We start from the raw sequence: 288,358 nt of genomic DNA on the forward strand, positions 1-288,358 counted from the left end.
TCATGGCTCCTTATGCTTATTTTATCCCTGACGCACACCCACAATCACAGTGTGCGTCCTGTCAGCTCCGTCAGGGAACAATGTCTCATTTGACAGCTCCGCTCGGACAAAAAAGTTTACGAAGCGTCTTCTTTTATTCCTGAACTGCGAGAATGAGGAGAACCTGTTTTCTCTGGATGTTGTTTGTTTTCGAATATGAATCATAGAACTCCCACAATAAAGCCCACAATTTACTTGATGTTAAGAGTACATCAAAAAATTCCCAGAACTGTGAGTCATGGCATTAAATACAGTTAGCCCCCAGTGAATAAAACTCTGTCAACATCAATAGTTGCTTGATGGGGCTGAAAATAGATGAGAGGTTTAAATCACTGGTATTAAGAGGTGGTCAGATTCAAAATATTGTAGCATCATGACTGTGCTGTCCAAGTTTATGGGAACATAAATACAAACTGTGTTTCAGGGTGGACCTGGTATTTGAATTATACAGGGTTGGCCTGAATTTGACTCATGAGATACAAGTCATCTTATGTTCCCAGAATTTCCAACTCAGTTGCCAGAATAAAATGTTGGCAGTTAAGGATTCTGCAACCCACTGACGTGTTAACATTTGTACTTGTCATAAGCTACGCACCATATTGACATTGCTTCAATATGTGTCATATCACGTTCACGTATGTTTCTGACCTGACTATCACATTTGGAGGTGGAGGGGCTGTTAATGAGAAACTTGCCAAGCCACTGACCACTGTTCAAGACTAGGGTTCAACATTTGTTAGTGGGTATTTTTAAGAAGACCTTGGGACAGTTTGTGGAAACGAAACCAGGTGCTCCTGACAAGACCTCATGATGTCTTTAGCAATGTTTCGGTTAACCAAATCAGTTACTTTAGGCCCAAACACTATCTTTTCCTAAACCTTACCAAGCATTTTTTGCGCTTAAACCTAACCTAAGACCATAAGCACATTGTTGTCTCATTAAGTTTCAATGTATCCATGGTTGCCAACTTGTGTTCTGGTGATTGGGTTGTTAACAATCTGTCAATCTACATTACATGTGCCAACTAAAAAACATAACTCATTATGTCATGACAATGTTATGTGTTAAAGACTCATTTTGATCTAAACATGTATGTAACACTGTCATCCTACCCTCTCACTTAAGTTAGATAGAGCCGAAACAAGTGACGGATTGACACAATTCACCCTAATACACTGCACCATCAAAATGATTTTCAAGCTGTTCTTTTATGGTAGAGTGACATAATGTTGCTTTATCTTACATTTGATGCATCTAAATTCTAAATAAGGATGGATTTTGTGCTCCCACTGATTGCACATCAAAGTAGATCAGTGCATCATAATGGATGCTTCACTCACAAAAAACGTTATTTGTATTTTGCGGTCTCTGTCCAAAATTAAATCTAAAACATTTGCCAAACACATTTATCTAAAGTGACTTTGAAAAATAAGTGAATGTTCCAAAGTAGAAGTCTAGACCTGCTCAATTTGGAAAGTGTCATGAGATGACTTTTGTTGTGAATTTGCGCTATACAAATAAAGATAGATAGATAGATAGATAGATAGATAGATAGATAGACAGATTGATTGATTGATTGATTGATTGATTGATTGATTGATTGATTGATTGATTGACTGATTGATTGATTCCTGATGCACCAGTCGTGTACACTAAGTGGAAAACTTGTTAGTTAACTGGTGAAAAAGTTGATCAGACGACCACCAGCTGTATTCACAGAATAAGCCTGCAGTGATTTGGCAGAGCAGTCAGGTTGCTGCTTCCTGCATCACATACATACAAATAGGTTTTTTGCTGTGATACTAGAGGCCAGTCTTAGTTCAGCCTGCATAGCATTAAACCAGTGGTGTTGATATGCTTTAGACTGGTGCCTAGCAGTCGCTGAAATCAGAAAAGCCAGGTCCTCAGCCCACGTCTGTTAGCTTTACCATAGGGATGAGTTTCATTCCAGTCCAGGGGACAAATCATGTAAACAAGGCGAGTGACTCTGACACATTGTGTGCAATGTGTATTACAGATCGATGAACTCTGTCACACGAACATATCACAGAAACATATATAAAGAAGACACAGAGATTGTATTTAGGTAAATCCCCTAAAACAAAATACGCATTTTACAGTGATGCTCTAAAAAGTAGCCAACAAAAGAAAATGTGCTCCTCGTCTGTTTCATTCATGTTTTTCTGCAGGCTGTAAAAAAAAAAAGCAGGTTAACACATTAACATTAGTTTTTAAATATAACATAGAGATGGTCAGTGCAGCTGAGGACTGACACTTGGTGTTTGAAATGGCTGACTATGTGTTTAAGGTCACCTGTGCTGCTGTCCATACACACATCTGATCACACATACACACACACACACATACACATACACATACACACGCTGTCACTGTAGGGCAGGTCAATGGCAGTGCACTCTCCAAGCTGTCAGGGCTATTCTGTGGTTTGCCCAGGATAAAATCAAAAGTTGCCTTGGGCTTCGACCCGTGCAGATTGACTCGTATATCATTATTGCTCACAAATACAGAAGCAAACAAAACACAAACAAGTAATATAATTTGCAACACAAATCCATGTATTGGATTCCAGTGAAGATTCTTAATGTCACCAGATGGTGATGAGTGTGCAGTAGCTCTCTTTCAGTCTCAAGATATTTATATATGGATATTTTATATGGTGCTCCTCAGAGAGTCAGGGTCACAGCTCAGGTTTTATCCCCAGTATTCGGACAAAGAATATCAATGTCAGGCATGCCAGTTTGAATATCAAATTGCAGGTGAAGAAGTGCAAAACTCCTTTACCATCAGACACTCAGCATTCGGATCCTGAACAGAAATCCAAGACACTTTGATTAGTCTTTCAAAAATACTAATATTCATTTTAAAAAGTAGTACATCAGATGATGTTAATTTGATTTATGAGTCAGAAGGACTTGTCAAAAACTGACACTTTTGATCAGTGTTTAATTTGGAACGAGACTGAAAAATCTCCTTTCTTACAAATCTGACCTATAAATGTTTGAATAGTTATAACACCATATGGTTCTGACAGAGCCTCATCATTCTTCTGGTCTGTAGAGCATCCTGGCAAATTTTACTTTTAGCTGAAAAAAATGTCTCAAATGATCATGATTTTGAATTGATATATTGAATATCCATTGTATTCTATATATTTCTATTCATGGATGCCTAGAGATCAGTTAGAGCAGTGGTTCTCAACCTTTTTTGTACAAACGCCCCCCTGACCATACCATGATCCATCCCCCCCCCCCCACTATATATTCTGGTGTTTGACATGCTCTTGTAGTAAACAGTGTGTTAAGACCAGAGGACTTCAATTGACATCGGGTTTTGTATGATGAGAGAAGCCATTCGTTTGCTTTAAAGTCCCTGTTTTTATTGGATTGGAGTTGTATTTATGCCCCCAACAACATGATGTGCTGCTGAGCAAATCTGACCATTTTATAGGAAATGAAAGCATGGATTTTAATTTATTTTAATTATTTTTTTTGTTATTATTATTATTTTTTTTAATGTTTTTGACACATATAGTAGGTCATGTTTGTATATAACTCAACACTATGCCTGGAGAAACTGGTAAACAACATGGAAATTATTTTAGTTGTAATTGGACCTTGAGCTCTTGAGTTGCTAGGATCTTTCTGCAAAGAGCTGTGAGATAGAATTTAAGTCAAACTGGTGTTTCTACTGAGAGAAAGGCCACACAGCCTTTGAGGATGATGAATGAATTGCATATTAAGTCTGAATAGAAGTGGTTAACGTTTATATCACTTCACAATATCACAACATTTGAAAATAACCCCAGGTGTATTGAGCAACGTGGAACTTGGGAAGAAAAATACCACCACAGCAGAATTTGTTGAAAATTAGTTTTAGTAGGCTTATGTAGTCAGAGATGCCAACAACATGCACACTTCACGTGAACAACAGTGAACGAACCAATAAAAAAACGCTCGTGCAGAAATCGCTCATGCGTTAATTGATGCACTCTAGGCGTATTAAACATTTGAAAAAGCAACGGTCATTGCCTGAGGACTGAGATGCTGACATGAACCAAGGAAAAAAAGAAGAAAAAAAAGCCTATTTTAAAGAAGGGAACTATACAGGACTGCACACGCTTTATTTTTTGAAAGCAACCTAGTGAGAGCCCTGTGCTTGGTGGGCTGCTGCCAGCTTTTTCACATCTGGACACTGGGATGTTAGTTTCAGTCTGAGAGCGCCAGAGCTAACCAGGTTCAGATGGTTGCGGTATTTCGTCTGCATGTGGAGCGCTTGGCTGAATCCCTGTTCGACGAGGTACGACGTGGGGAAAGCGAGGAGCAGGAGATGGACCCTCTCCCACAACGGGGGAAAACGCTGACCTTGCGTTACCCACATCGCACGCCAACCTGAGGTCCGGAACGTTGCTTTTGCCTCTTCGTCGTTCTGGAGATCAATGAGGCTCTCCTGGATTTCGGGCTCACAGCTGACAGCATCTGCTTTCCATGGCTCCATCACCCAGTCAGGCACATCTAACTGCTGGAGGTCCCTGAACCGAATCGCCATGTCGGCCTTGACTGCCTTCAAGTGGTCGGTGTAGAGCAGCAGGTGACTATCCGTCAGCTCATCCAACACCTGAACAAGCACAGTTAAATATAATATTTATATAGGCCTATAATAAATAAATAAATATATTATATTATATTTATTATATATATAGCCTATATATCTTGCTTAGTATGAACAGGCCTTAATTTAAAAACCTACCTTGGCTAACTGTGGAAAGTTAATGAATTGTCGCCTCCCCAGGTTCTGTTGGTAGAGCTCCAGTTTTGCAAGGAAGCTGCAGATGGTGGCCTTGGAGTGGACCAGCGTCATCCCATCCCCCTGGAGCTTCAATGTGACCTCATTCATTTTCCCGAAAAAGTCGGAGAGGTAAAAAATGTCATGGCGACAGGACCACAGCTTGGCCTTCAAGGTTGCGTCTGCCTGGTCGAGAAATTCAATTACTGAATGGAAAAGCTCGCACAGCCTGGCCAAGCAGTTGCCCTTTGACAGCCAGCGCACCTCTGTGTGGAGCAGCAGACGCTTAAAGGCCTCATCATTGTCCCCACACAGCTGTCTGAAGAGCCGATCATTAAGCGCATGGGCTTTTATTTTGTTGATCGCCTTGACCGCAACATCCAGGGACTGATGGAGTGACGGGGACATTTTTTTGGACACCAAGTTGTGACGGTGCAGTATGCAGTGCACTGTCAACACCTGGGGGACTTGCTGCTTGAGGAGGGTGGCGAATCCCCGGTATCTGCCGACCATAGCTGGCGCTCCATCCGTGGCGCAGGCGATGATGTTCGTCACTGGGATGTCCCTCTCCCGCAGGAACTCCGTCAGGGCGGCGAAGATGGTTTCCCCTCGCGTGTCTGTGGCCAGGTATTCCCCGAACAGGAAATCCTCAGGCAGATCCCTCCCGGACACATAACGGACATAGGCCATCAGGAGAACATTGTTGTCGGCCGTGGTGGTCTCATCCAGCTGGATACTAAAGCGACAGCCGCGCAACGTAGCACACAGCTGTTGCTCAGTGTCCATGGACATCTCCCGTATGCGCAGGGCCACACTGTCGTTGCTGAGCGGGATGGCCTTGGTGACTGGCGCAGGGTCGCGCTGCATGACAGTGGAGATCGCCTCCTTTATTGCAGGAATAACGAGAGACTCCCCTACAGTGAACGGTAAGCCGGCCTTTGCAATTAGCAGAGCTATATTGTAAGATGCCACCAACCCGCTCTCTGTTTGGTTGACGCTCCGAGCGAACATGGTGTTGATCGTAGGGCGCCTTGAACGCTGATCTCTCAGTGACTGGAAGTAGGCCGAGTCTTTTGATGCCTTGTCAGGATGTTTTTTTGACAGATGCTCCTGTAATCGCGACGGCTTCATTGCCTCATTTGAGAAAACCTGCTCACATAGCAGGCACATCGGCAGATGTACATTCGCTGGTGATGGAATAAATCCATAATTTATGTAATTTGCATTGTACTGCCGGCACTTCTTCTTGTTTTCCGCCATGTTTGATTGTAATGTAAATGGATTGTGATTAAATGTGATTACGTAATCGTGCTTGTGTACGTTTTAATTGGCTATTGAAGTGTTAGCCCGCGAACTATTAGCTGGAGCTGGAAGTGACAGCTGTCAAAAGTAGCCAAGTGTCAGAATACTCCCTGCTGCTGTGGTTTGTTTACGGGCGTTACTATGGAGACCGTTCCTGCTCAGCTCGTCCAATCATGGTCAGGGAGCAGAGAGGATAGCTCTCCCTTCAGCTCTCTCGACCACACGCACACGCGCACACACACACACACCGCTCTCGCTCTTAAAAGGACACACACCGATCTCATAACATGTAGCTCAGTAGAATTTATTGAAACACCCATAAAGTAGACTATTAACACTGCATGAAAAGTGGGATTTTCGTCAGTATGCGGCACTGTAGATTGACGTGGAATTTCAGGTTTGCGGCTGCACGCGGCAATTTGCAGGCAACACTGAAAACTGACGTAAATTGTCGGAAATTGACGTGGGCCTTGCTTGGCAGTTGTCCCCCAATGACCCCCCTCCCCCTGATTCCAGGGGAGGCTTTAACATGTAAATGAAAATGCTGTGAGCTATACAAATGCAAATCAGGGTAGCAGGGGGAGTTTTACCCCAGGTGATCTTTTTCTAAAAGGTGTTAACTTCATTTTAAGAAAATCTCTGGTACAAATAGATGAGGCTCAATATAGCCTAATTATAGACCCTTATATTTGAGCTTAAATTGATTTATTTAATGAAAGTATGCTAGATTAATTACTGTGTATGTCATTAGCAATGGCCAATGTTATGTAAAAAAGATTATTTATTCTTTTTTTTCTCTCTCTCTCCTGGGAACAAGTTAAAGATAAAACGCCAGTTGTTAAGAAGTTAAAATTTGCACGAAATATTTTGAGATAACCAAGATATTAAAATGTAAAAAAAAAAAAGTTTTTCTATAATTTCATGGGTTCTGAATGTTTTAAAAGCTGTTGAAAAGTAATTCTTATTGCGTGTGAGAGTTCATGACCTGTAAGAGTTTTTACACTTCCGGGTAGACCGGAGCGTGAGTGACGAGGAAGAAGGAGCGGAGAGTTAATGGCGTCGAGCAGCTGACAGTGGACTGTGTGTGTCGTGTTTTATCACTAACAGACTGAACTGTTGTCTGACGACGTGCTGTGAGTGTGTGAGTTGGACTCTCCATCGCAGTCAAAGTGTTTGTGTTTTAATGGACACGAAGCAAGTTCGGCTAAGCTAGCTAGCTGGAGCTAAGCTAGCTAGCAGGAGCTAGGCTAGCGGCCCGGCCATTGTTGAGAGGAGGCCTGCGCGGACGGGAGAAGCTTTGCCGGGTCGCCACGAAGAATGTCGCCGACGGACGGAGCTTCGCTGCCGCAGAGGGACACGGATGTTTATCGCTGCGAGCATTTTGTTTCCACAGACTAACCTCGCCTCATAACAAGGCCGCGACCTCCTGTTAGCTCGGAGCCACGTCTGCAAGTCCAGATTTACACGATGTCGATAATGACGCCATTGTGTAAGTAACTGTTAACGTTTTCTCCCTCGCTTAATTTTACTGTGACTTACGTTTCTTTATTCATACCATACTTTTTAATTGTTTTCCAGCTGCCTGTAAGACATTACGAGACAGTACGCAGGACAACAAACAAGCAGATCTTGCATCGCAGGCGGACGCTGTGAGGAGTTCAGCTCGGAGTCGATCGAGGACAAAGAGGGTAAGATTTATTAGATTGGATCCGTTTTTGGTCAATGTGACTATTATTCTATTAAATAATAGATGTGTTGTATCCATACGCAGTGCATCGCGCAGTACTGATCGTCTTTATTGATTGTTTTTACAGCTGATGGAAGCGAGCCAGAGTGCTAGCTGAGGATGAGGTGGACCTTTGGAAGTCCGCCGCCATGGACCTGATGTCTGAGGAGGAAGACGGCACAAGATGGCGGGTGTCTGGATGGATTGTGCGACCTCAGTCCTTTCACAGCCGGGAGCTCACCGAGCTCTGTGCCATGCTGCTGTCACATGAGAGGCGATTCCGAAGTACAGGGCAGCGCACCACAGACGTCTGCAAAAACAGACACTTCGCGGTGCTGTAGGATTTTGGGCCTCTTGTGAGCTTCCCGTTTGTTGTGTGGACAGATTATGCTTTGTACATGCTGTGTGTTTGTGCTAATAAAACTCTTTCTTTGAATAAACGACTCCTTCCTGGCAAATGTTCCTTTTCTTAGTAAATTCATTCATGTCATTGATTATATCATAAATATAAATGAATGAATAAATCATATAAATATAAATATATAAACATTATATATATATATATATATATATATATATATATATATATATATATATATATATATATATATATATATATATATTCCCACCGGGGTTAACATTTATAATGACCCAGGGTGACCAATCACGAGTGACTTTGCTTGTTTATGAGTAGTGGTTTCATCCAATACTGAGTGAGGATATTCAAGCCAGCCCACACATTCTCTGGCCAGGCGTGGTTTCGCTGCTATTCATATGCTAATTAGAGCCGTTCGCACCTCCGGGAACTCCACTGACGTCATGGTTCGTTTCCGACAATTTTCGGCACAGACAACAGCCTGTAAATTGTCGTTAACTGCCGAAAATTAGGGAGATTTCCGGGCGTTTATGGGGCCGAAAATCCCACTTTTCATGCAGTGTAAGGTCGGTTATTTGCACTAAAAAAAGTTGGGAAACCATGAAAGTTTAAAATGTAGAGTTCAAATGAACTTTGTACAAGCCAAGTTGTGGCGCCCCCAATTCCTGCCTGAGCGCCCCCCTCTCAGCCCCCACGCTCCCAGCGCCCCCCACAATGTCTAGAACGCCCCCTGGGGGGCGGTACCGCCCCCGTTGAGAAACCCTAAGTTAGAGTATGGAGTTCCACAAGGCTCCATTCCTGGACATTTGTTATTCCTTATTTATATAAATTTATTCCTCACTGCACTTTATAGCTATTCTTTTCGAAGATGATTTTAACTTAATTCTGCATCTAACGGACTTTATATATCCATTTATGAGTTCATTTATTTTGTTTAATTTTGATTGAGATTACTGACTCATTGAGATTAAATGGACTCTACATATAGTTTTCATAGAAATTCAGGTTCAGAATTTCAATATTTACAATATTAATTATTGTTTATCATAAGTTTTCCATAACTGAATGAACAAGTTGTTCTCAGATGAAAACATGGTCCCCCAGAACACTGTTTGAAGATCTGAGAACATGAAACATTCTCATGAACACAATCAGCGAACACATATAGTACAACTTTATGACAATTACAAGAATCATAAAAACACAAGATAATGAAGCTTCGTTCAAAGAGGAACGTGAGCCTTGAGATTCGTGAAGGGCAGTTTGCAGTTTATTCCCAGTACACTATTCATATGTAAGACAGGCATAGATTTTAATTTTCCAAATGGATTCGGCTTCATCAAGTAATGACAGAAGTGCAATCTTCAAAGTCACACTAAAAACACTATTCTCATGATTAAATGATGATGGGGAACTTCTCAGGTGCAGCAGACTTAATACCTTGTTATAATAACAGGGGGAAATGTTTACCTGGAAAGATTGTACAAGCATTCAGCCAGAAAATGACAAAAACAAATGGCTTGTTGTCTGACTGCTGTGCATCATTTCATATAGTTGTTCGAAGTTATGTTGCACAATGCAGTCATCCACCCCATTACTTATTGTAATCCTTATGAAGCAACATTTCCACAGACAAGCTGCCATGAATGGAACCCACATTCATTTAATTTTGTTTATTGTATTTTTTTGCTGATGCTCCTGATCTTGCATCTGGGACTTGATTTTCAGTGCTCTTTTGGGACAACTCTAATAAGCCCCATCTGGGTTTCTCTCTTCTTCTGCACAGCTGTTTTGTTTTGTAGCTTTTTTTTATGCTATGGCTTCTGTACGGATAAATAAACTGTAATCTTTATTTGAACTCCCCCGAGGTGACATTATCATGACGCTGTAACAGCAGGTTTTCGAGAGTTTACGTATCATCATGTTTCTAAGATAAACCCCGAGCCTGAGGTGAGGCAGACATGCAGAACATGAATCCAGGGCCGCAGTCAGCTCAGGGCAGGCCCACGCACATCTCAGTGTGTGGCTGATAGCTTCGGTGCAGAAATCTAGAGTCATGCTGGCGCTAAATATAGACAAAGGTTTTATGTAAGCCGTGAATCATTCCATTCCACACATTTCAGCACATTTACTCACATACTGAATAAGTGACATGGCACAGGTGAGAGAATCGCGGACGGGGACGTGTTAAGCATCCGCAATGCTCATCACGTGAAATAGATTCGGAGAGCTGGAAACGTGGCATATGCCTTCTGTCTGCGGGCTGTAATCACACACATATAGACATACTGTACGTGTGATTGTGTATATTCCTCGGGGGCCTACCATGAGCAAGGTGATGGGAACAAGTTTGTCAAAGCCCTGACAGCATCGATCGGATGTGTGTGGAAGGAGCTGGAGGGTTGTCCTTTACACAGGAGCATCACAAGGTTTTGTGATTGTGCATCAGAGAGTCTGAACTGCTGGTTAGACTTTCAATGGAACACATCTAACATTTCTGTGAAATAGTGGTGCACAGGCTTGTACCTTAGTGATTTGGATATACTGATCAGTCGGGTTCACAAACAAAACCTTGGTACTTCTGACATGGTAGAAACCTCAGTGACAGAAGTGGGATTTCTCTTACAGGACAGGCACGATCTGGCTTTGCTATGTTGGTGCTGATCCTGGAACATCGTAATTAATGTTGCTGCAGGACCTTCGCTGCAACTGACCAATAACATGTCACAGATTTACGAGACTGGAAAAATACACACATGGGAGACGTTTTCCTTTGAAACAAGTAATAAACGTTGTCGAAGTGCATATTTTAGGGTGCAATTAAGGTTCAACATGTAAGACTTTGTGTTTAAACAAATAATATCAATAAAGTGTGAAGAAATAACAGTTTTATATGTTATGTGGGATTTGACCATGTGTTTTGTTCGCGGATATGTATACTAAATCTAGCCCCGGCCTGTCCTGTCTCACAATAACACTCAAAGCTAGGGGTAGGCGGATCGATCCAAATATCGATAGTATCAATACCTAAGTGAGTATTGGTATCGGATCGATACTAGCGTGATGATATTGATAGTTTTGTTGTAGTTTCTCTTCTATAAGTTCAGCAAATCACTCATATTTCTTCACAGAGTTTGTGTGATCGCAGCGTCTCTCTCAGTCCTTATGTGCAGCGCTCCTCTCCACCTCTCTCGCTCAGGTTCACTGTGCCCCTTAATTGTTTTACTGTAACTCAAACATATATGCTTATATTACCATATATAGCCTACCTCAAACCTGAAGTATGAGAATAAAATTACTATTTTGTGTATCTGTTGAAGGAACATTAGTATTCCTATTTAGGCTACATGCAGATGGGTGATAGATTTAATTATGTTAAATACTATTTTCTTATTTGGCTAAAATCCTGTGTTTTATTATTATCATGATCAACTAATTAAAAGGCAAAAGTATAAAATCATTCAATGATCAGGAATTTTCAAGTAAGAAGTATCAGTATCAGTATTAGTATCGGTATCGGCAATACTGGCCCTGTAATTACTTGGTATCGGATCGGTACCAAAATTTGCAGTATTGCCCACCCCTACTCAAAGCTCCTGGTCTGGACTGCTAGCTTTATCTCTAACGGCAGATGCAGTTGTTATCATTAGCAGTTAGCGGTTACTATCGTGATAAGCTGCCCTCTGCTTGTTTGGAGGAACATTAGACAGGCGGCCAAATCTTACAAATTCCACCTTTAACCAAACCATGTTCTTCTAAACATTACTAAGTATTTTAGTTGCCTAAATCGAACCAAAAAGTGAAAGTAGACCAAAAAGAAAGTGAAATTATTGAGCGAACTTCGTGCAAATAAACCAAGTGAACAGTAATACAGGATAAGAGCCTCTGTCTCCTTAGTGAGAGTCCTGGGCTCAATCCATGAAACCTCAATGATTGCAAAACGCAGCCTCTGACACTTTCTCAAAATTAGAAATGATGGTTCCTGGAACAACATTAATTATGATGTTTCAAGGTCACAACAACACAGCGATGTCAGATAGACACGCGATAGATGTTGCCCTTACAGACCAGACCAATGTTACAAAATTACAATCTGGGCCGTTAGATCAACAAAATCAGAGATGTATTGTGAATATACCTTGGTAAGTCTCAAGCTGAAGTGGCTGTAGAAGAAACACAAACGCACCCAGCACACTAACAACACAGCCCGGGTTATTGATCTTTGTCTGCCACAAAGTAATGAAGCAGGGAAGTGTTAAAATTAGTTATTTCCAATTAAGAGTGCAGGAAGAAGGATGGGTTACAGCTGAGGAATGACTGAGAGCGAGGAAGAGCAAGAGAGACAACCCGGCAGTGAGAGAAAAAAAAAAAAAAAGAGCATGCGACAGCCAGAGATACAGGGAGAATGGAGAGAAGAGGGAGACGGGCTGAATTGTAGTTATCATGGCAGCCAAACGTGCTCCTTCTCCTCCTCTGGAGAGAGCACCTTTGACACTGACAGCTTCAGAGACTGATTACCTCCCTCTCACACACACGCATGCACCTGTGTGTGTGCATGGAGAAACCACCATCACATGCATAAAAGACACACACACACGCAGTCATATTAAGCTGCTGTTAATGTGTCGTGACAAACAAAAGAAAGGAAAGGTCATTCCACATGACTCCGTCTGCCTCTGTCTGGGAGGATCACAGCATGGGGAAAACTGTTTCTCGCACATAAACTTTTTTCTTTCTTCCCCCATCTTCCTCTTCTTCTCTGCAAATCAGCCTCATACACATTGCCTTCTGTTACATCAGATTACATTGTCATAGTACTCACAGGTCTTTCAAAGACGTGCACACAAACATTAAAAACGGTGCGAGACTAGGGCCGCTGCATAGATTTATGTTCCTGCTGAGACATTTCTTCACTATATTGGCCTTTTTTTGGCATTTAAGTTTTGATTACAGGAGGAATTGTAACTTTCTGATTTACTGTAAGTCTAAACCAGCTCATGAGTGTGATAAAATAGCCATAATTAATATGGGATTTTAAATTTTGACCTTCAGCGGACAGGAAAAAAAGATTTTAAGACAATTTCTGCATAGTGTAGACACATTTCACAGGGATCAAATGTCACTGACAGATTCAGGAGCACTAAAAATCTTTTCAAACGTCCTCAAGACCAGAGTCAGTTGCACTGCAGAAATATAACAATGGCGACATCTACTGGCTAACATCCACCCTCACCAGCTTTAATAATGCAAGGAGGAGAGAAGGGGTTTCAATATATTTTCATACTGGCGATGGGAGTAATTACCATAAGTTCATAGCCAGCTGGTGTGAATGTTTCTCTACAGTGGGCTGAAATTATAATGGGACAGTGTTTCACAGAAAGTGTATTTTAATGGGCGAGGAATGAGCTTTCTGACACCTGGTATTAAAGTGTGATCAGTTTCCAGCCATGGCCTCAGGTAGGGTGTAAATGAAATCTGTAGAAGAACGTGCTGCACACAGAATCACATTAATGCCAATGTTTTTTTTGCGCTCAAATAAAATAAACATTGTGCCTGATTATACTATAGGGTGGTGTAGTAGTGAGTCCTAAAACCCAGAAATCATTTGGCGTTTTTGCACTTGAGCGTCCCTCCTCTCAAAGTCAGTGGGTCTTTTGAATGTGCGTTCTGTTAAATGGGGGGCTAAAATATTTACAAGTTTCATTCTGTGACATAAAATACATCATTAAATGTCCCACAAAAATATTATAAGGCGCTTACATGCCTTAAAAATGGTTTTGCTAACAGTCTAAATGAGAGTGAGACTTTAAACTTCGTCACGCTTAACACGTAGACACCGTCACTAGTCCGTCTTTACAGTTGCAGATTATTCTTACTCTAACTTCACAACCTTTACAACGATCAGTTCAAAGAAAATTTGTATAGAAACAGTGTAGAGGCGCTAAGTCGTCAGGCGTTTAACTCGTGCGACCACGTTGTCGTCTGAATAGCCTAACGTTAACTCTTTCCTTCAAGCGATTTCGGCTACGCTTCGAAAAACACAAAAGTGGGGTTCATGTGCGAAAATTATCTAGCTGAACAACACATGTAGGTATTGTAAACTGGCCTAAGAGATAATCCAAAATCCAATTCAAGAATCCCTTAGGCATTTCTGTCGAGGGAACCAGGGTGATGCTAAAGTTAGTTAGCCGACGAAAAATATGTCCTTCCTACACCAATCTTTCCTGGGCCGTGAAAGCTCCAAAAAATGTGTTGCAGTCAAATAATTAAGAACTCATCGCAGACAGAGTTTCACAAAGTTAAAGAATCCCACAAGTCAACAGCTCACAAAACTCCGATTTTATTCAAAGGGGAGTCTGGGGCTGATGCGCCACAACCTCGATTGGACTCATTCATGGATTTTTCTCTAGGGGACAGAAATCAAATCTCAATGACCGTAATGAGAATGGGTCAAAAAATACCAGGAGGTAATGTAAAGTTAGGATCAGATCAATATTACGGCTCAGATTTTTAACACCGGGCATAAATGAGGTGTTCGATAATGTGCTTGTGTAACATAAATTCAAGGAGTCACAAAAGTCCATGTTTATCATAAAAGGACATTCTTTAATAGGACATGTTGTCAAAGGGAAGCATCATACTCAGTTATAAAGGTGGAATGTTTCAAGGGGAAAAACTAAAGAGCGTGCAGCACATCAAGGCACCTTAAAGAACAGACGATCACATTGAATGTCACACTTTTTCGACTAAACACAGACTACAAAGCAAATAGCCGCCAGGTAACACGGACTACTTTATGTTTCGGTTCGCTGTTTAGCCATTAGCTGTGCCGAGTGTTGCGTCTGTCTTTCAGTCTAAGGCTGCTTGCATCTGCATCTGCTCATGAAGCTAATCTTTCGCATAATACACTGTGCGAGAAGCATGTAAGGCATTACTAATACCACATACACTCCAGAAAGCCGTGGCTACATGTGACCTTATGCTAGTCAAGAAAAAGAGACAGTGGATTTCGTCTTGTGGGGGCGGGGGGTTTACTTGATCTCAACACTTTTGATGCGGGCCTCCCCATCGAAGCTGATGACGGAGTACTTCTCCGCACCGATGCGGTTGGGGAAGTGGACTGTAGAGCCGTCCGATAGGTTCACCAGGAACTCTGTGGGGGTGAATTCAATGACGAGCTGGATGGGAGGATGTGAGCGAGAGTCAGGGAGAAAGAGGAAGAACATGTTATGAACTTCTGCAATAGCAATGATGAGTATTTCAAATTTAACACCAGTTCCCAGCAGCGTGGTGATTTGATTTAAATCAGATATTTATAATTCCTGTAATTAGATGATGCACTGTACACACACACACACACACACACACACACCTTAAACTCTTCCCCCAGTACGAAGGGAAAGCCTCCATCACGGACCTCCTCACACCAGCTTCCCCCCTGGTAAGAGTTGCAGACCACTGCATTCTCGTCTCCGTGGGCGTTGAAACGAGCGTTGAAATGCATGGTGATGTCCTGATCATCCGGGCCAATGTTCACTGCAAAACTGCGGCACGGTGCAACAAAAAGAGATCGATTACATTTTTGAAACGGCTCCCCACATTTGAAAAAAGAGGCAGAGGGTGCCAAAATATCGAGACAACCTCAGCAGCTCTTCTCATCTGTTAACCATTATCCTCATCACGCCCACATTACTGTAGGGAAATTTATAGGATGTCACCGACTGTAACTGATTATAGATAGATTATAGATTCCACCTCCACCTCCCCCTGAGTTAGTCTGTACATAAACACCGGCCTGCAAGTTCAGTTCAGTTGCTGCATTTGGCAGGGGGAATTAAAATCAGCACAGGCTGTAAAGAAAGAAGAAGAATCGATATCTTTAACCTCAGCGATGTTCATCTTGTAACTAAAGAAGAGGAACAAGACTTAAAAACAGAATGTTGAACAGGGAAGAAGGTTTCAGCCTTATGACATGTCTCCTCAGCGACCCAGTTAAACTTTATCCAGACATACACAGAAGGTTCCTTGCCCTGATATCCCGTGGAAGTAGAAGTATCAAGATCCTTTTTTAATGCAACACTATAAAAAAAATACTCATGTAAAAGCAATGCATTCAAAACCCTATCAATATTTAATCTACTCATTGTGCAATAAAATGTCCCCTAAGAGTGCTTTCCTCGTATATTTGACATTATTGGATTAGTATTACTGATGCATTAATATACTGTTTGGTAGATTAATCAACAGCAGTGCATCATATTCTGTAAAATCATTATGTCTTCATCCTTCATCCTGTTTATCAGAAACAATCAAATTCAAAATCACCAAATTTGGAAATACATCATACAAAATGTGTCATCTGAAAAGTAACTAGTGTATAAAGCTTTCAGACATATGTACTGTAGAGAAAATGATCATATTTCCCTGTGTGAATTGAATAGGAGAAGGATAAAGCACCTGAAATTTGTACAGTAATTGAGTAAATGCATCTGGTTACATTAAATCATTAACATTGTATTAAAAGGTGCAATATGTTTAACTATGAATTGGCCTGTTTGTCTGTTCTGTACAGACAAACAGGGGGCAGCATATAACCAGAGTAACCGCTAACTGCTGCTAACTGTATTCTACACATCCATGGCTGCACCTAGCCGCATTACCTTGGGGTAGTTTTGGTGTTCATGCTGTTAACACAGGAGTTTGATACCACTGGGAGAAAGAGGTTTTTGAAGGCCCAGGGCTAGCAGGTTAGCAAGCTAACTTCATTAGATACCGCAATGTCACCTGAACACCAAAAAGAACCAAGAACAGATTTGACTGCGATGAGCTCATTTCAAGATATTAAGATAGCGTTATGCGAGAACTTACTTTGTAGCGTCAGGCTTGGAGACTCCAACAATGGTCAGGGTCTGCCCGACCTTGAAGGACATGTTCTTTATGATCATACCCTGTGTAGAAAAAGTGGGGGGAGGAAAGAGAGGAGAGGGATCTTTATCTATCACATGCAATGTAGTGAAACTTCTCTGCATTTAACCCATCCCTGAGGAGCAGGGTAAAGTAAAGCACAGCACCCAGAACCTAACTCCAGCACCTGGTTGAGGACACTGGCCAGTATTAACCTAAGGAGTAACAAGAGCACCTACAGGAGACCCAAGCAAGCACTGGAGAACATGCAAAGGAATTGAACCCAGGACCTTCTTGCTGCGATGCAACAGTGCTAACCACTGCACCATTCCGCCTGCCCGTAGTAATACAGTACATTATTGTGTGGAAATACTACTGGGTTTTACTAGATCCAATTATTATTGCACCTTCAGGCAACAAACAGCACCAGCAGCAGCCTCAGCCAACTCCCCAATCCTCACTTCATCCTTGGAAATTACAAAACATGCGTTTTCAATTATACTCCCGTCCACGGACTGCTCAAAGATTCCAGCTCATTCCTGCTCTGCTACGGCCAAGGCCCCTTTTCCTCCGCGCAGATTTTGGCAGAGGCTAGAAATGTTGAAAAATGATGAGGGACGGCTGTTGTTAAACCGAGTAACATTTTCCTATGTGCAATACTGGATGGCGAGCGCACAGTGGAAAAAAAAGAAAAGAAAAGAAAAAGGGTTGAGAACAGCAGAAACCCTTGGCGTGGTGCTACCATGCATGTGGCAGGGGAACACTGAGCTGTGTCATGATTAGGTAATTATACTTGAGCAATGTATTATTTGGTTGTGAAACACAGATTGCCAGTGTTCAACATTTTGTCACGTTGTCAAAATGATGTGTCTGGGGAATTGTTAACTGAAGCCGGGCAACGAGTACAAGATTAGCAGCCCTTTGATTAGTTACGATTCACAGTGAAGTCTAGTTAAACACGTGCTAAAGTAGAAGGTCATGAGATATTAGGAAAATCTGATTCCGAGCAGGCTGAACACAATCATTTATCTCTGGACCAGAAACGCAGTGACAAGGAACAGGAAATTACTAGGCCCAAATATATGTATTTTGAAGAAAACACGCCCACCACTCGCTTTATCAACTTTTTTTGAGAGGTGTCTATGTTTTATGTCCTGTGTCTTAAGGTCCACGCCCCTACCAAATACCCAGTCTTCTCTGATTGGTCAGCTCATACATGCCTGGGCCAGCACCACTAACAACAGAAACAGAGCAGCTGCGCCAAATCAATTCTTAACATGCCAAACTAGTCGCAAGGCATAAATTATGCAAATGTGTGACGTGGTGACACAGTGTGATGTCAAGAAGTAACAGAATTAAAGGCGGGGCTACTGACGAGGTGTTTAAGGAGCAGTGTTTTCTGTGGGAGAGGGGAGCGTCTTTCGGTGCGGTTGGTGAAGAAAAATACAATAAATCTATCAGTGCAAAGGGTGAAAAGTGTGTGTGAATTAATTCACTTTTTCACCAATAAAACTGTGGACTTTTCAGTAGTTTTGTTATTTTTCATAATTGGAGGAAACATCCCTGAATTGCAAAAAGTCTGACAAATTTAAAAAAACAGATTTTTTTCTTGAAAGCTCAATGCCTTTAAGGGAACGGGCGCAACAGTTCTAATGATCTGTGGGAGTTTAATGTATTTATTTATTTATTCATTAAGCACTGCAGCTGTTGGGGTAAAAAAGAAATTCTTGCTAATGGAATATACTGCTATATTCTGGCAGAACACGAGAGGATGGATCTGGGTCCAAAGAACTGTCTCCGAAAGATAAACCTAACCGTGAAATGACAGAGTGAATGACAAGTAGCACGACATTCTTTCCATGTTAGCGTCCAACTGTAATGTGCGTGTATAACACACAGCACTGGGGCTTCAGCAATGCAGGGCTGGGCCGAGGTCAGTACTGGCAGTCGCCCTGTGTCTAACCCAGACACTGAGGAATCTGCATACTGTATGCTGTAAGAGATGCCCCTTACTGGCAGGACGACAGAATCCAGGCTAGCAACTGGCCAGAAACACTCAGAGTATGTACAAGAGAAACACATCCATCCACCATGAATAAAATATTTATTCCCGATGAATTATTTTACTCTAAACTAATTCAGAAAAGACGTTTCTACCTCTGCTGACTTGTTCACTGCAAGAGGTGAGTTTGAGATTACTGCATCGTTGTTAGCCTCCACATGACTTCATTTCATTTTATCCTTTAATGTAATTTAACTGCCTCCCCCCCTCCTCCTTACTGTGCCCTCTTCCAAACTCATGTTTGCCCCTGTGGCCAGCAAAAAGCCAGAATGATACAGGGTCTTTGTTGTAATCTACTCAGTTTATGAGTCCGGGGAGACCAGAATGCATTGCCGCCTCTGTGCTCAGCTCTGAATAATGAGACTGATATGATTAGAATGAAATGGACAAATGTTAACAAGCTTAATTGAATCATTACGGGAAGAATGGAACAAGCTGGAGAGCTGACTTATTTTTCATGCATTAGGTGACTAATGGGCATGCATACGAGGCCTGTAATGAATAGTTTGACCATAAAAGGCAAAGAAATCTGAGGAGTCCAGTCCTTTCCGAAGCAGACATTACAAAAAAACACAGTTAAAATGTGGAGAACTGGTTTGGTTGAAGCATAGTACAGCTGATTCAGTCCCATCAGCATGACAGAGCAGTGAGCTGGCACATGTCGAGCAGCTGTCACCTTCAATCATATGACCTAATACTGCTCGTCTATCTGAGGCATGGAACACAAAGAATAAAATGAATGCATAGTATTCTTAAAATGATACTCACTTGCATCATTTTTGCAGATGTGGTCAGTCAAGTATTGGTTGAGAAGAAGTGAGAGGGCTGCAGGGCCCGGCCTCACTGCACCCCGAGAATATATACACAGCAGGAGGGGCCTTCAAGCTGAGTGGCACTCCGAGCAGCCAATACGATCACACCACTGGAGCACATCGACCAATGAAGTCAAAGTATAGCTGTTAACCATATAACTACCCTCAGCATAACTGTAATGCTTAACAAGTTGTTGCAGACCTTAGTCCGGTGAGGTGAAGATAATCTGTGAGGGATTATTAGTTGACACCAGAGTGTCACACTGTAACCTGCGGGTGTAGAGTCTGACTGTGGAAGGGAGCACAAGCCGGAGCCCCGGACCGAAATAGAACTGTATTTGTTGCCAAGGAGACAACCAAATATTTAGCTCAGCCGGCGGCCCTAATGTCCACTTACTGTATATAGCTGTAGGATCGGATGGCAGCCGCCTGCCAACTGAGTAAACTTCAGTTAGAGGGGGAAACAGGCCAAAGTGAAACGATGAATCTGACTCAGATCCTCAAAATGATCTGAAAGTGTGACTCACGGAGGGCAACAGGGCAGACTTTCATCAGCTGACACACAACTGACACAGCTGCTGTTACAATTGGGACATAAACCACACACTTACACTGCAATGTAACACAACTTGATGTTATAAAGATTGAAATCACGAGTTGCAACTGTCACTGAGATTCCATGAATATATATATATATATATATATATATATATATATATATATATATATATACATACATATTTCCCCATTTGTGTGGTGGGATGATGCTGACTTGAGTGAATGATTGGGTTACATCTCTCTTGGGATGTGCATTCAAGTCTATCTTGCAATTATTCCGTGCTAACAATTTGCTTTGCCGTCTGCCTATATATCTACATCGTTTAATTGCACCTGTGGGAATAAGGGTTTTTTTCTGGCAGAGGCATCAACGTGATCTATCGAGACGCGCACTTCTGGATGAGACTTGATGCGTCTGCCTCAATAATTTCTTTTAATTGCCAGTGATTTAATCATGTCATCGTAGCTGTTATTTGATACAGGTGGTGCGATTCCTCTTCAGTGTGGGTGGGGGTCTGTTTGTATACTCTGGGCTCTGTGCAGACATCTCGCACTCACCCGCGTCACTGATGCTCGGTAGACGGGTGTCGCTGATGTTCTGGACAGCTTTTAACCACCAGCTGCAGAAACCTTCCTGTCTTCCTGTGCCTGGCCGTGCTTGTGATGTTTTCAGTCGGAATGATTTCAGCTGATCCTCTGTGAAACTTTACGATAATTTGTCATGTTACTTTAAGTTTCCTTGAAGATGAAATTCTTAGAATAGGGCCAGAATTTGAAGGTAACTCTAAGAAACGTAGAGGGCAGCAAATTACCACTGCTCCCCTTTGTTAGCTATTCGTGGCTGTAGCTAACAGAACCATTAGCTAATAAGCTAATGGTTCAGTTAGCTATGGAGCCAGTGGCCAAGACCTCGGATTACAGGGGGAGTCACCACAGGCAACAAAACTATCTATCAGAGTATCGCCACTTGCTGGTGCAAAGTGGTATTGCAAGACAACGTGATAAACGTCTTTCACATAACGCAAGCAATGTTTCTGTCTAAACTTCTGGCCATATCTTACAAATTGCTCCTTTAAGAAATAAATCCATGTCTGTGCTGTCACATGAAGTCGATTACAAGGAATCTGACTCAAGTTAGACTCAGTGTCAGTGTACTCAGAGCGGAAGCAAAAGGAGAACAAAAGTAGGCATATGTGAAAATAGATAGTGTAAATGTGTATACAAAAGTCTCCAGTGACCAATAACAGAATGCGAGTCGCAGTGCCACCGTGCCAATTTGTTTTAGGTTAAGCTTGTTGCTTGTAGTCAAAAAAAAAAAAGGTGTTTAGTGTTACGTGAACACTGACAACACATCTGTGAGCGGGGTGTGAGAGGGCTCTCCGTGGGATGGAGCTGTTATTAATCGCGTCAGCTGGTTTACAACACATCTGCTTTTACATTAAATCTGCTGACAGACAAGCACACACACTCACAGTTAAACACCGACTTTGACAAATGCACAACCGTGGCACTCGGCTCAGCTGCTCTTTCACACTGTTAGCAGACAAACAGTGTGTGGATTGTTCTTATCTAGAACAGCTGGGATCTGGCAGCAGTCCGAAGGCACAGTCCGTAACTTCAACTACCACACTGTCCGCTGGATAATAGTTTCACTTGCAGGATTGTCCGCTCAGGTACGCGATGTATCTGGGCAGCTGTGGTATTTAACGTGGGATATCACCGGGGACAAGCAGCTCATCAAAAGCTGCATCAAAAGTTAAATGTGGAACAAAAAAATCTGTTATGTTTCCTCGTGCCTCAAGACCCAGTCTTAAGACTGTCAGCAGACCTAAAGACACAGAGACCTTTATCTCACAGAAACTCAGGGGGAACACACCCACGCACATACACACACATTTAAACAGATTTATTATCATGGTTTTAATCATATATATACTGTATATCAATAAGAGTATTCATTGTCCTATTAGCCAATGTTAATCTGTAGCCGTAACTCCTGTCATCAAACATGAAATGCATGTCCTAGTACCATAACTTTGTGAAGATTGCTACCTCCAAATATATACTATTACAGTTGTTCACAGAAGCTCAACTTTCTGTTTTATTTTATTTTGAGAGTTTTCACTGGAGTTGGTGTTGTGTGTGTTTTGATGCCACAGGTGGAGTTAACAGCTGACTTCAGTGAACCCTGGGGCTTTACTGACCTCCAGTGGTCACAGTGAGGAACTGCGGCAATACATTTATATGACGTCAACTGTTCACAGCATTTTTTAGTGTTTGGGTTTACTTGTCATAGTCATCCAGCTCAGACTTCACTCAGAGAAAGTTTATAATATCATGACATGATGCTTAAATTTGAATCAAGGCACAGATTTTAGGAACAATCTGAACCGGTGTCTCAAAACTGAGAGAGCTGGATTTCAAGTCCCTAAGAAATGCGTTGCAGGTAGTCAAATCGGTCTGAGATGGGTATTTGAGAGCCGCAGGAAGTTGATGTCAAGTGTTGATGATATCTTTACATACATTTTTAATTGATTGAAAGTGTATGACTGAAGTTTCTACATTCATCAGAGGATCTTCTTTGCAATAACCATCAGTCTTAAAGGTGCAGTGTGTAGGATTTAGTGGCATCTAGTGATGAGGTTGCAGATTGCAGCCACCCGCTGAACATCACTCGTCTCACACACTTCCTACTGTGGCTGCTTAAAGTACTAAAAACACTGAAGGCCCTCTCTAGAGCCAGTGTGTGGTTTGTCACTTCTGGGATTTTAACCCTCCCTACTCTGATTGTTATGTAATACAATTATGATTAAACATTTCCAACACCCTGGTTCTTTAATCTATGGTTTGTCATGGTTATTATGTCCTAAAACATTTGAACAATGTTTTAAAGAGTTGTCTTTTAACCAAGATACAGTCTTTTAACTGTATGCCAGAGTTGATTGTGAAATCAAGTGGACGCTTGCCTTAAACGTGTTAATGGGTCACAGAGCACCATCTGCTGGTTAGAAAATTTAAAATATCAGCTGTTTCATTTTCTTAAAAGTGAAACTGATTTCAACATTTCTGAATGGAGCTGAGACACCGTAACAGGGTGCAGAGTCTCTATTACGGACACAAATCAGAAGGATTATAAACTCTTGATCAAAAGGCACACAGATCTGGTGAGTCTTCATATTGAAAGATAATTCACATATCAGAGGAAATGGCTGAGAAAAGTTCTGTTCTCAAAAGCTTCCTGAGCTGCCATGTGTGTTCAGAGACTTTCAGAGATCCCGTGTCTCTGAGTTGCAACCACAACTTCTGTTCAAGCTGCCTGCAACAATTCTGGGAACAAGCTCAGAACAAAAACTGTCCCATTTGTAAAAGAAGATCCTCAAAGCACTTATTGCAGGTGAACTTCACACTAAAGGAGCTAGCTGACTCCTTTGCTGGGAGGCAGACTAATGATTCACCTGAGACGGAAAAAGAAGAGACAAAGGTGGAGGTGAAAGAGGAGAAAGAGGAAGTCATTTGTGGTAAACATCCAGAAGTCCCTTATTGGTTCTGTGAGGACGAGCAGAAAGCTGTGTGTCCTGTCTGTGAGTTTTCTCTCCACCAGACTCACAAGGTGGTTCCTGTAGAACAAGCAGTCAGTGAGTTGAAAGAGCAGCTGAAATCTGACTTAAAGTCTCTACAGGACAAGAGGGACAAATACAAACAAGTGGAGAAAACGTACAATGAAGTGATTCAACACTCCAAGAAGCAGCAGCTGTCCACAGAGAGTCAGATCAGAGCAGAGTTCAACAAGCTCCACCAGTTCCTGCAAGAGGAAGAGGAGTCCAGACTGGCAGCTCTGAGGGAGGAAGAGGAGCAGAAGGGGAAGACTGTCAGCAGAGAGATGAAGAAGATTGAAGAGCAGCTCTCCTCTCTGTCAGACGGTATCTGTGCTGTTGAAGGAGAGCTGCAGAAACACAACGGGCCGTTCCTCAGCAGTTATAAAGCTACTCAGACCAGAGCCAGAGTCTGGTGCTCACTGTCAGATCCACAGCTGGTCTCAGGAGCGCTGATAGATGTGGCCAAACACCTGGGCAACCTGTCCTTCAGAGTCTGGGAGAAGATGAAGGACCAGGTCCACTTCAGTCCTGTCATTCTGGACCCAAACACTGCAAGTGGCTGGCTCCATCTATCTGATGATCTGACCAGTGTGAGGCGTGGAGACACAAACCAGCAGCTTCCTGACAATCCAGAGAGATTCACTAAGTATGCCATTATTCTGGGCTCTGAGGGATTCAGCTCAGGGAAACACAGCTGGGAGGTGGAGGTGGGAGATCATCCTGACTGGTTCTTGGGTTTGGTGAAAGAGTCACTAGACAGTAAGAAAGAGCTTTCCACTTCAACAAAATGTGGAATGTGGTTTTTTAAGGCATGATGAAGGAAAATACACTAATGTTATTGGTGAGACTGTCAGAGTGACGAAGAGTCTCAGGAGGATCAGAGTCCAGCTGGACTATGACGGGGGGAGGTGTCCTTCCACAACCCTGAAGACATGACTCACATCTACACTGACAGAGACACTTTCACTGAGAAACTCTTCCCATATTTCAGTATTGGAAAGGCTGGTGATGCTAAAACTGCTGATACCAAAATCTGTCAGACTGATATTTCTCTGTGATGTTGAGGAATGTTAGTAGTTGTAGTTGTGGTTTTGTGTGTGTGTGTGTGTGTGTGTGTGTGTGTGTTTCAGGTAGGCTATAAACACTGAGCTTGCCAGTAGTCCTCATAGGGACCAAAGCCCATTCCAAATGAGGCAAAAGAGGCACCTTTTCTATGGTCTGGATAAGTTTTGGGGTAAGGTGGGTGAAGTTTGAATCTAGGTTAGGCTAAAGTTAGGGTTATAGTGTAAGCACTGTTCACTGTTTTTTTATTTTTGTTCTTCAACATCTTCAGATTTGTTTGGGTGTCAGAGGTAACAGAAAATGTAAAGTCTGAAATGAATCATTGAAAGTGGTTTCTTCTTTATTTGGAATCGCAATTTATCCCAATCAATGTTTTTCATCAATGTTAGATCATTGGAAACTGAAACTGAAATATTTATTTTTTCTTAAGGGTCTGGTGGTAAATTTCTCTACTATGTAACCTTCTAAAGATTCTGAACCATCCCTCTGTATATCTGGGCAAAAATAATAAATGAATGTACCTCTTAATAGTAATGGTATTCTCCAACAATCTCAGGCATTACACAAATCCAATGAATTAATCAGCATTTATGTGGCTACTGTTTTTTTGTTACTGTAGCATCATTATTTAAATTCAGATATTTTCCGTACAGATGAAAACATTCATGTAACGGGTTTACATCACTAGGATACAAAATAAGGTAACTGTATTTTGCTAAATTTAAAGAGAAACAAATAGCTGAAAAAGGGTGTTACTAGAAGGGTTACAATTTCAAAATTAAGAATGATATTCTAGTGTGTAAACGTGCGCATGTGACACTCCATGTCACACATTACGCAGAACCAAATACATGTGTGTACTTTTACAGACGATACACTCTTTTATGAAAATTAAATAAAACTCTTCTTATTGATTTTCATCTTCATTTGCATATGCTTGGTATTAAGGTAATCTAGAAGTACTCTAATATTGTAATTCTTGGATTGTGTTACTGAATTAATTGCTTTTACAGGTAATTAGCAACTGTATTGGAACACATTTTAAAGTAACCCTCCCAACTTATGCGCCACTTAGCTGCTTTCATTGGACTGAACGCTGTATCCAGATTATGTCTTATTAGATCCACATGGAGAAGACTGCTTTATTATAAAGTAACAATGTTTGTGCTAAGGAACATTTCACAGTTGTCAGTTAAACTGGTCTCACTTTCCTTAAAATAAATATTTAGAGGTAGAGTTATACTCACAACTGGGAGAAGGATCAATAAGTGAAATGACAACCCTGTTTACTTTTTTAGCCCTGGGAACAGCTCAAAGAAAGAAATCAAGTAAATCATAAATCGTTAATCATTAAACACTAGTGTTTTGGGGTTATGTTTGTATAACATGCTTGGCTTACAGCAGAAGACCTCAGATAATAAGCTGCATAAGCTGCATTTAGCTTCTCTGAGTTTTCCTCACACCTGTAAAGAAAGCTGGATGATGTCAGATGATGAAATGTCAACTAGGAAGAGGAAATCATGAGGAAGTGCCTTTCCTTGTTTCATGAAAAAGAAAACCACATTAAACTAAATATCATCATCTTTGTTAAAACTAATTCACTATAACTATATTATTCCTATAAATTATATTTTTTAATGACTTAACTTGAATGCTCGGTTTGTCAAAATAAACATCTACAAAGAAAACATATTTCACAGATTAAGGTTTGGTTCAGGATTTAAATGCTTTTATTAAACATTTGCTCTGTTAACAACGTTAATAAATAACTTCTTTAAACACAATCTCAACATATTATGTCATTGTCATACAGCAGTGTTACACTGTGGTTACAGCATTACCTTCTGAGGGGGGCGGATCTACCTTGTAATCATATGAACGACCCCCTTGCTGCTATTGGTCCAATGATAAAATATTCACTCTGACTCAGGCGCGATTGGTCGACAGGAAGTAAAAAGGCGCGCTCGGTCGCGCCTTCGTCATTAATATTAATGAGGTGGCCGTTTTGTTTTTAAATGGCCTGGACGCGAGCTGACAGCACATAAACAAGCAGCATGTTACTGTAATGTCAGCTGAAGAGGCTCGTACAGCTTGACTTTACTATTGTGTTTGTCGCGGAGCTGACTGGCGAAGGGCTCGCTGTCAAGTCTAGTGTGTGCGTGCGTGCGTGCGTTCGTACGTGTGTGTGTGTGTGTGTGTGTGTGTGTGTGTGTGTGTTTGGATACCAGCCGTCATCACAACAATCGGAACTGCTTGAAATTTATTTCTACGAGGCTGGCAGAGAAATGGCATCAATAGCAGCGGCGTTTGAGCCAGGTATAAGCCCGGGCTCCATACCGCTGGCTGACGCTCTGGTCCCCGCGAGTATCTTCGCTCCGGACCGGGCAGGATGCGGGGAAGACGCCGGGGACGACTGCTCCGAGGACGGGGATATGATGAATGGCGAGCCCGAGGAGCGCGGGGTCGACTTCACCAACAAGGTGAGCTAGGCCCTACGTGTGATGGCGCTGCCAAGCTAACGCTAGCTGCCGTTAGCTGCTCCTGGGGAAATGAATGAATGAAGCTAATGATGCGTTTCCTGCACGTAGAGGTGGAACCACCAAAACATATGTTGTTCCACAGTATAACCACTGTGCACCATCTGTACCAGACACCACACACGACCGACTCTGTGGACATAAGGGAACTGCTTCTGCTGACGTTAAAATGAAAATAGTTAGCTAGCTGTGGCTAACGCTAGCCCCAGCTGATGCTTTAGCGCCTAACGTTTACATTACGTTAGTTATCAGGAGGAGCACATTGCACCAAATGCCACAAGCATGGCCCTGTTCTTCTGACGGGTGTCTCTGAGATAACCAGGAAATAATGCTGATCATTTGACATGAGCCTGCTCTGTTTGGGTTGTGCAAACCCGGGTTAAATTAATCTGGAGCCACTGCAGGTTTTATTGACAGCTTGAGCTGGAACATGGCCAAGATGTTTATACATGAAGACACTTTTTTTTTTTCTTTTTCCAGCTTGATTTCTTTATGAATATAACTTACAATGAAAAAATTGTTGTAGGCTAATTATAACTGTTTAATTATCACAATGAAGAATTAACGTGCACTTTTACATGACAACATATGCAACGAGAAAGATTCCATGTTAACAATAGACTTACACCAAATTTTAGATAGAGATGATGTGAGCAGAGACTATATATAACAGATTCTGAAAAAGAACAATTGAGTCACAAGGTATGGCATTAAATTGAGAATTTGTCAATAGAACACTAGAACTTCTTAAATAAAGGGCAACAAGACAGTGGGGTCAGGTCGGCCTGCAGAACGACTACCAGCAACATCAATATGTGATCAATAAGAAACAAGATAATGTCAGATTATAGATCTATTTTGATGTATTGGAAACTAATTGTCTCTCTGGACAAATGAGCATGTTTGTAATGATGTAAACCTGTATGAGAATGATAGCAATCAGGGCTGTGTCTGAAGTGTCGAATTACACGTTACCACAGGGTTGCATCAGGAAGGCGGTCCCCTGTTTACCTTTGGCTCCTGTCAATTAAACCGGTTTGTGTCAGCCTCAGATAAGCTGCGTTCTATACTTTGATTTACTTGTGTAGATGTTGTTTATGCAACATCACCCCGTGAACCTTTGGCATACTGAGCTATGACACACTTCAGTACACGGCTACGAGAATTAACTGATTAGTTGTTAACAATTAATTAGCATATTCTTAATCCGTTTGAGTAATTTCTTTTATAAAAAAAAGAAAAAGTTTAAATGATCTGATTCAAGCTTCTTAATAGGTACATTATGTAGTTTTGGGGAAGAGAGAAAATGACTGAATAGACAAACTGACCTTAAAGGACAACACAATATCACACTGTTTCACTTTGTTTATACATGGCGGACCCTGCCACCTTTCTAGCCAAAAAAACCCCAAAACTTATTTCTGAGTTTGCATTAGTACCTCATCAATATTGTGTGTATTGAGTTTGAATTTCTTCTGCAAAACTACATAGTGGCCCTTTTTTTAATTGTGAATATTTTCTGGTCTCTTTAATTCTCAACAACAGTTAACGGAACATATTTGAGTTACAAAACGAGACATTTGAGGATATCTTTGTGGGCTTTTTTGAAAACACTGATCAACAATTATTTATTTTTTTTACCATTTTGTGACATTTTCATCGACCAAACAATGGATTAATTGACAATAAAAACATTCATTAGTTGAGGCTGTACTTCTGTAGCACTGTCAACTTACCTCCAGGTTCATATGTTTTAGCAGAAACGGTAATATTAATAACACCATCATAACCATTTGTTTTTGGGAAAGCCTTGTTATGTGTCACAATATGCACATGTAAAGTAAATTGTTCTCTAAATTGAAGCAATAATCTAATGAATGTGACAGGGTTAACAACTTTGACCACACAAACACAATAGGATTGTGCATTTGTCCTGACTTCAGACTTCCAAAACTAACGGTTTTGTTAATTATGTAGTGCATTGGAAAACCCACCATGAAACCCCTTCACAGCTGCCATGCTTTTGGTCTTATTTTACTTATGTTAAAAACCTAATCTCGGGTGTGAAACAGTTTTACTGTGTTACTGATCAGCATACTGGAGCTTTCAGGTAAGCTGTATCAGCCTCAACATGTAACCTTGAGGGGTTTTCATGGGAAGAGAGACAGATGTGTTTGCATGTGGAGGGCAGCCTTTGAACACACCATTCCCTGAATGTTTACTTTCTATTCTTGCTTACATTTTGAACATGAGAGTTGTATAAACTGATGAAGAACAAAAACAGATGCTTACTCTGAGGTCCAGTCATTGTCTCCCTTTAAAGCAACCAACTTCTCAGTTACAGTAAATGACTCAGTGATTGCAGCATGTTTGAGAAGGGATTTGCTTTAATTATGCACCTATTATGGAGCAACCACCCAATGAGGGCCATAACTCATATAAAAGCCAATTTTCTCTCTGTTTCTTTCTTCACCCCTGCATGCATGAACCCGTCAGCTGGCACTTGTTAGTCCAAACGGAGAGCAGTATGACTCGTTACTCCGCCAGCTACGCGACAGGATGGAGGAGGGATGTGGAGAGACCATCTACGTGGTTGGGATGGGCTCAGGTGAGAAAAACATGGAGTGATTACTTAAACTATTGATCATCAGACAGTCTGTGCCAAATCAGTTATAAAACTTTGATACTTTAGCTCTTGCTCTTCTTCTTTCTCCATCTCTCTGTTGTAGATGGTGGAGACTGGGGTCTGGATGAGAAGGACATGGAGGCCTCAGTAGCCACAGTGTGCTCCATGTGTGAGCAACTGGATTCTGACCTTATTTCGCTGCGGGAGCGCAATGAGGCTGCTGGTTTGGTGCGCGACTATCTGATCCGCCGGCGTGTGGGTGAGCTGGACTTCCTGGAGGTCAGGTGAGTGTTCAGAAATATAGTTAAGGGGTGTCAAAGTTACGATCCAGTGTGATGATAGTTCTTTTATTACATTGGTTTAGTTCAATAAGACATGTCAGACAGTTCTGCCTTTCTTGCACAGTTTTGGTGATATTTCTGCACTCCTCCTCTAAATCAGAGTTGCAGTGGTGGGAAATGTGGATGCTGGTAAGAGCACTCTGCTCGGGGTGTTGACGCACGGAGAGCTGGACAACGGCAGGGGCTTCGCCCGCCAGAAGCTCTTCAGACACAAGCACGAGATGGAGAGTGGCAGGACCAGCAGCGTGGGCAACGACATCCTGGGGTTTGACCAGGAGGGACAGGTGAGGGAATGGAGGGGAAAGTTCAGTTTTATAGTTTATAGTTTTATGGTTGAGTTTTGCACTCAAAGGTGATGACACTCTGGATGAAATATTGACAGTGATTAGAGAAATGAAGCAAGTGTATCTTTCAGCTGCAATGATCAGGGTTTATGTAAGGTTTTGCTGCTTTTCTTTTTCTTTCTCTGGTATGATAGTAAATAAAGACGTTTCATTTTTTTACTCCACAACCATCTGGCGTACTCAACTTGCTCGCTGTTTGAGTGTGAAAATAACATTCAACACATAGCACTGACGAGATTTGTTACATGACCTTATAGTGAAGCAGCACATGGAGGTGGAGATGGTATGAATGTAGTGGATATCAAGTCACCCCTCCCTGCCCGCCCCCCCAGGTGGTGAACAAACCCGACAGCCATGGAGGAAGCCTGGACTGGACCAAAATCTGTGAGAAGTCCTCCAAGGTCATCACCTTCATAGACCTGGCTGGCCATGAGAAATACCTCAAGACCACCGTGTTCGGGATGACCGGACACCTGCCTGACTTCTGCATGCTCATGGTTAGAAGGAGAGGGTGTTTATTTGTTTTTGGTTTTTTTTCGCCCGAATGTAAAATGAGCCACGACTACAGGATCCACGATGAAAAACAAATTCTTTGTTTCCTGTTGGTTAAGTGAAAATTTGGAGACATTTTTTTTCTCTTTCCCTCACCAGGTGGGCAGTAATGCAGGTATCGTAGGGATGACCAAAGAGCATCTGGGCCTGGCCTTAGCTCTGAATGTGCCTGTGTTCGTAGTGGTGACCAAGATTGACATGTGTCCAGCCAACATCCTTCAAGGTATGTCCTCTGGAGTTCCTTTTATAACTGCAAACAACTATATTTCTTTCTTACATGCCTCCGTGCCCCTAATTCTGTGTGTTAATGTGGTGTTTGCTCTTAACAGAGACACTGAAGCTGCTCCAGAGGTTACTCAAGTCCCCCGGCTGTAGGAAGATCCCTGTCCTGGTACAGAACAAGGATGACGTTATAGTCACTGCTTCAAACTTCAGTTCTGAGAGGTACTGAGTCCATTTTTGTTTTTTTTTTAGATCCAGAGGAAGACTATAGGGCTCCTTTTCTAACATCTGCTGTGCCTCCCACAGGATGTGTCCCATCTTCCAGATCTCCAATGTGACCGGAGAGAACATGGACCTGCTCAAGATGTTCCTCAACCTGCTCTCCTCCAGGACATCATACCGCGACGACCAGCCCGCTGAGTTCCAGATAGACGACACCTACTCTGTGCCGGTACTGTGACAAACTCTATGATATCACACATTAGACCTAACTGTATCTGCCAAATGCTGTCTAAACCATGGGTTGTGTTTGTGTTTGTGTCTCAGGGAGTGGGAACAGTAGTATCGGGAACTACTTTACGTGGACTCATACGTCTGAATGATACAATGCTGCTGGGGCCGGACCCCTTGGGCAGCTTCATCCCCATTGCCGTCAAATCAATCCACCGCAAGAGAATGCCTGTGAAGGAGGTCCGAGGGGGTCAGACCGCTTCGTTCGCTCTCAAAAAGGTGGGAGGGAAACATCAGTGCACTTCTTCTGTCTGATCCAAGGAAATAACTGCATTATAATAGTGCCGGAGAATAAACGTTTGTCTTCTTATTGCTCTTTGTAAAGATCAAGCGCTCCTCCATAAGGAAAGGCATGGTGATGGTTTCCCCGAGGTTGTGCCCACAGGCCACTTGGGAGTTCGAGGCTGAGATTCTCGTACTGCATCATCCCACAACGATATCCCCCAGATACCAGGCCATGGGTGAGGGTTTGATATTACTTTTAAAAAGTTTTGCTCGGTTAAAATTGTTATCAAATAAGGACAATTTGCACAAAATCATTTTCTCGAGAGTTTGATCGAGGTACAGCACACTGATCGGTGAAACTCACTTTTTTGCTCTATCCAATCACCCTTTCTGTCCTCAGTCCACTGTGGCAGCATACGGCAGACGGCCACCATCTTGTCCATGAACAGAGACTGCCTACGAACAGGCGACAAGGCTTCAGTCCACTTCCGCTTCATCAAAACCCCCGAGTACCTGCACTGCGACCAGAGGCTGGTGTTCAGGGAGGGTCGCACCAAGGCTGTGGGCACCATCACCAAGGTAGGGCAGTTATTTACATTAGGCATTGAGGAGTAGGTCAAAGACAAGAAAACCAATATTTCCTGGTGTAAGACCAACATTTTGTAGAAATGACTTATTATACATTGTAAGAAAGGATTTAAAAAGAGAAAAGAGCCTGGTATTCATTAGTTTACCTGCTCATAGGCCTTTTGTATTGTACACATATTAAAATAAGATGAATAAATAAAACAGATATCAGGCTTTGTCAAAAATAATTGTATCCAAACTCAACGGGCAATTCGGAGGTCATTCCCGGTAAAAGAAAATCTTGCCCAATAGAGTTTCTTTTGCAGTGTTTCCTGTTTATAATGCACCTTTTAAAATCATTAGTAGCTTTTTTTTTTGTTTAACTTGTTTCTTTCTCCAGCTGTTGCAGTCCACCAACAACCTACCATCGAATTCCAAACCTCCACAAATCAAAATGCAGTCCACAAAGAAGGCGCCGCTCCGAAAAGAGGACGGCACCGTGGCAGCCGGCGATGACGCAGCAACGATAGCACAGTCAGCCGCAGGACCGAACACAACACAGCCGGTGAGATACACACCAAGTGTGTGTGGCAGTGAACTTGTGTTTTTTCTGGATTTCCTGTCTCTTACTGTACCTGCCCCGACGTTACTGCTCTTTTCTAACTATTTACTGCTCTCTGTCCTCCTCCCATTTGTTTCCTTTGTTCCCTCACACCACCCCACATACACTGCTTTTATTTTATCTCACCTCATCCTAAAAATGTGAATTTGTCCCACCACGTCACTCCTTCGCACTGTCTCCCTCAACTTTGCTTGTGTGGCTGGCCTCCTCAAAGGGAGAGGGAGATGAGGACCCTCAGATAAAAGAGGGCAACAAAGAGAACAAGGTAAAAAAAGGTTCATTCAAACTGAAAAAGCAGTGTGAGAACCGGGAACATATTTTCATAGTGCATTTTGAGAAATTGTTTGTGGTCTTGTTCTTTCTATAGGTGTCTTATATGACAGCTATATATGTAACACCTAAAACGTAAGTTTGGAGGTGTGTTACCGAGCATTATCATTCTCTCTCCCTTGCAGCCAAAATCTGGAGGAGGTGGAAGGAGACGGGGCGGCCAGAGGCACAAAGGAAAAGGCCAGAACAGCAGCACCGTCTCCACAGCGGCTCCCTCCTCGTCGGGACTAGGAGGCTGCTGAACTGCCCTCCTGTCCCCCCTTGTAAACCTTCCTCTCTGCTATCACTCCACCAAGTGTCTTCATTCCACAAACCATGAAGGATGCAGATGTTTGGAGCTAGACACTCCTCACTCTTATTACGCCTTGCCTTTTTTTTTTTTTTTTTTACACCAGGTCATACATTTTCTTTCTTTTTAAAAAGGGAACACAAAGGGGTAAACCATAAGGCATACACCCTTAATGCATAATGTTTGCTGCCTTTTACTGTTTTTAATGGTTTGGGTGAAAGCAAGTGTGGTTTTTGAGGTTCGCCTCACTCAGGATGATCCATTTAAACCACATTTTACCTGTTAATGAAACTTACAATTCAGTCCTCCGTCCTCAGTGGCAGGGAGGGAGGCTAAACCCCAGAAAAAAGGGTCCAGTACCAATACGAGCAGCTATAAATGAAAACTCCCCCCCATGCATTCCCTGTGTATTTGCAATGAAAAACATTTAATGTACTATTTATACTGCATATGTAAATTAGCTGTTAGTTGTGCTCCGATCGAAAAAAAGACGCCATTGTATAAAAATGTATGCAAATCATAAATGAATGTAGCAGAGGGCACAAAGTGATTTCAAATTCTACATATATGGAAGATATAAGCTGTTGCATTTTATAATCGTCAGTTATTTATTTGGCATACATGCAGAAACGTTCACCCTCGGATGGTCTTCAATCTCTCAACCCGCTCTCACGTGCACTCTTCGATTCAGTAGCATGTCACGCTTCCACCGTCACTCAGCCATGTTCAGTCCTTATACCATTAGTTAGTGTTCGTACAGACAAATACAGCACATGATCTCGTCACTCCCGACAGTTTCTCATGATTACAAGACATGCAGCACTTCGCAGTGCTAATTGTGACTCTAGTACTCCATGCGTTATGGCCTGTTGCTGTTTACATGTTGTGACAATTTAAAAACACACTTTGCCGCTAAAAAACTGACCATTAATAAACAAGCTTTACTGAACTTTTCAACAGTGCTTCTTTTTTCTGTATGTCAGAGCTCTTCATTACATATTAAACATCGTAATACTCTTTATTTATTAGTTAAAAACATGTTTGGGTGGGTTTTAATGGGAGAGCTCACACCCAAGTCAAAAATATAAATTTTTCCTCTAACCTGTAGTGCTATTCATCCAGCTAGACGGTTTTGATTAAAGTACGAGATGCTGAGTTTTGGAGGGATGAGCCGCAAAGATGCATGCCGTCTCTCAGATATAATGGAATTAGATGGCACTCTGCTTGTGGTGCTCAAAGCACCCCCCCAAAAATACATTTTAATTACTCCACAGCAATGTCGCTTTCCAAAAAGCATGACCTGGTTACTGAAGATAATCCACAGACTTTGTGTTGAGCAGTTTCAGTCGTGGATGTTAACATATTAATGCTGTCCTCCTCGGCTTAGCTGTAATGTTAGCGAGCCTCTCATGCATTAGTATATGTGCTTATACCTTCTTTGCCGTGATATGGTTGATAGGTGTAGTTCAGTAGACAAGAGCAAAGTCTATGGATCAACTTGAGTAACTGGGTTATGAATTCTGGAAAGATACATTGATGTAAAAAAAAAAAAAAAAAAATGTTATCATAGTTGTTGCTTTGAGAAAAACATATGTACAAACTACTGCAGGTAAGAGGCATATATGTAATGTAGATGAACCGCCCCTTTAAGTGCAACTCATTTAGGTCAAAGAGTGTTGTTGTACAATCCAAGTTTTATCAGTTCCACATACTGCAGGTGGAAACTGACAACAATTTGCTTCTTTTGTCGCTGAGTAGACACCAGAGAGGAGAGTAATCTTGTGTATACCGATAAACTGTCAATAGAAGGCGATTTACACAGCTACAATAGCTACGATCATTTAAGATAAGCAACTTAAACATTAGGTAAATTAATTGTATTTCCCGCACATGGGAAAGTTACAGTTAATAATGTCAGTCCAAAACAACTCAAACTTGAATTTGTCATGTGATTTCAGTCAACACCTGATCTAATCAGCTTGTCAGGAATAACAACATTTTTTTCCTGTGAGCAAAGTATCCCCAAAGCTACTCTGCTAAAAGTGAAGGTAAACTTAAGTTGTAAAAATGTTCCTGTGCACCACATAATAGGAAAAGTAATTCAGTTTTGTCAATATATCCGCCTTCAGGTCATTTTTAAGAATGGTCAACAGTAACAATAAATAAACTATTTTCTTATTTATGTGCAGCTTTCAGGCAGAACTGAAGGTTAGTTTGGAAATCATTGTCAAGTCTCTATGATGACTTGCTTTAAACTCTCAGGGGACAAAGGAATAGTTGTGTTTACTTTATATACAAAAAAACATTACAAATGATGTGTAACATTTATTTACTGTAGATTGTAACACAAAAAAGTATTAATCTGCTCCATTTACATCATGTCATACAAGTGCAGACTGATCACTACCACTATTTGGGTAGCACACATACCCATAGTCTTGTATTACAATAAGAAAAGGCTTTCCTGGCATGTGCAACATTAGTATTTAATGAAATATTTTGTGGAATTCATGATATTGAGGTAAGTTTCATTCCTCCCAAAAATAATTTGTAACTTTACAGCTCCATATTAAGGAATGTTTTGGGTAAAGTGGAATTTAGGACCATGTTGCGATGAAGTGCTGCTGTATTTTACATACACACAACAAATACAAGTGAATGGACTGTACATGTCACTCCTGCACGCATTAAGCTATGAGAAGCTTAATTGCCAGAACAGTGAGTACTAAATAAATACTCACTGTTAGGACACAGAGTGCTCACGTCCCATAGGTAAAGCCTAACCTGCACTACAGGAGTGTTTTACATATAGTTCTCATGATGTAGTGCAACCTCCTACACTGGGTCTTAAATAAAGTATGCACTATAATGCACACATCCTTCAGGACATACTAACTGGGCAACTTGTATGCCAGTATGAGAGTCTCTTGGTAATTATTTGGGTGTCACCATTGTCCAATGCTGAAAGTTGAAGTGACAGATGGACTCTGGACTGTATAGTAGTCACTTACTGTAGCAGACAACTGTCTAATTCATGACATGAAAGTCTGTAAGAAACAGGTGGAGACACATCAAATATACACAGATACGCAGGACGGCACAGGATTCAGTCAGTTTCTTGCTTTGTGTGTTTAGCCGTCGATGTCCCAGCTGAAGAGGTGATGTTTCACCAACATATCCTGAACTCCTTCTTTCAGTGGTCTCTGTTCTTTCTCCTGGGGGGGAAAGGAAATGCAAAACTTTTACCGCAAGACAACATCATAATAATTTTTGTTCATTTTTGATAGCTGATGCACAAATCTTGCTCATCATTATCACTGACTGATGTCTGGTCAGAGGTGATTTACAGGTTTAACACAAAAACTGACAGTGGTGCGTCTACTGAAGAGCTGATAAATGGTGATTAACAGCTGTTACTGGAAGGCAAAGATTAGATGAGCATTAAGCAATCTGAAGCAGCAGAATGTGATGCTGTGAGAAGCTTAATCCTATTTTAAGTTCGACCTCACAAGAACAAAAATACAAAGTGAGATGATTTGTGTGATGAGGTAAATGTTTTAAAAGGGTAATTCGGACCTTTTCCTTTTAAAAAAAAACAACAACATATTTTGGGGTCTAAACGATTAAACAGCAACAAAACATTTCTGAACTGGTCCAGTAGATTGCCTCAGCCAGCAACCGCAAAACAGGCTACAATGGCTGCAAGACAGTCAACACCTTTGGTGTTTAAACATGACAGTACTGATCTTGTCACTTTGAGTGTTAATTCTTTGGGTACATTTGCTCCAAAGAATTGCATTACAGCCTGTATCACGGCTTTAACAATGCCAAAACCAAATTTGAACCAATTAACCATTTTGACTACAAAACATGTAAAATTATGGCATAGTTTTAAAAATACTGGAAATACCCTTTTAATCAACAGATAAGTAAACTATCTAATGACTATACTAGAGCATCTACAGTCTCTTATGTGACATGTTACCTAGAGGTCCCAACTAAAGAGGTGATGCTGAACCAGCATATCCATAGCGTCTGCTTTCAGAATAGTGGATTTCTGAAACAGCATAAAGTCACAAAGTTTTTCTCCTCTGAATACTTGTCTTTGCATAGCAAGACTTGCTTACTACTGATCTATATATGGATGCTGTGGTAAACTCCTTGGCTCACCTCTTTCTTGTCAGGTAGCTCACAATCTTGGGAGAGGCTGAAGGCAAACTTTGACAGGACCCTGATGAGACGACAACAGTTGATCAGTCATTATTGGTTTTATTGGAAAACCTTTAAATTGTATTTTTAATTAATAATAAAAAAATGATTGGATTACTGCATGTGTGGTAAAAGTTGATGGGTAAGACAGAAAACTCAACTTCATTAACTAATTGCTGAGTTTGTAAGCATCACCACCAACCAATAAAGTATTCCTCACCTGAGCTCACACTTGATCTGTACCCATCCAGGACTGCGGAGGAAGGACCATGGATGATACCATTTTTCTACAGCAGCCATGCTGGAGCACAACACCTCCAACCATAGGTGCAGCACCTGCTCACTGATAAGGTAGACGCAGGTTAAGAGACCATGAACAAAGTGACAGACGATTTAAATTGTGAGTGTGTGTTTTAGTTTTGAAAACTCACTTGAGGCCAACACAGACAAGAGACCTAAACTTGATATCCATCTGAGCATGTGCAGAATCGTGGCTCATGTTGACTGACTGCACCGCCTGGGGAGAGCAGACAGAGAGCGCTCATGTAGTTCCTACTAACATTCATTCATTCATTCATTAACAAGCATGGCATGATACTTCTTTCAAGAACCATATTTATTGTTGGAAACATATCACTCAAACAACTCACTTATTTTTATTTTGCTTAGCTTAGCATTTGGCATTTATGTTTTCCCACATATTGACAAAACGCTTACTTACTCTGTATAGCAGCTCCTCTGGTGTTAGTACTTTGCCATCTTCATCTAACCTGGTTAACACCAAAAGAGAATGAGTTGTTACCTTATGATTCCGCCGTATAAAATGAGAGTGGATTTATTTTCCATTCCACTGCCAACACAAATACTATGACACTGCAAACATTTGTCTCCCATCGCAAGTTTTTTTAATAACCAGTTGTGTTACTTTCCAAATCGTGTAACACCTTCTTGTTTATATTTTGGGGGAATATTGCAAAAGGAAGGCAAGAGCATCAAGGATCACGTGTGAAGAAGTTTCAAGCAATTTAGTCCTCACAACACTTACATGTTACTTTTTTTTTTTTATATCTTTATTGACATTTTATGTTAAATGCTAGACTAATTAGAGAGTTTGACAAAACAAATGAAAACACAATGACTGTTTTACCTGTAGGTTTTACACAGCACCAGTCTGGAGTAGACAGAGTTGAAGTCCCTCTCTACCTCTCTGCTGGCAGCCTGAGAGAAAACCAGAAGACAATGACCGATTGAGTCCTGCAGTAAACTCAAACAGCTGTGTGCAATATGGTACAATGAGGAAATTTGGAAAAAGCTCTCCTACCTCTTCTATGAATAACCAAGGGTGACAAGGTCCTCCCAGTATAGATGGTTTCTTGAGACCATGCTGAAATATGGCCTTTAGGGCCGGACACAGCGTGCCTCTTGCCAAGTCTGTTACTGCCTCCGTCACGGAGTCATCACCTGCTAATGAGTACTAGGGAATGACACAAAAACATCACTGTTGAGTACAACGATTATGAATTAATTATCAGGATACAGGAAAGAAAACAAGGGAAAAAAACTGATGAAAAGTCAGCATGGAAACACTTATTAAACTGATTATTAACTGCTTCAATACCTCTTTGCTTCTTTCATCTAGGATCTCCACAAACTTGGCTGGAAACCAACCTGTAACAAAGATTCCACAAATAATACATGTCAAATTAACTGTTAGGAAAAAAAACTAAAAAAGACTTATCTAGATGGCAAGTGTGGGCGTTAACACAAGAGAAGAGAAAAGCACAGACCTCTGAGGCCATTGAGCTCTCCAACCCAACAGTGTTCATCCTTCTGTGAGATGATCTGAAAAAGAAAGATTAAAAAAATAACAATGGGATACGAATCGGAGACAAGATGTGTAGTGTGTGTGTCTGTCCATGTTCTGAGGCAACAGGAAGGGAAGCAGTGCCTTGTTTGTTATGACTCACAGTGATGATGTCATTCTTCCTAAAGCCCAGTTCGTCGTCATCGTGTCGCTCAAAGTCCAGCAAAGCCTTTGCCCGTCTCCTCCTGTTGCGCGACACCACAAGAAAGTTTTCATGATCTCGCTGGTGGCTCTCCATCGAGTAGTCAGGAGTCAAGTCCTAGAGAGACAAGACGGGAAAGTCAGTTAAAAAATGTACAATTTGATGTTACAATATCAAATATAGAACTAAATAAATTAGTCTGACATGCCAGCAAATGGAGGGATGCCTCTCTTAACGCTCTTGTGATTTTAATTGATTCAAAGTCCACTACAGGATATAAACCACACTTTTCCTTTGCAGCTGTGTGTTAACCCACCGTGCTGGAGTGACGTGGGTCCAAACAGTGGAAGTGCTCTGCGGTGCGGGTGATGGCCTCTCGCAGGGCTGCCACCAGCTCTGTCTGCTTAATGTTCTTGGATTTCAAGGCCTCTGCCTCATCCTCCCCAAACAGCAGTGAGCTCAGAGTGGACTTCCTGCGCAGGGACTGTCTCCTCACCACCTGAACGTTTTTTTTATATTAGGTCGATAAGAACATGGAATCAATGTACACACAACTGATATGTTGGTACACAAAGACTAAAACAACTGACCTTGTTGAGATTGGTGTTGAGTGTTGTGTTGTTTCCGTTGTTGAGCTGCGTCTGTTCATTGAGGATGTAAGCCAGGTGCTTATGTCTATGGGCTTCCAGTGTTTCTTGGGATAATGTCCCAGCTAGCCTCATAGACTCCCCGAGGACTGCAGGCCCATCTCTGAGTTGACTTGGCAGGTCTGACAAAGTGTTAAAAATGGACGCGGAGTTCTCTGATGACACAAGCTCCTCTTCCTGGGGTCAGGGAGTAAGTTAAAAAAGGATCATTAGTAGGAGAAGCTGTTGAATAGTTGTTCTTCATCATCATCATCATCATCATCTTCTTCTTCTTCTTCTTCTATCCAACAAAAACAATAAATGATTCTATAAAGTACAATGGAAACTGCATCAGGGAGGCAAGACTCGAAATAGGTGGTGCTGTGCAAATACCTTGATCTTGAGCATGCCCAGTGTGACCTGGAAGAGTACCAATGAGCCCTGGTAAAACAGCAGGTCCCAGATCCTGAGGAGCAGACGGATGTCCACCACACTGGCAAATGATGTCAGGAACCAATGCAGGGTGATCAGGGACAGCTCTGGATAAGAAGGAGGGGGTTAAATACTCTATACTGTATACCAATGATTCAGACAATGTTCACCAGCGAAAATATGTCAGATTCATCTAATAATTCTCATATTTTTTATTTATTTCTTTAAATGGTGCACAGCAGAAATCTAATTGAAAGGGTAATCCAGTGCTGCCTCTCTGCTTACCTATGTCATGCTCCTGCAGGAGGCGGTCGAGGGCTGGCAAGTACTGAACAATAAGCTGGCGGAGAACCCTCTGGTCTGTTTGGACGCCCAGTAGAGTTGAGGAGAAGTAGGAGGGAGGAAGAAGGTCTTCGATCAAGGCGCACATCATCCATAGCACATCCTCCTCTTCAAGAAAGAGCAGCAGACAGGACACCACCTGGGAGGGAATCAAGACATGTTATGTGTGAGTTTGTGCATTTATTACGTGTGTCACTGATGGATCTGTACGTTTGTGTTCTGGATATATGTGTTCTCACCATGCCAGTCCCCTGACAGTACCCAATGTCTGGGTAGAGCCAGGCTAGGCCCCTCAGTACCCGTCGCAGCCTCGGCACTCCAACACTGGTCATACTGCTGAAACACGCATTGGTTGGCATTGTCCTCAACAGGTCCTTCTCTATCTGAAGGAGGAAGGTTAATGAGAAACAATCACATCATGATTAAAAGAGCAACAGGAGGTCTTGGATAAAAGAGCGAGTCCTCACATTTATCCTTGTTTAATTGAGCCCCCTGTTATCCATTTTTATTTAAATTAATTGTATAAATGTGTACAGGGTTTCTGCAAAGACCTTTGAGGATCATTAGGAATGCAATTTAAGACCCATTTCACATCCATACTGGCAAAAGTACAGCGTGGGTTGTGCTGAGGCCAGCAATTGGTGATCCTCATGATGTGAATTCAGAACAATATGGGGTGGTGGCAGCTGTTTGCTGGTGGCTTTTTAAAGTGGCTTCATGTTTTCTGACTTCCCATGCAACTGTATTGCCTTTTAACCCAAAAATCTTGATTTGCAGCAAGCTTCAAATTCATTATTCTCAACAGGACTCAAGCAAGCATGGACTTTGATGTTCTTGAGCCAGATCTTACTGAACTTCACTTACCCATATTGGATGAAAGCAACGTTAAATACCAAAAATAGACCTGATTGTTATGGTATTTAAGACTTAGACTGTTTCAGGACCCACAGAAACCCTGTTTACAGCATAAGCTGAATCCATTCCCTACCGCAGCTGTCTACCTGTGTCCTAGTAAGGAAAAAGCACCATGCTTGAAAGGATAACTGCAATGGGATTGTGTATGTTTGCATGTACAATAGCTCAGGATATTACCTGTTTGGCTGTGGTGGTGTCATCATTGGAACTGTTCTTAATAATTTCTCTGTAAGAGATCTCTGTTGTCCTCTTCTTCTGCAGTGCTCCAGACAGACGCATCCAAAGCTAACAGAGACAAAAAATCTTTTACGTGTTGAACTGGTCTTGTAACTTTAGAGATAACCAACAAGACAAGTGTAAATACTGACAACAACACTAGTTAGTGTCATTAAGTATATCTTTGAGCTCTTCACTTATATTTTTATTTGCTTAAAAAATTGACAGGCCATCTCAGGCAATATTTTAGCCCAATGTGTTTCACTTCAAATCAATGACACAAAGAATTCACCCAGGCTGAAAAAAGTGTATTTACCTGTGGCCTCATGCTGTGAGGTATGCCACCTAGCACGAGGGAGCGCAGTCGCTCTGAGCGTGGAAGGACAGGATCAATCAGCTCCCAGGTCAGATCGCCCACTGTGTGGTTATGTGTGAACTCCAGGTGGGCTTGCCAGCGCAGTCGCTGCTGAGGGTCTTCACGCTGGGGGGAGCCATCAGTGCCCAGCCAGGACCTGCACTTCCCATCGTCTGCGTGAAGAGAGAGTAATGTATCATGATTGAATAGTGTTTGAGTTCTTTGTAATCAAAATGCCAACACCATGCCACTTCTTGAATGGAGGAGGCTAGAATATTGGAAAATGAAAGGACTGTAGCCAGTCCAAGGTGTTTTCTTTAAAAGTCTTACTTTGTCAGTTAAAAATGGAAAAGATATTCACCTTAAGATAATGTAAAACAGAGAAATGCAGGAAATCTTAATTTCTGAGAGGCCAGTTTGCAGGACAAATTACTTTAACAATCAATCGATTATCATGATAGTTGGTGATTATTTTTCTGTCAATATACAACTAATCTAGGTGAGTGAGGGGAAAAAATGCTAAAATAACCAAAAAAAAAAACATGGAACTCCATTAATGGAAGACATACACTGTACTCCTAGCAGAAAAACTATTATTTTGTGAGTGAAGACATTACCTTCAGTGTCCACTCTGAAGCCAAACTCATCATACTGGACTTCAGGCTGCTCTGAGGGCTCTTTCTGCAAAGACAATCAAATGAAGTGCATTTCGTTAGTTGCAGATCTCTTAACTTCAGTTAACCAATCAGATGTCAGTCTCACATGAGGTGAGGTGGCATTTTATTTGTCCTGCATCATAGCTTGATATCTTATTTTCGGCTGCTTTGTTGTTTATATGAGCATTTTGTTCCTCATCTCAAAATCACTATTTGTTCTCTTTTTATTCACATCAAACCAAAGTAATACTTGTTTGCACATATATAAACACATGAAGTCATATCCTCTCACTTGATGGTACTTGGCCAAAATGTCCTGGGGCCACATGCTTGGGGTGAGAGCAGAGAATGGTCCACCAGGGGCCGGTGTGTAGGTACCTAAAAACAATAAAGATTTCTAAATTACAAAATTGGTAACTGGACAGAAAATAGGAAACACTACAAAGGAAGTTTGAGAATAAAAAATTAGATATTTAAATATTAACAATGTTATCAACTAAGGCAGCCATTCCTTTGGTGAAATCTAATACAATAATCAAATGCTAACAATGTGTTGTATCAGCTATCCAAGGTCAGTGTGTATTTGCGAATGTGAATAGATCTTCCTGATAAGGAAAAACAAATGTAGTAAATCTTTACCTGACATTCTGTCGGAAGTAGAGTGAATTGCTACTATATGCAAACACTGCAGTCACTCTGGAGAAAGGAGGTCAGCAGCTACTACCCACTCTGTGAAAAGGACAAAGGTGGAGAAATTCCAGGATCGTCAAAACAGCAAGAGGAAATATCCTGAAAAAAACAAAACACTGCTAGAGATATCAGTGCTTCGTGTGTTAGTGAGTGAATGTGACACTTTCTCTTAGCACCTCTCTGAAGATAAAGGGTCTTCATAACAGCAATTAAGTTTCATCAACTTTTACAGTCCATCTTCTCTAAACTTGACACAAACACCGTTACTGCTTTAAAAAAATAATGCAAGTACCTTCACAGGGAGTCCAACAATCCTGTAATGAAGCAGTGTTCCTTCTTCAAGCATTACTGAGGGAAGAGCGTCACAGTTTCTACACAATTACAGTAAATGAGAGACAGAGGGGCATCTCATGGCCGTATGACTGCTCTACTTCCCAGAGCCAATTTGCTTCACTTAACTTTGTGTGCTGCTCTATTTTGAGACTGTTCAGATCCTGGGGCAAAATGAACAAACATTCTGTGAGAACACTCAAAGAGCTTTTAAATAGAAGCTCAACATCTGCTTTACTTTTTCATTTGGAGAACAGCTTTTAATTGTGAGAATTTAATCTTATTTAATATGGCTGTAAAACAAAGAGGCCCTGAAAAAACCTTCACTCTACACTAAACCTATAGATTTCAACGCTGTTATTTTTCCAAGGCAAGTGGGTCAGAAATCTACTTTTTTGTACAACGTGAATATATTAACAATATTAAGTGCGATAATTTCACAGTGGTTTAGTCATAAAACACAGCTATTAAATTCAGCGTTAGATAATCTATGGCAGCAGGTGTTTTGATAAAAGTCAAAGTTTCGATTTTGGGTATGTTTTGCCAAGATTGTCACAGCCACTACCAGTGGGCAACACAGGGATCCTCCACCAGAGCTTTTATTGAAGCTCCTTGAACTACTTATAGCCAAGATGCGCTAAACGCTCATGTTGGGTCTCTCCACCGTCGCACCAGCATCAATATGGCAGCAAGCAGAATGCCACATTGTTTCAAATGTAAATATATGTCACTGATTATAATGAAATATCTATTATGAAATATCCAATACTTAGCTTGCACTGTTTTCATGTTACAGTAGGCTTGTCAATTGCTGCAGCATTCGAGCCAGTGATTAATATGGAGCATGAAGCCATAATTGGTGGTTTTAAATGCCTTTACTGGCTCCTAAAGCACATAATTGTCCACCAATTAACTTTTAACATTGCTTTAATGCAAGGCAGTATGGAACCACTCTAAATTCTACTATGTCATGAATCTGTTACCTATAAGGCACTGCCATCAGTCAGTTAGTAGCCTGTGTCAGGCCCCTGTCATAAAAAAACCCAAAACATGCTTTGCCGCCATTAGGCCGCCCTTCCAACCTACCACTAGGCTTAGCAAGTTTTCTGGGGGAAACCCTGAATTATTATGTGAAGACATTGGGCTATCACAGATATATCATATTGGCTGTATTTGCAGATATGGTAAAAGAAAGACATTACGAGTAATTTCTTTCATTTCATCAAGTACATTCTTTGCTAACTCCTTTTTTTATCGCTTGATTGGCTTTTCTTTTCCATTTTAATATGTTAAATAACACATCATTTGATGTAATACTATTATTTTAGATAATAATATTGATATGTAATGTGATAAGTTCATTTTCTAGGATATCGATTCATGACCACACAGGACTACATCATCACATTGACACAAAAATCCAAAACTGCCATAGTCAATCTCACATATTGACTTACAACATCACCCACAACACTGGCCAAATTCAGCCAGAGTAAACTGCAAACTCTGAAATGTTACAAATGTCTACATGATCTCACAGTAACAGCCTATATTGTCCAACCTTATAAATGATTAGGCACTCCAATTTCATGGGGTAGCCTTCACAATAAATGTGTAATAATAGCTGATTTTGGATGCAGAAGTCCTGCATCCAAAATCAGCTATTATTACATTACATTATAACGTCTCTGCAATTTTTGGCCTTTTCTTTGTGACATCCCGTTATGTTCAATCACAAGTAGCCTAGTTTGCGGGCGACATTTAAAACTTGCCAGTGAATAGCACAGGCCTATTCGACTAGCGGCCCGCGGGCCGGATATGGCCCGTTTGAAATTTTTTCTGGCCCGCGAGACTGCCAGTAAATAACAGTGATGAAAATTATTACATCAACAACGGCTCTGATCTGGATCTAACCGGATCTAACTCATGAATATCTATGTCACGCACGTGAACTAGGCGTGTGATGCGTAGCCAATCACGCAGCCAAATGCAGCCAATCGCACCAATCACAGCGCTGCTCTGCAGTTGCCTGAGCTCATGGGTGACAGGGGTCAGCACCAGCATGGCGCTCTCTAAACCGAAGAAACGGAAAATTGACTCGGAAAACCGCCAGTTCCAGAGCGAATGGACGGACAAATATTTATTTATTTTGCCTGCCGTGACCAGTACGAAACCGGTCTGTTTACTGTGCAACGAATGCATGTCTGTGATGAAAGAATACAACTTGAAGCGGCACTACAAGTCAAACCACGGCTCGTTTTCGGCTCGTTTCCCGGAGGGCTCGGATGAACGGCGAAGCAAAATACAGCGTCTGCTAGCATCATTTCAACACGGTCAGGCCGCCCTTGGTCGCTTTTGCACGGAGCAGGAGAGGGCTATGATAGCATCCCTTCGTGTAGCCTGGACACTAACCAGACAGAAGAGGCCTTTTACCGAGGCGGAGACGGTTAAAGATTGTATGCTGGCTGTCATTGATGAAGTGGTTGTTGATGAAAAAGTGAGGGAAAGCGTCACCTCATCCATTAAAAAAGTGCCTCTCTCGGATACATCAACTCTTCGCAGAGTGGAATTACTTGCAAAGGATGTATCAAGGCAGCTTTTGGATAACCTAAAAAAAACTGATGTTATGAGCATCGCTGTGGATGAATCAACCGACTGTACTGACATGGCTCAGCTATGCATTTATGTCAGATTTCATGATGGAGTGCACTTTAGAGAAGAACTTGTGGGGCTTATTCCGATGGAGGGACACACCACAGGTGAGGCGATATTTCAAAAGATTGACGCATTTTTTGACGAGCGTGAACTGGATTTACAGAAAGTTTGCCTTTTGGTCACCGATGGCGCTCCAGCAATGATTGGTAGATTACAAGGGCTGACAGCGAGGCTATCAACCATAGCTCCACACATGCAGTTTTTACACTGCATCATTCATCAGTCTGTGTTGTGTGCAAAGTTGAGCGGTGATCTGAAAAACACCATGGACACTGTCATGAATATTGTGAATTTCATCCGCTCAACCTCCAGCCTACAACACCGCCTTTTCCGTATGATGCTTGCCGACATGTTTGCGGAACACACGGACTTGCTTGTTCATAACGATGTCAGGTGGCTTAGCAAGGGGAATGTTTTGGACCGTTTCTGTGAGCTCCACTTGGAGATTGTGTCTTTCCTTCGCGTGTGTAAACACAAACGGGCAGCAAACCTCCTGGAGCGCATGCTGGATGAACAGTTCATGGCAGAAGTGTACTTTCTGTGTGACATTTTCAAACACTTGAACACCCTGAATCTTGAACTGCAGGGACGAGAAAAGTCTATTGCTGATTTGGTTGAGAAGCTTTGTGCTTTCAAAACTAAGCTAACCATTTTCACAACAGACTTATCAGCAACAGGACTGCTGCACTTTCCACGACTGCGTGGATTCATGAACACAGCACCTGAGGCACGGATAACGCCCGTCATGACAGATTTCATGACAAAACTGACTGAGAACTTTACTGAGAGATTCCAAGGGTTCAACATTCCCATTGAGGTATTGCACTTTGCTCGTGACCCCTTTTCTATCAAACCTGAGGCAGACTTTTGTGCAAAAGTAAAAGAGGTAATGTCTTCTATTGATGAGAGCATCTTTCAGTTGGAAATGGTTGATGTGCAATCCTCCTTTGCTTCAAAACAGTACTTGCAGTCTTAGGGTGCAGAGAGCTTTTGGTCTAACCATGTGAACCAATACCAGTACCCCACAATGAGGAAAGTGGCCTTGCTAATACTGACAATGTTTGGGTCCACTTATACATGCGAGTCTAGTTTTTCTCATATGAATGCCATAAAAACAAGGGCACGTTGCTCCATGACCAATGAAAAGTTGCATGAGTGTCTGAGGATTGCCCTGACTACATATGAGCCAAACTATGTTGAAATAGCAAGGTCAAGGCAGTGCAATTTTTCACATTAACCTGAAAAGGCTCAGAATGACAGCAGTGTGATGCTAATGGTAATGTCTTCTATGACAGCATCTCTCAGACTTAAATGATGAATGTGCAATTACTTTGTGTTAAAAACTTGCACTCTGAGGGAGAACTTTTGGTCAAAACATGTTAAAAAACAATATCAGTCTCTGTGAAAACAGTTCAGTTTTATGTTAATCATTTTGTCTGTTTTACTGTCCAGCTCAAATTTTAACTGTGAGTATGGACTGCTATGTTTGAAATTGTTTATCTCTATCTATGTTGTGAACAGTCCCATCTATGGTCAGATGGCTTTGCTTTGTTAATCTTGAATGTAGCATTCATATAAATATGGACCTTGGTTATAAAAGCCCTTTTGTGAAAGTATTAAAGTGGGGGAAAAAGTGGATACTGTATGTGTCATTCGTTCTCTATTATCAAGAGTTATTTTTTAGCCATTAGTTTACAAATATTCTGTGCGGCCTACGAACCCCCAGTGATTTTCATATTTGGCCCACTTGCTATTGAAGTTGAATAGCCCTGGAATAGCATTAGGGTGAGGTACAATAAAGACCCCTCTATTTTTAAGAAAGCTATCTCCATTTAGTACAGTCACTGCTGTCGACTGCATGACAGCACATGCTCTGATGTCGTAGTCATGTACTCCAAAAGGATGAAACCAAATCTCGCCTGGTTCTTGAGCCAGGGACTTGGCTGGGTCTATATTGATGAATCTTGTCAATCGTGACCTGAACACAAAAAGATATTTTACATTACCGAGGTGCGGCTGTGCTCACCTGTGTTTGCACACACACTGGTCAACACCCTGCTGCAAGTAAAACAAAGAGTAACATCCTGCTGCACTGACAGGCTAAGTGTGTGTGTGAGTGTGTGTGTTCCCATTCTCTTGCAACAGAGGAGGAGGTTGTCATTTTTACCTTGATTGCCTGCCTGCCTGCCTCACCGTCAACCCCCCTCCCCTTGTTTCTCACAGCGACCATCACAATGGTGACTCATGTTACCCCCTTGTGAATACGCCCACCTACACAGCCATGTATGTCAGACAATAACAGCCTCTTGCCACGCCAATTAATCTTTGGCTGAATAATGATATACAGTTCTTTTCTGCTCTTTGGAAGAATTTGTATGTCCTTCTCTCTCCCTTCCTCACACACACACACACACACACAGACACACGTCACATCTTTCCATTCACAAAGTCTCAGTTTCACACAGAAGCATGTGCCACGCACTTAACAGGAATTCACTTCCTCAAGATTTGGGGAAAACCCTTCCAGATTTACCGCCTTCCAATGAGTTTGGAAGTAGAAACACCATTCTGCAGGAGAACTGTGCTTTATAACATCTAATATAGCTCTTCGTCATTCTAGTTCACGCCATTAGACATCAGATTGCATATGAAGGCAACAAAGTGAATCACCTAGATTTGGTATTTGTGGTTAGAGAGGACACAGCATAGCAGCACGTTTCGAGGTGTTACACAATGACAGGTTTTGTGTAGACTGCACCATTTCACCTGCTGTGGAGGTGTCACCGTTAAAACCCCCCGCTGACCGAGATGATGAAGAAGATCCTAACGTCATGCACGAGTTTTAATTTAAGCTCAGCGTGATTAAACACGTTCGTGTAATGAAAGCATTCTCCCGACTTGCACGAAAGAGTGAATTTTTTATGTGACGATGCTGTATTAGCTATAACAACGTGACGTCAAACCCCCCAGCTGACGTCAGGTCCCGTCAAAAGACCAGAAATGTATCGTTTCTTACCTTATATTTCTATGGCAACACATCTGCCTCACTACACTGACAAATGCAGCCACACGGAACACGCAGTGCGATAATATGCAAAGCCTACGAAGTGACAAAAGAGCATTTCATAGAGCACCGTAACGCACTCGCTCCGAGTTGTCAGCTGTTAGCTACACGGGCTACCTATCGCTTTAAGCTAACAGTTGCACACAACGGTTGACGCTAGCCTGCTCGCAGAACTTACCGTGACATTATTCTAACGAAAGCACAAGGTGGAGGTTTCGCGGCGGACGCGTCTTCTGTCGGTGGGAAAAATGAGACACCATATGCTATGCCATCTTTCGTCTCGTATTTGTGGTTTCCCTGCGTTTATGCACCTGCTCGCTACGTGTGGCTCCGCTGTATCCCTACACCCTTCTCAAGGGTTTCCCGATCCATCCCCGAGAAGTAGTTCCAGATCCCGGAACTACGCTCCTCACTGAGCATATCCCTCCGCGGTGAAGTGGATGACGTAGGCACACGTCGTTTATTTCGCTCCGTTCATTCATTAGTTTCCTCGCACTGAAATCCACCGGTCACGATTCACAAACGCACGGTCGGACAAAACAGGACACATCAGACACTTAACAACACTTGTTGGTGAAAGTGTGGCTTCATGTTGATGGTTGATGTTTGGCAATTTGATATGAATGACGCTTCATACCTTTTTAAGAAGACGTGTCCCTGTATAAACTGTATACAGAGGCGAACATCTGTTATATTAAGGCATATTCTAATATGCTTATAATAATAATAATAATAATAATAATAATAATAATAATATGATTATTATCTGGATCTGTTAGTTTGAACAAGTATCAGATAGTGATAGTTGCATAGCCTGCACTGCAAAGACTGAAAATCTTGTAAGTTATTATCTTACCAAAAAATCACACTTAATTTAAGACAGACCTAACAAGTCACATTTCAGTGAGATATAAGGACTTGTTTTTAGACATTATGGTTATTTTAATAAATGTTTTTATTAACATTAACAGCAAAAAAAATAAACCTACATTTTTAAAACTTCATTTTTAAGTTCACGTCCCAGTGTTCGTTCTTCAGTTAGCTTCCATACAACTACTTTGAAATGTAGTACTTTACAGAATACCAATCACATGGTAGCTTTTGGCATGAGTAACATAATTTGCTGCGTTAAAAATACATTTAATTTTGAGTTTGTTTGATTCATCTCAGAATCAAACATTGAAAATATATTGCCTATTATGCTAAAACATGGATGCATCTATAAAAAAATCAGTTCCACACATGTGTTTTTGTTTTGGTCTCTTTCTCTAAATGTTTCTATTGCATAAAAAATGCAACAAAATGTTTTTTCATACTCTGCATTTATTTAGTTCATAACATATTTCCTTTACGAAAGCAGGACTGGCACAAACTACAGGTAGTACATGTCTAGATCTCAAGTCATCCTTGTTAAATGAAACATTATTTTCAAATATAATCTACTCTGATTATAGTTCCTTTGTGTTTGATCTTATCATGGAATCCCAATTACATGTAATCTATTATGGCCCAACCCTATCAACTACCATTCTGAATCACTGTTTTAAGATATAAGTGGCAGGAGTGGAACAATGAGGTGGTAGCTCAGCTGTCACTGAGACAAGCCCTGGATTCACCCCAGAGCTGTTTGACTGATGATTGATGTGTAGGCATCGTGCTATTACATGATCAGTCCACGAGGTGTCTCTAGTGCAATGAGTGCTACACAAGCTTTTCACATTGCATTCATTATCGCTCAACCGTTGAGAGTTAGAGCATATGTAGACCATGTTTCCTTTATCACAGCCCCCACAAGCCTCCATCCTCAACACACCCACCAGCCCACATGCCTAATCCACACCTAAGATAGGACATTATAATTGCAGTCGTGTGTGCTCCTGTCGTACAAATAGGCCTCGGGGGACCATGGCCTGACTTAACCACTCTAGTGAGAAGAGTTGAAGTCAGGCTAAATGGCCATCAGAAGCAAATGATCAGCTATTCTCCAGACTATGAGATGATTAATGTGTGACAGGAGAGCCTGCGCTTTGATGCTGGAGCAGAAAATTGTGCGCAGCAAGAGACTGCATTTCAATTTCTCATTGTGGAAAAAAAAAAAAATGAGATTGTGTGTCTGCCTGCACACAGAGACACATGTTGATGAGGAGCCAATAATCCTTTAAAATGCAAATCACTCAGGGTCTCTCTCTCTCTCTCCCTCTGCGTTTACCTTACACAACAGTTCACCCCTCAGTTCCTGCTCCCCTCCTCCATTTTCTTTCCTCTTTATTAAGACTTTTTTTTGTCTTTGACACACACATAAAGTGAAAAGTCAATACGTCCTTTCCACTAAAAACTCTTTCAACTTACATACCCTTTCCTTCCCTCAATCCCTGGCTTAACCCCTCTCCCTTCTGCCTCTGCCCTGTGACACATCAGCATGACGTCCTCCTGTTCACTCTAACCCTCTTGCGTTGCCCGCCTGCTCAGCTTGCTGCACCATGCCAGAGTGAGTCACATCATTAAAAATGCTGCAGCCTAAAGCCGACCTTGCCCACAGACTGTCGGGCCAAATAGCCAAAACAGTGCATCCAACCTCTACATGTCACACAGGGACGTGGGTGTGGCTCCGACCCTTTCTGCCACCTCTTGCCCCCCCCCCGCACACTCCACCTCCTCTAATGCTTGTCTGTCTGGCCGCCTTCATCACCGCTGATCGAATGACGGGCACTGTCAAGCAAGCCCTGGATCTTGCACTGCGGTTGCTATGACGTCAGACGGAGGCAGAGAGGGGCGGAGGGTGGATGCCAGGGGAGGGGGATGAGGAGACAGACAGAGATCGAGAAACAAGGAGGAGGGTGGGAGGATGTGTGGGAGAGGGAGGAGAGGGGGAGTATAGGAGAAAGAGCTAGTGTGTGTGTGTGTGTGTGGCTGTGGCTGAGGCAGAAGAGAAGGGAGTGATTGAGGGTAAGGTGAGGGTAAAAAAAAAAAGAGAAATCAGTGGAACATAGATAGTGAAACAAAAGAAGAGAGGGGAGAGCAGACGTGGGCTGACAGAGGCATTTTTTTTTCTGATGTATTGTTCATATAAGCACTAGAAAACCTCACGGCCTCTGTGCATGTGGGTGGGTATTTTATACAGCTCCCGAGCTCGCAAGTGCTATTGACATGTTCATTGGATCAGATGAGAGAGCGTTGATCGATCCGAATGAATCAGCAGGTTTACACCACCAGAAGACGAGAAACAGGGAAAGCCACTTGTTCACGCCGAGCCGAGCCTTGCTGCAGTGCTGCAGTCTCTCCTCAGGACGGGAGATAGCGCTGTTGCATCACATCACGCTGCGTGCAATTACCGGTGCACAACATGTGGGCCACGTTTGGGTGGATTAGAATGTAAACGTGTGCCCGTATGTGCGCATGCGTACGGGTGTGCATCGACGCGTATGAAAGTGCCCACATGTATCAGTGCTGTTCATGCGTATTCATATTTAATGTGTATGCATGCATCTTTGTGTCTGCTGTGCCATATGTACAGTATGTTTTTCCCGGCATGCATAATGAAATCACAGCGGGGGGCGTGACACTCCCCTATGTCCACATTAAAAGAAAAAATGAATGTGGCCACGACCTGAACTTACTTGAAACCACCGAGCCGGAACATGATTAAGTCTCCACTGTTTAATCAGAAATGCATAGGGCACCCCTTGAGCGACACGTGGCGCGCAGGTTTTATGTAACCTGCATGATGTGGCCTCCGCCTTCGGGATAATTCACATCATTTATGCATATAAGGCCAGGATAGACTGAGCCAGGCCGGGTCTCCTGGGCTGGATCATGGGGCTTTAACGCAGCTGTTCCCCCGGTCTCAGCGGAGCTCTCCTGTGATGAGGGGGGATTGAAGGTAAAGGGCAGGGGCTCTGAGGCTAGGCATTCCAACAGCAAGTGATTTCTCCTGGGAACAGTGTCGGGAGTGGCTGCGCCGTCTATATTTGAGCGTGTGGTTTCTAAATTTACACCTCGTGTGGGGTGGTGCGCGTGCAGACGTGTTGTCTACTGGTGTTACCAGTTTCACAAACACAAACACCTTACATGAGAAGAAGAAAAATGATATCCACGCATGCTTCTTGTTGTGAAAGCGCGCTATGGAGTTTTTGGAGAAGAGAACGATCTTCATTGACAGATTTCATTTATGCCCAAACAGACTAAATAAACAAACTCTTCGTTTTCATGACTGAACAGTGTTTCTGGGGAACTTATTTTCCTCTGAGGACAGCTTGTTTATTCAGTTATGAAGAGGATAAATATCTCTGAGTTTGTGTAATAGCTCAATATTATCTTAAAAGTTAAACGTCTGAGGTTGAATTTCTTATCCAAAACTACATAGTGCCCCTTTAATTGTTCTCATTTCTGGGTCATTGGAAGGGCAAGGAAGAGAGCGGGGAAATGATTGGCAGGAGTCTCGTGTGTTTCTTTAATGCGCATCTATACAAATCCTGCAATCTCTCTTCTCTCTGTCCAAACAAGCCATTTGGGAAGTGGTGTGCCGAGCTGCCTGAGGTAGTGTGCACATCCGAACACATTCACACACTGTGCGAGCTGATGCGATGTAAAGGAGGTGAGCGCGCTGATGGATGCAAAGGTCAAGTGGGACCAGCAAAGAGAGTGTTGGAAGGAAGGGGAGGGGATGCTGGATTAATGACGCAAGACATAAAATCCAGGGCCGAAGGAGGAGAGATAGTAATCACGAAGCCACAGCACAATTTGTAGATGTTATTTTCACTGCAGCATATAAAGGAGCTGCATTAATACATCACCGCAATAAAACCTTTGCATTTCCACCAGTGCTACAAGACTGCGAACAACATAAAAGGAAACTTGAAATCTGCAGTACAATAACAGAACTGAGGTGTGTGGTGTTTATTTCAGCAATCGCTTGATTGATAAAGCTGCAGAGTAACAGGTGCCTATTAACAACAGTCGCACCCCGGTTGCCATGACAAAAGGTTGGCATCGTGCCTTTCTTACATGCATGTGCTCTGACTTTTTTATAAGGAGGAGGAGGGGGTGCTGCTGGTGGCACGACAGGTGTCTTCGTGACAACTCCACGGCCACGTTACGCTTCCCGTTTCAACAGGCTTTTCAGCAACGGTGGGGAAATTCTGTAGCCGTGTTTGTGGCAACAAAACCTGGAAAATTAAAGCACAAGTCTGCCAAAGGAAAACAAATTCAGTCAATATATGCTCACCCTGATGCCATTTTGAAGGTAGGTGACGTTTCGTAGTCAACAAAACAGTGATTTCAGTGTTAAAATCGGCGTAAAGCCAAATCATGATCTTTTCCTTTAGCACAATTTAAGTGTTACAGGGAGATTCCTCACATTTTACACATTAAAGTTTGTTTACAAGTTTAAGGGACCACTGTGGCATATTTGAAAAAAGATCATAAAACCGTTTGTGGCTACAGAGAAAGCTGCATGTGATCAGGTTAATTGCGTTAAGTGATGTCACTCAGCGGCTAGACTGTCTTTTGGGTAATGTAGGCACCTGGTTTTGAAAAGAAAGAAGAATGCATGGAATGAAGAAGGCGATGTCCGGTTCTGCTGCATTGATTTTGGCCATTTGTTTCTAAACTGTCCGTAATCAGGTGGACTGCTTTTCAAAACATGATGCCTTCACACAATGCAACTTAGCTGTGTGACATCACCAGATTCAGTTTGGTGGATTACATGCAGCATCCTCTGGAGTCACAAAAGGTTTTATGCTGCTTTTTTTCGCATGAGTTACCCTTCAAATTGAAACCTAAAGAAAGAAAGGTTCAACATAACATAACAATGCCAACATTTGTTGTGGCATACAGTAGGTATCCTCTTCACCGAGACATATCCTTCGTTCACAGCGATAGCCTGTTTTTATCGCTATTATGTCACTTTGTTTGGTCCATCTGCTGTGACCATTTGCTGGGTGAGAGGCCAGTCATTATTGTCTTTGCGACAGACACAGATGAATGGATAATGTGCCTGCATAAATCCCCCTGACCTCACCCCCACGCCCTTATTGTATTTATGACAGTGAACGCAGTGCTTGTTAACCCCTGAACCCCTCGCTCGCCGTCTGTGTTCATGTTCAGATTAACTCAGAGCTGACAGCGTCGTCTAAAAATACCATGGATCATGATCCATTATAAACTAGCAGATTAGTGTACACACTCCTCAATATAGGTCATTCTTCAGTATGTCAACACGAGTGACAACTGGGAATATGAAAGACCTTAACCTGGGATTACATTTTCACTCGCTTACTGTGCAAAATTGTAATAAATGTAAGCAATATGGAGCCCCATACAGCCCCATCTCTCATCTTGGGAATCACTGTTCCTCAGTAATTGTGAATTACTTCCTGTCGTGGCTGAGCTTGTTCTGCCGGCACCTGCATTATGATTCTCTCATGCTGCTCATTTAATGAAGAGGTGAAATCGAACATCATATGAACTCCTGTTTGAGTATTAGGACAGCGTGTGAGTGTTGTCAACCAGGATTCTTGCAGAAGGTAATATTGTATATTGACTTTAGGGATTTATCTTGCACACATTAACCCCTTTACACACCTATTTCCCTGTAATATTGGCACCACGAGTAGCTCAACATGGCGTTTGTCTTGTCGGATAAGTAGTCACATTTCCATTTTTTCTCTGCATGCTTCATATTCAGCTGAGCATTAGAGGAATATTTCCCCTGAAAGCTGTGCCTTTAGTTAGTTAGTTAGTTACTGCTGCCGGACTGTAGGTTTCTTTGTGAAAGGACTCCATTAGTCCAAAGGATGTGATTTAACGCGCGTTCTTGATTGCCTCGTCTCCACTGGTGGACTCCTTGGAAACGATGAGGAGGTGCCCCCTCTTGGATGCCCCTATGGTAGCTAAAAAGCACAACACAGAGGTTCCACAGAGCCCCTTTAAGTGAAACAACAAGAAGCATCTGAGCTTCTGACTGCAGAACAAGACTTGCGATTGGCTAATTGCATCACTTATGGAGACGGATTGAAACAGCCCCCACTGTAGCTCGTCATCAGCTCTCCCATTAGTCTCTGTTAAACGAAGAGAAGAGGAAGAGAGAGCAGCAGACGCACAGGACAGTCGAGGTCTCTGAAAAAAGAGTGGAGTAGAGATCATGACTTATGTCTACACATCTGTGTGTACAGCTACAGTATATGGTTTGTATTTATCACTAAGTGCTGGCTGAGAGGATAAAAGAACAGCATGCCCTTGATCGACTGACTTATACATGTCACAACTATTATAATAATGGGCCACGCACAGACCCTTCTGCATTGGTAATAATGACTATAATCATACATTTGGTTTTGCTAAGAGTAGAGCCTTAATGAGTATAAAGCAGAGAGGTCGAGTAAATGCAAGAGACGGATGATAAGTCAGTAATGCCGTTATAAGTTAAACGGGTAAATGGACATGTGTGTGAGTGTACGCGAGTGTATGTGTGTGTAGTAATGGAAACAACAGAACAACAGATGGTCTCGTGGAAGAGCTCTTGCTGCTGCCGTCGCCTAAGCAAAACTGATTTACCTACAGGTTTGATCGTTGGTGTCAGTTATGTAACGTATTCAATATATCTACGGATATAAAAGCACCAAGGTCAAAGTTCAAGGCGCGCTGTCATGACGAAGTAGTATGCTCCAATTGTAGGCATACAATACCGCATGTAACAGTATGCGCTCTATAAGGGCAGCTGCAGTATGTATTAAGTAAAAAGGATGAAAGCACCATTAACTTGCTCTTGCTAAAATCTAAAATCTTACTAACCCCAGCATCAGGTACACCTCAACCTTTTTTCTCTTTATCACACTCAGTCTGGGATAACCACTGTCTTGTCTGATCTGTGACATCTGATGCTGCCAATGGATGCAACAAAATCTAACATAAATAAAATGTATCGACTTGAGACAAGTAAAAACGGTTATGACATCAACAGATGGGAAAAACCAAGGCAATTTCATGTTTTCAAGGATCTTTGCAAATGCTGCTTATTCATCGATTTACAAAAATATTAGAGGATTAAACTCTGCTCTCCTTCTCTAACGGGTTACCTCTTCCTAGAGTATCAGTTAAAACTACCTCCTTCCTAGGGGATTTAATCGAATAGTCTCTGAACATGTACATGCTCAGACTGCACAATACTCTTAACGCTTTCAGCTTGATGTGGTTTGAGAACTGGCTTGCATCAATAGATTATGTATTGTATTAGAAAATTCAGATACTAAAGAGGTGTGCAAAAATGTATCTTTAGCCACACAATGGGATATTTCCTATTCCGAGCACCTCATCCTCTTGCTCCAATTGCAGTTTAATAAAAGAATGGTGGAAATATAAATGTTCACACCTTTAGCAATAGTTACCGTGGTGCTGGATAGGGATCTGTTGGCCTGCTTTAGTGCAGATTATAATCGGGAGCAGGAAGAGCACCCAGTGGTGGTAATCGCTGATAATAGGAATAAATGGGGTCCCCGTGACCATAATACACATCGGCTGATACAGACAGTGCTGTTTACTTCCTGTCAACACTCTAGCAGGTGATTAATGCTCTCGGGCCTTTGTTCATGTTGGTGCACGTATACTTGAAAGAGAGAGAGAAATATCAGTGTGTTGAGAAGATATACGCATAGAGATGTGCAGTCAGAAACATCACCGGTGTGTACCTTTATGTAGCTCGACAAGAGGTCGTGTTTATGTGTTAATGGGAGTGCGAATGCGCGAGCCATTGACCCACGTTGAGCTCTTGTGCGAGGGTATGAGATCACACATAACACTTTCAGTCTGTTTTTTTTTTTTCCCACAAAGCACAGGCAGCAGCTCGTAGATCACAGCCACGTGTTACGGAAATTAAACACTAATAGCCTAAAGAAAAACTGCACTAACATCATCAAAAAGAAATAAAGAGACTAAAAATTGTGCCACCTAAGATTCAGTTAAAATGCTGTGCGCAGTTTGGATGCTGGAATGTTACCACTGAGACTTCATTAAAACCTGTTTGGAATAAACAACTCCCGTGGGGGGTAATCCGAACCAAATGAGCAACATTAATGCCTCAAAGTTTTAAATAAGTCCGTCGGTACATAAAATGCACACAGCCAATGCGGAGGAACACAGAAAAACAAACAGACACAATTTAATACCTAGATTTAGGTGCGCGCGGGAACACTCGCTGACAGGTTGGCACAAATGTGCAAATGTGTGAGCTGGAGGGCATGTTCATGAATATGTGCATTTGCTACACGTGTAGCCTTTCAAACATCCCTCTCTGCACACACACACGTATCGGAGGATGTCCAAGTGTGCACAAGTTCTGAATAAAATCCTTTCTTTTTTGCTTATTAGGTGGAGGCCGGTATGCATAAATCATTAGTTTATAAACAAACGCGATCCAAAGACAATTAGTGGATATGCTAATCTAATACAGACACAGTTATCTTTTGAGAAATAGGAAATAAGACAGTAGAAGAGATTAAAGAGCTGAGCTAACAAAAAAAGAAACAACAAACACAGATAAGGGGAGGTCGACGGAAGAAGATGAGTCCCCTCAAAAACATGAAGCTGTCCCCCCAATAAATTATTTCTAAATAAATAAAGTAATGTAAAGCATATTTAATAGAAGGGGACTTTTCTTTTAAGATTTTGTTTATATTCCCCCTATATATCCTGCTCAGTGGTATAAAACTGTTGCATATCATCAACTAAGTGGGAGTTTGGGAAATGAAGTTTACTCCATCCTTATGCCGTTTGTTTGCTATTAGACCATGTTTCCAAGGTTCCTCTGGGGCAGAATTGAAAGCATTGCAGAGCAGTGCCGCTGATTACAGGTTGAAAAAAATCCTGGTCCTGTGGTAGGTGCCTCAAAAGTAATTTTGTGCAGACAAAAGATAAATCTAGAGAATAAAAGGTTTCAAAATGTAACCACACTGTTTTTACTGTCTCAAGTGAATTAACATCCCCGACCACATCCGTATTTAGAGACAGCTATCCAGCTAATTTAGCTAGCTTGCTTGATAATGTTGCACTCATTGTGCCTTAAGAACTTCTTATGGTAGCCCAGGCCTGTATTTGTCCTAAAAGCGCACCCTGGCCCTTTTTTATTTAAGCTACTATTAATGGCTTTCTTTGTTATTTGATAATAGTTGGTAATACTAAAAATCAAAATCCTTGCAAAAGTTTGTGGTTTTCCTTTAATTTCAACTTAGAAACAATAAAAAAAATAATCTGGATGTAAACTGGATACCATGAGGCAACAAGTGCCTTGTGTTAAGCAATCTGAAAGGAGATGTTACCTATACTATATATTTTCCAATTAATAACACAAGAGGAAAACTGGCTTATTTGTCAAGTTTATAGAAAAGGGGAGCTGAAAGTTCTGCTTCAATAATCCTTTAAGTTTCTGGCTATTTATGTAGGCACTGCACAGTGCTGTAGCTTCACTCTTGAAGCCTTTGTCTGTAACAGCTGGCTCTCTGAGATTCAGATTTGCCAGTTTTTCTTCTGATCTGTTCTGTTGGTCAAAGTGAGTGGGGGGGATCTGTGAACAGCTACCTTCAATTCAAATTCAACCCGCAGCAGACAATGTTAAGACCAGGAGGCAGAAGACGAAGAAGGTGCAGGTTGAGATGGAGGAGATGGAAAGGATGAATACATATATATATATCGATACCAAACACTAAAAACTGAAATCTTAAAAGACCTTTTCAAGTACAATTTTTACCATTATCAACTCAATTCTGTAAAGGCAAGAAAATCTTCAGCTTCCTTCAAAACTACCTTCTCTAATCAGGGTCTTTGTGTGTGCCCATTCATATCTGTGCATGTTTATGAGAGAAACACGTCAATGAGCTCTGAGCCAATGGTTTATTTATTGCTTTGAAATGGCCCCTTGATTTCCATCACTTTCTGTGTGTTGCAGGGGTTGCAAATTGAAACACCAACACAAAGTCCACAAACCACGAACAAGCCCTCGTCTCAACATTTACATGGCCTATGTGTGTGTTGCATGTGTGCGTGTGTTTCCTTTTTGTCATGTGATGACTGCCATAACCCGGCTATGTGATTACAGATGGCATAGGATACAGTGTTTGTGTTACTCACCTTGAAATGTTGTTGGCATTTACAAGTGAACTGTGTTTCCAATGTGTAGTGATATTGTCCAATAAGGGTGAAGCCAAGCCATTCAACATAGACTGCTGGAACAGCATGTTTCTTTGGGAATCAGTTAATTTCGGTTAATAAAACCAACATTTTTGACACTTCCTCGATTCGGCGTCTTTTTTTTCGCTTACCTCTAGTCCCACATTTATCTAGAATTACCAACAGTGATGCCACCGTGTGTTAAAGTAACACGCCCTGGTGATCCGAATTCACCCGAGACACGAACAGCGTGCTCTCGGGTACAAGTTCTGTGTTTGTTTGACCCATCCAACCACCCACACCACCACCTTCCGCGGGCTCTGTCACTCTTGTACTACATCACCCAACTCCGTCACAATACATGTAAATAATAATAATAATACTAATAATAATAATAATAATAATAATAATAATGCTGCCATTTTTCTGGAGAGGAAACGCCACATTCAATCTCCTCCAGTGAGCTGGCTTATGTAAAGATAAAAAAAAAGCTGTCATCCTCACTGAGCCATATCCTGTTTCCGGTCATAAAGTTGAGAATGCATGTGTGTGTGTATAAGCTACAAGTATTTGAAGTTCTTTCTTTTCGACATAAGCCTCTACTATAGGTTTCATTGTCATCAAAAGGCTTTCGCTGCCTACCCAGTTGCCAGCCTCTCTGCACTTAAGTGCCTTTCACATCAAATCGCATTGACTGGTTGAAATAGCTTTCTATAACCCACGTTGCACGGGGTCAATATAATTAGTTTACCAACTCAAGAGCTTAGACTGATCGCCAGAGCTCCTGTAGTGAATGTAATCACTGCACTGCATTTTCTCTGGAAGCATTGTTCACTTCCTCTGCACTTTCCCCGTTTATTCAATCAAAAGCCTTGTCAGGTGTTGATAGGATGGTATAATATAATGTAAGGTGAAGTGGAAAAGGAAAAAGGGAGTCAGTTTGCACTGTTCCTGGAAAATCTGCCTTTTGTCTTTTACTTTCTTGTCAGTGAGGCATTAGGGCCACTGCATCCTCTCTCTAGCAGTCCGAACACGCTCCTTCATGGCAGTGTGTGCTACCTGGGTTTGATCAAATATTTAAGATATTCCATTTACCTCACTCCTCCTTGAAGCCTCAGCACTGGAAATCAAATATTGAGAGTCTGTGTTTTAATAAATAAGGTTGGCTTGCTGCACACGGCACGGGCTACATGCGGTGACATGCGCGTACAGTCATGTCCCTTATATCACACGCGCCTGATTAAATGCAGAAAATGCATGAAATGTTATGAAATGCAGACTTTCTTTCTCTGTAGATATAATATCCCCCCCGGTTAATTCTCCGAGTGTGGACAATTTGATGAAGAAGAGGTCGACCTCCAGTCCGATTACAGTTGTGGCTGTACAGCTACTCTTTGATATTTGCTGTGAGTGAGTGTGTGTGTGTGTGTTAGGGAAGATAGGGAAATGTATACTCAATGATGACACACACTCTTTAGGCATCACTGTAAATCAGAAGCACATGTGACGTGAACCCCTCTGACTGTTTTTCCAGACACTGGACATGTCGAGCCTGGAAAGACTTCGGCTTAGCGGAGAAGTTCGTGCAGTGATATGATTACCGCAGACACTTTAACTCTAAACTGCTCTACTTCCTGGCAGTTCAGCCTTTTGTCCTTTGTCAGTTCAGAGCTGTTGGACATTTGATTAACTTGTCCTGTGCATGAACCTCCCTGAAAAATCCCACGGCTTCGCTTGCAGTCGGGGGCTTCTTTGTGATGCATTTATGCCTAATCACTGGGGCGTTAAAATGTTTCCCCCTATTATTTACGACAACACACAATATTTGTGTTTCCGGTCCCGCTTTCTCGTGAATGCTGTATATTTGCTACTTTTCATGCTTTGATTTTTGAATTCTATGCAAATTTGTGGCAGCACAGCGGTGCAGTGATTTGCTCTTTAGAGTAGGAAGGTCCTCACTGTGCCTGTGTGGGTTCATAGACATGCAGGTCAGGTTGGTTGGCTACCATAATTGCCTGTGGGTGTGAATGTGTGCGTTAATGATAAACTATCTGTATGTGTAAGCCCTGTGTTTTATGCAGCTCATAATTTGGGTTCGCATGGACATGTGGATGTGATTCTCCCTGTAACACCTGATACATTCCCTTCACAGCCAAAATCTCTCCCGTGCAGCTTGCGTGTTTGTTAACGCTCCTCCTCTTCTCTTTGTAACTTTAAAGATGACACTTTTTTGTTCCATTCCTGTCCACTGAAAACCAAAAACAAGATTCGAATTAGAATTTCTCTGATAAACTGAAGGATAACGTGTTCCTTTATGGGCTGAGAAAAACTGCCTCCTTCTCAAGCTAACACAAAACTCTTACATTTGCTGGAAAATGCTTCGTCACAAAGCTAAACACAGGACTGCTTTTCATTAGCTTTTACTTTTGACATCTTAGACCCAAATACACAAAATTCTGTCGCCATCGTCCACAGAACATTTCCAGAACTTCACAGCAAAACAGTGTTGAAGAATCCTTGTAGACAAGTAGATGGGGGACTTGATTTACAGCTTTAACCCCCCAGAGTTTTCATTTTCGGTTCAACGGTTTTGAATGCAATGTTGTTGCTTGTAGTGGAGTAGTTTCACAGCGTTTGTTAGTGTTGGCATTATATTGTAGTGCGTTAGCGGCGTGACGCAACATGAACCAACGTCTCTCAGTGACGTGTGTGTTGTTTCCGTGCTTACCTGTTGCCGTGCGCGCTGCCAGCAAGAAAAAAAAGGAGCAGGTTAATATTTATGCTGCGCTGTTGTGTCAGTGTGTGTACAGATTAATATTTCAGGAAGCTAATAACACAGCTGTCACCGCCCTTCTGACACGAAGATCCTCTGTAACAGATCTCGTGTTTTTCCTTCCCTCTCCTCCTTCTCGTTTCTCTCCGTTCTCGTCGATGTCGGCCCTGTCGTAGTGTCTCTGGTTAGCTCTCGGCGAAGATTCAAGTGTCACTCCGCCTGCCTCTCTGCTGTCTACCAGCCATTTGTCCGTGCCCGCCGGCCTCCATCCTTTTCTCTTTCTGTCTCTCCAGTCATCCGTGCCCTTCTCCCTCATTTTTCTCAATCTTTGCTCATCCCTCCATTCACCTCTGTTCCCCTGCTCGCCAGCCCCGTCTGCCCACTTTCTGTTCTCGTTTTCTCCACCTGATAACAAGCAGGGCAGTGCAATGCTATGCTTCGCCGGCTCCCCTCTTTGCTGCACATGAAGAATGTCAATGGTGTAGGGAGCGACCCGGGAGGGGCACAGGCGCACGCACACACGCACACACACACACACACATAAAATATATATATGTGTATACACACTACTGGAAAATATTTGATTTATCCATTTTCACCATGAGTCATCAGCCTGAGTCTAGGAGCCGCTATGAAGTAATGAAATTTAAAGCTGTCTTTCACTAGCTAGCTTCACTTTCAATAGGAGTGCTGAAGCAGCAGGACATGGATATGAATAATGCCATAATTCATGCCCACATCATTAATTTTTCTGCCTTGCCAGCTCCGGAACCCTGTGAAATGTTTTGCATAGATCAAGTCTGCTCTGTTGCCCTTGTGGTACTCTAATAAAGTTATGTGGAAATATAAACTTTACACAAGGGGAAGTGTGGAGAGATTTTGATGTGTGGTAATTGCAAAACAAAGTCCGGATCAAGTCGGTTTGAGGAGGAGGTTTCGATGATTTCAGCCCCGGTTGATTTGGTGATATTTGTGGTCACTGGTCAGGATTTTGGGAGGAACGATCGAACAATGATTGTATTGATGAAGAATCCGGCAATAATTAGCCTTTTAATGTCCTCCTGTGAGCACCTATGGGCTGATCGCAGCACACGGGCACATGAGTCAGCAAACAGCAGGGCGCAGTGAAAGGTGTCTGTTACTTTGCTGAGTAGTTGGAGGTGTTCAGCCTGACAACTGCAGCTCTTCATCAAAGAACCAGCGATGTCACCTGCGTCTCGGCCGAACAAGATTATGACTGATTTCTGTAAAAAAAAATGGCACTGGTGAAGAGGCAGATTTGAGAATTAAGGAGAAACTGCAGTAAATGGGTGAAATCGTGGATAGTACGGCAACAGGGTAAAAGGGGTTTCCCTTTATTTATCCATCTACTGGCTCACTTAGCTCAACAGCCAATCAGAATGATTTCGCTCACTGACAGGCTCAAACGCCAACATGCTCAGTCAGCCAGACAGCCGCCGCTGACAGTGGTCGACTGGTGCCAACAGCTGGCCCACTGCAAAAGCTAAATCCACAGGCGCTGACCAACGTTGGCCCTAACAGCTCACTTTGGCTACATCTTCTTGTTCATTCCTCCCTGCAATATTTCAAACTGATCTGCCGTCAAATGATGACAAAAATGACCGCTGTCTTACTTTGTAGACTTTTGCTTATAGATGCCTTGCATTTTCTGTGGCTGCTTGATAATAAACGTCAACTCAAGTTCCCCCCTAGTTAAATGCTGTCAACGTTCAGTTTACACTAGGAGCAACTTAATATCGCATTTTCCACAAGGTCATTTATTTGTCATCATACAACACAGGGTTGCATGATGGAAGGAAAGTTTGGAAACTCCTTCATGCTACACAAGTTACAGAACATATATACAGTTAACATAGAAAAACGCACACAAACAGTCAGCATCAGGGTGTGTGTAAACAGCGGCAACGGTTTGGTGATGATATCGTGGTTCGGCATCTTCATGTCAGAAGTTCAGCGTCTGGGAGCTACTGTCTCTGAACTCAATGAATGATTGATGAGAGCTTCTTTAGGAGCTATGTAGTATACAATGGTGAGTCGTTAGAGAACAGACTTGGAGATACTATGCTAATTCTGGATAAATCAATGAATCTGAATCGTAGCTGTTGCAGTGCGTTGTTAGTGACCTATTCATGATGAAGAAAATCATCACTTACCCCTCAAGAAAAAGTGAAACAACATACTGAGGAGTTAACAGTCCCTCATTCCTTCATTATTATGACAAGTGTGTTTTTTCTTTTGGGTAATTTACACTAAGTTACTTAATAAGCAGCAGGATTATCAAAACACATCATCGTCATTTACAGACCGAATACATATTAATATTCACATCCAAGTCAAAGGCTGTTCTGTAGCATCGGTGATGCTGGGCTTGATGTAATGAATAAATGTATTAAATTGAGCATGCAGCAGTGTAATTAGATTTAGAGTTCTGACCATTAGCTGTGTGTAAAAAAAGGCACATTTAACAAAGCGTATCCAAATATTTACACAACATCTCTGTCAAGAGACTGAAAAAAATCAAAAGCACTGGTTCAATGGAAGGGCAGTGTACTGATTGGTTCTACATCGGATCTTACCTTAATCAATCTAAAAACAAGATTCTCATGTATGTAGATGCACAAGAGTCCAGTCGTACCACAAGAGAGATGGGGGAATAAAAGGAAAATTAAAAGCAAGCATTTTATCTGACGATTTATCTAAATTAAATTGGGATCTGTGAACCAATGCTCTAAAGTGTCACATGATCACAGATTCGACACTGTCAGCCTAGAAAGTAGCCAAGCATGTGCAGCTGTTAGCATTTCTGCTAACAACAAGCCATGCCAAAGCCAACCTACTGTACATGTGACTCCACTAGCATAGTGTAGCATAGCATGAAATTATGTTATCTGTCTGAAGACCTGCAGCTGCCAAGAGTATCACTATTTGAGCATTAGCGGTTCTAAGTGATTGTCCTTAAACAGATTTAAAATAAGTAGCCTAATATTTTTATTACAATACAATATAAAATGCTAAAGGAAGTTGCCAAAGGTCTGCACAAATGGTGCATTTTCTAATTCAAGCATGATTCAATATTAATGATCCAAACACTAATTTCGGATTTCCAAATCAGAAATTCTTTTTAAAATAAAAACCACTGAGCCTGAATGATATTCCACTGTTATAGCCACCGTTACAAAGCGAAAACAAAATATTATAGAGATTGCTCAAAAAATGGTATAAGTTATAAAATGTAAAAAGAAGAAACATAGAGATCTGACTTGCAGTAAAACAATGTTTGATTCTATTAGTAAAATCACTAAAGCTCCATCTGATTTGTATACTTTAATAAGCCAACAATCGGAGACATCGTATTAAGCCAGTTCTTGTCAGCCCGGACATAGATCGTTGTTCTGAAATGGAAATGCGTGACTAGTTTAGCAATTGGATTGCCATAATGCAATCAACTCACGAAACACACATCAGTCTGATTAACAGCAGGAGTCTTGGAACCTCATCTCATTACAGAATAAACGATAACAAAACAAAAATTCTCCATGGTTTGGACGCAGCACTCCTGCTGTTACCTCGAAGTCAAAATGCTCTGGTAGAAGAGAGCAAAAGGCACTGCGGGTGACTAATTAAAAACATATTAATCATAACTTTGGCTTAATTTATGACTAATTAATCTTCCACCCCAGGAAGAAATCAGTGATGAAAACCACAAGAGAGAACGTGGTCAGAAGATGACATTTGATGAACGCAACCTCATTAAGTAGTCAAGTTGAACACAGATCACCGTTTTGGACCGAGCGGTAAAAACTGCTGAATGGAGATGGCCGTTGTGTTTGTGTGGATGTTGACCTATCACATTTGGAGCTGCTGAGCTCGCCTGGAGCCACGCAGTTTAAAAAAAAAAAAAAAAAAGGATTTGCCAACTATTCCGACTGTATCTGGTTGAGTGAATCATAATGGTTAGAAGCCATTGGCAGGATGGTGGTGTGAAGAGGGCAGGCTTCAGCTGCTCGGCCACTTCATGGCTGCATGACAGGAAACATCCTCTTTGCTTCAGTGTTACTGAGCTGATGGCGAACTTCGAGTGCCAACAAAAAACATTTCCAAAGAAGGATCAAATCAATGTCATTGGGAGATAAACAAACAAAATTTAAAAAAAGGCAAGTCTGTCCAACATTTTTATATTAATTCCTTATCTTTTTGTAACGCGGTTAGAGAAAAGGGAGGATGGAGTCAGTTAGCAGCGACTGAAAGCTGCAGCATGATAAAAAGAGGTGGGAATGTAACAATGTGTGGTTCAGTGACAGGACAAGAGATGGAGAGTACGAGTGAAAGCAAGAAAATGTATGTAAGTGTGCAGAGGGAGCTGGCGGAGGAGCGAGAGGGCCAAGAAGAACACAGCAAAGAGAATGAGGGAGCAGCGATGTAAGAGAAGAGGGGGGAAGCTCCTCTGGGGTGTAATTATAAGTCTCTGAATCCAGTTTGCTGTTGACCGCCAGAACATGAGAGAGAAGAAGAAGAAGAAGAGGAAGAAGAAGAAGAAGAAGAAGAAGAGGAAGGGAGAGATGTGCGAGTGCAGATGCAACGAGAGGAGAGAGCAGAACACAAGGGAGAGAAGTCCCTCAGCGAGAGGAAACAAAGAAAAAAGGGAGGAGGAGTGAGCGAGGACAGCGGAAGAAAAGGAAATTGCTAACTACGGCCGAGTAAAGAAACATGGCACAGACGAGAAGAGGTGTGGAAACTGAACGGCAAGAGAGCGGGAGGTGGAGAGCGTTAAGGAGGGAATGTGTGCGTGGACAAAGGGATTGGGCGGTTGATGAAATTCTCACTGTTCAAGATTTTCTTCTGTGTTACAATGAGATGTTTTTACCTTTCCAATATTACTTAATTTTTTAAGGGTTATTTTTAACAGTTTCCTCTCCTTAACACAAACTCAAGATAAATACATAGTCCACCCCAAGTCCCAAAGAGGAGTGGAAGAAGCCACCTTTCGTAGTGGCCAAGACTTCTCCCCATAAGGTTACATTGGAAAAGAAGCGGCTGTAAATGGTGGATACATTCTTTTGGAGTGTCACAGCCCAACGGCCTCCGAGCAGCTTTCCGAGGGATGAACAGGGTACCATCTCGAATGCTGTAACCAGATCGTAGCTGTTGGATCAATGGGGCAACAAATCGGAAAGAAACCCTCTCGTGGCTGCAGATGTCTCTCCTCTTCTGGAGAAAGTCCATCACTGCTGCCTAAGTAAGAGGAATAAGAAATAACTACAGCACCTCATATTTTATGCTTCGCTCTATCTTGGGAATGCTACGAGTAATACTGTCCACCGCGACAGCCATCTAATGTGAGGACGACTCTGTCTTCGTCTGACAAACCCACTGACTTTTAGTGAACTGGTGTTTTTCTTGGTGGAGGACAGGCCTTGTAGAAAGAGCTAGAGAGACAAGCAGACATTGTTGTGTTCTCCTGGGCTGTCATGAGACTCTGGTGTCAGTGCCCCAAAAGACAGGCGCACCCGTCACGTCTGTCTTCATCGTCTTTGTCGTGCGGTGGTGATAAAGCAGAAGCTTTGTGCCTTTTTTTTCTTTCAGGCGCTCTCAGCTTTACTGCTTTCTTTGTAAGGATGAGTTGCTCTCATCTGTCAGGACGAATAAAGAGAATGATTTTGATCCAATCTTTTAAACAGAGGGTACTTTTATCTTTATTTGATTTCTGCTTTGTTCCTTATACATTGCAGGATGATGAAAAAGAGCCAGAAAAGAGGGATTTTTTTAATTGTAGAGTAACCTTTGTAAGAATTTGAAATGCGGTCAAATCAACAAATATCAGTGGTTTGAAGAGCCTTGCTTATGATCGACTGTTACAGGAAGAGAAAACCTGTTTAGTGCTGGTACACAAACATGCACATAAAGTAAATATTTCATTAAGAAGAGCTTTAGTTGAAGGGGCGCGCATGTATTTGTTCTACCTCCGCTGAGCTTGAGGCGCAGAAACACTGGAGAAACCCACCAACTGGTTTCAGACTTAAGTCAATATGTATAAAATTTCAGCGTGCGAGGCCGGGGATGATCTGCATAGCGCAACGTAACAGATTTATAAAATGACGTGCCTTTGAAACTGGCGCATGCCTTTGAAAGCACTTCTCTTGGGATTTGCCGGCTCCCAGAGGACAGAGAAGAAAAAGCCTGCAGAACATCTCCACTCTGAAATGCAGCACTGATCCTATTACAGCTGACATGAGTGACACACGCGACTGATATATGAGGACCAACAGCCTGTTAATTGTTTTATCTGACATTTGGCCACAGAGGGCTTTGAATTAGGATTCTAATATAACCCCCTGTTAACTCCATCATCAAACAAATTCTGAACCTGATATTATGTCTGATTGTAGAGCACTTTCACTCAAACCCCCGAGACCATTACTGATGATGACAATTCAGCTCCAGTTCAGCAGGATGAATTGAAGCATGAAGACGATTTGAACAGTCACCGTAATGGACGCTGACAGTCGTAGGATGACTGTGCGTTGGGTGCTGTTTCCGTTCCGAAAGGAGGTTTGGTGCTGCGAGCGCTTGGCTGCATGGGCTTGTTGCTGATGCCGAGATCCCTCGGGTGCTGTGGTGAGTCAGGTTCCCTGTCGCAATGCATTCGCTACAACGCAGACGTGCTCCGGGGAGTCCATGACTGATCCTCCTGCCCTGCAGAGTGTCGCTCGTGTGTATGTGCGTGCACGACTGTGTGTCTTTGGCGGGATAAGAGTGTACACATGGTGTGTGTCCTGTGAACTAGAAACCACAAGAAAGACTTAAGAGCTCCTTGCTGATGTCAAATACCTTGACCCAGTGGGCACATGGCAAACACTCAGCCTAAGTATGGTGTGTGTCTCTGGACAAACAGAATGACTGTGACAGTTTGCCTTGGCTGCAATATGTTAAATGTCACTGTATTGTGTAAACATATTGACTGCCACCGCTATCAAGTGCCGTCTGCTCTATGTGGCTCAATAACACAGCGCACGTGCTTGCTGTGTTTTATGTGCGCTCGCTCATTGGCTCATGTGCATAATGGGATTGCTGCATCGATAACAGAGATTGACGAAGCACCCTGCCCCCGTGATTGTCAAGGACATCCCCCAGTGAGTGATGGGTGCAGCCCTGAATCAGAAACAGATCGCTTGTCAAGTAATAAATTCATGGAGGAGATACAAGTATTAAAAATACACCGATTTTTGACAGGAATGGAAAAATAAAATGAGAAATATTTGTTAAATTAACTTAGATGCGTCATGCAATCCAGATCAGAAATTGTATTTGTGGTCCCCACCACCCCAATACCAGGAAAGGGTGTTATTCTGGACACACATGGATGCTCACACACACACACACACACACACACACACACACACACACACACACACATTTTTGGTGTGACATGATGTAATATCCATATGACATGATATATGGTATCTGCAGACTCAATAGGTCTACGCTCACCACAGCACTTCGCGCGCCATCGGTCTTCATATATCTCCGAGCATTTTTCTGCCCTCTGCGCTGAGCCACAGAGGTTAGATTAAAACCAACACTAGACACAGAGCAGCCCATCCTTACACCTCCCCATCTCTTCTCCTGCTCACAGCTCCCACAATTTACAGTCCTCAATCTGTTCCCGTTTCATTCCCCACATATTTTTTCTCCTTTTATATGGACTACTGTCCGATATATCTTCCAGCTGGTATCTGTATTTGCATTGATACACACCCTAGAATGTGCTCATACTAATACTTCAAAGTCTAAGTACTGTTTAGATAATACGCACCGCACTTTGAATTCCTTTAATTGCGTGTTCTTTGGGAAATGAATGTGTTTTGCTGTATGAAATGTAAAATGGAATTAAATGTGTATGGTGAAGATTTTAGCTGTTGTCATATGTGAAATAGTCCTAGAGGTTGTATTTCCATAAGTGGAAAAGAGTAAAAGTCTTTCTCATCCGGAAACTTTTCACTCATTGGCATTCAAAACAGGTCTGTGGACCAATATCCAAAATTGGCTTAAGTCACTCATCCCTCATTTTGAATTTACACCGTTAAACATTATATTCTGCATTCTGAATGAAGAGATAAGATATTAAATACAGTTATTCTGTTAGGTGACATGTTCATATTTGAAGCTCAATTGAGAACCAATGAATTTTAATTTGTACGTTTTAAAAAAATTTACTGAAAGGAAGATTGTTATAAGGTAGCAAGATAATTGCTACTCACCTTTACAAATCAGCACAACACAATATAAAATGGGAGAAATGTGCTATTCCGGTGACGAGTGGGACTGTAAAAAAATGAAATATGTTTTACAATTTAATTTTTTTTCATTTTAGTGATGAACTACGGATGTCAATTTAATTATATGAATTACTAAAGGGATTCGACTCAATTTCTCAATTTATTTCTTATTTCTCTTCTCCTTTTTTCTTTCTTTTCTTTTCAAACTCCAAACTTTCTTTTTGTTCTTTTGTGGGGATACATTGTATGTGTATAATTGATTGTGCATGTATCAAATTCAATAAAACTGTACAAACAAAATTCAATTATTCATATGTGAAAAAAATCTATTCACCTGTGAAAACGTCTGGTTCACATGCGGCATCATTTTATATTAACACATTTAAATTCAATTTCACATGTGAAAACGGTGAATCGCATCTAAATGTGTGTGAAAATGTGGAATTCACATGAAGATATTTTAGAAAAAAGTTTGAGTGACGTGTGAAAATAGCCAATCAGATGTGAAAATACTCAATTCACATCGGAAATTGTGGTTTTCCCTTGTGAAAAATGGGGGAAAATATATAATTTAAATAGTTGAAGACCCTTTTTTCCCCAGTATGCAACAAAAGCCTGTTTGCCAGTCTGATATTCTTTTCATATGTTATTAGATGGGTGTGTTGCATTACTATGAATTGAATAAGCACTTGGGTCAGTGCTTGCTACCTTGATCAACCGGTTTTAACAATATGCGTTGGTGCACTTGTAAGTGAATGCATCGCTCTGACAGCAGCGTTAATTAAAAAGTTAATTTTACACGACAGAAACAAACCACTGGACTATAGATTCAGTTGCTGGATTTACTTTGTAGTCCTTCTAAATGATGCCTAGCTGAGCTACACTCTTTTTAGGTAATCAGCACTGTTTGAGCATTGAAAGTCATTGCATTGAACTTTTGAATTAACTCTCTTTCTCCTTTCATAACTGACACTTGTATGCTTTAGATGAGGCCATGTCATCTTGCATCTTGTTATGCTAGTGCCATTACTGACACCAGGATTGCACACAGCTATGTTTTACAAACTGCAGTTGGAAAACATGGCTCTTACATGCCAGTCTTAGATCCTTATATTCATTTCCTTCCATTATACCTTGTGTCTGTCATATTGTTGACAGTTCAGGTCCCAGGAGCCCATTGCCAGCTCCTCCCGTCACATGCAATACAACACTAGCTACAAGCATCCGGTCTGGTCCACCAGTCAGAAATACTACCCTTCATTAATAGTTTCAAGACGGTGGAAGTGAAAATGTTTGCTATTCAGAAGCTAAGGCCTAATTATTTGAAACATATAAACTGCGAGCAACTCTGTCCAACCCTCTGGCTTTTACATTTTCAAACCAGTAGATGATTTCCACGTGTGAAAATAGGAAGTTTGCGTCGGTAAGTTAGAAATGCAGTGACTCAATTCAGGCAGCCCATTACATTGGGCCTGAATTATTGAAGCATTCTGTGCAATTGCTGTCCAAATAAGGTATGTTTATAGCAACGGTAATGGATTTTCACATTAGATGTGAAAACAATGTGACGGTGTGAAAGGGGTCAGTTATAAACTATGGAAATCAAACCACCAACCTTCCAACTGGTGGACGATTCCCTCTACCTCCTGAGCCACAGCTGCCCCAAGTTCATCGTATCAACTTAAAGTTCCCATGAAGTCAAGTTTTTTAACATATATCTTGCCTTATGTTTCACCTGTATGACAGTATCATGCCAAACAACGGGAACACATTTGTTTTTTAGGTATTTTTTTTACTGTTTTTGGTTGCTGTAAACACCAATCAATATCTGCGACAACTCCCTACCTAGCAGCCTATTTTTTTTATTCTTTTTTTACAGGAAACAATTAATTATGTGGAAGCAAAGAGCCCTCATGGGAACTTTAAAAAAGCTAATTAATTGTAAATGTTCCGTTCACACAATCCGAAGAAGTCCGTCATTGCACAATTAACCTCAGAAAAAATTCACAATGCTGTAAAATAAAAAGAGAGCGTGCGCCAATTAAACCTTTCCCCTATAAAAATTCTGCTTAGGGATTCCCATCCAGTCTGCAACTGCATATTCATGACCGTAGCCAGAGAATAAGTCACCAACATTCCCACGTAATCCTCCCATGCTCTCCCACCCCTTCTCTGTTCGCCTGTAGAGAATCCACCAGAGTGGTAAATTGTCTCTCAGGAAATGCTTATCGTGAGATAAGTGAAGGAGTGTCGGGGTGAAGGAGATAAGTGGGAGGAAGGAATCGCGTAGCGGAGTTCAGCAGTTAGGTGACCTCCATGTCGCACCTATGTCTCCCAAATCCCGGTTTACATTTGCTGTTCTTTATCTTGATGCTGCATCCCTGCTCCTTCGACCAGCTTATTGATCCAAGCAGATATACCCATGGTGTGACGAAGGCCGACAATGAGGACCCAAGTGCATGAGGAGACGAGAGACCGACGTAGCTTCTCTCCTCGGGATTTTACTAAAGGTGCGTGGGAGGAATGAGTACAGGCAAACTCTGAAAAGAAGGCCAGCCAAGACACGAACTCTGTCTGGAGGCCGAGGACTTGAAATGAGACATGGTGTGCTCATTTTCGGTTCCAAAATTTCATTTCGGGGTCACTGCTAAGATAAGTCTACTTGCTTCAGTGTTCAAAAAACACATCAGTTCTCTCATACTGTCTCCCTCTGTCTGAAATGCTCTGTTTTAGATCTTCTCTCTTTAAAGTCCCCCCTCCTGAATACCCAGTCACCTCTGATAGGTCAGCTCACACACGCCTGACCCATCACCGCTAACAACAACATAGCAGCTGTGCTAGATTAGTTCTTATGCACCAAACTAGGCATAAATGATGCAAAAGTGGGACTAAGGACTACTGACGAGGCGTTTTAGGAGCAGTGTTTTCTTTAGGAGAGAGGACTTTGTCCCTTTGAACTTCAAGATCTTTTACACACACCAGAACCAAACGAGTTTCCTTTAAGGTCTTTACATGGAATTTTGAGGCGATAAATCTAAGTTCACAGCCACAAACTGAGGAGCTGGTTGAGCAGGTCGATGATCCAGCTCACGTCCAGGGAGGCAGGTATTGACCCCAGGTGGCTCTACAAGAAGATCAGGCTGTTGCTTTACTCCTATCAATAAGGGTATGGGTGTGAAAGTACATTCATTACAGTAGGTGTTGCATTCCAGTATAAAGGCGACATAGACAGAGAAATATCAATAATCGCAAAAACAACATCACTCTCGGTGTTGTCAGGTGATGATCGTGTGCATGTGTGTGTGGGGGACTGTGTTCTCTGCTCTCGTGTGTTATTGATCCACAACGAAAAACAAACTCTATTAAACACTTCCAATCCCTGTTTTGTCGTGTCCCGGAGCCAGCTCAAACATTTACTCAACCAAAAGCACTGGATGAGTAAAGTCTTTCAGTATCACACACAATCTGTTCGAGTGTGATGATATATGATATATATAATAAAATGACTATGTTTGGAATTCTGGATGACTTTTAGCCTTTAGCCTTTCAGTTAAATGCTGAGGAGGTAGAGATCAAGAGCATGTCACATTTGTGTGCTGTTCTGTGTCAGCGTGTGAGTGTGTGTGTGTGTGTGTGTGTGTGTGTGTGTGTGTGTGTGTGTCTACGTACGCCCACGCGTACGCACGTGCTTCGGTCAAATTACAGTGCACGAGAGCTGAAACCTTTACAATGCCCCTTCAACAGTGTAAATTATCATAATCGTGTTTTTCTGAGTAGTCTGACTTCTTTCTCTCCCCCACTTTGCCCTCTCTTTCATCCTCTCGTTCACTCCTCCTCCCTCTCTTTCTCTATTGGGGGTTTTTGAGGCAGAGGGGTAATTACAGTCTGCACACACACACACACACACACACACACACACACACACAGTAGACACACGTGCGCACACTCACTAAGGCCTCGCATGGAGAAATAGACCACATTAAATATTTATGCAAGCACTCTGAGAGGTTATTCCTCCCTGCAGTTTTAATGTCTCGTCCCTGGCAGAACCTGGAGAACATATACACCAGGCCTCCGGCCAGAAGGTGCTCTTTGACGAACATGTGAAGTTTTGTCATCTGATTTGCCACCATACGCATCCATACCACCGCAACCACCGCGATGAGTAATATCTAAAACGGTAACGTGACTGAAGCAGAGCCCGTACTGCCCAACACAACATTTAAACTCATGTAATTTGTTTGTTTCAAAGAATAAGAGGAGTTATTACTTTTTTATGAACCCTAGGAAGCCATTTACGAAAATAAACATTCCCCATTGTGTTTGATGAGTCTTGTTGGGCATCTCATTAAATATTAAGAAAATCTAAGGAAAATCTAGGGAAAAACAGTGTATATAAATGAGAAATGAAAGCCATTCATTGCATTGAAGTCTCCTGTTTAATTTACGAAAAATTGTATGAATGTAGATCTACCTTGTAGTATCTTGTCTGATGAAACTGTTCTCTTTAATGTTCCCTAATGGATCCTGATTACCTTCCACAAAGTTTGCTTGTTACCAGGCTGCTATTCCTGGATTCAAAACATTTAAATAACTCCAAAAAGAACAAATCAAAATTGTGCAGTAACAATCCATGAAATATCTACAGAAGCCCTGAAGAAACAATAGACAATGTGTTTCTTATGCACCAATTGCGCCATGTGATGACCTGGCGGGAAAAAACGTTTATGCTCAGATAATGTTTCAAAGTTCTTTTTTTCTTTTTCATTTGTGACAACAGTTGAAAAACAAAATTCTCAGAGGAATTTACCATGCCAATTTCCCATGCGTCAAACCAGAAAGAGAAAAAGAAAATGTCAGAAGAAATTCACACATGAATATTTATTTTTTGTGTGTGAAGACAAGTGAAAAGAAAAGTTATTCTGAAAGATAAATAAAAAAGTTGCTGGCAATTTTATTTTTGATCTTGGTGAGCATCTTTATAAAATATCAATATAGCAATATATTCACAGATAAAAAAGAAAATAAAAGTATCTTAGAAAGAGGTTACAAGTTATGAATACAGGAGAGAAACTAATTTAGCTCATTCTCAGAAAATCACCAGAAAAAAAAATAATTCTCACTTTTGCCTCTTGGCTTCCATTAATAAAACAAAAAACTTTCAAGAAGAGCTGACACCAAAAACGTGACTCAAAAATGTGCACACAAAAAAACGTATCTTACTCCTATTTCTTCTTTTTTTTTCAAAACATGTCATGTCCCACTAAGAGGACGACAAGGTCTGCGGCCATGACAGCCTGTCAGCTGGGGTTCATAGTGTGATGAGCTCCAAGTGGAGCATGACAGGCCTGGCGGTGGGCTGATGGTGCACAGCCTTCTGGGAAGGTCAGTTCTCCAGGCAGGGGGAAAGAGGTAAAGGTTAGTCATGATGCAACAGGGAACAGTAGGATTTAGGACAGAGAGGTTTCACGTAGAGGGAAGGATAACACCAAATTCTGGATAGTTACTGATGGAGAAGTAAGGAACTAATCAGGAACTGATGACTAATTAATGAATAAAATTAACCATCGACTTAGAACTGAATTTGTTGCTATGGCAACATATCATTACATTCTAATTACAGAGATATTTGTTACTATTTGAGAGAAGCATTGCAAAAAGCGAGTCATCATTTAACAATTAAACTACACCACTATAAGCAATGTTGTGAATTTTACCCAAATCACATCTTTTTATTGGAAATTTCCCATTAATTCACAACATATTACACAGGTAGATCGTAGTCAGCTACCACCAGGTCATTTATTTTGGCAAGCTGTCGTTTCAGCACCCACTGATGGTCATGTTGACTTCCCACCAACTTCATTTGTTAAGTGGCTGCAATGTGAGTTTTGTTCCAGGTTTTCAAACAATGTGTCAACGGCTGCACGGCTTTTTCTGAACTTAATCCATTCTGTTTCGCAGACTGTGCTACAACCTATTATCTATGTAGAGTGGATTGGGAAAAATTCCAGCGGCATGTGGATGGAGCCAAAGGCAGATGGAGAGGAAAATTACTGTTCTCGAATTTATCTGTGTTGATGTAGACTCGGCCAGGCAGGTAGAGTATGTGATTGGGATTGTGACACACACACATACACACGGACACACATACACACATACACACAGGGGAACGACAATCAATTGGCTATGCAAAATATAATTTTCCACCCATACACCCATAGCACAAAGACATTAAACTTTTGATTCTTAAAACGCCATAAAGTTAATCTTTCAGCGCGGCCATCATGTACATGTACTGGTCTGTTGCACACATCTGTTTTTTTCCCGGCGGCATAAAATTACAAAAGTAGCTCAGACAACTGAAATCAACAATCTGAAGCCAATTTTCTCCTGCACATCACACATCCAATATCTGGATTCAGCTCCCAACTGGTGTCCTCGGGCCTCTCACACACGAAATAATGCTGAAATACAGAGAGGTGGACACAAATGTTCACATGTGCTTGTAGCCTACACATGCGCTGCACAGACCTATAAAAGCTTAAACGCACAGTAGCACACAGTTACACCTAAACACGCAAACAACATACTATATCAACTGCAGCCCATAACTGGAGGACGTGTTAAAGAATAACAGCCAACATGGGATTAGTAGTATGAGACAGAGAAGAGTTCAGAGGATGCGGCAGTGGTCTGAGTGTACTTTACTGCAAGTATAAAAAATGCATGAAAGAAAATAATGAAAAAAAAGTCAAAAGAAAATCCAATAAAGGCTAAATCAGAAAAGTTAATAGTGATGGGTGAAAGGAAAGGAAGAACTCATGAAAACATGTGGGAATGAGTTTTAAACCGTGCTGATTGTCCACAAATAGAGTGGCTCGGTACTTACTGTGTATGAAATGTTAGCTTGCATTTGCATTCAGGCGTTTGTTATATTTTACACTTTACAATGAAAAAAAACACGCTTTAGTGTTTGGTTTATTAATATCAAATAAATCTGAGATGTTAGGGGTGTCAGGAGGATTGTTGTTATTGCTTTGCAGTGAATCAGCCCGGGGTCAGAAGCAAGGTGTGTTTCAGCGAATGTGAGTGAAATTCGAGATGGCGACGTTTTTTTATTGTTAACACTGTCAAGCCGTTTGCAGATGGAGAGCATTTCAGAGCAGAGGTTCTTTGTTTGCAGAATATTGTCAGTGTTTCAACAAGAAAAAGATCAAATGATCCAAAATATTCGTCGTGCCAGGACATGTATACTAGCATCACCTAAACGCTCATTAATACCCAACCCTGGATACGCAAGGAGCCTACCGGTCCTTGCTTGAAACGTGGACAGATCATCCCTCCTCTGTCTTGTAATGTAAGTGTACATTTCTATATCAACAATAAAAAAAGAAGCCTATAGAAGAGACTCACTTAGCATTCAATAATGATCTTCTGTGGCTGTAATAAAGCCACTGTGTTGGCACTGGCTGTGTTTAGCCTCAGAATCTGATGAATCGTTGACGAACAATACCGCCACTGAGGCCCGGAGTAAACAGGGCTCCAAACACCCACACATGGCGCGCTGGATCAACCTGTAGTCCCCTCTTTTCCATTAATCGTTTTTTGTGATCTTCGTCCTCTCTCGCACATATAAACACACCAAGTTCCACCAGGGATTTCACAGGATGACACTATCCGAGGAGTTCAGAGGGGTTGGTGCTTTTTATTTAGTTATTTTTTATAAAACATAATTGCAAGTGTAAATATTGATAGTTGTCAAATAAAAGAGGGTTTTTTTTCTTAGCACCAGAGCTGACAGCTAAAAAAAATTCAAATTAAGGTAATTTGACAGCCTAGGGTTGCTTAACGAAATGCCAGTTTGTAAAGACCTGCATGCTACACAAATTAAACATACAGTTATGTGCAAAACAAATGTTTAATAGTTTACAGACATTTTAATGTAGAATTCCCACATATTATATTGTTAATGAAAAACTTCCACCTCTGGTTTAAGTACCACCCAATGCCCGGTTTAGGCCCTGCCAATTCCGAGTATTGAAATGGATACAGATCATTTAATTGGTTGAACAGATGTAGATACAGATAATGATGTAGTCGCTCATTCCTCGTTGTTACACTGGTGGTCCACACCTGACATCTATCCCTGTCTAATAATATGCGTGTAGATTTCTATATTTAAACAACAAAAAAGAAGCCCATAGAGGAGACTCGGGTAGCATTCAACAATGTTTGCTTTCGTTTTTTTTTTTGGAGTGAGCCTCATGAATCATCACATCGTTGAGGTTTTCACAATGACTGCTTCAGTTACGTTGCACTGGAGCTGCCATTCATGTTCGTGTGCGTTCATCTGTGTGTATCGGTTCAAATACAGCAGAGCAAGTACGAGAGTTTAGAGCAGTGACTATTACTGCATGGCAAAAACAAAACAAAACGAAACAAAAAGATATGAAAAAAAAAACATCAACATGATGCAAAGACAAAATGAAACTGAGTGATCACTGATTCTGAGCGGAGGTTGCTTTTCACACGCTGTACCACGGCCTGCAGCGTCCTGGTGGCAGAGAGACTAATGCCCAAATCATTACTCCCTGCTCGTGGCTGAAATTAGTTTTAATGTGTATTATATTCTTGTGGCATGACAATTTGCCAGAGGGTTTGACATGAAAGGCACTCAGGCGAACAGATATCTGCATAAGGCTGGCTGTGATGTGTGTTCCTCTGTCTGAGTGGTGCTGGAGAAGACGTGCATTAAGCTATGGCCCCGTCCAGACGACAACGCCGTTTCGCGAAAACGCACATGTATTGCATCGTTTTGGCCGACCGTCCATACGGATCCTGAAAAAGCAGTGCCTGAAAACGCACTTTTTTGAAAATGGGTCTCAGGGTGGAGAAATCCGAAAACGCAGCCCTCCCGTTTTCATGTGGACGGCGAATCCGCATACTTTCCAAAACGATGACGCCATCGCCCCACCCCGCGACGTCTCATAACAACAACAACAATGGCGGCCTGCATGCTCGTGTTCGTGCTGCAGAAGATATTGAGCCTTTCCTGCAACTTACTCACCTTGTAGTTGAGTGTGAGCCGTAGCAGCAGTTCGACCTCATTACCGGTCCACACAAACGATTCTGGTTTCCTTGCACTAGCCATTTTAATCTTCTTCTTGTTGTGTTCGGTTTCTCCGTCTACTGTCTGTTTGTTTACAGTGCGCAAGCTTGATGCGCATGCTCCGTGTCTTCTTCTCCGTTTTTGGTGAATGTCAAGCGCCACCTATTGGCCTGGAATATGAACTACAGCGTTTTCGGTCGTTTTCAGTCGTTTTCAGTGAAGACGTGTGGACGCAAATATTCTTAAAACGATGACGAGGAAGACGGAGAAAAAAAAGATCGTTTTCACCCGTGTGGACGGCCCCTATGTCGCATTGATCGGGTATTTTCTCAGTCTTGAAAGACAGTATTGACAGTTTATTGTTTGTTAAGGGTCTCGCAGGTACAATTATGTGCTAACCTTTGGTAATCGCCTCTGTGTGCATAGCTGTGACGAGAACAGCTGTTCCGGCCAAACACACAGCGTTTCAAAGGAAAGCTCCTGGGTGTGTGAGTGCCTCTTGGTGATTACTTGGAGGCCGGTGTTCATAAACCTGGCCGTTTAGTAGCCGAACTGTGATCGCCTGACATTGCCACCCACGCGTTAGCAGCTACAATTTTCCCACGTTGTGTGTCTGTGTGTGTTTTATACACTCAATGACTTCTGTGGCTGTAATAAAGCCACTGTGTTGGCACTGATAGTGTGCGACTGCGTTTAGCCTCAGATTCTGATGGATCGTTGTCGAACAATTCTGGCACTGAGGCCGGGAGTAAACAGGGCTCCAACCACACACACACAAACACCCACACATGGTGCGCTGAATCAACCTGTAGTCCCCTCTTTTCCATTAATCATTTTTTGTGATCTTCGTACTCGTTCGCACACATAAACACGACACAAGTTCCACCAGGGATTTCACCGGATGACATTTCATAAAAGAAGGTACCTGAGGAGTTCAGAGGGGTTGGTGCTTTTTATTTCCTCAGAACATAACTGCAAGTGTAAATACTGACAGTTTTCATATAAAAAGGGTTTTTTTTCTTGGCGCCAAAGCTGCCATCTTAAAAATTCAAATTCAAGGTCAATTAACAACCCAGGGTTGTGTAACAAAATGACAGTTTGCAAAGACCTTCATGTTACACAAATTACACATATAAACACAGATGTATATCCATATATTCATACACACATTACATCCTAAAACTCAGTCACAAACTAGTGACTAGTGACAACAAATAGTCTTTTTAATAGTCTACAGACATTTTAATGTAGAATTCCCACATAGTATATCTTTAATTAACAACTTCCACTTCTGGTTTATGCACTACCCATGTTCGGTTTAGGCCCTGCCAATTCTGATTATGGAAATGGATACTGTTAATTTAATTGGTTGAACAGATATGAATACAAATAATGATCCCTTGGTATACCTGCTGGTGGTCCACAGCTGACATTGCCCACTTGGTGACTTAATCTTGGCTGGTCTGCTCATGACTGAGAACATCAATGCAGATACTACTCAGAATTCCAATTAAAGCAGTATTGTTAAAAAGCAATTAGTAGACTTGCGAGCATTCATTGGTTTTCCCATGTCAAATCATTTGGAAAATGGCAAGCTAACAATAAAAAGCAGAAAAATAATTAAGTAGCACTGACATTAATTAACGAGACTGACTACTGTAAGACGGAGAGAAATGTCAGAAAGACAGTCTGACACCAAAACGAATTCTGACTGCCGGTGCCATAACTAGTGCTACCAGCGCAGTAGCTCACAGTTTTAAAGTCAGCCAGCTCTACCGGAAACCTGACACAGAAACACGTGCAGGCACACGAATACATAGTATATGAACTTCCTCATGCATTACTACATCTATGAGGCCATTTCACCTCTGATCCTGTCCTGCACAAACACAGAATGGAAAACACATGTGTACACACCGCACAGGATTAGATGTACTGTAGCGGAGAACACACACACACAAACACACACACACACACAAATCACTCCTGCATAATCAACGGGGCTATGAGCAAATATGTCTTAAAAAACACATTCAACATTCATCAGATGCCATTTATATTTAAGCACAATGAATAAAACATCTGGCAGAATCCTGAATGTTCACTCCACATTAACAAATGCAGAAGGGCCCCTCCAACAGGTTTTTAATGAGCCTGATTGGTTGGAGGAGCCGCGTGAGTAGGTCTCGCTCGTTTGTGTCATGTTGTTTGGACACCTCAGCTCCATCTCACGACATATTAGCATTCAAGCATGGCTGCCGCCGCACATTTAACGTTTTCGTCAGCAGTCAGCAGCGGGCCTCTGCTTTGATTATCAGAGGCAATTACAACAAAAATACATGACAATTATCTTTAAGATGGTAAAGAGAGCCAGATAATTAGAGCTGCTATTCTTACTTATTGTAATTAGTTTGAATGAAGTGACACAGCTGTATGGAGCAATGATTGTTGCAAGGGAAATTCAGTTCCACTGTGCGAGGCTACATTAGAATCTGTGGATGTAAGTTTCCTTTTAGACAGATTTTAAGGCTGCATGCCTGATGTTGTACATCCTGAGCGGTTAATAGAACTGCATTTATTACATAGAAGCAACAACTACAATGATTACCTAGAACGCTGTGCTTTCTCTAATGCACAATACTTTCGCACATTTCACATTAGAGGGGAAAAAAACACTTTGATGGTCATTTACATTGAGGCGTGTGCCTGTGTAATTGCTCACACTGGAAAAACAGCAGAAAATGTTCAGCTTTCAGATCGAATAGGCCACATTAGATGATTAGGAGCTTTCCAATTCCCATTGGGAGTGTTCACGTCCATCTAAAAGCAGAGAAATTGTAATGTTAGGTCACGCATGGGAGAGGGCCCCAACAGGGTCGAGTACAACAACAATAAAAACAAATCCCAGTAAGTGTGTGTCGACGCCGGTGAGATTGAAACATGGTGTCGACAGCAAAACAGGACTAGCAGCTCTGTGACGCAGTTCTTGGCACAGCATTGCTTTGAGCTATATGCTAGCATCAGCATTCCAACATATTTGCAATGACAAAGCTTATGTTTTTGCAATGTTGAAAAGAGACTGACCTTGTAAGGCCTGTCTTTCTTTAAGTAGTTTCCATTAACAGGTTTTGTCTGTTTTGTAAGAAAACTTTTTGTTTAATTTTATATCATACAATGTATAACATAATCAAAGTGGTTCTCTGCATTTAACTAACCCGAGGGAGCAGTTGGCAACGTACGCATCCGTGAACCAGATCTTAGCCTCTGTCAAGGGCACTGACCGGAGAACCAACCTAGCACATGTTTTGGGGGTGGGTGGAAGTGGAGTATCCATGAACCCCGGAGCTGTGCTGTGAGGCTACAGTGCTAACCACTGCACTACCATGCTGCTGTTACTATTGCTGGATAGTCATTGCATGTAATAAAGTCCCCATCCAGGTTCATACTAGGGATATGAAACAATGTTAAATTAAAAGTAATAGTATCAAATTTGGCTCAACAATAGCCCTTTTTACACAGCGTCTCCACATTATCTCCGGAGTGGTGGTTCGCCAATTCTCCGCTGACGGTGATTCACACAGAGCGAAGCATCTCCGCCTTCACGTGTGTAATTCACACAGAAAGCCGGCGCTGTGGCTCCTAAAGAGGGTTGACGGTACACGTCATGTTGATGACGTCGGTGTTTCCCCAGGTGTTGCCCCAGGTGTTGCCCCAGGTGTTGCCCCAGGTGTTGCCCCTGTTACTCCAAACCCGCGGACAGTTTATAATCATATAGATGCTGTTATAATGTGTAGTGATTAAGATCCTGAACCACCAAACATCCTGGAAAATGACGGAGTTAAGTTTTTTGCGCTAAATTACATAATTATACATACTCACCATCAGTAAGCAGGCCACTGTCTGACTCTGTCCCTCGTGGGGACGGAGGCTGTTTTCTGGGGGAAAGTTCCCTGAAGTCTCGGTCAGGAGGGCTGACGGTCGTGGTGATTTATTTTCGTCACAAACACTCGGTGAGTTCAAGTTTTTTGCCGGTGACAAATGCTGTTTTTTGAGCAGAAATGTGAGGAAGAGTCGGGAGGACAGGCCGGAGGACGGACGCTTCTTCACGTACAGCTGTGGTATTTGTTTTCCTCATATAAGTTGCCAAAGACAGTTACAGTTACTACGTTACTTTTGTTCGGTCCTGTAACGTTGCTTTGTGGGGCATTTCTCTGTATTTAGAGATACACCCTCACCAATAATGCGGCCCTGATACTAACTCCAGAGGCGGATCAGCGCCGGAGCGAAATTTCCCCCCTCTCCGCATCTGAAACTTTCACACAGGGGAGGGTGCGGAGAATTGGCGCAGGATCCCCACATGCAAACGGCAGTGTGAAAGAGGCTAGTAACTGTCGAGGTGACAAAACTATTCTTTTTTGCTCGTCACCATTATCAGCTTAAGCCTGTAGCATTTTGCATTGCATAAATTAGGCTAGCAACAGATTTGTCCTCCACTCATGGCTTAACAAATTATATGTAGGCCTATTATTCAAAACTTTTCTTTTTATTCCGTCACTGGCTTAAGTCCCTGTATTTCAGAACATCATTGTTAAATTTTAGCCTGCATGCTCATTTTTTTTGTCATTAAACATTGTTGAAACAGAGCAGCTTATATCGCCATACCTAGAGCAACAAGTTGGTGTTCTGAGATGAGATGCTCGGTTTGACTGCTGACCTGTCTGTCCTTCAAAGTCCAAAAAATGTATTTTCACAGCCGAGAGAAGAGTAAATATCATCATCTTGTTCTTGGATGCCTGCCATTACCTGCTGCCTGCCACTAGCACTCGGACAGACAAGGTGACACAGATGTGCCTGTAAAGCAGCATCTTAAATGGTGACGTGAACAGGTGTTATTTTACTTTGAAACGATGCATTGAATATATTGGTCCGGATCAATGGATCGTTTCACCTCTAGTTCATATAACCCACTTCACTTTCACAAAGTGTGGGGTCATGTGGTTTGACAGCATCCCTTCCACAAAATATATCAGATATTTTGATATATAGGTGCTTCTACACTGTATTACACATATTTACACTGTATATTGCAGGCTGTATTATACACGTTACATCATCCTGGAGCCATTAACGTCTGTACAAAAGGGTAGATGAAGAGTGAATTCAAGTGATGCAACCGTTAAGAACTCAGACATACCACTACAATCAAATGTTGACTGCTGAAAGAAGTATACCACGTTACCAGTGGATGGAGTTCATGAGTGGCGGGCCGGCTGAAAAATGTTCTCGTGCCATCTAAAACGGGATGAAAACAGACAAACCGACTGATGGCACGGACTCCCACTTAGTGGCACTTTGCTCAACAGCTGAGCGTTCGAGAGAGCAAACCATGCAAGGACTGATGAACTGAGGAGAGATAAGAAAGGATTATGGGATGGGAGAGGTTTAAAAAAGTGAAAGAGGGTGGAAAGGAGGGATGAAGAGACAGTTAAATGAGCGTTAATAGTTTTATAACTGCACAGGGTGATTCCTGACATGCTTTTAAAGCAGGGAGCTGGGATGACACATAATATTCAGAGTAATTACATGGTGCCATGGAAGGCTTTTAAATCCTTACCAGCGGTGGCTGACAGTGCAGCACTTGTTTGTCAGACAGAGGGAACATTGGGGCCTGATATTGCATATCTACACAGCGACGTAGGAGGAGGAAGATTTTAACTGACGCTTAACAGGATTTTTTTTTTTTTCCCACATGAAAATGTTATCACTGATGAAAAAGTCAAAGTTGTCGTATACAGTACATTTCTACTACAGAAGATCAGCAGAAGTCAGACAGAATGCTCTCACAGCTGATACTGTTACATGTTGACGGATGTGCAACTACATATTAAAAAGGGAGGCTGAGTATATAGGTCGATACCAGAGTGATAGCTGTGGTTGCGAGGAGCACAGGGCCCATGTGCAAGGTCCAGAAATGTTGTGCTACACCGCTGATATGAACAGTAAATGGACAATGAGTATGTCTCAAAAGTCGTGTCTGTATCGTCTCCCTCCCTGACCCTTCTCCCCTGATGTCGACCTCGCAAGAGCCTTTTCACAACTGAAAGTCTGAGCCGCTGACATATATACAGTCAACTCGCCTAAAATGTCCTGGACGCAAGCACCTCCATCTTGGAGCCAGAGTCCCTGCAGCAGTGACTGAGGGCTGAGGCCGTGATATCATGGTCCTGCCCATACACTGACTCAATCGTTACCAGGGCTCAGCTGTCAATTACGTTTTCATTCCATCGAATAAGTAATCCAATCCAAATGTGTCAGAAAAATCAGCTTGTTAAGAACTGCCTAAAATGACAGAAATCTATCTTTGGGAAAAATGTGTTGCTGCAGTCAACCAACATGGGGCAATTAGGATGTTTTGGCTTTAAACTGCTGTAATTCATTGCAAAGGCACTGAGGTAACTATACACCTAGGCCGTGTCTTCATTACCTACATCTCCTTGTATTTGCGGGTGACTGGGTTGTAGATTGGATGTGTTCGATGTCGGCGTGTTGTCCATTCCGTTTCTCTCTTATCCTCTCTGACAGTGCAACTTTTTCACAACTGACTCTTAAAAAAAGCGGCGAACCAAACGCCACTTAAACATTTTGGCCGCCTCCTCTCCTCATGTGCTGCTGTGACTCACATTGTTTTCTTTCTCAGATTTTTTTCCTCCTGACGACAGCCTGCCAGAACTTCCTGTCCGAAAAATGTTTTCACACTATGAAACCAACCAAACCATTGTTCAAGTTGATCTGGACTGAGAGCTCCTCTTTTTGTCTGAAGGACCAGACACACCTAGCTGTGAAAGGGCCCTAAATCAAGTGTCAATTCTTAATCCATGCGTTAAGATATCCCATGAGACCATGTGTTTTCTTTTGCAGTCAGTGTGCTGTATGTGAAACAAGCAAGCGGCCCAGCTGTCACGCTTCTGTGGTGTTAACTGTCGATAGCGGCTCGCTGTGACCGAGGAACAGGACACAGTGATGCCTGCCAGGACAAAGATGACTTGATCAATGATTATAGAAGCTGCTAATAATGCCTCATTAAAGGGCTGGAGATATTTTTAGCACCACTTTCCCACACAATCTTTTGTATTCTTTGAAACCTTTACTGTCAGCCTCGCAGTAATAAGAAGGAACATTCAACTCTCATCATTTTTATCAGGGAAATATTTTGTGTTCATGATCCTCCGGGCGATATTCTCGCTCAGAAGATGTATCATTTCATCTTGTGGTGATGTCGTTGCTCTGAAGTTGCTAACATCCACACACAGCTACATCTAGGTTACCAGGTTACTCTTGCCCTACTTTCTTACCGTCAGTGGCTTTTGAAGTAGCTCGTTTGAAACTTTGGCCTCTCCTGTTTGCATCGACCTCTGATGTGCCGTAATGATGGATGCATGTGCAACAGAAAAGGTGGTAGTGTGACTTTGAATCTTCAGTGGGGGGTTTAAGTAGTTCGGTGAGAGAGCTCCTTTTATCAGTCCAAGGCTGCTGACACAGTCGGTAAGCCTGGCAGAAAGGACCCTACACATGTTCTTACTCCTGCTGTCACTTCAGAGCCTTTGTTGCTTCCTCTAAGTGGTTGTTCAAGGCGGTGAAAATGTTCCACGCTACAAAGATTTCACATCACAAGTGAACCACTTTTTCTAAAACCGGTATGGGCTTTTCTTGTAAACATAAAAACATAACCTCATTTGAAGGCAGCACACGCTCCACACCGGTAGTCAACTCGCAGGTTGCTTGCATCATTTTTAAAGCGATATTTCACCCTTGGAAAGATCTGATCTGATTGATTGAAATGTATGGTATGTGGTGTTTGTTTTTGCTCAAGAGGAAGAAAACTTATAATAGCCAGAATGCTCGAGGTTTAAACTCATTGGTTTCAATTCACATGGTGGCCATTTTCCTCTACTCTCAGGGTTAGAGACTCAAATGTAAAACTTCCTTCAAGTCATATAAAAGCTGGGAATCTGACAGTAGTTCATCATTGTAACTGTGGGGGAATTTTATGATTCTCCAAGGACATTATGTCTCCAAACAATAGGAGGTCATACGTGTCTTGTACAGACATTAAAGTCTGGATAATGATAGTGATGATTGCTCTACAAGCAGTCTTCTCATAGTCTCTGCAACCTAGACATTCATGTCTACTGTGGATATGTCCACAGAACAGATGTCTGACGAACCAAGCCAAAGCTAAGATAACTGTTTGTGTAAACTTCGTAAGGAGGCCTTGGATCTATCTATGTTTACAGACTGAGTGTCTCTGACCTATTTTACATCTTAGTCCTCTGGCTAGAGGGGAGAGATTCTGCATCACCCCCTTGCTATGTTGGTGAACAGATAAACCATGTATGGAAGCGCTGAAACTCCTGAAGCTGTAAGATATCATTTGGACACTTGGGAAGACTCGTTAGGATTATCATGGCAACACTCATGACGTGATGTTATGTTGCTCCTCCATGGCCATGTTCCATACACTATCTCAATGTAAGTCGTCGGCGTCTCTGAGTCTTCTTCATCTCTCCAGAATGGTCAAGCGATCCAAAATTCCACAACAGTAACCACTTACTGACTGATAAGGAACTGAAAATATATTGGATAGTGATACTTCGGGCTATATTTCAAGGAAAGACACCATATTTAATAACCTATTAGCTAGACAGCAGCCAGTATTAGCATTTCACCACTTCCTGGCTAACATTACCATTTGGTAGTGCTGCACGGTAGAATAAGAAAAGCTTTAAATCATTCTTAAATATCACTGCACATTAGCCTGGAAGTGATACACACCGGGCGTAATCAAATGCTAATGTTTGCTAGGAAGCGGTTGAATGCTAACGTTAGTTAATGGCTATCAGATATGTTGGTTTAGTTTAGAATCTGTCTCGATGTCCCTTAAGATTTTCAATATCACTTGTATTTTCAGTTGCCGATCAATCTGAAATTATAACAGTTTGTCAGATTCTGTACCTTACGCCCAACATTTGAGTTTCCCATCCTGAGAGTGGCGTCAGAGGAAAATGGCTGCCTTCTGAATATGGTCGACGGCGGCCAGGTGCAAACTTTCTCACGCTACAGCTAAACTAAAATATGTTTCTAAAAACCATCTGAGAAGAGATATTGTCAATCCAGTGTCAGAATACAGTCCTAGTTTCAACTGTTTGTCTTTAGGTATGTGACATGAGCCGCACCGCTCTCAATCTGACCTCTACGTCAGTGGAGGTGGATATACAAATGCTGAAGTATAACTTGTAGTTCAAAGAAGCTAGAAGCTCTGGGTGCAGGCAGCATGGAGGTAAGTTTAAAATTGTTCTTTTGCATAAACTACCCACACTTTGAGGATACAAAGCTGGTTGAAAATCGTCAAAGTTGCCCTCCATTGCACTCAAGATTGCGCTTATCTTTGTGTTTGTGGTGAGCACTGACAACATCGCCATTTTGCAAACTCCAAGTGCTGGAAAGAAACACAGCGAGGTGCCAGTTTCTTGTGAGAGAAGTCTTCTGTTGCAAATTACACAACCAATTTAACCCTGGCATTCTGTGAAAAAAAGAAAATAGCCGTTACTCCTCTGAATTTTAAGGGTCACATTCTCAGTTTATAAGCGAGTTCTGGAGGCAAAAGTTTCAAGTGTTGCAAAGTTGCAGTCTTTTCTTTCCAAACCTCCACATCCCAAGCCTTCGGAAAGAACCATTTAAGACTCAAAGGACGGAAACGGTTCCCAAGAGAAATGGATACAATGAATTTTTAAAATCTCTTTTTTAAAGATGATTTCTTTTTGGCGAGGGGGGTATTTTTATGCACACACCTTGTACCTTGTTTACATGTGTGGTGCATAAAACTTTCAGAGGCAGAAGAAAGGTATTTGCAGAGAGGAGAGCAGGTTTTAGCTCTTACTGTAGCCGTGGTTGTTTGAAGTCATCCCTCTGTGTTGTCTGTTCTAACGTGTTGTGAATCTGAACGTCATTCACGCAATAGCTTCATTAAATATGACCCAAATAACCACTTTAGGTATCCAAGTCTGTACTGTATCTGGCTCGCCACAACTAGGGAGATGTTTTATTGTGTATAAGCACAAACTGGTCACAAACTATGTAGTAATTATGTTTTCGCTATTGTTAATTTGTGATGATAAATTGATTCATTCAGTTATTATTGTCGAAAAAACTGAATGTAGCTGTTACATGTGATAGTGAGAAGGCCGTCTCTAATTCACGCCATGTCTTATTTTCTTCTATTAGAAACAAGACTTGTGTTTCAGAAGAGAGACTGTGTTTTCTGCACCGGTGGTTTGAAGTCATTTTCTGATCAATCTTTTGGCTTTATGAAAATCTATAAGACGTACGGCTCCCATTTGCCTCGGTTCTTCTGAGGGAGGCTGACATAAAACAGCTTCAGCTCTCTCACTGCTGTGACTGACTATTGACCAACTTTACAGCAGATTTGCAGCACATACATCTCGTGAATGCAAGGGACAATGAGTAGATTCTAGCTCTTACCATGGTTTGTATGTTCTGTCTCTTTTATGTCATGTGCGGAAGACTTTTGCTCTCTTTCTCTCTTCTGTAATGTCTTCAAGTCACTTAAAGCAGAAATAGACAGCTTTTCAACTGGTGCCACTGTAGAAAAGACAGCATGGCTACTGTCCAGAGTAAGAAACAAGCCCTGTAGAAACCCTGATCTCACTGTGCAAACATTTTCCTAGGAATGATAAGCAGAGGCAGAAATGTTGTCTATTGCCAGTTAAAGTGATTACATAAATTCTGTGCTAGGAGTGAAGCCCTACTGCAAATTTTATCGAGCAAGAAAACTAAAAATTCCCTTTAATATTCATCCGAACATGCCGGAACATGTTTTTTTATGATTCTCCAGATAGACGATATTTGTACTTTTGCTGAAAATAAAAACACCCTGACCGCTTTGACGGTGCCAGACTCCAGCACCACTTCTACAATTAAAACAGACTTATGACTAATGCTCTCAAATTAAGATGAATATCACAGGACTTAATACTTGAAAAGTTTTCAACATTTTTATTTATTTTTTTCATCACAGTGTGAAGCAAAGCCTCAACACACTCACTCATGTACGAACACACACACATTCCCGTTTATCCTCTTTCATTGCTTCTGATTCCGTTCTGATTCTTGTGTGGAGAGTTTCCTGTACCGAGGGCGCTGTGTGTGTGTGTGTGTGCGTGTGTGTGTGTGTGTGTGTGTGTGTGCGTGTATGTGTGAAAGACATGTGAGGTCAAAGGGAGATTACAGTAAGTCTAACATTCTCTGGTCAATAAAAGCTGTGGAGTTCCCACAGAATTTCACAGGTCAGCTCCGTTCTCCATATTTTTTTCCCCCTGCACGGCGCTTTGATCATCTGCTCTTCCATGTCTTTAATTTTTTATGTGTCCCTCTTTTTCTTTTTCTTTTTTTAAAACTAGTACACACACAATGTAGTATCATAATGACATATATGTATGGGGCACTGATTGTAAAGTTGCGCATGCTAAAATAAACAGCAACTTTTCTCCACATTTAGCAACAAACCATGTTAAAAAAAACACGTGAATTTTTACTTTTGACCAGATTTTGTGAACTTTGTGATATTTACTTCTCTTGTAAAAATAGCATTTCGATGTTAAATCTGAATGTTAAATCTAGATGATGAAGATAAATCTAAATGCTGAATCTAAATGTTAAATATAAATATAAATGTTTAATTTAAATGCTAAATTTAAATATAACTGTTACATCTAAATCTAGATATTACATTTAAATATAAATGCTAAATGTTAAATCTAAATGTCATGGGTGAAACTAAACATTTAGCTAATATGCAAATCTACACTGCCTGTCAGAAGTACCAAAATAAAAGCTCATTGACGCGCACGAGCGCTATCTGCTGTCTTCTTCGAGTAGTCAGACGGAGTGATTGCGCTGCGCTTTCACGTCTCCTCACCGTGCTGTTATGTTGCCTGTCAGCATGTCCGGTGACTTAGCTGGAAACATTGGTTGGGCTGCTCTGGCGGCAATACAGATTTTCAGCAATGCGTCTGCAAAGACAGCGACAGTAGCCCTTTTCACAGAGTTGACGCATTATTATTATTTAACATTAATTTATATTTAACATTTAACTTTTATATTTAATATTCAATATTTATATCTAGATTGTTTATTTAGATTTAACATTGAAACTATATTTTTACAAGGGAGGTAAATATCACAATGTTCACAAATATTGCTGTAAATCTGGTCAAAAACATAACAAAATTCACATATGTTTTTTTAAACATGGTTTGTTGCTAAATGTGGGGAAAAGTTGCTGTTTATTTTTACATGCGCAACTTTACAATCGGCACCGCATAGATACGGGCATGAAAGGGCACACACAGATAGCAAGTAGGATTAACTGTCAGTTTAAAATAAAGAATGGATAGTCAAGGGTTAATCCAACAATCTAATCCTCAGGCGATAAAGAGCTTAACATGGATGGTTCGGAGTTATGGATATTTAGAAATATGGGATATTTCTATAGCTGCTGAGTTTGGCTTACACAATCCTCAGTGGGGAGGTTGACAATGAAAAGGCGACAATGAAAGAGGAGGATGGTCGGGGCGAGGACAGAGAGGGAGGGGGAGTGAGTGGATGATGAAAAAAATAAGAAATGATGATGGAAAAACAAAGAGGGAAACAAAACGGAGAAAGATTGCAAGAGAAATAAGATGAGTGATGTCACGCATTCAAAAATACGCAGTCATACATATTTACAGCCATCAGGTACAAGAGGTCAGCGCGTCTAAAGATAAGTTTTGCTTTTTGAGCATCGAAATTTATTTCATTGGGCCGATCGTGCCAAACTGACATCATATAAAGATCCCTGCTTGTATTTGCTGAGAGCAGAGTGAAGAGCAGAGTCGAGCAAAATGCAGCAGTCACACAGCGGGAGGGCTTATCTCAGCTGTCCATATCCATTAAATCAGAGCGGGTTGCCCCTTTCAGAGTCTTCACAGACTGAGGCAGATTATAAGTGTGATTAAAAGTTTCCACCTCTAATCATAGAACTGCATATGCAGCAGCATACTGCGGTTATTTTTTGCACACATGGTTTCGCTTTAAATGGGGCAAGGTCAAACAAATGCACTCACTCACATCATCACTCACAAACCTAACAGTTTAATCACCGTGTAGCAGGTAACAGCCTGTAGAGCGAGCCATCATTTCCCTTCCTTTCCATCCCGAACCTTCCTTTCCATCCTGGACCTAGTTTTGGTGTCATGTGAACAACATCTGTTTATTGTGTTACAAACAGTGTTGGGCACGTTACTTTAAAAAAGTAATTAGTTATAGTTACTAGTTACTTCTCCCAAAAAGTAACTGAGTTAGTAACGGAATTAATCCACTATAAAAGTAATTAGTTACCAGGAAAAGTTACTATTGCGTTACTTTTATTTCTTCCCCCTTTTAAGCTCGGCAGTCATTTTAGTGTACTCGGCATCTACATATGTATTTAGAAAATGTCTTCCTGCATGGCGGACCAGCACCTGCTCTCCCCGATATATGCCAGTGAGTGCTCTGAAGGAGTCTGAGTCACCTGTTGATAACGGGAGCAAGTTCTCAACAACATACCTTTCTATCATTGCATTCACTTCAGTCTGTGTCACAAGTTTTTGTGAAGCTAGCGGAGCTCAAGTTAGCCACACCTAGCCTGCTGCCTATCATCAACAACAGCGTCAGCAACAATGTTTTCGGCCAGTGTCAGTTTTGTGGAAGTGTGTGCCACTGAGAGATGATTCATTAGATCAGAGTTGCTTACAACGGACGTAGACAAAGGAGATTAAAGTAGTGTCTGTACTTCCACTTTGAAAACGTTAATTTTCCCTCCGGACTCGCCATTGCTGCAGTTCACCTCTGCTAGTTTGTGTGTGTGAGGCTGCTGTGTGCGTGTGTGGCTTCTGTGTTAACAGAACATTGCCACTGATTGGCTTAAGAACTCTCTCTCAACGTTAGAGAGCCAATCATCATCACTTATGCGGTTGTCTCGCCCCTCCCTCCTCCCTCACCAGAGGAAATAAAACAGCTCTGCAGCTCCTGTGGCTGAGAGCCGAGTCGGATGACAACAGCTTCAATGATCAGCCTCAGTTTGTAACGCATCACATTTAATAGTCGGTAACGGTAACGGCGTTGTAACGATGGAAATAGTAATTAGTTAGGTTACCCGTTACTGAAAAAAAGTTACGCCGTTAGTAACGCCGTTTATTCTAATGCCGTTTTTCCCAACACTGGTTACAAAGATATCTAGAGAAGTTAGCATGCTAACCAGCTAGCCCTGGGCCTGAAAATCTTTTTCTCTAGCAGCAGCTACAGTCCTAAACACAAAACAGTATGCAGCAGTTCACTACTCTAGTGATATGCTGCCCCCTCTGTTTGCTGGGAGTATGAATTCAACCAGGTGGCCGATTCTTACATATTGCACCTTTAAAGTGAAATCTGTCTCCTGTTTTTTAGAGATGGAACCATCGCCATGAAGGCAATTTGTGTCAACCCAAAGATTTGTATTGATGTTTTCTTTCCATTTCATTCATCACACAACCCGATGGTCTGAATAAATGTTTGCATTGGACGTCTCTGCAAACCACAGATATGTTGAATCAGTGCTATGTTTAAGGTTTGGGTATGTTTAGACACAACATCCAATAGGTGAGGGTTAGGAAAATATCATTGTGTGGGTTAAAATACCTACATTTGTTGCCCAAAAAAAAGCTGCAAATGACGGCCCTGGCGTGGACTCCGACAGGGCTCTCAGCCACCGGGTCCCCTGTCTGGCAATCCTTCTCCAAACGGAAAAACTCTGCTTTCATTGGCTGAATCACTTAGACGTTGCAACATATGTGAAATCAGTTTACTTGTTCATTTGTCATCATTTTCAGCTGTTCCTTTAATGTTGAACGACATACAGTCAAACACATCTGACTTTTTCTGCTGCGCTTATTTATGAAATAGCATCATGAAAAACTGTACAGACACCTATAGATGTCACCTATAGATTTCCACGTGTGAAATGCAGCATCAAAGGCAAACATCACATATGATATTTTTTCAAAGGTGTGATGTAAAAATGTTGATATGAAACATAATATACATTCAATCATCCACGGTTTGCAGAATGCACAATGCCAACATTTAATTCAGCTGCAGCGTGTCTGTGCGCCAGAAAAAAAAATCACTTGGAGCAAAGAGTTTAGCAGTGATTTTATTTGCCCTCATTACCTTATAATTTAATGCTGATCCAGATTTGCTAAATATGGGTTTCTGTAGATGACTAGGAGCATTAGTTCCACCAACCTTTTTGCCACACTGTGTAATACAGGGGCTAAATACCATCTTCTGTTGTGAAAACGTGCCCAACCAGCACTTTGAATGCTACCAGCAGATCCCAGATAGCTGGCCCTCGCTGCCTTCAGGTTTGGAGAACTCCCTGGTTGTTCTCTGTCATCTCTCTCATTAAATTTGTATGCTCAGCAAAGCGTTTGCCCACACTAGACTCAAACATCTGACTCTCAACGGAGCTGAGACCGAGGAGGACATGTTTGTCGTTTTACGTGAGTCATCAAGTTTAGATTTTTTTCTTTTTCCCACCTCTTTGAGTGCCCATCTGTGCCGGCGTACCAGGGCCCTCAAATCACTGAGAGGTTTTAATGGAGAGAACAAGTGGCCGGTGGTGTGTGTGTGCGTGTGTGTGTGTGTGTGTGTGTGTGTGTGCTTGCGTGTGTGCATGTGTGTGTGTGTGTGTGTGTCTTGGGGGGGAATCCGACAATCTCTCACAATAGACAGTCCAGGTGCTTTGCAGCCCTCGGTGCATGAATAATTGAATTACAGAGCGCAGCCAAAGGAAAGAGTAGCACGTATAGTATAGTATGTATAGTACACACTGCATACTAACACAGAGACACTCTAACACATTTTCAACAGCAGTGCCATATTTTAGCGCACGTTTGAACAAATCATGAGTCAAAACTTTATCATTATTATATTATAAAGCTGCTGTAAGCATTTCTTTGTCTTTTATTTGCAGTTAGGAATCTCTTCGCTCCTTCTCTACGTCACGACACTTACACAACTCTTTTCCTTTTTTTTGGAGGCAGCTCTCTTTGCCTCTTTTCTTTTCTTCAAGCGTTTTTCATCGCTTGGCCTGTTTTCTCGCATAACGTCACCGGGAGTGCTGGAAATTGTAGCTTTCCAAGAGGATCCTGCTCCCTGCAGGTTCCCCCGAGCAGACAGGACCGCCTCTTTATGATGTTCTCTGTCCTGATTGGATAAAGTGGAAAGCAAACGTCCTCTCTTTTACCACATGAGCAGGGGGAGGAGAGACACGGGATACTGACCAGACACTCGATAACAGTGGTGATTACTGCTGGAATATAGAGGCATTTGACAGCTATTTTAATGAGAATATAACGCTTACAGCAGCTTAAATCATGCAGAAAAATCTATCCCAGTAAATCAAGGAGATCTCAGACACATTTTTTCATTTTTTATTATAAATTTATTGCAAATATAGAAATAGATCTTTTGTACAGAAATCGCAAAGGGAAAAAAATGTTAATATCAGCAACAAATAAAGAAAATAGAAAGCCAAGAATTGTTCCCATCATCCAAACCTTTGTTTTGTCTTTCCCTTTTGGTCTCTGAACGTTAACATGTGTAGAGCTGAAACCAGAGGGGAGAGTCACGTTAGATTTGAATAGAATATGACCATGGGAATTTAATATTTGTATACAGTGATGGCCCCTTGTTTGTTTTTTAGCTCTCAAAGACCTTCTGATACTGTCAAGCTGGCAGGAGCCACATTTTGACACAAATGTTTCGTACACGGCCGAATAGGAACTAAAATCTGATGATACTGATGTGAGAAATTGCTGCGGCCCTCATGAGTCACACACACAGCGGTTATACTTCAGCACTCCAGTTATTATACTGTACATTACATGGTGTTGTGCTGGGCTGGATCAGGGAAACTACATCCGTTTAATTTTTTTAAGGGACTATTCATACTTTTTACACCTATTTCAGGTGATACTCTCAGTTCCTGGTGAATGTGGGAATAAAGTCAAAATATCACTAAAATTAAAAAGAAAGTATGTCAGTATAGATCTGCACTGTCTTTCTCTCAAAAATGTTTTTTTGACGCCAGATCTGAAGTTGTATCCCTAAAATCAAATCAAATCACCTAATTGATGAGATAATAGTTGGATTTAGGGTCACAGTTTCTGTTTCTTGAATGCTTTTGTTGGCCAAGACACTATAAGCCTTCGAACAGATCAGTTCCCCGACATTTAATTTCCTCAGTGAGCCGAGGGTGGCCCCCTGTTCCTCGCCCTTCGCTCTCCGAGCGGCAGCCATTTTTTGGAAACCGCTGTGTTTTCAATCTCTGGCGCCGACGAGGCCAATCATTCTGGCTTTGGGAGTACCACAGCGCTGGGTTGTGTGTTCGGAATAGCAATGGACGCCGAGGCATCTGCAACGTGTGAGCGCGGAAAACATTAACATTAATCAGAATGATGGGCCTCTGACATTGAAAAGCGTCTGCTCCCGCCCTGATGGGACCTTTTAGCAACTTTCACCGCTCTGCATCGGGTGTTAGAGAAATGGGACCTGCGAGTTACAGATTAGCCCCCCAGTAGCCATAAAAACTGTATTATCAGATTACGGTGTAATTTTAACCAATGAAAACATAAATATCCAAACTGGCTAATAATATACGCGACCACGTTTGACAGTCTGAGGAGCGGACTGAGCCCGGAGGTTAGCGTATTTCATTTCTCTTTGTACATGACATGAGGAAGCCTCTTAAGGTTTTGGCAAAGGCTGCGCCACAGAATAGGCTGTAGAGTATATCTCAGTTGGAGAGTCTTGTATTATCACTGCAGACTGTAAACGCAGCTATGACTTATGGCTTGCTGTCACTGCGCGGACCCTAATGCAGTAAGTAACGTATCAGCAAGGCTGCAGTAGGTGTTACTAACACATTATTGGACGTGTGCCAAGTGAAATGGACTCAAGGCTCTGCCACCTTTAAAAGCTCTGCGCTGTCCACTGGAGCCAATTATATTTAGCTTGTTTCTCTCTGCAGTCTCTCCGCCTTTTGAATTAAATTTCTCCAAAAACTGACTGAATGTGATTGAGTGCTATGGAATATTAATGTTCATCTTTTGACATGTTTTCATTATTATGGGGTCTTCACTTTTAGAGGTGACATATTTTAATTTCTGCAGTGGCACAGCTGTCTATTCTTTTTTTTACAACCAAGATTCCAAACAAGATTAGTTGCCGTCTCAAACGGAAATAAGAAGAGGATGCAATCATTTGCAAACAGACTATGTTTACAGACAGCAGAAGAGCCTGTCCTCATCAGAAAAATTACCATATAAGTTGAAAATGAAAGCAGCTTATCATGACCCATATCTACGTTAGTTGTTAGGCGGGGACCTCTAGTGGCCGTGGTAATTATTAGAGTTGCTAAGGAGGAAGTGGGGAAATGAAAAGTCGGCATAGGGAGGGGGTCGGGGACGGATGTTTGGGTCAGCACGGAACTTTTCATTTTAGCGGCTGCTTTTCGTGTTCAGGGTGAAAACAGAAGTCAACAGCGACTTATTTTGACAAGCTAACGTAGTGAAGTTACATCACCTACATAACTTAAAGGTAAGGGTAAGTTGACTTTTTAAATTTCACTGCCAACTCGTCAAATGCCAATGCTGTGGGATTATAGGTTGGGAATCCATGAAGTTTTCTCTAAACATGACCAGCTTTCTGTGCGACGAAGGTACAGTGGTCGTATGTAGCTTTTGGTTACGCTGACAATCAACCCATTCAGTTGTTCAGGAATGAAGATATGTTGGTTTTAAAAAGTGTGCCCAAGCCAATGTAGTAATTCCCTTTATACAACCAAGCTTTGGCATCGCCTGACACAAATGAAGCTGTTTAACTGTAGAATAAAGTCCAAATAATTGGCAAACCATCACATTTTTATGTTGTAAACGCTGTCCGAAAAGTTTTGGAATCAAGGTTATAAAATCAAGTCAAGAAACAGTCTTTTGCAAAGTTTATAAGAAAAGACCTATTTTTTAAATGACTGTGATGAATTCAATTAACTAGTCAGATAGAAGAGCAGCAGGCGATGAGAGCAGAGGATGAGGAATGACAATCGCTGATTTTTCTAACAGCACGTGGGCCGAGGCTGAGGGAGAAGCTGCTGATGCTGCATTGATCTGCCAGCCACATCTAACTGATGGATTGGGATTAGGTTAAAACCATTAGGCAATCTTTATGGTGTGTGTGTGTGTGTGTGTGTGTGATATGGTGCCGCTTCAGCAAACTCTCCCCAGAACGTGTAATCTCATGTTTTCTGTCTTTAACTGTGAAAATGTGCATGTACTTTTTTCCATAAGGAAGAAAGAAGGTGGGCTGAGAGAAGAGAAACTACAACCACAGAGTGTGACAGGGCCCCGCCTCGAGCCAAAGGAGATAGCTCGGCATGTCTGCCACAGAGAATAATCTTTGTAATGGAGAACGATCGAGTGCAGTTTTCTCGCACCTGATGGATGTAAACACCCACCAGTCTCAAACATCTTCACCCCCTCTCTGCACTGCACACTCCGCCAGCCTGTGGCTAAAGGAGTCGCAGTTCTCTGGCAGCGTTGGCATACAACACAACCCCCTGAATGAAAACCAATACATAAGAATGTCAATATAAAAAACGTCACAGAGAAGAAAAGAATGGCTAAAAAAACCTAAATGTTCAAATCAAAGGTTACTTGACAATACTTGTTTTTCAGCCCCTACGGTTTTTGTTTTCAATGTACGTCCACTCATTGTACACAACAATATATTTTTGTCTCTCATAAAAATACAGGGAATCATGCAAATATAACAACTTTTTCTTTTTATGTAGTACACTATGTTAAGCTTTCTCTGTTCTTAAACCTTTATAACATATATCATTGCAAGTACTAAAAGTCAGCCCCCCTCAGTTCCCAATAGCCAATAACCCCCCAAAAAGAAACCCCGCCCCCAAAAAACAAAATAAACAAAGACAAACAGCCAACTGAAAATAGAGAAACACACGGACATATCAAGAGATCAGGCTGAGTATAAAACATCCATAGAAGCATTTTTTAACCTTAGCATTTTTTTTTTCTTCTATCTAGTGTACAAAATTCACAGATATTTCACAGATTCTTGAAGTCCTTTGCCCATCTTTGGAAACTAAACCTTGCAGAGTTAATGCATATTGTGTCAGTGTAAATAAAAATTTTTATGTGTATGTGTGTTTATGTGTATGTGTGTGTGTAAAAAGTGTTATGAAGTCCGATCAGTTGGCAAACCTTAGCCCAATGTGGCTCCCTGTCAGGATTTCCAAATGCTCTTCTGCTCAGAAAGTCTTTTATTTTGAAGGACCAGAGGTTCTTTTAAATTTTAATGCACTTCCAGCTCAAAGTAGCTGACAGCAAAATTCAAAACCCATCCCTATGCAGCCTGCGTGCGTGTTTCTGATCTGACAATCTCTCAGGCATAGCTTCATTTAGTAGGCCGTGAATTCATCTGACCAGCGTGCTCGTTCGATTAGGGATGTAAAAAGATATTAGAGATTGCATTTACAGTCGGCTACATCCTGATGTGGACTTGTCGCCATCAGCGAATGCAAAGGCCATTAATTTAGAGATTTTTTTTTTCCTACTCTTTTTGTCGAGTGCTTGGCAGTTGGGAAGGCAGCGTTGGCAGTGCTCGGCCCGTCAGAGCTGCCTCATAAAGTGTGAAGAGTGACTAAGAAATCAGTCACGCCTAGGCATATTTCATTTGACTGGACTGACTTCCTTTTTTCACTCTTCCGATAGATACAGCTTTCGTATTATTTTTTGTCTCGTCGGCCCTTCTGTGGCTATCACGAGGAGACGCACAGGATAGTTTCCCATTTATCAAATTTGGCACAGTATCCACACAGGCTAATCTCCCACACAGTAATGGACTAATAGACCAAATAGACTATTAGACAAAAGGTATATCGCTACCAAATGAAGGGATTTGCAACCCACTGTCGCTGCTAATAACCTGCTTGTCACCTGCCTTAATATAAAGTGGAAATGAAGCCATCCTCCCTAAGGCTTTAAATGAGGGCTGGTTTCGGTCGTGAGGAAATGCTCAATTTAAAAAATGTTTTTCCCCAGTATGTTTTCTGTGTTGTGGTTCCTCTGAAGTGTAGCCATAACTCCACGTCTTTTAACCCAGATCCCAGTCTGCATTCAGCCAGAACCCCCCTCTCCACTGTCCTCTCTTTGAAGACCTTGCCCATTACCTGCCTCTCAGAAAAGAAAAGTCATTTTAGTTGAGTCAGACGGTGACACATTCTGACTCACTTTTTTATCTTCCATTTTCGCTATACACTCTTGTTGGGGAGCAGGGGCAATGCAGCATGTGTTTGTTTTTGTGGTTGTGACTCATTTGTTTGAATGACCTAACATGAGTCATTTATTTAGAGATCTCTCTCTATCAATATCACTCTGTTGTCTTCATCTACCTGTCCATGATTCATGTTATCATCCTTATTGTTATGAAGAATAAGAATAAAGTGCATGGTAATATATTAAATGATAGTACTGGCTTTGTAAATGTACAGAAGTTCCTTTTTAAAATCTACAGATTTGGGATAACTTCTCTTTGATGATCTCCACATATCTTCTTGCACATTTTCACATTTTAGAAAATCTGCAAAAGAAAATGATTTTTTTCAGGAAAGTTTTCTTCCACTGCTGTTTTTCTCCCAGTCAGAAAACCAGTAGACCACTGGCGAAACAGAAACAGCTGATCAGTCATAATGTTCACGATGTCAGAATATATTTAGGAAATGTATCTCCATCTCAAACAAAGCACATTAACTCAGTTGAAAAGCAAAAAGTGTCATTTTGTTTTTGTTATTTGCGAAAATTTAGGAACTTTTATAAACTTCTAATGCAAAGCTTTGACATGTGAGTAAAAAATAAGTAAATTAAAACATGCTTACTGTCAGAAGACAATCCAGTGAATGATGAAGCAGAAAACTGACCAGGGAACGTGATACTTCTCTATAAGTGATTAATATGTGCTGATCGCTATTAAAGTAACATCTCACTTTGACTTAGGGTGCTTCAAGGACGGATCACATGGGTAAAAAGTGCACTGTGTCATGAGAAACCTTTTACTGTGGTCTTTCCTAATAGGAGCATTTAACTCCTTTATTAAGTCAGAAACTGATGAGACAGACACCCACACCCATTCTTGTGCTCTGATCCATTATTAAAGAAACTTGTGTTTTTGTTTAATAGGGCCAGGTTTTAAATATAGGCAAGCATCAAAGGATTTACATGTTAAAAAACTGAAAGCGTCTGTGATTTTTCTTGGGTGCACAGAGATAAGGGAGGCGACGGGAGCCAGCCTCCCACAAAAGGATTAAACATTAATAGCACATTAGATGGCTTTCTCACGTCTGGCTTTCCTGTGGCTCTGAGACAAACAACAAGGATGGTGCTACAAAAAGGACCATTGATCTCCAAGTGAGCCACCCTCCAGAGATTCGACGAGGATACAAGCTGAGAGGGAAGAGAGGGGTTGTTCTGTTTGATGCTGGATTTGTGGAATAAAAAACAGGTATGATAATGTAACATTTACAGGCATATTTTGTGGCCCCGCTCGAGCTTTGAGGTAATACTCATGAGTGTTCTTTGTTTCATTAAGAGCTTCAGTCTCGAAGAGTGACAATTGTAGAAAGAAAACAACAGAAAAATAAAGACGTATTAGTCTGCTCAGGTCTAAACCACCAGCATCTGCTTTGCTTCTACAGCAGAAGTTTATGTGTGAGGTCAGCACTGACCTTTCTGTTAGCACTTGTACCTGTGTTTTACTGCTATGTGACAATCGCTTACACGCTGACTAACAGACAGACTGGCTTGTAAAATCCAGTCTTGCAAATCTGAATCCTGTGCAAACTAGTTTTCATTTGCATTTTCATGACTCTCTCGTGGCTATTTTGGCAGCAGGCTTTCAAGTAATTATTGATGGTGAGAAACACAATATCCCCTCCAACTACGGCGCTCTTCCGAGCAATAGTGAAAACAACACTAGAAAGATTGGCACTTCTTACACCAGCACTGGAAATGTATCTGCATCGGGCCAGGCATTCTTTATCATCCAAGAGTTTCACACACAGCGAAACAAACAAATGTTTGAATGAAATGTGAGCAGAAGAGCACCTGAACACACATCTGTCCCTGAAAATCTGTTTCCTGAAAAATACATTAGTGTGTTAACGTTAATTAAAATACAAAAATGTATGAAATGGATCAGTAATAATCAGAATTTTCCGTCACCTTGTAGTTTGTCAGGTCGGGGAACATAAATGGCAGCTGAAACGATGGGCAATCCTGATATTACTGAACATTTTCTGATTTTGCTGTTATCCTCAGTGTCCATTTTCTGTAAACGTGTCATGGCAGTTGAGGATCTGGGGAGTTAAACAGTTCCCCCCGTGGGATGAAGAAAAATCCTTTCCTCTGATTTGCTGAAAGTCATTCACAGTAACATGTTCCTTTGGAAAACTCTCTTATCTCAGATGATTGGAGATCAGCGGGGGAACTGAAAACTTCCAAGACTGTATGTTCGTCACATGGTGCTTCATCATATGAAGAAGGCGGATGAGGTGGTGCATCCCGGACATGCTGTTTTCTCAAATATGAAAGTTAGGCTCTTGATTTGATCTATTCAATTGTAAAAGCGCAAAGCACACAGACTTCCGACTCTGACTGTATGCACACAACATATCAAAACAAGGAAAAACAGGCAGATCGATGCTTCATAAAAACAAAGAGGGAGGAAGAAAAAACATAGATCAGAATGAAGATACCACTACAAACCACCCTCTCACATTTGCATACTCAAAATCCTGCTCAACCTTTTTCACAATAGTCAAGCGCATGCTAAACATCAACTGCCATAAAAAAAGAAAACAGAAGAAAGCAGTGTTGATATGTGCTGAGCAGACCCAAATCCTGCCTGCGAGAAAGGCAATTCTCACTTTTCTCACTTGATAAAACAGAGCACGTCACGTCGAGTGCTCTGCTCAAACCCGTATCACAATGGACAATGGACCTCATCCACATGAAACAAGTAAGGATCAAAACAGAGATAGATATGTTCCTGAAATGAATCTTCCTGTCTCTTGAACGAAGCCCTGAACAAAAATGTGGAGCAAGGACCACTGATTCAGTTTTCACATTTTTAGGGTAGGGTGTCTCAGATTGTGTATGTTAGCTGATAATGGACACCTACACAGCACTCTGTGTAGGAAGGATGGCGTTGGTCAGAAAGCTGGCGATCACACTATCATTTAGGAAAGTCACAATTAGATAATTTCAATTTAAAAAAGACCAGTTGGATGGACACGACACATAAATGGAAATCAGATTATGGCTGTGTTAAGCAAGAGGCACTGCGCTACTGTAGATTAGCTGAGCATCACGGTCATGTGATTTATGTCTGGGAAAATACAGCGAACATTGTTGATATTTGTACATTTGTCCATGCCATTAATAATCTAGTATTGTTTAGACTCCAGCCACTGGGGAAGATATTTGACAGCTATTAATTGAAGTCAATTTGGGCATACACAAAATAATCTGACAAGGCATGCCGACACCCACTGACACTGACCACTGTATACCACACAGCCACACACACACAATCATGAGGCGTAAAGTGCAAGCAAACATGCCTGTCACAAGTTGGCTAATTAAGTCATCCATAGACAGCAATCGTACTAATTTCCAGAACTGAACAGACACGTTGGCAGTAATTAGAAGTGTCCTTTCTCTCTGTGCCTCATTCAGCTTTCATGTCAGAGAAAGGATTTGGAATGTACTGTGGTGCTCACATTGAATGATGCAAATAGATTTCTTCATAACCTGCTTGTAATCTACTTACATTCACAGTGGCTGAAGAAAATTAATCATAACTTTGCTTGTCTTTCCATTTTTTGTCTCCGTTAAATCTCTTCTTGCAGTCAATTTCTCTTGATCTCATTCACACATGGGTCACATCTCTCAACCTTTTTGTGAGGGAATTGCGTGAGCTCATGTTCTTGTTATACAGGTAAGTAGCATCTAATTAAGGGAACACTATTTTGCCCTCTGTACTCCTTCAAATTAGGCTCACTGGTTCTGATTGCTTGAGAAAATGCTGTTTGGGACAGTTTGTGGCTTTGGAGCAAACATTCTTTATATCTGTTACTGAACCATGCAAGAGTTTTAGTTGGAAAGGTTATGTTGAACACCTAAGGGTGCCATCAGAGCACTATACCACTTTGATCTCTCTCTCTCTCTGCAGGACCTTCAAGCCAACTTCAATGTTTTCTCCTTATTCATTTGTTAATTTCTTTCCAATTTCTCCTCTGGTTGGTGTGACAGTTGCTATTCAAATGCAAATACCTCAGCTGCATGTTGGATCTCATGGAAGAGAGATTAGGCTCATCTGACAACGCTGCTCACAAATCAGCATGGTGTCACTTGTAACAGAGCACAGATCCCACACTGTCATGATCTCCCTTTGCTTCTACATATGCAAATGCACACTGCAAATTGATACAGCACCCAATACAAAAAAAAAACAAAAAAACAAATTGGATCACAAAAGCTTAAAATGAAGGGTCTCATCATTACCTTCTGTGATAACCGATAGGTGAAAATATGGCACTGATAAAGATGGTCCATATTATCACAAAACGTGTATTAATTTACACAGTTGGCATTTGCTCCCCGTGCTATAAATAAAACCCACAAAAACAAAATGAGAATGATCCAGAAATGGTGCTACAATGAAGTGTAAAATAAAACACCATAATGACTCTCATATCCCAGGCACAGTTTCACAGTCCTTGCTCTTAACACAATATTCTATACACCTAGCATGCCAAAAATAACCCAAAGGCAAAATTCTGTCCTACATATTTCTCCCCGCTTTTTCTCGGGCCTGCTGGCCTTTCAGGAAAAGAAGTATCCAAACTCTTTTTCCCCCAATGCTGATCTCTGGTCCCCCAGTCACAGCTTCTGCTGTGCTGACACACCCTTCCAGTAATCAAGGATGTCATGCAGGTCCTCGCCTTTGGCGAACTGCACCTTTTTTCGAAGGGCATTTCCGGCCGTCACATAACAGGCCTCGTCCCGCTGGCCCTTCCGGTAGGGACGAAAGCGCTCCCAGATCCTCAGTGAACTCTCTGAGGAGTACTCTGGGCTGGAGGAGTAGCCAGAGTAACTGGAATGGTGACGGGCAGGCGAAAGCTGGGAGTACGATGCTGCATCCCTGCGGGAGCGTGTGAGGGGCTTTAGGAAGGAAACCCTCTGGGCTGGGGAGCCCTGGTGGGAGCCTTCATAGTAGAGAGCTGGGACGGAGTGGCGATGCTCCGAGCAGTGGTAGTCCTGCTGCACCTCCAGCTGCTGCTGCTGCTGTTGCTGTTGTTGCATTTGTTGTTGTTGATGGTAATGGTGCTGCTTCTGGCTGTCCTGATGCTGGGCACCAACACCACCACTGTCGCAACCACCAACCCCTCCACCACAGCTCCCACTCCCCACTAAAGGTAGCCTCTCAAGGGGCTCCCCACAGCCCACGGGACTGGCCCGGTCTTGGTAATGTTGCTGTTGTTGATTACAGCCATCTGGGCTTCTTGGCTCAGGAACATCCAGGCTATACACCCTAGCTCCTCCGCGTTCCCTGTCCCGACCCATGGAGCCACAGGAGCTGGTGCTGCACTGTTTTTTGACAGCATTTACAATAACCACAGCAGCGTCTGCACTCATTTGTCGCTGAATGGGACGTACAGCGGTGGCTGGTGGAGGGGGCCTGTAGGGGGGAGAGATGACAAAGCCACCACCACTGATCCCTGGGCGCTCAGAGAGAGGGGCATTCAAGGCAGGGAGAGGAGGTGGAGGGGGTATTTTGTTGGGAGCAATGACCTGTCCTGCCTCTGTCAACACTTGGGAGAGTGGGATTAGGCCACGAGTAAGGGAGGACGTGCTGGTAGGGGGTGGGGAGGTTGGATTGGAGGAGGCTGTCGTGTTAGTTGAAGCCCCTGAAGCTGCAACTGCTGCTGCATCCAATTTCAGAGCATCAATGCAGTTGTTAATGATCTGGTTAACCTTGTCCACCTCCATGGCAATGGTGGAAATCTCTGACGCAGAGCCATGTCCGTCATCATCTGAGTCATCCCCAACATCAGTTCCATCATCATCCCTCAAGTCTGCCCCCCTCATCACTCCATGCCCACCATCTCCCATCCTCTCCATGCCAGCCCCTCCAGATCTGATATCCATATAATTTCCTTTACTTGTGGCCAGGGCCTCTGAAAAGGCAGTGGCCATCTTTTCCACTTGTGGGATAGAAGAAAGTCTAGAGGAACTTGTGTTAGCTGAATGAAGCATTCCCGAGCTGGATGATGTAGACATGGGAAGTTTGCCTCCATGGTGGTGCTGGTACTGGTGATGTTCTCTTGACTGCTCCTGAAGCTTGTGGACTGCCGATGGATCATTTGCCACTGCTGCTGCAACCTCTGGTCCGTAGCGCATTTCTAGAATAGTTTTCTTGACACAGATGGACTTTTTCTTCTCGTCATGCATCCTTTTCTTGCGGAGGCAATAGTATACGAAGCCTAAAACAATGAGCATGCCAAAAAGACAGCCCACAATGGTCATTATGTAGTGAGTAGTGGTGGAAGGTGTTGGGAGCATATCATCAACATTTTGAGCACGAGTGGAAAACGTGAGGCAGGTGTGGTTGTAGCGCTGAGAGTTACGGATGGATGCTACACAGAAGGTGTAATTGGTGTGTGGTTTGAGCTTGTTGAGGGTAATCATCTCCTTCTTGTTCTTCAGAGTCATGACATCAGACACGAATGTGTGGTTGTATTGTGTTAGAATATACATTTTACTGTAGGGCCTTGGGATCTGCACAAGGAGAGAAGCTGATGACAAGGAGACATGATGGAGCTTGATGCTGGGAGTGAAGCTATGTTCAGTCGAAGAAGAAGGGGTCGGATCATCATACGGTCTCATACCGCCAAACATCTCGGGACCGATCCCAGACGGACCATCCAGATCTGGTGGGAGAGAGGTCATTCCTGGAATCATCACTCCATCTCGGCAGCGATGGTACAAAATGTTTTTTGCATTTCGACCAGCATGACCAGCAGCAATAAGCAAGGGGAAGCCAAACATCTCACGGGGCGTCTCACACTGGAGGCGATCGTATGTGTGCGTGACATTGTTGAAGGACTCCAACCAGGTTAGGAAGCTGTAGAGATCACAGCCACAGTGAAATGGATTTGCTGCCAGTTCACACACCATCAGTCGACTGAGAACTGTAAACGTGGATGGGTCTATCCGGGCAAGTTTGTTGGATGATAGGTCAATGCTGCTGAGGCTGGGGCACTCCCAGAATGCATTGTTGGCAATAACCTCAATCAGGTTGTGTTGCAGGAAGAGGCATTGCATGCGGCCAAGCCCTCTCATCATGCCCTCAGTTAAGTTTGTCAACTTGTTGTAGCCCAACTGAAGAACCTAAGAAAAACACACAAGTTGCATTAGAACATTTTTATTTTTGTGGGTCCAATTTTTTGTAAATAATTTGCACCCTTGATAATAAAATCAGGATTGGATTTAGTGACTCAGAGTGCAGTGCCTGCAACAACGCAATTATCCTTCACTCAACACAATTTAATTAATTATAGTCTTCTTCCAATGCATGTTTCAGGCTCTGTGCTATATTTACACTACAATGAAGTGTCCTGTCCCATTTCAAAATAGAATAAAATGTATTCGACTGAAATGTAGCCTGATATATTGAACAATATTTGTGCGCTAGGCTCAATGCTTTTATCATCGCTCCCCTGCCATCACCTGTAGGTTGGCTTGTCCTGCGAAGGCTCCGTCCTCGATGTAGCTGATATCATTCTTGGTGAGGTTGAGGTCGGTCAGGTTGGTGAAGCGGTACATAGAGCTGAAGAGCACCGCTTTTAGCTTGTTCTCATTCAATCTCAAGTCATGGACTGTGTTGTTGATGTGCTGGGGGATAGTCTCATACGGCGGTTGGTTCTGACTGCAGATAGCCAGCCACACATAGCCTTTGTCCCCCTCTATGAGCCAGCAGTCCCCATTGACTGTGTTGGGAAAGTGAGAGAGAAATAGGAGGGAGGGAAGAATAAGAAAAAGGAGAGTGGAGGTGGTAAAAGCACCCTGCATGATGCCGATGAAAGAAATGTGGAAGAGGGGAAGCTATAATTATTAAGGAGAGAAACGTAGGGGCAGGCAGGAAAGGAGGTTGTTTTGGCAGGAGAAAGGGAAGCAACAAAGGTTGCTAGGAAGGATTTTCGAAGAGGATAAGGGTGCTGAAATAGGGGCGAAGGCTTCAAAATGCCAGTCACAGCTTTATGGTCATCATGGTGATTAGCAGGGGACCCATGTTATGTCATATCTTGTTGGACTGCAATGTGGAGTGACACAGCTTGTCTTCATAGTCCCTCTGTAGACTTCAGCTGTTACTGACCCAAACGGATGGACCCTTGGAATAACGGAGAATCTGTAAAGGAGAACACAACAAAAGTCAATTAAGAACAATGTGGAATATGGTGGGCTGATCCATGATGTTATGCATAGAATTTATGCTCTACATGCTTTTTATACTACTTCAAGAAGTGATGCTAGAGGGGTTTCTACAGCATTAAACTTCGAAGGAGTGTGGCTTCTGGCCAGGCTGCTAGATTTGACATGTTGGAAATGAGAACACCCTGTCATAATATGTATATACGGCAATGCCCCAGCAGGTACCCTTTAAGGCCACTGCATCTGTGCTTAGTCACCCCTCTTGGTCCACCACCTCATAAGGCTATGAGGTCATCAGGCTTTGGCTGAAACCTACGTGTATCTGCCAATCTCACCGCCCTCCTCAGAGGCACAGAGAATCTTTTTTTAAACACAGAGTGCAGCATTAATCATCCAAACGCTGACAGCACATTGTCTCCACAGACATCCCTTGTTATGACACTATCCTGCCAAAACCTAAGCTCTCCATCCCATCTGCATGTCATTTGAATAGCAGTCAAGCGTTTACATAAGGAGAGGATTAGCTGCCTGTTGCATCATGACAGACATTGTCCTCTCGCCTGCTCAACAGCTGGGGAAAACATACTTACGATTACACACACATTACACAAACACGGACACTTAAATGGACACGTGCCCTCAGATGAGCATTTGCAGGTGTAGACATACGCATTCAAACACATGCACGTCCTCATTTAGGAGTAGCATGTGTCCTCACAGGTAAGTAGTTCAAGTCAAAGCGATCAAAATGGATTCTGATCAAAGCGATAATGGTATGCTGTATGAAAAATACAGGCATACCTGTCAACCCTCCCGTTTTCCCCGGGAAATTCCATTAATTTAATCATCTGTCCCGCCGTATTCCCGTTTACATATTTTCCCTTAAATCTCCCATGTTTCCCCCCGGCCCAGCAGGTGGCTTGAAGACACTTCCTGCTTGTAGGAGGGGTGGAGGTGTGGGTGGTTGCTCCTCTCTCTCTCTCATTCTCTCTCTCTCTCTCTGGCTGTGTTGCGCACGGGCTCCAGCACCTGTGGATCGGCCGCAGATGTGCCAAGAGCAGGCACATGTCGCTGCTGTGTTGACACTACGCACTGTGCCGTCGTGATGATCCGCTTTATTCATTCATTTATTTATTCATTTGCGACCGAGCGGCCGCATCGTCAGGCAGCCGTTGTGGCATTTGCCCACATTGCCTTATGGTCAGTCCGTCATATTTTGTTTATTTGAGAATGTTTTATTTATTGTAAGGCTTATTTTATATATTTTGTTTATTTGAGAATAATTTATTGAACTTATTAGGCAGCACTATACAACAAATTCTATTTTTTATTTTATATTCATATTTTGTATAATGGTAAAATAATTAAATTTGACTGGAAAAATTCCTAATAAACAACAAGCAAATTTTTGGCATTTTGTTCCTGTACTGTACCGAAAATGAATCGAACCGAGACCTCAAAACCGAGGTACGTATCAAACTGTGATTTTTGTGTATAGTTACACCCCTAGTTAGTAAATGTCTTGTACACTTTTCTAAAAATGTAAGGGGTCAAGGCCCATGATGCGGGCAGTCCCACCACCCACAGATGATTCGCAGAGAATTTCCCTTATTTTCAAATCCCAATGTTGACAGGTATGAATACAGGTTGTCTGCCGACACGCTGTAGCTACCGTCTCTTCCTTATGTCTTTCATCCCACAACTCTGCTGTTTTACATTCTAGTGATTTTTCTCCATCATTCCATGAAAACAGCAAATAAACTCCCTCTCTCTCCCTGATGGAAAAAATGTCTTTCTTGTGCTCCAAATTCAGACTTCTCTCTAATTCCGACAGAGAATTGAACTCATTCCAGTCTATTCCAGTCCGCGCTCCCTGGAGGTACCGGCAGAGATTCAGGTCCATCCTCTTTTTTAATCCACTTATTACTGCAGAAAATTGTGATACCTGAAGCATGTGTGAAATGGTACGTTATCATGTTCATCTAATGACCTTTGGCACTCGCTACAGTCGGTAGCTGTTTCCTGAAGATGTGATTTGTATGAGAGATGGATAAATAAAACAGATCTGCATTCAAATGTGTACAATCTGGCCAACAACTTGAAAACAGGCGTGAATGAACCCACAAATCAACTTTTGAAGCCAGCCTCAACAGTAGCCAGTGATCTTTTTAATAAGAACATAAATTAGCCCCTGATTGCACTGAAATGACCACTTAGGCAACTCTGTGGTATGCTATCCCAAATCACGGATTATTTTTCTAGTTTCGAAATTTGTACTTCAAGTATTGAAATGTGTTTGTGGGCTAACATTTGCCTTAACAGCAAAGTCTTTTCAGAATTGGGTGGATAAGACTTGTAGAAAATTCTACAATGCAACAACAAAACAATCATGCTGAAAAAAATAAGAATGAAAGTAATACATTTAAAAAATCCCTCTACAAGCCTAGCTCAAATGTTATTAAGTCTTTCCAATAAAATTTAAAAAATACTGAATTTGAAAATCTTTACCCCAACACCTGTAAATAATATATCCGCACACATTCATTCCACTGCTCCTCTGTACAGCCCTGCGCTCACGCATGTACTGGGACACTCCCCTGCCATTGATTTTCACGCTCTCCTGTCTGAGCTTCATCCTCTCCACATGAGACGTGATCTCATTTGGTGCTCCACATAGTCAAACCCAGAGGGTTCACATGAGGGAAACGAGAAGCACAATGGTTCTGTATGTGAGCGTGTTTAGGGATATGATTACATAATTAGGAATATGGGACATGCAGAAGACCCGTCTCAGAAGAAAAGAGCACGACTCATAACGCGGATCCATTTGTAACTATGAAAATGTAGGACGCAAGATAAAACTTAATCCTTCTCCGCTGCGGACTGCTGTTGGTTGCTGATTATTAGTGTAGGAACACAAGCCGTTGTCTCTGCATCATAAAGTGGTCTCATTTTGGCCATGATTACCTTTAACCCAAATCAACTCCTTTTTCCAGCATTTGGGACTGAAAGCCCCCATATCCTGGCCTGGCAAATTCCTCTCCTCTCCACAGAGTGGGAAGATGTTGTTTTTCTTGCAATAAACAGATCACCAGAGATCTTCTTTGTAATTTACAACGACAAAGCACATCTGGTCTGTTCCTCTTCCTCCAAAGAAGATGAACCCCTTTTCCCTAGGTCAAACAAGGTCAAGCCCAATGGAGTTTTCTTTGGTCACACCAAAAGGAAGAAGGACTGGTTTCTAACATAGATGTGGTGATTTAAGATGTTTTACTCTACGTTTCTCTCCCTCTGGAACATTCTCCAGTGGGGGAAGGCTTAATGGGGAACCTTATCCGTGTGTTCTTCTCCTCACATGTCCAACTGTTATTTACGATCGTTGTTGTTCCTGGGTCTGACATACCATTCGCCCTTTCAGTCTTCTGTTCTCACCCAAAAGTCTTAAATAACAAATAAACTACATCTCAATTTCTTAAATTTAACGGATCCCGAAATAGAAAAATCTGTCATTCAACAGATCTTTCTTATGTTATTGTGAAGCCCAAATGAAGTTTATTACTCAATAAGTTTGAGGTCAACGGAAACCCCCTCCCCTTTGTCGAGGGAGGAGAGATTTGAAGATCATCATTCCTTGTGTAATACTTGTATTATTTACCAGTTAAATGTCTGATATGTTTTGTTAAAGATAGAAATACAAGGAATATGTATAAGTCCTTGGTTCTACTGTGTGTTGTATACTTTATTGTCATATGTTGTATACTTAAGTGCTTCATGTCTTAATCAGGTTATAATTCTTTTGAATGACAAATGATCATTATCATGTTGCATCTTTTCACGAAGGCAAACATTCGACTTTTAAGATGGTGAAGTTTTGGGAAGGTTAACACATGATTTCAAAACATTAAATACAATAGTATAGTTAGATTAACTTTTGGGAGCCTCAACTCAGATCACAGGAGGTGTGACACTGTCAGCCAGCCCCTGCTGCAGGCCATAAAAACAGACACTCTCCCCTGCTCTCATCCTCTCTCATGCCACTACTTTTTCTCTCTCTTCTTCTCCGGACACGCTCTCCCCCTGTCCTCTTCTCCCCCTGCTTCTTCTCCCTCTTCTTCTTTCTTCTCTTCTTTGTTTTTCATTTTTATTTTATTTTTATTTTTAAAGTAATCTTTACTTTTATTTTTGCAACAAGCTAAGACAAGCGAATTGAATCCCTACTTTAAGTATTCACTTTTATTCAAGTTTTTAATAGGACAAATTCTTTTCTTTTAGATTTTATACTGTTAAAGTATCACCGCCTGATCCAGAAGAAGTTGAATTAGTTTCAGAATCAGAACTTGACTACCACTATTTGAAACCACCAACAAAAGTCTTTTTCAAGACTGTAATCATCTGATGAAGAACGTTGCAGTCCATCGTCTGCCTCAGAAGCCGTGCAAGGAGTCTCCGTAAATAGAGCCTTTGTGTGCTCCCAGCCGAGATCAACTCTGCCCCTAGCGCTCCCAAGGCGGAAACCCGCTGGGCCTTCGGACCAAGAGTCCCTCAACAGAGTACCGGCCTTCCCTCTGGCTACTGGACCGACGCGCCGTGCCGTGGTCCAACCCAGAACTCTCAAAGAGACCAAGCTTCAGTGCCTCCTGACGCCCAGACAAAACAGGCTGAACGTCTTCATACAGCTGGATCCACACACGTGAGAATGAGTGGTGTCTAAAGTTCTGACTTCTGTCTAAAGTTCTGACTTCTGTCTAAAGTTCTGACTTCTGTCAAAGTTCTAACTTCTATCTTATGAACTTAAAAGAATTAAGATTAGGGTCTCGTTAGTATTAAAAGATTACTCCCGTAATATTTAATATATAAAAACCCGACCCTTTAACTTTACCATCTACCGACGGTCACACGACTTTATTACTTTCCTAATTGCAGTCTTTACATTTTCTGTTATCTGTTGTTCGTCTAAAATTGTCATGTCTTTTATTTTACCCAAATTATTTAGTCAATAAACATATAATCGTTTGTCTTTGTCTGGAACTTAATTTTAATATGGAGAACCGATGGATACGTGCAAAGAATTCACTACTTCAGAATATTGAGACTGAATATTGATTGATATTGAATAAATTGATTTTGAATGGACTCTAACTGTCCAAGCCAACTGGTACAGTTAGGTGTTTGGAATAATGTCCTCCGGATTATTCCAATAACTAAACACGGAGGTGGTGCCCCCTTTAACGAGTGTAATATTAATTGCTAGTGATTAATAATCATATATATATCAAAGTAGTGTGTGAGCAGTGTCTCCTACATCATATATTTATGGTGCTGCCCATGTCAGGACCGCACACCATAGTATCCTACATTATTATTATGGTGCCGCCGTGTGAGGCCACCTCAAAACCACGGTTCTCTGCATTAAATTAACTACAGACAAACATCGGTTGTAATAATCAAAACCCAAGCTGTTTTAATATCGTCTGACTGTCCACCGAGTCATTAGTGTGATACTTAGCTTTATATTATATTCCTAACTGCACACACCTTGAATTGTGCATGAACCTAAAATTTCGCTGAGCTTTAAAAGTTGCTTAAGATAAAATTAATGTGTATGAATGTTGTATTGTAACCAGATCTGTGAGCGATAAGAAAGCCTTCCAACATCGCTTATGTTGGAATGAGTGTGCCCAGGTCCTGCGTGTCACCAGGCCTGTGAGTTAAAGGCTGTTTAGAGCCACCGCGCGTTATTGTTGGGTCCTGATGCTGTGTTGTACCAGATCGGTGATCAAATTGCATGCATAAGTGTCACTGTACACTTTTTAATAATCGATTTGGATAAAGTCATTTCTGCTGCGCGACGACAGGGATTTGATTTTATTCCTAAGTTAAATTGCAATCGGCTGCGAGACTCCAGCGATATGTTTAATTTGCTTAGACCCTCGCGTGTCCTAAATTAGCGTAGCTAACTAAGGAGGGCCACAGCTATTTTAACAGTGAGAGGTTGTTCGTTAAGGTATCACTCTGTGTAGTGTAATACCAAGATCGGTTGCCGTGGCAACAATCCTGTCAAGAAGACAGTGTATTTTGACTGTGTAAAGGCGACGAAATCCCTTTCTCAAGTCCATATTGCGAAAATACCAGTAAAGAAAAGCAATGCTTGTAGCTGGTTAAAAGAAAAAGTTTAGGCCGTGAAAAAGGGGCGAAGAAATCCTCCTACTGGTTTAAATTGTGAAATCCGAAGTAAATGGATGAAATGCATGCTGCGATTTAAAGAAAAAGTTTAGACTGTGTAAAAGAGACGAAGAGATCGCTCTATCAGTTTAAATTGTGAAAATACCAGTAAAATGAATGAAATACTGACTGTCGTTTGAAAGGTTTTCTAAAGCACTGGAAAACTGTCTGTGAAAAAGAGATCACCTCTGGCCGCCGTCGCCCAGAAGTTGCTGTTGAGTGAAAAGTGAACTCAACTGATGTGAATTCCACAGCTTAGAAGTTACCCCCTCAGTGGTCAAACCACCACTGAGCCAAATCCTGCTAAACAAGTGGGGGTATATCAGTGGGTGGAGCTAAAAAAGTCCTGCCTCTTGACTCCTTGATCTGCTGCTCAAACTGCAGTAAGACATCCCAAATTTGTGAATAGCACCCATCTGTGCTCGGCTCTATTAAATTGAATTTGTTAAATTACTCCTAAGTGGCTGATTGTGTTGACAACCAATACCTTTAAAATAACCTGCTTTGAGGATTGACTTGGTAAATGGAATTATGATCTTTTCAGCTTTAATAGGCTGAAACTCCAAACACTGAGTTGATCAATTGTTGATACTAAAACTTGTAATACTGCAAAACTTAACATAGTAATTTGATGTGTCTCATTACACAGGTAAATCAAATAATTAAATTGTAGAATCACACATTTGATAATTTAATCCAAATTTAATTAGAAATAAAATTTTCTTTCAATATTATTTGAAATTTGATTTTGATATATGCTACGCGTATGCAAGTCGAACAATTAAACTGTTAACTAGTATCAAGGTAGCTTTACGATTAGATTCAATACTTAGCTTTTGTGTTAACACACTAGCTCTCAGACCCTTTAAAACTTAGATGATTGCAGTTTAAATCAAACCTCAAGTCAATTAACCAAACAAACTCCACTTTTAATTCAAAAAAAAAAAAAAAAATCATATTAGATAAATAAAATAAGCAAAGTACTGATGAAATAATTTAAAAGTACACGCTAAAGACAGGTCTAACTACCGATATAACTGTCAAACAGGGAAGACAGAAATCCCTTAAGAGTCCTACAAGAGGCCTCATGAAGCCTACTTTGGACCAAGAATGAAACAAAAATAAAGGAAGAATACGGTGTAAACTTGATAAATGCACAAATGTATTATCTGAAATAATCTGAAGGTCGTGACTCCAATGAGTCTTACAGCTAGTCATGATAGTCACTAACACTATAAGACTAGTACTTCTTACTAACCCTCAGAAGAAGTTAGGGTTATCAATATTGTTTCCTCCTCCCTTTTCCTTTGCTATATGATTAGACCTTAGCATATAGAGACAGACACCAACTCTGATCTTGAAGTGTGTCACGAAGATGCCTCGACGACGGACAGTGTGACTTCATCGATCCAAAGTTCCTGCTACCACGGAAATTGGATCGAAGTGGGGGAATATGTAGGAACACAAGCCGTTGTCTCTGCATCATAAAGTGGTCTCATTTTGGCCATGATTACCTTTAACCCAAATCAACTCCTTTTTCCAGCATTTGGGACTGAAAGCCCCCATATCCTGGCCTGGCAAATTCCTCTCCTCTCCACAGAGTGGGAAGATGTTGTTTTTCTTGCAATAAACAGATCACCAGAGATCTTCTTTGTAATTTACAACGACAAAGCACATCTGGTCTGTTCCTCTTCCTCCAAAGAAGATGAACCCCTTTTCCCTAGGTCAAACAAGGTCAAGCCCAATGGAGTTTTCTTTGGTCACACCAAAAGGAAGAAGGACTGGTTTCTAACATAGATGTGGTGATTTAAGATGTTTTACTCTACGTTTCTCTCCCTCTGGAACATTCTCCAGTGGGGGAAGGCTTAATGGGGAACCTTATCTGTGTGTTCTTCTCCTCACATGTCCAACTGTTATTTACGATCGTTGTTGTTCCTGGGTCTGACATACCATTCGCCCTTTCAGTCTTCTGTTCTCACCCAAAAGTCTTAAATAACAAATAAACTACATCTCAATTTCTTAAATTTAACGGATCCCGAAATAGAAAAATCTGTCATTCAACAGATCTTTCTTATGTTATTGTGAAGCCCAAATGAAGTTTATTACTCAATAAGTTTGAGGTCAACGGAAACCCCCTCCCCTTTGTCGAGGGAGGAGAGATTTGAAGATCATCATTCCTTGTGTAATACTTGTATTATTTACCAGTTAAATGTCTGATATGTTTTGTTAAAGATAGAAATACAAGGAATATGTATAAGTCCTTGGTTCTACTGTGTGTTGTATACTTTATTGTCATATGTTGTATACTTAAGTGCTTCATGTCTTAATCAGGTTATAATTCTTTTGAATGACAAATGATCATTATCATGTTGCATCTTTTCACGAAGGCAAACATTCGACTTTTAAGATGGTGAAGTTTTGGGAAGGTTAACACATGATTTCAAAACATTAAATACAATAGTATAGTTAGATTAACTTTTGGGAGCCTCAACTCAGATCACAGGAGGTGTGACACTGTCAGCCAGCCCCTGCTGCAGGCCATAAAAACAGACACTCTCCCCTGCTCTCATCCTCTCTCATGCCACTACTTTTTCTCTCTCTTCTTCTCCGGACACGCTCTCCCCCTGTCCTCTTCTCCCCCTGCTTCTTCTCCCTCTTCTTCTTTCTTCTCTTCTTTGTTTTTCATTTTTATTTTATTTTTATTTTTAAAGTAATCTTTACTTTTATTTTTGCAACAAGCTAAGACAAGCGAATTGAATCCCTACTTTAAGTATTCACTTTTATTCAAGTTTTTAATAGGACAAATTCTTTTCTTTTAGATTTTATACTGTTAAAGTATCACCGCCTGATCCAGAAGAAGTTGAATTAGTTTCAGAATCAGAACTTGACTACCACTATTTGAAACCACCAACAAAAGTCTTTTTCAAGACTGTAATCATCTGATGAAGAACGTTGCAGTCCATCGTCTGCCTCAGAAGCCGTGCAAGGAGTCTCCGTAAATAGAGCCTTTGTGTGCTCCCAGCCGAGATCAACTCTGCCCCTAGCGCTCCCAAGGCGGAAACCCGCTGGGCCTTCGGACCAAGAGTCCCTCAACAGAGTACCGGCCTTCCCTCTGGCTACTGGACCGACGCGCCGTGCCGTGGTCCAACCCAGAACTCTCAAAGAGACCAAGCTTCAGTGCCTCCTGACGCCCAGACAAAACAGGCTGAACGTCTTCATACAGCTGGATCCACACACGTGAGAATGAGTGGTGTCTAAAGTTCTGACTTCTGTCTAAAGTTCTGACTTCTGTCTAAAGTTCTGACTTCTGTCAAAGTTCTAACTTCTATCTTATGAACTTAAAAGAATTAAGATTAGGGTCTCGTTAGTATTAAAAGATTACTCCCGTAATATTTAATATATAAAAACCCGACCCTTTAACTTTACCATCTACCGACCGTCACACGACTTTATTACTTTCCTAATTGCAGTCTTTACATTTTCTGTTATCTGTTGTTCGTCTAAAATTGTCATGTCTTTTATTTTACCCAAATTATTTAGTCAATAAACATATAATCGTTTGTCTTTGTCTGGAACTTAATTTTAATATGGAGAACCGATGGATACGTGCAAAGAATTCACTACTTCAGAATATTGAGACTGAATATTGATTGATATTGAATAAATTGATTTTGAATGGACTCTAACTGTCCAAGCCAACTGGTACAGTTAGGTGTTTGGAATAATGTCCTCCGGATTATTCCAATAACTAAACACGGAGGTGGTGCCCCCTTTAACGAGTGTAATATTAATTGCTAGTGATTAATAATCATATATATATCAAAGTAGTGTGTGAGCAGTGTCTCCTACATCATATATTTATGGTGCTGCCCATGTCAGGACCGCACACCATAGTATCCTACATTAGTAAGAATGCAATAAAATTGTTTTTGTTTTCTAATCAACATTTAAATAATGCATGTTTTGAATAAATGACGATCAGCAGGGGTGAGGACACGCCCTGTCAATTTATGCACCCGTGCACGCATCTACCCTGAGTAGGACACTGCAGCAGAAATGGTTCGGATCTAGGAAAGTAACAGGTGAACAGGTGGTTCAAGGGTAGCTGCAGGTGTCTGACTGCCCTACTTCTTCTCCCGGAATACAGCACAAATCCTCAAATGTTTCCAAAAGCCTCCTCTTGTAGTTGAATCACTGCCATGCACCACAAAGAGAATACAGCCAGAGTTACTAATTGAACATCATTGGCACATTTTAACCACCGACTATAAGTAGGGCACGTACAGTAACACGCCCAGACCCGAGCCAGGCAAATCCAAGGACTATCTGCTCTGGAATTTGAAGGCATCATTACAAATCATATTTTTACACATCATTTGTAGTATTAAAAAGTGAGTATGGATGACTTATGGATTGTAACTAAATACATTTACTCAAGCACTCTACTTAAATACAAGTTTGAGGTCCTATATACTTCAACATTTTTATCAGAATGCCTCAAAATCATGAAGAAAATGTTGAATTGTGAAAATGTTCTGTAAAAAGCATTCAAAGTTCGTTACACAGACACACACACGCACATAAAAACACACCCTGGTCACTACACCCATCCCCTCATGTGATACAGATCTGGGTTACTCAAAGCACCTGCTCATATTGATCCTCACTGTTGCAATTGAAACACACTTATGATTGATACTTAACCCTAATGCCAGCAAAATAGGGCGTTTTTGTCATTGGCTTCAAATTAGCGCGTCTCCTCCGCTCCATTAACCGCCATAATGAACCTCCTCCCTGAATTCTAACAGCAGCCGTTGAACGCTGACTGTGACAGGTGCTGGAACCGGAGCAGGTCCATATCTCTTCCATTAAAAGCATGACTCTTGGATCTGGGCCACTCTCAGCTCGTGTGTGAATGTATTTACCACGACCCCTTTTTTGTGCCGCTGGCTGCATACGATGCTGTCATTTTGAATTGTGTCACCTGCGAGCACCCTATTGAACTGACATGTCAAATCAAAGAGAGGCCAATTTATGCATGGAAAGTGTAGGGGCAAATCTGCACCGTGCATTTCATTCAATTTGTGCTAACAATCTGTGTGTGATCAGTGTGTGATGAACTCAGGCTGCAGCTCGTCACACGAACAGACACGGACCTCATGCCTTCAGACGTATTCTGAGAGTTGGAGGTCAACCGTGAAGGAGTGAGTGGGACCTATTAGCAAACATGGAATGTAAGATAATGTTGTGAAACATATTTCTATATGCTCTTTGGAGGATGTGAATTCATGGTTTATCTTTGAGTGTTCACACTCTGAACACAGCACAGAGACATTTCCCCAGGCAGTGGCCGCCACAACATCCCAGTGTTTTTCCTGTTGCTGCTGTTTGATTTAGAAATAACAACATAATAATAACAATAATAAATATATATATATAAAAAAAAACAATGGAATACTTTAACTTACAAAATAACAAAGAAAGGAAGGACACAACAGCCCCGTAGATGTTGCTAAAATGGGGAAACCAGGGAAGAGGAATCACTTAGTGGCTCTCAACTGAAATACTAACCAAGAGGATTCCTGCCAGGCGATCTTAAGGGAATAAAGAAAGGTTTAACGACAAACTGGGAGGATAAGTGCAATACGCTCCAGAGCACAGCTTTGTATTTACTGAGGCGGCTGAACTCTATTGTCAAAACAGTCATAACTCTGTTTTATCGATTGTATTTAATCAAGGTCCACTTTTGTCCGGATCTGCTGGTTTGGGCAATCTTAAGCTGAAACGTGAACACCTTCTCCCAGATTCCGCGGCTGTCTCAGGTCAGTCTCTCTGCTCGGTACGACAGACAACCTTCTCAGAAAGGTCACCGCCATCTTAGCTGACCCATCCCACTCCAAGCTCCAGGGCGGAGGTATAAGGTCCTGAGCATTAGAAGCTCCAGAGCTCCAAGTTTAATTGTTGCACTTTGCACACTCTACTGCTTAACTTGTTCACTCATTGCACTTAGTAACCTTGATGTGTCTTTGTCATTGTTGTATGCACAGTACAGTTCTGGTTTCTGTATTGGACAAAATTAAAAGCTGTTAAAGTTAAACAAAGTAGTTGTTAATCTATACAAATATCCAAATGATTGTTTTGGCTGGTACTGAGGATTCTGGCTGTCAGGGCCAAGGTCTATTTGATATCACTGTGTTGGTGTTATTCCAAGAATATCAGAATTAATGTTGTTCCTGGACCATTATTACAACCGACTAATCACACTGTTATAATGTCACAGCTTTGTAACTCCTGTTGTTGTTGTTTCTGGAACACCATGTTTAATGTGTCTCCAGGATCATCATTTCTGCTTACGAAGAAGTGACGACGTCCACATTCTGAATAAGCTGTTGTGGCTGAGTGGTTTGAATAAAGAGCTCTCGCCCAGAAGACCAGGGCTCGGATCACATTTATTTTGTCGGGAACGCAATCTCATTCCCACCTCGTCAGATTTGGTGGCTTCATCAGCCGTAAACCACAAACTTTAGCGCTCTACCAACCCCTCTGGAGTCAGGTTTTGATCTGAAGGGCATCAAGTTAGCTACGAGTTACGACATGTGACTGCTCCATAATTTGATCCATTTTATTTCATTACTCTTTGTTTCTGTTTTTACACGTCATCCCTCATGTTACATTCTGGCAAATTATAGAGCAAATAAGTAATTGTTAAAAACAAAGATAGCAATATGTAATACATAATTTCGAAATAAAGCGTACTGACTACCTGTAAAAGTATGGCATTTTACGACAAGGCAAAAAAGAAACAACTTCTTGGTTAGGATTAGCTCAAGATCATATTTTGGGTTAAAATAACTACATTCAGTCTCGTAATGTGATTACGTAGACGCGAATGACATCTGTTACATCACATATGTAGGTTAACGTGCTTACATGAATTAAAAATAAATCACTCTGGGATGCAAATCCTGGTCTGCGGAGGGGAAGTCCTGTGAATGTAGAACCAGACCTCCCCATGACTACGTCCCTTTATACTCTTTACACTACTACACTAGAAGAAAACTTCAAGAAGTGACGCTATAGGGGTACCTAACTTTGAAGCATACCACTCCTGACTAAGCTGCTGTATATGAGTAAGAGCAGTCCATTGTAGGAAGGGGAACATAGGGACAGCTTTGCAGAAGCAAAGCTCACGAATCACAGACAACCACCGCAAACAAAAAAAATCTGAAAACTCCTCACAGACCTTCTTCTGTCTGCACCTGCCTTTTTTCCCTCTCTGTCTCTCTCCTCCAAGGTCTCTAGATCTTTTCGTTTTTATCCTCTCATGCCTCCACAAGCCTCGATATTTGTTCCCGTCCCTTAATTTCCCTCACTTTGTCTCATTCTCACCTCTCCCTGAATCCCTCTCCCTATCCCATCAGTCTGCCCCTGTTGTTTTGCTTTCTCGTCGTCCGGGGCCAGTTCCCCGGAGTGCAGTCAGTGTGGTGCGGAGAGGTCGGGGCTGCGAACAAAACACTCTTTCCTCTCCACTTCACACAGGGCTCAGAGATGAGACAAACACAACTACAGACAGATGAAGCTCCTCCAAGAGCTTTCACCATGTGTGTGTGTGTGTGTGTGAGCGGAACAGATCATTTCTCAGTGGCCAGAAGAGGAGCCTGATAAAAGCGAAGGTACCACTTTGTGAACCGCTGCTGAACAAAATGTTGCTTGTTTCGCTCTTGGCAGGTTGTATTTGCACCTTCATATACATCTTTTACAATCTGTCCATACAAACAGCTACGCAAATGAATGTTTGAACGTTCCGCCTTTATTCAGGAGCAGCCTTTCGTTAGGGAGTGGGATGGAAAAAAAGCAGGAGAATATAAATAAATGAGGAAGATGAGAAGGGGGAAAGCGGAGAGAGAGAGGCAAGAGAGGGCAGAGGGAGAGAAGGAACAGATGACATGTTGCGTTTTGATCTTTGATTCCGCCACAATCTTCTTTTTTCACAGCCGTGAAGAACAGAGACAAAGTCACAGACGCCGCAACACAAATCACCTCGGATGCACCGTGTTATTATGAGGCTCATCCAGGCTGCAAAAAGCCCCAACTTTAGAGAGCGAGCGAGCAGCATAAACAGAGAGAAAAAGGCAGAAAGGAATGAAAGGCATAGAGGGGGGAAAGAGTGTTCTAACCACCTCTCTCAGGTTTGATCTATAATTCATGTTTCATTGCCATGTACGCCTTGAGACGATCTTTTCAACTGCTCCCTTTTTTTTAAATGTTCTTTTTACCTCTACCCGTCTCACTTCTTCTCCGTCCTTCCTGACCCCCTCTGTGTGTTTGCGTCCGTTTCCGTTCCCCGATGTTTGACTTTTAGACCACTGTCATCTGAGGCCACTCATGCATGACATCATATCCATTTCCTGGATGCCTCACAGGAAGAAGAAGCAGCGCAATGGATGGAGTATGACAGAAAAGAGGGCCCGGAGGTCTGGGGCTAAATGGAGCTGAGCACCTACCTAAACCCCCCGCCACCCTGCTGCTGCCCTCCGATTGACCACTGTACCACCACCAAGTAGCATTGTTATTATGCCATCCCAATTGACTAGGCGAGAGGCCGGGGGACGCGGGTCCAAGTCGATGCTCGGGCCTGACGGGGGCAGTTGAAGAATTTCCAGTAGAGAACCGGGCTAGATTCCACCCAGAGCTGTGGTTAAAGCCTGAGAGAGCTGGCGGCTGAAACTCAAGAGCAGTTGTGGCAGCCATGTGGAAAGAAGCAGATTATTTTTGCTACAAGCTAGAGCAGGGAAAGCAGGACAAGTGGCTTGGACTTGGGCAACACAGGGGCCGAGGGAAAACAGAAATTGGATGATACGAACTACAAAGGATAGTGGGGATAACTCAGTGATTGAGGTCAGTGTAATGTCACAGATAGAGCTTGCAGCCAGGGCAATAACGTCATTGTGAGCAGAATGGAATCATGAATCTGTGGCCGAAAATGCTCTCTACAATCCGAACACTGCATTTATGGTACAGTACATGGAGAGGTCTTTTCAAGAGGAGAAGTGAATGCAGTCTAAATGTTAGATGGGCGAGATTTAAACTTTCTGCTCAGGATTTAAATCTTCAAATCAACAAGTTCAAATCCATAAAAATGATGGTTCAAAAAGGTCAGTAACTAAAGCTTAGATATTCCAAAAATATCGTAGCTGCAACTCAAACAGTTATCAAAGGCCAACACGAGACCCAAGACTGAAAACATTAGTATTGGCAAAGACCCACATTGAGTCATCGCTTGATAATAAGATCAACCACATGCTCTACTCTTTAAGGCCCCAGCCCCAGTCTGACGTTCTCGCTCATGACGTCTCTGAGCAGAAATATTTAGAGGATCCGAGAAAAACATGATGGAACAACAATCGAAAACATAAAAAGTTCAACTTGTTTTCTTCAGTGGGTGCGAAATATATACAGATAATCCAAAATGCAGCGATTGGATGCCAACATATGGCAACAGGATCAATACACTGTATAGAGATAGGGAAGATGAATCCGTTTTTCTTTTTTTTTTTTCAGGTGTTTGTGTTTTGTGAAAAAGAAGGAGCCTGAACTGTATTAATCAATAGTGCGAAATTGGATCAATTTCTGGATCAACAGATCATATAAAAGCTGACTGGGAATGGACGAGGTTTAAATTACAGCTCAATAGAAACAGCAGCGGCTAATGAAAACAAAAGGATGAAGTAAAGCCCCCGTCGGACAGGATCCATTTCTCCAGGGGAGGTTGAGTGGTTTGAATGCTGTACGTGGTCGCTGTAATTCTAATCCCACAGATGTGCATATTGTGTGTGATTCCAGTTGACAAGGGTGACAGCATTTTTCTGCAGTCATCCTTGTGCGTCACTGACTACCTTTGGTGTTTTGGACGCTGACTGAAATCCTGTCCTGAATGAGTCAAGTTGTTACCTGGCATATATTGTATTACAAAATTTTCGTAACATGGTTTGTTTTATCCAGAATTCATGAATTCAAGAAGCTGCAAAGGCTGAAGAAATCCCGACTCCATATCAAAATCATAAATTTTTCTCGACACAAACATGGCTGGAAGATGTCCCAATGTCTCCTCTAAGATATCCAGTGGTGTCACTCTTACAAATGTTGAAATGCCGTCTTGAACTGCGGCTTTCTCGCCTATAGCTCCACCATCCACCATCCCTTTCACCTCCCGATATAACATGAGCATGTGATGTGAACATGACATGACACCCTGCATTTAGCTGAATGTTACCTGCCACCATTTCACCCTGACGACTGGGCTGTTATACAAGTGAACATTTAGTAAAACCAACGTAAAAGGAAAATAGTACAAGGCATCGTGTGCCAACTGCTAAACAACGGTTCGGACTAAAGCTGGGTCAAATCTGCACAATCACAAAACGCAAGCTTTTGAGAGGCAAAAGGAAGAAGACGTGCATCGGCTCATCTTTATTTTGTTGGTTTAAAATGTAGCAGAAACAACACATGGTCACCAAACCCCAAATGTCTTGTTTCTAACATGTGTTCAATGTGATATCGTGCCTTGGCCTTCCTTCACAGGACGCAGGCATTATAGCCCTGCTGTTCACGGCTTATACAGCCTATTGATTTTTGGCTACGATATCCTGGAGGTGTTTCATTTTCAGAAACCTAATAGACTCGCATTTCCTAACGTGAACTCCGACAAACACACTCACAATCTATTAGAGGAATACCTCTCTTCCTCCACACACGCATGCACATATTGTGGGGGCAGCTGTGGGTTTAACATATAATGTTTTGCACATACAAGACCACGTTTAAGGTTAAGCTGTGCTCTCGATCAAAGCACAGTACATTTGCCTCTTTCAATGCATGCGTTATCCTCCAGCCTACCCACTTCTACCGCTGCTGTCATGGCAACAATGTATCAATGCTGAAGGCGCGAAGGCACAATCACTGTTTGATCACGAGAGGAGCATGGAAAAAATGGAAGGGGGGAGGGTTTAAGTCAATCTCAAGCTAAAGAAGTTAATAGAGGAGGAGATTGAGTGATAATAGTGATGATAGCGAGAGTGGTATGAAGAGCAAAAGGAGGGATGGATGTGTGTGAAGGAGTAAATGGGGAATGGATGATAAACAGGGGGCATGGGGTGTCGGGAGGAAGAATGAAGAGTGACAGTGTCTGAACTGATGGATCAGCAGTAAGTTGCCGTGCTTCACTGTCATATTCATCTCTCTTGTTTGATTCGTGGAGATTGAGGCAGTAATCATTTGGCCAACACTCCTCCATGGCAGATTTGATATGGGTAGAGTGGTGCCGGTCTTTCCTTGAGATGTGTGAAACACTGCCAGGCATAATGCTGTTCAATAACATTTGATATTAGACTTTGATTAGTTTTGCGTTCCCTGTGATCAAATGGGAGCTCCAAAGAGGTGGCTAAATCTGGGGTACACGTCCAGAACAGTCTGTGGTTGAGCTAAGGCGACAAAAGCACTTGGGTTAAAGGTGCAATCTGTAGAATATGGGTGGAATTTGATTATAGCGTCACGAACAAGGGGGCAGCATATCACCACTGGCAACTGCTGCTCTTTGCTAGCAGTCCTTGGCTGTGGTTAGCTACCATTGGCTTATTAGCTTGTAAAAGGGTATATTTGTATTTTTCTAGTAATTAAAGAAAATATTTATGAGAGTATTTAATTTCTTGACATCTGTCAGTTAATTTGGTAATTGACGTAATTACAGCGGCTAACAGACTGTGGCCTCTTGCAATACAAGTACAAGTACAAGGCGGTATTACGACAGGACAAATCAAAACAACTACTCTGCCTGAAGGGAAACGAAAAGGTCACCAAGAGTGTCAGAAATCAGACCATATCTTGATTTCGCGGCTGAAGTGACTTGGTAGCTCACTGAGACGAAGATGATCCGTTTATTTCTTGATGTACCCTTCATCAGGATGCACCTTTGAAATATTGAACTACAGAAGGCTTGTGTTTGCATTTCTGCGTGTAACTGTGTGCATTTCCATGAAGGCGGACTTACGAGCCCTCTCGGGAGAGCGATGTGCCGTGCTGACTATTTATGTGCGTGTCATGAATATTCTAGACTCCTAATTGCATCTCACCACGTTGAGGAATCCATCGGCAAGCCTGAAGGTAAACCACAGAGAACAGGAAGGAGCAAATAAACAAATAAAAAGATTTTCTTTGTTTCTCGAGTCTTATGAAACTTCCCTTTCAGTTCTGTTAGCTAAAAAATGTGCCACTAAGATTGCCACGGTTGCCGTGTTGGAAAATCCTCTCACTGAGCTCTGACGTTACACAAGCAAATTCACCAAACGGCACACTGTGGCATCGGTTCATATTCTATCTAAATTAAGAGACACAAGCAAATCAAAGAGCGGATGTCTCTCTGTTAGTCCTACGACCCTCCTCACTGCTCTGATCGCTCATTTATATTTCAGTCAGAGACACTTCAGTTGAGGAATTGAGCCCTTATTGCAAAATGGTTATACAGCAATATCTGCTGCAAAAGGCTTCACTCAGAAAGAATCCAAGCAGCAACAAGGATTCTGCCGGGAGCACTAATCCCTCAGAATCATAAGCACATTAACTTTAGTATGCACAATTCAGAGAGAGAGAGAGAGAGAGAGCTGTAAACAGATATACGATTTTAGCCAAGTCAACAGTATTTAAAAGCACTAAAAAGAAAGAGGAGGAGGTTAGGGTGATGCAAGGTGCCGCAGAAACAAGGATGTGACGTGAAGAAAGAGGGAACAGAACCCAGAATCTGGACCAAAATGATGCTGGTTAAACTGGCACTACGGAGGAGTGTTCCTCAAAAGCTAAACAGCTTAGCGTGCTTGTAAAAAGGCTGCAGCCTGCATACGGCTGCCTCTGAATGTGTTTATGTTCATGCATCTTGGCTTCCTATTTGATGCAAACCTCAGCTTTGACAACCAAGTCAAAACTGTTGTTAGATCGTGTTTCTTCCAGCTCAGATCAGTTTCATCACCGGCTGATTTGTACAAAATTGTGTCTGGTCATATCTTTTCTCAGCTGAATTACTGTGATGCGATAGACTCGTATCAGCCAGGGCTCCCTCCAGTGTCTCAAAACGGTGCAAAATGCTGCTGCCCAGTTATGGACTCAGCATGTTTGAGGGGCAGGGGCAGTTGTAGTGCATGCTGTGGGGCACCAGGGCTCAGGAAGACATGACTGGATTTTGATCCATCACCTTTTGTCCACCGGATGGACACCCGAGAGGGCACTTTATCACGTTTTATCGACCATAGGGGGCATCATTTAGGCTTGATTGCCTCATGTAATGGAAATACAGAAAGAGCAGCACTGGATAGAAAAAATAATTCACTGTAATAATGGTGGCTTAATGAAGTAAAGTCGTGTTTCCCTCAAAATCCCACTGAGATTACAAAGACTGGTCTGATCAAACCTTATCTAATAATATTTTCACTTCAAATCAAATTGGTAAATAATGATGGCAATGTTTCTCTGTTCCTATTCTACTGTGATACTTTTGGGAGCAATGACAGTCTAGTGTAATGTCATGATGTCCCCCCAGCGCAACATTCCCAGCCTGTCTTTTTAAATCATTCATTTCCTTTTTTTTATTACTACACTGGCTGAGTTTGTGTTGAGCGCAAAGTGTGAGGTGAAACTGCTGTACTGTAAGTATCTGAGCGGGACACAGAATAGTACCCCGAGGTTGCCTGAGGTGCAGCGACAACACAAGAGAGTTTTTTGTATCAAAAATTACATTTGACATTGTCAGGAACAGGGCATCCTGACGGGCACAGAGACCACATTAAAACATTGAAAACATTTGATTTTAGGATTAAAAGCGGCTTTTTCTTAGGGGAACACTGGAGCATTCTGGGTAGTGTACATACTATAGACTTATTATTAATATGAATATCCATAGTCGGTCCCCTTGCACCAAGTGTGCTGACAATGCACCACATGGTGAGTGGAGCGCAGTTACAAGGCTGAACGAAGACCAGCACAGTAGTTGTGCTAAGCTAAGCTATCGTGCTGATGACTGTAGCGAGTGTTTTCCCCCAAAATCGTAGACCTTTCATTAAAGGATCGCCTCTTAGTTGGACAGGAAGGGGAAAATGTGGATATGGATTATATTCAGAAGCCGATCCTCTCCGTTCAGCCGTGTAATTGTGCTCCACTCACCATGTAGACCCATGTTTTCTACCCAAAGTTTAGTGCCAGGGACTACTTTTCTCAAGACACACGCCATTTTCTTAAACCCAGACTAACCGCCTCTGTGGGGTTCGGAGGTAGTACTTGGTTCTTGCAGGGGAAACACACTGATTTCCTCCAGAGGTTCCTAGTCCTGCAGCAAAAACACGGCTCTAGTCGATACGTTACAAGCAAGTGGGATAGACAGGCAGTTTAATCTCATTGTCTCCAATATCAGTGGGCACAGAAATCAGGTCCAGAGAGAATAGAGTTCATGTCAGTGCTGAATTTTCTGATGAATCAGAGTAAAGTGACTCAGCTTTACTGCAAAACAATGTTTTTACATACTTCATATTAACTTACCAACCAATATTCTTCAGTATAGTTTGGGGGCATATACAGTATCTTGTTCCCAGTGTATATTGATTCCTTTTTTATTAACTATGAGTCAAAAGGGAGGCCAGGCAATGAGTCATGGTAAATAATGATAGAGATGGCAATGACTGTCTGGAGTCCCAGATGGATGCCCTCTCATACAGTTAGCCTGCAGGCCAGCATCCTATACTGTCTGCAACAGATTATAACATGGGTCAGCTGAAACCCTACACTGGTTCAGACGGTGGAGCGATTCGTGCTGACACATGTGACACGAGAACTTCCTATGGGCACGTGTAAATGTGCACATACTCATAGGAGGATATGAACAAAAGTGCTTTTCGGATTTGTTGGTCTTATCAGAGTAAGTGACTACTGTGATTATTGATTGTGTGCTACTTAACAAACCCACCAAAAAAGCACCCAATACAATAAATGGACAACAATAAATGCCAATCAAGATGCTGTGACTGTATGTAAATGGATAAATCCTCATAAATGTACAGGTAAACATGGACGGCATGAAGAGCGTACTTTGTGGAGGGGAGCAGGTGTTCTTTGCTTAAAGCGAAATGTTATATCCTCCGAAGAGATCCAGTTGGCAGACATGCAACGATGCAAGCAAAGCAGTGTGTACACATGTGTGGGCGGGGGTGTATACTCGTTTTTGCGCTTCAACAATACACTTGGACAGTATACATGAACGATGAGCATCTGCTCCTGGACTACACTCAAACAGAGGCATGTACTGCGCACAGTATGGATTCATTTATGCATGAGCAGTTGTACATACATGGCTTTTTACCCTCCCTCCGTTCTCCCTCGATTCCACATTATTATTGTTTCTTTTGGGGGTGATGCTGACAAACCTTCTGCACTACTAAACTAGGCCAACGCGTGGCTGCCGGCAAAAAAAAAAAAAAACAAGATGGAGAGACAGAGAAGGGGAGAGAAGAAGGAGAAGAGGAGAAAAGGAGGTAATGAAGAAATTACATAAAAGCGCAAACTATCGAGCTAGTCACTCGCTGTCCTTATGTAACAGTGCTCCTTGATGTCACAGTGACCCACAGATTGCTGGTATTATCCCGTCGCATCAGACGAGAAAAGTAGGCAGACTGACACAATATGAGAATAGATGAATAGATTGATAGATAAATAGATTTGGTCTCATTTCAACAACAGGCGTCGCAGAGAGAAAAGAATGACACATGAGCGGTGCTTGAATATCTGTGCTTATAAGCTGCTCAGAGTTAAGAACATCAGATCAGTGTCTAAGAATTGGCCTAAGAGGCTTTAATGCTCATCTATAATCTATTGTTTCCAGTAAGTAGTGCAGATTCAACTTAAAGCTTTCTCTAATTTGAACCCGGGCACTGGCGAAAATTAATGGTGTTCTTTGATACCGCAGATGACACACATTCAGCGTACACCAGGGAATTTGTAGCACTGCTGTTACTGATCGAAAAAGACAAAAAGACACATTCCCATGTCAAAATCAAGATTTCGTCCCCGCTGTGATGTTTTACTGGATGGAGCTCAGGTGGTCGTCCATTAATGGACTCTGTCCCCGTCTCTTCCCGTCAGCGGTGAAGGCGATATGCATCCCTGCCCTGTGCTTCCTCTGGTCACATTCACCGAGGGCCGAATCTGGCAATGCGAGTATCACTGTGTGATACCCAGCGTGCTGTTAATGACTCAGACATCATTCTTGGATCTCACCAGGTTTGTTTATTTTGAAGCTTTGATTTATTTTTTATTTTTTTTTACTAAGGAATGATAAACGGTAGTAAATAGATGTGTGCTGTATTAAGGAAATCTGACTCACTGAAGACTGACTGATTTGCATTTCATTCCAAGAATGTTGTGCCAACAATTGCATCACTTTTCTAAACCTGGCTTTTATTACAGTATTGTAAAAAAAAAAAAAAAAAACACAGCACCGATTCCCCAAAAAGTTTGAACACGGTGCAAAACATGGATAAATAACAGAATGCAAGTCGTTTGTTAACGAACTGTGATTATTCTGTGAAATCTTAATCACTGTTATCCACTGTTATCACCACATTGCCCAGCTGACTTAGGCGTTGTCCATGGACAGCTCATAGTACAGGTGTGAACACCTCAAACATGCATCGAGAACACATTTGAGATCCGATCACTCGGAGGCGTCGCTCACATGTCACCACATTCTTTTAGCAGCGTGTACGGACGTGACCTGACCCACACTTAAGTACCGCTTACTCAACGGATGTCTTCAGCGAGACAACAAGAAACAACGCACAACAACAATCCTATTGGACTAAAAGCTGTCTGGTTTCCACGTGGTTCACTTCCATGTAAATTAGGTGCTTGGGCTCTCTTAACTTAAGTAGATGTTTGTGAAAGCATTAACCATAGTAACTGAAACATCCCCAGACTCCCTTTACAAATTGTGTGATTGTAAGAGTTGTTGCATGAGAAAAAAAAAAATCTCAACACACTTTTAGTAACAGCCATGGCAAATCATAAACCATCGGCGCCGTCTTGTGAATTCAGCATTGAATGCAAAACAGAGATGTTTCTTTCCTTGTGAAAGGTGTCAGTTTATGGCAGCATCGCTTTGAAAGCCTGTCTGCTTCTGTGTCTGAAGTGCGTCTTACATCATCTGTTGGACTAATAACTAGCAACTAATATAGACTACTTCTTGTCGTCCATGGTCAAAGTCACCAGACTCGATTTTGAGACTCATTCACTTGCGTGAGGAGGAACTGCAAAACCTCTGTGAAACTCTGTCTACAACACATTCGTAACCATTTGGGCCCTTTTGTTAATCTGTGCATAAAAAACATATCCCTGTATCACAGTGATATATGTATGTGTATTTATTCATACTTGTGATCGGACCCCTTAAAATGGATGGTAAATCCAAATGTGAGCAGCCTCTCAGTGGCACATGTTAGTTCTTGGGGCTTGTCTTCCTGCAGGTCTTCCCACTGGCTGTTAAGTGTTAAGACGGCACATGCAAAAAAAAACGCTGATCCCTTCAGTGCTGCGTGGTATTGAGTGTCAAAACAGAGTCAGAGTTTTTTTTTTTTTTTTGTATAAGTAGGCATGCAGATGGAAATGTGGTGGGAATGGAAGGGAAATAGAGGCAGAGAGAGAAGAGGTGAAACGGGGACATGGGAACAGAGGAACGGGGCTGATAAAGAGAACAAAGGGCTTGACACCAGATACGAGGAGAGCTGTGACAGATCACGTTATGAAACTCTCCCATGGCTCCAAGACAGGGGGCGTAAGCGAGAGACAGGAATTGCGAGGGAGAGAAAGTGTGTGAGAGACAGAACGACAGCGCGTGAGAATTAAAGACAGTGAGAGGAAACTCTCGGCTCTGGGGGTCAAGAGCGTCCGTCCTCAAGGGGTCAGATGATAGGTCACAAACATTACAGCGCAGAGAAAGAGGCGAGGAGAGAAACAGCAGCAGAGGAGGAAGGGGGCGAAGAGAGAGCAAATACAGGATGGGGTGACCGAGAGAAGATAAAAGACAGAGGGGGCAAGAAAGAGGGCAGGAGAGAGCAGAGATGAAGAGATGCAATTAGAGAGGGAAGCAGAGAGAGAAGACGAGGCTCTGATAAACTACACAGAAAACAAGGCGGAGAGAGGAAAAGATAAGGGGGGAATGTTCTCAAATTTAGATAAAAAAGGCACGAGAAATGAGAAAAATAAATAGGCCCTGGGTGCAATAGATCCGTGACGAGATGCAGACGCTTGAGTGCTACATTAATAGTCCAACTCGATAACGGCATCAGAGGAAGATTAATTGCGGGAGGTGTGTCGCCACTTTCACATGTACCACCGCTGGACCGACTGAGGCGACAGCAGCTGATGTCAAAGACGGTGTAAACAAACATTTACAAAGGGGGGGGGGGAGCTCATTATTTTTAACGGTTTTGTGTTCATGTTGAGGTGGGAAGGTGATGTGAGAAATGAGAGACACACAACACCTTCTTCCATCCAACTCCCAAAGAAGACAATGTGTTCGCACGTACAAAGACTCACACACATGCACAGACTCTGACACCTCTTTCACTGCGCAGGAGTCTACGGTATAGTCACTGCTGCGGATCTCAATCATAGCGGGAGAAAGATGAAAAGGGGGGAGGGTGTCACGGTGCTGTCTACAGTCCTTGTCCTGTCAGTCCTTTACAGTCCTGCTGAGGCTGTAATATGTCATCATCAGTTGAAAGGGGTTAAATCATTTGTGGAGTCAGAGCACCTGCACCTGCATAACCAGATGTGCACACCAAACCCCAGATGAGATGCTGAAAAGGCAAAAGTAAAAAACTTCTTTGCGTCAGAGCTACCTCCTGAAAGGTTATCCGTCTCTCTCTCTCCTTCTCACATATTCCCTGCTCGCTCTCCCTCCTGCTGTCTCCCCTGATGTCCCCGAAGCGCAGCCCCCCTGCGGAGAAGCGTATTATCTCACACCGGGAGTTTTAACTAAGTGCCACTTCCCCCAATTAGCATCTTTGAAACGACAAGATTTGTCAACCACAATTGCAGCGCTTGGAGAATCGCAGGCACGGAGCCGAAACTGAGATTAAATGCATGTGAGAGTCCACACGCATCAGCACCTGTCTCCTGCCCGAGGAACAACAACGGTCTTGGTCTCTTGGGGGGAGAGCTGAGGTTTTTTCAAACACTTTCTACACAGCCGGTTTAAGCCTCAGTCCCCAGTTTTCATTTTTCCATCCAAAATTATCAGACCGTGTGGATTCTGCGGCACAGCAACAACAACGTCAGACCTCTCAGATTCCTTCCTGCTTGTCCGTCATCTCTGACATTCAGTGTCTTTTATGGAAAATGCTCATTTTTTTCTCGCGTCCCTCCTTTTTTTCTTCATCCCATCGCTCCTCACTGCCATCTACTTTCGCCGAGGGACTCATTAAAGTTTCACCCGACCATATCTTACACATTGTATGAGCTTCAACAATGTTTAATTCTGTTGGTAGTTTGGAGATACACGATGGCGCATGTATGAGTTAATGATTAATTTTATCCCTCCCTTGGTGCTGGAATGCATCGCATCGACGGGAGAACTGAGCGCGGGTCAAATCAGCACGTCCCACAGTTTTGAAACATTCATGAAATCAAAAGCAGTTCGGGAGAGTTGTTATCGCGCCGGCTTAGCGTAGCATGGATCTTAAACCTAACTATGCTTCATATGAGTTGGTGTTATATTGACTTAATTTCTTTCTTTCTTTCTTTTGAAAAGTGCCAAAATGTAATTTAGTCCAATTATTATACGCTATAATGTTTCTAGTAAATACTCCGCACACTTGAGGATAAACCGATTTAGCTGAACTTCATTTTTCTAAATTGCGGCTAGCAGAGGGTGTAAGTCATCAAAAAGCATGGTCGCGTTTGTTCACGGTTATTGTGTCTCAGATTCGACACAGCAAAAAGCCACAAGTGAAGCTACGAGTCGAGTTATACGTGACGCCACCGTTAGAACAATTAGAACAGTAAGTGTGCACGGCAGGTTGTTTTGTACTGTATCCTGCACACATACTCTACATGCATGCACACACACGGGTTAAACTAGAAGAGTACATTTTGTTTCTGGGATTAAACGGCAGCTCCAGATGTGAGTAGATGCTTTATAGTACTCACTGTTTCTCGACTGGACACACACACACACACATTCGGTACACAAGATTAGTCAACATTACAAGCTGCCCAGAAATACTGACCTGGATATAAACCTGTGTGTGTGTGTGCTGGAGTGTGTGCGAGAGAGGCTTATACATAACATTAGGAGACTTGTGTGTTGCAGAAGAGGTTGTTTTTCTTCGAGATATCCCTTGATGCTGAATAGCCTCGCGGAAAACACACAAAGATGTGGATACACAAATAAAAAAGACATGCATGCAGTCCTCTTGCTGTTGGTTTTGTCATTGTCCTCACACACTCCATTTTTTATGTGCTCTACACTGAAAAAATAAGACATATCGACAAAAATCTGACGAATAAGATAGTGAAGAGTTGAACATACAGCGCGAGGTCAGTATGCACCCTAACCACCCGGGCGCACGGGTGCTGCAAGTACTCGAGCCTCGGACTACATTTAAAAGATTTATCACCATTCCAACCTCCCTCTTTCTCTTTCACCCCGACCACGTGGTCACTCACTACTAAATCATTTCTTCAGTATTTTATATTCTCACTCCAGTCCCCTCACGCCTCCATTCTCACCACACTCCATCCTTCCTGACTTCCACTCTTAACCTTGCCTCCCCCCCCCCCACACCCATTAATTGATCGTCTCACCTGTCTTTCTCTCACTATATCTCCCTCCCTTCATTTTTCACTCCGGGTGCTCTGCTCTGAAGCGAGTCTCATTAGTCTCCCGCTTGAAAGCAGATTCTTTGTCTGATGCAAGCGGCCCAACAGGAGGCTTCTGCTAAAGAAAGGCACTTTAATCAAACCGGATTCAAATTGTACATTTGTCAGAGTTAAACCTGGAGAAAGAACAGTTCAGGTAAATCAATCAAAATGACACCGGGGAAAGTTTAAAACCTTGGTAGTCCACAACAGACTCTGGAAAAGGTTGAATTTTAGGGGCAAGCATATTAGCACCAAAGTTTCATTAGTAATTACACAACATAAATGTTCTACATAACGATCCAGTGTGTAGGATTTAGGATGATCTTTTGGTAGAAATGCTTACAGTACATTTATGCATAATTTTGTTTTTTATTAGTGTATAATCACCTGAAACCAGGAATCATTGTGCTGTTACCTTAGAATCAACCATTAATGACCGCAAAGGGGGAATGTCCTCTCACTGAATCTACCATGTTGTTACAGGAGCCCAGAATGGACAAACCAAACACTCACTCCGGCGAGGGCCTTTAGCCTTTTAAGTAGCCACCATACTGTTTATGCTGTTTATCCTTTCCTCCGACATTTTTAATAGTTTGTGTACGTGCAAGATCTCAAAAGTTTTGAAAAAAAGTAGTCTGCACTAACAGAAGCTCGTCTTTCCTACAGAAAACACTGCTCATGAAACGCCTCATCAGAAGTCCCGCCTTTAATTCCAGGAATTTATGATCGTCGCACTTACCTCACCATGTCACACATAATTTGCATAATTTATGCTGGTAGCGGCTCAAACGGCATGCGAGAATTATATTTAGCACAGCTGCTCAGTTGTTGTTAGAGATGCTGGGTCGGGCATGTGTGAGCTGACCAATCAGAGGAGACTGGGTATTCATGAGGAGAGGCCTTGAAGAGACAGGTGTGTTGCAGACAGAGGGGGAATACAATGCTGCAGCACCAGACAGTATGAGGAAACAGACGTTCTGTAAGCACTCGAGCATGTGAACTTATACAGAGTATATAAACACAGTTATTCAAAAGGGATTTCTTTGATTACTCTGTGGAGATACAGAACACTTATCTGCACACATTGAATCGTGTTTGATTGACAGACAGCACACAAAGACAGAGAAATGGCTATAGAACGGAGAAGAGATGTTTCAGGCGAATGAATCATGATTAAATGTGAATGGGGGGTAGTTGAAGGCCGAGTGGCTGAAAACCAGATGGATGATTAAATAAATTAATCAGAAGACATATTCCTGAGTGCGACCCTCTTCTTCACATGGATGCGACGGAGCCAAGGTGACGAGGTCAGATGGTGAAAATGGGCCGCGGGTCGGGGGAGGCGGTAGAAAAAAGAAGCAGCGAAAGCAGCGCTGGATAAAAACGGCACGAGGAGAAAAAAAAAGATTTCAAGCAAGCGGGTGAAAAAGAAGCGTGGGAAAGAGGGAAAGCTTTTGTGATTAGGAGGAAGAGTGCGAGAAGACGGTGAGAGCGAGTGCCTGAGAAAGAAGTGAGAAAGCGATAAGGAGAAGGAGAAACCGAGAGAGAGGAGGAGAGACAGCGAGAGAGCACGAGATGACAAAGAACAGTGTTGGAGAAAGTAAACAGCTGTTTTTGAGTCGACACTCGGAGACAGATAACAAGAGCAAGCCTCATTATAACTCCTATTGTCCCCTGGGCTGCTTTGGAAATTTTAGAAGCCGTCATCTTCAGTTTACCTGCTATCCTCTTTCTCTCCCTCTATCTCTCTTTAGCTCTCTCACCTCCCTGACAGCTTGGCAGGGGTTAGACTATGTTCCCATAATTATGTCTGGATTTTTTTATTTTTTTTCTGTCTCTCTCTCTCTTCTAGCTGACACCCTCCAGCGAGCCACAGCAGGAGATCCAATTTAAAATGAGGGAATCAGTGGCTGTACCTTTCCTCGGAGCAGTAACAATGTCCAGCAGCCACTCTAGGCGGGATGATGTACATCGAGTTCAAGTAAACACAAGCTGGCAAGCTAGCACTTCTATCTATCTATCTATCTGTCTATCTATCTATCTATCTATCTATCTATCTATCTACCTTTTCCTGTCCTCTCTCCAATTTTCTCCGTGGGCGACATTACAGCATTATTCTCCGCCACGAAGGTACGAGCATGTAGGCATATCAGCATATGGCCTGTGATCATACAGAAACAGAAGCTGGTTGGGAGAACAATGGCTCTGGTTGAGAAAACAATGGCTTCATACACGTCTGACTGCGACGGTAATGAGCGCTGCCACACTCTCCCCGTTTTGTAAGCCAAGTGTGTCTCGGCTGCGCGCACATGGGTTCCAAGTTTAGCAAAAGCGCACTGTATAATGTGTTTAATTAACGTGGCATAAGTTAACGACTTTTCTATAAGTGTGCATGTGCCCGTAGGATTGGATTTAAATCAGGTATTGAACTGCGCACCAATGTGTCTCATAATTACATATGTAGTAAAAAAAAAAAAAAGGAATTAAAATGTGTCGAGGTTAAAGCCCCAACTGTTTTAAGACAAAACGGTTAAAATTCTCTGATTCCAGCTTCTTAAATGCAGAGATTTTCTTGTTTCTTCACTGCTCTCTGACCGTAAACGAAATATCTTTGGGTTGTGGACAGAACAAGACGATTGAGGACATCGTGCAGGACATGCAGGGAGCCCCAATGTTCCCAAAAGACGCAGCGAAAGTGCCATTTCCAATGCCCCTATTGTCGATGCTCTTTTTGGTGCGCTTCCAGTGTACAAAACATAGTCAAGTGCCCTTGTTTCACTACACATGACTTCCTTTATTCTGGTGCACCACGGCAAACAGGTGGTGCTCCTTTCATTTATTTTTTTCGCCCCTGCCCCTCAAACATCTACCACTGGTTTAGAGAGTATATTATGTAACTAAACATGCTTGCTGGAGGAGAGCGTCCTGTTATCATGGCTGAAACCTTTTGCCAAAGCATGAATTAAAGATTTCGCTGGAGCAGCCTACAATGAATCAGGCAGGGCTGCACAATGTCTGTTTCGGTCTAAGTACAACAATGATGGTCTCATGTTATACTGGTTTGATATGACAGGACAATGAATTTAGGAAGAGACATTTGAGAATTTGAAATATTTATCATGACTATATTTTATGAAGTGTGGGCCTCAGAACCAGTCACTCAGAGCATCAAACAACCAAACATCTGCTCTGTCTCTCCAACTTCTTCCTTTCCTGGACTGGGGGTAAGTTTTTGAGTTGGACTGTCTTTGAAGCAACCTTTAGTTCTTCCCACCTATTTACCAACCCATACAGAGTGTAGTGTGTGCTAAGTAGCTAACAGGTCGCTCTCATTCTAGGCTACCTAGATAACATAACCCTGACATGCTTCCCAGGTTTAAAATAACACAGGGCTAGGTCTCAGACGACACACTGTTCCTCATTTAGTGCTCCAGATTCATCTTCTTGGCGGTGGATTTGTGTGTGGCGGTGGTGGTGGTGAAAGTCCGTGTTCGCGCGCGCGCATGTGTGTGAGCATCTTAATTGAGACCCGGTCGTACACACAGCCACACAAATTATGTCCCAGTAATAACTTCCTGTAACTATTCTAAAAATACTGTGCATCCAAACTTTTTCTTTTTTTTTTTAAATGGCACAGTTGCTTATTTGAGCAGACGGCTGCAGCAGAGAGCGGCATGAAAATCAGCACGGAGCAAAAGGTTGGATGAAATACGGCGTCGCTTGGGAGCTGAACTCAAAATAAGTAAGTGGCACCTCAGTTCAGTCCTTCACAGCGCTCACCGCATTCTCGTCAGCATCTGATCATCTGGTATTTGTACACTGAGCTGAGTCGCTTGTTTGTTTACTGAGAACTTCGGTACAGCGGTCCTGAGTCCTGTATTATTTAAGATTTCTGCAAGCATCAGGCGTAATCCTTCACAGAAGTAACGTGAATAGACAGCCACTAGTTCAAAGGGGTTCTTCTGTGCTCAAATAGGCAGCAATTTGTCTCATAGTCATCCTTTTTGCAAGTTGTAGACTAAGCATGCAGTTTATTTGTGCAGATCAAGTGGAATGAGAGGAACAAAACGGATCACAGAACATCTGAGAGTGACGTCTGACTGCCACTTGTGTCGTAAACAGGATGAAACATCCTGCAGAGCTGTGAGACTATAAGCAGAGCCTGCTGTTCAAACAGATGCCAGATAAAAAGAAAAATCAGTAAACTGTTGCTATAGCATCACTTCAGTGTAATTTCACACATATACACAGTATAACACAACAATTGTCACAAAAGTGACACTGAATAAACAAGTCTGATTACTGGTGAGGCCTTTTTGCAGTGGTGGAAAAATAATAAAAACTGCAACAAACATTATTCACCTATGAAATGTAGTCTAGTAGATTTAGAAAGTTGTACTACTGAGTAAATGAACTTGGTTACTTTCCACCAATTACTTTTTCAGATGAAAATTTGAAGATGGGGTTCATCATCAAAGATGTTTCAAAACTGTAAAATGGAACTATGTGAGTTGTAGTTTTCATTATTACAGCAATGGGCATTAAATGACTGTGACTGGTCTAGGAAGTTTTGAAAGGATACTAAAAGGAAAGCAGTACACTTTATTCAGACTTTTAGATTTCCTTGGAGTTAGCAGTGTTGGACCTCGCTCTAAACGACCTTTTTTATTTTAGAAATAGTTTCAGGTACCCTAAAAGTAGCCTCTCAGTCGATATCTTATTAATACCTCTATCCTGATCAACTTCTATCAGGTTTCGTTTCAGTCCATAGGGCAGGGAATTGACTGTTGCTCTCTTCACTGCAAAACATATCATCTCTTTATTAGAAGAATCTAGACTGCAGGAATAATAATAATACTTAAACTATGCGTGCACAGAACAAAGAACAAAATAGGCAAGATAGCTCCACAGCTGTAAACTGACAGAAAAGACGTTTACAGCAGTTGTACGTTAATGACACCTTTAGAATTCTCTGATGTTAGTGATGCTGTAGAAACAGAAAAAGCTTGATCAACCAACCACAGAATATTTCCAGTCCCTACAGTGGACGGAAGCTGAACAGTCCTACAACACAATCTGTGTGAACAAGGAGTTATTGGACTTGGTCATGAAAGGATTATGGAACGGGCCAAACGGGCACAGACCCAGGAGCCCACAGAGTCAGCTTCTGTTTGACATGACAAGAAATTTCTTGTCAGAAAGTCAACAAAACTACCACAAAGAAATGCAAAACTGGCAACAATTACAAGAAACGCAACTAAAGAAAGATGCAACAAAGTCTACAAAGAAATCCAAAAGAACTACAAAGAAATGCAAAGCGCCTACATAACGACAAAGACATGTAAAACAACTACTAAGACTATGAAGGAATGCAAAATGACAACAAAGAGTGCAAAACAACTACAAAGACATGAAAAACAACAACAAAGACAACAAAGAGATGCAAAACAACTACAAAGACATGAAAAACAACAACAAAGACTACAAAGAGATGCAAAACAACTACAAAGACATGAAAAACAACAACAAAGACTATAAAGTCATGAAAAACAACAACAAAGACAACAAAGAGATGCAAAACAACTACAAAGACATGAAAAACAACAACAAAGACTACAAAGAAATGGAAAACAACTACAAAATGATGCAACACAACAGCAAAAAGATCCAAACTGACTACAGAGAGACACAAAACTACCACAAAGAGACACACAATATAATTGTTGTTTTCCCTTTTTTTGTCTCTTTCGGTTGGGTTGGTTTTTGCTCCCATTACATGTAAGGTGGGTGGGGGTGGCTCTTACATCCCTGTGCCAGGACCCCCCCCCCCCCCCCCCATCTCCCACAGACCTGCCTCTTTTTTCTGAGAAAAGCAAACATTACAGATTACATGGAAAGGTCATTGCACTCATGAAATATATATATGTACTAGATACACAGTAAAAATACACTCACAGAAATACACTTCTCCCCGCTGCGAGAAGTATCCCCCATGAAACAATCACACTCAAAGAAAAAAACCCAAGCTGGGTGTGGATGCACAGAGTCACCGTGGGAGAATAGTCTGAAAAATGTTTCAGTCTTTCTTTGATCGCACTTCTCAAAGACACTTCTTCCTCTGCCTCCACCCTTTGACTGTCAATCATTATATTTTTTTTATCTTCTTGAGCTGTACTGCTGTTGTTGCTTCTGGATTAGGTTTGTTTTGCACACATACTGATCTGATTACAGCACCAGATAGGTCAGCTTATGCAACACATATGGCTCGCTGCATATGGGCCACGTCTCGTTCTCTCTGCTGTTTTCTTCTTCCTGTGTTCTCCCACTCGCTCGGTTTGTTGGGTATCCCTTGGGTGCAGCAACAAGACCACACTGTATTTAGTTAAAGGACCAGAACAAGAAGAACCACGTCGCTATACATATTGTTCTGGATGTTACCAAACTGGTCATGTACACTGTTTCACTCACTTTAAGACAAACAGGGGTTGTATAACTGCATGTTTTTCTTTTTATTAATAAATATAACCAATTTTAAACAAATCAACTATCTTTCTATTAATGGCTTGTTAGGGGCCTCCTTTTCTAATTTCCTCTGTGAGCTAGAAAACTGTATGTTTTCATCTGCTGGAGAGCAGGGTCTTGTTAATGTCAGCATAGATTAGCACAGATGAAATGAGGCTTTTGTAACTCCTACTTCCCTCTGTCTTTCTCATACTTACATGTTGTCCACTTGTACCAATGCTATCAAAGCCACGATGTCTATTCATGTCTCCTCTGTCCTGTTTTATCTTTTTCCCCTTATATTGTCCCAATTGCCTCCTCTTCCACACACCCATTGTGTCAATTCTCTATTCCCTGCATGAGTAACTTAGAAGTTTGATAGTTGCTCAGATAGTTACTGTCTGTCGTGGGATATATTGTAACTTGAGAGCCATCTTGGACTGTCTTTGTCTTCTGCCGAAATATGACTGCAATTACAGTTATAATTGTGATTTATCTTCATTTTTTCTTTTTCTGTCACTGCTGGCACCCTCGCGCACACGAGGCACTGATAATTACTTCAAGGATGGAGCTTCATTAGCCAACAGACCTGGCAAGCGGATTAACACTTCAAAGAGTGGAAAAGAGAGAACGAGGGAGGACGTTGGGAGCCAGAAAAAAAGCGTGAGGTGATGTTAAAAAAGATGAATTTAAGCAAGTGAAAGAGAATCAGGTCGGAGCAGAACATGAAACATGACATAACGTGAAAGAAAGGCGTCACTCTCTTTCCAATTTCCCTGTGACGTCTTCAGTGCACTCCCGCCTCTGTGTCACTGGGCTTATCTGAGTATGTGTGCGCCGTACCGTCTGTCCTGCGTTCCTGAATGCACCCATGCAAGTAAAAGCACATCGCGTGGCAGCTAGACTCAAAGCATAAGCTCGCTAATGGCGCAAACGCTGAACCAAAGGAGGAGAGGGCCGGGTGACGTAACCTAATATGAGCAGGATTAGCAAAATGCTAGACACAGCACACTGGCACACTGACTGCCACCGCAGGAAAAAAAAAAAAAAAAAAAAGGAGTAGGAGTGGCAGGAACACAGTGAGAGAGAGAAAAAGAGATGAGAAATATCGAAAGCTAAGTGTTTATTAGTTTATTTTTGTATGACCAGCCACTGTCTTTCACAGACAGATGGAGGGGAATGAAAATATAGTCACCCTATTAGCGAGAAAGCTAGAGAGACGGTGAAACAGGTGACAGACAGAAGTACAGAGTCGTGAGTGTGGATAGGTGGAACTCACTGTGCCTTTCGCTTCCTGCTCTACATCTCATTCTCCTCCATTACTGCTGAATTTTAATCAAAGCTGAGACTTGCATGTGTAAACTGAATGCTAGCGAAGCTGAAAGCCATAATACAATATACAAAGTTTAACACGCAGCGAGCGTCTAATAATAACCAGATAACTACTATTTTTTTCTTTCTCCTTGTAACTTCTTAGTGGGTTTAATCCTCATGTGTCATGTTTTTGTTTGCACTTTCTGTCTTTGTCTTTTCCCACCCCCTTTCTCCTGCTCACCTGTGTTTCATTTGCCCGTAACTCTTTTTGTATCTTCTCATCTGTTCCAAGTCTTGTTTTCCTATTTTCATACTCGTGTTTTGCCTGCATCGCAGCCTGTGTTCCTTATGTCTGCCTCATTTGTGTTTGTTTAGTTTTGCTCTCTTGTATTCTTGCTTTGTTGCCTTTATTGCCTGCCTTTTGTTTTGTGGATGTCAGAATGAAACAAGATGGGAAAAAGACAAAGACAAGAAGCGTAAACCAAAACATGACAATTGAGGTTGAAACCTACAAAATGAAGGCACACAAAGCTAATAACATCTGAATTAGGACTTGATTTTAAATCTAAATGTGTGGACAGATAGTGGCAAAAGACCATCAACATCTTAGGATAGGATAATTCCGTCTGGGAGCTTAAATGTGCACACCAAAGCATATGAATGTCCACTGCAATGTAAATATAGATGGAGCACATAACCTCCAAGAATGCAGATTTAAGTGCAGTTTAACCTCTGAGATCTCTCAAACATGCACATCTCTGAGTCATTTCCTTTGGATGATAATAAAAATAAACAGAGTGGTTTGGTTTGATGGATGCACATTGACAAATTGAGGTTACTAACAAATAGGCTTGCACTGTAAATAAACCTTGGTAGCAACTGAACTCAAAGGTCATATTGATTACAATTTTATGTGGACAAAAAAACTTACCAAACATCTACAAAGCTTCTAGAAACATGCAGAATAAAAGTATCTACTTTCCTTAAAGACACTATCATTAATTCAATTAATGATTCCAAAATGATTGTTTTGTTTATCTCTGTGTAAGACAGTTGGTTCAGCCAATAGTATAACGTCACATGGTATCTGTGTTTCGTCAGCGATCAATAGTATGTTAGTTGCGAGTTTGTTGGGAGGAAAAAAAGTCAAAATGGCTACTGTAGACAAGTGTTGTAAAGGGTTATGAGTGGTCAGTAGACTGGAAAAGTGCTATAGAAATGCAAGACTATTTGCAGCTGAAAGGGGTGCAACGGAACACCACATTTGGTGGCTGAATATTATCGGTAACACCTTCGAAAACATTAGAATTAAGCCAAATAAACTGGGTATCAAAAGGTAATTGATGGCTGCCGTTTGTTTCCAAGCTACCTGTAATACAAGTTTACTGATGACCATTAAAGCTAAACCGAGCTGCAGTAACTCTTAGCCGTTATTAAAGTCGAAAAAGTGCCCTCACAGGACATATTACAGCCACTCTGACAACTGCGACACTGGTAAAAGTAATAAAAGTTTTGGTGGATATCAGTCAAAATAAGCTCAGAACTCATCAGTAAAACATGTCACACTCTTGATGAGACTCAAGCTGTGAGGTAATTTAATGTGTCTTCCCTTCAGCCCTTCACTGGCAGCACCCACACAGACAAGACTCCAGACAATGCTGACACACACACTCCCTCACACACACACACACACACACACACACACACACACACACACTGACTTTCCATTTATCACTTCCGGACTGCTCTGCACTCACACATGGTTGTCACACACACAGAGATAGCCAGACACAAACATACACAAAGTCTCAGTTCTAGGCTGCCACCCAATCGATAATCCCATTATAGCTGAAAAGGCTCTTTTATTTGTTCTGATTGAGTTTGGGGGGGGGGGGGGGGGGGGGGGGGGGGGGGGGGGGGGGGGAAGAGGCACGCCTCATAATTAAAGCGGGATTTGCTAGATTGATGGTTAAATGGGCTGGATCGGAATGTGAGCAGACACTTGGGCTGTGGCACATGAGACAACATTGCGATAAACTATCCATCCCACAAAGATGCTGTCTTACATTTTAACTTTCTTTCCCCTTACCCCCCTGCTTCGTCGGTTCCTCTTCTACTCAACAGCACTGTATGTCTTGAATTCCCCTTGATCGTAGTGAAGATGTGTGTGCAGATTGTATTATTTGTTTGTGAGGTAAGTGGAAATTGGTTTCAGAGTGCATTTACAGGCTTAACATGTAAGAAAGGCCCAGCTGTGAAAGGGTTAGGTTGCTCCAAACAAAGAGGAGGCAGATCACCGGGGTAACCACTAACTGCTGCTTTCTGTACTTTTGCTGTAGCCAACTCTGGCTGCAACAAGCTGCTTATTGCAGGTAGCCATGAGCCTAGTGGCCCTATATAGTTGCCTGGCTCAGAGCACTCGGGGTGATGATGTTTTCAACAGCATCCCAGTGAACACAGCTGGACAGTCACCGGACACAGCCTCTGAGACAGATGGACGACTGGGATTACAGCACCGAGCTGATTTACTTTGACCAGAGTTTCTAATCTGGGGATGAGAAGGCAGATGCTAATGATGACTTACGTGTTGTCTTAACAAGGCTATTATTCTTGCCTTAAATCAGAGAAAGAGAGTAAACTTAATGTTTACAAAATATATTCTTCTTTCTTGTAATTTGGGGATTTTTCTTTCATTTATTTGTTTAACTTAAAAAAGCTAGTAAAGTTTGTAAAATTTAGCAAACTCTCTCTTGAATACATCTGCGAGCCAAAACTATGTGGGGCTGTACTGGCGGACTCTCGTATCTTGAGATAGAACGCGGTATTGTATCAAAGGACAGTGTGGGGCTGACTAGTTAGCATGTTAACTCCTACTAAAGTTAGCATGCTAACCAGCTAGCTATCTCTGAATCTCTGCAACACAATAAATAGACATCTTTAACGCAACATCAAAATTGAAGTTTCTTCACAATATGTCAATATTGTTAGTTTATATTTTAACATTTAAAGCTAAGAATGTGACCACATCTTACATATTGCTCCTATAAGCAGGCTCTGAATTTAAAGATCAACTTATCCTTTTTGGTTGCTTTAATGAGAATAAACATACAGTGAGTACTGTGTGTTCCACTGTGTTGATGTGCAACAGTTCCCTCATGCATTCGCTGCCTATAACCATTCAGTCAGGTTGTCATTGCCATTGTTTTAAGTATGGCACCGTGGATTTAGCGATACAGTACATTAAACATACAACCACACTAAAAGCGAGCAGCTAAGGCTCAACTAGTTCAGTCAGTTTGGTCAGTTAAAGGTTGCAGTCATCATGCAGATGAACCGTCTCAAAAAGTGTATAGAATGAGAAGAAAGAGCTTTAGTTTTCTTCCTCTTTAAATAGTCAAACAGAAGCGACCACTAATGCCACATATCTCAAATATTGGCCAAACACTGCAGCTTGATTGCGCTATAGCATTTCAGGGTTTGGGATGAACCTTTCAGAATGTCAAACCATGTTATGTGCTGAACTGTAGATAACCTTTTCCTGTTACCGGACATTAAAGCTAAAGCTGGAAGGCACCATCTCATGAAATAATACGGGTTTAATATGTCTGTCAACATGTCCTTTCCACTTGTACAGACACTGCTGTTTCTGAAAGACGGTTCCACCAATTCCCTGACGACTGGGAAAGCCTTAAAAATCCAAAGCTCTTTTACCTGTCTCCTCAATTTCCTGCCTTGTTTGTGGAAAATAGGCACCTCTCTCCACGAGACAACACGGCATAAAACATTCGACACATGCACGTTAAAAAGGCAGCAGCAGTGCAGGAGCGCAGCCAACATGTGACTGGAAGCAGCCGCATGCAAACACCTTAAGTGTTCACATCATTTAGCAATGCTGCTAACGTCTGTGACAAGGGCAGACTTAATGTATCCCTAAATCTCATCAAGTAAGTCAATAATTGCCTTCCTTAGCAGCGCATAACGGTTAATAGTTTCTGGGGTTTTTTTTAACTGAGACAATATTGCCATCTGAATATTATCTCCTGAGCATGCTTGGAACGATGTCAGTGCCTTTGGCTCATGGCAATCATCACGTAGTCCTACTCTACATTCATCACGCCTCTTTAATACCCCCTGTATGCAGTAGCCTACTCATCCTGTAACGATGTGGTTTGGATAATCACCAGATGTTGTTGGTTTGTGAATCAAAAGCTGTGTTTCGAACAAAGGATCAGATCGCCTCTATCTGTGCTCCTGTCAGACTCAAAAAGCTTATTACGAGGCCCTCCTGAGGACGTTATGCTTCTGTAACCGACTGGACCAGAGTGATTTGAGCTGACTGATAAGTGACGGCGCCATCCCCAGAGCCTCCCGAGAGTTGTACAAGTGGGCTAAAAAGCCTTTAAATATCACTGTGCACCACCGTATCACTGTGTAACTGTGTGACGAACCATACACATTTCCACAGGGTCGTGGTAACTGATTAAGCAGGTCACAGCTGATTTTAAATGACGTACATTCACATGGCATAACACATGGTATTTACTCAGAGACAACTGCGAGAGATGAGGGGGAAGGTCTCATTTTCCACTTTACAATCCATAATATATTCATATCTCAATTAGTAAAGCTGTTATTACTGCTGTGGCAGCTGTATCTCTTCCCCCCCCCCCCCCCCCCCGCCTCCTCCCGTCTCTCCCACAGCATCTCTCCCCCTCCCTCGGTCCGTCAACTCAGCTCAACATATAACTCCAGCTCTCAGATCACTGGCACAGCTTAGGTCCAAATACTTGTCAGACCTCCTGACACAGAACGAACCTCACAGACCTCTCAGGTTGGCTGAATCTGGATCAGTGGCTATTCCCAGGCCGAGAACTAAATATGGTGAAGTTGCCTTCCAGGCCTGACAAATGTGGGACAAATTGCCAGAGGAGCTAACACTTGAGACAGTGTCAACTACTTTTAAATCCACCCTACATGCCTGTTGACCACTGCTTTTAATCATTCTTATTCTGTATCCAACCTTTAGTTAGTTTCTATGATATTGTTTTTATTTTGTGTGCTTTTAATCGATCCTCTTTACTTTATTAGCTTAGTCTGTTGTGCTGTTAGCATTGGTTGTTTCGTTCCAAATGTATTTCTGTGCCTACTTTTATGGTTTTATAATTCATTTCTTGTGATTTCGCCTGTGTTATCTGTAAAGCACCCTGGGTTGCCTCAGGGTATGAAATGTGCTATAAGAATACATTTCCCCTCCCTTGTCTTCATTTGCCTTCTGTGTGAAGTCACTGTCCTGTTACTTTCATTTTTGAGGGTTGACCTTGGCACTTTCTTGTCCCCCTTTCAATGACTGGGTGGTTTTGTCATGCCACAGCATGGACGAACGTATCAGCCCTTCAGCTAGTGACCCCTGCCTACAGAAGAGTTAGGGAAGGAGACTGCCAATGTCTTACATGTGATAAACACCCCCTCCAGCCTTATTTGATTGATGTCCACGTTTGAACCTTTCAGCAGAGAGCCTCAAATCCGAAGTGACTGGTGCTGCACGGAAGGAGTCATATGAGTTTATGTCCAGCGCACACTTGAAGCCATGTCCGACATTGAGGAAGAGGAATCGCTGTGTGCACATTATTATATTTAGAAAAGTCCACTGTCACAGCATAACAGAATAAACAGGCGAAGGAGGCATCAGTTGACTAAATATGATAAGCTTCAAATCAGGTGTTTGTTGCAGCCACCGTCCGACAGCTTCCACTCTGTTTGCCTCATTTATTGGTTGTAAATTAGCTCCACAGTGACATAATAAAGGTCGAATCTGCATTTCGACTGCGAGTGGCACTGCTGAGTCTCTGAAAGTGATCTGAACATAAAAGCAAACCATAATATGATTCAGAGATGGAAAGAGATCATTTAAATTCAACCCTGCAGGCATAATTGCTTCTTGCAGTCCAGACTGCAAGACTAATTTAGATATATTTATTTTTAAGATTTATTTGCAAAGAGACTGTAGTAAATGAGCACTCATATAAGACACCAATGTGCACGCATATATTTGAACGTTTCTACTGTTTGGCTGATAGATTTAGCCTTTACTGCATCCATATTTGGGCTATATATTGGTTAATTATAGTCACAGTGTAGTGGATACAGTTTACTTGATTACAGTTCTGTTAGGGGTGATGTAGCATCACTTCCAGTAGGTTGTCACAATTTCATAAACAATACACAACAAAGCCGTGTTCACCTCAGTGTTATACTATACTATTATACAGTGTGATGTACTGCACGCGGCTCCTGAGCTGTGTGTTTCAGGAGTCAGATATTACAAATACCATATATCTACTTTTATTCTGTTCTTTTTTTCGCCAATTCTCTTTCGTCCAGGCTCGCCTTTATTTTCATGTATTCACTTTTATCACAAAAGTTCAGCTACTGTATCAAGTCAGACAACAGCTGACTGTGAATGAATTCTACACCCTACAAATACTATGACAGGATCAACTTTCAACGTACGAGGCGAGAATTTGAAGCATCAATGGTTGCATGTACTATTACTCAGCCTTCAAAGACAGACGGCTAAAAAAAAAAGGGTTTCTCAGCATTACAGTGGAATCGTCTTGTTTGGACATTCAGGGGCTCTGTAGTCAACATAATTACGCCATCATGCTCTGCAGCAGTGATTCGTTAAGCAAAACCCTCGTAGCTTCTCCCTCTGGCCCAACCAGACTGAAACTTAAGGTTCTCCTGAATCAAATGATGATGGCACTTGATGCTGACTGATAGAATAAGGCAGCAAAACAAAATTAATACAGGACAGTCATGTTCCCAAATAGTGTTAAATCATCCTAAAATATTGATTTTTGTTTATTGTATTTTTGGTTTGATTCTTGTTTTTTATGGCACTGCTCATGTTCCAACGTGTATCTCTTGATACATTTGACAATGATTACATGTGTAACCTCCCTTCCTTTTTGATTCCTTACTGTCAGGAACACCGAGTCTGTTCCTGACAATAGCAATTAACATAATGACACATGATCACAGCATATTTCATGAATATGAAGGTGGATAAATCAAGCTTTGTTCTGCTTTAAATCCGTCGCAGAGTAGCAAGATTTTCCTCGACACTAGCGCGGTAGGCGGAGAGGGAACGGAGATGAAATAATTACAACAATTACTTCTTTTTATCCCTTTACTTTCTGTACCCCTGCCCGACACACACACAACACTCACACGTGCACGCACAGAAGGAATATAACAGCTGAGGTAAGTGAAGTACTGTCAGCACTAATGACTGTGTTGCCAGTAAAATACGTGCAATAAAAGCAGGGAAGATGGCATTAAACACGCCAGCGAAGACACTGATTAAGGCTTTCTCCCCTTTGCTAAATGGTGCGCCACAGGCCTCACACGTATTCATGCACATGCACCGAAGGAACACAGTTTGACACACACAAATGGAAACACACATTCGGCAAGAAAGCTGAGGCTACTGTAAAGCAAAGCACTTGAGTCCTACAGTGAAAGTGTTGCTGCATACATGTGGATAAATATTTACTGGTATGTGGTTTGTGTATGTGTATTTGACACAGCAGGTACATAAATGTCAGACGTGCTGGTTGTGTCCTCGGGAAAACACACAGTCTCACACACACATGTGTGAATGAGTTGCTGAAACACAGCCATTAGTCATACAAAGGAGTCCATGTTGGAAACACTGAACCTCCGCTTGGTACACAATAAGAAAGAAATTATCTTTGCGAAAAATAACCTCCTACCTGATTCCTCTCGCCGGTGCCTCCTCACACTCCTCGGTTAACTTTAACGAGACACAAAAGTGCTCTTTCCTCAGCGCTGTGTATCCTTTACGAAGATTTTCTGGTGAACGGTGCTCTGAAGGTTGGCAGGCGGTTGAGTTTGTGCAGAATAATAGTTTTTTTGCTCTTCTTGGATGTGCAACTGGTCCTCAGTGATTCTCCCAGGGAGACAAAACTGGGCCTGGAGTTGAAATAAAGAAAAAAAAAAGAGAAAAAGATGCTTAAAGATAAAAAAAAAAATCCTGGAGAATTTTGACATTACTGGGTATCATGCAATAAAAAGGGATATAAACACATTGAAAACAGCTAATTCAGACAAAACATTTCTAAATCATTGCACGTCAGCGCAAATTCTAGACAGAACTTTATTCTCCTACTGTCTTAAATGCTCTACCTTAGCTGCTCTCTCTTTAAGGGCCCCCTCCCAAATACCCAGTCTCCTCTGATTGGTCAGCTCACACACGCATGACCCATCACCATTAAAACCATAGAGCAGCTGTGCTTTATCAATACTTATATGCCAAACTAACAGCTAGGCACGAATTGTGCAAGTGTGTGACACGGTAATGTAGTATGATGTCAAAAAGTCACAGAATTGAGAGTGGGGCTACTGATGATGTGTTTCAGGAGCAATGTTTTCTGTGGGAGAGCGGAGCTTCTGTTGGTGCTGACTTTGACCTTTTAAACTTCAGAGATGTTCGACATACACAAGGAAAGTCTCCTTAAAGACTTTTACTCATCGTGAAGTGTTTACAGAGCGAGTGTGGTAATAGCAGATGGTCTGATTACTTCGCCACTGTGTAAAACCAGAGAATCTGACTGAGTAAATGGAATTCAGGTTTGATATGTAAACAGCAATCATGCTAATAATCAAATTCAAATGTGTCCTTTCATGTCTAAAGGAAACACAAACAAAAAAGCCATTATGTTAAGTGTTAAAAAGAAATACCTTCTGCTTGAAAATATGTATAATTTAGATTGAGGCGAATAGAAGAAAATAACCGTAAATAATGCATCACTCGGCATGAAAGGATTTCAAAAGAAAATGGAAAAGGCAGGGGAGTGGCAGCGTGGATGAATAGAGCTGAGACAACAGTCAGACAGAGAGAAAAAAGGTGAGAAGGGAAGTAGGGGGGAGAGTTTTCAGGGGCATACAGATTTTTCTCTGCATCGAGACTGTGAAGAAATGCGCAACGGGCGCATGGCAAGCATGACAAATAATACAGCTGAGACCAGAGAGATCTATCTATCTATCTATCTATCTATCTATCTATCTATCTATCTATCTCTATCTATCTCTCTATCTCTCTATCTATCTATCTTGACTTTATTTCGGCTGTGCTTCACTTAAATTAACATTACCGAGGCAGATAAGCAGGGTGACAATAATGGCTAATGATGCATCAGAAAGGTGCAAGGAGACAGATGGCTTGGTCTGTAAGTGGCACTATATACAGTATAATGAGATGCCACCTATCCTTCTGTTTCAGTCACAGAGCAGGACACCTGTCACAGAACACCTGAGGCCGACAGTACACAACACATCACCTATCTATAAATAATTTGCACACATAACTGTCAGAGAAACTGACACATACAGCTCCCTTTTCTCTCTTTCTCTCTATTGGTCCCGTTCCCCTCTGCCTCTCTTCATTTCTCTCGCTCTCTCGCTCTCCTTCCAGTATACTTTCACGCGCTCCCCGGCACACACACACACACACACACACACTAGCATCGACATACCCACACAGACAGTCTAAATCAGTTAGGGAGAGCCCGGCCTGCTGCCCTGAAGTGAGCTGAGCGTGACATCTCATTTTCAGCAGCAATACTTGGCTGATCCTGCTCCTCCCTGTACAAGTTTCAATGGAGAAAGAACGCCGCATTACACTCGATCATGAATAAGCACAGTAAGTAGGCATGTAAGGACACAAGAGCACACATGACAAACCCGTACCCGCTGAGGGAAACACATCCTATGAGCTCTCACTCACTGGGAAATATACTTGCAATTGACGTGAGTGCACACATTGGACATGTTTTGTCTGCGACCTGCAGGCCTAAAACAAACACATAAGCTTACGGTGTGGAACCACAAACACACAAGGTTTAACATTGACTAGAGACACAGATTAGAAGTGCCCTTCCAAAACTATAGCGAGCACACAGAAACCCACCTAATTAGGCATGTGCATGTTCCAGTGTTGTTCCTTTGCTCATTAAAACAAGCAGCACAACAAGAATTAAAGCGCAGACAAAAAGTTGGAGAACACTTGAGACCTAATTTTTGTTGGGTCTCACTTTATTTAAAAATCTGCAGACATCAATATATAATGTGGAAAAATACAAATCACATTCCTCAAAAATGCTGTTCCAAACAGTAGATGACTGTGCTCATTTTGAAGTTCCTGCTTTTATTGTGGGCGTCTACTAAAATATGTTTCATGTTTAAATAATTAAAAAGTCCACTGATGCAGCATCTCTATTCATCCTCTGTCTCAATGCTGCATTTTACCGCCTGTCTCTTTAAGGCCATCCTCCCGAAAAAAGCCCAATCTGCTCTAATTGGTCAGCTCCTACACTCCTGAACAGGCAATGCCCCCTGTGTTGTCACTGTAGCTCTTCCAGTGTTTTTTCAGCCATGGCCATGCTGGGTGTTTTGCTGGGTGCAGTGTTGTGACATCACAATCACAAGTCCTGATGGCTCATTAAGAGGAACAGTGTCTGAAGTGAACACTGGCTGTGTTCATTTCTCCATGGATTAAGCATTTTCATACTTTCACAGTATTCATACAGCACTAGGACTTGCTTTATGATATAAAGATACATGGAATCTCACTCTACAATATGGATCATTTAAAGGTGCAATATGTACTAATTTAAGTTTAAAACATTTTCAAATCAAAATTAACTGAAATTATCAACAGAATGCAAGCGAATAACAGTTTCTACATTATGACATCTATGTCTTAAGTTGTCTATGTCTATCTACTGAGCCCCAGCTCGTCCAGGTCCAATGCTCCTTTGTTAGCGGTGGTAACACCAACATTCCTCTGGTGCTCCGAACTCCCGGTTCGTACTGCTAGCTGCATGGCTAATTGAGCTGCCTGAGCTAACTAGCTAACGATGGTCAGTTCTTTCATACTGCACCCATAAGCATATGCTTTTGCACTACTATGGCGACCCAGTGTTTTCAGGACAAGGGTCAAAATGGATTTCTGAGGGAAACGCACCAAGTCTGTCAGTTGAGCTCTGAAGAAATATTGCCCAAATGTACTCTGCGTTCATGCTTGAGCCATTTCCATTTTGGAAACTCAAGGAGTTTTCCTCAGAGGAAACCCTCAGGTCAAATTGTCAACTTCCTACAGAAGATGCCAAAAACTAATAGCCAGATTTCCATAAGATTCACTGGGAATGCTTATGGTCCCCAGGGGATGAATTCTAATATGTCGGGTGAATCCTCTGACCTTTCATGTCGAGGCAGCGATTTCCAGCTGAAATCAGAAATCTGTTCTGAATCTGTCAAAAAAAAACAAAACATATCGAGCAAATGTATGCACCCCAGAGAGAAAAACCTTTTTCACTTTGGACACGGTGTGTGCTGTCATCTTTCACAGCTCTGTTCCTATGCCTCAGACTGATGGTGCTAAACTAGAGCAGAGATTCTGCCACAATTTTTCATATTAAAAGGCACGATAATATCTTGGTATAGTATTGTGCAATAACTTTATCTGGGTTATGGGTAAGGGTTGAGACAAGAGCCAAATGTGAAGAACCGAAACTAATCCAGCATGCTGTTCATCATCCATGAAACCCAGAGGAAGGATATGGCGTGGTGCTCCCTCACCGGGCAATGAAGCAGTGTGTTTTCTATCCAGTCTCAATGGCATCCTCAATAATGGATGGTCACCATGTCTGACTACTGTCTCAGCTTCCAGTGTGTATTTATAATAGTGAAATGCTGTAGACACGAGATGCATCAATATTGAAACCAACTCAAAACACACTTCCGTCACTTAAACAACTTTATTTGGCCACAGGCTTGAGCAACCAAGGCCCCCAAGGGACCCGGAGCTACTTGGCTTTTACTGCTAACATTTTCGAGAGGTGACACCTGTTCAGCAATCCACACTCAAGTGTTAATATTCTCTCTGCTTATTTATCGCTCTCTTCCAGATGCACACTGTCTCTCTCCATCTCCGTCTTTCTCTTCCTCTCCCACTCGTAATCACATCAAAGAGAAGCAGATGCTGACACAATGAGAGGGCTGGAAGTGAATCAGTCATTATTCCTCTGTTCCGCTGCACACACGTACACGAGAGAAGCCTTACTCTAGCTAGGTGCAGTCAGCTTTTTTTTGTATAGCCTCCACAACTTCTCATGGGTCCATGGGTGGATTACACAAATGAGTTGCGCATTTCATCAAGGTGAACAGTGTTAACTATCCATTAGCGAAGGGAGGGGAAAACGAGCAGGGAGATGACAGACACCAGCGCCAAAAGAAGACGAGATGCGAGTAAATGTGAGGAGAACAAGAAACCAAAGGGAGAGTCATCACGATGGATGTGGTAAACGAGTGGCAAGATTACAGACGCAGCTTTCATTTGATGTTCATTAGAATACAGATCTGCGTTTCAGCCTGTTCTCATTTCCAATGCATCAAATAGAGCAGCTTGGTCAGTGTGGGCCTAAGCTTCAAACTACGACTAGGCTACCCCCCTAGCAGCATTTCTCCAGGCAGCCCTCTAGCGTGATGTTTTGATGTACTGGGACTGTTAGGTGATGTGATGTCGGGAGGAGGCTGCAGGGGAGTCAAGCAGTGATGGCATGGGTCAAACACAGGAGTGAGGTTATTGTCCTGCGTGAAACCAACAATTAGCAGTGACTTCTTCTTTTTCACATAGGAATCTAAAAACTTATTTTTAATGCCTAAACTTAACCAAACTGCAACTGTTTTACTTCACAAAGATGAAGTGTTACACAGCAAGCTTTATTTTAAAAGTGTAAACCAGATGTTGCACATTTATTATTTCTATACATATATATTATATTTCACCACCGCAAATGAAAAGCTAGAGGGGTCAGTAGTGCGTCATATTTTGGGGCGTGACGCCGCAGAACAAGCTGCCATATTTGACAAGTTGGAAGTCAGAAGGCATTGGTACATTCAGGTTAGTCACACAGCCTGTTGCATTAAGACCAACAGAAATCAGGCACTTTCTACAACTGTGTGGTTTTCAGCCAAAGAAAGGCAAACTTCTAGAGTGGATCAGTGATCGAACTCTTAACTTTAACTCTAACTTCAGCCAAGAGCAGCAATTAGAATGAACAATGAATGCTACAGCAGTATCAGTCAGCAGCAATCAGTCATAACATCATTTACAATTAAGTGTTTTTTCGTCATGTTCTTGGCACGTTATTAAATGCACAGTATGTAATTTCTGCCGCAGGAGGCCTCGCAATCAAAACAAGCAAAGAACATGAGTTGTGTGGATTGCCGTTATTCTTGAACAACCCCCGCCGCTGATGAAAATGTAGCAATTGTCTACGATTATCAACAGAATGGGAAAAAATGACTTGTAGGAAGAATTCTCTGTGTTGTGTTGCAGGGAACCTGACTGAAGTTAGCATGCTAAGCAGCTAGCAGCAGTCCTCCTGTGCTAGAGCTTTAAATACCATCACCACCCTGCTGCTCTGAGCTCCCTCTCCGGACCGATATATGCACTGCTAATCAAGCTAACTAGCTAACAGCTACAGTTAGAAGCATTTAGCAGTTGCTCTAGTAATAATCTACCCCATTTGTTTTGAGAATGAATACCGACATACTGACTTCTGAACACTTCCCAAAAGTCTTCAGATGCAGATGCTGCTTTCCCTCAGCAAGGAATAGAAGGAGAGGGGGGAAGAAGAAAGTAGTCAGGCTCTGCTACCCTCTGTAACCAATAGCCTGCTGCAAAATAGCATTGTATCCAGTCCACAGTGATCACTGGGTTTCATTCTTGACAGAAATACTTGAGTATAACATGTATGAAGAGTACAAAGAAATCCTTCAATGTAATCTTGAGAGTCTGCGTCGACATTTCTGTGTTCCGAGCCTCTTCTTGAGCATGAGAAAAGTCGTGACCTCTCCATCTGTATCTTAGCGCGCAAACATCTCTTAATTAGCTTGATACAATGCCGACTCGATGGGAGATGCGCAAGCTTGTGATCTCACTGTACTGCATGTGATTTCTTGGTGTGTCGAGAGGGCAATGAAAGATGCCTAATTATGCTGAAATGTTTTCCGAGCACTTTTGCTGCATACCAATGTGTAGCATCATCTATTCTCCACAGGCGAATAATGTGAAGGGAAATCTCCTTCGCACATGACTAAATAATCTTTCAGATGCGTAGTGGTCATCTGGACAATTCCCATTTGTAATTTGATTATGCAAACATCTAATTATAAGTCCTCATGCCGCATGATCTCCCTGAGATCATCGGGACAAGAAGTCAATTTGAGAATGAATCATGTGTGAGAAACAGTACATGCTTCTTTTTCTATTGCCCACATACAATCCACTGTGTGCTCTGTTCAAAATAGTCATTTGTAATGATGCGCTTACCAAATTAATGGTGTCATGTGCAATGTAGAAATAATTCTTAACAAACAAAGAAAAGGATCTGTAGCAGCAGACAGGATGTGTACCTATTGCCTCACAACCCAGAGGTGAGCTCCAGCTGTTCCAACGACACAAAAAACACCAAACACTCCATAACTGCTCTAATGAAAAACGCTGTAAGGCAAGAAATGAGGCTGCCAACAAAGACGAATGTTTAATGGTCTGCAGAGAGCAGGTGTTAAGAACCGCGGTGATGTCACAAAGCTGAGGAGGGGAGGGCAGGTGAGACGGCGCCTGTGTCTCTGCCGGTTAGATAACGGCAGAATCGCCTCTGTCAAGCGTGAACCAGACACTGTGGAGAACTTTCTGTCTTGTTCCTGCACGTTTCACACATTCACAGACTTAACACCAATTAGAATCGAAATGAGAAATATTACATCCAAGGAAGCATGAAAAAAATACTGTCGGCACGAATGTTGTCAATTGTCACCAGGAGAACAACACACCTCGAAAAAACCCAGCGTTACTGTTAAACCCCGACAACACCGCTAAATTAGAAGATTCTCCTTCACAGGCGATTTGTCTGTTGACAGCGTGCCCACTACTTCCCGCCTGACAGAGTAGAAGGGCCGGAGAGGAAGGAGGGCTGAAATTGAGCTTCCAACAAATACCGTCATCTATCTCCGTTGCCCGCCCATCTGTCTTTCTGTCCCTGTCTTTCCTTCAAGGCGCGTGTGTCCTCAGCACTGCCAGGCAAAATCTGCCACCGAGGCTCCTGACTGAGGAGCTTCAGGCGGGTGAGACGGGAGACAGTGAGAGAGACAGGGCAACAGAGAGGGAGATCGAGTAGAAGGACAAGGAGAGCAAAAGTAAAGGGTTAGATAAAAAAAAGAACTTGAAATCATTGACGTGTGTGTGTGTGTGTGTGTGTGTGTGTGTGTGTGCGTGTCTACTGTATGTGTGTTGTTGCACGAACCTGTCCCTCCTCTAGGTAGTCGGATGAATCACGAGTCTGATTCAAGAGGAAACCTTTCAAAGTGTGCGTTAGTGTGCGATCGTTCGTATGAAACATAAATGTGTCTATGTGGATTTAAGAGAATCCACATGTGTTTAATGCACTGTAGGAGGGAGGAATGCATGCTGGAACGGTGGCCGGCAGCTTTTTGGACATACAGCGTACACATGCCCACACATCCTCACACATGCTGAGAGTACTCCTTCCGGCATAAATTAGCCATTTTACCTCACACACATGTTCGTGACAGCTCTTTGGCTTTTTCACGCTTAAACATCTTTTTAGTGTCGATGGTGGCATGTTTACATTTATGCAGCTAACCGCTTCTGTTTTTCCACTGTCATTCCACTTGTATAAAACTGTTGAAACCATTCATGTCGTCAGCTACGTCTGTGAACATAAACTAAATGTTTTCTAGCATGCAAGCAGCCACAATGCAAGCCTATGTTTTAGCCAAATCTTCGGCAGGTGGGTTTAGGTGCTGGACTGAGGGCTGGTGTTGCCACAGTCTCTGTTAGAACATTGTGGATTAGAGGGAGCAGACTTTTGATAATCCTCCCCCCTTCTCTCCCTCTTTCTGTTTCTCTCTCTGTCTGCCTCTACCTCTCTTGGGTGGTGAGTAGCAAATCTCTGTGGGTTGGGGATGCCTTCAGAATAATGTCAAGATAATGTCAGGGACAAGGTTTTTCTTTCTCTTTTTTCTTCAGATTTCATTTTCGGCCCCCGAAGCCCACAGGAGATAATAAACTTGCTACATTGACACATGATACATAGATTAGACAACTTTGGAGTCACCAGACGCATCAGTGGTGCCTCATGTTAGAAAAAGAAGGCTGTGAAAGTGCCCTCTTGGATGCCCCTACCGTAGATAACCCCACACCTTCAGACCCCGCATCATGCTGACACAACACCACTGAACGTAGACGGATCAAACCAACTCAATCGTCAGAACAATTGTTAGCTCAGTACGTTTCTGCAAAGCTACACATGCTTTCAAACTGAACATTTCATTATGTTCCAACTTTATATTTGTTAGGGTTTAATTATCTATTTCTTGGTTACCACTTTGTGAGGGTCGAAGAAACATCATGATTTGGCTTAAAATATCTGTTTTGGATAAAGATGATTCAAGTTACAGTGAAAAGAGACGGCTTTCACCAAAACGACATCGGCCAGTTTCCACGCCATATAACTGTCTGGAAATATCCCTGGCTGTCCTTAAAAATATCCACTGGAACACTTGTGGACTCCCCTATGGTAGATACAACATAGAAATACCCTCTAGGTGTCCTTTCTGCATGCTGGTGCTGCACCGCATACAGCTGATCCCCTTTTTAAACATTTTTACCCCTGCTTCACAAAAATCCTGAGTCTGCGACTGCACTGGTGTGACTCGAACTGCAGTGGGCCGTTTGGCAGCCTTATTGCATGTAACAACGCCACCACCGTCCCCCCAGCGCCTACCGATGTCAAACATTAACCACTAACATTATATCCTGGCCACTGGGCCGAACCAGCTGACGTCCTACCAGGAATCTAATGACTCTCACCAATGTGTCCTCATCTGTACTAATAATAAAGTTTGGCCTGTTGCCGGTGTCCACACTGCTACACTGCAGTTAGTGCTTATTGAAACAAGTACACAGAGATAACACAACATTGTGGTAATTTGCACCTCTCTCAACAAGAGGTTAGCGTAGCTCAGAGACATGATCTATGTTTTGTTGCAGCTGAATCAATTATATAACAGAGGAAACTGTGGCCCTGTTTCCGAGTGACATTCTTAAAATAACTCTGCATTTGTTTGTGTCAGTCATTTATGCAAGCTGGGCAATCTCCTTGTACCTGAAAAGATCAAAATTATATTCAAATATGTTTTATTTTTCTCCAGCAGCAACATTAATTTAATGTGTCACTTAGATGATGCTTTCCGTTGCCATACCATGCAGCTACAGGCAGGGGCTGATACATCAGTTTGTGATCGGATCTAATACTCAACAAAAGATGCTTGTACCAATCTGACAGATGAAGACTATTTTCAGGGAACAGATATGTGCTTGCTGCCCTCGTCAACTCATGCATGCAATGGAGAGTTTATGAGAAGACAAGAGATTCAGAATTCAAAAGAATCGTTCTTGCAGAAGGCTGTGAAATTAGAAAAAAAACAAACATGTTCATGCCTTCAGGATGTCGCACAACACATTCACATCTCAATTACTAGCTATTTTATGGGAGCTGTTTATGAAAATTCATTTTACAGTAAGTAAATAATCACCAAATTTTTTTTAAAAAAGTGTGCACATGTTCACATGTAAATTACAGTGCAGGACAGTGACACACACACAAAGTTGTCTCACATTCTCACGCACACGCGTCTAAGCTTTTGTCGCCCGGCTGGTGGATTAAGTGTGAGTATTTGTGAAATCATTTGAGCCCCCTGGGGTGCTAAGAGGAGTAAAGACGGTGTGTGTGTGTGTGTGTGTGTGTGTGTGTGTGTGTGTGTGTGTGTGAGTATACGTATGTGTGAGTTACTGTTCTTATGCAATTTCAGTTTCGTGCACATCTTACAGTACAGTGTATGTCTGCCTGTGTTTGGGCCCGACACTGTGTCTGCGTGGCTCAGCTCACACACCAGTAAAACTGCAAAAGAGGAAAAAAAAAAAAAAAAAAAAACGTACTGGAAAATGAAATAGAAGAACAAGTGAAGTTTCCTTTGGCTTGTTTTAAAAGAGGATGCACAGCGATCAATGTTATTATTGACCGAGGGGAGAGGTAGCATTTGTTTGACTATCGATTCCTTCAAGCCAACAGCTTATTTCTACATTTCAGCCCGCATGACTCCAGACTGTGAGCCTGAGAAGCTGACTCAGCATCGCGGAGCATGAAAGAATCTGAATGGGCCGAGTGTAAACATCTTATTCTTTCTCTTTTTTTTTTTAGACGTGAATGAAGGTACACGCATTTATACACACTGTCAAGGTTCAGTCAGTTTGTACTGGAAGCAGCGTCTGAGTGCAGATGTGTGTGTGTGTGTGTGTGTGTGTGTGTGCAGGCTGCAGGTTAGGGCAAGAGATGTGTTTCTAATCTTTAATCCCCTGGAATAAACTGGAATTATTCTGCTTTAAGTACACCTGTCCGCCAGTCAGTCCGTCTGTCTGCCTGCATGCCTCATTGGTGGAAAAGATACTATCCTATTTACATATGCCAGACTACACTACACTTTCACCACATCCATAGCTACTAGGTAACAATCAAGATTATAGTAAAAGAAGCAGAGTAAGGGCTTTTCGCACAACTTCACCCACTGCCAAAGTGAGGGGAAGAAACTCGACGAAAACTATTGCTTGACAAACAGCATTTAAGTAGGGCAGCAAAAAAAATCAAAACGGTAGAGATAAATCAAGTAAAATTAACGACCACACACACACATCAGCCATGGGACACCTACAGTAGAAAGGTAGGTTTTGTGTTGTGAAAGTACCAAAAAAACACTAATTAAGAAACTTTTTTTCCTTTGCTGCAGAAATATTTAAAAGTTATTTGTACTGACTTTCATGCTGACCTTGATGAAGGCCACAAGCCAAAACATGTTGGACTCACAATAAAGCTGAGGCTTATACACACGGCTTGTTCAATTAGTCTCTCTCTATCAGCCTACGCAGTATTTTCCCTCTTTTATACCCTTGTGTTGCACTGTTCCTTTTATTCCGTGCTTGTCTTTTCAGCGTCCTAGCAATGCTTCTGATCTTTACTTTCAGTCGGCCTCCAAGAGTGTGCTTGCATATAAAGATTCGCCTCCTCTTTCACCCTCTTCTCTCTCCGTCTTCCTCTTTCTCTCAGTTTATCATTTTTAAGTGACTTATGTGACCTGCAAGCAAAGCGAAATTCAGATTGAATAGAGACGACTGCCTGAATGGGTGAGTTACTGATGGATGAAAAAGGGAGACAGAAAAAGACTCTACTTTGGGATACAGTCGCTCAGGGGAAGATAAAGCTCTCAGAATTCTGGAGGGGCTTCCAGGACTTCCTGCTCCGTTTGTTGTCTCTGTCTCTCATCCAAATGTGAGCGTTCCAAGGTATAAATATGTTTCTTACAGGATAAACAACATCGGCGTGAATGGAAATGTGTAAAACCGTTGAATACGGATTTGGAGTAGTGCTGTGTTACAACGCGATGACAGATTTAATGTCGTACACGTATCCATCCCAAGACGACAACAAAGAGGAGCGTTCGAAGAAAATGGTATACATAGCAATTTCTCTAACGAGCGTCTGACGTGATTTTCGCAGAGAAAAAGAGTGTCGCGCCCCATTCAAGGAGACACATTGTGCTCTTTATAAGGTTCATCCTTTTCTTATGGCCGACCACTTCAATAGATTTACATGCTTCAGTGCTCAAAAAAGTTTTCCCCCACTGTCTAAAATGCTGTGTTTAAGCTCACAATTCACGGAATCAAAGAGACGCCTGACGAAGCGTTTCATGAGCAGTGTTTTATGTGGGACAGAGGAGCTTCTGTTGGTGCGGACTTTGACCTTTTTAAACTTTCAAGGTCTTTTACCTGCACATGAACATGCAGCATATAAAACACTGAAGGAAAGGGAACGAAATAGCATATTAGGCCTCCTTTAAGATCCTTAATGACACCTATTCCCTCTTTTACTCCTCATTTAAAATGATTTGAATATGTGTAGCATCTACAGTCCCCTCAGCAAGCTTACACATTGGGAGGTAACAGCCATGACTTGAAATTGACTTTAGCCCAGTGTGTGAAAAAAAAACGCTGCCCCCTCATTCATCTGTTGGCACAACAGTTGTGCCAACGCACACGGCTCCAGCAAGAAAAAAACTACAGGTTCGTCCAGAAAATTCACCCCGGCTCGACTGTTGCAGTGTAGCGGTGTATTTCTACTGTTGTGACACCGAAGATAGAGGCTGTGAAATCCAGATGTGTTATTAGCCTCTGGTCACACACATGGATCTATTATCATTTTCATTGCTTTGGCCATTTTATTATCTCAGATATTGTTTTGTTTTTTCGAACTCTAAAAGAGCTCCTCTGCCTTTTATCGTACATGGAATACAAAAAAAAAAAAAAAAAATGAACATAAATTCAGGCTGATTCTGGACAGATTTCGCAGGCCGAGACAATAAAACAGTCTGTTTCTGTAGGCCATGGCACAAATTAGAAAAAACAGATGCTTCAGAAGAAACATACCGCCACGTACTCATCCAACTAAATTGTGCCTAGACATACAGACACACACACACTGGCACACATGAAGGGGGGGAAGGAGCAGAGATACTGTCTCTCCTTGTGAAGCTGCAGATACAGAGTGGGTGACAAAGCTAAAATATTTATACCCAGATCCTCGCAGCCTGTGCCGGGAGAGGGGGAGAGAACAGTGGATAAAGAGGGGGAAAGAGGGAGAGATTCAAGACGAGAGGCAGGCCACAAGAAGGAGGGTGAAGGAAAGTGTGTGCGTGTGTGTCTGTGTGTGTGTGTGTGTGTGTGAGTAAGAGGAAAAGCAGAGTGATAACAACTGAGAGGGGGAGAGAGAGATGAGATGAGTGTGCAGCACAGATGCCAAATGAATCTAGGGCAGTTCAGAAAAAAAACAAGGCATTATTCCAAAATCCACTTTGGACGTGTGTGCAAGTATGTGTGCATAATTGTATTTCTATATTTGTGTGTGTGTGTGTGTGTGTGTGTGTGTGTGTGTGTGTGCCCATGTGTGTGTGCGATGTACAGGCAATGTGTAAGCATCGGTCTAATCTGAATGTGACGTGCCCGAGGCTGAATTTTTGAGAAGAGATACCACAACTTTCTTTTTTTTAAAACTCAATCTTCAAGCTTTTTATTCTTCACCCTTTAACAATTACCGTGCTCTCTGCATCACACCCACTCCTCTTCCAGCATGTTCTGCCTCTCTCTCTCTCTCTCTCTCTCCTCCCTCTCTGTCTGCCACTCTTACATATCCATCCATCCATCTATTATCTATGACTGCTCATCCTTCGGAAGGTCGCTTTGACATTTTTTTTCTTCGGCGAATTCAGACACTGGAGGATTGTTTGTGTGAGCATGGGTGCGGGTTAACAGGGGCGGTGGGTTGGCACAAAGCAAGAATGACGACAGATGGTGTCCTTACTTAACACACATACAGTAAACACACACACACACTAAACACTGACTAAACAGATACGCCCTCACACAGAGAAAGAGAAGTGCATGTTCGGCTCATATCATAAACACAGCCACACATGCTGGTTTCAGTAAAAAGGTTTGTTGACTCCACTGAGCCGCTCATTTTAAAGAAAAACTTGTTGTTTTTTTTTATGTTAAATGATTCAGGTTGAATTATTGCACTCACAATTCAATCCCAAATTGATTCCAAATGAAATAAGCTGCCACCACTTTTGTCAGCGATTATTTTTGTATGCAGAAATGTTACCCTTCAGGAATGTTTTGTACTCATTACCACCTAATACATTTCAAAATGACTGCAGCTACTTTCAAACTGCACACTCCCACACGTTTATCTCAGATTTGTTTGTCTTTGCCTCAGTCAGATGTAGATACTGGTGAAGACTTATTAGTGCACGGAACACGAGTGAATCAATTTGTCCTGGTGCACGGCGTGCTGCAGTAAGAGCCTGAAAATAGCACCCCTATAACAGTAACAGCTGCATATTGTATGAGTCATGTCAAGCACTTTTTTCCTCAGGAGATTATTAAATCCAAAAAAATGTGTCCAACACTGGGCTTCACTGAAGATCAAACGAGTTGGACACATGTTTCTTCCTTTATAGTCTCATACAGGCCCTCAACTACCAAACAATAGAGTTGTATATTCATTTAGGGGAAGACTGAAATATTATTAACTTACAGAAGTGGACTTAATTTTTTTAATTGGGTTCAGAATCTTGATTCTTACATGAAGTTTTATTTTACCATCTGGATATCTGAGCAGTATTTCCATTTGATGTAACAGCGATCAGATACGAAAAACATGTCATCATGGGTTGAATAATTCATCCAGTATATGCATCATCATCAAGCTTCAATGAAATGTTGATACAAAGTGATACGGACATGAGATTCTTTCAAACACAAGAAACATTTGAAGAAACATTGGCAAATATTACAGGGAGAGTGGGATCTAAGCATTTCATGCCAATATACACTCTGAAAAAGGTTTTTTAAAATGTTGATATTCTGGCGGCTGGGTTGCCACGTAGCAAATCAGACCATGGTACAGTAGCTTACCAGCAACAAGTCAGGGTTGTCCAACAGAGGACACCACCTGTAATAGTGGCAATTTTCAACTCTGTCAGTCCTTCAGCAATATTTACCCCGAGAGACAAGATTTGCAGACTCAACAGCTGAAGTCAAGAAATATGACGCTGTACAACAAACCAGCACAGAAATCACAATTACCAATACAAGCCAGGATGTTCACAACATACACATTACAAACATTAGTTTTACTCACAAGAAGTAACATTTGCATTTTGGAACAAAAATTGGCAAACTTAACAAACTGCCCAGGACACTGCATGATGGGAAAAGTAGGCCGTCTTTGACCCATTTACTCTCAGCATCACAGTAAATTTGCTCTCTCATTTCTGAAACCCATTGCAAGAGTCCAACTCTGTTAATACCAACAGTATGTGTCAATCAAACAGATCTGTGTAACCACGCTAACACCCTTAAAATGTAACCACAGAATCAATATTTCTTTCACCGCCAATTGTCACTAATTTCACCTAAATGTATATACTGATTTACCGATTTACTCTTTACAGTGTAGCACACACAACTGTAGTGTGAGTTCATTCCGGCGTCTGTGTGTATGTGTGGATATGTTTCCTCGGGCTGATATAAACATACATACCCTGCAGATATTTGTCAACAACACTTCTGTCAACAACCTCACACGCGCGCCTTTCTGTACTGCAGGGTGGCGCGGTGGTCCGCATGCATGTCTACGCACTCATACAGGCGCCACTCCGGCATGTCAACACATGAGATCCACCTTCCCCTCAAACAGACGCGCTCCATTGCATCCTCCCCTTTCTGCTCAACAGCTTTTTCCCGTCAAAAACATTTTGTCAGTGTCGGGTCACATTGCACCACTTTGTCACTTCAATTACAGTCATAAAGTGCTGAGCTGTGAATCTATTAAGATGAGAGAAGGACTGTGATAGCATCAGATGATTGGTCTCTCTACATAAAGGCTGCTCTGGGTTCATTTAACAGAGGTATATTGATTCCAGTAATTTCCTAGAGCTGGCTACGAGCCCCCACATTGTTTACTGCCTACGGTATGGCTTATGGATCTACATGCGCCTATAAAGGCAAAGGAAAAGAGTATGCCGATGCAGCCAGCTGATTCAATTAAGTAGAATGAGGCATTGTTGGCAAAGCCCGAGTCAGGCTAGATTAAGGTGGGTTACACTGATTTCTACAGATTTTCTGCCACCCCTCACCTTAGTTGTATTACAGCCTACAGTATGTGCCATTCAAGAAGTTAGGGTGGTGTTGTGAGATGTAAGATTGTAGTTGAAAAACACTCAAAAACTTAAATCATTAACAGACTGCAAAGGGCAAAAAGCTGTTATGACGTTGCGATGACTATGAATAGTGTTGCAGAGATGTTTAATGAAATAGCATGCTAACCAGCTAGCCCCAGACTGTCCAGGACCAATGTTCCTGTGCTAGATGTCAACACCAACACTTCGCTGGTGCTCCACACTTCCAGCCCGGACCGCTGAGCTAGTTAGCTTACAGCAGCTAGTAGACAATTCTTACATATTGCACCTTTAAATAGTTCTCCTTTCACACTGGACAAAAAACCCCAAACCCCTGCTAAAGTCTTGTAATTGTCTCCAGTGGGAAAGGTTACAATCTGCATCCATTCCCAGGTCAAATGACTCTGCAGTAGTCAAAATTACTCCAGAGTTCATTGGCAGTGATTAGAAATAGGACATCCGGGTGGACATGCAAATTTTTGGCCCCATTTCTGGAGCCATGCTATGACACACTTTGAAGTTTCAGTGGCTGGCACATAAACAATTTTCCATCCATCTCATCCAGTTGCTCACTGTGCTCATACATTGTCAGTGTTTGAAAGACAGACAGCGATAAAAGACATTTAAAAAATGAACCACCGTAACATTGTCACTCGCCTCGATGCTAGTTCTACTGTCCCCTGTTTTGTGGCGCTTTTGTGACGTCAAAAGTGAAACATGAGAAAACAACAAAGAACAGAAACAGAAAGACAAACTCATCATCTAGCAATGGGAAAGGAGTCAGTTTTATACAAAAGTTTGTACAAAAATCTGCATATAAGCTCTAGTTATATGTTTTTTTTTTATATAATTTTTTCATCTCTTTCATTTCCTCTTTAATCCCTCCGTGACTCCTCCCGTTCCCCTCCAACCCTCTGTTGGTACGCACACTCTGCAATCCTTTGACATCTTATCCTTCCGCTGAACGTAAAGCAGCCATCCCCTCCCCTACACCAACACTTTCATGCCCCACAAACGTATGTAGCTCATAAACTGTATCTGAATCTCTCAAAGCAGCTGATGCATTCGTGAAACCTCATCAGCGCACCGCTTGTCTACCATATCTCTCGGTCTCTCGCCCAAGGGGACCTCCCACAGGTTCCTGGCAGTGAGGGAGTGACGGTTGTTGTGAAACATGACTGTCGTATTGATTGCACGGAGCACTGCAACAGCTGGTAGGCTCAAAGAGAGCACACTGTGCTACGGCCAAGAATGTGATGTGGAGGAGTGAGCGAGTGTGAACGTTTCCCAAGGGTTATCCCTCTCAGGATCTTTGCATAATCCTTCCTGATGGATACAGAAATCGATTCGGAGGGTGTGGCTGGGAGAGGGAGGCCAGGAGGAGGCGGGCCGGAGCGATGACAGTTCTGAGGCCCCAGAATGTGGGATCAGAGCGCACAGCGTGGAGTTCTCATAGAGTATATAGGTTTCTAGTCCCTAACAGACTTTGAAAAGCCTATACTATGCTTTGACTTACAGTGTGCATGGATGAAAAGGAAAAGAGGATGAATAAAACATGAGCTTAGATAAAGGCCCAATAATGAGGTTCGTTAAAGGCCTAATCAGCATTTTATGAACATAGTAAATTGTATGTATATTTGCATCATTAATCAAAGGTCAGAGGTTAAAATGAAAAGAAATGTAATTACATAACTTTCACAACATTGGTGAAAGTTGTTGTCTTTAGTTTACCACTGGATAACAGACTGTGACTTCAAAGGATAAGTTGTCACTGTCCACTGACTTGCCATCCGTGTGAGCGCTGGCAGAAAATGGCATAATTTTCATGTCTGTGAGAACAGTATCTGCAGCATGGAGTTCAACAAAGTCCCCCACTGACAGATAATTAGCTTGTGGTTAGTGAGAGAGATAATGAATGGCTCAGTCAGTCAGTCAAACAGTCACCCACCCAGGCGTCTGCTTTGCATTGCTGTCGATTAGCTCTGTGTCGTCTCACGGGAATCGCACATAAAAAAAGTATACATAGGTGGGTGTGACATCCTTGTAAAGGTTAAATATGTGAGATTTTGAACATGAACATAGCAGGAAACAACAATTGTGTATGCTACGTAATGGTGAATGAAGTCACACCTTCTGTGATGTGTTGCAAACTGAACTGTTTTAACAGCCAGGCTTAGCCGTGTGTCCATGCTAGTTCGTGAGGTTAGACGCTAGACGCTATAACCCAAAGCGTCAGTATTTGACAACCTGTGAATGAGACTCGTTGATCAAATTTCCCCCAGAATCACCCTTCCTCCAGCCTCAGTCAGTGACAAAACATCATCACAAGCTCCCTGTCTGCTCTTCCATTACAGCTTGCAACATCCACCACAGCATCCATTTAACCAGTATCTGAGTGAAAGGTGAATTAATTGGGTCAGAGGAGCCTTAAGTGTCTTGGCCTCTTAGTGAACTGAGGTCAGGATAATGTGAAGGGCACTAATGCCTCTTCTGATTAATTATTCAATAAGTGCTAATGCTCTTGCTTGTATGGAGCCAAGATGGCCCAGGCAATGGATGGAAATTCCAGTTAAGATTTTATCATAGTTTCAATCATCCATCTGACTAAATGGCGCTGTTGGTTTAGTTTGATCCACCACATTTCCCGAGTATGCTTCACATTTCTTGTAATACATAGATATTTGTACTGTAATTTTCGATGCGGTGATGTTTCCCTGTTGCCCTATCCTATTTTTATGTCTGTCCACCCATCCAGTCACCAGCAGTGTTGTCATTTTTTTCTCGTTTTTAGCCAACCCCACAGTATCAGTTTGCATGTCTTGGCTTTCACACAGGAGAGGTAAACAGGAAGAAAATTACACTTCAGGTTTCTTCCAGCGTAACATCCATCACCTCCTGAGAGCGACCCCAGCAGACAGCACTATGGATTCCCTGAATTATGGCTAACGTAGTTCAATAGTATTCTGATGAACTGGAGATTACAGAGCAACAAGGCACTGGGTTTAGTAGGTGGGTGGTCATTATTCAGGTCTCCCAGGCCTGCCTCCCCTACTGATTTCCTCTCTCCTTTTTCCCGGAACACCACTGATCTGTGATTGCAATTGATTGGAGACTGCTCATCATTCCCCCAAGGGCAACATCAGGAATCTTCGACATCAGGGGGAGGAAACGGATTTAGGGAGATAAGCAGATGGGACAAATGAATGCAGTGGATGGAGAGTAAAGCAATGTGTGGAAACCAAAAGGCTGTAACAAATGGAGGAAATAATGTGGGGCGTATAGCTTGACATGTTTTCCTCATGTATTTCTCCTGAATTCAAATGGGTGTGGCCTGTGATCGATGGCGCCAGGCTAAGACCTGGATGTTGAGGGCACCAGCAGAGGTTTTCCTTTGCTATTGATTGTAGTGAAAGAAAATTTACTACAGTGTATGAGAAGGAATCCACCTACTTAGCCAACCGATGCACACTTCTGTCTTTTTGAGCAGAACCTAATAGAGCACTTATTAACTATTGATCTGCAAAGAGACTGTGCTGTCCTATCGACATTCACGTCTTCAGTTTAAGACCAACATCAATTGACTGCAGCAGGTTTCTTGACATCCGTATTGAATTCAAATTAATTTATTCCTAAACTGTAGAAAAAAGCATAGTTATGTGACTCATTGTCATTTTTCTAATGTATATTAATTTGGACCAAATTAAAGACACATTTACTCTCAAATATGTTAGGTCACAAGTGACATTTTATTCAAAATAATTTTGAAGTTTTCTTAATTGTCTGTGTGCTGGTTTGCAAACAGCTACATTTAACTGTAACACTTGCTATGAGACCCATGTCTGTGATTACTTATAAAGCACAATGAACATACCTATAATGTGTCTATAGCACCGTTTTATTATAGTTATGAGCACTAATGAATATTAGTGTTATTGATAATAACTGATCAATCAACTGATGATCACACCAATGTCTAAAATGCATCGTAACACATTCTGAACAGACCTTTTACGGGTTATAATGCACCTATAGTGCCATATTATCGTAGTTATGAGCACATAATGCATTATAAATATTAGTATAATGTATGTTAATGCATTTTGTGTGCTGTTTTTTTTTACTTTACCTGTAGCAAACAATGACCATTAACAGTGACTTATAACCCGATTATAAGGTATTGTTCTTATGACAGAGATTCCATTACTTTACCTACATGTCCCTTACAGTAACTGTAAGTGATAATAAAGGTGGTATAAAATGGGTGGGTGTGCCATATTGATACTTGACCTTTATAAGTCCTCATATGCTTTATAATGTGTTATGATTATTGTTATAAAGCATTCTGAATATTTATGATTGTTCATAACTACATGCACAATACAACATATCATAAGCATGTTTATGATGCATTATAGACATCAGTGTCATAATGAGTTATGATCATTGCCTTAACGTGTTATGAATATTTGTGAGTGCTTATAACTATGTTTATACAGTACTTTAAGTGCATCATAACACGTTATAGACATGGGCTCCATAGACAGTGTTAACTTTTAAATGACTGGTTAAAGGGGCACTGTGTAGTTTTGGAGAAGAAATTCCAACTCTTGAATTTTTAATATTTACAATAATAGAGGCAATAATACAAACTTACACTTCTACAAATGTATTTTTTCCATAAGTGAATAAGCTGTTCTGAGCGGAAAATCGGGCCCTCAGAACACTGTTTGAAGCTAAAAAGAAAAAAAGTGGCAGGGTCCGCCACAAGTAAAACAGCATAAAAATTGTGTTGTCCTTTTCTGTTTATTACTTTAGTTTGACAACGAGGTGATGAGGACAAATCAGTCAATGAAGATGTTTCTCTTCCGATTAAAATCTCTTTCCAAAAAACGACACAGTGAACTATGAGCCGAACTGAAGTGAAAAGTCGCAGCAGCAGCCTCCTCTGTGTTCATTTTCCTCCACACAAATCACATTCATTCAGCTTAGTATCACCCCATGTTTCCTCCTGGTCACCCACGCCCCCTGCAGAGGCTCTACGCCCCGAGCTTGAGAGCAAATGACCTTATAAAGGAAATAAAAAAAATAACAAGAAAAAAACGATAAAATGGTGCCTCAATTTCGGTCGGTGCATGCAGATGATCTTTAAGCACACATTCATCACATCCCCGCACCACTCAGCCGCCCCAACATGTGGCGTTCACAACCCACCCAAGCCCGTTTTGCGCTTGGTCAGCACAACTGCGCTGTCCATGGTGCTGCCGAGGCTCTGCGCCCCGTCCACCGTAACACACACACGCGCACGCGCGCTCTCTCACACACACACACACACACAGCCTTTAATTTCATCTCTGATTAATTTAACCAGCGTAGTAATGGATGATCTTTAGATTTTGCTCGCAGCTGCTGAGTGTTGTCTCGTGCCTGGCAGTCCAAATGTGTGGGCGAAGGAATCTGTGTGGTCCGTCGGTCAGTTAGTCGGACACTGTTGCTGCTGCTGGCAGGGAACCTCTCTCTCTCTCTCTCTCTCTCTCTCTCTCTCTCCCACTGACTCACACACATACACGCACGCACGAGCACAGGAGGACTACAGGCAGCTGACACTGAAGCCCTCATTGCAGGTAAAGTGTGGCCGCCTGTCGTGCGACAGAGGGGTTAACACTGCTGAAAAGCTGGGCCATTTACCCTCAGAAACACAAGCTAGAGCACACACACACACACACACACACACACACACTCTCTCTCTCTCTCTCTCACACACACACACACACACACAGACACACACACATCGCCAGTTTGATCCCCTGCGTGATTCCTCCCTCGATACTAAATCCCTCCTCGCACATCTGTCCATGGCGCGCACTCTGCCCGTCCATCCTCTCTCCGCAGAGCGCCGCGTAAATACCAGCCTGGCTTTTCATGTGACACTTTAAATCTACGGCCGCAGATTTTAATCACTCCTGTTCGGCATTCCAACCCAAAAAACATGCAGAAACAGCGCGCCGTGGTTTATACAACTGCAACTGTGGAAATTTAGACTAAAAACCAAGAATCCCATTCCGCACCCGCACAACAATATTCAACCCTCACAAGAAAAAAAAAAAAAAAACGCACAGAAACGCAGTTAACGCAACCCATCACCCCATAACAGCAGAGCACGGATACATGCTCGCGTAAAAAAACAACCATATGGGATTCTGTTGCACCAAGAGGACTCAGCCCAGCAGAGCGGTGGAGTCTGTGGTGCAGGTGCACGCTCGCTCTGCCGTCGCTCGCGTCCATCGCATATTATGAAGCACACCGAGGCAACAATTTAGAAACAGATGAGATTCAAGCCGTGAGACAGAAACATGCGTGTTCATACAGTACCTTCACTTATTTCCCTTCCAGATGATGGAGCGAAAAAGAGAGATGTCTTGTTGTGGGTTTTTTTTTCCTTTTCTTTTAAAATTTTCATCCACTGCTATCGTCGCAGGCTCAGCAGCACGGCGCGAGAGGATGACTGAGAGAGAGGGAGAGGGAGAGAGAGAGGGAGAGAGAGGGGGAGAGAGAGAGGGGGGGAGAGAGAAGTAGAGGGAGCTAGAGAGACAGACAGAGAGAGAGAGATCAACTAAAGAAATATAGTTGAACTGCAGTGGGCATCTGCCTCTACAGCTGGCTTCTTTGTCAGTGTGGACACACTTTATGGCAGCACTTAACGTCCATGGAGTTATATATATATATATGTATATATACATATATATATATATATATTTATATATATATATATATATATATATATATATATATATATATATATATACATATATATATGGACTTACTCGGGCATAGTGTACATGGAAGGGTGACAGAGACACACATTCACCAAGTATCAGTCAGACTCACGAATACCTCATTACACTTCATCATAACAAGAACATTTAAAGGAGACTTATTTTGCAAACTGTGTTGGTTCGTGAGTTTATTTTGGGTCACTACTAGAACAGGTTTACCCGGTCTGCTCTGACTGGTCAGCTGACACGCGCCTGAGCCAGCACCTCTCGCTGTGTCTCCGGGCTGTTATATCTGCAAATGTGTGACATGGAGATGTGGAGACGTGGTGTGATGTCACAAATTCGTGACTACTGACGAGGCGTTTCAGGACCAGTGTTTTCTGCGCGAGAGCGGAGCTCCTGTTGTCATGGACTTCAGGCTTATTAACCTCCAAGACCATTTGCATGCACAAGACCCAAGTAAAACACTGAAGGAAAGGAAAACAACATGAGGAAGCCTAATAGGTCTCCTTTAATAGACACTTCAGACACAAAAACGGCAAACACATGCAACCTCAAACAACTTGATTAGTCTTTGTAATTCTTTGTTAATTGTTAGAAATGCTGTCATAGAGTAAGCGTGAGGAGGTACAGAGGAGGGAAGAAGGATTTTGCTCCATGAAATGCAGCGATTCTATTTTGACACATTCAGTCACGTCAACAACCAGAGAGGTGAATTATTAAACCATCCATGAAAAAAGCATCACATGTAGTAAGCACATTTCAATGACTGGGGGCAATGAAAAATGTATGATGAAATATTCATTTATTGAGGTATTGCTCCAAGCTCAGTGATTAGAATGAGACCTATTTTGCTTTTTCCGTTTTTTTTCCTTTCCTCCAGGATCTTGAGCATGTAAAAGGTCTTGATAGTTAAATAGTCCAAGCCAACGGGAGCTCCTCTCTCCCACAGAAAATACTGCTGCTGAAGTGCCTCGTCAATTTATTCCCTGACTTCTGGACATCACACTTCATCAGCATGTCACTCAATTGTCTACATTCATTGCAGAAGTGGAGGTAAGGGGAGGCTGAAAAATATGACAGAGTTGACTGAAAACACGGTAAACGCAGCTGGCTCGGGTGCGTGTGAGCTGACCAATCAGAGCAGTTTGAGTATTCAGGAGGGGGCAGCCTTAAAGAGACAGGAGCATCTCAGACAGAGGGTGGACATGTGCATGTAAATCTGTCCCAGCAGTAATGCAAAATAAAATGATCAACCTGAAAATGAGCAAAATACATCTCCTTAAACTAGCTAAGAGGGGCAGACCAGTAAAATGAGCCCACTCTATTGTCAGGTGCTTCCGTATTTTATTTCTCCCCTCTCTACTAGTAATATATTCTTTCTCTGCATTACACGTGTGAGGCTTCAAGAAGAATGAAAGATGGAGTTGGGTTGGGTGGGAGGGAGGTGGCTAAGTCGCCAGCAGTTTGTGAATCAAGCCGAGCAAATCCAAAGCTAGGACTGACAAGGGCCTGGTGATGCAGTGCACGAGTGTGTGGGCGGCCGGGAGTTTGATTCTGCCTGTTTCACATGAAGGAATATGTTGGAGGTGTGATCATACTCAATTAACACTCTTCCCCTCCCCATTTCTCCCTTGCTGATTTTTTTTTCTCCTCCGTTTAGTTTTTTTGTCTCCTTGTCTTTCTTACTGTGTGCACAGACACATGCAAACACACGTGCGCACTTCACCTCATTAGCTCACTCTCTTCCTTCTGTCTCCATCTTTTTCCTTTGTCATCGGAGGACTATTAGCTCCAGAGACCAATGCGGTACTGAGACTCTCATTAATATTTTCTCATTATCAGTGCCTGTAGTGTTAAGCAATAACACAATGGCTAGTCTTGGCATGATGCTTAACAAATCTGTTATCTATCGCCGCTGCTCTCAGGATATGTAGTCATGTGTGATGAGCTATTTAATGCTTCCACACACAATGGGTCACATTGTGTACCATAAGCAGAAGTACAGCTGTGCCTCTGCACCAATGCTGGATTATGAGTCTTGCATTAAGTGTCATTTTTACCGCAGAACCACTAGATTTTGTGTCTTCAAACCTGCATTCGGTCAGTTCTGACCTACTACTTCTGCAAGGCCGTATTTATTGCCAGTCTGAGAAAATTAGTAGATTTTGAAGAGAAAAAACAAGAAGAGAGGAAAGGGAGGGAGGGAGACGAGCGGGAGAGAGTGACTCACCCTCCATTAGCCCTGGCAAAGAAGTTCTTTGTTCCGTCATACCTTTGCTCATCTAATACAAGGGATCGCCTCAAGCTTGCTGGTTTGCTTGAGTCAGCTGGGGGAAACAGTCTTTGAGGGACAGACTGGAGGAGATGCAACATGTTCGGGGACTATTTATTCATAGAAGTGCGTAAAAGAACAGATGGGTCAACCATCAGTCTAATCTGTAGGCTAACAAACATCCCTAGACCTGAGTGTCTGTTGAGATACTCGACGACTGCAACTGATGAGATGGGTCATAATCCAAAAGCATCATTTCCTCTGGTCACAAAATGTCAGGTGTCAGGCTCATGCTGATCGTCATCAGGGACCTAAAGATGCTGGCCTGTCTGCTTTCATTTCCTAAAAGCCTCATCCAGCCGTCTAGTCATGAATAATTCTTTCCTAACTTCTCTCTCACATACAAAAACCGCTTTGATTCATGGGCCTTATTTCCAAACAATTAACAGCTTCTCTCCTATTCTCCAGTTACTGCCAGGGACTTAAATGTAGGATCAAACTTGTGAGGCTAACTACTAGTGTGAAGACGAGTAGGGTTGTCATCATGCCACTGCCTAAGGTTTTGGGGGCTATGACATTGGCTGCTCCATTAATGAATCTCATCTCAGATGCATCCCCGTTCCAGACAACTTTCCAGCTGGATGCGTCCCTTGCTGCAGTTTCATACTTGATTTGCTATTTATACTTTTTTCTGGGAAATTTGCTTTGGTGCACCTTGTCAGCTCCATCTGCTCATGTGTTTCATCCACTTCAAGATGAACCGAAATCATATGAAGTCATTTTTTTGGTCATCAAAAAAAGTGTCAACGTGTTTTTTTTTTATTGTTGGGTTTTGATAATAACTTTTGGTCTTTGGGTCTTTTGGGTAAAAATTAAAGGTCTTTGGGGAATTATCAGAAATGTTCCTTTTCATCTCAGCCAGCTGTAGAGGTGTGTCTGTGCGTTACTGACAGCAGCTGACAGGCTGCCGCTGTTACATAAGTTGCATGAAGCTTACATTTAGTGGGCGGACAGCGGGTTGTAGTCAAAGAGGACAACAGCGTGTAAGTGGGTGACACTTGCAGGTATGTTTACATGTTGATTAATGTGCTGCAAATGAGCCACTAATGGAGCGTGCAAACTGACGTTAGCAGTGCTCTTTTCTCAGGTGAATCTTTGTTTGATCACTCCTTCAGCATCCTGTGATGCATGATGATGTAATTTAGATCAGAAGAGTTTAGCAGGAAAGCTAATGCAGCTCTTGTGCTGTCCATTAGACTGACTGTCCTGCCTGTGAACGCTGACATTACTGCTTTATCCAGGATTTAATTTGTTGTATCGTAAAAAGGTCTCCATCTAAGCAGACAGACACCTAACTCTACCGTTGTCAGTTGCTTGATAGACGCATCCACATTGGACCATCATAGTTAATGTTGTTCCAGGACCACCATTTCAACTAAGTGGGTTATGGGTCAGGACACTGTGGAAAAAAATCCCACTTGGAATGTATTATACTTGGCATTTTCCATAGCTTTACAATTTTCTGTCGTTATCTGGATAGGCTTAGGGACCTGGAATACATTTTAGGGAACTAAAATAGCTCGTTAGTTTAAGGGACCTGAAATCCATTTTAGGCAACTTAAATGCTCGGTTAAGTTTAGAGAACAAAAAAGTACTCGGCTCAGGTTTAGAAAACCGTGGTTTGGGTTGAAAAAAACTCTTTCACAAAGTTAAACACGTATTTGAAAAGGACAATTTCTCACATGTCTACTTTCTGGTCTTTTCCCCCCAAGTTATTAAACTATGATGTTCCAAAAATCTGGTAACTGGTAAATTTCAGTGACTGCCATGGAGCAACAGTAAGTATGAAGTTCCAGGAGCTGCACCAACGCGGCAAAATCAGATTGAGTGCGTGTCCACGCCAAGTCATTCAAGTGTCTCTGTGGGTCCTCCTTAAATGACCTGTTTACACACCTTTTTTCCTCCCAGCTCTTCCCCTGAGGATTGCTTCCAGGTGGGTCAAGGTTTGCATGACTTTGTTCCACTTTCTAAACGATTAACCCTGTGTTTACATGCTACAATTGCTGAACTGCTCTCTTTTAGGGGCCAGTTATAGAACAGACTGCCACGTAAGTTATTGAGGATCAGAATCAGTCTGCTTATCCCCAGTCTTACTTTTTAAGTGTCTTTATTATATTTGGCTAAACCGGAGTGACATGGAGAAAACATCCTGTTCTACAGTGCATCAGAACATTGTGAGACATGGCCTAATTCTTCTGCCTTCAATATTATAATTCCAAACGGCACAATGTATGCATTTGTTTTGCCTGCAATGACAAATGGCTCGCGCATATTCCACTGGAACTGAGGACTAACCATGTCTGCATGTAATTGTAAACTAACCTTAGTGTGCAGACAAGACAATGAGGCAGAGAACACAACAAAATTCTACCAACTTGATAAATATGTAAAGCGATGTTTAACGCTGCCTAATGGATCATCTGTGTATACTTCCTTCCCTTTATGATGACCGTGTAAAATTAAACATGCAGTTGGTTTATGCGTGTCAGCTCGCTCGAGTTCCTTGTCGAGTCGATTAAGGGGGCTTACGGTATCTTTGGCTTTAATTTCAGTGATATAAAAGCGTCAAAACTTGCGGAGGGAGAAGTTTCAAGTTGGCACAGCCGCTCCCGTGCTGGCACCCGCGACGTTTTTGGCTGATCCCTACATTATTTGACAAACACATACCCAGCATATCCAGTTCAGATTGCAGGATTGTTTACCAGACGAGGTATCTCAGCTGACTGGCCTCACGACTCAAGCGCTGCAAGTGTGTTTCCATGGCAACCAAGTATAGTATTGAGAAGAGGAGCAAAGAGTGAGAGACACTGGAGCTAACCCTGAGCACTATAGTCTCTCCTTTTCCCTCCTCTCCCTGCCCATTATTTTTCCTTTCTCAGGCGGCTGTAGCATGAACATCATGTCGGAGCCATGGTAGCATGATTGCCTGAAGCATTCGGAGGATACACAATACAGTCTGCATGATGATAGTTGGGTTTATTCACCTCTGTTTTCAGTCCATCAACAGTATTGCCCTTTACAGCTCCAGCTCAGCACAGAAGCACACATTGATTTATATAAGAAACATGCAGGTCTGTAGGTTGTGAGAAATGCTCTGACACCATTTGGCACCCAGGGAAGGAACACGAGAAAGATTATGCAAAGAGTTCAAACCAGACTGAGTAGGAATCAGCAGTACGAGGAACCCTCTGCACCAGCGCTTGTAGCTTCATAACCGGACGATGTAAACCCATAAAGACTTCATCTTTTCGTAAGATTTATAACAGATTTGCTTTTTCGTAAGTCTTAGTCAAAACTCTTAAGGCTACATTTTGAACTTTATCTTGTGACAGTGCTGCGCTTATGGTTTGGTCACATCAGGCACAGAAAACACTTGCTCAAGGTTCGGAAAACATCATGTTTTGGCTTAAAATGCCTGTTTGCATTTCCACAAACACAGCTGAGAGTGTTTCACACGTAAAATACTGATGCTGATACTGGGTTGCCAGCCTTCTCGTTTGTAACGCCGTCACCATCCCCTCCACCTCCTCATATGAATGTCAGGTCACAAACATTGAATCTGGACATGACATGACAGGTTGTTTTTTTTTTAAATGTAAATATGGTGCGTATGTGACAGATGGAATAATGCGCTTTACCAGCAGTTCAGCTGAAGTAGCATAACTAAGCTCTCATATCTTAGCACTTGAGCATTTTTAGGTTATGTGACACTTTATGTTTATAATGGTTACTATCAGTTGCAGCAGTCGAAGAACAGTATTTTTGTGTTTTCTTGTGTTATATTCAAAATGTCATTCATTCACCAGTAGTAGTACCAGTGGGATCCAGCAGAGGGAGTGTAGCCCTTTTGAGTAACAGGAAGTAACATCTCGCTTCCTCCCTTCAGTCATTACACACATGATCTGAGGAAAAGTCGTGTCTGTTCATCCTTGACTCAAATACTCCCTTTTCAGGTATGAGTTCCTCATAACAGCATAAATATAGAAAAACCGACACACTACAACACTAGTCGCATCGTCTTTCCATAGCCATGAGGTACTACTGTTTCAGACGACGTATGGTAGCGTTAGCATTAGCATTACACGAGGCGAACGTGGCTAGCTAAATCGTCGTCAGGCAAACAACTCCATAACTTCACAATGCTAGAACATACTGTGTAGCTGATGGTTTCCTGAGCACATACATACGTTCACCCAACACAATAGTTAATATTTATGTTGTTGAAATGTTATTGAGTGTACTACTGTAAATTGTGAGTTGCAATATGTTAATTGGTGTATTTGAAGTAAGCCATGGTACAGTATAGTTGTGAAATACTGTCACGTTTTCACTGGTATTAAAGTTGGTTAATTAATGTAAGTGCTAGGTGGCATAATAGATGTTGTGATGTACATTTACTACGGTAATATCCCAGTATAGTTGTGTTTCAGTTCTGTAGATATTCAGTAGGAGAATTGTACGCTTTGTTACACTGGCATTTGTATGAATTGTATGTGGTTACTTTGATAATTCAGTCATTACACACATGATCTGAGGAAAAGTCGTGTCTGTTCATCCTTGACTCAAATACTCCCTTTTCAGGGCGTTTACACGTAGCCTATGATACATACAAATGTAACAAATAAGTAATTTGCCAAAAAATGCAACTGTATTGATGCACACTCGGTTGATATACTAGTTTGGTCTAGCTACCGGAACACACCAATGTCAACAAACAGGTAAGTAGCTGCTTGCACAAACACACTGTTTTAACTACTTTTTTATTCAGTTTGAGTCATACACACTACAGTGCTGTGTGCTAAGGTGTCTGCTGATGTTGCATAACTTTTGGTGTGAGATGTGGAGCATGTTAAGACGCTTAAAACACAGTGTAAAGTTCTGACCCCATGCTGTTAGCGTTCAATGCTAATTTCCATTCACGGAGCTCTGTAATGGCTGGACCAAATGTTTTCGCGTCTTCGGTACTGGCAAGTCAAGGGTAGCTTGAGCAATGAAGCTGCATGTTTAAATCGACCGAAGTTCTCCTTTAACAAACAATGTTTAACAACTTAGTTTAATATGAGAGAAAACATTTAAAATTCACAGAAATACAAATCTGAAGGCCCTCTGAATGTATACATTTGAAGCAGTGAAGTGAATTTGCTAAATATAGAGGCTAATGACCTGATATTAGTATTGTCATGAATCCTCTGCAGTGGTGGATAAGGTTGTTCGGGCTCCTCTGAAACTGTTTTCGAGGTAAGCGTGTGGGAAAGCTGGTCTGTACATTTCTCAGTTGTGCTCGCATGTCTGTGGAAAAACTGTCGAAATTGATATTGAAGAGATTCAGTGTTTAGGACACTCTGGATACGTGGTTGTGAAGCGGGTTTTCAGAGTGTGAATACTGACTGTGTCATCAGTGGCCTCATGCCTGGACAGAGTTCAGGGCATCATCACAAGACCCAACTGGGATCCAATCAGCACTCAAGCAGACAGAACGCAGAGTTCCAGCTGATCCTTACACATCATTAAACAGGGAATTTGAATGCACCAAGTTTCAATTCACACACATGCATGAGAGCATACCACACACACACACACACACACAAATTGTTGGAGAGCAACAGATAACACAGGGAAAGTCTAAAATTATAATGCACGATCTCACGCACAACTACATGCACACACAGTCTGATGTACATACATAGTTACATTGTTTGTATTCTACACACTCAAGATGACAAACTGAGTCTCATGGCAAACGATGCCTAAATGTCCAGTTAGCATCATGACAGAATGAACAGTATGTCATCGTATGAAACTGCTATATTCAGTGTTCTTGCATCATTAGTATTTGTGCATAAAGCAGACTGGTTAACTGCTGAGAAGAGTGCTGCTGTGTTCATGGCCTACGACTCCAGAGGTGAGCAGTAACAATGTGCAAAAACTATGTTATCGTACTTTTCAGGTATCTGTAGTGTCTCAGTTAAATATTTATTTTTCAGACAGCTTTAAGACAAATATCTGTACCCAAATACATTTTTATTTAAGGTCATTGCACCGCTCCATCCCAACATCACAAGACTGATTAAATTGTCAGTGCCTGCAGCCCGGTAGCCTCAGTAACTGACGTCCTGGGAATGAGCCTTAACAATCAAGTATCTTGTGGTGCATTTTTAAACAAGCTCAGTCAAATCTTATTGATTTTACCTTTAAGCAGTGGTGTAATTTCGTGTTACTTTATACTTCATTTATTTTTATATCTTTAGCTACCAGTTACTTTGCAGATTGCATCAGAGCAAAAGTAGCACATTTTTAAAATTAAAATTTTTAAATTAATCTAGTTAAACACTGATTAGATGAAAAAAAAAAACTGATTCCTATAAAAAAAAAAAAAATGCTGAATATCGGATCTAATAATCGTCCAGATCAATAAATAGTCAGCCCTAGTATATAATATATACATAAATGTATATAAATGTACAATGCACAGTAAACAGGGGCTGGTCATATTTCACCCCAGGAACAGGTTGAAAAAAGTACAACCTAAAGCTCTTATAAAACTCAGTTAAAGGTACAATCAGTCAAATATGGCCCTTCAGTGACATCTAGTGGTAGTCATTGAAAACTACAACAACAGCAAGCGTGTCAAATGCTCTATTCTACAGTGTATTGGATTCGTCCCACAAATTTCAAGCTGGGCCCTGTTAGGTAACTGCTTCAGTTCTTAGAGAAAGGCCAACAGACTGCTGAAACACGATAATTAACACTGATGTGAGCAATAATAATATGCTTATATGCTAATCCAACATAAACTTCATGTGTAACATTGGCCGAATGTACAAGAATAGTTCAGAATTTGTCATAGACAGACTCGCACAGTTATGGATTCTGGAGAATTTCTCTCCCTCTTCATCTCTTTGCTGCTGCCGACTGTAGCTGTGGCTGCTTTGAACTTCAGTATTCTGATGTGTGCTGTAGTTTAAAACTAAAAATAACTTCTATTAGATATGTTATCCTGTATATACGAATTAATACCAAAAACATGAATGTAAGGGCATCATTAAATAGACTGACCCCTAAGCTCCCCCATCTGTGACTCATTTTCAGCATCCCTGACTGTGCATCAATATTGTCGATTTCCATGCTGTTTGTCTTGAAGCATTCTCAGTAACTGAAGTGTTTTTTCTTAGACAAACAGAGTCATAAAGCCAACAGAGGAGTAATTAGCACTGTTCAGAAACATGTAAGAACCCCCCTTCATACTTCATGGTTATGTTTGGAAAAGAGTCCGTCAAATATTGAGGGCACCTTTCGTGTGTTCAGCTCTAGTCAAGATCACTTTCGCAACCACATCTTCCACTGATTTAGAAGTGTGTGGCTAAGTTAAGTGCTATTCGCTCAAGAACATCCAGGTTGTGAGTGGAGGGAAAAGAGGACATTATTTACTTCCACCAGCAATCTCGGCAGCTTCAGTCATCTGTGAGGCCCCGTCCCTCCACTGAAGTTTTATTGGGTAATTGGTCAGCCCTAATTATCCTCTGAAATGGATAAGAGTATGTGTCATACAGCCTTTAGTTTAGAGCCACTACCTATTTCTCATGACCGCTCCTCTGCTTTTTCAGCAAGTCTGTCCTTGACTGTTGGCAAAAACAACTACACCAGATACAAAGCTTGCAGTAAAAATTCCCCTTGATCTCTTCTTGTAATGACATGATTGTCTTGATAACGCGATATTCTCCCTCTTCAAAGCGTCTTCCTCTTTATCATCATTGTTCATCAACCTTGTGTTTTGCTACTTAATGGAAAAAGAAAATGTAGACTATCCACCAAAAGAAACTTCAAACTATAAGCTACTACTTCAAATTACAAGCAGTATTCCCATCAAAGACTCATCAGTACCATTTCACTGGGATATAAAAGGTATAGTTTAAAGGAAACACTGGGATCTAGACTTTACCTTATATTATCTAAATTAGATGAAATGTTAAAAATTCCCACACTGTCATCACATTGCCTTCTAGAGGTCACCTGTGTCCAAAAGTACTTTAAATGCACAGTCATATGTGATTGAATGCTGCACCCTTGAGGTGGACGTATGTCTTATACACACTTGTGCTGGTCTAAGCCTCAAGTGCAAACAGTATAATGAGCAGTCACATCTGCCATTTATGTTTTCTAATTTACAAGAGCAGGCAAAGAGCAACACATACAGAAATTCAGAAGTCAACAACAGAAATTCCACTTATTACACAAAGATCTAATATTTGCAACCTTTTTAATTTGTTTCATCGATACATTACATGAATTTCTGACAGACTACAGTTGACTAGATCAAACTAGGTTGATCCTCGGTTCTAGTGCTTTTTGTTATGTTTCCAATCCGATAAATGTAGAGGCGCAATATGTAACAACTGGCTAACGACTATATGACTGTAACTGTACCTGTAGCTATTGTTAGCTTGTTAGCTGAGTGAGCTGTGCAGTTAGCTGGACTACATGGTGAGTGTTGGTTAGTTAGATCGCTGGGAGAACGAAATTTTCAGGCCTGAGGCTAGCTGGTTAGCATGCTAACTTCAGTAGATGTCCTCAACACAATACACAGTCTTTGACATAACATCAAAAAACAATTGCACCTTTAATATGGTTGCGTAACCACTGCGTGTTACACTGAATGTGTGAGGTACATGTACAATTTAAATGCATACAATGCAAATGCAAGTTTGGCTCTGCCAGTCCCTTTAATTTGTCTTGTAAAGTTTGACACACCTCGAAGTGTCCCAGCTTGCATGTAAATGCAATACAAATGGAAAAAGAAAGAAACAACTAAGACATGAATGTTTTCACTTCGAAGGAAGTTTGTTTTTTCAGACAGTGACTGACTGAGGGCGCGGGCAGTACCATGTTTGTGGAAGCTCCCACACCCAGGCAAATGAATTAGGTGGAGAGATGGTGACTATTTCAACAGCCCTGTGAGAACTTCTGATGTTACAGGCCTCATTTTATTGAATATCCAGAAGTGTGTTTTGTGTGCTACATTAATATGTGATTCCGTAGTTAATATAAAGAAGTAAGTTACAAGAACAGTGTGGAAATGATGTAAAAACCGCATATTTAAAAATGTTCTAAAACTGCACTGACTGTCAACTAAATGAGCTAAATCTAAAATGTGTTTAGCATAATAATATTAATTAAATGCCTCAATACAACCAAGACCTTAAGATAATGAATCATGTTGACATTCATCCAAGAAGAATTCATGAAAACATAAATATTAATGACAGTAACTAATATGCAGATTATTTTTTCATTCTTTTTTTCCCTCATCTGTCTGCTCCTCAGGCTTGTCCCAATCTTCAGACACTGAAGGTGCATCTTTCTGTTAAGATAGATTATGGAAATCAGTTTTGGTAAAATCATTCAGGGGTAGGTCTCATTTAAAAAGATGTATTAGGGATCTTAAGTAAGCAGTATGTACGGTGTCACATTTAGGTTTGTTTTAACTTTTATAGTAATACATCTCTTTGAATCAAATTTGCCCAAAGAATAATTGAAATAATGCGCTGCACTTTAGGGACTCACCACAGATCCGTCTTTGCCAACAGAGCATGTTAGCCACTTTATGTACTCCTCTCGCACCTGAAGCACACAAAATAGTTAAATGCAAAAAATATACAAAAATAAGAAAGAAACCATTACACAAAACAAACTGCTACATCAGCTGCACAACACACCTTATTATATTCAAATTATAACAGTAAAAGGAGGATGATGAGAAGAAGAGAATGATTTAGCTGAAGTCTACCTCCTTGTTGAGCAGACAGTGGACAATGAAGAGGAAGGTGCCCTGCTGGGAGTTGAGAATTATAAACAGGACCTGAAAGAAGAGATTCGACTGGTACAGGCCCAGAATCCAGGTACAGCCCAAGATGACAAACTGGGCCACGATCTTGAACAAAATCAACCTGTAAAAATCATTAGAATTGAATTAGTTCATAAAAGCGCTTAAAAAATAGAGTACAGTATTTTCAACAGTTTGATTATGTTGACACCGGTCATCATAACGCCTACAATGAAGTCGGTGATATACTGTAATACTGTGTGCTGTGTGAATTCACACCAAGTTTCCTGGAAAACAGGCAGTTCTGTTGACCAAGTCAAGCAATGCAATCCAGACCCAGATTACACTTTTGTCATTGCAAAGCTCTTGAACATTCCTGGTTCATACCTGGTGTCTTTGGATTGAGAAATGTCACTCCTCATGTTGGCCAGGGTGGGTCTCAGACTCCACAGAGTAGCAAGAAACAAAACCCAATTCAGCTTAAACAAAAAAACAAAAAAGACAGAGAAACTGAGCGAAGATAGAAGTGCATAGGTATATTCCAGCCTCATTAGCATTTAGTTAACATCTTCCTGTTTTGCCTTATTGCCCGCTTTCTCATATGTTTGAACAGCCATATCACTCACATCCAACGTAAAAAGACTAGGGGCAAAGTTTTGTCTTTGCATTTTACTACATGCAGTTGGTCTTAGGGTTGGGCGATGTCTACTGAGTTGGCATATGGACGATGGACATTGTCCACAGTGAAGCATTGGACAACGAGATTGTTGCTGTGTGTTAAACAGAATGAATGGGACATGCAGACACAATGTGAGTGCATTGAGCAGCAACAAACTTCTTTTAATTTCTTCTCCAACATGTCACAAACCCCAACAGCTCCTGCCTTTTGGCAACTCTAAGAGGACACACTACTGGTTTTTTTTTTACTTGGAGGGGGGACTTTTAAATCACGAAGTTATGATGGTCGGACTCAGTAATTTATGACTTCCAGCTATCAGAGATGGACAATGGCCTCGGTCCATTGGCCTGTTCCGAATTGGTCTTCATTAAAAACCCAGCACAGCATTGAGAAGAGCTTCAAGACATACATGTTGTATCTCCTTTAACATGGTCAACAACAATATTTTGTCAAAGTAAGTCTTGAAATGCATCTTGGCTTGTTTTTGGTAGGCAGAAAACTGGTTGATGTTGATCATGTTTCCATTTCAAAACATTAGATGCAGTTGTCGAGATCCAATGTACTCACTCCAAGGATAACTATCACAGGGCCTGTTAAAGCCCAGTTGAAAAGGCGCTTTGTGGAGAGCCAGCACCTGCAACAGAATCAAACAATCCTCTCAGCCCAACTGCCCATGAGACAAACAGGAGAATATTAATTAGTACATGTATAACTGTTTGTCCTACTCACGCGTCCCCCTCAGTCGCACCATATCCATCAGAATATACCAATGCAGAAACACCCACAATCACAAACGGAACACCGTAGCCAATCACGTAGAGGAGTGGCCTGGGGAGGCCATCTCTCTGGATCACCTGCACCTTGGAGAGCCTTCTGACCAACAGGTGGAGCTGTAGTGCCTCCAGCAGCATCCACACAAAACTTGCAACAACTAAGAAGTGGAGAAGGCCCGCCATGACAGTGCAGGCCAGCTGTGAAGACACATAACAAGTATCTTGAAATCAAGCTTAATGCACAAGTGGATTTAACCACAGAAGTTGTTTTGCATGTTAGTCCCTCTTTACCTCATGTTCAAGATATCTGTCATTCCACAGCAGCAGTAGATGAGTTAAAGCAAGGTTGAGACACATGTGGAGACGGGCCGTATTGTTGATCTTGGGGTTCCAGCTACACAGGAGGAAGGTGAAGATGGCCAAACCGAAGAAGAACAGTCCAACAATCACACACACACGGTTAAGCCACTCCAGGAAGGGATCTTCTGGTGGTGGCTGAGAAGAAGGAAAAAAAGACATGCATACTGTAGATCCTGATCAGCCCTACCTAACCTACTACCTGTATCATTTTGAAAGACTTGTATCACAGACAACAAGAATGTGATATACCTCTCCAATCTGCATGATGAGGGCAAAGGTAGAAAGGTGAGAGCAGCTGCACACTGTGTAGTTTTCATCAGAATACGCAACCCAGCAGCCTTCTACTGACCAATGCTCTCCATTATTTCCTCCCTCATCTATTTGTCCCTCCTCTTTGTTCTTGCTTTTCTCTTCCCAGTAGACACACGTCACTATGCCAGATTCAGGTACTTTCTAAGACAGCGAGAAAAACAGAAATCAGACACATAAAATGTCTTTCTAGATATATACAATCTTCAGATTTTGGTTGATGATGTACCTTTTTATGTTGGATGGTAAAGTTGACAGGCTCAGTCAGGTTGGTGTTGTTAATTGCCGGTAAGACGGCAGTAAAAACATCAGAGTACATCTCTGTCTTGTTTTCTGTTTGAAAGTATTGATGACTAAGGAGACTCTCCATCCCATTTAGTGTCAGAAAGGCAGCTGCTGCAGAACCTGGGAGTGTCCACATGATATATGAAAGAACATCTTCGACAAACAGCCTGAATATTAAAACCACCGACAAGTGAAGTGAATAAAAAGGATCATCCCGCAAAATTGCAATGTTCTGCTGGGATACTTTTGGTCCTGGCATAAATGTGAATGTCACTTGACACGAAGCACCCACTCAAACGTTGATGCGAACCAATTGCACCCTCGATGGCAACGGGGGTCCTCACTGGCAGTGACACCCCCTACAGGACAGTGCACCCTGCCACACTGCAAAAACTGCTCAGGAATTGCCCTGACAATATGACAAAGAGCTCAAGGCATTGACGTGGCCTTCACATTGCCCTGCTCCCAATCCTGTCGAGCATCTACAGGACATGCTAGAACAAGCCCAATCCATGGAGGCCCCTCCTTGCAGCCTGCATAATGCAAAATATTTGCTGCCAACACCTACGTGTCAGACACTACAGGATGACCCCAGAGGTACTGTGTTCATGCAGTCTGTTCCACAATGGGCCTCCATAGATCATAGTTGTTCAGAGACATCCATATGAGTGCCAAAACCCAAGGTTTCTCTGGAAGAACATTTGATGGTGACCAGATTATCTTGGTTATTCACTTCGCCATTCAGTGATTTTAATGTAATGGCTGTTCGGTGTATAAATGTTGAACACAGTCATTCTTTCCAATAAAGTCTCTCTCACCATTGTTGGCGCTGGCTAAAGCTTGCAAGTTGATTTCCATGGTCTGTCCTTGAGCAGAAAGACTTGCACTGCTGTTATCATGAGTCCCTGGGCCAATGACTTGTAAGCTCAAGTCTTGCACATGGATAAACAATACAGCATATTAATATTCCCAGAGAATTCAGATGTAGCCCATATAATCTTAACAAAAGGCAAATTCTCTTACCAACTGTTGGAGATTGCACCACTTTTTTGGTTTGGTTCTGAGTTGCGGGTACCATCGCAGCAACCAGGCGGTCTGAGATGCCCAGGATCACACTGCCAGTCTCTGCATCCCCTTCACTACTCACCTTGACTGACCTGGCACGGGGTCCAACACCTGAGACTTCCTTCAGGAATTTAAGTCATTGTCATGATTAAATAAACAGATCGTCTAAAATACAAAAATCCAAAGTTCTATATTTGTTGGATGTTAAGTACCATAGATGCAGCAAAACCGTTTGCCACCGTCTGCAAGCCACCAAGGAGGAGAAAGAGAAGAGTGTTACGTTAGGTAGAATATGATTGCAGTGTTCTCCGCACATCACATTACATTACACCTTAAAGGAGAACTTCGGTCGATTTAAACATGCAGCTTCATTGCTCAAGCTACCCTTGACTTGCCAGTACCGAAGACGCAAACACATTTGGTCAAACCATTACAGAGCTCCGTGAACGCAGATTTAGCATTGAACGCTAACAGCATGGGGTCAGAACTTTACACTGTGTTTTAAGCGTCTTAACATGCTCCACATCTCACACCAAAAGTTATGCAACATCAGCAGACACCTTAGCACACAGCACTGTAGCATGTATGACTCAAAATGAATAAAAAAGTAGTTAAAACAGTGTGTTTGTGCAAGGAGCTACTTACCTGTTTGTTGACATCCGTGTCTTCCAGTAGCTAGACCAAACTAGTCAATCCGTCGAGCGTGCGCTTACTCCCTCACTGGCGGAAACGGAAACGTATTCCAGCATTTTCGTGTTTCTGTTCATAATGTACATGTCCATTTTACAGCCTGTCATGAGCCATGAGCCTTACAATAGCCTGTTAAGCCTGTTGAGTGCACACTCGGTGGATATACTAGTTTGGTCTACCGGAAGACGCGGATGTCAACAAACAGGTAAGTAGCTGCTTGCACAGACACACTGTTTTAACTACTTTTTTATTCATTGTGAGTCATAAACGCTACAGTGCTGTGTGCTAAGGTGTCTGCTGATGTTGCATAACATTCGGTGTGAGATGTGGAGCATGTTAAGACGCTTAAAACAGAGTGTAAAGTTCTGACCCCATGCTGTTAGCGTTCAATGCTAAGTCTCCGTTCACGGAGCTCTGTAATGGCTGGACCAAATGTTTTCGCGTCTTCGGTACTGGCAAGTCAAGGGTAGCTTGAGCAATGAAGCTGCATGTTTAAATCGACCGAAGTTCTCCTTTAAGGCAGTCACGAACTGTGCAAACTGTCTCAACAATTAAATCATACTTTCAATTTCTCTTTAGTTGATCATTGACTAGCTTGCTAATAGCTTAACTAGAGGCACCCACAGGCACCTTTTTATTGTTTTGTCTTGTTTTGGGAATTTGGTATGTCGCTTGTTGTCAAGGTTTTAAGATGTTTTTACTTGATTTATATTACTAACAGAAGCAATAAATAGTCAGTTATGCACCCACTGGTATAGAATAAAGAATTATTTGTCACAAGCTATGGTTTTCTTCATACCGCTTCTGGTAAGACGACACCTGAGCTGTTCTTAAGTTGTTGATCCATGTTGTCAAGGAAAGCTCTCTCTTTTGTCTGACCCTGGAATAAAAAGTGTTTGTTTAGTATTTGTTCATTACGCTACACTGGGTACTTTGTAACATTTACAATCTCAAAATTATCATGTTTCCATTTCACAACAGTGAGACATTATTTTGTTATCATGGAGCAGGCTTGGTAAGTGCTAACTTCGACACCAAGCCCATTTCAGTACTGGCATCTAGATATTCTTGTATTAACATCCTAAAACATTGTTGATTTATTTCAGTGGTGTAAAGATATGTGTTTGGACATTATTATGCAAAACATTTTTTAATTAATCTGGGCTTACCTCTAGGGGTTTGATTGCATCTAGTATCTCTTGAAGACCTGTCATCAATTTAGAAAAAAAATGTGCATGAATGTATCATTTTATCTTTCTACACTTTTTATATTTTTGGATTAACTTTAAATTGAGTCCACTCACTTTGGCAAAATGAAACTCCCATCGTCCACACAATTCCAGTTGAAGGATAGAATCCATCAGGACAAGAACAATAGAAGGTCCCAGGTACATTTGTACACACAGTTTGTCTACCACATATACCTGGCGTTTCACTGCACTCATCTATATCTGTAAAGTGAGAAAACACACAGTTAAACACACAACAGTAAGGCATATGATGGTCAAGACATACTAGTAGTTTTTACACACCTGTACATGGGTTAGAGACGCTGGCAATCACGTCTGGTTCGTTCAGCCGAAAACCAGGAAAGCAGGTGCAACTGTAAGATCCAATTGAGTTTGTGCAGTTGGCATCAGGACCACAGACAGTGGCATCTTCGAAACACTCATCAACATCTGCCAGAAGCAAGATACACAAATGACACAATAAAGCAAACAGCTTTGTGTCTGACACTTGATGTCTGTTGTAGGCCATTGAATTTGCAGCTCTCCATCTGCTTCAAGATGCAAGAAAACATCTTTCATCTGAAAAACATGCATTCAAATACCAATACAGATGTTGGTCTCGCTGGGTTCTTCAGCTCGTTCAGTAGGTTGGTAACCTGTTTCACATGCACAGGTGTGAGCTCCAGGTGTGTTGGTGCAAACAGAAACAGGACCGCAGATAGTTGAGTTGAAGCACTCATCGATGTCTGAAAATGGGATGGTTACTGTAAGTGAGTATCATTAAACTGAACATTGGTCCAAATCACATTTGCCTGATACATTACTGTCAAATTTAAACTTTGACATGAACAAATAGCCATATTCCAACTTCCAACTAGAAATTAGAATAATCTCAATGCCTAAATGTATCTGTAGCCAACATGGCTGAGTAAATGAAGTGACCCTTAAAATGTTTATTATGTTCAAGGTGTGGTCCATGTTGATGCTCCACACATAGTGTAGTCTAGTATAGTATAGTATTGAATAGTATACGGACCCTGGCAAACAGGTGTTGCATCCGGTACATTCTGGTAGCCTGTATGGCAATCACAAACATAACTTCCTAGGTTGTTGCTGCAGGTCCCGTGATCACCACACACATTGTCAAGACACTCATTATTATCTGTAGTGAGAAATTGACAACAGACTCATATCAACCATTCAAAACATGCACACATTTAATGTAACTGCATCAGAGAGAGAGAGAGAGAGAAAGAGAGGCGGAGATTTTTTTCAAATGGTACCTTTGCATAAATTGGACGATCCAGGTGGTGACGATGGATCTGTTGCGCTGAATCCAGTCCAACAGGTACAGATGTAAGCTCCAATGGTGTTCTCACATTCGGAGTAAGAACCACAAATCCCTGAAGTCCTCACACACTCATCTATGTCTGTCAAGATAAATAACGGACAGTACTTTAGATAAGATACGTAATGAACAAACTGCATACTTTAAAGGTAGGTAATAACGGTAAGATAATAATGAATTAAGATGTACTTACCAACACAACCGTATGAATCTCCAGTGGGAAGGTGTGTCGTGGGGATTTCATATCCAGAAACACAGATACAGCCTCCACCAGTTGTACACTTAGCAAGAGGTCCACATGGGTTTGGATCACATGAAGTATGCTCTGAACAGACATAACATGATTACAAAATCATCATGTAATAAATTATTATTAATCATAGTTTTAAAAAAAATGTTTTTATCGTGTGTAAAAGCTGGTGAGTGTTGGCAACTAACACAAGAAGTAGCAAGTAGACTCATATAATTTGCCAATTAGTTGTATATTTGTCAAAGATTCAAATTTTGATTACATTTGTAAGCCTGATATTATAATTTTACACATGATTTATATAACTTTGTTCATTAAGACTAGCTTTCCATGTTAACAGGGAATTTGAATAACAACAGTCACTACTTACGAGTTATGTACGCCATGTCATTTCTACCATGACTTGCTGGTTTGAATACATAGAATCCTCCAGGACACAAAGCAATGCTCACTGATATAGCTATCCCTGTACAGGTAGAATAATAAGCATATGCAGCCCCTGTTGTGGGGGTCACAGACTCAGTAGTTGGATATGAAAATGGAATACGAATCGGATAATAGGTGCCACCAATTCGTTGTGCTATACAGCTTGCAACAACTCTGTCTCCACCAATGCCCGTGAAGCGCCACCATTTGTCAACAAGATGTGTGTCAGTTTTTGGAAATCCGGTAAAAGAAGTAGATGTAAAGGCTCGGTTGCGCCATGGTTCAGTTATGTTGGTGTATCCGTCACAAGAGCCTGCAGGGAAAAAGGAAACACTGGCAATAATGTTGATCTAATGGTTATTTCAGCCATTGTTAGAAGATTTTTTGCATTGACTGTTAGTACGTAACTTAATATTATCCATACCAGGAGGAAAGACACAAGAGACAGGGATGACAAGGAAGCCTGAGAAAAGGAGAAACAATGGAGAAACACTGTAAAAGTCAGACGACTACAAAATAATGACTCATCACAAAGTAACAAGTAACCAAATTTTTATATATATATATCTATATCTATATAGATATAGATATAGATATCTATATTAAATAGGTAGATTCAGAAGAAGCCAGGCACATACAAGGTGACACATTGGGATGTGTACACATTTTACCACAAAAAAAATACTTCTTTGAGTTCCAGCGATGTCTTTATTAAAATAAATTAAAAGGGTTATCAACTTCGATGTAAAATCATTTTCTGTTCATACAACTTTATGTTAAAAATGAACAACACTAACATAAGAGCACTTAAATTTTGGATTAATTCATGGAGACGGGTCAAAAATGCTCACTTCACTTAATAATCTATACAAAAAAATATGAATTAACTTACCCAGGAGAAGTGAGGAGGCACAGTAGTTCATTGTGACATCTCAAATGCATAGATCAGGTGAGACTGTCTGAAGTCATTGTTAAATTTGCAACCCCCTAAAAATTGTTTTTAAAAGCTTTGAGGCTAATGTAAAAAACTATGCAAATTCCCTGACGCAAAGTGTTGAAGGCCACCTCCATCATGTAAGCAAAGGGAAAAGTAAGGAGGAGAAAAGGGAACGATGCAATCATTTAGCAGTTCTAATACAGATTTGTACCAAGACCACAATTCTGGTACCAAAATTTGATAGAGATTGTTAAGTGTTTTAATGCTGCCTGTGTGCTGTTCTGTGTTGGGCTGATGGTGTATCATATGTATTGTGCACACAGATGGCTACAGGGTAGGTGCACATTTGAAGATTATGCTCATTCAGTCTGTGTGTCTGTCAAAGCCATTATAAGTACAAGTAAAACAAGCAGAGACAACGCAAAGTTATGTTAAATAAGAATCAGTATCACAAAAATGATTTGATGCAATTATTGAATGAGCCTAAGCCATGAGGCAGGTTACCACCTTCAACCGAACAAAATATAACTTAAATAGCAACTTTCCAAATGTTTTCTTTGTGTATCTTTAAGATGAATTCAAAGGACACATCTTTTCAGCTTTTCAAGCATTTTCAGGCTGATATTAAACCATGAATCATAATCTATGTATTCTGATAATTTGCCTATACAACTCTAAAGAGGAAAGACATCTGTGTTTGATGTGTGTGTGATTTGGTTTGGAGTGCTCTAGCCACATCGCACATCATTCAGTCACATCAACGAAAACATGAATTCACTCACCCATGTGCACTGGCTACCCACACTCAAAAACACCCCAAAAACTGTTTTTCTTTGAAGTGCTCTGTTGAAGACGTGAACGGTCACTACAGTTGAGGTAGGTTTGATATGCCATTACTGTCAATGGCCGCGTTTCCCAGATTCGTTAAGAAGCTCTTAAGTGCTAAGATCTTCTTAGGAGCGCTCTTAAGAACGCTGTGAAAGAAGGATGTGTTTCCCAGAGTCGCTCTTAGCTTAAGAAGATCTTTCACTAAGAAGGAAATGTAAGATCGAGCTGACCCACTCTTAACAGCCTTCTTAGCGACCAAATGCTCAGTGATCAAGCCGCGTCAGGGAAATGTATATCCTCCACTTTTCGAAATAATAAAACAATGCTCAATGTTGAAATGCGCTCATAGCTGCAGACGACTGGCGCAAGAAACATAGGCTAATAGTAGAGAAGAAAAAAAAACTTTTTGATGAATTACACGTTTAAGTTTTTCACACACATCTGCATATATGAGTTTATAGTACTACACATAAAAAAAAACATCAACAATCCTGTGGCATTTCACAGATATCAAGCAAACAGATGTAATTGAACTCAGCTGAACCTCATCCAGAGAGGCTCCACCTGCTATTGTATATAAAAGCGTTGCCAAAGTCCGTGCGTGTGAGAAACCATGGCTGCAATACAGCACATTCTTGCTGCAAACCAACAGCGTTGCCGTGCGCGAAGCCAGACGGTTTACATAAATGCATACGTGCAGGGCCGGCCCAAGGCATAAGAGAACTAAGCAGCTGCTTAAGGCCCCGTGACCACTAGAGGGCCCCCATGAGCAATTCACTTAAAAAAGAAAAAAGTAATTATTTTTTTTCCATGTGTGAGTAATGATGATTCATATATTATCAAATGTACATACTTGTACAAAAAACAACAACAACAACAACAAAAAAAAAACCCAACATCAAAGAGTGTAGTTTCCTACTGCCTCTCTGCTTGATATGTCAGAGCTCCGCTAGTGACGTGTGCAGTGCAGCCAACCGTGCAGTGCGCAGCATCCAGGAGCTAGGAGCAGGTGAAAGATGTCGCAAAAAAGGACTTACCCTTTCAGGGGCAGAAAAAAGAAAAAGGAAGAAAGATGAAGACGACAAGATAAAGGTATGTCTTAGTAATGTAACATTTGTTGATATTTTGTTCCAAATATATTAGTCTATAATAGCAAATTTGCTAGCTAACATTAGTTCGAAACGTCTGACTAGGTTAGATAGCTTACTATTCAAGCTAACGTTTTTTTGTTTGTGTAATACTTTGAATAAGTTGATTTTCAGTGTATATACATTATTCTGGGTCGCTTTTTGGCATCAAAACAACGTTTTTGATAACACTGTTTGATAGCAAATGTTTAATAACTAACGTTAATTACAAACGCGGTGACGTTTGCTAGCAATATGGTTCTGCATTAATTAAATAATTTAGTTAACTAACTAGTTTGAGGTATGTTGTTTGCAATTGTTTGCTGCAGAGCACAGTAAATAATGTGAGTAAATAAACATATTCCTTTTACATCATCTCCCTAATATGCTCATACCTTATATGAAACTTCCCCAGGAGCACTGTTAAAATATTTTGGAGGCACTGACTCAGCCCAGCGGCAATCCACCTCCTCAGGAGCAGCCAAGGCTGATGAATGAGGTGATCAAAAACTGTCACCATATATATTTAATTTCTAGTCAAATTATCTCATTAAGATATACTAATATAAGATATAATCATATGACAAGGGATATGTTTTTGTTTTTTTTTTATCTCAAGTCCATCTCTAAAACAGCCTTTAATAGCTCAGTGCACTGCAGAACATTCTGAGATGAATATTTTTTTTAATATAACATATAATTATATGACAAGGGACATGATTTTACGCAAAATCCATATTATTTCAAAACTTTTCTTATTACAAGCTATAGCTGTACTTTTTTTATTTAGAAAATAAGCTACATCATTTTCAAGTGTAATATGACTATAACATGGCTAGCTTGTTTTTCATCTTAGGTCCATCTCTATCCTCTGTGCCCACTGTCCCTTTTGTGTCTTCTGCAACCTCAGCTGTACCTGGTAAGTTAACAACAAAACAGCCTTTATAATTGCTCAGTGTACTGCAGAATATTCTGAGGTGAATAATTTTGTCCAAAATATTATTGTAATTTCCCTGTAGGTCCTTCATCTTTGGTCATCGAGATTGATTTGTCCTCATCAGCGTCCAGTTTGGAGCAGGGATCAGCAGCTCCGCCAGTTGACCCAGCTGAGTGTCCCTCTTTCCTGTCAGACTCAGAAAGGACTGAACAGGTATTAAGAGGGCCACTGCCTATAGAGGACACAGTCATATTCCCAAAAAGACACGATGGCCAAAGCCCCCCTCATTTCACCAAAGATTTTGCACATTTTTACATAGTTTTCAGACCTAATTCATCTTAATATTTAATTTATAAACCATTTGTGTTACCTTGTACCTAGTATTTTTCAGATTTTTTAAAATTTATTGTATTTAATACTGTCTGTGTTCATACATTTGGTGTTGCAGTTTATTTAAAAAAAGTAATGATAAAGCAGATTGTGTTTGCAGTAAACGATTAGTTTATTTTGTTACTTTTAATTGGCCTAGATGACATTCGGTATCCCACTTAGTACTATATCACTTTGAATATTAAGTGTTAATCAACCCCAGGCTGCTCTTGTAGCTGAATTTGCTACCATTTCAGAATAAAAACCATAGATGGGTAAAACATGTTTGGCTGCTCTTTAAGGTTTTATGTATTGACTACAAATGTGTCGCCAGTAGGGGGAGTTGCTGACTTTGCCAAATATTAATTGAAAGATTTTCTGTAAATTTGCAAATCTGGTGTCTGCTTCCATGGCATTAATCACTGTGGATTACAATCTAACTACAACAAAAAGTTCTCACATTTAGTTCTACAAGTGTATTCATAATGATAATAATGACAATAATCATTATTATTGGCAGTAATAGAGGGCCCCAAAATCAAATTTTGCTTAGGGCCCCATGGAGGCTTGGGTCGGCTCTGCATACGTGCGTCAGCACTTCTCCCCACTGGACATGCGGCCCCGTGCGGAGATCCAACGGCTGATCACTCTGGTGTCTCCACACATCTAGAGAGCAACCCGCTGCAATTTTGCCCTCAGCCCGGAGGTGCAGCTCATGGCTGTGCTGCGTTTTTTGCAGTGGGGAATCCCGCCCCCCGCGATGTGCGAGCAGTACTCCATCAGGCCGGTGCCCAGACCAGACAGGAACTTATCAACCTCTTCTGAGGTCCAACAACCCCAGCCCCTACCCCTTCACCACCAGTCACCAAGCACTGATCACTAAACCATAAACCCACAACCCACAACCACCACACCACCCGTAACTACTGTGAGGCCTGAAGGCTGAAATAAATAAACAGAACCAGCAGATGTAGGCTACATGTAACGTCCTGCACACTATAATTTATTGCTGCAGTGTCCGGGTGCTTTACCTGAAAGTCTGGCATTGGAATGTTAAGGAAGTATTGTTGCATACAGTATGTGGGAGTATAGTGTCCACTTTTCTGAGGTGACCAGGTAACAAGTGGGAAATTAGCGGCAAAACATGCTGTGCTGAAAGTGGTGAGAAGCACGTGCGTCAGGGTGCATATTACGCACACGTCATGAACCTACGCTTAGATAAATTTCAAATTGCCTGGGACTTTTTGTTGCTAGGTTTGACACCCTCATTTCAATGCAAAATGATCCACACAATACATGGTTGAAAAGGAAACCAAAGTAGTTTATTGAAACCATATGGGGGGCTCTGCGCTGTCTTTACTGGGCGTCTGCATTACCTGCAATGAAGGGAGATTGATTAGTGAAATTGAACGGGATACATTGCGTAATGCAGATAAAAAATAGAAATGCCCCGTACCTGAATCCTGGGGAAGGATGATTGGAACCGAGATGGAGGGAGGGACGGTTGAACTGCACCTCGGCAAGTGCCAGCTGTCTCCGGTGCAGGTCCAACCTCTCCTGCTTTATCCGGACCATCTCTTCCTGCAGGGCAGTTTGTCGTTCGAGTTGGCCTTCTATCCCCCGCAGCACCACCAGCGTCTCCCTCTCCAGGCACACCAGCGTCTTGCTGTAGGTGCAGGTCGTTATTGCGGGCCGCCCTGTTAAGCCTCCCCGCATGCGGACACAGGGCACGGTTGTGGGGGGTCGTCCTCTCCTGGGGACATGCACGTCCCTGCTCCACTCCCAGATGGCTCCTCTTCGTCCTCACTTTCTGAGAGCCCCTTGTCCCCCTGAACATCGATGCCCCCACTAATGCCTTCAGAGGCCGTCTTCCCGATGATGGAGAGGACTTTCTCCTCGTCGGGAGTGAGGGTCGTCCCACCCGGTGCTCCACCACCCATGCCCATGGATTCTCTCCTCACCTTCGCCACTTCTTCCTCACAGTATCCCAGTCACGCAGGCCACATGGGCTGGAGGGGGACATCTTTTCATGCTGCCAGACCTCGTCCACTAAGATGCCCATCTCCTCCGCGGTAAACGACGGTGCCCGCTTGTTTCTTTTGCTGCCGGTTTCTTCCATTCTCACATGTGTGTGTCAGCATATCCACGGGGGTATATATGCGCTAATGGGCTTGATTACTACTTGGATACACCTGTTGGCACACACACACACCCACACACACACCCGCACACACCCCCCCCACACACACGATACATGTGTAGCCTAATTTCACCTGTGTGGGGGGACCACGGAGCGCTGTGTGTGACTTATGCGCTGATAAAGAGGTGGGTGACCGATTTGCCTGGCATCGATTGATTCAGTTTCAGCACCACCGCGGTGGACAGCTCCCACTAAGAGCTTCTTAAGAAGCTTCTTTGGCTTGATCTTAAGGTTCTCCTAAGAAGGCAGCTAAGAACGCATCTGGGGAACACCCGTATCTTAGCGCTCCTTCTTAGCTGAACCCTTCTTAAGAGCCTTCTTAAATCCTTAAGAACGATCGAATCTGGGAAACGCGGCCAATTTCGTTTGACAGGCATATTCCTTCTCCGCAAAGTTTATGAATACAAATTAAAATTTGTTGAGCAATTAAACACTATCAAAACTCTCAGGTTGTCAGATTGCTTTTTAGAAGTTTTAGAAACTAAGGCTGCAGATCCTACTAAAAATCTATTATTCTTCCATAACACAATTCAGGTTGTGATTCTATCTGTATAGTTTTGTCGGCCTCGCGGTTGACTGTAACAAATCTGCTGATCTCAAGTTGTTGTTTAGCAGGTATGGGCAGATTCAAATTTGCGCTCTGCTGAGCATCATTCTAGTTGTAGTAGCAGATGCAGCCAAAGTAAAAAGAGCAAGAAGACCACCTCGCAGACAAATCACAGAGTTTACTAAAGCATTCAGAGCAGACCGAATAAAATCAAACAGCACAAGTAATGATGAGACAATCTCATATTTTTATTCCATATCTTTTAATGTAATACATTGTGTTACTTAAAGGGGCACTGTGAAGTTTTGGAGAAGAAATTCAAACTTATAATTTTGATATTTACAATATTAATGAGGTGATAACACAAACTCAGCATTATTAATCTTTTCCATAACTGAATAAACAAGCTGTTCTCAGGGGAAAATAAGGTCATCAGAACACTGTTTGGTGGCAGGGTCCGCCACATATAAACAAAGTAAAAGAGTATAAACTGTGATGTCCTTTAAGCTTAGTTTGGTTATTCAGTCTATTCAGTTGTGAAAATGTAGATAATTTTTTTATTTAGTTTGTTTAGACAGTCAGTGAAGATCTTTTGCTTCTGATTAAAACAAGTACTCACACCAAAACTACATAGTGCACCTTTAACGCGTGTTTATGTTTATTTTTTGTCCAGTGTGTATGTTTACTATTTTGGCAGTTCCATCTTCTTCATACATTTTCCACGAAACTTCGTTCAATTGTCACTTGAGTTAAGTTTTAGTAACTGTATGCTTAAAGGTTATTTTGTAGTTTGTAGTTCATCATTAGAATTTATATCACAAGCATTACTGGAGTTTCTGACAGAGGCAAAAAACTACCAAGTGACTATAAGACAAAGTCCCAACTGGATGGATGAGTAGCTGCATTGAAACTATTTTGATCGTAGAGCAACCGAGAATAGAATAAATGCTGAGCTCTGGATTTGTGTGGGCAAATTCATGAAAATAATAAACACACTCTTGGCGAACAATAACTGATCCCCAGCCTGATGATTACTGGGCAACTCTAACACTAAAAAAACATCTGAATCAACAAGGTATAAGTAACGATATTAAAGCAAAGACTAAAATGCATAATGAGAGTGATACATGCCTGCTTTATGTGCATCTATAGGTTTGTTTTGCAAAGAAAATACACAAGAGGTTATAAGATAACTTACAGTAGTTACCAAATGCCACACATGCAAACCCATAACCAATATTTTCCACCTATTTTATTTACCATGCACATTCCTGTCTGCCATCTGTTTCGTTTCATGCAGTGACAGAGAGGAATTTGCAGTATGCACTGCAGGTCTACTGCTGGTTGACAAAGTCTTCCCCTAAGTTAATCATGTGTTTCAGTGCGCTCAGTATCAGTGTATCAGTGTCGTCATCCGGGTCGATCTCTGAGTGGTAGTTTTTCACAGGAAAGATGCATTTCACTGGTATGCCCAACGAGTCGCTGAACACCTCCATCTAAATTTGAACAATTTGACATATAAGAAAAGACAACAAAGCGCTGATTAAAGGCACATTTTTGTGTTAGAATATGTATAATATAAACAACTTGGGTAACAAAATAGCTTTTAGAATGACCAATAGAAACATACCTGCTTCTTCAGGTACATGCTCATATATACATTTTTTATATCTGCTTTGACCTGTGGACAGGCTTCGTCAATTTTGGTCAGAATAGCCAGTTGGGGAATCCCTGCAGATGCAGAGCAGAGTCTGAGTCAAGCGACCATGGTATAAATCATGATATAATTCATGAAGCCCAATAACTAGCCCTAACATTTACCTATATTTCTGGCTGCAAGTCTGACCGCCCTCATCTTTGCCACAGATTCAGCACTCTGTAGATTTACAGAAGCGGCGGGGATGACACAAACCAGAAGATGAACTCGGTCCTTCAGAGTCGGGGCTTTGTTGTAGCAACTATTGTCCACAGATATCGCAGAGAAAGGATTGAACTAGAAAATAACATTAGATTACATTCAATAATAACTTTGGCATTTAAATATTTTATGTGTATTTTTATGAGTGAATTCAAAACAGATCATGTAACTGTATGGTATTATTGACATATATTGAACAAGGTTTGATGTATTCAGCAGTTGTACATTGTAACCGTCTTTTATGTGTCCACTCATGGCCAGTTTGAGGTCCTCCACACTGACTCCTTGGTTAGTTTCCTTCTCAAGGCCCATTATGTCAGTGAAGACAAAGGGGTACAGTGTCCCAGGTCCACTTCTTTTGATCTTGAAAGTTCTGTACTATAAAACAGAAGGGTGCAGTTATATTATGGCAATGGTGCCACCTATTGGATGATGACTTTGCTCACTGATTTCATCACAAGTCATCTCCCTACAATGGAAACTGCTGGTGCACAAAAACAAAATCAAATAAAAACAAAAATGTTTTACAATGCATGACATACAGTATATGATCTTTGTTTAAACTGTTGTCAAACGTGATCCTTACTTCTTTGGTGAAGGTGTCCTGAGAGACTGCGTCTTCCAAAGCCTGACTAGTCATTCTGCCTTGTAAAACAGTGTCGACGGAGTTGATGAAACTGGATTTGCCGGAACCGGTTGGTCCATGAAGCATGATTCTGAGCTGTTCGAGCTCCTCATTATGAGGCTTATAATCTCTCACAACCTGCAGGTCTCTCTCTTTGCAGCTGTTTGATAAAGAATGTTGGATTTGATTTTAACAAAATGTTGTGCACATAATGTGTGGCTGCTGCTTAGTCACAGACATCACAATGTTACAGAGACTGACAACAAACAAATGACATAACAAGCTAACAACACATGACTCACCCCCATGGTATCTTCCTCCATGGTTCTGTCAAAGCTGACAAGCAAAACAAGAAATGTTGGTGTCATATTTGAAGCATATGTCATTTGAAGCATATGTCATTATCTTAACATGATTACATTACATTATTTTGAGTTTAATGTAATAAATTATTCAGAGTATCTTACTGTCAGACTCACTCTGAGGAGACTCTGGGCAAACTGGTTGTTTAAAGAATCTACTTAGCATAGCTACAATAAGAGAAAACAACATTTATCAAGGAACACTTTTCAATGAACATTATCAATTTATTATAAAATAAATAAAAAATCAAAGGATAAATCAAATATCAACAGAATATCTGAGACTTGCAGTTTTCTCAGTGTTCATTTGTAAGTTCAAACTTGTTGCAATTTATTACAGCCTGCGTAAGAGTAAATCAAGTGTGCCTCAACATCAATACTTCTGTTCTTGTGTGCTACACGAAGCATTTAGTGTATTCAAGAATAGAAAGTGACAGTACAAAGCTAAACATACATAAAATCAAGAAAACATTTACATGCATGTTTTACTCTTACATGACGATGAAAGAACATTTCAACATTCAAGATACGCTATTATTTGTTGCACACAAATGCTTAAAAAAGTGAGAAAATGTAAAAGACAACTCAAATAATGGAAAATAAGGACTATTTTCTTTTTTTTTTTTAAAGAAAACTGCAGAAGAGGTGTTAGAGGTAAAAAAAAAAAAAAAAAATCTTAACTGTTACTTAATTCTGAAAACACAGTATTTCACTTTTTACCAAAAACTGTACAGCCGTATTTATCAGTATAAATATGAAGAGGAAATACTCACCTGAAGCTTTGTGCCAGTAGAAAGAAGTGGTGATGGGTTACCTCAGGCAGCCTAAGGATTCTGTAAAGTTAAGTAATTAAGCTTGAATACTGTACTTAATGTTGTTGTTTTTTTTTAAAGCAGTTAAAAAGCATGAGTTGGTGTTCTTCATCTAGAGAATTGCAAAGACATGTTCTCTACCTGAGAGCATCCAGCAGTACCTGTTGATGTCTGGCACATATCTTTAAATGTTAATAATACTTTCAGTTTCTTTCTCATCAACTGATTTGTAAGATTTGTCCTCACTGACAATAGTCTAAACCAGGTATGCAGGATCTAGGGTGCAGTCAGTTGTGACACCCATTATAATGCAGCATACCGTGACCCAAGTAAGTGTAGTGTCAAATTTTGGAACTCAACTATAATAATACATACACTGATACAGGGACACACACTTTAAGTTAACTTAAAACTAAAAATGGCATTTCTACCCCCCACAGTTTCTGCATGGAAAACAACTGTTGTAAATACAAATCCACAGTCTGTAACTACAGATGTGCGTAATGTATGCCAAATATGAACAAAACTCATTACATCATACCAATGTTTTGTCTGGTCTTTGTGTTTTATCTGCATTGAAAGCTATAATCAATACATCACTGGAACGAAAGAAAACAAAATAAGATCGAATGGCTGCGTTCAGAGCTCAACACTAGATCAGTATCACAGGAATGATGTAGAGCAACAGTTGGAGTCCTGCCTTGCCAAATGCCTGCCTTAACAAATAATGTTAAACAATTGAATGTACAGTCAATATTAAACAATTTGATTCCAGCATAAGATTAAACACTGACCTCTGGTGGATGTTTTTGGGCACATTTTTTATTTTTGAAGAACAAGAAAAACGTGTTCTAAGTGAATAATTTATTGTATTGCATCATATAATCTCATTCTATCTTATTCTACTATTACTGTATTACTGTAAGGCTACTACTTATTTTCATTTTTTTTACACCAGCAGAGGCTGCAAATTGAACCTTTGACAAATGAAACACAGGTGTCATATAATGCTTTAACAGTTAGTTCATGTAAGCACTCAGTCTACACAGAAAATACCTTCAGAATGAAAAAACATTTATTCATTCTTTCTTCAAACAGATGTGTTGGATAAAATAATCGTTTACCACCCATTCTTTGACGGAACATCTGGCTTTTCAGTATATGAAGTAATAAATGAGCGAGTAATGGAATTAAAAACATCATGGGGGGATTTGTATTAGATTTGCATATATAACCATGTTGAAGCATCTATACTTGCAAAAAACACTCATATTGGGAAAAGGCAGAATTAAATAACATTCTACAGGTTGTTAAGGTAGTCTTCTCCGTAGTTGATCATCTGTCTCAGTGCACACAATATTAGCGCATCAATGCCATCCTGTGTGTCGTTTTCTTTCGCGTAGTTCTTCACAAGAAAGATGCAGTTCGGTTGAAGTCCCAGCAACTGACTGAACATGTCGACCTGAGTTTTAAATTAATAGCATTTCAGTTGATCAGCAGTTGATTAATCTAGCAATTCTTTAAAATATCACCAACAGAAACGTACCTGTTCATCCAGGTACTTGCTCTTATAGACATTGCTGATGTTTTTTTTCGCCTCAGCACAGGCTTTATCAACTTTGGTGAGAATAGCCACTTGGGGAATCCCTGCAAATACAGAAACCTGATCAGTATTTCAAACGTTATTTTGATTCATAAAACCAAAGATGTCATCATTGCTCCACACAGAGCCTAACAATTGTGATGTCTGCTCTTACCCATATCACTGGCTGCTAGTCTGACTTCTCTCAGCTTCTTCATGACTTCCTCACTTAGCAAAGATACTGAGTCAGCAGGAATGACAGAAACCAGGACATGAACTCTGTCATCCAGAGTGGGAGATGGGTTGTAAGATGGATCATCCTCCGTCATGGGGCGAGGATTGAACTAGTTAACAATAAATTACAGTCAAACAATGCTTTTATCAACAATGCAAAACAGTGAAAAACATATATTGATGGCACCCTGTGAAGCTTTTGTAGTGGCATAAAGATTATTGATTCTTTTTTATGAGTGCTACCTTGTGTTGTCTTTCTCATGCACAGAATAATGCAAAAGTTCATACGGTGACCCAATACACATTCCTACCAGGTTTTTCACACTATTTCACTGATCTACAGGGTTCAGTGGTTGTGCACCAGAAATGCAGGAAAGACAAAGACGGCTTTCTGCAGGACTGAACATGGATGTAAAAAACTGCCGTAGTCAAACTTGTGAAAAATTGAATTTTACATCTCAAAAAACACACAATGCATTTTGATGAGTAAGACTGAATGTAGATATCACGTTTGTTTGTTATCAAGAAAACTCCACAGGGCTGCTTTACACAATGTCAGAGTTCAGAGGATTGTACCTTGTAACCATCTCTCACATGTCCCCTCAGAGCCAGTTTGATATCTTCCACATGAACTCCACTGTTAGCTTTTTGCTCCAAGCCCATGATGTCATTAAAAACGAAAGAGTAAAATCCGTGTGGACCATTGGTGATTTTGTAAGTTTTGTACTGTAAAGTAGAAGGATCAATTATTTGCATCAATTTATCAACTCAAAGATAAATATGCAGTTATTAAAGCAACACAAATAAAGGTATTTATTATTCTACACATTTAACTATACACTTGGAGAAATGTTCAAAGCTCAGGTGTTATCCTCACACTAAAAACCACAAAACACACAATTAATCAAAGGAATAGTTCTGATTGTAGTGAACCACAGTGAGGTGTTGTGAACGCAACCCAGGTAGTCCAGCAAAACTCCTCCCTTAGCTCCTCCACCTGCCCAGGTTAGGCATAACAGGCCTCAGTGCAAACAAATCCCCAGGTGGCGTTGTTGGTCCCTATGTCAGTTCCTGCCCCCATTGTGCAGATAATGTCCTTGTGTTGTGAATTTCATTTTATATGTTTAATGTGGTGTGTGTGTGTGTGTGTGTGTGTGTGTGTGTGGGCATAGCTCTCAATATATTATATCAGTTATAACGAACATTATTAAAACCTTTGTTTCCACTGTGCTAAACCAAGAGGTCTGCAGATTAACTGACATAATACATACACACATAAATTGTGCTAAAGCTCGCAATTGGATTAACGAACCATGATAAGAAAAGCAATAATATTGTCAGTCTGAGATGCTATTTTACCCACCACCATGTTTCAAAAGGTTTTAAACTGCATGAAATTCTTAATGAATTGCTCAGAATCATCACAATCAATAGTTGTTCATACTTCTTTGGTGAAGCTGCTCCCAGAGGTTGCATCTGTCAAAGCTCGACCGGTAACTCTGCTTTGTAAAACACTGTCAACAGAGTTGATGAAGCTGGACTTGCCGGCACCAACGGGTCCATGAAGCAGAATTCTGAGATGACTGGCTTCACTGTTTCGAGGTTTGTACCATTTCATGAAATCAAGATTGTCCTTGTTGTTCCTGTATATTGAAGAAAATTATTAGAATAAGAATGTATTACTTTGATTATTGAATGCATAAGAGGCACATTGTGATCACACACTAACCAGCCAATACAAGAGCAAATGTGTTTAGGAGCCAAACCCCACCCACACAGCACAATGGTATGGGGCGCCGACTGTAAAGTTGCGCATGCTAAAATAAACAGCAACTTTTTGCCACACTTAGCAACAAACCATGTTTAAAAAACATGTGATTTTTTTATGTTACTTTTGACCAGATGTAACATAATGTCAACGTCAAATCTAAATAAAAAAACTCAATATAAATGTTACATTTCAATCTAAATGTTAAATGGTTTGTTGCTAAATGTGGCGAAAAGTTGCTGTTTATTTTAGCATGTGCAACTTAACAGTCAGCACCCCATTGTATGGCATCACAGATACTGCATGTTTACTCACTTTGGCAAAGCCTTCCATGGCTGATCCAATAGTGTTGAAGGACCTAGTGAGACATAATTACATTACCAACATCATTATTTTCTGTTAAGGAATTGGAATTATAAATAAATTAAATAACATTACTAATAATAATAATAAAGAAGAAGAAAAAGAATGTCAAAATGATTATGTCATGGAAATGAAAGGTCTGGACTCACCTCCTCCCATAGCTGTAAAGTGAGACAGTCAGATGTAAATGATTATGAATTTACCCAGTGGTGAAAGCAGAAGCAGAATTCAGACACTGTATCTAAGTAAAAGTACAAAAACAAAGATGAACAAATAATTAATTCACAAGTAAAGTGTATCATATGCAATATCAGCAAATTCTACTGAATTCAGCCCGCTTGTCCTGCAACAATAAAGGCCCCTGTGACTCTTATATTAACATAAATAAACAGAGCTCATCAGAAACAAAATACATTATTTTCATGAATTCATCCTAATGTTTTTTATGTAAAATCTTACATTGAAACTACTAGTTACAGTAATTTGGGCTGTCAGGTAAATAGAGTGGACTAAAAATATGTTTTCCATTTCATCTTCATCATACAGCAGAATAAAATTATTATATAATAATTCTATACAGCTTCAGTTCTTGAGTAAACATACGGGATATGCATGCAGGACATTAAACATGTCTTTCATAAAGTCTGTTTTTATAAAAATCATAAAGAGGCAGACATCAAATCAATCTTAAAATATAAAGCCAGTGAAACATTGGCTTCACAATCACAGGAGCATTTTTACTATGATATCTGTGAAGAGACAAAACAAGAAGGGCTTACCTTTTCTTATGTGGTTCCTGCTTCCTGCAGAATGACTCTGCAGGTTGAGAGGGTGGAAATGTATTTATAGACTTGTTTTCTGCTTTCAGTTTCTGTTGTCTCAGTTTCTGTATATAGCCAATCATGTGACTTACTAGAAGCCCACACCATTGTTGACCAGAGGTCATTTTTACTCAATGACAGTTGAGAAAGTTTAAACTAGTAACTTGTAACTTTATCTGTGAGGTAAATGCAGTTAAGTAGAAAGTTCAATATTTCACTTTACAGTGGGGTAAAGTAAAAGTATAAACACCATACAATTAAATCCTCTATTATACATTTCTATGTAGATTCAGTACTCGAGTAAATGTGCTCAGTTACTTCCACTCTGATACAAATGTAAACATAACTTGTGCTCAATTTTTGAAGTTGGATAAGTATTGTGAATATTGGTTTACAGTGAACACCATGAAGGGAGAGACATTGAATACAACTTAATAAATAAAATGAGTGAAACATTACTCAAATAAGACAATGGCAACTTTGCTCACAATCACAATAGTACATTTTATTTGATAAGATGACATAACAGTAAGTCCCTAGCTTGTCCTGGACAAAGCGAAAACTGAACAGAGAAATGTTTGTTATAGACTCTCTCCTGCCTTTACTTTCTTTTTCAGATTCAGTTTACAGCCATGTGTGTGACTGAGAAGAAGTCTGCACTCTACTCGATCATGCAGCCCATTTTTACACCTTGAAGACGTACTGGCATGTGCAGGGGCACTAAAATATGTTATTCTGGCAGTTCTGTGAGTTCTGTTTATTTGTGGGCTCACACATTGAACATACCCACTTGAAGATGTGCAAGTGCAAGCTGGAGACTGTGATGTGTGAGGCCTCTGCTGCATTATTTATCTGCTTTATTGCAGTAGCTGAATTTCCTGTTGTAGAAGCCCAGCTGCTCTTTTAGCTTAAAAGACTGTGGCTGACTCTGGGGAGGTGTTTGAGGGTTTTATCCCTCTGCACTGATAAAGTGAACATCTACATACTTAGTAATTGTCTTATGCTGGTTCCCACTGAATATAATCCTGGACTTAGTCCCTTTGCTGGCACTGCAGCAGTTTGTTTCAGGAGTATCAGAGATCAGGGTGCAGTTGGATCGGGTGACTGGAGGGACTCACCAGCTCTTGGAACATGCATATATTCTCTTATAATCAAGAATGCATCATACAATTGACCTAATCATTTAATCAAAGCAATGTGAATTAACTAATGTAGCCTCTCTGTATCAATAACTAGATCATCTTGATAACATGGACAACTGTAAGTGTAATTACAGTTTTTATTTTATTGTATTATTTATTTTCTAAATACTAGAATTGTTCAGAATGTTGATGTATTTATCAATAGTTATGTCTGACTTTTGACTGTGACACCCATATTCACCCCCCTGGGCCATAAAGAATTATCTTAAGTCCTATCCAACTAATGGGAAGCAACTTCTCTGTCTCCTCCCTCATTACTCAGTATCCATTGTATGTACAAGTCAAATTGTCGAGGTGGGGCTCTGGTATAGTAAATAACGCTGGAGAGATTATATGATTAAGCTGCCCTTTATACACAAGCTGCCCCACAGCAGCAGTGCTTATTTGGGTAAACATGTAGAGATAAGTTTCCCTTTCTGTTCAGCTCCACAACGTCTTGTGTCAGAAATAATGCAGAATCATTCATGGGCCATTAGAGGATAAATCCACCAGACTCTGATAATCCCCTAACTTTTACTCTAACAACATAAGGTTGATGTTATCTGCTGTTATGACTATTGAGTCCTTCACTCACTGAATCAGTCTAGTTTTATTTTCCCCTTTATATGTAGATGATGACCATAATATCAGTGTGGTGGATGTGTGAAGAGCATGGAGAGCACAAAACACGTTCCAAGGGAACAATTAAGTGTAAACCTAATCCGACCAACTTTGTATTAAAATAAAGCTCACCATATAAAAAAGAGGAAGAAAACAAATCTTATTCTACCTATTCTATCTTTGGATTTATTGTTTTAGGAAATTGTACTGATTGCAGTGACCTAGCAAGACCAGCAGAGGCTGCAAATTGAACACTTGGCAGATGAAGCACATCTTACAACACAGAAAAAGAAAGGTTCAGAACAGCTATTCCTGTAAATCAGCCACCAAAAAAACTGCATTAATATAGTACAAATACGGTAGAGAAACCCTCATTTATAATGCTTTAACAGGCGGTTATGTGTACATAAGCAAACAGTCTACACAGAGAATGAGAACAAAAGCACATTAATTATTTCTCCAGATAATTTTATTGGATAAAAGAAGTGTATATCATTGATGCTTTTAGTGTAATCAGTGCATTACTTGAGTTATAAGCTTTAGTGAACAATTTCATTATAAACATCATGTGGGGATTTGTATTGTATTTACATATATAACCAGGTTGAAGCATCTACCTGCAATCAAACTCTCATATTGTGAAAAAGTAGAATGAAACAACAGTTGATAATAATATTGATTAACACAGTCTAGAAGTCTGTTGAATTATTTCACAGCTGCATGGCTGTACAGCTGTACATGCTGGTGTAATTACAATAATTATTTTTTTTCACAATGTTGTTCATTGAATCATGCACACTGTGCTCTTCCATACAACCAAGCCTCCTTTCTGCACATCCAGGTTTTATACAGTGAACTCATGCAGTATTGATGTACTCTATACTAATTCAACTATTTTTCGTGCATATCAAAGCATGTTTTGCTTCAGCATTTTGTAGGTCTACAGGTTGTTGAGGTAGTCTTCTCCGTATTTGATCATCTGTCTCAGTGCACACAATATCAACGCATCAATGCCATCATGTGTGTTGATTTCAGACACATAGTTCTTCACAAGAAAGATGCAGTTCTCCTGAGGTCCCAGCAACTGACCCAACAAGTCAACCTGAGTATTAAAGTAACAGTATTTGAGTTGATCAGCAGTTGAAAAATCTAACAATTCTTTAAAATATCACCAACAAACCATACTTTATATCAAATTAAAAAAACATTAGAAAATAATGTAATTCCAATTAGACGGTAAACAAGAAAAGTTATACTGTAATTAGACACCATATAGCCTACCCAAATGATGCTGTAGTAAAAAACCGCAAATAAAGTGTTATTACTTTAAATATAGGCTACTATACTTAGACGCATACAGAATTATACAAACCAAATCGGAGATCCTAATACACTATCAGACACCATTTTACAAGGTCTTAGCCTAATTAGAAATCACACATAATGCCATATCAGATCCAAAATATTTAGACGCTATTCTACCCTTATTACCACATTATGCATTTAATGCTACCAACATCAGCCTATAGCTTAATTAGACGAACGTACTGCCATATTATATCGGGCATGGCCTTTATAATAGTCGGACAAAACACATAGAGTTCAGAGGAAAATACATTTATTTGGTTTATTTTTTTTTAATTGGTGATTAAGGCAGCTGTTGTGTTTACAGACTCTTGATATGGATGTTAATACTGCGCACTGTCAGTGTTGCTACGCTCCCCCACCAGTAGGTGTCTCCATACTGTGTAGAGTAGAAAAGACTGCAGAATGATGTACAGAGAAGAAGAGTGTAACAGGTACACAGGTAAGTTAGAGCCAAGCGAGTGCAGATGAAACCATGTAGCTACACAATCAGCTAGTGGTATCTACGTGTAAATAAAGTCCTCAACAGTTCGTCCTCCTCACTGCATGAAAATGAAATCAAATGAAAATGATTTTCGTCAGTATGCAGCACTGTAGATTGACGTGGAATTTCAGGTTTGCGGCAGCACGCGGCAATTTGCAGGCAACACTGAAAACTGACGTAAATTGTCAGAAATTGACGTGGGCCTTGCTTTGCAGTTGTCCCCCAATGACCCCCCTCCCCCTGATTCTAGGGGAGGCTTTAACATGTAAATGAAAATGCTGTGAGCTATACAAATGCAAATCAGGGTAGCAGGGGGTGTTTTACCCCAGGTGACCTTTTTCTAAAAGGTGTTAACTTCATTTTAAGAAAATCTCTGGTATAACTAGATCAGGCTCAGTATAGCCTAATTGTAAACCCTTATATTTGAGCTTGAATGGATTTATTTAATGAAAGTATGCTAGATTAATTACTGTGTGTGTCATTAGCAATGGCCAATGTTATGTAAAAAAGATTATTTATTCTTTTCTCTCTCTCTCTCTCTCTCTCTCTCTCTCTCTCTCTCTCTCTCTCTCTCTCTCTCTCCTGGGAACAAGTTAAAGATAAAACGCCAGTTGTTTAAATTTGCATGAAATATTTTGAGATAACCAAGATATTAAAATGTAAAAAAAAAAAAAGTATTTCTATAATTTCATGGGTTCTGAATGTTTTAAAGACAGTTGAAAAGTAATTCTTATTGCGTGTGAGAGTTCATGACCTGCAAGAGTTTTTACACTTCCGGGTTGACCAGAGCGTGAGTGACGAGGAAGAAGGAGCGGAGAGTTAATGGCGTCGAGCAGCTAACAGTGGACTTTTTTTTTTTTCCTCAAACTTTATTTGACAAAATCATGTACAAACAACATGGCTTGCATCAATTTTAACATTCCAAAGGAGCAGGTGCATTGAAGAGTGCAGAATACAGACTTTCCATGAGAACTAAATATATGAAAAATAATTTAAAAAAATAAATAATAATAAAATAAACAACTTTAGCTAGGGCTTTTGTCGCAGAGCATATTTTTCAAATAAATTTAAGAGTTTCATTGCATATTTACTTTTCATTATGTTAAGGGCATTGGTGAAAGAGAGAAACTCGTTATGAAACACATAGAACCTAGGTTTCACTTTCATGTATTTAGACTTGTGTATGTAAAATTTTCCGAGGATGAGTATATTGTTTACCAGAAAGTCCCATTCATTATTGTCCATAACAACTCCATAGATAATGTCTTTTTGAGAAAAGGGTTCAAGTCGGATCTTCGTGTGTAGCCAGTCGTGCATATCAGTCCAGAGCGCTTCAGAAAACATACATTGAAAAAATAAATGATCAGAGGTTTCAATATCATCACAAAATTCACATTTGTTTGTTTCAAAACCAAATCTCTGTCGTAATAGTTCACCAGATGGGTACACACCATTTAAAATTTTAAAATGGATTTCTTTTGCTTTTGGATTTATGGGAAATTTTAAGTATTTAGTGCGTAATGAATATATGATATCTTTGGGGAAGACTTGTTTAATGGAGTTTCGAAAAGACAGTAAAGGGTGTGTGATGTCATCAAGCATCTTTCTAATTGTTTTATTAGGAATATTAATACTCTCAAAATCACAGTTTCCAACTAGGAGATGTGGAAGATTAGGAGAAATATGAGTTGAGTTCGAAACAATCCCATGAATTAAATTTAAAGTAGGCTTAGGGATGGCTCTCATTATGGAAGCAAAGGAATTACGATCAACTGCTAGATCATATTTAAGACAAAAATGTTCATATGTCATCACAAGCCCATCATCGTCCGTCAAATGAATTAAGGACCAAATACCTTTATCCATCCAGTCCTTTTTATATATCGATTTGTTTTTAACTGTAATGTATCTATTGTTCCATATCGGTGAGTTGTGCGGGGTAAAATTATGATTGTACAGAAGTTTCCAATATAAAAGGACTTGCTGGTGAAACAGGGATAATTTGACTGGAAGTTTCTGAATATTGAAATCACATTTTAACAGAAAATCAATACCACCAAGCTTCTTGAAAATTTCTCTGGGGATATGATACCAGAAGCTCTTATTATTCAGGAAAGATTTTAACCAGTTAATTTTCAGTGTTCCATTGATGAAATCAAAATCGATAGCTTGTAGGCCCCCTTCTTTGTATTCTTTGGTCATTTCTGTTCTCTTAATATAGTGCATTTTTTTTCTCCAAATATAATCAAAATTAATTTGGTTGATCTTCTTTATGGCTCTGTTAGGGATGGCCAACGAATACACTGGATAGATACATCTCGAAATGCTTTCCAACTTAGTAAGAAAGACTCGCCCCAGTAAACTGATGTCTCTCAACAACCAGGAATTAAGTTTAGTTTGACATTCAGTTATTGTTCTCCACACATTCAAATTTTCTCTTTGAGTTGGGTTTTTAGATATATGTATTCCTAAATATTTGACAACTGATCTTATAGGAATGTTGTATGCTTCTGTTAAATCACTTTGATGAATTGGCATCAACTCACATTTGTTCAAATTAAGTTTAAGCCCAGAGGCATTGGAAAACGTATTAATTGCTTGTATTATCTTGGGGGTCTCAGTTAGGTGTTTCATAAAGATGGTCGTGTCGTCAGCAAGCTGGCTAATGACAACAGGTAGCCCCATAACATTTAAAGGGGCAATATCTGAATTTTTAATAAAAATAGAAAGCATCTCTGTGGCAATTATAAAGAGGAATGGAGAGATAGGGCAGCCTTGTTTGACCCCACGTTTGATAGCAAATCTTGGTGATGTACCTCCTGGTAATGAAATGGAGCTACTTGCTTTATCATACAGAGATTCTATGGTGGCTCGAAATTTGTTCCCAAAGCCTAAAAGTTTTAAACACTGAAAAATAAAGGGGTGTTCGATAGAGTCAAAGGCTTTATAAAAATCAAGAAATAAAATAAAGCCATCATCATCTATTAAATGTTTATAATCTAGGAGATCGATCACCAAACGGATGTTGTTGTGAATGGATCTATCTTTCATAAATCCAGATTGGGAGTCACTTATAATTGTATCTAGTTTACTCTTTAATCTATTGGCATAAGCAAGGGTTACAATTTTATAATCAGTGTTCAATAACGTGATAGGTCTAAGATTATCCAATATTTTAGAGTCCTTACCGGGTTTGGGGATTAAAGTAATTATACCTTGTTTCATAGTGGGAGGAAAAGACAAATTATCAGTAGCCTCCTTTATCATGAGAATAAAAGGATTTTTTAACAGATCCCAAAAGTGTCGGTAGAAATTAGATGTAAGGCCATCACAGCCGGGAGATTTATTTAAAGACAGGTTGTCTACAGCTTTATCCAGCTCTAAAATTGTAATATCAGCTTCACATAACTCTGCAAAATCATCTTCAATACAGGGGATAAGATCCTTGATATGGTTGAAAAAGGCATCTGAATCAACTGCAGAGAAGACAGACGAGTACAACTTACTGTAAAAGGAAGTCAATTCCTTTGTAATCAAGGTTGGATCTGTACATAGTTGGTTTTGAATCAATAAGGTTTTAATTGAATTTCTCTCTTGCCTTCTTTTTTCTAATCGACAGAAATAAGCTGTACTTCTTTCACCATCTTCGATCCATTTCGCTCTGGATCTTATGTAGGCCCCTTCTGCTTTAAGATAAATCTCATCAAGTTTTGTTTGCAGAGTTAGTAATTTCTGTTTATCATTGTCAGTTGGTGATGCCTTATTACAATGAATGTTTATTTCTTTAATTAAATTAAGCTCTGCTAGTTTGTTATTTTTGTGAAATGATTTCCCAAAATGAATGGAAAATTCTCGAAATTTGAATTTTAAGAACTCCCACTTTGAAACATAGGATATTATAGTGTCGTCAGCCATCACTTCAGCAATTAGAGATTTTATACCATCACAATATGCTTGACAATTTAATAAGGATGAGTTGAATTTCCAGTAGCCCTTGTTTCTGCAGCGGCCACCAGGGGGTTTAAAACTCAACTTAATAACCGAGTGATCAGATAGAGGAGCTGCTGACATACAGCAGTCTGAGACAGAATGCATCATTGAAGCAGAAATTAACCAGAAGTCGATTCTGGATTTTAATGTATTATTAGGTTTGAACCAGGAGTATTGTTTAGTGTTAGGGTTTACAAAGCGCCAGGGGTCTACTAAGTTATGATTTCCACAGAAATGGGATAAGGCAGGGTTCTGAGAGCTGTGTTGACATTTAGAAGGGTATCTATCCAGATATTCATCATAAACCATGTTGTAATCTCCTCCCACAATTACATTGGCATGTGGGTAGGTGAGTTTTAGATTTTTAATATTATCAGAAAGCTCTGTAAGTAATAATTTATTTTGAGCTGGGTTGTTAAAGCCATAGATATTAGCGAGAATACTATACTGTTCATCAATATTTAAAACACAGATTAGCCAGTGACCATTATTACTAGATTTAGAAGCCACCAATTTACCAGGAGAGTTACAGAAAAGAATGGCCAGCCCAGCTGATCTTGTGGAGCCGTGGTCAAAAATTATTTTATCTCCCCATTGATTAATCCAGAATTTTTCATCATCCGGTTTTGAGTGTGTTTCTTGTAATAAAATAAAGTTTGCTTTCTCGCCCTTACAAAATAAGAAAATAGACTTTCTCTTAGTGATATCTCTTAAGCCCCTAGCATTCAAGGAAATACAGGAAAAATCAACATTCATTTTAAACCACAACTAGCAACCGCTAGTGAACAATAAGAAGTCCAACTGAGTGAAGAGAAGTCAAAAATGAGAAAAGGCCCGCAAAGATATGTGTGGGCAGTGTCCCTTCAATATCAGAAAAAATATAACTTAACCATCCAACCTTTTATCACAGGGAAAAATTAAGACCTTGTTAATGCGTATTCGGTTTTAACTACCAGTATACCTCAAGTGTTTTATAAAGTGATTCTGTGTCCATCGATGTATCCGCTCCTCCTCTGTAGTAAGCTCGTTTTCCAGCCGCCCGTGCTTGTTGTATCTTCGGTCACAGCGCCGCTCGAGCCTCCCTGTCAGCCTTTCAGAGGTATTCGATGAATCTGATCCCCAGTTCTTTGCAGATGGAGGAGTCCTTGGTCATCTTCCACAGCGCGTCCCGGTGTATTCTCTGTGTGAATTGGACGATGACCAGCCTGATCTTGTTTTCCTCTCGTCTCCCCAGTCGATGAGCCGAGTCCACGATGTGGTTGATGTTCGGAGCCCATGGAGGGGAGATTTTTATCAGCAAGTTAGCAACCATTTCTCGTGTATTTTCCCCATCATTTTCTTTGATCCCTCGGATTCTGAGGTTCCAACCGCGCTTGTACCTTTCCATCTCCAAGACTCTTTCCACTAACTCAGCGTTGTCTTTTTTAATCACCGATATCTCCCGCTTCATGGTTTGTAGCTGACTTTTGCAGTCTTTGATCTCCGCCGCGTTAAACTCAACCGCTTTAGCCATGCTAGCTAGCATAACTGAGTTCTGTTTCATATGGCTGTCGAGACTATCCACTTTATCAGTGAGCTTTTTTATCGCTTCTAGGATGACCTTCGTACCTTCATCAGCAGTCGAGTCTCTCATTTTGGCGGTCGGTTGGTTTTTTATTGGAGAGAATGGGTCTTTTCTTTTGAGGCTCTCGGTTGATGTTTCCATCTTTTCTGCGTAGTTGTGGTGGGAAGCAGCCGTATTTCGGTGGGCTGAAGACGGTTTCATGGCTCAATTCTTCGTCAACAATTAATGACAAGATAGTGTAAAGGTTGAAAGGTCTGGTAAAGGTAATTGGACAGTGAAGTTATTAAAAAGTTGGGACAAGCAGACAGCGCTCAGAAGTTATGATGCTACCGATTCACCATCTTGCCCGCTAACAGTGGACTGTGTGTGATGTCAGTGTCATGTTTTATCACTAACAGACTGTGAACTGTTGTCGGACGACGTGCTGTGAGTGTGTGAGTTGTCGAAGTGTTTGTGTTTTAATGGACACGAAGCAAGTTCGGCTAAGCTAGCTAGCAGGAGCTAAGCTAGCTAGCAGGAGCTAGGCTAGCGGCCCAGCCATTGTCGAGAGAACGTCTGCGCGGACGGGAGAAGCTTTGCCGGGTCGCCACGAAGAATGTCGCCGACGGACGGAGCTTCGCTGCTGCAGAGGGACACGGAGGTTTATCGCTGCAAGCATTTTGTTTTCACAGACTAACCTCGCCTCATAACAAGGCCGCGACCTCCTGTTAGCTCGGAGCCACGTCTGCAAGTCCAGATTTACACGATGCCGATAAGGAGGCCATTGTGTGTAAGTAACTGTTGCTGTTTTCTCCCTCGCTTAATTTTACTGTGACTTAAGTTACGTTTCTTTATTCATACCAGTCTTTTTAATTGTTTTCCAGCTGCCTGTAAGACATTACGAGGCAGTACGCAGAACAACAAACAACCAGATCTTGCATCGCAGGCGGACGCTGTGAAGAGTTCAGCTCGGAGTCGATCGAGGACAAAGAGGGTAAGATGATTTATTAGATTAGATCCGTTTTTGGTCAATGTGACTACTATTCTATTAAATAATAGATGTGTTGTATCCATATGCAGTGCATCGCGCAGTACTGATCGTCTTTATTGATTGGTTTTACAGCTGCTGGAAGCGAGCCAGTGTGCTAGCTGAGGATGAGGTGGACCTTTGGAAGTGCGCCGCCATGGACCTGATGGCAGGGTGTCTGGATGGATTGTGCGACCTCCGTCCTTTCGCAGCCGGGAGCTCACCGAGCTCTGCGCCACATTGCTGTCACATGAGAGGCGATTCCGAAGTACAGGCAGCGCACCACAGACGTCTGCAAAAACAGACATTTCGCGGTGCTGTAGGATTTTGGGCCTCTTGTGAGCTTCCCGTTTCTTGTGTGGGCAGATTGTGCTTTGTACATGCTGTGTGTCTGTGCTAATAAAACCCTTTCTTTTAATAAACAACACCTTCCTGGCAAATGTTCCTTTCCTCAGTAAATTCATTCATGTCATTGATGATATCATAAATATAAATGAATGAATCATAATATATATATATTATATATATATATATATATATGTATGTGTATATATATATTATATATATATATATATATATATGTGTATATATATATGTATTGTGTGTATATATATATATATATATATATATATATATAAGATATGGGACCTTTAAGTAACACAACTTTATATGCGGTTTCTGATTGCTGCATAATTTGGGTAGGCTATATGGTGTCTAATTACAGTATAACTTTATTTGTTTACTGTCTTGTTTACTTAAGATTACATTACTTCTAGTTGTCTAATTTGATACAAAGTACGGCCTGTTACGTCTTACTAATGTACAGTAAAATAAAGTGCGACCCAGAAACGTACCTGTTTCTTCAGGTACTTGCTCTTGTAGACATTGTTGATGTCTTGTTTCACCTTACGACAGGCTTTATCAACTTTGGTGAGAATAGCCACTTGGGGAATCCCTGCCGATACAGAAACCTGATCAGTATTTCAAAGGTTTTATTATTTTGATTCATAAAACCCAAGATGTCATCATGACTCCACACAGAGTATAACAGTTGTAATTTCTTCTCTTACCCATATCACGGGCTGCTAGTCTGACTTCTCTCAGCTTTTTCCACACTTCGTCACTTATCAAAGATACTGAGTCAGCAGGAATGACAGAAACCAGGACATGAACTCTGTCATCCAGAGTGGGAGATGGGTTGTAAAATGGATCATCCTCCGTTATGCGGTGTCCAGGATTGAACTATAGGAAACAATAAAATGGTAAAGGGTCGTGCATTTTTTTAGCGCTTTTCCAGTCTACTGACCGCTCAAAGCGCTTTAAAATACTTTCCACAGTTAACCATTCACACACACACATTCATACACTGATGGTGCCGTGCTGCCTGGGGTTCTCTATCTTGCTCAAGGACACTTTCAAATGTAGCTGGGGGAAGCCAAGATTCTAACCAACAACCTTCTGATTGCTAGATGACCTGCTCTACCTCCTGAGTTACGGTCGCCCTTAAATGCATTCAGTATTTATGAGCAATGCATTTTTCAGTGAACATTTTTTATGAGTGGATGAGTGGGACCTTGTTGGTTTAATGCAAACAAAACTTCAAGCGGGTGACGCAATACACATTCCTACTGATGTTTTCACTCTATTTCACTGATCTACAAGAGTTCAGTGATTATGCACCAGAAATGCAGGAAAGACAAGGACGGCTTTCTGCAGGACTGAACATGGATGTAAAAAACTGCCGGAGTCAAACTTTTATGAAAAATTGAATGTAACATCTCAAAAAACACGTAATGCGTTCTGATGAGTAAGACTGAATGTAGATATAATGTTTGTTTGTTAACAAGAAAACTCCACGGGCTGCTTTACACAGTGTCAGAGTTCAGAGGATTGTACCTTGTAACCTTCTCTCACGTCCCCTCAGAGCCAGTTCGATGTCTTCAATATGAACTCCACTGTTAGCATTTTGCTCCAAGCCCATGATGTCATTAAGAACAAAAGAGTAAAATGCATCTGGACCATTCGGGATTTTGTACGTTTTGTACTGTAAAGTAGAAGAATCAATTACTTGCATCAATTAATAGAATCAAAGATAAATATGATGTCATTAAAGCAACACAATAGAGGCATTTCTTATACTACACATTTAACTATACGCTTTGAGAAATGTTTGACACTCACTTGTTATCCTCGCACTAAAAACCACAAAACATACAATTAATTAAAGGAACAGTTCTGAAGAATGCAATTATTTGCAAGAATGAAATAAGTGAAGTAAATTAGACATGCTGCGTCCTGCTGACTAAACTAGATGTCTTCATCCTTAGAGGGAAACTCACAGGATGTGAGTGTGTGAGAGATAAGACACACAGGACTGTATCTGAAAGAGCCCACAAGCATTTCTTCAGCCATAAATTACAGAACATTTCCTTTTGTTGTGAATTTTATTATTTCATATGTTTCATTTTGTTTGTGCATATCATGTTTACTATAGTTATGTGTGTGAAGCATGTCTCTAATATCAATTATATCAGTTATAACTAGCATCATTATAAACTTTGTTTCCACTGTGCAAAACCAAGATGTCTGCTGATTAACTGACATAATACATTCGTGCATAAATTGTCTTGTAGCTTACAATTGGATTACCGAACTGTGATTATGATAAGAAATGCAATAATATAGTCAGTAGTGTCTGATGCTATTTTACCCACCACCATGTTTCAAAAGGTTTCAAACTGCATGAATTGCTCAGAATCATCACAATCAATAGTTGTTCATACTTTTTTGGTGAAGCTGCTCCCAGAGGCTGCATCTGTTGGAGCTAGAGTGGAAACGCTGCCTTGTAAAACACTTTGAACAGAGTTGATGAAGCTGGACTTGCCGGCACCAACGGGTCCATGAAGCAGAATTCTGAGATGACTGGCTTCATTGTTTTTTGGTTTGTACTGTTTCATCAAATCAAGATTTTCCTTGTTGTTCCTGTATATTGAAGAAAACTATTAGAATACACTACTGTATTAATTTGATTATTGAATGCATAAGAGGCACATTGTGATCACACAAACCAGCCAAAACAAGAACAAATGTGCTTAGTAGCCAAACCACACCGAATGAAATATAGTCAGACAACATTTGAACGTTTCCAACATCATGCATTATTCTCTGAAGAAACTGGAATAATTGTTATGATACAGTGACGCACATTCAGGGGAGGAAGATATAATTAAAAAAAAACTTGCTGTGGTTTATTCATTCATCATTACAGTTTTTATTGATTGCTTTGATGCAGAAGTCAACTCAAACTCCACATTTTCAAAACAGTTAACACACAGGCCGAAACAGTGGCACTCATGGTCAAAATGACTCATTTTGTTTGCAAAAGGCTCTAACCGTGCCAAAACATTTAAAATATGCAACAAAAGCTAATTTTGCCTTCAATCAACACAACTTGCAAACAAGTGTATGAGCTCTTCCAATCAACCATTACACAGTGGGCAACAAAATACAAAATACAGCACTCAGTGCGATTCGGTGCACCATTGCTTGTCATTGTGACCTATTACTCTATGTAGCTTTCATGCCATTTGTTGTCAAATTTGCCTTCTTGCAAAGAATTGAATCCAGAATCAGGAATGCTTTGATGCATTTTTTGATTCCATTGATTCTTTTTTTTCGAACTGTGGCTGAAAACTGAAATACTGTAAATATTACACAAAATACAAAATAAAATATTTCAGAGTATAAGAAAATAAGAAAGCTGGTAGTCTCATAGTTCACAAAACATTTCTGCAGCTTCACAGCAAGCATTTTCCTGAACAACTGACCTGTTTTAAAACATAGAAAATAAGTTAAAGATATAAAATATTACAGTATAGTATACAAATCTATTACTGTAGAGTATAAGAAATAGCCACTATTGATACTCAGTCTCTTCTGTCTTGACGATGGGGCCACATGGCCTCATCCACATCACATTCATTATCCTCTCTTGCAATGAACCAAAGGAAAAATCTTCTTGCATGCCATCCAACCTTGACATTCCTCTGCCCCTATTTCTCACTCTCATCTGCCTTAGACCTCTTCCATCCATGTTGCCAAAGAACAACACAGCCGCTGCACTTTTTAAGGCCTGCAGACTGATTGCTCATTGAAGATTTGTGTTTAGGAGTGTCAAACAGGTGCTTTAGTGATTTCATACTGATGTAGGTAGTTTCTAATAGTAAGGAACAGATGGTTTCTGTTTGGTTACCATAGCTAAAACAATGGAGTTTGGACTGCTTGAATGACATCCGTGTTAACTGTCCTGCAAAAGGGTGGGGAAAATGTGTCAATCCAATGAGAAAGGGTTAACACACTTGCAAGAGGTGTCTTGTGCTCTGCTGAGACAGTGATGATGAAAACCAAGTGGATCCCAGTTTGTTTAAGCAGGTCAAAGCAATCAATAAAAACTGTAATAAACGCCGGAGATCCAGCTGATGCTAGCAAAAGAGTGCCTCTGAACCCCACTGAAATTAGCTTGCCTGAAAACGAAACTACTGTAAATCTTAAAAGTGCCTCTTTCGTCGTAATTATGCATTTACACAAAGGTTTGACTCATATTCAATCACAAATAAAGCCTTGGTTGCTTTTTGGAGAGAGTTTCACTTTAAGAGGAGGAAATTCAGACTGAAGCTCATGACTGCTCTATTCATTTGTTTTCTGTATGATTTAAACATTTCTATGGTCAAAATCGTTAAATTTACGCATTTCCTGTTCAAGGTGAGGCAGAGATGGGCGGTGTATCACCTCTGACAGCGCTGTGGCACACACACTGACTGACGCAGGCAGTTGGCGCATGCCCATTGCTGTCTCTCTTTACATCACCATTATACATGTTTGATTACACATGTACTACACATGCTGATATTCCACAGTCTGTCTAATAATGAATGTGTGTGACATATTAAGTCACATATACAATGTGATAAAATACAATAAATAACAATCAAATAGAATAACAATACAATAAAATGCATATACACACATGTGTATATATATAATATACATATATATTTCTATTCTTACAGTGTTTTTTATATTCATTTACTTATATGTATGTTTATTTCATACGTATATTTATATGTATATTTTATATGTACGTATGTATATTTATTTCATATTTATATATATATATATATGTATTTTTCATATATAAATATATTGCTTTTACTGCTTATATTATCTGTATTACCTATACTTATATAGAGAGAGATATTTATATTAACGTGTTATATTCATTATATACATATGTCTATGTATAGTATATTATATTTTGTTTTGTATCTTTATATGGGTGTCGGGTACTTTGGTGTGTTTTCTTTCTTGATCCTCTATATATGTATCTAGTCTTTCCGATCGGCCATCCATGCGCAGTGAAAATGCACAGGGTGAGGCAGAAAGTACCGTGCCGCACTGAGCTCCATACGCACATCGCACGTCGCTGCATGCTCCTCTTCTACGCGAGACACAGGATGCTGGCCGGATGTTACGGCGTTCACTGTGGCGTTCACTGTGGCGTTCGCTGCGCCAACTTAGCAGTGGGGTATCTGAAGCTGGCTCGTAACCGAGAGACGGCTCGTATCTCGAAAATTCGTTCGTTGGTGTGATAGATACAATATTCGATGAATATTGTATCTATGTACTTTATTGACAATTTTAACATTTTCTGGGAACGCAGACACCTCTTTAAGGCAGATGGATTCTGCCTTAACAAGTCAGGAGTAAGGTTGTTAACCTCCAACATATTCTACTCTGTGCACCACACACCAGTTCCTCCCTTCAAGGACACCAGGCAAAACAAACTAAAACAACTGATAAGACAGCCCTTGGAAGGAGAAATACTTGTGCCTGAGATAAGCTTCGAACAGACAAGTCAGCTGTGCCAGGACGAGGAGTCCTTGCTGCCATCTTCGCTCCGCAAGGAGGAGTCCCCCCCAGTCGCAACAAGAGGGAACATCCACTCTCCACCAACCCCAACCAACTCTCCGCCCTCTCCAGCCAGCCTCAGCCTCAGCCTCTCCCCCTCTTCCCCCCTCCTCGATTTCACGGATGAGATGAAAAAGCTGGTCAATGTTGGACTCAGACTCACACCCCGCCCAAATCTGCCACGCTTGAAACCACCATCGCCAAAACGTCATCGTGCCCCTCCGCCCCCTCTGAATAATCTTTGGCCTCTACAGTCTGAAAACAGCGAAGTACATCCTGTCCATGCTGACAGTACAATTAACGCTTACTGATATGTGCCGGGTCCGGGCTATGAAGTTGATATCACTACTGTTTTCCCCCGAGAAAAGCCAGGGCCCCCTGGAGTTCAGGCTGCCTCCTCAATTCCTGTGATTACAGGTAATAGAAAAATTGTGAATTTGTTGAGAAACAGGAAATGCGGGACTAAATCTGCCAATCCATTCAATTTAGCTCCCATTCCTCGTCAGCCACTAACTGTCGCAAAAAACTGCACAGTTGGTTTTGATACTGTAACTGTAGCTCTATTAAACATCAGATCTCTAGCAGGAAAATCTTTTTTAATACTTTATCATCAAACACAATCTTACTTTTATGTTTTTAACTGAAACTTGGTTAGACCAGGATAACAGTGCAGCTGTTCACATTGAATCCAGTCCTCCAAATTTCTCTTTCATAAGTGAAACTAGAATGCATAAAAAAGGAGGAGGTGTTAGTATTTTGTTTAATGAGTTACTCAAATGCAAGCAGATGTTTTATGGAAGTTTTACTTCTTTTGAATATGTTGCTCTTCAGGTAAACTCATCTTCTCGAGCTATATTTCTAAACATCTACAGGCCACCTAAATACTGCACATATTTCTTTGATGACCTTGTTGAGTTACTATCTCTTATCTGCACTGACTTTGTGTTAATTGTTGGTGACTTTAACATCCATGTCGACAAGCCTGAGGACAGATGGACTAAAGAACTGTGCTGTGTCCTTGATAACTTTGGACTCACTCAGCATGTGACACAACCCACACACAACAGGGGCCACATCCTGGACTTAGTTATCTCAAAGGGTCTGAACATTTCTAAGGTTCTGGTATCTGATGTCGCTCTCTCCGACCATTACTGTGTTTTCTTTGAGAGTGATATATCAGTGCACACAAATGTTCAAACTCAGGTTGTCTCAAAGCGATACATCACTGAAAACACTGGTGACATATTCATTGATGCTTTCTCTTCCACACCACCCCTCTCTAGGTTCTCTGTCAATGACCTTGTACTTCATTTCAATTCCAAAATTACAAATGTCATGAATGCCATTGCACCTACTAAAGTGAAGGTGGTCTCTGGTAAGAAAAAATCTCCTTGGAGAAACGCCACGCTTGTCAAGATGGAAAAAAGGGAATGTCGAAAAGCTGAGCGCAGGTGGCGAAAAACAAATCTCCAGGTTCATTTTGACATTTATAAAGAGAGACTTTACATTTTTAATTTAGAATTAAAAAAGTCAAGGCAGTCCTTCTTCTCAGACATTATCACCAAGAACAAAAATAATGCTCGTGCCTTGTTTGCTACTGTCGACAGGTTAACAAACCCTCCTGTGCCAGTAGCAGCTGAACATCTGTCTACCAGGGCCTGTAATGAATTTGCATCATTCTTCACTGCCAAAATTCAGAACATTAGACAAGCGGTCAGTGCCACTCTACCAGGTACTGGAGGTGTGTTGTCGTTTTGTCCACCTAAACCCAACTCTAATACTCTGACACAATTTGATCCAATTAATGACAAAAACCTTCAAGACATTATACAGCATTTGAAGTCTTCCTCCTGCAGCCTGGATATTTTACCAGCAGGGTTCTTCAAAAAAGTTTCAGACTGCATGATTCCAGACCTGCTACAGATTGTTAACACATCTCTTCTCTCAGGTGTCTTCCCCCAAGCCATTAAGACAGCAGTCATTAAACCACTCCTGAAGAAGAGAACTCTAGACACATTAGTAATGAATAACTATAGGCCCATTTCAAACCTCCCAATTTTAAGTAAAATAATTGAAAAAAGCTGTCTTTCAACAGCTGAACAATTACTTAATAACAAATGGCTGTTTTGATGCTTTCCAATCAGGATTTCGACCACATCACAGCACTGAGACGGCCCTCGTTAAGGTCTTCAACGACATTCATTCAAACACAGACAGCGGAAAAATCTCAGTCTTAGTATTACTGGATCTCAGTGCTGCGTTTGACACAGTCGACCATAATATACTACTGGACCGACTGGAAAACTGGGTTGGACTCTCTGGTACAACACTAAAGTGGTTTAAATCTTATCTAAATGAGAGAGGTTACTTTGTGTCTATTGGTGACTACACATCTGAACGGATGAAAATGACAAGCGGAGTACCCCAGGGCTCCATTCTGGGGCCTCTACTATTCAACATTTACATGCTCCCTCTAGCTCAAATAATGGAAAACAATGAAATTTGCTACCATAGTTATGCAGATGACACACAAATTTACATAACCATATCACCAGGGGACTATAATCCCATACATACCCTGAGTAGATGCATTGAACAAATCAATGATTGGATGTGTCAGAGTTTTCTTCAGTTAAACAAAGATAAGACTGAAATAATTGTTTTTGGATCCAAGGAAGAACGACTTAAAGTCTCTGCTCAGCTTCAGTCTGTAATGTTGAAAACTACAGACCAAGTCAGAAACCTTGGTGTGACTGTGGACTCAGACATGAATTTCAGCAGCCATATTAAGACAGTTACAAAGTCAGCCTACTATCACCTTAAGAATATATCCAGGATAAGAGGGCTTATGTCTCGGCAGGATTTGGAGAAACTTGTTCACGCATTTATCTTCAGCAGACTCGACTACTGTAATGGTGTCCTTACAGGACTCCCTCAAAACTCCATCAGACAGCTGCAGCTGATTCAGAACGCTGCTGCTCGAGTCCTAACAAGAACCAAAAAAGTAGATCACATCACTCCAGTTCTTAGATCTTTACACTGGCTTCCTGTCTATCAAAGAATAGATTTCAAAGTCCTGTTGTTGGTTTATAAAGCATTGAATGGTTTCGGGCCAAAATACATTTCTGATCTGCTGCCGCGTTATGAACCATCCAGACCTCTGAGATCGTCAGGTACCGGTCTGCTTTCAGTCCCCAGAGTCAGAAGTAAACATGGAGAAGCAGCTTTCAGTTACTATGCGCCACATATTTGGAACAAACTCCCTGAAAATTGCAGGTCTGCTTCAACACTCACCTCTTTTAAATCAAGACTTAAAACATTTCTTTTTGCCACTGCTTTTAACTGAAGCAATTCAAGTCTTTGAACTGCATTATTACTCTGAGTTTTTTTTTTTTTTTATAATGCAATTTTTAATGTCTTTTAAATGAAATGTTTGTCTTTTAATGTAATTTGTGTGTGCCTGTAAAGCACTTTGAGTTGCCTTGTGTCTGAATTGTGCTATACAAATAAACTTGCCTTGCCTTGCCTTGCCTTGCCTATGTAAATTCAGTACTCGAGTAAATGTACTCAGTAACTTCCACCACTTTACTCAGACATCAAGTGTTACAGTTATCTCAGTCACTTTGGTACATTTCTCAGATCGGAATTGAAATTCTCAAAACTACTTGTTCAATCTTCACATCATTGTGTCACTTGTGCACATCAAAAAAGCAGTTTCTCATTTCTTTGAACAAGTTGCAAATGCTTTGGTATGTCCATGCAAATGATTATGTACAATTCTCTGCTGTTTCCTGCATTATCAATTGCTTAAGTCATGTTGATCAAAATGTATTATAATGGGTCTCTGTTGAATAGTCTCACCAGCCACAACATTTAGGCATTAGTTCATCTCATAAGTCTTTACATGCAAAATGGTTGAACAAGTTGTCATAATATGTCAAGCATATACATTTCCATTAGAGTTGTTTTCTAAATCTGTCCTGAATTGGTAAATTGCTCCCCGGTGAATCTACAGCACTGATGTACATTTTTTCCTAACGAGAATGTCCTATGTTCCCATTTCTACTTTTGTTATTTTGTTTTTTTCTTTGTGCTATAGTGCTGTCTTTTCCTTTCTGTATCTCAATGACATGGTCTATCAACAAATCACAGTACAAACAGTAAAAGCGTAAATGTGAATCTTGTCCAGTCTCTTGCAATCGATCTCCCACATACACTAAGGTGTAACTTACAATTTACAATAATTGTCATCAGAGCTTTAGCCATAGTTTACATCAGAACACCCCTCCAGAGTACACTGTTATATTGACAACACGACTAAGCAATTTGACTGTCTTATCCGTACGCAATGAAACAAGGACTTGTCATTCTGATGGCACTGACATGTTCATTGACACAGATATTTACTTTTGAGAGACGAACTAAGGATGTTGAGCAAGAGACTGGCTTTTGCAGGTAATCTATGGTTTTTAGCTATTTGTATAAATTGTTTTGAGAAATGCACTTACTGTTTTGCAAATGTTGAGGATGATTTTGAGAAATCTACCAAAGCGACTGAGAAAAACTGTAGTAAAACTTCTGCTCAATATTTGCAGTTGGCTAAGTATTGTGAAATATTGGGTTATTCCCCTGTGTGAACGCCATGAAGGGAGAGACATTAAATACAACTTAATAGATAAAATGAGTGAAAAATTACATAAAATAAAACAATGGCAATTTGGCTCACAATCACAATAGTATAGTATATTTGCAGTGTTGGGCAGTAACGTCGCCACAAGTACTGGCGTTACTAGTTTAACTACATTTTGGAACAGAACTGTGAAAATGAATTTCCCCTCTGGGACAATAAATCATGAATCTGGATCTGAATCTGATTTCTCAGTAGCGTGGTGGTAACGTCGCTATTTTCTGAATGAAACAGCTTTTCAGTAGCTTAGCTCTTTTATTGACCAAGTAGCGCGGTAGTGACCACACACGCTACAGTTTTATGAACACCTCTGAAGCTCAGCACAGTGGAGCTTTCTGCTGCGGTCTGAAATAAATAGGATCAGTCGGTGACGACATACACGGTCGTGTATGTGGAGCCGACAGAAGCACTTCCAATCAGTTGGTTCAACAATATGAACAGAGTCTTTCAGCTATTAGCAGGAGCCAAGACAAGCAGAATCGCCTGAAACGTGGCAGTAATATGAAGAATACCAGTGAACACCTAGGTGAATTTTAAATGATTTGAAGACCATGAGACGGAGACCAAGGAGACCCCTGATCCTCAGAAGGAAGCTGCCTTTTCAGCAAAATGATCCGCCAGCAGCTGGATTGAAGAGCCAGCCTGTTGCACCTGGCTGCAAAGAACCTCCAAAGCCATCTGCCAGTCAGTCATTCCTCAATGGGATCCACATTCTGGATCACCCTTCCATGTCTGACAAACAGGTGGTTGTCATTCCCAAAACAGCGGACCTTCAAAGTGTTATTGGGGCCCTCACCGCCAAAGGCAAAGAGTGTGGGGTCCAGGGACCAAACAAGTTCATCCTTCTCAGTGGGAGTGGAGGCACTGACGGTGGATCTTTTTGTCATCCTGCTGCTGCAGGGGATGACATCTCTACAGCTGGTCAGCCAGTAAAAGCAGAAACTATGCACTCTCCGGATGCTAAAGCTCTCACGGGGATTAAAACATTAAATAAGGATCTGGATTGTGGCCCTTTAGATGACAGCCTCACCAACATTCAGTGGCTGGGCACAATGAGCACATGTGCCTTGGAATCAGATCCTGCCAAGCAGATGACCAAGAATCACAGACTTTTCAGGCACAGAATCCACAAATGATGCAGAAGCTGTTCAGCAGCCCCAGTCAGAGAGACCACCATACTCCTACATGGCCATGATCCAGTTTGTCTCAACAGCTGGAAGAACAGGAGGATGACGCTGAAAGAGATTTACACATGGATCAAGGACCACTTCCCTTACTTCAGAGAGGTGGCCAAACCAGGATGAAAGAATTCCATCCGCCATAACCTCTCTTTGCACAACATGTTCCTTCGTGAGGCGTCACCAGATGGTAAAATTTATTTCTGGACGATCCGGCCTGAGGCCAACCGGTGCCTCACTCTTGATCAGGTGTACAAGCCTGGTTGTGACCCAATGACTGCTCCTGTTCTGGTGCCAATGCTTTTACATTCCAACCAACAACAAAAGAGGATGCATCCTGATCCAAGAAAGACACAAACTGGCTCTGAGAGAAGGATGAAACCTCTCCTCCCACGAACAGAGTTGTACTTGGTTCCGATCCAGCTCCCCGTCGCCTCCTCCGTCTACCTGCCGTCCTTGTCGGCCCAGTTTACCGCCTGCGCTCCACAGAAACCGAACACTTCGCGGGGGGCCAAGGGAGTGCGAATAGCTCCTAAGGTGACCCAAAGTGAAGTCCCAACAGTGGTGATGTATCCTCAGAAGAGTCCAAATGTCAAGACGGAGGTGAAGGAGGAGCCGGCTCGTGTTCCAATTAAATGCCCAACTCCTAAATCCCTTCCACAGAGACAAGCAAGCAGCTCTCGACGTAAACAGCGCCTGGTTCACTCCGCACATGAGGAGCCTGTGCTCCTCTGCCCTGATAACACTTTCTTTGACTCTGGCGTCGCCTCCGATGTGTCAACTTTCCAGGACATGCAAGACACGGAGATGGACGACCACAAGCAGGAGCAACACAGCCCTGACCTGGAGTTCTCCTTCAAGACCCGCATAAAAGGCAGCAGCCACCTGACCTCCTCCACGCCCAGCAAGCCCCCAACCAAAGTGACCCCTGTGGGCAAAGGGAGCCACGACCCTGTGGACTTCAGCCCCATTCGCACACCAGGTGGTCCTGCCGTCACACCGCGGCATGACTACACCACCTTCAGCTTCAACAGCACTCCCTTTAAAGACTGGCCTCTGTTCAGCTCCCCCAGGGAGCTGCTCACTTCCGTCCCCTCCAGTGCGGCCGGACCATCAGACTCTCCTATGGATAATTTTAGGAGCAGTTGCTCCAGAGAGCTGCTTCAGGCAGGAGGCGCCACGCCGGCTAACCGCTCGATCACAGAGGGCCTGGTGCTGGACATGATGAATGACAGCCTGAGCGAGATACTGGTGGACATTAGCTTCTCTGGTCTGGATGACAAGGACATGGGCGCTGTACTGCCCTTGCAGCACGTTCTCGAATGCAAAGCTAGACAGCCAGTTAACATGCAAATGTCCTCCAATAACTACACAAGGCTTGACTTTTCTTGATTTTACTGAAGACTTGTTGCTGCATTTGCTTTGGTTGTAAAACTGAAATGTTACAGAGATAAAACATAAATCAGTACAAAATTTTCCATATACATTTAGAAATAACACGCTTTAACCATGACAAAACAAACACTGTACTTGGTAAAAATTAGCTTGATTAACTGCAATTGCAGAACAGAGCTATCTGCTGCTAATTAGCAGAGCACATGTTTAGCTAACCTGATAATTGACATGTACAACATGTTTAAACCTTACAAATAGAAGAATATAGCGGTAGTCTACACATACTACTCACAGACACATGATTTCAAAGGCTGAAGCGTGATAGAGAAGCCTCCAACAGATCCATGCACCAAGCAGTGCTCCTCCTGCCTGCCTGAACTCAACTTAAGCATGTGTTGCAGTGTGCATGCCTGCATCAACCTGTGACCAGTAGATGGCAGCACAGAGCACTTTTTGAAGCTTTCATAATCATTAACTTATTAAAATTATTTATTAACATAACTTGAAGGCAGCACAGGCACAGCTAACATCAGCTGGTCTGAGTTCATCCCTCACTTTAAGTAGCCTGATGGCTCACATGGACTTGTCACCTGGTTTCATTACAGTAATGTGATTGAATTAATGAGTTTCAGCTTTCCCACCAGCTGCTGTGGTCATTCATCTGAACCCTTTTTATAGCTTTAATGATCGAGTAAGTGCCAAAATGTTTCATTTGAAGCTCATTGGCTTTCTTTTGCATCTGCTTTGCATCTGCTCTGGATGTTTCTGGCCACCTTGGGAACTGAAATTTAAGAGAAAAAAAATGTAATCAGACAGGGACACTTTAATTTTTGTTACCAGGTCAAACTCACAGGCTGCTCACTTTTTTTTTTCTTGCCACCTCTGGCTTACTTTTTCATGAGGGCCAACTGCCTCTTTTATCTTTTTTCTTTCTATCCATGTGGAAACTTTACACGCGATCCTGTTTTATTTCAATATTTATCCTTCCTCTCATATCCGTCTGTACTCTCGAAGGAATTGCTAGAGAAGTGAAATGTCTAAGTGTATATGTAAGTTGATTTGCACATATTAATATATAATTTAGCTTTTACATGTGAACATGGAAAGACCGTATATTGCCTGATGAGCCAGTGAGATGCTTCTGTGCCTCTAGTTCCAAGCAGAACAGTTTTTTACAGCGCCATCTTTAGAGGATAGAATGGGACGTGTGCCTGTTTCTGTGTCAAAAATGCCACAATAATGCACGGCTTTAATAATTCCTTAAGGTCTGTGAGCATGGGTGTTTTCTGTGCGAGTTGATCTGTGCACAGCTGAGTGACGTGCAGGAGTGAAATGTTTTCTCAAGTTGGTGTTTTTTCTACGACTGTACAATAAATCTGTTGGTGTTGGTGCCTCATGCAACACGAGGGGGTTTTTATTTAGCGGTGTAGTTGACTGTAAATACGTTTTGATTTGCCCTGTAGTTCACATTTTAAGGGAATCTCTGCCAATTTTACACGTTTAATGCTAAAGGGTTTTGGGGATGTGAAAAGGGTTGTCTTGGGCCTTTTGTGGCTCCGGAGGGGGCTGCGTGTGATCTGATAGATTGCCTCCAGTGATGTCACTGAGTGGCCCGGTTGCATTGTGGGTGGTGTGGGCACCACGTTTTGTAAAGGAAGAAGAATGTGTGGTATCTCTGGCTATGGATTTTGATCACTCGTTTTTAACTGTCAATAATGAGTCATGAGGCGTGCTGTGCTCGACCAGTGGGCTGTTTTTTCCTCAGGGCTTGGTGCGTACATCGCCCACCAGGCCCGGTTCTAGACTGCCTTGATTGGAGGGGCAGTAAGAAATGTTGATGGGTCACTAACTGCTACTGTTTTGAGTGCCATAGGGATGACGTTTTTTTGTATGCCTACCAGTCTATGATGCCAACCCAGACGTAAGCATCGCAGATTTGCCGTGGTTCCATCGGCAAAGCTGAATGAATGAATGAATGAATGAATATGAATGAATAGTTTTATTTTGGTTACAATATAAAATACTTAAATTATGTGCAATCAACTGGCAAATATTATCATACAGACTTCCACTCAACATTTTCTCACAAAAAATATTAAACAAACTCTTGCCATCATTCGTTATCTATGTTTACCTCTTCTAGCTGAAGCTGCACTTGATTTTAAAAACAAATCAGTCGGTTTGCAGCATTTTTCACCGTAAGCCTACAGTGCTCTCAGATTTCTCTCTCTTTTCTCCGCTCACCCCTTGTGTCGCTTGATGCCTCGATTCATTTTTTTGCTAGCTTAATCTCAGTCAGCTTCCAATTTTCAATCTCCAACTTCCAACAACCACGCAGACGCGATTCAGTCTTGAAATTCCCAGAAGGCATTGCTTCATTTTTAACTTTTGCAAACAAATAATCACATAAAAAAATGGAGGTAGATTTGTATTATTTCAAACCATGCACGTTTTTGAACATCTGAATAAGAAATTCGCTACAAAAGAATGCAGACTGATGTAAAAGTTTGTGACTAGAGGGTAACCATGACTGTGATATAGAGACTTGTATGTGTTATATAAATAGTGATCAGATTTTGAATTCAGCAGATATGATGGAATTGGAGAGACTAAATTGTTATTTAGACTTTGAATAATGCTAGACAGAGAACAGAGTGATTAGTCAGCCGCCCATAAGGGCTTGTGGTTCCTCTGGCATCTGCACATGTTTAAGATTGTCAGTCTACCACGTACATTTTGCCCCACCACCAAATTTCCCAACCTCCCTTCATATCTACCACGATGAATTTGGGAAATTTGGTGGTGGGGCAAAATGTAAGTTTCTTTATAATCTGTGACAAAGCAATTTTGTAAACAGCGCTATAAAAATAAATAAATAAATCTTGTCTGATTGGTTGATGCTATATTATTGTGCACCACTTTCTCGCGCTTTGGAAAGTCGTGTGTGCCTGTCTGGGTTCCCTGTTTCTCCCTGCCAGATGCCAGCAGCCTCAGATTAGCCGCTGTCGGAGGCTCTGCCCCCAGGAAGTAACGTTAAACAGTGGCCGGCGGCGCTAACCTGAATTTACAAGTTATGGAGTCCCCTCTCACTAACGTGTGTTGTTTAATCCTGTCGGCGGGGGTGGGTGAGGCTCGTGGGCCAACAGGATTAACAGCGGGGCTGGCAAGGGTTGAAAGTTGAAACCCGCTTCACAACCGGTACGTAGCCTGCCCGTGTGACGCTTCCCATGCCGCGGAGCGGGACAGAGACAAACTCGGCAGCAGCTGCCAATGGGACTAGGCTACTACTAGCAGTTGCTAGCCGACATGCTAACAACTGACAAGCCTGGAGTGCCCGTAGTATCTAATGTGATGCTGACTGAGAGAAGCTGCTACTGACTGTATGCACGGTACAAGAGAGAGAGAGACACCGGCTCTGTTGGCAGAAGAGCCGTGGACTGTGATTACTCTGGCAGCATTTATGGGAATACGTTACAATATTATATATTTGAATATATTTTTTTTTTTCTTTTTTCCGGAATGAAGGGGGGTCCGTTTGGTGGGGCAACCGAAGCATTTGGGGGGGCATTGCCCCCCCGTGCCCATGCCTAGAACCTGGCCTGTTGCCCACAGTGCAACGTAGTCGCCTTAAGGGAGGTTGGTCGGATTGCATGCATCCTCCTCGGGAGCTAGAAAAGGCTTTATGTTAATTATTTTTTCATATACGCACTAGTAAACACACTGTTATATGTGAATAGGTGGAGTTACCCTTTAATCAGTGGAGACAATTTATACAACACCAGCTTCAGTGCTTGAGTGTTGAAACCCTGTTGCCTTTATTTATATTTGAATAAAATTGGAAACATTTTATTGATGAAAAAAAAAAAAAAAGACAGAAGCACTTCCGTATGACGATGACATCACGGACTAATCCTTGCCTACAACGTCTCTGCTGCAGGGGAATACAGACAGGTTAGCTTGAGAAAGTTACGGAAAGATGACAGCGGGTGAAGAGGACGGAGACGAATTGATCCCGAGGGATGCAACAGACAAACTTAAATAATAAACAAATACAGTAACGTTACATATAGGAGGTAAGAGGTGCGGATATGAGGGAAAAGAGAAACATTTGAAAAGTTTACATTACTCGGAATTATTACTTTTGTCATTTTTAACCAGCACAGGGTACAGCAAAAATGCAATTTCTACAAAACCAAAGTATGGTGGTTAGTCAAAATGATTACCTTAAAATGTATGTAGATATAGCTACGAGTACAGAGTGGGCCTAATAAAAATACCACTTTTGAAACTGTCAGTTATATGAGACACTGGTTGATGGATAGAGTACTTTACTAATCCCAAAGGGAAATGAAAGTGTTACAGCCACTTGACATATATCAAAATAAAAAAACAATTAGGTAGGTAAAAGAAACAAATACAAAGGCTGAATTATATACAATAACTAAATATCAAATATAACTAATAAAACTGAAACTAGAACACAGACTAGAGAACCTTAACGAAAATTACAATATACTATGAACATCTACATACTTAAATTTTGTCTTATGCTGGTTCCCTCTGAATATAGTCCTGGACTTAGTCCCTTTGCTGGCACTACAGCAGTTCGTTTCAGGAGTATCAGAGATCAGGGTGCAGTTGGATCGGTTTGACTGGAGGGACTCACCAGCTCTTGCAACATGCATATATTCTTTTATAATCAAGAATGCATCATACAATTGACCTAATCATTTAATCAAAGCAATGTGAATGATCTAATGTAGCATCTCTGTATCAGTAACTAGATCATCTTGACAACATGGACAACTGTAAGTATAATTACATAATCATGCGACCAATTAAAAACTATGATTAAGCTGCCCTTTATACACAAGCTGCCCCACAGCAGCAGTGCTTATTTGTGCAAACGTGTAGAGATAAGTTTTCCCTTTCTGTTCAGCTCCACAACTTGTGTCAGAAATAATACAGACTCGTTCATGGGCCATTAGAGGATAAATCCACCAGACTCTGATAATCCCCTCACTTTTACTCTAACAACATAAGGTTGATGTTATCTGCTGTTATGACTATTGAGTCCTTCACTTGCTGAATCAGTCTAGTTTAATTTTCCCCTTTATATGTAGATGATGACCATAATATCATAATGTGGTGTGTGTGTGTGTGAAGAGCATGGATAGCACAAAACATGTTTCAAGTAGTTAGTGTAAACCTAATCTGACCAACTTTGTATGAAAATAAGGCCCACTATATAAAAAAGAGGAAGAAAACAAATCTCATATTGCCTTATTCTACCTATATATATATATATATATATATATATATATATATATATATATATACGTATATTGTTTTAAGATATTGTACTGATTGCAGTGACCTAGCAAGACCAGCAGAGGCTGCAAGTTGAACACTTGGCAGATGAAGCACAGCTTACCAACACAGAAAAAGAAAGGTTCAGAACAGCTATTCCTGTAAATCAGATACCAAAATCTGCATTAGTATAAAATCTCCCAAACTTCAAGTAAGGTAGAGAAACCCTCATTTATAATGCTTTAACAGGCGGTTATGTGTACATAAGCAAACAGTCTACACAGAGAATGACTTCAGAACAAATTCTTTCTTCAGATTATTTTATTGGATAAAAGAAGTGTATATCATGGATGCCTTTAGTGTAATCAGTGCATTACTTGAGTTATTCAGCTTTAGTGAACAATTTCATTATCAACATCATGTGGGGATTTGTATTGTATTTACATATATAACCAGGTTGAAGCATCTACCTGCAATCAAACTCTCATATTGTGAATAAGTAGAATGAAACAACAGTTGATAATAACATTGATTAACACAGTGTAGAAGTCTGTTGAATTATTTCACAGTTGCATGGCTGTGCACACTGTGCATATTGTCGTGTAATGACTATAATCATTTATTTCACAATGTTGTTCATTGAATCATGCACACTGTGATCATCCATACAACCAAGCCTCCTTTCTGCACATCCAGGTTTTCTACAGTGAACTCATGCAGTATTGATGTTCTTTATATCAATTTAACTATTTTTTCTGCCTATCAGCCAGCAGTTTGTAGGCCTACAGGTCATTGAGGTAGTCTTCTCCATAGGTGATCATCTGTCTCAGTGCACACAATATCAGCGCATCAATGCCATCCCGTGTGATGGATTCTGTTTCGTAATTCTTCACAAGAAAGATGCAGTTCGGTGGAAGTCCCAGCAACTCACTGAACAAGTCGACCTAAGTTTTAAAGTAACAGCATTTCAGTTGATCAGCAGTTTAAAAATCTAACAATTCTTCAAGATATCACCAACAGAAACATACCTGTTCCTTCAGGTACTTGCTCTTATATGCGTTGTTGATGTCTTCTTTCACCTCAGCACAGGCTTTATCAACTTTGGTGAGAATAGCCACTTGGGGAATCCCTGCAAATACAGAAACCTGATCAGTATTTCAAAGGTTTGTTTTGCTGGTATTTTGATTCATAAAACCCAAGATTTCATCATTACTCCACACAGAGCCTAACAATTGTGATGTCTGCTCTTACCCATATCACTGGCTGCTAGTCTGACTTCTCTCAGCTTCTTCATGACTTCCTCACTTAGCAAAGATACTGAGTCAGTAGGAATGACAGAAACCAGGACATGAACTCTGTCATCCAGAGTGGGAGATGGGTTGTAAGATGGATCATCCTCCGTCATGGGGCGAGGATTGAACTAGTTAACACTAAATTACTGTCAAACAATGCTTTTTATCAACAATGCAAAACAGTGAAAAACAGATAAGTTGACGGCACCCTGTGAAGCTTTTGTAGTGGTATAGTGATTATTGATTATTTTTTATGTGTGGTACCTTGTGTTGTTTTTCTCATGCACAGAATAATGCAAAAGTTCAAACGGGTGTCATGATACACATTCCTACTGATGTTTCCACTCTATTTCACTGATCTACAGGTTCAGTGGTTATGCACCAGAAATGCAGGAAAGACTAAGACGGCTTCCTGCAGGACTGAACATGGATGTTACATCTCAAAAGTACACACAAAGCATTTTGATGAGTAAGACTGAATGTAGATATAATTTTTGTTTGCTAACAAGAAAACTCCACAGGGCTGCTTTACACAATGTCCGAGTTCAGAGGATTGTACCTTGTAACCATCTCTCACATGTCCCCTCAGAGCCAGTTTGAGGTCTTCCACATGAGCTCCACTGTTAGCTTTTTGCTCCAAGCCCATGATGTCATTAAAAACGAAAGAGTAAAATGCATCTGGACCATTCGGGATTTTGTAAGTTTTGTACTGTAAAGTAGAGGGATCAATTATTTGCATCAATTTATCGAATCAAAGATAAATGTGCAATTATTAAAGCAATATGAGTGAAGATATAATCACAATCAACAATTTTTCATACTTGTTTGGTGAAGCTGCTCCCAGAGGTTGCATCAGTTGGAACTCGAACGGAAATCCTGCCTTGTAAAACACTTTGAACAGAGTTGATGAAGCTGGACTTGCCGGCACCAACGGGTCCATGAAGCAGAATTCTGAGACGACTGGATTCATGGTTTTGAGGTTTGTACCATTTCATGAAATCAAGATTTTCCTTGTTGTTCCTGTATATTGAAGAAAACTATTAGAATAAGATACTGTATTACGTTGATTATTGAATGCATAAGAGGCACATTGTGATCAAACATTAACCAGCCAAAATATTGCATGTTTACTCACTCTGGCAAAGCCCTCCATGGCTGATCCAATAGTGTTGAAGGGCCTAGTGAGACAAAATTACATTACCAACGTCATGCGTTATTTTCTGGGAAGGAACTACAATAATTGTTGTGATAACAATAATAAAGAAATACTACGAAGAAGGAGAAGAAGAAGAATGACAGAATGATCACGTCATGGTGTGGTCTCACCTCCTCCCATAGCTGTAAAGTGAGACAATCACATGTGAATTATCATGAATTTACCCAGGGAGTGACAGCAGAATTTAGTCACTTTTAGACATGATGTAAGAATAATTCATTCACGAGTAAAATTTATCCTACTTAAGCAAAAAAGTAACAGCAGCAAATTCTACTCATGGCAGCCTGCTTGTCCTGCAACAATGATGGCCCCCGTGACTCTTATGTTCACATAAATAAACAGAGATTCTTAACCTATTTCAGATACAGATTTAATCCAGTTTATTTTCAGAGAAATGTGAAATGATTAAAAGGAGAGAAAAGCAGAAAAAAAATTCAGCTGCTTAAATCTGATTATCTGCCTCAACAAAATGCCTTGTGTAGATGAACTGGTGAAACTGTACTTCAGAATCGGCTTTAGCAATAAAGAAATGAATTATCTTTTAGCTCATAAACATGGTGCAGTTGTCAGTATTAGGGACTCTGAAGAGACTGTGTATATATACTGTGCCGTATATATATATATATATATATATATATATATATATATATATATATATATATATATATGTATGTATATATATATATATATATATATATATATATATATATATATATATATATATATATATATCAAATATTAATGTATAGATATCTAAAAATAAGTGAAAACATCGGCTTCACAATCACAGGAGCATATCTATTAAATCTGAGAAGAGACATAACGCAGTGCTCACCTTTTCTTATGTGGTCCCCGCAGAGTGTCACTGCAGGTTGGTGGGGGGAAATGTTTTTATAGGCTCCTTTTCTGCTCTCAGTTTCTGTTGTGTGCCAATCATATGACTTACAAGAAGTCAACACCATTGTTGACCAGAGGTCAAGGTACTAGTTACAGTAACTTTAGCTTTTCAGGGAAATGCAGTAAGGTCCAAACAAAAAATATTTCACTTTAGAATGGAGTAAAGTATAAACAGCATAAAAGTACAACTATAGCACAATTCTATGTAAATCATGTTCTCGAGTAAATCGATATAGTTATTTCCACTACTTTACACTGATGCCAATAGTTACCATAACTTGGAAACTATTTTGTTATTGTCACACTCATTGACCTGTTCTTAATATTTTAAATGAATGTAAATACAAAATATAATTGAATTATTTCCAAGTGTAAACACAAAAAAAGGGACAGACATTAAATCAAACCTTTATAAATAAAATCTGTGAAACATGACTCCAAATAAACCAATGGCATTTTGGCTTTACAGTAACAATAGCTTATTTTACAATTGTTTGTGAAAACAAAATATTAGAAAGCTAACTTGTCCACTGTAAACAATGGACACATATTGAGGCTGCACATTTTTTTAAAGGTTCCCCTTAGCAAAAAGTAGTTTATTCAAGTGTACTACAAGTATACTTATTTTATACTAAAACTGATGGCAGTAAACTTGAAGTGTACTTTTTATATACTACATTTTATATACTTAAGAAAAGTATAGTGAAGTATACTTGGCTTATACTGAAAAGTATAAAGAATAGTCTAACACTAAGTACATTCATACTTAGACTTATACTTTAATACTAAAGCTTATACTTGTACTTTAGTATACTGTGGACTGTGGCGCAAAGACTCTTGGGTATTCTGTTGTTGTTGGTGTAATTATGGTTTGTGAATGTGTTTGTAAATAAGATGATGTGTAAGACGGTTGCGGGTTAATTCACATCCTTTTTATGTGGTTAAATTGTGTGGAATTTACAAAGATGATAAAAATGTTGGCACCGTGAGTGAAGGGGTGTTTTCCGGGAGAGACTTCCTGTCTGTTAAGCTGTGGGTATATATGGTAATAATTGATGAATCCCCTGTTAGAATTTGTCACATTACAAGTGCTAAGACTTACAATATCTTGATGTAAGTACAGAAAAAGATTGAGTCATTGAGTTGTGCTACATCAAATTTAGCAGAATAAAAATGTTATTCACGACACACATTTGTATTGAGGTATTACCCCTGTTATAAACTTATGTGTTAATAAAATAAAATGTGGACTAGAAGTATGTACTTAGCACACTAGTAGTATAATGATGAGTATACTTGTTGTATACTTGAAAGTGTACTTCTGTAAACTTAAAATGTTCCAATTTAGTCCGAAGAAGTATTAAATTAGTATACTTTCTAGTATGCTACAAGTACATGGGCCATAGTATACTTGCTATACTTATACTTATACTCAAGCATACTTAATAAAATGAACTTCAAGTAAACTACTTTTTGCTAAGGGTCTCCTTCAAATTTTCTTTTTGCAGATTCAGTTACAGCCATCTGTGGGAATCCCACACTTTTCTTAACCATGCAGCTCATTATATCACCTCTGAGACTGACTGGCATGTGCAGGGACATTGAAATATGTCCCAGACTGAAATGTGGTGAAAAAAAAAACAGTAGCTCCAAAAGTATAACTAACTGTCAGTCTCCAGTTCTTTTTACAGGGCTTTTATCTCAGCTCTAATTATTTGAGAGTGTTGGACCAAACTTGGTGGAAAAAATCCCTGATCTGCCGGTGACAACAGAAGAAATGAATGAAAATTATAGAGGAATCCCAAATCTATGTTTCTGACAGCAGTGGATGAGAAAGAAATGATTGATATTGTGAATAAATGTCAAAAACAGAAGTCCACTGACTTTAATGAAATAGACATGAAAAGGGTAATTGGGGGAATTTCAAAACCACAAACATACATCTGCAGCTTGTCATTCCAAAGCAGTGCATTTCCCCAAAAAATGAAGTGGCTACAGTCATGCTGCTGTACGGAAGTGGGAACAGACTTCATAAATAACAGACCTGTTTTTTTACTTCCACAATTCTTAGAAATTCTCTAAAGTCTATACTACAGAAAAGAGCTAGAAAAGGTTAGTTCATAATGTTGGATAAATGGGGAATCACAATAACTCATTCTTCTTCAAATCAAAAACAATACAAATTACAGATCTTGTAGGATTTCAAACAGCTCAAACAACTCAACCGTGCGTGCGTGCGTGCGTGTGTGTGTGTGTGTGTGTGTGTGTGTGTGCGTGCGTGTGCGTGTGTGTGTGTGTATATATACATATAATGTAGATATGTATGATGGGGGTAAGAGGATGCTGGAGAATACATACTTAAATCATTATAACATATATAATTAAGCCTGGGAATAGTACATGTTTATAAAAGACTAAAGCAATCAATATATAAGCTATAACACATGAGATAATTGCTGATAAATGATTTTATATTACACAGGCCATATTTGATCTTATCATTGTCCTCATTATTGCACCAAACCATCAAAACTACAAAGGTACACTGAGACATGCAGAACATGACCCTTGTCCAACATTAGAACCATGTGAATTTTGGTAAATTCATCAAAGCAAAATCTTCAGACAAAGTAGAATGTGAGAAAAACAAAACACTGGTGGACTCAGAGAGTATAGAAAACAGCTGTCTTTTTGTCAAGAAAAAAAACATACATATTAACTGAAATAAAACATTAAACATGACAATCAAAACGTTTATTGGTGTGTTTGTTGGTTTACATTCCTTTAATGAATTACAAATGTGTCAATGATTGCTGAGTATAACGCCTCACAGTAATATAATGCCTCATGTAAGTATTGTATTATTTGTGATTAGTATCAAAAGGTTGCAGTGTTGTAGAGCAAGTAAGGATATTAAAAGAGTACAGATAAGCATGGAGTCATTCCCCCTCTGTCACAGTCAGGAAAGTTTCACAGTCGCTTGTATATGTAGACGACACTGTGGCAGTTCGGACAGCGATGCTCGACGTCTTGACAGGAATCAATGCAGAACGGGATGCAACAGCAAAGAAAACACCTGTAAGAGGAAACAAAGTGAGTGTTTGGTAGTTAGTAAAACAGGATATTTTTTGGGTACTTTTATTCTGTAGTGTTACATTTCAAATTGTGCCTCCTAAATTTCACTCTCTCCACCAGAAACTAGACATGCAGAAATTGTCAGACCGAAAAGTTGCTTTTACCCAAAGACGGCGAGTCCGGCACAGATGGCCCAGGCCATCAGGCCCGCTGTGTGCTCCGTCTTGGTGATCACTGTCTGCTGGCACTGGGGACACACAGTTTGTCCCGGGACGTCATGTAGTGCAGGCGTTACAACCACGTGAGTCACTGAGGACGAGAAACGCACATGAAGTAAAGGATGTGTCTCCATACCATAGTCTTTTGTTTCCATATTTAGAGTGAGTGCAGTGCCTCACTGCTCACTGCAGTATTTTATTACCACCAGCTACTCAGGTAAATCCTTCCGTAAACATGCTGCACTGGGCTGTAGTGGTGGAATGCAAGTAAGTACATTTACTGCAGCGTATATCTGCTAAACAGATAATTATTACATAGATACTATACTTTTTACTACACTACATTTATCTGACAGCTTTAGTTACTAGTTACTATTCAGATTATGTTTTACAATCTTTCCTTCCAGTGAAAAGAATGTTCTCCAAATGTGGTGATTTTCAAAGATTGAAGTCTCCTGCTTTTTAAGCTAAATTAACAATTAAAAAAAAAACTATCTTGGATTATCTGGAAAATTCATTGTCACAACGCTGAAAACAGGATGTTTTTCTGAGCTCGTGAATTTTCCATTTTTTAGAGATGCGTGGTTCTCACAGAACTGTGACTCTACAGGCATCTGATCATCTCATAGAATATGATGCATTTCTGTAACTTAAGCAACCCAGCAGTATAACAAAGTACAGTAAAATGTAATGCACACATGAATGCAGCACTAATGTGAACTTCTACCTACAACTTGAGTTCAACAACAGTGGAGGAATTATTCAGATCCAACACCACACTAATACCAGTGCTAATACTACACTGTGGAAGATTTGCCATTGTCAGATTGAAGGGTAAAATGTTCTGACTGCACTGACTTAACAAGACCAGCAGGGGATGCTAGTAGTGCAAAAACTGTGATACGATGAGGAGAAATTTCAATGCCTCTGTGTTTGTATGGCCCCCTTCCAGTAATTTAAGCTGCTGAGAAATCCAAACAAAAAGCACTTTGGAGCGCAGGTCAGCTCATATTAAAGTTAAACTAAAAGAACCCAAAATTGAAATCAACATATAAGTGAGAATTCCAACACACCCTATATGTGTGAAGCCAGCAGTTCATACAGGCTCTATCAGAGTGATGTACATTTTTTTTGACACGTTGAATTCATATGTGAAGAATTGTTATACCTGCGATACGAATCGTGTCCCAAACAATGTGTCCCTCCACCACAGGAACAAACAGGGAACAATGGCTCATTGTTAGGCACAGAGGCTACAAATGGACTATTCTTCAGATCTCTTTAGGAGACAGAGGAGTGCACCCACTGACTTTGTACAACTGTGCTGCAGCAGTGCTTCTAAACTCACACACTGGCACAGAAATATGTTTACCATGCGTAAACATGTATGTATTGTATTTAAGTAAAGATAGAGATGAGATACACCTTTACTAATTCCCACATGAAGTAAGGTATACGTAGGTAAGCGAAAGAGTACAAAGCCAAAGTAAGACACTAAGACTGATACTATTCATATGAAATGAATTAAAATAAAGGTTAATGGAGACATATGCTCATTTTCAGGCTCCTAATTATATTTTGGGTTACTACAAGAATAGGTTCATTACATAAGAACACATTTGTGTTCTCACACAGCAGCACTGTCTGAAACGCTCTGTTTTAATCTGTCTCTTTAAGGCCCCTCCTCGTGAATACCCAGTCTGCTCTTAATTGGTCAGCTCACACACGCCTGAGCCAGCACTGCACAACATGTTTAGGGTCAGCTCTGTTGTGTTTTCAGCTCCCATTAAGCTTCACTTTTACCATGAATATAGACATAAAATTCTACATTATACAGTGTTTGCCCTGGTGACGTAGTGCGATGTCAAAAGTTAAAAACTATAAGGGGTTTCTATGGGAAGGCTTTTCAGGCACATCAGGAGCAGTGTTTTCTGTGAGTGTGTACTTTGAGCTTTTTAATTTTTAAGAAGCTATATAACATACTAAAACACTGAGGAGCTCGCCCTGGAAGTCTGCACTGGGTCGCCAAATGAGTGAAACAATGTCAAGGGTCAAGGGTCAAGGGTGTGTGCGCAGGTGCACACCTAGAGAACTGGTATAAGAATACATGCATTATTATTTTGTGTTACGACAGCATTGTCTGGGGTCGGGCGCATCGCCTCACCTGTCGTGGCAGGAACAGATGTGCCTGGCACCAAAGGAGGACCTGGCAGATGAAACATACACTTTACCAAAACAGGAAATGACGGTTCAGAACAGATTATTATCATCACCTACCATAACATAAATACCTTTACAGGAAATACATACAATTGCAGTATTGCTGGTACTTTGTTTTGAGCTTGTGCATTTTAATTGGATCATGTGCATGGTTTTTGTTTCTTACACATCTGCAGTATACAATGGATGACTTAAAAAGAAAGGTCCATTTGCAGATTTTCACTGAGAAATGTAATAATATTATATAATAATGCTGCGAGGCCTCAGAGGCACTAACCCCTGTCATGGTTACAATGACTACAATGACAACTGAAAAGTAGAAGTATCATCTTTGACCCAGGCAGACACAGACCTCCCTGATATCCAGCAGGTGGAGGCCCTACAGGGGAGACGCCAGGCGGAGGGTACATCCCTGGCTGAGGGTACATCCCTGGCTGAGGGTACATCCCTGGCTGAGGAGCACCACCATAGTTCACGGGAGGCCCAGGGTATGGTGGAGCTGCCTCCTGTGGTGGGTATCCTTTTTCCATCTTCAGAAATCGTTACTGAATACGAGAAAAGTGTATGATGAATTTTCTAAGATGATCAGCTGGTTTGTTACAGTGCATACATTGATTAGAATTTTAATGTAAATACAAGAAAGAACATTGTTTCAAGCTTAATTACTATGTATGTTTGAAATAATCTTCATAGGTTGTAAAGGATTTTAGCTTAAAACATCCCATTTGAAAGCATTAAGGCCCCTAGATTCATTTTGGTAAGCCTTACAGTGTCATTTTGTAATTAGGTGATTAACACTAGTTCCGTTTCGAGCATATCAGTTTCATTTCTGTGTAATGTCCTCCTACCACAACAAACAGTAAGTGAGCACTTCTGCTATTGCATCACATGGTGATAGCTATGTGGAAGAGCAACTGAAAATGTATGCTTTTATTAAATACCAACCGTAGACAAACACAATTATGGATATGTGACCAAGTTGATGCACAGTTTCATAGATTTTAATAATAAGAAATGCAGTCAGAGAAAAGAAATGGCTTTATTAAAATGTAGATGGAGGCAAATGGTAACAGTAACACTTCAGAAACATTTTCAGTGACAAATATCTACAAAATGAAATTTGGTATGAGTTTAGACTGTTATAGGCTGCTCAGCTTAAGTGATTAAATTTATGCACAATAGGAAGTGAAGAATTAAAACCGCCACAATTTTCTGGTTGAACACACTTCACTTTTTCCGTCTACACCCTCTAACCGCAGGGTTGCACATCCTCTTTGAAATCCAAACATTTGCGAACTTGAATTGAAGTAATAAAATCAAACTGTGAAAATATGAAAAGTCAAAGTCATATCAGTAATGCTCTGTAGTAGCTGACACATGTAGCTGCTCAAACTTCATACAGAAGACAGACAGGACAGAAGTTCACAGTTGCAGGAGAGCACTTTTCTCGCAATCTAAGGTGTGGCTGTGGAAACGTCAATACTTCAATGTCTTGCAAATAATTGTATTATTTTATCGGGCAGATGATTTTTTAATTTATGGGATTAAAAGTGGATTTATCCTCACTCGTGTTTATAAACCTGACGCAGAAACCTGCAGAGAAGACCTCCACTGTTGGGAGGAGGAGAAATACACTTCACTTCATGAAAACGGAAAGAAGAGTGGGAGCTGGAGTCTCTGGTGAGTGCTGAGATTTGTGGGAGTTGACCTGAATTTAAACATACAAACAGCATGTGCTCGTTAACGTTAGCTTACTGCTAATGTACAGTAAAGCCATCTGGCTGTTTGGAGCAGATAAACACTGTGTGTGTGTGTGTGTGTGTGTGTGTGTGTGTGTGTGTGTGTGTGTTAATAATAAACATAAGTGATCCTACAGTCAAACTAGCTTCGCTGGTGGTGAACATCATTAGACACTCACCACTGCTGATATAAATCTATCTGACGTGACTACGGCACAAATGTTCACAGATGAATAAATGGTTTAATGTTTTATTATTGTGAAGTGTATTCTCCTGGGCCAACTTACCTATCACACCCTTACCTTGAGTAAACTTGTGGATTTGTGTGGAACTCTTTTGCAAGGTGCAGGCAATGAGGTAATTTCTTTCTTTCTGACTACATCAGATTAATGTGTAAAACTATAACACAATGATGATGAAACAAAGTACAACTCTGTGACAGTATTCATCCTTAAGACTCCACCATCAAAGATAGATGACATTTTATGATTTATCTGACGTAGGTTGTCAGAAGCCCAGCATTAAAGAATAACTATAATAACCATAAAGAAAGCTTGTCTTCCTGCTGATGCTCTCATTTGCTCATGTAGGTCATACAGAGGCATCAGTATCAAGTTAAGACTGTTTCATTCTAGTATGTTCAAGGAAAGTACAGGTAAAAAATTGTTACTTTCCGCCACTGGGGAAAATTGGGAGTAATTTTAGTCAAATGTCAAACTGCTGTGTTTCTTCAGTAGCTACTAGTCCAAGGTGACAGGAAGCAGTGAGCAGCAGCAGCAGTTGACTGTAACAGATATTTGGTTAGTGGGAGAGGCCAAAAGAGCTGCAGTTTGAAGAGATTTGTTTTAATAACGTAGCAGCGGGTATAGCCAACCAGATCCTTAAGAGCACAAAGTGGACAGCTGCAGTGGTATAGTATGATATAATAGATAATGTCTGTTGCCCAGAGTAAATAGGTTCCTGACAGTCTCCCTGTGTCTCATCATAAATCCATCCTACAGTAAATCAATTAGAGAAGCATTACCCACAAACAGACGAGGCAATTTAGTCCACCACAGCATTGTGCCTGTGCCTCACCCTGTTTTGTACGGACAATGTGGCTGGATAAGGCTCACAACACCATGGGTACATTTGAATACACATTTCTGACAGAAATAGTTTATATATGCTCTATAGAGTGGTGGCACCAAACAAAAAAAAAAAAGCTTGATAAGGTATATCAACATTCACAGCCTTCACTAACATATGGCTGAACTTTAAACACAACAGCAACAGTGGTTCATTGTATAAGTACAGATGTGAAATATTAGACTTACTCACTTGTGAATTTCCATCCAAAATGAGAGGGGTTAGACACCCTCCTTCCTGGAGCTTCTTAATCCGGAGCGAGACTGGAAGAACTACAGTGAATCCAACTGAGCACAGACAGATGTAGGCTAATGAGTATGGGGGACAAAAGTCACAACTATAAAATAGCTGCTTTACAGCAACAATTATCATGTACTTCCTCTGGAGCAACGCAGCAGAGAGACTGTAATTCCTTCTTACTCTGTAAATGCCCCTCCTCCCATTTCTCCTCCCCTTCTTTTTTCTTATGACTGGGTGTGTCTTGTGAAATAAACAGGATTCTATTACACTCAAAAGTTCAAATAATGACCAGTATGGAAATAAGACTCGCTAATACAGAGCTCAACAAAAAGAGAGGGAGAGCAGTGTGTGCCGGCTCAGAACAAAGTGTTCTTTGTCTGACTGACATAAAGTGACTTGTCATTTTCTAAGTCAGTTTTTCACTCAGCTATCTTGGGAATGGTCCTCTCTAATATTTTCTACGAGGCTTGAGTTATATTTGTACAAGTCCAAATCAGACTGGGGAGAAGTTACATAATTCATCTTCATGCAGCACAATGATCCTGGTCATAACTGGTGTAAAATAAGTTCTGATAACTTCAGCTGGCTGTTTCTGTAGGTGAGTCCTGAAGTTAGCATCGCCGTGGTGTCAATCAGATTTTTCTATAAACTGATCAATGAAAAAGTTGTAAAGGCGGGGTAAGAAGAGTTTGTCACTAAAGTGGGCCTGTGAAGTTGGACTACTGAGTAGATGAGTCTCCGTGTTCGCAGTGATGCGTCAGTCTGATCACACACGTATGCATAAACTACATTGGTATTACGAAACAAGGTCACCCAGAATCAAGAAAGCGTGAGGAGAGGTTTTAGATGAACAGAGAGTTAAGTTTTTCCTTCCTTTCATTGTTTTTATGTTTTCAAGATCAAGTAAGTCACCTATCTCTGTCTATGCCAGTGAAACAACCCCACCCCCTGCTTTCTTGTATCAGCCAACCCCCTGGTTTTCTCAGGCTTACTTAATGAGAACCATGTTGTCACTTCGTCCTTGTTTTTTTCCAGTTGTTTTCTCCCTAACAGTTTTCCTCCTCCTTTTTCATCACTTGCTCCTTCCCTGTGCGTGCGTGTGTGTGTGTGTCTGTTCGTGAGAGACGCTTGCTTTCTCCCGCTGCCTGCTGCCAGCAGAAGGTGAGGTTCGTCCAGGGCGGCATGCAAGCTACAACCGCCACTGCGCACGTGAGAGTGGGTTTGGACAAAAACTAAGAGGAAGTTACAGTCTTGTGAAATATCATTCATTTAATCCAGCTCTCATGGATTTTTTTTCTTTTTTTTTGTGGAAGTGTTGGAGATAACGTACATGAATCAACAGGTAACAGTCACAGATGACAGCATAGGAATGGAAGTGACACGCTTCATTGGCATGTTGCCCCTGTTGCTTCAGTTAAAGAAACACCAGCGCAGGCCTCTTATATCAGGCGCTGTAATGAATTGATGACTGGTGTATCTTATTGATCCGTTCTCTATAGTACATCTCTTAATCCATCTGTAGGATGATTCCACTTGATAACCCGCTCTGTTTCCAGTACATTACATCAGTACATAGCCCAGGGGCATTTCTAGGGGGGAGCCAACAGGGGCCAGTGCCCCCGTAACTCTGAGTCTGGACCCCCCTGTGGCCCCCCTGACAGGGAGTCTGTATTAATAACACAATGACAGATTTCTTGCAATGATTTTGTTCTGAAGGGCGAGGCAGAAATAAAGTGTCTCAGCAGTTTACTACCCAATCAAAATTGCTGAAATTGTAAACACTGCTTTGTCTGAATGAGGGATTTGTCCTTTTTTCCGTGTTGTATGTGCCCCCTTACAAAAAAGCCGGCCCAACCTGGCCCCCCTATTAAAACTGGTCTAGAACCGCCACTGACATAGCCGTCACTGATTTGCACTTTAACACACAACAATCATGATATTTTGACATGCATGTATGGCCATGGGTAAGACTCTTACAGACTACAGAGGTATGAAATAAAAGTGTATACACCTATTTTTGTTAAAAGTCCGACACTTGTCAAAACGTCACACTCTCATATTATTATTATAACCTTGTAAAAATTGCATGGCTACGCTTTGAGAAGTAAGTGTCTACCATCTAGCAGAGAGTATTCTCGGATAGCTAGTAACCAGCCATGGAACAGAAGCAATGCCAAATTAGTCTGATAAGCCTAAGCGGATTTTTGATTTGTTGGGATGTGCACAAGGTCAACTCCTTTGATCCCTAAAAGCTGACAAGGGTGTATAATGCCCCACCTTAAGCTGTCACTGCACTAACGTCAACTATCACATTCAGGTAGACAACTGGCAGGTGATTGGGCATTGCTGACATTTGTGAGACTGGAAAACTAGTTACTGTCTGCTGCTCCAACCTGCCTGACCTTTACGCTGTTAATTGCATGTACTTTGTTGCGGCGTGTTTGATAAACCAGATCTATCCAACGCTGACTGAACTCAAGGCTGTAAAGTCCATGCCCCGACAGGTAAATTAAGTCTCCATGATAATGTCGGTGAAAGTCTTGTTATCATCAGTGCCAATAGGTGGAGGGTCAAAACATGTAAATAATGTTAAATGACTTCACATTGTCAGGAGACTCTCTGCATGCTCCAACTGAGTTTGCCCTGTGAAGGGAAGAAGAAAAATAAAGGGAGGACTTAAAGGATTTTTTTACCGACTTTAGCCTGGCCCATATAGCAGCCAAATAGCATGTCAGATTCTGAACTTACTCTGCTTTGAGTAATACAGGAAGACACCATTGTTGCATGAACAGGGACATTTTCTTTTTCTTCTGTGACAGCAAACCGGAAAAAAAATCTGGAAAATTACACAACCCTGATAGTATCATACGTAGCTTTTTTACTCACGGCACTTAGGACATCCATGGTATTTCATAACAGTCATTAAAGATGTTATCTTGCTGAGGCAGTGGAATAAAAGAAGTGTTGAAATGGGCGAAGGTTAATTGCACATTTAAGCATAATGCAGAATGAATGGTTGAGTTGGTGAGAGGAATATGCGTTCGGTTCTGTTCTCCAAAAGTGGATCTTGCTTGCTGTTTCTTTCAGTTTTGAAATACAACTGTGGGAGAACTGTGCATGCTAAAGGAAGGTTTGATTCTATGTCTCATATGTTTAATTTGTGCGATCACACTCAGTCTGAGGGGGCCTCCCCAGCCTTCTCACTCAGCGTACTTTTGTGAGCAGACTTGCTCTCTGCAGTGTTTTAAGGAAACATCCCACATTCTTTCACAATACTAAACATTTGTCAACATTGGCCCTATCACGCTTCTCGGGAGATTCTCTCCCACGCACTGACCGAGTGTGAATGATCCAGTTCTAAACACATGACTTTAACACTTGTGGCCCTGCTGACTGTCAGGACTGGGCTGACAGATACTGATACACAGAAGTCACAGGACTATCACAAGGACATTATCCATTAAATCAGGAATGCACAGCGCTGCAGCCACACTCATAATTACAGACGGACATGGGAAGGTGCTGCTCTGCTTTCAAATCAAGAGACGGCCTATTTTGGGCCACTAGAGGTCGGCAAAATGGCAAGTTTTGTAATCTCGGACGTTGGTTTTCCGTCCTTTCTAAGGGGGAGAACAGGATTTGAGGTCAGTTTAAGGACATTGCATGAAGAATAACAGACACACCCACGAAGCTCTCACTGTGCCATCTACTGTCAAGAATTCAGAAGTGCAGACATCTTATTTTCATCATTGACACATTTTGGCACATTTTTTAATACATTTCAGGGGTGCACATATTTTTTTTCACTCTTTTTCATGTATTTGTGACTGCTCAAGTCGTGTTTCAGTGTGCATTGCTACATCTTTGTGTTTCTACTACAAGGATAGAATAGCGATTTGATTAGTGGTCACACAGCAGGCCAGGGACCTCAATTATCAGCAGTGTGTGTGCTCAGATATCTCCGTAATGGGTGCAAACTATCAGCCCTACGCCAGACTTGGAATTTATCATCTTGTACACAGGAATGTGTATAAAAATAAGCACAGCTCTGCTCCAGTGGTCGAGCAGAGAACCTGCAAATAGAAACAGAAAGCGTTACAATTGTCGTGATTTCTTTGTAGCAATGTTGATTTACAATTCAGGGCATTTAGCAGACACTTTTGTCCGAAGACACTAACAGTATTTCACTCATACATGGATGGCGGTGACTGCCATGCAAGGTGCAGACCAGCACATCAGGAGTGTTTTTGGGGGGTTTAGTATCTTACCCAACGACATTTCAACATGCAGACCAGGGGAATCGAACTAGCAACCTCTTGATAACAAGACGCTGGCTCTACCCATGAGCCACAGAAACACGTTTACACACAGAACATAATTCTGTAGTGTATATTTTGAGTTTGTGTCTGGGTGAATGTAGACAGCAGCAACATGCTGGTGAATATGATACGATCTGGATAGTCACATTAAAGTTTTGACATGATGTTAACAATTGTCCCTCAATTTTCCATGTGAGCATCAGTGATGTGAAACACAGAGTCCACCTCCCTCATCCTGTGCTCTGTCCTGGTGATCCTGGTCAACTTGTTATTGTCAGTTCATTCGGTGTAAGTTGCATACATAAACAGGTTTTCATTCCTCAACTCTCTCTTCCATTGGGGGACCAGGCGAAGAATCTTTTAACAGCATCGTCACCTCTTGTCCCCTTCTGTCCTCCACACACCTGATGGCCACTCTGCCTCCCTCCAACCTCATTTGCACCTTTGCGTCTTCAATCTTGCATTCCAGTTTCTTTTCAGAGCGTTCCTTCGACTCGAGTGGTGGATAAATAACTGCTGTTCTGGGTGTGACAGGTATGTTGGGAGTGACGACGAAGAAGAAACAAAGGAGGTACAAAGGTGAGAATGGGGGCTGAAAAGCATTTCTGTCAATCAAACACAGGTGGAAGAGGGGGGAATGTTTTTATCAGTTTCAAAGTCGTTTCTCAAATAATGTCACGAGGGCCTCAGTTGTACAAAATAATACTTGACTGTGTATATTCAGGAAACAATCAGGATAAAAAACCATTCCTGCAGCAGGCTGTTTTAAAGATGTTGACTATGATTTCACAAAATAAGCCTCCAGGGTCAGACATTTGCTTTAACCTTACGATTTACATCTATCAACATAGCAACAACCACAGGATGTAGCTGCAACTTCCCCACTACTGAGGTTTTATACTTTAACCCTCAGGGGGGTGGCAAGAAAAGAGGAAATAGTGCTATAAACGACAAAACCAAATTGCTCCAGAGCCTTTTTAAATCACCGACCTTTACCCTTAAAAACTTTAAAGCTCAGTGGGTGTGTGGGTAGCCTAAGCTTTTGCAAACAGGACAGGATCTAACAAGAAAACTGTTAAACACAATATGAGTGGTGCAGTTTCTGTGTGTGTGTGTGTGTGTGTGTGTGTGTGTGTGTGTGTGTGTGTGTGTGTGTGTGTGTGTGTGTGTGTGTGTGTGTGTGTGGTGAGAGACACAGAGAAAGAGAGACCAGAAAGAAAGACCAACAAAAGTCAGTTGCTGCATGGCGACCTCAAAAACAGCAGACCACAGAAGCGAAACTCAATATGCAACAAGTACGGAGGGGAGCTGCTGCACACGTTACTGCTTTATGGTCAAACGATCTTGCAGTATCAACTGTGACGTCACCTCCTGTCTGGGAGCGTTACCAGATGTGTGAAAGCAACAGAAATGTAGAATAGCTGTGAGAGTCAGTGTCAGGTTTCAGTTAAACAACAGGGACTCTTGTTGACTTGCTGTTTGTGAATATTACTAGATAAATGACTGTTTTACCTCCTATAGGGACTCAGAGTTGATCTTCATTAACAAATTGTACTTATTTCTTGTATGTGTCCAGCTTCTTGTTATTTTACTAATTCGTTATATCATTACATTTTGCTCACTTTTTTTTCACCAATGAATTTGTTGTTTTCAGTTCTGGTTGCTGACAACTTCAACCTTTATTAGAAGTGTTTAGTTTACTGCATAGCTGTACACCAGCTGGTTAAAGCAAACAAACACGGCCTGGGGGGTGGGCAAAAGGAAAAGAAAACTCTAAAGGATCTCAACATCATGAACACACTTGAAGTATTACCCATTGCTGCTCTGCTGCCACCTGGTGACTGAGTCAGTGTCGATTTTCAGTTTTGGGCTGTGTGCAGTGTATGTGATGGCAAGCTGGCATTCAGTATCTGATCAATAAAAACTGACTGCTTCTTAAAATCACAAATGGTTCAGGGAGACTTTTTCGTTGTAGAAACGTTTCGACCTTATTGTTTTCGACCATATGATTGTGCGTCTACAGCAGGTTATGGCTCTGTTTTGAATTTCGTCTGGGACAGAAGTTCTTAATTTATTATTGGAAAGCTGATAGTTGATGGTACCTCTACTCACAAACTGGTGGATTTGTCCCTCATTATGACCCCAGAGAACTCGCAAAAAAAAGAAGTTTGTAGGTTACCAGGAATGTTGTACTAGTAACTAGTCATGCATTGTTACCTGTAACCTGTACAATGTCTTAAGCTGTCACTGCAATTTGTGTAGTGTTATTACCCCAAGTCCCCAGAATCGGGGTCAGTGAGCTTTCTCGGGGGCATTACCCGCATCAGCCGTGCTCAGGTCTCAGTTTCATCCCTGTGCATGCTATGCTACAGTGCTGCTGTGTGTGTAAAGCTCAAGGAATGTAGCAATCACTTAATAATGACAATGGAAGCAAGATTTCTCTCCCTCTGTGGTTGCAGTGCCATGCAGAGAAAACCTGTATTATCAGTGTGATAAGCAGTTATCTTAAAAACAGTGTTTGCGATCATTTTAACAATCATTACAACTAAACTGGTTGTATAAGCTGTGGTTTTTTTCATCGACGTGTAGACACTAAAGCAATTGTTTTTACAACACGTGTGCGTGTGCACGTGTGTCACTCTTGGCAGTCTGTAGGCAGTAGACGGTTAAACGAGGAACTTCCATTTCCTTATTTTTTTTGTTCATTCTCATGCCTTTTGTGGACAACATTTGACGATGGTGAAACAAAGCACAATTTGCTTTAGCGCCGTACCACCAGACTACAGAGCAGCTTATTTCTCCAGACTTTGAGACTCACACACTCTGCCTCTTATGACTTATCTGACCCAGATAAAGGTGACAAGCTTTTATCTACTATGCAGAAATAGCCAATCAAACCAGACAATCACTCTGGTTTACTCATGTATGTCATTCAAATACATCAGTATTTAATTGAGACTGTCCATTGTAAAACATTTTAAATAACTAAAACTGACATCCTAAATCCAGGATCTCATTTCCCTTGCAGTATCTCACACACTCTCCAGTGAAAGACAGACAATTATAGTTCATTTTTAAACATTTTCGACTGTGTTACTAAGACCCACTTCCTTCAAACCTCCTCCTGTAAAACATTTACAGATTTAAACAACTGCTGTCACCAAGTTGGCAAACATAGTGAATGAGCTGTAGGGTGTGTCAGTGATAACACTGAACAGTGACAGTATCATAAGGTGCAGTTCCTGTTATACATATTTGCTCCAACGATCCAAATTCTTTATTGACGAAGCCTCAAGTACACAACTGATAAGCAAATGACCAACAGCTGCCCCCCTACATAACCATTCCATATAACTGTGTCACGTACATGCGCATTAACCACTTGGCTGCTGGCCATTTGAGGAAGAATCTGTGATAGGGCAGGAACAGTAAGGGAGTGGCATTAGGAACTAGGACTGATGGAAACCAAAGAGCTTTTTTTTAAAAGTATCTATCAATAAGCAATAACCACAGTGAGGTGACGGCTGGATTACGATCATCATGGTTACTCTGGACTTCAGGACACTGACAGTGCCTGTGGGCATCGTGAGGATGCTCGAGGTGATCTTCACCTGCATCTCCTTCAGCTTGGTGGCATCAGTGGGCCACAGAACCGAGCCCTTCTGGACCTGGTGTATGTTCACGTGGTGCTTCTGCTTCTGCATCACCATCCTCATACTCGTCCTGGAATTCACCAGCCTCAAATCTAAGTTGCCCATCTCCTGGGATGACTTCACTACGGCTTTTGCCATGTTGGCTACCCTAATGGTGGGTGTCATTTTAACTCTCTTTTATTTGTCTTAGATATTTTTAGGATAAACTTGTTGCAGGTCTTTGTTAAATTAGTGACCAGTTATTGTTATTTAAAACCTGAACTTGCCAGACTGTTTCTATTTACCCACTTAACCCTAACCCTTTACCCAAAAACTAATTTTTGCGAAAAAGATTGTTGCAATGTCAGTAGTGGAGTATTTGGTCAAAAACATCATGTTTGATTTTGTCACAAAGTCCTAGCATAAATGAAGTGCTTTTGAGTAGCTTTCATAATATCAAGATATATGCATTGGGACATACTCTCAGAATATCGCAGGATTATTTCAAGACTATATTGCAGAGTCCTGATTTCCCTATTCTTGAAATTAGAAGAGGTTTTATTCGGTTTATACTGGTTTTAGCACGCCTACAATTTGATGCAAAATGCAGCATTTTCCATCATAAAGACTTCAACCGTGTCTTAAACTCATAAGACTCTGACATAAAAGGGTTATTCTACCAATGTCTTGGGGAGTACCAATGTATATGTGAAAAAAAGAGCATATGACTTCTGTGGCTCAAGAGGAAGCTGCAGGTGATCTGATAAATTGCCTCCATTGATGTCACTCAGTGGTTAAGTTGCATTGTGGGTAATGTAAGCGGTAGGTTTTGAAAAGTAGTGCACTGGTCTAGTAATGCTCTCCTCTAATACTGATGGACTGATTATAGACAGTTTTAAAACAAATGAACAAAATCGTTAAAGCAGAACCAGAAATTTCCTCGCCCTCTTCTTCCCTTTCAAAACCCTGGCGAATACATTTCCCACAATGCAGTCAGCCACTGAATGACATTAACGAAGGCAATTTATAAGATTACTTGCACCTTCCTCTGGAGCAGCAAAAGGTTTTAAAATATTATTTTTCACATATGCAGTAGTCCTCCCCGAGACCTGTAAACACACCTCTGTGTCTAAAATCAGGTTGCCCTTTAAGCATTTGCAAATATGTATGCTTATTTACTAGTGATAAAAAAAAAAACAACACAGTTCTTAAGCGGTCTCATTATTGTAAGTACTGGACAATAAAAAAGTCAAATCTGGATGACGATGTGACGATTCTCTCACACAGGTGCTGGCAGCGTCAGTCATCTATCCCGACTCCTTCGCTTGCTCCACCTGCAGCAAACAGATTGGTGCCACCGTTACTTCCTGTGTGGCCTTCATCCTGTACGCCATTGAGGTTGGTCTGACCCGAGCAAAACCTGGTGAGATTAGTGGTTTTCTGTCCTCAGTCCCGGGCCTGCTCAAGGTTCTTGAGGCCTTTGTGGCCTGCATCATCTTCATCTGCTTGGGAGATTATAACTACGCTCAGTACCCAGGGCTCCAGTGGTGTGTCGCTGTCTACTCCATTTGCTTCATCTTTGCCCTCATTGTCATCCTTTTCACCATCGGACGCCTTCTGTCTCTCTTCCCCGGACCATTTAATAAGATCCTGATAGGTTGTAACGTGTTGGCAGTGTTGATGTACGCCACAGCTGTCGTCGTCTGGCCGTTGTACAGCTTCAAGAACAACCCTAGGCCCAACAACTGCTCACAAGTGGTTGCGTGTACGTGGAATAAGTTAGTGGTTGTCTCTTTCATGACCTGTTTCAACCTTGTTGCTTACATTGTGGATACTGTTTATTCCTTTAAGCTGGTCTTCTTCGTCAGCACAACGTAGGTTGTATATAAGCCTCGTATCTCAGCAGCTGGAAATCTCCAAAGTCTGCTCAAAGATTGAACATGAGTAGGATACTGTAACATATTCTTTTTGTAAACATGTTTTATTTCACTGTTGTTTTCATGAGGATATAAACATTCTGAAATTTTAGTGCATTTCACCGGAATGAGGGTCACTTATTTATCATGGTGATGTTCACTGATGAAACAACCCTTACTGTGTCTAGGTTTTGACTTCAGACAGATGTAATCTGCATCTCTTCTTTTACTTTTTCTCCGTTCATAACTTTCCGGTGATCGGATGAATGATTATATTTTGTAACAGCATTAATATGATATGTATCAGTCTCAGTTTCAAACGTATAAAGTGCTCATTCATGTCAATCTAAGAGTGGAAAATATGAATAAAATATTATACAAATGTGGGATTAGTGTGCATGACTGTGCACATTGTGATGACTGAATTAATAAAATATATTTAATGGTTAAATAACTTGTTCAATGGTTAAATAGGTGCAATGGGACACACCCTGTCCTTGTCAAATGATGTTTGCAAAGGCGTGTCAAGGTGTGCATACCGTGAAACACACTGCAGTTGCGGTTTCACAGCTCCACTCCCATGATGCTATAATGTGCACTGAGAGATAGCGTGGGGAGAAGACAGAGAAGAAGAGAAACATGCCTCGCTCCAGTCTTTCTGTCAATACAGCAAACTCACACGTTAATAACTCACTCATGATGTAGAGCTAGATGTAGAGTCTGTAATAGGACCCTTAAACAACTGAAAGTCAGCAACTTTTTTAGTAATAGATTAATTGTGTTCCAAGATCCAAGCTAAGTCAGTTAGCAGAAAGCACACACCTATAGCAGAGAGCAGTAGGCAGGTAGCCTTAACGAATGGAGGAACGTCCTTGACAGCTATTGTGCTTATATTTAGCAGATTTTTGAACTGGGTAGGGGTTAGGGGACTGTGCACTTTCATGTGATTTTTGGAGGAGTGCCAATGGAGAGAGACCTGAAGAGAGGAGGCTGGATTTTTTACAGTTGGATATTTTCAAAATGTACTGTACTCTTGGCTGGCTTCTACAATCTAACCACCCCCAACTTTAATGATGAACAGAAACATTTTTAAAGTTGTCTTAATAAATGTAAAGTAACAGCTTTACAAAAGCAAGTACGTAACTGAACTGGCTTAAAGCCCATTCTGCTTATCTTAATGACATCAGTTACAACCATACCAAAGCTCAAATTAGTTGCATAACCTTAAACCAATCCAGGCATTACTGTTCTTTAAAAGGTCAAAATGGAAAGAACCAAGAAGTTGGGAGTAGCATTATTAATCTTATTCTTTTGCTCTTTGGCACAATGTAGCAAAAGGCTTTTCAATTTTTTCAAAGAGCACTATTTTTTTTCAGCGGTTGTAGGCAGTGTAACCACTGATATAACCAAATATGATAACAATGCTAAAGCAACTACAAAAAAAAAAAACATTTACTATACATTCAACTATTTTTAGTAACTAAAATATAATCATTACAAAAAATGTTGTGCTACCCACTAACAATGAATAAAGTGAAGTGAGTCACAGGTTCAGAGTGATTTTTCCTCAGGATGTGACCTACACCCCATCATTGTGTTGGAGATTGGCTTCTGAGCTAGGCTTTGTGCTGAGGACCAGAGTCCAGTGTGTTGTGAGGTGAACGTGATAACACCCAACCAGTGTCCAATAGGTGGAGTGAAACAAGGGCCATAAACTGCACAGATAAGGACAGGATGCGCTGTTTGAATATACACCACCACACTTGGAGTTTCATTTTCAAAGAACACACCTGCTCGAAGCTCATGCCTTCATGGATTTCTTCAATGGGATATTTGTTGTGCTGAGAATCGAATGACTTTTGAGACGAAGCAACACACTTTTTTGAAGGTCAAGCAGACTCATCCTGTCCAGCCATGGCCCATGTAGATTTGCATTCAGTCACCCAGCCTGTGGGCATCATGCGGATAATGGCGACCATCCTCACCTGTATGTGTTTTAGCCTGGTGGCAGCAGTCGGGCATGTCCTGTCTCCCACATCTTCCTACTGGGCGTGGTGCATGTTTACCTGGTGCTTCTGCTTCGCCTTCTCCTTCCTCATTCTCATCCTGGAGTTCACAACAGTCAACACCAAATTACCTTTCGGCTGGGATGATTTCACCGCCGCCTTCGCTATTCTGGCGAGCCTCATGTGCCTCACCACCTCCATCATCTACCCCACCTTTTTTGCCAAAAATGGTGGCCCTCGCCAGGTCGGGGCGTCTGTGGTGTCCTGGGTGTGTTTTGGAGTGTATGTGGGCGAAGTGGTCTTGACACGCCTTCGTCCGAGGGGGGAGACCATCGGGTTCCTCTCCACGTTGCCAGGCATAATGAAGATGCTGGAGACTTTACTCGCCTGTCTTATCTTCACGTCCCTCGAGGAAGCGCAGTTTGTTTCCCACGAAATAAAGTGGTGTGTGTCTGTGTATGCCTTGTGCTTCATCTTTAACGTCGTCATCATCCTGCTCACTCTTGGACGACTGGCATCTTCTTTCCCATTCCCCTTTGACAAGCTAGTGATCGGCTATAACATTTTGGCAACAGTGATGTATATGACGGCTATGGTGATGTGGCCACTTTATAGTTTCAGACTCGATAAATGTGAACCCGGCTGTGACAGGGATAAACTGATAGTGGTCACCTTCATGACGATCATGAACTCTATTGTTTACATCCTGGACACTGCCAACTCCATACGCCTTGTGTTCTGTGGCAGCAACCACTGACACGGCCGCTCATCACAACTGAGAATGAAATGTGTCCTAGGCTTGGATCAGCGCGAACAGAAATGATTTGGATATTGTGCCGGAGCCATTCATTATGTGAACTTCGAGACCGTTCTCAAAGAGAAATTAATTGTTGCTTTATTGTTTTAGATACATGTACATATTCTGCTAACGCTGTTCATCAAGTCCTCTCAAAGGTGACTGACTACAATAATGAAATGTTGGATGCCCAGTATAGTATCGAGAAAGATGTAGAGTAAGTTAATGATTACAAGTGCAGTATCACTGTCGTAAAAAATGAAAAAATTGCATGGTAGAACTTTGGATCCTGATAGACAAAGATTGATCAAACAGTGCAGGTAATAATGCTGAGCTCTGACTTGAGTATATTACACTGCGCCATAGTCAAATGTGCTGCATGTGAATGTATGTGTGTTTTCACATTCATGCTTGTGCTTCAGCTTGTTGATTAAAGGAATAGTTGGAGTGATTTTTTGCTAATACTCTCTTATTTGGTATTTGAGTTAGATGTGAATAATTATTTCCTCTGGTTTACAGTCTTTATGCCAAGTTCATCAGGAACTGGCGGTGACATTGGCGAGGAGAAACAAAAGTTTTCATCTGAACCTTGACAAGAATGCAAATAAGAGTAGATTAGAAGAGTAAAGAAGAAGTAAGAGTTCCAAAAATGTCAAACTGCTCCTTTAATTATAGTGACATGAAAAAAGGTGTAATTTATTATCTGTGATTAAGGTCACATGACTCATCTGTGATAAGGAAACAACAGTCCAGTGCTCTTTGTGATAAACAAATTGCTCACATAAATGTCAACTGATTGCAGAACACGCACTGACTGGCATGCAGAGCAGCCAATGACAGATGAGATGGGATGGGAAGAGATGAGAAAGGAGAGAGACAAAAAAGGATAGAGAGGTTGACAAGATAGAGGGACAGAAAGCAAGGAGAGAGGTGGCAAGATATTTTCCAGACTCTGGAAGAGTGTGTGGGAAAAGTGACAAAGAAAATCCTTTAATCAGCAGACAGCTGAACCATATGGAGTTGGGTTCATTGCCAGGTGTAATCTTTCTTTGTTCTAATTCATCTCCTTTTCTTCCTCAGCAGGTATAGAAAGCCAAAGAGTATGACGTCAGTCAATCCTTTTTTTTTTTCTTTTTTTTTTTAACCAATTGAAATGTCACCCAAATCTCACTGTTAATCCTGCAGCCATTGTGCTGCCTGGCAGACCAATCTGTGTGAGTGAGGTCAGTCAATGGAAGCAACTGGAGCTTGGAAATGTTGCTTTCAACTCATGTCAAGACAGACCATATCTAAATCAATAGTCTATTTCCTCAGCCACCTCTATTTTGGTTGAAGTAAATACTCTGAGTTACATGTGAAAACATTCCAGCTCTACAAGTTGTTTCACTAATGTCTGTCCAGTTCCTGTCCACATGTCTTGTGATCCATAACTCATGGTTTGGTAAAAATTCTGTTTTATATGATATGGTACTCTCTATTTCCGCATTTTTTGTTCAGTAGTAAAGTTTACCCACTGAGCTAAAGCCAAACTTGCGAACACAATACCAATAAAATAAAGAATAACAATAACACACATTCCAGTTTATCGTCATTTTATCATTTTATATTAATTTCCTAATCATTATAAATTAGCGTCATCACACAGCATCAGCAACAAACAGAACACATCTTTACACCAGGTTGATTTTTAACTTCATGCTCCTTATAACCAAAAAGCCTTTGGCTCATTTTAAAGTCACCTCAAGTTTTTGTTATAACAAAAACAAAAAAAAGAAAGAAAAACCTATTAATTCTCATCTGCTAAAAATACTGTGAATGCCCTTTGGGACAATCACTGACAAGATGCATCACCCCTCATGCCGTAAGGTAAAACTGGGCTTGTAGTGTGATAATTATGGTGCTTTAAAGTTACAACATTTCACCTTCAGTTATCGCGGCCCATCAGGCTAATCAGTAATGTTGTAAATGCCACAGACCAGCACTAAAATGTATTATTAATGCAAATTGAGCCTTGTTGCAGTAGTTTTGTATAAATGGTAGTAGTATTAGTTCATATTGGGTATGGAGTGTGGTAGTATGGTCTTACCTCACCTTTTAACATCCTTGACTGATCCTTTGCAGTTTTATACTTAAATTCATACAGACTATACAAGCTGAAACCAGCCTGTAAAGACGGGCTTTATTTTTTGTCAAAGTTTCAATTCTAATGTCATGTAATAAGTATGTATATATGGGAATTCTTCTATGTGTAATATCAGATAAAGTCAGAGAAGGATTGCCCACACCTTGACATGCATGGCCCTGCAATACGTGCGGTCTTTCAACATCCTTCTCTAGCCGCATGCTGTGATCCACTGAGGTGAGCTCATTAGAAAACCGTAGTTGTAACAATGTTGCATGAGTCACTCATAGTCACACTGTTTCTGTTTCCTTTTCCGTGGTCATTATCCTCTATTAAACTTCTCCTCTGATTAGTGGCCTTTGATTCAACTGTGCAGCAATCACAGGAGGACACTGTGAAAATGAATCACTGCAAAATAGTTGGCACTACTCCAGGAGTGTCAAGGGAAGAAAATCAATGTGTATGAATCCACCTGCAAGTTTGCACAGTTGATTTTCGGGGAATGTTTTCCTGATCAGAATCAAGGATCTAAGGATAAAGTGTTGTATGCCTAATGGATTGTAAAGCCCCCTGACGTAAATATGTAATTGGTTATATTGGACTGAAATAAAATGTGTTAAAATTGTGTGTGTGTGTGTCAACTCAAAGAGATGAGAGAGAAAGAGAGGGTGGTACAAGTGTATTAATTTGACATTAGGGTATTAATATTGTGAGTGCTGTAAGCTAGTGGCTCAGCAATAGTATTATAATGTAGTACTTGTTTCAAAGCGGACTTGTGAGATACACTGGTGACCTGTGATGAAGATCTAGGTATCTGGTATTTAAATGGAGGACCACCTCACAGTCCCTATGATGAAGATCCAGCTGCCAGGTCTTCTGATGGAGGTTTACCAAAAGACCTCACTGCTGCTATCAGTTGTTTAAGTTAACTTGGTGACGAGGGTTTGATACACAAGATTCATTATACTCACTTTCTTTAACATTTGTATTTCACAAACACTCACCTGATTTCTGGAGCGGTTATTTTAAGCTCCCTTGATCCTCCTTTTCTGCAGCCAGGGGTGTTAAATACAGGCTGACACTGTCACTTCTGTGCAAGCTAAACGTTACCTTAATACTTAATAACATGTCTTTTTTTACAAAATCCCTTTCTCATCCACCCAGGAACTTCTATAAAAAGTAGCGACCTGACAAGTTATAATACTGATTGTCAAGTCAGTTTACTTACGGTCTCTCCAAATTAACTCTTCTAATTTGCACCTCAGGGCGATGTACAAAGGGGCTGTTAGCAGGAATCTAAGCACTACAATTTAAAAAAAGAAACATTAACATGAAGTCAAATCTTTTCAAACTCTGGAATTCAGTGACAAGCTTTAGAACCTCTAATATAACGACTTCAGTCACTGAGTGATGTTCAATTTGGATTTTCTTCAAGGTTTCTATTTCAAGGAGAATATTTACTCCATGTTGTCTTGATGTCTTAAAATAGTTATAGTGATCAATTCCATTTATTCTGCTGGAGTTAAAGGAAACCTATGTTCTGTTTTTTTCCCTTTCCTTCACAGTTTTATGTTCTTGTTTAGTAAAAGTTCTTGAAATTTAATAAGGTCTGAGTCCACACCAACAGAAGCTCCTCTCTCCCAAAGAAAACACTGCTCCTGAAATGCCTCATCACTGGTCCAGCCTTTAATTCTGTGACTTTGTGACATCACAGCACCTCACAGAGTCTCAGACATTTGCATAATAAATGTCTAGCAGCAAGTTTGGCCAAAAGAACGGATTCAGCACAGCTGCTCTGTTCTTGTTAGCAGTGCTATCTCAGGCATGTGTGAGCTGACCAATCAGAGCAGACTGGATATTCAGGAGGTGGGATTCTTAAAGAGGCAGGAGGTAAAACAGTGCATTTCAGACAGAGGGGGACTACAGAGCTGCAACACTGGACACTATGAAACAAGGGATGTATTTTGAGCACTAAACATGTAAACCTCTACTAGTAGTAATCCAAAATAAAATTACGAGCCTGAAAAACTGCATGATAAGTCTCCTTTAATACGTGAAAAAGAAATCAGAAGGAAAACTCAGGAGTATTGCTTTGAGTTCACACTTGTTGATCTGTAATTTAGAGCCTAATTAGTATCATGAACAAAAGTGAGCTGGAAGATTCTTTGTATTCAAACAAATTGAAGCTTTTTTGGCAGCAATAATTCATATTAAGTTTAGAAATGTATTATTCACTAAAGCGTCACAATCATGACTTAAAAAGCCCCCAAAGTCTTTAATAAATCAGATGTGATGAGGATACTATACAATCCGTGTACCCTTCGTTCTTTGGTTTTTCCGTTTCAAAACCAAAATAAAATAACAGAAAAACAACTTTGTTTTTCTGTTATCTTGTTTTAAAACCAGAACGGAAAAACGGAAAAACAGAATAACACAAAATCACACATTTTGTAGCTGTTATTCTGTTTTAAAACAAAAACAGAATAACGTGAAAATTAAGTTTTTTGATTTTTACTATTTTGTTATTGTGATATTTGGAAAATTCGGATTTAGGAGCGGCGCAGTAATTGTAATTCATGTAGCCTAATTCACACAGAAAGCTGCGCTGCCGCTCCTAAAGAGACGTGACGGTAGACCTCATGATGGTGAGATCGGGGTGTTTCCCCTGCGGTTATTTATCAAAATATACACCTGCACCCGGCGTTTAAAGGGACCCTGCGGTTAATTGAAACCCGGCTATTATTTGGTAATAAATGGTACATTTACACCCCGCTTTGTACGCCGGAGCACATCCGCGATTCATTTACAGCCTGGAGGCGGAGTGCTGTGTGTCTCCTCTCTGCTCTGACTGGACTGCTGCACGAGGCTTCTGAGAGACTGACCGCCTGTGAGTGCTTTTGGACGGGGGAGGGACTCACGGCAGCACCCGCTGCTCGTTGAGCACAGTACCTGCAGAGTGATACGTGCTTCCAAGTCAGAGTCTCCAAACACCAAAAAAGTCTCCAATAACACCAGTAAAAGTCGCTAGATTTTTTGGTAGTCGCTTTTGACAAAAAAAGTCGCCAGAAGGATGATTTGTTTGTGTGTTATAATAGTCCCAACCACTTGCATTTCGACATTTCGACATTTATAATCTTTTTTCCGATTTTTTATTTTTCATGGAGCACAACCTTCGCTGCAGAAGTAGCCTATGTTTCAGACGCCGATCTGGAAACGGCTGTGATTACTTCTATAAACAGGGTAGGCTATGTGTGTATGTAGCTTATAGGCATATACTGATAAAATATTGATTGACATTCTGCTCCGGAACATTAACTCGTCCGGTCCGCCCCCGTCTCAGGAGAGAAAGAAGGAGAGACGGAGCAGCTCCAACATTTTAAGTGCACTTAAAATGTTGGAGCGGCTGGCTTGACTACGCGGAATTTTAACCAAATTCCACAACCTGTTGTAACCTACACACACGGAGCGGATCCAGTGGAAATTAGGGGTCACCCTCTCCAGGAGTGAAGTCCATATTAGGAAATGTGCGTCACGCACCGAAGGTGGACGTGATCTCTCTCATAATGAGCTGCCAATGAACACAATAGGTCTGTCTGAGCCTCTAAAACACCTTTTTATGTGATAGTCAGCATCAGAAGGATTCTAATAATGGACTAATGCAGTGGTTCTCAACCGGTGGGGCGGACACTCTCCCGGGGGGGCGCGAGTAGGCTACAGGATGGGAGGGAAAAAAAAAAATTTCGGAAAAAAGATTAAAAAATAAAAAATAAAATCACGAAAATTCCCCCCATGTCGAAATGCAAGTGGTTGGACTATTATAACACACAAACAAATCATCCTTCTGGCGACTTTTTTGCCAAAAGCGACTACCGACAAATAGCGACTTTTACTGGTGTTATTGGAGACTTTTGTGGTGTTTGGAGACTCTGACTTGAAAGCACGTATCACTCTGCAGTTACTGTGCTCAACGAGCAGCGGGTGCTGCCGTGAGTCCCTCCCCCGTCCAAAAGCACTCACAGGCGGTCAGTCTCTCAGTAGCCTCGCGCAGCCTGCAGTCAGTGCAAATGAATCGCGGATGCGCATGGCCGCCGCCGCCGCTCCGGCGTACAGAGCGGGGTGTAAATACCATTTATTACCAAATAATAGCCGGGTTTCAATAAACCGCAGGGTCCCTTTAAACGCCGGGTGCAGGTGTATATTTTGATAAATAACCCCGAAACACCCCGATCTCATCATCATGACGTCTACCGTCACGTCTCTTTAGGAGCGGCAGCGCAGCTTTCTGTGTGAATTACATGAATTACAATTGCTGCGCTGCCGCTCCTAAATCCGAATTTTCCAAATATCACTATAACAAAACAGTAAAAGTCAAAAAACTTAATTTTCACGTTATTCTGTTTTTGTTTTAAAACAGAATAACAGCTACAAAATGTGTGATTTTGTGTTATTCTGTTTTTCCGTTTTTCCGTTCTGGTTTTAAAACAAAATAACAGAAAAACAAAGTTGTTTTTCTGTTATTTTAATTTGGTTCTGAAACGGAAAAACCAAAGAACGAAGGGTACACGGATTCAATACAGCCAATATAGAGTGAACAGAGTTATTTATCTACATGAAATTATTTTCGATGTCTTTTAGGGTTCAGGGCTCAGTCAATGCAATATGCAGCCAAATGACAGCCACAAAAGGAGTATCCTTATTGAGTTATGACTCATTCATCTCTCCACCTCATATCAATGACCAAAATCTGGTACCCAGTAGGAACAGACTGCAGTATGATGGACAGTGTGTATTACACTGTATATTATAGCCTTCAAAATACAATGAACCCTGAGCCATGAAGTCATGTGCCATATATAGGTATAGAGTTTTAAATTAAATCAACTCTCCAACCCTTTGTGCCCCTCTGTTCGGATACTAACTTCAAAAGCAGTGATGGCGTCCTTTTAAATTCCACTAAACCTGCTGATATCTGCAAATGCGTCTTTATTAGTGTTATAGATTTCCAACCTCCACAGAACAGCTTGAATCTGCAGTTTATATTATAAAATGGTTTCAACTCTCACTCGTCTGTTTCACACGCAAACATGTTAAGAAGTGGCTGCTCAAACTCTTCTGGTTCTGACCCGTTGGCTCCATGTGAAGTCATTTAATCAACACCTTTAAACTGATAACTGATGCGAAAAGTAATCATCATTAAGTCAAAGGGTAGCCTTGGCAGTTGGCTCCATCAAGACAACCTTTTCCCACAGCAACAGACAACCTAGTACCAACATTATAAATAACTGAAATTACAATCTTATTTATTTCTTCTTTTCTATTCCAAATCAACACACACACCTTTCTTGTCTGGTGATCAGAGGAGGAGTATTGATTCATCTTGGGTGAGAGCTCCCATTGGCCACAAACACCACACACCACTCACAATTCAGTTACCTTGAAAGAGATCTCCAATCTATCCCTGCTGTCTTTTTGTCGTCAGCCAGAAAAAGTCCGTGACTGACATCACTGTGATATGATCTTAGTGCACATGTCCACAGGGGAAGGCTTGACATAGAAAAGCAGGAGGTGTTTGCAAAGTGGTTGAAGTCAAGGTGACTCATCTGAGCAAGGGAAAGACCAAGAACGAGGAGAAAACCTCCAACAGTTGTCTGATTATCTGACATCGACAAGTAAATGAAAAGTAGAACATTTCTTTTCAAAACTCTCTAAGCATGAACCAATTTATCTGATTTTAAAATACAGAGTACCAGGCATCCACTACAGTGTTCTTCATGTACAGCAACAATATGTGTATTACTTTTCTTAGACTCTCAGTTTGAGTAGTAGTATAGAGCACGGTTGTTTATAGGGAAGTGAGCTATGGCTCAGTCTATCAGAATTACTCCATTAATAGAATCACATGATTCTAGGGTACATACTGTAGACTTTTCCTGGCTTACACCTGAACCAGATCTTTAAAAAACAAACACAAATCCCCAAAAAGTGTGTGGCCCTAAACTATATGTACAATTAGATTAGATTTGACTGGAAATGATCTGGTGCCCTCTTGTTGGTAAAATGTCCTAAATGTACAGTGTGTGTAAACTTAATTCAGTTAAGCTGCCACCCCCCTCTCCCATGAAGGGAATTAAGGCTGTGTTCATACTGCCAGCACAAATCGTTTTTTGAAATTAGATTTTTGTAAGTCGGATCCAAGTCACATTTAAAGGTGGTTTCAAATGCCATTCAAAACACATTTCTGCAGTCGCTCGCATTGAATTTAAAGCGTCTTTTGTGTCACTTGCAATGCGTCACACATCGGTGACGTCACATCCAGAGGGAAGACAAGAAGTGCATCCATGCAGCTGTGCAGAAGAAGACAACAGAGACAGCAGTCTGCTGAATTGCACAGTCTGCCCCGCGACTTGACAGATCGATTGTTTGGAGATTGAGGTCATTGATCATGCTTCTGTGTTGGAAAGCCACGTCAACAGCGTATGAAGTTACTGACTACATCGTTACCGTAGCTACCAGTGCTAATATGTTGGTGATGTCTGGACATGAAAATCGGATCTGATCACCAGCAATGAATTGTGCTGACACTCCATCTTTCAGATGCAACTTGAGAAACCAATCAGATTTGCCTGCTGTGAGAACATGTAGCCTCAATCAGAGACATTTTTGTGGAGTCTGTAAAAGGTTTGTGTCAGGCCCCATGTAGACTGAATTAATTGTGGGTTTGGACAGCTTCCAGCACTAGCAGACTCCCTATTAGTTCCCACATAAAGTCTGTAAGAGCAGTGACGTCCAGAGATTCAGATACATCTTAACTGAGCTGTGTAATGATGAATCCATGGTGCTGTCTGTGGTGCTGAAGTAGCAGACGGATTCATTGTTACACCTTTTCCTCTCTGTTTCGCATTGAATCGATTACACACTATATTATTATATAACTATATTATAAACACTGTGTTCTGTACTATGTTGTAGCCTAAACACTCTGTGGAGTAGTGTCACCATCATTCAGCATTTTGTGTAATAAAATGTTCAAATGGAGAGATTACAGGTTTTTACGATAGGGTTTGGAGTCAGTATTAAGTTGGGGTGGGGTTTGGGCCATCTACACCATTAGAAATGAGCAAATCTGACAATATTTTTTTCATTCAGCTGATGAAGTTATTATAGTCCAGTAGCCTATATAATGTTTCACATTACCCAGCCTGTGGTGAAACAGAGAGGAGCAGTTTATTATTTTTTTTAGATGAGTTTTGATAAAACTTATCTGTGCGAGGAAATTCAATCGCTGCAGCAAATGTAATAACAATGGAAGCACATTAACAGAATATGAAATAAGAATCAAATAAGTCAAATTGTAAATTAGCTGCTCTACGACTTTTTAAAAAGGGAACCTGATGAAAATGTTGACATCTTCACTACACTGAGGCAGGTCCAGGGATGATCAAATATCTCTGTCAGCTTGTCAGGAAGTCTGATATTGTTTATTACTGAGTAACATGATACTGAAATTAGTGTCTCCAATATTCCGTCCACCCCAATTTCATCAATTAGCCTAGACTGAAAACAAGACTTATTGCAGGTCCGTCTGAGACTGCATAGCTATGTGTACTAAAAGGAATATTCCACTGAATTGATTAGAAGAGTTTTTTGTTGACATAGCCGTTGTAACCTTGAAAATGAGAGCTTAGAATGGCCCGCACAGGAGGAAACACAGGATAAATGAGCCGTGTCATTATCCCAGAATCCTGAGTGCCTCTACACACCACTGTCCCTCCAGGGCAAGCTGTTACACACAGCTGTGCGACTGTGTTTACTTATATATACACTTATAAGTTGCATTAGTCTTCCTGACTGGTCCGCTGAGGACCGGTCGAACTGGGCCCTCTGAGACGTCATCAGCTTCCCTCTGTCCTTCCTTCACCTGCTTTGATGTTTTAGACTGGTGGAAAATGCAGGAGTGGAGCGCATAGTGTAAACATGCACACGCAGACACACACACTCACATGTTGGGTGCAACACATCTGCGGTCCTGTAGGTGTTCCCTATAGACTGGCCAAAAAAATCAGCCAGGAGTGAGGCATGCTTTTGTTTGTGTGGCAGCCTAATGTTAACGCGCTGACCCGAATGACAACCACATGAAGTTAATGGCTGGGAAGTAGACAGCTTTCCCAGACAATTACCATCAAATCTCTTCCCTAATGTGAGATCTCACCCTCCCTCCAAGCTTTTTCCATTCCAGCATGATTCCTCTCCCCTCCATCTCAGGTGCCCCTGGCCACCATCAAGGTGATTTACTCCCCAGGGTCCCTGTGTCTCTTTCTGTCTCACAAGTTAGTCACTTTATGATTGACTGAAGCTATAAAAGCATATGCATGCACAGGGGAAAGAGGAGACACAGATAGGGTGCAAGGAGAGCTTTTACACCAGCAACTGGTCTTGACTGTGAGGTGATGACAACCACACATGGGTGGGACTTTCACATGCAAAGGCGGGGTGACGTCCTCCACATAAATACTGGCAGTCACCCTGTGAGTGAATCCTCGTTAGGTCAGGAACGCGTCCCTCAGTTCTCAGCGCAGGAAAATCAAACATGTTGTTTTTTGCGCCTCTGACTATGAGAATCCGAGAGGGCTGACATCAAGACAATGCCTCAAGATGACGAGTCGAGTGTGAGGAGGTGTTTCATTCCAGCGACCGAGGACGAGAGAGTTGATTTTGACCTCAGAGAAAGTGAAAACCGCGCGAATACGGCGGGAGACGCGCATCACGCACCCTGATAGTGGAGAGCATAAAGCGCACAGGAGCGCACAGGTAAGCTGGATCCAAACTACTAATGTGAAGGCATTTACGAGTGTTACAATGTGTTTAGGCAGTTAATGAAATGTTGAATTCTTGCTGTTACTGAGAAGACATTCACATGTTTAGCATTTCGTATATGAGTAATTTATTTTCCAGGGGTCTGAGGCGTTATTTGAGTCACGCCTTGTGAGTTTGGAAAATTGTTTCGAGCCTCAATTTATTCAAGTTAATCTCAAGATCTGGGGGACAATGAACATTTCGGATGACTCTCGTGACTGTGGGCTATATCTGCTTTAGTTTGATGGACAAAAATGTCAAGCCTGGTGCAGCCTTGGGGGGGGACAGAGGCTGCGACTGTTTGTGTTCTCAACATCGCGCTGCGGGCTGCGCGTCACTCCGGTGTTTTGGAGCGCGGTTCACTGAGTCCGCACGTCACACCGTTTATTTGTGCAACACGTATTCACAGCCTCGGGTTGCAACGTCGGACAGCTGACAGTTATCATGATTATTATATTAGGTCACCCACAAGGCACCCACCAGGTGAGGGCTTGCAGGTGGCCAACGGACTTCTCATTGTCAAGGCTACATGTGAGTGCATCGTGTAATACATCCGTTACATCCCATGAAGACATACAGGATCAGTTCGGTGCACTCATTAGATAACAGATGTCATGTTATTGTTGTTATAGATTGAGGTGCAGAATGAAAATCACAACTCGTCTGTCAATCCATTGTTTTACAGCCTACATTAAATAATACATTCAATGAACACCAACCTTCTCCGAAGATGTCGTGAACGCTGCCTGTTCCACAAGGCAACGTAGAAAAAGAAACATTTAGGATCCAGAGGAAACGAAGAGTCGACTGGAGTCAAGTCACAGCTGCAGCCGTATTAAACCCTTTACTTCACCTCCTGTTGAACTTTAATGAACCTATTTGTAAACTGTTTTTCAGCTCATTCAGTGCGTGTCATCATATGTTGTGTGTTGTGTGCGACAGAATATTGTTAAGCCTCAGAATCAGGGAAGGATTTCTGCTATACAAAATCAATCATTTTTGCTCTGTGTGTTCTGCCCACAAACCCACTTCACGAATTTTAATGTTAACATCAGCCCTCCAGCTCCTAATGGTGTGGGCTACTTGCCCACTTGGCTGCAGCTTCTTCTTCTCTTTCTTTTCAGCCTCTGTCATCCCATTAAGGACATCTAATCCAAAAGCAGTGACAGTCTTGAAACCTGCTTAACTAAGGTCGTGTTCTTCTAAAGTGCAAATTCCCAGAAATTACTTGTTGGCCACATGCCCAGACAATTCAGCGTAATGTTTCTCTCCTCTCCTGTTAAATGTGGGCATCTTGCCCAGAGAGTGGTGTGTTTTTGTTAGAGTGCGTAGTGCAAAAGGTAGACAAAACATGATTTTTTTTTCTCCCCCAGTGCTGCAATGATTAGTCAATTAATCGATTGGTTGAATGTAAGAAAATCAATCACCTGCTTTTCCTATGATCAAATAATTGTAAAGGAAAAAAAGAAAAAAAAAACAACTTTCATTTAAACGTAAGAGATCATTGAGGGTGACAATGACATCGAGTCCAACAAAACAAAGAAAAGCAAAGGAAAAACAATAACAAGGAGAGATACTGAAGAAAGCAAAAGGCTTTCATTAACAAACTATTGGTTTACGATTATTTGATTTAAAAAAAAAAACAATTACTTAAAATAACAGTCAGTTACATAAAAGCCTTAAACTTTGTAGTTCTGCCACACACGTTAATAGATTAAATAAAATGATTGAAAAAAGTAAAATTAAAAAAAACTGTAAAATAGTGATCACTAACATAATTGACCATTAATAAATACAGTCACTTAAAACAATTACTTGTAGAGATTCAAGTGTATAAAACCACAGTTCTTGAAATAGCCAAAATGTATAAGAATATTGATTTGGTTCCAGGAGAAAGATGCTGTAAAATTAAAAGCAGTCTTTCCAAGTTTGTTTAGAGCGGGTCTGACACAAACCCTCTGAGAGGCGAAGCACTCTTGACAGATAATGCGGTAGCTTTTCAGTCGGGGGCTTCAAAAAGATACCAGTGAATATCACATCTTTCTTTGAGGGGAAAACCTGCCCAATCTTATCAAATAGAATGATGTGTACCATAACTGTCAGGGCAGAGTGAAAGACAGAGTCCAGAGGATTGAGACTTGGAGAGGATGCGTTCCCATTGTCCAAGACTGACATAAAAGCTGCTATGGAAAAAAAAAAACCTTTTCCTACAAAACAGAGGAAAGATGATTTTATTTGTGTAGAAGTTTCCAATTTTCTCTTTCAGTCCACTGACAAGATTAGCTCCAGTATGTGGTGGTTGCTTGTTTTGCTGGTGGTTTTCCTTCAAAAATGCTTAGCTGCTTTTCTTTGTCATTGATGATAGTAAACAAAGAGCCCTTTGGTCCTATATTTTTTAGCATTTGATGTTGTTGAGTATCCCATATAATAATCCTAAATTTGTTTCTGTCTTTTCTCTATTGAGGTATTTCCATTTGTTATCCACACAGACAGCAGCTCCTTCAACATGGATGACAACTGGATGTCGATATCGGAGAACATCAGCATGTCTCCCCCCTCCATTTACAGAACCTTCAACAATATCTCAGAAGTGCCCGCGCCGATGCCCTTCGACGTGATCACTGCAGTCATCTACACCATCGTCTTCATCGTGGGTCTTCTGGGTAACACGTTGTCCATCTATGTGGTGGTTCGGTATGCCAAGATGAAGACAGTAACCAACATGTACATCCTCAATCTAGCCCTGGCGGATGAACTCTATATCCTGGGAAGTCCCTTCCTTGGCACTAACAGTGTGCTTTCCTACTGGCCATTTGGTGATTTCCTCTGTAAAGTGTGCATGACCATTGATAGCGTGAGCCAGTTCGCCTCCACCTTTTGCCTGACGGTGATGAGCATCGATCGCTACCTGGCTGTGGTTCATCCTTTTCGCAGTGCCAGATGGAGGAAGCCGCACGTGGTCAAGATTTCCAATGCCATGGTGTGGGTTGTGTCCTTTCTGGCTGTGCTGCCAGTCACGATCTATTCAGGTGTGCAGGAGGAGTTCAACACCTGCAACATAACCTGGCCTGACCCGCATGAATTGTGGTCCATTGTCTTCATCCTGTACACTTCCATTCTGAGCTTCTTCGGTCCTCTGCTGGTCATCTGCGTCTGCTACCTGCTCATTGTCATCAAGGTAATGCGACAGAGGAAACTCTGAGAGGCCTCTGATTTCTAGTGGTGTCTAAGTCAATATTTCAAATTTTCCAAAAACTCAACTCAAATTTTCTCATAAAACTTTGTCAATATACCATCTCACTTTCAGGTGAGGTCAGCAAGCATGCGTGCAGGCCGGACCAAGCGCCGTAAGTCGGAGCGCAAGGTGACGCGCATGGTGGTGATCATCGTGTTGGTGTTCGTCATTTGTTGGCTGCCTTTCTTCACTTCTAACATTGTCAACCTGTTTCACACCATACCTGAGGCCAACACCACCATCTACTTCTCCCTGGTCATCCTCACCTACGTCAACTCCTGTGCCAACCCGATCCTCTATGGCTTCCTCTCAGACAACTTCAAGCAGAGCTTCCAGAAGGTGCTCTGCATCCACAAACCGAATTGTGTCGGCGCTACAGACCAGCTTGGAGGTAGAAAGAAGGCCACCGTGGACGACCGCAATGCTGTCTTCGCACCCAGAAGTCATGCACAGAATGGGCAAATTCAGATCATTGAGGTATTGTACAAACAGTATTCATGTGATCCATGTAATTCCTGACATACGTTCTTCTTAATTACAACATTTAACTGTAGTTATCGTCAGCCAATTTCAATTTTCAGCATCTGATTCATGGAATAGTTAATATTTATGAAACAAACAAACAGATTTAGACCTGACTCCTGGACCCAATCCCGAAGCCAGAGGGCAATACTTTAATTTTGAATCTTAAACACAAGGACGGAAAGTGAGACATAAGGGGCGTTCAGACCGAACGCGATAGACGCGAATGGAGCGGCTACTCTACATTGAAAATCAATGTAAATGGCGCGATTACACGCGATTCAGGCGACGGCGGCGCGAATGGAGCGTCTGGCGCGGCGCGAATGAAGCGTCTGGAGCGTCTGAAGCGTCTGGAGCGTCTGGCGCGGCGCGAATGAAGCGTCTGGCGCGGCGCGAATAAAGTTGAAAATATCCAACTTTTCAAGCGGCATCGCGCCGCGACATCCAATCAGCGACGAGTTCAAGCCGACGACGTCACTTCCATCACGTACGGTTGTTTACGGTTGCTCAGGGCAACGGTGGAGGAGAAGCTAGTTGTAGCTCACCTCAGACAGATGGACAGGCGCTCCACAGCTGAGATACAGCGCCTGTAGTTGGTGTCCAGGCGGGAGATCCTGGCACCGACCCGAGCTAACAGGTCCTCGAACTGGGCTCCAGTCAGCCTGAGCTACCGCTGGAACCGGTCTTCATCCAGACGTCGCTCCTGGAGGAGACAGTGAAATTCCCCCAGCTCTGTGTGTCTTCGGAGGACTTCATGAACCCAGACACGACGGCGGGTGGTTTTCCGGCGTTTCTGGGACTTGTACAGCAGGTACAGTACAGCAACGGTGGTGATATCAGCCATGATAGACGTGGAAAGACAGCGGGTTGAGAAATACCGGTTCAAAAATGAGCGGGCAAGCGGGCAAGCGCGAATGACGCGAATGAAGCGAATGACGCGAATAGTCCAAAATGATCACGCGGCGCGAATGGAGCGTCTGGCGCGGCGCGAATTAAGCGTCTGAAGCGATTGTATTCGCGTCTATCGCGTTTGGTCTGAACGCCCCTATAGGATAATATTATACTTTAGGACCAGAACCAAACCAAATCTACCCTGTACATGTGAATGAGTGCCATCAGCAGCATCTCCCAAATGTCCTCCTTTATCCCGCTTCAAAATGTGACCTCCAGATATGAAGCCCACCACCAAGTGGTCTGTCATCAGTGATGTTGTTTCTCATTCTGTCCTTACTGTATCCCTGATCTCTGTGCATGTTGTGTTGTTTCAGCAGCCTGTCCAGGTGGAGGCTATTGGGAATCTTGACAGCCAGCCTTTCACTTCAACCACAGTGGTGAATGGACAGCAATCAATATGAGTTTTCAAGCTGACCCTTGCTAGTGTGCTACCACATGGGACCTTTACTGTCGGACCTTGTATTGATATGTATTTACTTTTTTTTCTTTTTTTTTTGTATTGTTGCTGATTCTTCTGTGACTGGGACATTTAAGGAGAAGACCAGTGGACCAAATTAGTGTGAGGAGACTACGCAGACATCACAGAGCCCTGCGTTTGTTGTTTGCTATTTACGTCTTTGTACTGTAGCTAGGTGGGCAGCATTGTTCCAAGCATTATTTTATGTAACGATGTACGATCTCAGTACAATACAGTATACAGTCGTCATGAGATGTTAAAACTGTAAATTCTCAAATAACTTTATTCAGACTTTTATTTTGAAACGGGCTCATACTGGAAACAGGCGTTTTCTTGTTTTATTTGTTGCTGTGATAAGCTGTGAAAATCAAACAGCACAGCCAGGTGGATTCACCTCTTCTCCTCACGCGTGCTGGAGTGGACGCCGGATGGCAAAGCAAAGGAGCCACATACCTTATTATAAAATCCTGACTCACCGTTTGGCTGCTGGACTGTGAGTTTTGACATTTGATGCTGACATCACTCGGAAGTTGCTGGACAACACTGTGGCATCTCCGAAGCTGTAACTTTTAGCTGTTAACAATGGTATCATCAGTTTGAGCTTCTTTAAAATACTGTCCATTAAGACGGACCTGAGAGGAAATATTTATGTTAGAGACACTGTGAATTTCAGAATAGTAGGTCATTTTAAATATGGGGTCTTGAGACAGCCCCACACAAAAAAAAAACAGTAACTTGGGTGTTCTTTTTAAGAATCAATCATGAAGAATAATAAACGATCAAGTCTGCTTTGCATGCTGATATGTGTCTGCACGAAACAAAGCTGTTGTGTGCACATCTATATCCACTAAGAGACAGTTGATGCTTATAGTAGCTGTGATTTATCAACGTTATGGCAGGTTGATGTTTCAGACTGAAGCACTTTATCATTATTTCATTTCAAAATAGAACAATGGCAGCTTCACGCTTGAATGTGTCTCCATGTAAAATGATGTGGCTTCATTTCTATGATTTTTGTAAAGTCAAAGCAGTTTTATTGCCAAAAAAAAAAAAGAGGGAACAAGAAGAAGTAAAAGTGTTGTGTTTTCCTTAGATAATAATTCAGATCACTGAAACAGATTTGGATGTATTATGTGATATGACTTAAAATGGCTTGCCACAGAAACGATAATTTACATAGAAATCTGAAAAGTTGTCAGCAAAATGAAGCGAGGCAGTTCAGAGTTTCCCTGTGAGCTGACTTTCTATTGTTGTTAATGGTGGTGGGGTTTTATTTGTTTTTGTTTTTTTCCAGATCTATGATCTAGAAACCCTTTCACTGTCAGTTTAATAAATGCAACCATAGCAAAACCCAACGTGTCAAGTGTTTTTACTTGTTTGTTTCTTTAATAGTCTATCTTGGTACAATATCATGTGCATTTTGAAAGAATTATTGGTCATTTTATTCTTTACATTTTTTTCGTGCCAAAATGGAAAGGCTCCAGCAAGCGGTGAGAGGAGGAAGGATTGCAGCAACCAGTAACTGTTTCACTTTACGTGTAAAATACAAAAACTGTGACGGAAGCGAAAAACCAACATAATTCTTAAATCCGACTGTAACCGCTTTAAATTAATACATATTACAAATGAGCTGATTTGCATTTCATTTAACTTTGTGTATCAGCAGTACATAAGATGATTATCCAGCTGAAAACAATGCACATTAAACAAAGAGAAAAAGTGGTTAATAAAACTTTCTTGCATAATAACCACCATTAATAAATGACAAATTTTAAGTCAATTAAACTTTAATTGAAAAACTTCATAAACCATTTATCACGCAATTGCTTAAAGTTTTTTTGTTTTTTTTTATTGCAATTGTATATTCTACTGATGTTTGATACACTTTGTGATGGCTTAATATGGTGTATGAAGCATGCCTTTGTTTGCTAACAGTGTGTTATTAACGGTGAAATAACAACAAACTAACATTTTTTACAGCTTTACTAGAAGGACAAGTTGGCAGAAAGGCGCGTGTTACCAGCTCTGTTCGCAGCAGTAGTAAATGTCCCGTATGCCTCGGGCCAAGTGCACATTTGCAATGTGTGTCAGTTGAATGTTTATGTTGTGCTGTGTTTACTGTTGTAACAATGTCAAAGCTGCCCTCTTGACAAGTAGATTTTAGTCTCAAAAAGGCTTTTACCTGGTTAAATAAAGAATATCTTTACATGGAATTGTGCAGCACACCGGTACAGCACATCCCTGACAGGATTCACTGCTGCCTCTGGACCAGATGTGTATTCAGTAGTGTACTCGATCTCCTTTCCCTGAGAATGTTTGTCCTTTACTGCTATGTCCACTGCTTTATGTCTTCCCTCGTTTTTCTTCCATATTTATTGGCCCTTATTGCACGTCTGTTTACTGAAAACCTGTTCTTGTGACTGGGCGTGGGGGTAGAAACACACTTCGTGCCTTCTGCCGCTTCAGGTTACCTTGGTGTTTACAGTCATGCTGCTTTTGTTCCATTAATGTCAATGTCAAGCAAAAGATCCAGTAGTATTATCAAACACAGAAAACAACACATTTTTTCTAGAACAGTGTGTTTTTCATCCTCTGATCGTTCGGTGAAAGAATCAAATTTGAAATATAAACAGAAATATGCATATGAAATTAAAAATGTGTTGCACGAACACACATACACCCACTTGTTCTACATTTTCCTCATTGACCCACATTGTGACTTAGTAAGAAATTGATCTTGTAAATCAGCAACTCTCAGATGTGCTTTTATATCGTGGCAGAAATGGCAGTGATTTTTCCCTGCCATTAATTTGTGATAGAATAAATAATTCTACAGCAGCACAAATCTGTACTCAGTCCCTTGTACTGTACATAGCTGCTCATGCTCTAGGCAGTTTTTTGACTTTGGTTTTGGAAGGTCTAAAGCTCTGCAGTTTACAACACAGAAGGCATATTTCATCTCACATTATCCCAAAAGACTAAATGAAAAAGCTCCAGTTATTTGTAGCCAAATTAGCAGCTTGGCTCAAAAGGAGACTGCAGGTCAATCCCCTGCTGTATTCAGTTACTCTTTTGCCTCCATTTAGTTTTTGATATTATGACATTTGAACAATGCAAAGAGTTAAACAATGACCTGGGAAACTTGACAATATCATCCTTATTAGTTGTCCAACCACAACTCATGAAAGTTGGAAGAGTGGGCTGGTTCTCATTGGTTGTAGTTCTGGTACATTTGGTGCTGCAGGCAAGACTGCATCCCCAGTGATCTTTCCCAAACCTATGATTTATTTACACTGAGGTTTGCATGGCCTCTAAATGAAATATATAGGCGCACGAGAATTCACTGGTCAGCTTTTCACTGGAAGACAGCTTTAGACCCAACTTACACAATAATGTAATATATGATAATTATTCATAACGTGCCGGATATTTTTAAAATCAACAAAAACAGCATTAAACAGAGAAGCATTTTGGCCTGTATGCCGCAGCCAGCATTTCCATCTATCTGTAAATACATTAACAAATTGCCCACTCATGGAAGGCTGATTGGGCAATTAACTAGACGTACATTCACCAACCAGTTTTAAAGTGAAACTCTCGCCAAAAAGCAACCGAGGATTTATTTGTGAATATATATGTGTCAAACCTTCGTGTAAAAGCATAATTACGACGAAAGAGGCACTTTTAAGATTTACCGTAGTTTCGTTTTCGGGCAAGCTAATTTTCAATGGAGTGCAGGGGCACTCATAAGCTAGCATCAAAATCAATATTTCTCCCACTAAGAAGGCTCAACACAACATGAAACTTTGCTCGTAGTATCAACAGGGTCTCTACACATGAACAAGAGCATTGAGAACATTGTTTGTGTACACAGAGGTTTCTAAAAAGAGAGTTTTTGGACGACTCACGTGAGCAGCAGCACCTCCAGCGCGCCGCCGTCATGGCAGACAAAAAGTGTCGATCCCCGAGTGCGACCCAACAGGTAGGAGGTCCACCATTACTATCCTTCCTGTTAGGTCACACTCGGGGATCGACACTTTTTGTCTGCCATGACAGCGGCACACCGGAGATCCAGCCCCTAACGTGAGTTCTTTTTAGTAAACTCTGTGTACATAAACAATGTTCTCAATGCTCGTGTTGATGTGTAGAGACCCTGGTGATAAGCGAGCAAAGTTTCATGTTGTGTCGAGCCTTCTTAGTGTTTTGAAAATAGCAATTTGATGCTAGCGTACCACTAGCATCAAATTTCAATGCACTCCATTGAAAATTAGCTTGCCCTGAAAATGAAACTACGGTAAATCTTAAAAGGGCCTCTTTCGTCGTAATTATGCTTTTACACGAAGGTTTGACGCATATACATTCACAAATAATGCCTAGGTTGCTTTTTGGCGAGAGTTTCACTGTAAGTCTTTTCTTTTGTAAAACCACAAAATATTATTTGAAAACACTTCAGATAAAGCATAGATTTGACCTTCGTGTCCAAGTACGTCCAAGCCTCCTCTTTGCCTCATGATGTACGAAGCCCTAAAGGACTCGTAACTGACTGCAGAAGGACAGAAACGACCCCCTGGTACCTCACATTTGGAGAGAATAGATGTTGTGCTAGGCGCTTTTCCACACCTACCGCACAGTTCAACAATGAGCCCAGGCCACACTTGAAAACAACTTCAACAAGTGACACAAAGGTCAGATTTATGCTTTTTGGGAAATTTGATCAATAGTACATTTCAGTTTTCCTAGTGAAAGACTTTGAGGCTGAAGCCTGACTGGCTGAGTTGGCAAATCTGCATCTGGTTAACTACCTCTGTTAAAGAGCAGCTAACTGCTGCTTCGATGAACTTTAGGACCGTCCGTCAGAACAGGCCTCTCAGGCAGGCCTCTTCCACACCTGCTGATAAATCTCATTTTGGCACGGAAGAACATGCACTTAGTTTATTTATTTTGCAGGTAATGACTGAGGACGAATACAGATCTCCATTTCGTTTCATCACCTCAGTCCCAATGTTGACCAAGAACATCTGAAGCTTCTAGATGTACCCCATTGTTTTTGCAAAAGCAGTGACAATATCACAGCCTGTATGCAGGTCAATGACAGCCTGACATACCGCAGAGTTGTCCAGTCCCACCTCTTTTGTTTATTTTATCTGTCTTTGCTGTTTTCCAGACATACAATCAGCAAGTCATTATCTTCACGGACAAATTTGCCACTGCTTCTTCTGTGAACTCTCTCCTAAACCTTCCCCATTTTTTGTGATGCAGTTCATTTTACCCCTTAAATGTACCCGTAATTGACTTTGTGGAGCAAATCAAATTAATTACTTCGCAAATCACATCTGGTTTCCATTATGGTTATCCCTATCAGCAGTTTTGCCTATTTACTTGCCTTGTTGAAAATCGGCCCGCACACTTATTGTACCATTTCCTGTCATAAAGATCGTTAAACACCAAAAGATTAAAATATAATTTGTTAAATGTGATATATGATTCATGATGATGCAGTGCTGATGAGGTTTATTCTCATGAAAAAGATCATAGTTTAGGTTCTGGTAGTCAATGCAACTGAGACATCAATAATACAAATGAGGTGTTCTGTTTACGTCCAAGATGAGGGCCTTTTATCATATCTTTTTTAATCCCTCTTCACTGTGAGACTAGCATGAAATTATCTTTAATTGAGACTGAATAGAAAAGGGTATCATGAGGATACCACTTATTCTCAATACCTCATGAAGTTGCTTCATTTTAAGTCAATCGTATTCATGAATGCTGATTTGATTATTTTTGTATTAAGTGGTCGTGTTTGTGCTCATTGCTCGGTATCACAACCAGGAAATCAATCTCATTCTTTTTAAGTGGAAGATTGCGTTGAGCGTGGAACGAGTGTTTGTCATCAGAAGTGCTCTCAAGCTGCTGGGAAGAAAAAAAAAAATCAGACAACAGGAAGCTGGCTGAACCTGGCTCTATGGACACACAAGATGTGTTTGTTGACACACCGAGAGGAGGTGGAGGGTGAGCATCTCTATAAATAAACTACATGTCAGTCTCT

At 41.3% G+C, this 288,358-nt stretch overlaps 13 protein-coding genes, 1 long non-coding RNA gene and 3 pseudogenes across 22 annotated transcripts; 7 read left to right on the forward strand and 10 right to left on the reverse strand.

Annotated features, from left to right (window-relative positions):
* Positions 1 to 4,197: 4,197 nt before the first annotated feature.
* On the reverse strand, positions 4,198 to 6,508 carry LOC115575222 (zinc finger BED domain-containing protein 5-like). The gene is made up of 2 exons (XM_030407088.1): positions 4,807 to 6,508; positions 4,198 to 4,674 (listed from the first exon to the last, which is right to left on the reverse strand). Exons 1-2 carry the CDS (start codon positions 6,100 to 6,102, stop codon positions 4,198 to 4,200), a joined length of 1,773 nt encoding a protein of 590 aa, XP_030262948.1. The 5' UTR covers positions 6,103 to 6,508.
* Positions 6,509 to 14,827: 8,319 nt separating this feature from the next.
* On the reverse strand, positions 14,828 to 20,124 carry LOC115574816 (beta-galactoside-binding lectin-like). Its single transcript, XM_030406436.1, has 4 exons — positions 19,981 to 20,124; positions 17,115 to 17,194; positions 15,619 to 15,790; positions 14,828 to 15,424 (listed from the first exon to the last, which is right to left on the reverse strand). The coding sequence occupies exons 1-4, from the start codon at positions 19,987 to 19,989 to the stop codon at positions 15,278 to 15,280; spliced, it is 408 nt and encodes a 135-aa protein (XP_030262296.1). The 5' UTR covers positions 19,990 to 20,124; the 3' UTR covers positions 14,828 to 15,277.
* Positions 20,125 to 23,681: 3,557 nt separating this feature from the next.
* Positions 23,682 to 25,768, forward strand: LOC115575950 (tripartite motif-containing protein 35-like; annotated as a pseudogene).
* Positions 25,769 to 27,248: 1,480 nt separating this feature from the next.
* On the forward strand, positions 27,249 to 35,354 carry gtpbp1 (GTP binding protein 1). 2 transcript variants are annotated; one of them, XM_030407424.1, is made up of 14 exons: positions 27,249 to 27,720; positions 30,274 to 30,385; positions 30,507 to 30,687; positions 30,845 to 31,028; positions 31,421 to 31,585; positions 31,740 to 31,863; positions 31,970 to 32,084; positions 32,169 to 32,313; positions 32,409 to 32,591; positions 32,698 to 32,833; positions 32,998 to 33,176; positions 33,565 to 33,729; positions 34,001 to 34,051; positions 34,242 to 35,354. In XM_030407424.1, the coding sequence occupies exons 1-14, from the start codon at positions 27,526 to 27,528 to the stop codon at positions 34,356 to 34,358; spliced, it is 2,052 nt and encodes a 683-aa protein (XP_030263284.1). In that variant the 5' UTR covers positions 27,249 to 27,525; the 3' UTR covers positions 34,359 to 35,354. The 2 variants fall into 2 exon arrangements, with proteins under 2 accessions (XP_030263284.1, XP_030263285.1); XM_030407425.1 differs by lacking the exon at positions 34,001 to 34,051.
* Positions 35,355 to 36,715: 1,361 nt separating this feature from the next.
* sgsm3 (small G protein signaling modulator 3) lies at positions 36,716 to 51,342 on the reverse strand. 3 transcript variants are annotated; one of them, XM_030407423.1, is made up of 22 exons: positions 51,140 to 51,342; positions 44,802 to 44,891; positions 44,455 to 44,540; positions 44,124 to 44,187; positions 43,468 to 43,679; positions 43,113 to 43,220; positions 42,260 to 42,403; positions 41,964 to 42,159; positions 41,640 to 41,785; positions 41,211 to 41,444; positions 40,937 to 41,119; positions 40,582 to 40,737; positions 40,402 to 40,456; positions 40,233 to 40,282; positions 39,936 to 40,088; positions 39,762 to 39,832; positions 39,336 to 39,384; positions 39,046 to 39,131; positions 38,835 to 38,957; positions 38,576 to 38,636; positions 38,391 to 38,462; positions 37,486 to 37,620 (listed from the first exon to the last, which is right to left on the reverse strand). In XM_030407423.1, exons 2-21 carry the CDS (start codon positions 44,806 to 44,808, stop codon positions 38,391 to 38,393), a joined length of 2,256 nt encoding a protein of 751 aa, XP_030263283.1. In that variant the 5' UTR covers positions 44,809 to 44,891; positions 51,140 to 51,342; the 3' UTR covers positions 37,486 to 37,620. The 3 variants fall into 3 exon arrangements, with proteins under 3 accessions (XP_030263281.1, XP_030263282.1, XP_030263283.1); XM_030407421.1 differs by lacking the exon at positions 38,391 to 38,462 and having other exon boundaries at positions 36,716 to 37,620; positions 51,140 to 51,341; XM_030407422.1 differs by lacking the exons at positions 38,391 to 38,462; positions 51,140 to 51,342 and adding an exon at positions 45,145 to 45,568 and having other exon boundaries at positions 36,716 to 37,620.
* A 47,510-nt stretch (positions 51,343 to 98,852) lies between these two features.
* On the reverse strand, positions 98,853 to 177,533 carry elfn2b (extracellular leucine-rich repeat and fibronectin type III domain containing 2b). Of its 2 annotated transcripts, XM_030407615.1 has the most exons (4): positions 177,325 to 177,533; positions 154,770 to 154,989; positions 111,304 to 111,982; positions 98,853 to 110,964 (listed from the first exon to the last, which is right to left on the reverse strand). In XM_030407615.1, exons 3-4 carry the CDS (start codon positions 111,643 to 111,645, stop codon positions 108,454 to 108,456), a joined length of 2,853 nt encoding a protein of 950 aa, XP_030263475.1. In that variant the 5' UTR covers positions 111,646 to 111,982; positions 154,770 to 154,989; positions 177,325 to 177,533; the 3' UTR covers positions 98,853 to 108,453. The 2 variants fall into 2 exon arrangements, with proteins under 2 accessions (XP_030263475.1, XP_030263476.1); XM_030407616.1 differs by lacking the exons at positions 154,770 to 154,989; positions 177,325 to 177,533 and adding an exon at positions 112,128 to 112,197 and having other exon boundaries at positions 111,304 to 111,617.
* Positions 177,534 to 188,310: 10,777 nt separating this feature from the next.
* LOC115575223 (adhesion G protein-coupled receptor E1-like) lies at positions 188,311 to 198,220 on the reverse strand. Its single transcript, XM_030407089.1, has 23 exons — positions 198,190 to 198,220; positions 197,722 to 197,760; positions 197,242 to 197,610; positions 196,815 to 196,946; positions 196,557 to 196,703; positions 196,310 to 196,435; positions 195,876 to 196,019; positions 195,577 to 195,723; positions 195,349 to 195,495; positions 195,214 to 195,251; positions 194,844 to 194,924; positions 193,567 to 193,596; positions 193,313 to 193,475; positions 193,108 to 193,221; positions 192,234 to 192,409; positions 191,945 to 192,148; positions 191,627 to 191,830; positions 191,292 to 191,533; positions 191,130 to 191,196; positions 190,271 to 190,362; positions 189,848 to 190,007; positions 189,625 to 189,681; positions 188,311 to 189,421 (listed from the first exon to the last, which is right to left on the reverse strand). Exons 1-23 carry the CDS (start codon positions 198,218 to 198,220, stop codon positions 189,350 to 189,352), a joined length of 2,982 nt encoding a protein of 993 aa, XP_030262949.1. The 3' UTR covers positions 188,311 to 189,349.
* A 2,415-nt stretch (positions 198,221 to 200,635) lies between these two features.
* Positions 200,636 to 201,402, forward strand: LOC115575064 (uncharacterized). Its single transcript, XR_003982622.1, has 3 exons — positions 200,636 to 200,688; positions 201,046 to 201,108; positions 201,209 to 201,402. It is a non-coding gene; the product is annotated as an uncharacterized LOC115575064 (long non-coding RNA).
* Positions 201,403 to 204,495: 3,093 nt separating this feature from the next.
* LOC115575980 (interferon-induced protein 44-like) lies at positions 204,496 to 208,000 on the reverse strand. Its single transcript, XM_030408433.1, has 8 exons — positions 207,921 to 208,000; positions 207,253 to 207,315; positions 207,088 to 207,121; positions 206,747 to 206,945; positions 206,386 to 206,538; positions 206,064 to 206,235; positions 205,873 to 205,973; positions 204,496 to 205,738 (listed from the first exon to the last, which is right to left on the reverse strand). Exons 2-8 carry the CDS (start codon positions 207,311 to 207,313, stop codon positions 205,577 to 205,579), a joined length of 882 nt encoding a protein of 293 aa, XP_030264293.1. The 5' UTR covers positions 207,314 to 207,315; positions 207,921 to 208,000; the 3' UTR covers positions 204,496 to 205,576.
* A 763-nt stretch (positions 208,001 to 208,763) lies between these two features.
* Positions 208,764 to 212,737, reverse strand: LOC115575033 (interferon-induced protein 44-like). 2 transcript variants are annotated; one of them, XM_030406799.1, is made up of 8 exons: positions 212,686 to 212,737; positions 212,056 to 212,147; positions 211,859 to 211,901; positions 211,220 to 211,418; positions 210,352 to 210,501; positions 209,717 to 209,885; positions 209,506 to 209,606; positions 208,764 to 209,421 (listed from the first exon to the last, which is right to left on the reverse strand). In XM_030406799.1, exons 2-8 carry the CDS (start codon positions 212,063 to 212,065, stop codon positions 209,260 to 209,262), a joined length of 834 nt encoding a protein of 277 aa, XP_030262659.1. In that variant the 5' UTR covers positions 212,066 to 212,147; positions 212,686 to 212,737; the 3' UTR covers positions 208,764 to 209,259. The 2 variants fall into 2 exon arrangements, with proteins under 2 accessions (XP_030262659.1, XP_030262660.1); XM_030406800.1 differs by having other exon boundaries at positions 212,056 to 212,067; positions 212,686 to 212,718.
* Positions 212,738 to 214,980: 2,243 nt separating this feature from the next.
* LOC115575224 (interferon-induced protein 44-like) lies at positions 214,981 to 227,031 on the reverse strand (annotated as a pseudogene).
* Positions 227,032 to 234,017: 6,986 nt separating this feature from the next.
* Positions 234,018 to 236,729, forward strand: LOC115576026 (forkhead box protein M1-like; annotated as a pseudogene).
* Positions 236,730 to 241,805: 5,076 nt separating this feature from the next.
* LOC115575978 (interferon-induced protein 44-like) lies at positions 241,806 to 244,101 on the reverse strand. The gene is made up of 7 exons (XM_030408431.1): positions 244,094 to 244,101; positions 243,903 to 243,945; positions 243,589 to 243,787; positions 243,327 to 243,476; positions 242,727 to 242,895; positions 242,504 to 242,604; positions 241,806 to 242,419 (listed from the first exon to the last, which is right to left on the reverse strand). The coding sequence occupies exons 3-7, from the start codon at positions 243,760 to 243,762 to the stop codon at positions 242,258 to 242,260; spliced, it is 756 nt and encodes a 251-aa protein (XP_030264291.1). The 5' UTR covers positions 243,763 to 243,787; positions 243,903 to 243,945; positions 244,094 to 244,101; the 3' UTR covers positions 241,806 to 242,257.
* A 2,638-nt stretch (positions 244,102 to 246,739) lies between these two features.
* LOC115576196 (lipopolysaccharide-induced tumor necrosis factor-alpha factor homolog) lies at positions 246,740 to 253,722 on the reverse strand. 2 transcript variants are annotated; one of them, XM_030408691.1, is made up of 5 exons: positions 253,453 to 253,722; positions 250,746 to 250,938; positions 250,338 to 250,379; positions 248,120 to 248,264; positions 246,740 to 247,956 (listed from the first exon to the last, which is right to left on the reverse strand). In XM_030408691.1, the coding sequence occupies exons 2-5, from the start codon at positions 250,921 to 250,923 to the stop codon at positions 247,851 to 247,853; spliced, it is 471 nt and encodes a 156-aa protein (XP_030264551.1). In that variant the 5' UTR covers positions 250,924 to 250,938; positions 253,453 to 253,722; the 3' UTR covers positions 246,740 to 247,850. The 2 variants fall into 2 exon arrangements, with proteins under 2 accessions (XP_030264551.1, XP_030264552.1); XM_030408692.1 differs by having other exon boundaries at positions 253,449 to 253,687.
* A 7,505-nt stretch (positions 253,723 to 261,227) lies between these two features.
* LOC115575938 (myeloid-associated differentiation marker homolog) lies at positions 261,228 to 263,754 on the forward strand. The gene is made up of 2 exons (XM_030408369.1): positions 261,228 to 261,626; positions 262,739 to 263,754. Exons 1-2 carry the CDS (start codon positions 261,360 to 261,362, stop codon positions 263,327 to 263,329), a joined length of 858 nt encoding a protein of 285 aa, XP_030264229.1. The 5' UTR covers positions 261,228 to 261,359; the 3' UTR covers positions 263,330 to 263,754.
* A 1,360-nt stretch (positions 263,755 to 265,114) lies between these two features.
* Positions 265,115 to 266,620, forward strand: LOC115574999 (myeloid-associated differentiation marker homolog). Its single transcript, XM_030406734.1, has one exon. It carries the CDS (start codon positions 265,282 to 265,284, stop codon positions 266,128 to 266,130), a length of 849 nt encoding a protein of 282 aa, XP_030262594.1. The 5' UTR covers positions 265,115 to 265,281; the 3' UTR covers positions 266,131 to 266,620.
* Positions 266,621 to 276,289: 9,669 nt separating this feature from the next.
* On the forward strand, positions 276,290 to 283,662 carry LOC115574844 (somatostatin receptor type 5-like). Of its 3 annotated transcripts, none has more exons than XM_030406464.1 (4): positions 276,290 to 277,099; positions 279,609 to 280,322; positions 280,452 to 280,856; positions 282,170 to 283,662. In XM_030406464.1, exons 2-4 carry the CDS (start codon positions 279,651 to 279,653, stop codon positions 282,254 to 282,256), a joined length of 1,164 nt encoding a protein of 387 aa, XP_030262324.1. In that variant the 5' UTR covers positions 276,290 to 277,099; positions 279,609 to 279,650; the 3' UTR covers positions 282,257 to 283,662. The 3 variants fall into 3 exon arrangements, with proteins under 3 accessions (XP_030262324.1, XP_030262325.1, XP_030262326.1); XM_030406465.1 differs by having other exon boundaries at positions 279,634 to 280,322; XM_030406466.1 differs by having other exon boundaries at positions 276,292 to 277,099; positions 282,173 to 283,662.
* The last annotated feature ends 4,696 nt before the right edge of the window (positions 283,663 to 288,358 follow it).

The sequence above is a fragment of the Sparus aurata genome, chromosome 23 (genome assembly GCF_900880675.1).
Source record: "Sparus aurata chromosome 23, fSpaAur1.1, whole genome shotgun sequence".
Lineage (NCBI taxonomy): Eukaryota > Metazoa > Chordata > Actinopteri > Spariformes > Sparidae > Sparus > Sparus aurata.

Excerpts from the sequence above, each read along its gene's own strand:
- LOC115575978 (XM_030408431.1), bottom strand. The coding sequence starts at position 243,762 with ATGAAATGGTACAAACCTCAAAACCATGAATCCAGTCGTCTCAGAATT. Across the intron at positions 242,896-243,326 it reads ATGTGAGAGATGGTTACAAG|TTCAATCCTCGCCCCATGAC; the intron begins GTACAATCCTCT and ends AGTGTTAACTAG. Across the intron at positions 242,420-242,503 it reads GCAAGTACCTGAAGGAACAG|GTCGACTTGTTCAGTGAGTT; the intron begins GTATGTTTCTGT and ends TTTAAAACTTAG.
- LOC115574844 (XM_030406464.1), top strand. The coding sequence starts at position 279,651 with ATGGATGACAACTGGATGTCGATATCGGAGAACATCAGCATGTCTCCC. Across the intron at positions 280,323-280,451 it reads ACCTGCTCATTGTCATCAAG|GTGAGGTCAGCAAGCATGCG; the intron begins GTAATGCGACAG and ends TCTCACTTTCAG. Across the intron at positions 280,857-282,169 it reads GGCAAATTCAGATCATTGAG|CAGCCTGTCCAGGTGGAGGC; the intron begins GTATTGTACAAA and ends GTGTTGTTTCAG.
- LOC115575980 (XM_030408433.1), bottom strand. The coding sequence starts at position 207,313 with ATGCTAAGTAGATTCTTTAAACAACCAGTTTGCCCAGAGTCTCCTCAG. Across the intron at positions 207,122-207,252 it reads TCCTCAGAGTGAGTCTGACA|CTTTGACAGAACCATGGAGG; the intron begins GTAAGATACTCT and ends TTTGCTTGTCAG. Across the intron at positions 206,539-206,746 it reads AGGACACCTTCACCAAAGAA|TACAGAACTTTCAAGATCAA; the intron begins GTAAGGATCACG and ends TCTGTTTTATAG.
- gtpbp1 (XM_030407424.1), top strand. The coding sequence starts at position 27,526 with ATGGCATCAATAGCAGCGGCGTTTGAGCCAGGTATAAGCCCGGGCTCC. Across the intron at positions 32,834-32,997 it reads CCCCAGATACCAGGCCATGG|TCCACTGTGGCAGCATACGG; the intron begins GTGAGGGTTTGA and ends TTCTGTCCTCAG. Across the intron at positions 33,730-34,000 it reads GACCGAACACAACACAGCCG|GGAGAGGGAGATGAGGACCC; the intron begins GTGAGATACACA and ends GCCTCCTCAAAG.
- LOC115575223 (XM_030407089.1), bottom strand. The coding sequence starts at position 198,220 with ATGAACTACTGTGCCTCCTCACTTCTCCTGG. Across the intron at positions 196,947-197,241 it reads TGACATGGCGTACATAACTC|AGCATACTTCATGTGATCCA; the intron begins GTAAGTAGTGAC and ends ATGTCTGTTCAG. Across the intron at positions 189,422-189,624 it reads TTGGCAAAGACGGATCTGTG|AAAGATGCACCTTCAGTGTC; the intron begins GTGAGTCCCTAA and ends CTATCTTAACAG.
- LOC115574999 (XM_030406734.1), top strand. The coding sequence starts at position 265,282 with ATGGCCCATGTAGATTTGCATTCAGTCACCCAGCCTGTGGGCATCATG.
- LOC115575033 (XM_030406799.1), bottom strand. Across the intron at positions 210,502-211,219 it reads GGAGCAGCTTCACCAAAGAA|TACAAAACTTACAAAATCAC; the intron begins GTATGAACAACT and ends TCTACTTTACAG. Across the intron at positions 209,422-209,505 it reads GCAAGTACCTGGATGAACAG|GTCGACATGTTCAGTCAGTT; the intron begins GTACGTTTCTGT and ends TTTAAAACTCAG.
- LOC115574816 (XM_030406436.1), bottom strand. Across the intron at positions 15,791-17,114 it reads TCCAAGCCTGACGCTACAAA|TTTTGCAGTGAACATTGGCC; the intron begins GTAAGTTCTCGC and ends ACCGTGCCGCAG. Across the intron at positions 15,425-15,618 it reads TACTGGGGGAAGAGTTTAAG|CTCGTCATTGAATTCACCCC; the intron begins GTGTGTGTGTGT and ends CCTCCCATCCAG.
- LOC115575222 (XM_030407088.1), bottom strand. The coding sequence starts at position 6,102 with ATGGCGGAAAACAAGAAGAAGTGCCGGCAGTACAATGCAAATTACATA. Across the intron at positions 4,675-4,806 it reads ACTTTCCACAGTTAGCCAAG|GTGTTGGATGAGCTGACGGA; the intron begins GTAGGTTTTTAA and ends GTGCTTGTTCAG.
- elfn2b (XM_030407616.1), bottom strand. The coding sequence starts at position 112,197 with ATGACAGGGTGTTCTCATTTCCAACATGTCAAATCTAGCAGCCTGGCC. Across the intron at positions 111,618-112,127 it reads AAGCCACACTCCTTCGAAGT|TCCTTTTTCTTATTCTTCCC; the intron begins TTAATGCTGTAG and ends CCACCTCCACTC. Across the intron at positions 110,965-111,303 it reads CAGGACAAGCCAACCTACAG|GTTCTTCAGTTGGGCTACAA; the intron begins GTGATGGCAGGG and ends TGTTTTTCTTAG.
- LOC115575938 (XM_030408369.1), top strand. The coding sequence starts at position 261,360 with ATGGTTACTCTGGACTTCAGGACACTGACAGTGCCTGTGGGCATCGTG. Across the intron at positions 261,627-262,738 it reads CCATGTTGGCTACCCTAATG|GTGCTGGCAGCGTCAGTCAT; the intron begins GTGGGTGTCATT and ends TCTCTCACACAG.
- LOC115576196 (XM_030408691.1), bottom strand. The coding sequence starts at position 250,923 with ATGGAAAAAGGATACCCACCACAGGAGGCAGCTCCACCATACCCTGGG. Across the intron at positions 250,380-250,745 it reads ACCTGCTGGATATCAGGGAG|GTCCTCCTTTGGTGCCAGGC; the intron begins GTCTGTGTCTGC and ends TTCATCTGCCAG. Across the intron at positions 247,957-248,119 it reads GCCGGACTCGCCGTCTTTGG|GTGTTTTCTTTGCTGTTGCA; the intron begins GTAAAAGCAACT and ends TTCCTCTTACAG.
- sgsm3 (XM_030407421.1), bottom strand. Across the intron at positions 41,445-41,639 it reads TGGGCATGCTCAAGATCAAG|GAAGAGGAGCTTGTGTCATC; the intron begins GTATTTGCACAG and ends CCCTGACCCCAG. Across the intron at positions 40,457-40,581 it reads GGAAGAATGACATCATCACT|ATCATCTCACAGAAGGATGA; the intron begins GTGAGTCATAAC and ends TTTCTTTTTCAG.